The sequence below is a fragment of the Lissotriton vulgaris genome, chromosome 11 (assembly GCF_964263255.1).
Source record: "Lissotriton vulgaris chromosome 11, aLisVul1.2, whole genome shotgun sequence".
Taxonomy (NCBI): Eukaryota; Metazoa; Chordata; class Amphibia; order Caudata; family Salamandridae; genus Lissotriton; species Lissotriton vulgaris.
In genome coordinates, this window is record NC_141699.1 from 230,279,257 (window position 1) to 230,567,614 (window position 288,358).

Here is a 288,358-nt window from a genome sequence, read left to right on the forward strand (position 1 = left end):
TTTGATGCCAAACCTTTTCCCAAAACTTATGAACAGAATTGCATGTAAAGAGTAGGTGAAATAAATCAGCCTGCGGTGAAGAACATGTCCAGCATGTATCTGGAAGTGAAGAATGTCTTGCATTGAGGATGGAAAGGGAAGACCACTCGGTCACCCGAACGTATGGATGGGTGCCCCGACCCACCGGGAAACTGTTACGGGCGGGGGGCGTGTCCTGGCCGGTATGCCCATAGCAGCGTGGTCGGAGCACGCCCCCGCCGCCTAAAAGGGTTGTCCTAAACACCCACCCGGAAGTCTGTGTACCTATTGGCGGGATGGGGGCGCGGCCCCCGCTGCTGGATAAAAGGCGCGGGAATCCAGGGAAGCGTCCTCTTGTTCCTGCGCTCTGAAGGCTGCACCACTCGTCGCTCGTGAGCCCTCAAGGGAACTAGATGCAGTTTTTGAATGTGTAATCGTTGTTTTTTTGTCTGTTTCAGTCGTCAAGGTGTAGCTGGAATCCAAATCACTTCGGGAAGACAGGCTGAGCTAACGTTGAACGCGGACATGCCTGGTAAGAGGACTGGAAAGAGCTCCGAGATGGAACGTATGTTGCGCACATTGGTAAACCAAGTGTCGGTGATGGACAGGAAGTTCAGTAAAGTAGACCAGCTGGGTCACGGCTTAGCGGCCCTCAGGAAACAAGTGGAGGCCCAAGCGGGGCCCTCGTGGTGACCTAAGAGGATTGTAGGGCCTGCCTTGCCAAACATTACCCCAGGGGGGGATTAGGGGAAAAGGAAGAAGGGGAAAGCGGGTCCTAGCGAGGCCCCAGTCCCGATGGAAGTCCCACCGGTCCCAGTAGCACCAGCATCCAGCCCGGTACCCACACCGGATGGGGGATTGCCAATCCCTGTGGTTATCACACCGCTGGATGACAACCAGATGCCTCCTGAATTAGCGCTTCAGTTGGCGGCTGTGTTACCCTGGTTGAAGAAGGGGGCGGGGGGATCCGCGGCTGTAGAAGACCCAGCCGAAGAAGCTAGACTGATTATTGAACAGCTAAGGCAGACAATGGGTGCTGGGGCGGCGAACGTGCCTTCTATTTCTCCACAGGTGCCGAAGGTGGTCGCTGTCGAAAACCAGAATAAGTCGACGGACACGGCTGGAGGTGCGGCGGAGGCCGGTAAGAGATCCCTCCCAATGATGAGTGAGGGCATGGTACCCTCAAGGCGGAACATATTCCCATGGTTACTAAGGAGATGGTGTGGTCCAATAAGTATATTAACATGTTTTCATTGTTAACTGATCATCGAGAGTTGAATATGCCAAGACTCAGAAGGATTTATGGCACCCCAGTGTATGGCGGGTAAAAATGGCAAAATTCAGGGTCGAGGAATCAATGATTAATTGGATAAGGGCCTTTTCTATTTTTGTAGCGATTATCGCTGAACGTACACCAGAAGTGTTGAGTGACCTGGCTTGTTACCAGAGCAGGATCACGAGCTTCCACAAGAAGTATGGAGGAGACGAATGGAAAGGGTACGACATGGCGTTTAGAAAGGCAAAAGAGTTTAATGAAACATTGATGTGGGATTGTTTGGATACGGTATCTTGGCATGCACAGCTCTTGCCGGGTTCAGCGGGAGGTTCAGGGTTGAGCACAAACGGCTCCAGGGCCTTTCCACAGAAACAGTCGCAGCCCTTTCGGCCAAGCTACGGGGGGGGGGTCTAAGCCTAGATCGGGCGGGAATGGAAGTAAGCGAGGGGTGTGTTGGGGCTTCAATAAGGGGATGTGTGGCAGGCCGCAGGCAACGTGTAAGTTCAGGCATGCGTGCTCCAGTTGTGGTAACACCTCACACCCTGAAACTAGCTGCTGATCCAGAACCAATGGGACCGGAGGTAAAGGGGGTACCAAGCGGGATTGATGCGGTGCCCCGGAAGTCCACACCTTCGCCCGTAGATATCCTGGCTTTGACCCCATGGCTGAACCCTGATCATGCGTCCGCTGGGATCCTGCAAGATGGCTTCTCACATGGCTTCAGGATCCCGGCGGGCGATTTTCGGGGGGCCCCCTCTTGTAAGAACCAACTGTCCGTTCAGCACAACCCGGCGGTTGCCGCCAAAAAGATCACCTAGGAGGTTAGCTTGGGGCGGGTTACTGGACCTTTTTGTGACCCACCAACAGCTGATTTTGTATGTTCCCCATTAGGGGTGGTCCCTAAAAATAATTTGTCGGCACCGAAGGGGGCTTCCGTCAACGAGGCGATCGACCCTGACATTTGCAGTGTAAAGTATGCATCTTTCGATGACGCAGTGGTATTGTTGAATCGCTTAGGCCCCCGGTGCATTGTTAGCAAAGTCGGATATTGAATCTGCTTTTAGGTTGCTTCTGGTACATCCCCAGGATCAGCGCTTGCTGGGTTTTACGTTTCAGGGGAAATACTACATGGATATGTGCATGCCAATGGGTTGTTCAATTACGTGTGCCTATTTTGAAATGTTTAGCTCATTTCTGGAGTGGGTGTTCTCAAAGGCCACAGGGCACCAACATGTGATGCATTATCTGGATGATTTCCTCTTTCTCGGCCCAGCGGGCACTCGGGACTGTGCACGGGCATTGCAGGACTTCTGCGTGCTCATGCGGGGTTTCGGGGTACCGTTGGCCCCAGGTAAGACAGTGGGGCCGACTACCTCCCTGGAGTTTTTGGGCATAGAACTAGACTCCGTGGAGGGTTGCTTCTGCTTGCCGGCAGAAAAGATCGCCAAATTCAGGGCTTCCTTGTTGCAGTGTCTACGGAACGAGAAAGGGACTTTGCACCAATTACAGCAAACAGTGGGTCAGCTTAACTTTGCATTAAGAGTGATACCGATGGCTCGCCCTTTCTCACGGTCCATTGCCCAGTCCAAGGTGGGCCTCCTGGAAGGGCACCATCGCACAAGACTGTCGGCAGAGGTTCGCCAGGACATGCTCATCTGGCTGGCATTCCTGGCGGACTTCAACGGCCAAGTGGTCTGGAGAAAACCCCCGGCCTCGTCGGCGGAACTAGGTTTATGGACCGACTCGGCGGGCAGCGTGGGGTTTGGCGCGATCCTCGGAAACCATTGGTCGGCCCAAAGATGGCCAGCATGGTGGGAAGCAAGCGGTTTGACGAATAACATTGGCTTCCTAGAGCTCTTCCCCATCTGGGTGGCTCTGTCGGCGTGACCGGAGGAATTCAGGGACCGCTTGGTGGTATTTTGGTCCGATAACATGACTGTGGTTGAGTACATTAATCAGCAGGCAGCACGCTGCAAATGGATATTGCGATTGTTGAAAGAAATTGTGTTGAAATGCTTGAGATTAAATGTACAATTCAGGGCAAAACATGTGCCGGGTGTACTGAATAATGCAGCTGATGCGCTCTCTCGTTTCAAAATGCAGGCTTTCAGGGATTGTTTACCCTCAGCGGAGCTAGTGGCAGCACCATTTCCCCAAGCATTATGGCAAATCGGCACCCCGGACTACAAAGCCTCGTGACAGCCAGTTTAGCGCCCAGGACAAGGAAAGCTTATGATGGGGCGTTCCGCTCGTACTGCGCCTTTTTGCGCCCGGCAGGGGAGCATAGATGGGGTCAGGAGGAGTCCTTTGTCCGATTCTTAGTGGCACTTCATGAGGTAGGCCGGTCGGCGGCAACCGTAAGTTGGTATAAGGCCGCCATATCATTTATGGCTCAGCTCCATGGGACGGACTCCTTTCTAGTCAGGAAGGCTCTGCACGGCTGGCGGCGCTTAGAGGGGTGCAGAAAGGATAACAGGCACCCAATAGGGTTTGACAAGTTGACCTCCTTGCTGGCTAAACTAGAAGAGACATGCCCCTCACCTAGCGAGGTTATACTATTCCGGGCACCGTTTGCATTGGCGTTTTATGGGGCCCTGCGGGTGAGCGAACTAGTGGATGCCAACAAAAGAGTTATGGAAGGAGGCCTGCGCAGGGATCACATCCAAGTGAGGGGGGATTCTTTGCTGATCTCGATAGCCAGGTCAAAGTCAGACCAGGAGGCCCAGGGGAATAGCGTTGTGTTGCAGCGCGCTCCAGGTAGTCCCGGTTGTCCAGTAAGGCATGTTGAGGCCTACCTAGGACAAAGGTTGACAACGTGGGGGGGGGCATTGCTACGACATACGGACGGCACCCCGTTGACAAGATTTCAGTTTCAGAGGGTGCTGGCAATCACGATTGCAGCTGCGGGCTTGAACCCGAGTGATTTTGGGACCCATTCATTTAGGATAGGGGCCGCTACAGAAGCTACGGCTCAAGGTCTGCAGGCAGACAATGTTAAGCAGTTAGGCCACTGGTCTTCGAACTGTTTTAAGAGGTACGTGCGACTGCACATGTTGTAAGTTACTGATGAAGTGCACTCACGCTTGTTGTCTTTTGTTTGGATTACAGTTTCACGAGCCTGTGACGCAGGGCAGAAATTGGGACCGGCCCAGCATCAGATAACCACCACTTCAAGAAAAAGGGATGGAAGACGTGTGGTCTGGGTCGTGGGCTACTCATACGTGAGGCGTGCCGGGGACATATTCAAGACAGGTGATGCGATCCACACATCTGAGGAATATAGGTTCAGGGTGTCCTTCTACGGGAAGGGCGGCCTGTATATTGACCGAATGCAAAGTTTTGTGGAAGAATTACTAGGGCGGCACAGGTCACCACCATCTGTAGTCATAGTGCACATTGGGGGCAATGACTTGGTAAGACTGGGCAGACGAGCTTTAGTTGAGTACATACTTTTTGCTGTTAGCTGGTTAGCAAAAAGGCTCCCGGGATGTACAATAGCCTGGTCTCACCTGGTTCCAAGGAGGGTATGGCGGGGTGGTTTGTTCACGACAGCGTTGAACCATTCGGTAAAGAGGGTCAACAATAAAATGGAGAAATTGTTTCGCTCTGCTCATCTTCAAAGCATATCGCATGGGTGCATATGGGGGGATCACTGTTACTCTAAGGATGGGGTACATCTGTCCAGGGCGGGGAATGACTTATTTATAGGAGACATGATAGCTTGGCTAGTGGGGTTGAGGAGACATGACTGTGGAGTTGTGCATTGTGTGCGGGCAGTTTGAATAGCTTGTGTTGAGAGGGAGTATTTATGGTAGAAAGTTGGAGGTAGATCAAAAGAGCTGCTAGCTTGCGCAAAATACATAATTTCATCCTGGTCATATAATTTATGCACCCAAATCAGGCCTCGTTGTCTCCAGATTTCTAAAATATAGGTATATTATTAATTAAAATATGAACGTTATGCTATATAGTGGAGTTTAAAATTGAGACCCAATCATTGGAATTCAAAGAGGAGGCAGTTGGTATAATCTTAGAAGTATGTTTAATTATAGGAGTGGAAATTGACTGTGGTTTATGTTTAAAAGACAAATATTCTTGGAATTAAAAAGGGGAGATGAAGGATTGTTAAAGCGTGACCCAAAGAGGCCGGTTTACAGATATTCAGAAAGCCACCTCGAAGCCTGATGAATTAGGAAGGACTTATGGTACACGGGCAAATCAGGGAAATTAGTCCCAACCTCCCAATTTGAACGAATCAATTTATGATAAAGACATACATGATTTCTTATTTCTCCATGAAAAGGAGGATAAGATAGAATTACATTTTTTAAAATATTTTAACGGAATGTTAGAAATGATATATAAAACTATAGGAGAAAGCATAATTTTTATAGTGTCCAAGCGACCCCACCAGGACAGGTACAGGGGGTGCCATTTCATTGTTAAAGAGGATAATCTCTGTATACAGTTGTCCATACAATGTGATCTGTTCCTGATAAGGAAGGAGTGATATGCAAACCTAAATACTTATTGTATTGTATTGAGGGAAACCTAAAGTGACAAAGTCAGCCTTAAAAGTATATTTTGTTAGAGGTAGAATTTCGCTGTTATCTTTATTTAGTTTATAACCAGGGACTTTTGCAAAGGAATCAACGTCCTCTAAAAAGGCTGGGAGAGAGGATTGAGGTTGTAAAAGAAATAGAAGGACATCATCTGCATATGCCGCCATTTCAACATTAGTCTCCTTGAAAGTAAAGCCATGAATATTAATATTTTGACGAATTCTTAACAAAAATGGCTCTAAAGCAAGATTGAAAAGAAACAGCGAAAGGGGGCAGCCCTGTCGGACGCCCCTGCCAAGTTGAAAATAAGAAGATATACCATCATTCGTACATACAGCTGCTCTCGGATTAGAATGCAAAATAGATATTAGAGCAATAATTTTTGGACAAAAGCCAAAACACTTAAGCGTACGAAAGAGGTAGGACCATTCGACTGTATCAAATGCTTTTTCTGCTTCTAGAGCTATTGCTGCAAAGGAGTGAGGAATATGTGAGGCTTTGGAAAGGATATCAAAAAATAGGCGAGTGTTATCTGTAATGAGCCGCCCCTTCACAAATCCAGATTGTTCTGCTCATAGGAGGTTAGGTAGCTGAGATTCCAAACGTGATGCTAGAGCCTTTGAAAATATTTTATAATCAATGTTGACCAGAGAAATGTGTCTCTAGTTTTTGCAATGTTGTGGGTCCTTCCCATTCTTAGGTATGAGGCATATAAGGGCGTCTGTAAAAGAGACAGAGGACTCACCAGAAAGTAAGAAAGCATTAATGAGGGTATGAAATTTAGGAATAAGTAAATGTGCAAAGTGAGTGAAGAACTCCACAGGGAAGCCATCCGGACCTGGAGCCTTTTCTTTTTTTAGTGCTTTTAAGGCATCAAGAAGCTCTTTCTGTGTAAGGTCAGAATCTAAAAGTGAGAGATCTGGGCGTGTGTTAGGGGTGCATTGGATAGTGGACAGAAAGTGAGAGATGGAGTGATCAGAAGAGAGAGTTTCAGATGTGTACAGTGTCTTATAGAACTAGACAAGTTTATTGAGGATATCTGCCTGATTTCGATCAAAAATAGATTCTATATTAAGTTTGTTATGCTTTCCAGCTTTATTCTGACCGCCATAGAATTTTACACTTGACTTCAGTAGATAGTTAGAAGCATTATTAGTTGTATCTTGATTAAACTAAAATTTAGCCTTTATAAGTTCAGACAAGCATGCTTTTGATTTGGAAGAATAGTAAGAGTGCTCCAAACTCTTTATTTTGGCTACAAGGGCGCTGGTGATTTGCTGTGCCCTTCAATGTTTTTAGAGATAAATCTAATAACAAAATCTATAGCTGATGCCTTAAAGGCATCCCAAACCACATGAAAAGGCATAGTTTCAGATTGCTTGAGAAGGAAGTATTCATTAAAAAAGGAAAATAAGAAGACGTGAAAACAGGATCTAGAAGCAGGGCATTACTAAAACGCCATTTTTGAGACAAACTAGGCTTCTGCAAAACATCAAGGTTAATAGTGACAGGAGCATGGTCAGATATTAAAATAGATCCAATATCTGTTGATACTAATGATTGAGAAATATTATGGGATATAAAAAAGTAATCTAACCGTGATTGAGTGTGATGTGTCGGGAATAATAGGAGTATTCCCTTAACGTGGGATTGCAAAGTCTCGAAGCATCTATAAGCTTATGTTGTTTAATTGTTTGTGTAAAAAATATATGAGATTAATGAGGAACAAAGGGAGTGGACGAGTTCCGATCTAAAAAAGGATCGAGAAATTCATTGCAATCAACTACGAGGATAAAATTATTATCGAAACATTGTGTAATTTATTGGGCCAAAGAAATCCAGAAGGACGCATCACCAACTGTGGGTGCATAAACTTTCAAAAAAGAGACTGGAGGATTATCCACCATAAATTTAACAAATATCCATCTGCCTTCTTTATCTGCACATTGCGATACTACTTTAACAGGAAGGTATTTGCGAAAAAGAATAAGAACCCCATTACGTTTACCATCACCCGGGGAGAAGAGGACCTCCCCCACCCATCCTCTTTTTAGTTTTGCAGATTCCTCAGCAGTCAAATGAGATTATTGTAAGCAGGCAATATCTGTTCCCAAGTTAGTTAAATGAGTTAAATCCCTCTGTCGTTTATTAGGTGAATGTAAACCTCTGACTTTCCATGAAAGAAGAGTTAAAGGCATAGACTAAAACTGTAAGTATATAGTAATTTACGACTATAATAAAACCTTAAAGAAGTCAAACAATGTCGAATACTAAACCAATTGTATGTAAAATTAATCAACTGCGACAGAGAAGAGAAAAAGGAGAGAAGTATAGCGAATAGACAAGATTTGAAGTGCAAGAAGGTAGAGAAAGATTGGTAAAAGAAGAGAGTAAAGATGATAAAAGAAAGCAGAAGTACATGAAGATACATATTTAGAGCTGTAATTCAAATGAAAACGATAAAAAAGCGATAAAATGAGAAAGGTGGATAACATTGAAAGCTGGAAGTAAATGATCTCTGACATCAAAATGAATGAAACAAAAAAGGTACTGTAGTAAAGTACACTAAGAGTCAGGAAAATAACAACACTCAAAAAAATGGCAAGGAATGTAGTCAGAAAGGAAAGAAAGAAGAGGATAAGGAATATCATTAGAACATAGATGTAGGACAACATACCTACATAAGGAAAGACCAGGTAGACACAGGGTTGGAGCCACATGGAATGGACGACACATCCAGGAAGACGTCATGAGATAAGGGTAACAGATCTGTGGGGACGAAACATATCAAATGTTAAGTTAATGATGATGAAATGGATACAAACATAGCCAAAAGTGACAATGAACAAACTTGCAAAAAGTGAACTCTGATGAGAATAACAATAAATGGAAAGAGAACAAGGAAAATCAGTTCTTAAACTATCCAAAGTTATAATGAGGAAAACAAAAGTCAAACAGTGCAATTAGTAAACAGCATTTTGCAGACATCGGAAGAAGAAGAAGGACGAGTTGAATCCATGGGAGATGGTTTTCAGAAATTGATGAAGCTTTGTAAAGGCAGAGGATGTTTGTATGTGGATGTTCTACTGTTGTAGGTAACTTTGAAGAGGCAAGGGTGAAAAAAAACATATCTGGCTTCTATTGAGCGAAGATCAGCTTGCATATTTAGAAAAGCCTTGCATCGGTTGGCAGTAGCTTTGTCATAGTCTTGTATGAAGAATAAAGATGAGCCAGACCATGTGATTTTTGGAAAGGCTCTAGCCGCTGAGAGAACTTTCAATAAATCTGTGTATTCTAGGAAGTACAGAATGACTCCTCTTGCCCTTTGTGAAGACAAAGCATTTGATGAAGCGCGACCTAGCCGATGCGCTCTTTGAATGTTAAGTGCCGTTCCCTCTGGCATGTGGAGCAATTTAGGGAGAAATTATTTGAAAAAAGCAAGAGAGTCATTTCCTTCAAGGGCCTTTTCCAGGACGCAAATACGCAGATTGTAGCGCCTGTTGCGAGTTTCCAAGGCTTCAACCTGTTTCTGAAGCGTGGAGACTTGGGAATGGAGTTGAGAAACGTTAGCACAAGTCTCTGTTAGTGAGGAAACATTTTATTCAACTTACCAGACCCTTGTTTCCAGTTGAGACCAATTGTCTGTGAAGACTTGCAATTTGGTATTAGTCTCTTCCATGAAGGGTCTAAGAGCTCTAATTTCCTCCATTAATAATTCCATTGACACAGGCGATGTTGATTTTGGCGGTGATGGTGGATCCTTTTTAACCCTTTGCCTGCTGATGACGGAACCGCTCCGTCATCAGCTGCGGTGGCGCTGTGCTGATGACGGAGCGGTTCCGTCATGGCCCGCTCTGAGCACCTGCGCGGCGCGAATTCCGCGCCTGCGCTGAGCGTTCCATTGAGCGGGGCGGGCCATGACGGAACCGCTCCGTCATAAGCACAGCACCACCGACGCTGGTGACGGAGCGGTTCCGTCACCAGCATGCGGCCGCCGCGCGGCCGCCCCACCCCCTGAGCACTGCGGCGGAATAGCCGCCGCAGTGAAGGGGTTAAGTTGTTTAGTATAGGATTTCCCTAGAACTGTAGGAGAGGATTCCATTGTTGGTTCTAGACACTGGGAGGAGGAAGCCAGAGAGTTTTCTAATCTGGAGAATTCAGAGAGAATATCTTAGAGTTCTTTACAAAAATGTTCTTTGGTTTAGACAGTGGAGTGTGTGATGACTTTAGTCTGCCCATAAATCACATTTGGCACACTCCGTGCTGGAGCAGACGTAATGAGGATCAAGTGCAATGAGATAGAAACCACGCCAAAATAGGTGGATTCATGTAGAGAAAACTCAATACTTTGACATGTGAGAACACCGTTGATAACAGGTGAAGAAGTTTTTAATGAAGATAACAGTTGTCGACCAGACTGCGAGTCCTATCCAGTACATTAATATGGGCCGAATAAAAGTGCATGTTCCAGAAATTCATTTATGGAGCAAAAAATATATTTGTGCTGCAGCAGGTATTACCAGTGTGGAACAGGAAACAAACAATGAAATACAGCACAAGATGATGGAATGTCATCTTGCAGTAAAGTACAGTAGTTTCCCAATCCAGCGTATGTTGAAAGCAAAAGGGTATGATTGTGCCAGAAAAGGGGGGTTTGATAGCTCAAGGGAATGTTATGAGGGCAAAATGAGAGCATAAAATGGATGTTGTGAAGAGTGCTCTGAGGAGATTGAAATAGAGTTCAGTGCAGAATATTCCTCATTGAATTCCACAGTCCTCTCAGTGAAAATAATCAAGTTGTCACTTAAATTGACTTTTTAAGGGTATGTGTGTCACATTTGGGTAGCACTATATATGGGGTATCCTGTCAGCCTCATTGTGGAGGATCGAGCGTACGCGCAATAAATTCAAAATGGCGGCCCCAATAGAAACAAACCGCAAAATAACTTACTGCGTAGGAAAAAAGGACATTTGCTGCCACAAAAGGAAACTTCGAGGGCCTCCGGGTGTACTCAGAATCCTCCGGTGTCCATGTCCGCCTCCAACAGAGCTGCACTCCGCTACTGAGTGCCGAGTCTCCCGGTTAAGCCGCGGAGCTTCACCTGAGCGCATCCATCCAGCTCGGGCGCCTATCCACGCCCCTCAAGATCAGTTTCTTAAAAGCAGACCTAAAGGTTGAATATTCAGTCACTATTACCATATGATTACTTTGCTTTGGACTTGTTACTTGGTTGAGAAGTTGTTCTTGGGATTTTATATTGTATGCGCAGCGAATTTTCGCGCTGTGCGCCCGTTTTAAAGAGTGGGCGAGATCATGACGGCCCCCAGCCATCATCAGCACACGCCCACCATGATGCATGACGGCCGGACCGTCATCAGCATGGAAGGGGTTAAAATTGTTCTATATACTGTTTCTCTCAGTATGTTTTTGGGATATTGCCATTCATCAAACTTTTTGGCAATGGTGGCGATGTTTTCTTCTAACTTGTCAGGTTGAGATACAATCCTTTTGACTCGCAGTAGTTGAAAGTATGGTAGATGACGCTTCAAAGGTTGTTGGTGGAAACTGGTGAACTGTAATAGATTATTCCGATCAGTACTTTTCCTGCAGATGTTGGTATTTATTTTGTTTGCCTCAATTGGAACATTGACATCCAAATAGTTGACTGATTTCTACTAAGTTCATGAGTGAACTGTATACGTTGATTGACAGAATTGAGTTGGTCAATGGCTTCTGTTAGGTATATTAATGCAGTCAAATAATTAATGACATGTCTAAATTCCTGTGGCTCCTTAGACAGTGAACATCCCTATTTAAAAGCAGAAAATTATCCGGATCTGCTTTGTTTTTATCAGTACAGACACCACTAGTCAGTCAGTCAAAGAAACTTTATTCGGTGATTAAAAAACACCATAAAAGCACATTCATTTTTACACAGTAAAAAGTCATTAAACGTTTCAGGGTTCTTTGTACAGTGAATTTACTAACCATAAATACAACAATATAGCCATAATTAACACTTAAAAGTTAGAATAAAACATTTCAGTCTTCTCCTCTAGTAAGCCTTAAACGAAGTGCTACCTTAATAGAGTTCATAATGCTACACAGTATTAAGGGTTCTTCAGCTTTCTGTAAGAATACTAGTGCCTCCCTAGCGTGAACCAAGTTAACTTGTTTCAAAATATTTACAAGGTATCTGCGTCTAGGCATTGAGTAAAAGGGGCAGAGTAAAACAAAGAGAAGGGAGTCCTGCGGAGACCTGTTGTCGCAGCCGCAGGGCCTCTTCTGTTCTATTGATGTAGCAAACCCCGCTGGTGATGCCAACATAAATGGGAGTAGGTTCAATCTGAAGCGGCACATCAGGAACCTATCCTGTGCATTATACATGAGGAACAAGTATGGCTCCATACCTTCCACGCTCTTCACTAGGTGATGGGCCCTCACTGTCTTTTTACACCCTTCAGCCTCATCTCTGTTTAAAAGCAGAAAATTATCCGGATCTGCTTTGTTTTCATCAGTACAGACACCACTATATTCATTGATCAAACAGCCCAGAGCACTATATCCTATTACACGCAGTAGGAGTATTGTTGGGCTCCTCCCATTAATGGCCCTAAAAGCTACCAGAAAACATCTCCTTATTTTAATAGTGATAACAGGACAGGCCTGTCTGCTTTTTATTGTTAACAAGTGGGAGCCCATTAAGCTGCACGATGCAGCCTAATGGGCTAAATGATAGAATGGAATTTCTTTGTTATCTTTGATTCACCTTTCATGTTTCCTTATGCAATGACAGAATGTACTTTCTGTGTTACCCTTATTGATATTTTTCTCGCATGTAATGTTTCCCATCATGCATTTAGTACGTCCACATTTCATACAATATTTTGTTTACTCCGCTGCTTATATTTAATACTTATGGTTTCCTCTTTACCCTTGCATATTTTTCTGACGTTGTGTCTTTACACATCATCGTAACTCTCATTTTTAGGGGTTTCCATTCTCACTTTGCACTCCTCTCCAAGATGGCGTCAGTCTCGTTTGAGCTCTCGCACAGTCCTCTTTCGAACTCTCGTTCTCACAGCTGTCACCTCCATCCGCCGTTAAGTTTGGCTTGCTGGCGCGTTGACTTCACTCTCCTGCACCAAGCACCTGGCATTTTTTACTTCGAGATACACTTCGCGTTGACACCAGAACTTTATCATGTAAGTACCTCCATGTGAGGACCTTCGTGACATTGCACCTGTATATTGTCGGTCCATATTCTTGATTATAACATCACATTTTTTTCATGTTTAGTGACTACCCATCTTTTGAAATTAGGCGGACCACGTGAGACATTTTTGTTGACCTTTATCCCCATGCATGTTCTATCTGTTACCGCTTTATACAACATAGCACAATCAGCTACTTGGGTCTCTTTTCCTTGTTGCACACTTGCACTTCGCTTTTACCTGTTCACTTGGTATATTTTAAGGGTTGCTCTAAACTTTGAGACGGTGTAGCATGTTTCCGATTATAGCTCATAACACCATCACCCCGGACTACTTTACAGACTCACACTATACCCACAGGTTCAGTCTCTACCATATACCATCACCTTTCAGTGCCTTTTTCATTACCTTCCATCCTACATGGTGTCTACTTCTGTTTCATATCCCTTTCCAAATTACAGACTTTAAGCATGAATCTCTATTAATATATTGTTTGAGATTTTTCGAGGTTCTCCCCATTTAGACCCATTACATCATTTTTCAATTCCAGAATGCCCACTGACGAAGGGCAGATCTCATGCCCGAAATGCATTGGGATTGTTGATGAACTTTGAATGAAAATCACGAGATGCATATTTGATTTCTTGAACCATTCTGGATAACAGAATGGAATGATAATTGACACTAAGTCGTCATTAAAACAATCTATCATGGACTTTGTTGATGTTGTATTTTTATAATTTCTCTACAATTGGAATTAAGCCTGATATATTGTTATCTTTGCGCTGACCACTGGGGGACAACCCCTATCAGGGGCTGCACGTTACTTGTTTTTTATTGTTACCAGGAGAATTAAAAATGATCCTAATCACCAAACATAGATCAATTCATGATTCGCAGTTGAACCCCCAGTTGTGGCTGCTACTTTAAACTGCCAATGACATCATAGTACTTTTGTTTGTCATCTCCTACTACTGCTTCCAGGAACAGATTAAAGAGACATTGCATATTGCACTGCTTAATATCCTTGTGATGAAAATGTGTCAGTTTATGAGGTTAGCGCATCAGCTCTGAACCTTGGACAACAACTGCTGGTTAATGATACTGAGTTTTATTGGGTAATCGCAGGCAATCATTACGAGCAGTCCGGTACTTGGGTGTGATATTTATTGCACCTGATGAAACCTGACTCTGCAATGTCTGACTTTATTGGGTGCAGTAAATATCCAATTATGAATTTTGGGTGATAACATGCATATTTACCTGTTTACAACTTCGAATCTGAATGTTTCGGTACTTCTCAGGCATTTTCACCCTGAAAAATATAGACACGTTTGGCCTGTTATTTATCACAAAACGCATAATTGCTATGTGTGTGGTAACACATATCACAATTGCCCAGCAGGTGTTAATAAGTGCCTCACTTTATGTGTCCCACACAGCACAATATCTTTGCATTTTAACATACTCCTCCAGGAGGCTGGTTTACTGTTCTAACTCCAATCCTTCATTACTTTAGGGAACATCAAATATTGTTAAAAAAATGTTTGAAATTATATAATTTAGCATTTCAACCCGATCCCGGCAGCTGCTGCCCTGAAGGTGGTACCAAAGGCTGAAAAAAAGAGTACAGTACAAGTTGTTTTAATATAGTAAATAATTCACATACTGTACTATTGATATACTTTAGAACAACTGAGAAATTTACACTTAAAATATTTTGCATTCATTGCTGCTGGTGACTGCTTACAATTAAGCTTCCTGTCCTAAAGAGGAAAGTAACTAATGCCAGACCATAAAGTCCTAGATTTACAGTAAACGATAGCATTTCATATCCAAAGTGTCTCCATAACCTCTTCAAAATATTCTCTTCAACATACTCCCTTCCCGTGCCAGCAAACTTAAACTACTACACATGCGAAATGTAACCAAAATTAGGAGGATTTCAACAAGCTGATTAGTATGAATTCACAGAGAATAAACAGGCTTCAAACGATTGTGGGTTCCGCGGTTTTAACTACAAAGTAAACAGACAAACACAATTTTCTAGGGCTAAAGCATTCCCTTGCGAGTCATGAATAACCGAGTAAAGTGGATATTTCAGTGTTTTCAAGCGTGTTGCACATTAAAAGCTCCCAGAAGAAAGAGCATCTGTTAGCTACAGAAGTATTGCACTATAGATCGTTGTCATGGGATTTGAGTTGGGCAACATTTCCCCGGTAAATGCAGTCTTCAGACAGCCACGTTAAACACAACAAGGTGGTTGCAAAATTCTGGTTTCCATACTTTTAAAGCTCATTTTCAAGTATTAAAACAACTACAGACACCTTGAGATTTTAGAACAATTGCTTTACATGCGCACGCAGTGCTAAATTCTTGTCAGGTTTATGAAGCAAAATAGATCTTTGAGGATTTCAGCAGTCTTTGTTTTACCTCTGTAGAGGGTGCTCGGCTGGACGTGTTGTAAAGAAACTATAATGGAAAATTCTGACACAATTGCAAACTTTATGTTCCACTTCTCTCGCCTTCCAGAGGAATATAATACAAACACAGTCTTGAAACGCTGCAAATATTTTCCACGTAATGTTCTTGTGTTTAGAAAGAAGCACCGCTTAACTGCTATCAACGGATTTCCTATTATTCCATTTCCTTAATCTTGGTCTTATGGAAGTGACATCACATCTCCATTGACTTCATGACATCACAGAACTTCACATCACCAGCAGCGCACAAAACAACCATTTTCATGCAAATATACGGAAATAATTTGAAACTCTGGGCCTCATTTATGAAAAGTGACGCATCGCTGAGTGAAAACAGTGATGCGTCACTTTTCATTGCGCCCTCCTTGCGACACCAATGGTGCCTCATATTCACGGTATGAAGCATCATGGCGCAAGGAGTTAAAGATCCGTCAGTATTTCTGACGTATCTGTAGCGGAAAAATGAAGCATTGCTGGAGTCATACCTACCCTGTCACAAAAGTGATACAACTCGAGCAATGGATCATTACACATAGGCAAGTCCCATGTTCAATGATGCTTGCTGCATCACCAGTTCGACGATGCAGCGAGTGCAAGGTAAATAGTTTTATTTATTTACTTACTTTACTCCTGTCCGTCATATTTTCGAGTACACTAACCCCCCCTGCCCCTCCCTTGCCCTGCCCCACCACCCCGCAGCACTCCCACATCAAGCCGTCACTGGAAACCAGGGCTTTTTGCAGTGTCCCTCCAATGTTTTGCCCTCATTTTGACTACCAGATTCTGTTTTTCTGACTCTGCTTGTGCCCTGGCCTCTGCTAACCAGACCCGGGCCTGTGCTCAGATTAGAAGTTTAGAGTCCCAATAGATTTAATGCTCTTAATTATCAGCACTCTGTTGCCTGCTGTCATTTTTAAAATAGCCCTGTTTTGCAGGCTCCTTTTAAAATTAAACTATATTGAAATTCGACCTTGGAATTAAAGGTACTTCCAAAGCCCTAAACTTCCTTATCTTTACAAATTGAAGGAACACGGTAGACGGACCAAAAAGAAGGGCACTCACCGAACTAATTTGAGGAAAGGTGAAGGAAAAGTTGCAAATTACTGGTGCTCAAGAACAGGGCTTGGCTACCAGTCCCAAATGGGACCCACCATATGTGGGTGAAAATGAAACAAAAACAATTGTCCTGAGCACTCAGTGTTCAAGAAAAATTAAACGTTCAACAAGGAGTCGTGAGGTGTCTGTAGTCTTTAATTCTACCCACTAATTCTTTTCTTGATACGTTAGTTTCAGTAAATCAATATGATATCCTCAGTAATGCACTTTACACATCCAACACATGTTTCGTCATATGGTTAATTATCATCCAACTTCATCAGGGCTGACACCTAAAAAACATGAGGCGGGAGCCTTCCAGCAGCCTGTCCTGATTGACGAGCCTTTGACAGGCTGATCCCAACTGCTCTGATGAGGTATGAGGTGGCCTGCGTAGAGATAAAGGGCATCTGGTTGGAGGAGATCTGCAAAGCAAAATGCAGAATGGGGGTGGAGTAGCGAAACTGGTCTTCTGGAGGCAATGGCAGTTAGGACAGGATACAGGGTCACCCCCACATCCTACACCCCCAGCCAGACAGGAGCCCATGTAATTGAATTAGCAGAGGGGATGGAAAGGGAGTGTGAGGGAATCTTATCCCTGTCAGTGGATTGGCCATCCAGATCTTAACCTCCAAGAGTGAGTTTCTCCATTTTGGATTTTAAACAACAGTGCTTTCTGGGACAAGAATAAGCCACAAAATGGAGGAAGCTGTCATACTTCTTGGTGGCACCCTGTACCACATTGGTCAGGAGATCCACCATGCGTGTTACCCAAGAGCGCTGGATAAATATGGAGGAGCTGTTCAGCAACCAGATACCTGCCTTGAAATTACAAAAAAGAAAAGGACTGCGCTGCTGGACCCTTGGACTACACAGGAGAGGACTGCACTTATAAGGACTGCAAACTTTGGTCTTCAGCCCAACACGAAATTTGATTTGCTCTGAAAGTAGAAGAAGTGGATGACCTGAAGGCAACAGGTTAGAAGAGATCTACCTGCATCATCTCCACTAAGTAGAACCCAGCTGAACAGCGTTCATGTGGATTTTTAAGGATTTCGCCAGGTGAATTGTGGGTCTTGTACTCCCACCTTCCCAAGTTCCACCTTAGAGATTCTGGAACCTTGGATTGGTGTTGTGGACCCTGAAAGACCCAAAAGAAATGTCTGGAGAAGAAGGGCTACCTTGCTGAAACCTTGGACTGCACAAGAGAGGGCTGCATTTGTAAAGGCTGCGCCTGCACTGCTCACAAGGCTTCACAACAAAAGAATTTTGCCTGTTTTAAAGGATAAGGGGCGGACTCCCTGATCAGCAATATGTACTGGAAGGGCTACCAGCAACGTCAACAATGAGGATAAATCCAGCTAACAAGCTGAACTTGATTTTACTCTGATTGAACAGGTGCATTATAGGAATTGTAGTCCCAGGCCCCAAGAAGCCACCCAGAGCTTCTAAATCCTTGGTTGGTGCTGTGGACCACTTTCCTGCATTAACAAATACTTCTGGAAATAAGACTAAAAGTGTTACATCACAGGTGGCTTGGACTCTTGTCTTTGTCCCGGTACAGCATCAACTTTTTTATCCCTTTGAGTGTTATTTGCTTCTAAGCACTAGTTTTACTTTTGATTTCTTAAAAATTCATGCCTCTAGTTCCTTATTTTGGATTTTGTTTCTTTTGGTGTCATTATACTCATCAAAAATATAACATAGTGTTAATAATTGGTATTGGATTTTTATTGTGTGTTGTGTCTTACTTATTAATGTATTGGGTTTTTTAAATGCTTTACACACCTATCTCCTAAGTTAAGGGTGTCTGCTCATTGCCAGCTACCAAGGCGTGAGCAGGGATTAATTTATTGAGAGCTTGACTGGACCTTATTTGTGACTGTGGAGTTATTACTAGTTATAGGTACCGACCTGCACCTACTCATAAACCACTTCCCAACACTTAGGAACACAGCCTGGAAGAAAATATGGATAGAGAGGAACCTGGAATTGAGAAACAAAATAAAGGCCTGTCTGTTTCCAAAATTATAATGTCTTCTTAGCAAAGCTATTTGAAATGTGGTCTCTAGTTGACAAAGGTATGCACCCTGCCCAGGTAGGAATCACCACCCTAGTCAGGGTAAGCTTGATACACACTAAACAATAACCTGTGCTCACCCTCCGGCAGTTTACCTAAAGAGGCAATGTGTAAGGCATTTGTGCAACGCACACACACATAGTAACACAATGAAAACTCCACAAAAACACTCAACGATGGCTTAGAAAAAAAAACAATAATTTTATAAATGAATAAAGATCAAATTGATAAAACTCCAATAAGTTGAATTGGAGACATGAATTTTTAAAGATTCGGAGTGTTTCTAGCTCTTTTTTAAAATAAATACCATTTTATTGAATACAGCTGTGTATAAATGCAGGTGGCTGTACCAACTACATGTTATATAGTTTCAGAGAAATACAGAAGCCCTTCTTCCCAGCAATGGATCCAGACCACTAGTAGGAGGTATTTCAGTACTTTGTGTGGGGAAAGGGAACTGCTTATTCAGGTGTAAGTCCCTCACTCCCTTCCTGCCCAGGACAAGGCATCAGAATGAAGGTGAGTACTTGAACACACTTAACCTTCCTGTGTTTGTGGCTGTTTAGAGGGAATGCACAAAGTATAGCTGCCACCCAACCCATACATGTATTGGACACAGGATGCAGGCACACAGAGCTGTAAGAGAAGGAAAAAAATCGGCTTTCTTAAAGTGGCATTTGTAAAATAGTAATGTAAAATCCAAATTTACCAGTAAAATTGATTTGTCATTACCATTCCAAAAATATAAAAAATGACACAGCTACTCCTTCCTAATTCTAATCAAGAATTACAGCTTTAAAGCGTATTAAGGAATTCCCAATGTTATCCTATGGAAGGAGTAAGCTTCACAATAGTGAAAATAAATGTATGTGTTTTTCACTACCAAGACATGTCCTACCTTTTACTTACACAGCACCCTGCCCTATGGGCTACCAAGGACCTGCCTTTGGGGTGACATGTGTGTAAAAAAAGTGGGGTTTAGGTTTGGCAAAGCATTTTAAATGCCAAGTCAAAGTGGCAGTAATATCGCACACCCAGGCTCTGCAGTGGCAGGTCTGAGATATGTTTAAAGGGCTAAGTGTGTGGGTGGCACAATAGTAGCATTTCATTTACAGGCCTTGGATATATGGTATAGTACTTTACAATGGATGTACAAGTGAACTAAATATGTGAAATGTGTAAACAACAATGTTACCATGTTTAGGAGAGAAGAACATGCACTGGTTTGCAGAGGTAAACTGTTCATTGTCCTAAAGTTAACAAAAAGAATTCAGAAAACAAAGGAGGAGGTGTGCAAAAAGTTTGTGGTGACCTTACAGAGAGGGCCACTTTCCAACAACAACCTACAACCACTTGTCTGCAAGTGCAAATTGTGACCACATCTATCAGACAATATTGATCTGTGACATGACTGCTGTTACTAGATTGGAGCACACTTCCACATATCAATGCATGACACTAACACATGCTTATCACAGGCAACTTGTCAACCAACATTTTTAAACCATGCATAAAATGGAGAAGAAATGTAAGCACCCATCCCAATTGTGCTTTCACCCTAATAAATGAGGCAGCCTTTATCAAAAAGGTGATTAGGCAGTTATTTTCAAAATGCTTTGAAATAACCAACTGCATGGCAGACTTGAGATATTTTAACAACAAAGGAACAGAGGAGGACGATATTTAAAGGGGTCCAGTGTACATGTCCTAAAATTGAGCTGGCAGCAGAGTACAAAGTTCCCCAGTGATGGTGTGAATGTGTGGAGATAAGGGATGGTATAGTCTATACTATGACTGGAAGGGTTCCCTAGTCGGAACTTGGAGAGCCTCATACACCCAGAGTATTAGGTGTGAAACACACCCTTACTGGAGGGTATCCAGTGTCATCATCGACTCACTGCCCCTCGACAGACCGGCGCTGCAATGTCTGCCGGAGTACCTACAGGGTATGGTAGAAATGGTGTTGACCTCCCTGGGTGTGGGGACTTGACCTGTTCTTTCTTTGTTAACCCTTTTTTCCCCTACCTCTAGGTCGCCTAAATAGAGCAGGACCCTGTGGCTCTCTTTTCCTCCGACTGTGAGAGGTTGTATTTACTGTCTAAATATTGAATGAGTATTTAGTTCACATGTGTTTTCCTGTGTAGCACGGTTTTTAGGTCCTGACGAATCGCCTTTCGGCGAGAAACATGTTGACCACACCAGGGGGTTGAGTTAGAGTTCTATACATTGTTACGGTCTCTAGCTCCCCTCTCTCACCCCTTTTAACCAGGGAACCAGCCACGTTAATAAAATTCAGTGTGGACTGTTTTACCCTTTTTATTATCACTCACATTTACACTGACTACACTCCTTTTTCTCCTCACTCACACCCACCATCGGCAAGAAACTAAAGAACCCCGCTAAAAGAGTACCTGTAGGTACTCCGGCAGACATTGCAGCGCCGGTCTGTCGAGGGGAAGTGAGTCGATGATGACACTGGATACCCTCCAGTAAGGGTGTGTTTCACACCTAATACTCTGGGTGTATGAGGCTCTCCAAGTTCCGACTAGGGAACCCTTCCAGTCATAGTATAGACTATACCATCCCTTATCTCCACACATTCACACCATCACTGGGGAACTTTGTACTCTGCTGCCAGACTTGAGATATTAGCACAGGTCCTGTTGCCCCATTTGCATGGCGCAAACATACTGATAGACAATTTGCCAGTTGAAGTGGTGTTTACTATGCCCAAACTCTTTTGCATTTATGGATTCTGCCACTTTGTGATTGAGAATCATTGTTAACAATGTGGAGAATGCTAATCACTGTGGACTTTCCAGTAACATCTTGGGAAAGGAGATACACTTCTCCAATACATGCACACTTACAACTTCATCAACAAAGAAAACTGCGCCCGATGCTGTAGAAGTTCACACTTCCATAAAAGTCTACATCATACCTTCATAAAACATATAGCTGAGTACTATTTAATGAAGATAACCTACTTCTAAGCAAATTAAATATTCCCCCTCAAGTCCCCTTGGCTGCTCACCATGGAGGGATAGCTTTTATAAGCAGACATTCAACCATGATTCTGGATAAGAAATAGAAGTCCGTGTCAAGACCTCATTGAAAATTATTTTCCTGTAGAAGGCATTTTTGTTGTTACTGTGTTGCCAATTGATATTACAATGAGGATCAGAGCTGATCCCAGGCATGTGAGCAGGACAATAGGGATATGGGAACCACTGGAATCTCCTTCTACCAAACTGAAGACACTGCTATTTTGCTAAGTATTAAGAACTCCTAGTAATGAGAGGACAACACGGTTTGAGAGCTTTTCCGAAGGCAAAATAGCCTTGCATCTTTAGCAAGGGACATGGAAGTGAGTATAACAAAAAGATTGATGAACAAGAATGAAATGGCTGATGCAAGTCAACCTTGTGTTGTGGAAAATTAGAAAAATTGATGTACATAAACAGCGTTCATTTCCCTTTTCCCACTCCTCTCCCTGTGAGCACCATGAATACCATAAAATATTGACCGCATCACTCCGCCAGTAAAAGCCCGTACCCATATGTACGTGACAGCCATTCTAGACACCATGGCCTTTTGCCCATTGGAATCCCCGGCTTCCCTCCTGCGCGTATCTTAAACCCCCTCTCACATGCATAGACCATGACACCCTCTCCCTCTGCACGACCCTGCTATGAAAGGCAACCCTCCTGCTTGACCCACGCAAACCCCCCCATTTCCTCTTGAAGAGGCATCCTTCGTCTCAGCTGACATAACCCCCCAGCTGTATCTGACTGCCCCTGTTCTCTCATGTACAGGTCACAAGACCTTTCTCTCTGTGCGACTCTGTCCCTGTGCGCACCCTGGATCCCCCCTCCTCCCTCACATGGACAAGTCATAAACCTTCCTCTTCTGCAAGACCCTGTCCTTGGGAGTCCCGGCCGCGCCTGACCAACACCTCCTTTCCTTTTATGAATAACCCCTCTGTTAGTAAACCCTCCCTCCGCGATGGACTGTCCACACATGTCCGAGGCCATCGCCTAAGCCGGAAGATACTGTTTATTGCCCCTTATGGTATGGAGTCACTCCTCTTCAAAGAACCCACTATTGATCCTGGCTTCCCCACCCCTTGGGATACGATCAGGCGCACATCTCCTAATAATCAGCGGAACACTCAGCTGCGTCATTGCCCCCTCCCTTAGCTACAGTTCAAGGGTCTCTATTGATAACATATGTGGGGTAGGATTGACACGAGGATTATAGGGATGTCTTTTCTTTGTGTCACAATGTCCTGATTGTAATGCCAAGTGTTTTGTAAGGTATAAAAGAAGATGTCTCAGCTCACTTGTTAGAGCACCTCCCGAAAGACACTGTGTTTCGTGTCCGAAATGACAGGCTCTCCTCATGAGTAATAAACTCTGTTCTTGATTCCTGCTTACAGCGCCCGTCTCTTTATTTGGTAATCGTTCAGAATGGGAACTAAGAGGCGTCTTGCGCCAGCAGCCCGGGCATCGAGGGTAATTTGGGCTCACCTTTTACAATTGGCGTCCCAACGTGGGGTCCATCAGTGACATAAGGTCCAGTAAGAGAGATCCAGACGATGAGGTGAATATCTAAATGATCGGAGTATACCTGCCTTGAGAGGGCCCTCGCCCGGCTGCCGATTGAACGAACTTCACCGATTCTGAACGGACCTCTCTTGAGCGACCTATTGTCCTGACTGGAATCCCACAGGAATGCTGCATGGAGAAAGAGAACAATCGGGCGCTGGAGGAGGAAGACGAAGAACTGTCCGTATGGTCCGGTCCGGGTAAGATTAAGTAGGGCGTTTTTCGCCTGATTGGTAGGATGGTTTTATCCATCTGATTGATTGATTGATTGTATTGGAATCGGTATTTGAATACTGATATTGTTGTTATTGGTTCATTTAGCTTTGGATGCTACTTGAAATATTGGTTCTCTTCTTGAGAACGAGACATTCTCTGTTTGCAAACGGCGGCGAATAGGAACGTTCGTCCCTCTTTGCAGATAGAGAAGGGTAGGTAATGCAGACTTTTGTCCCCGTTGTAATCCGTCATGCCTACTTTTCTCCCCACTGATTGTTTGAAATCGATTAATAATCGATTATTGCTCTTTGAGATCTTCCCTGTCCACAAACAGAGACGAATAGGAATATTCTGTTTCCCTTTGCAGATAGCGAAGGGCAGGTAATGCAGACATTTGTCCCCGTTGTAATCCGTCATGCCTGTTTTTCTCCCCACTGATTGATTGGTTGCCTGGACATTGTTGTTCCAGGAATTGTTTCGTTTGAGGTATTTTCTACCTGCAAACAACGTGGAATAGAAATATTCTATCTAGTCTTTGCAAGTAGTAAAGGGTAGGTTATGCCCCTTTGTGAATTCGTCAGTCCTACCCACTCCCCACTGATTGTTTATTTGGGGGGTAGCTCGCATGGTCCGTCCAGGAGGCTACCCTTATGGAGGACATATGCTCCCCACTCACGGGCCATTTAGTGGAAGTAGATCATCTGGTCCGTCCAGGAGGCTACCCTAGTAAGTGGAAGTACATCCTTTGGTCTGTCCAGGATGATACCCTAATGAAGGAATATATGTTCCCCTTTTGATTGATAATCTAGTTCCACCCGGACCATTTATTGGAGGTAACTCACCTGGTCCGTCCAAGAGTACCCCTAGTGAAAGGACATATAAAAATGAAGTGATCACCGTACCCTACTAACAGAAAACTTTAGCTCGAAACACGCTAAGGAAAAGAAGGAAAAATAAAAAGAATTCGGGCTAAGTCAGTAACCCCCTGATGAGCTTTCGACTTCACTAAAAATAAGAAACATTAGAAACAGTTCGTAATAAAAAATATAAAATGGCGAAAAATCGACAGCAAGACAGCCACGAGGTAGCTAGGCCCCACTGCCTATTCCTGCTCCCAACATGTCTGCCTCATTGCCCACCACGCCCAAATAACGGTCACATGAAATAGAAACAATTCAATAGGTACCTACCCCCATTCCAGAAGCTCCCGAAGTGCAACAGGTCCGCGGTTACGCCCATCCGGAAGGCGAGGCCTCGATGCGTGCAGGGCTCGGCTGGCCGCAGTCGAAGGGGGAGGCTGTAGGGCGGACGGCCCGAGGAATCATGGAGGTCTCCCCTTTCCCTCTTCTGCTGCCCTGCAGGCCACGGTGGGGGGGGGGCTGTCTTGCCTCGGCCACCGACCACCCCCCCACACCCTCTCTCTTGCCTGATCTGGCCATCGACGAGGACCGGAGCCAAGGCGAGGTTGGACAACCCTGAAAGTTGCAGGTAGTCCCGCCACATGACCACGCCTGAAGATTACAGGTAGTCCTGCCACATGTCAACGCCTGAGAGGGACAGTTAGTCCAGCCACACGGCAACGCCTGGACAGTTGCAGGTAGTCCCGCCACATGTCAAAGGGGGGGGGGGATGTCTTGCCTCAGCCACCGACCCCCCCCCCCCATCTTCAATGGCTGGCACGGCCAATACCAAAGCGCTGGAGCCGAAGAACGGCGCGGGGTCGCTGGAAGGGGGAGGCGGCGCAAACGACCCTCCCCCACGTCCCTCCAGGTGGAGGCTTCCAGCGACACCCCAATGCTCTTGCTTAAAGAGGGTCAACATCGAAAAGCGGTCTTTTGACCAGGACGGGCACACGCCCCATGCCTTCTCTCCTCAACTTTGAAGATTCTATGAGAGCCGGGGGGCACCCCGATCCCTCCGCATGGGCGCCCCCGTCCCCCTCACTGGGAACCGCGACATCTGCGCACTTCTGCCAGCGCCAGCCTCAGTTTGAAAAAGGCTAAAATACAGCCAAGGCACAGACTTGTTCAGTTCCGGAGGAACACCAGAATGACCCGGTAGGAAAAATTGTTACCGCCCTCCCCACTCTTTGACTGATGGTCCATATTGCTAAACTGTTAACCCATTGCGAAAAACTTTTGAAACCACCAACGGAAGGTTCTGGTCCTACTACGAGTCAGTGGAGGCAATCTGACTATGCAGGGACTTGCCTGACCTCGCCCAAAATTGCGCCGACACAAAATGAGACTTTTTAAATAAACCTTGTTGCACCCTGATTGCGCAGCTTTGATGCCCCGAGATATGTATGCAGTTTTTGGACAATGAAAGTAGATAAGAAGGATATTGAGTATGTGCTTGGAAAAGAAAGCGATATAAGATGGATATTGATTATGTGCTGGGACAATGAGCTGATCTAGAGTGGGTACTAATTATGTGTTGGAAGTAATGAATTGGTATGAAACAGGAACTGATTGAGCATTTGACAATGAATTGGTAAATATTAGATCTTGAGTAATAGTTGGACAGCGAGATAAAGTTATTGAAAAATTGAATTATTGGCATGCATTATACTTGCAGTGTAGGAAAGTTCGATATGATTTTATTTCACTGCTGCACTTTACGAAATGAATGACCACCGACTTTATTCTCCGTAGCCGGCCCACTGGTTTGTAGGCCCGTATTTGTGCGCCAACCTTTTTCATTAAAATCTTTGAACACGCAAATATTATCGTAGCGTTTTATATTTATGAATGTTGTTGAAATGTATGGCTACCGTCATCGACATAGGCAAAATACATGCAGTATGATTAAGGTTGAAGGTTAAAAAGGCCCGGTATTTAGCAGCTACACTATGTATCGCAGGCAGCCGAAAAGGTGTTTTTAGACTCCCTTGAGCGATACCACAGAAACACCACCTGACCGCCACCCTTGCACACGACCTATAAGGCCACGATCGTGTGATGCATGTAGATCCGCAGACCATCGATGATTATCTATCTGACACTGCTGGTCCCTCTGGGCTTAAACGCCAAGATGGTAGAGAATGCACCCCGGGGAGATAGGTCGAGTATGTGGTAGGTAAAAACATTTTTGGATTTATGCGCGCTGATGTGTTTTTGAATGCTGCCCCCACCCCTTCTTTCTCCTCCCTTCTGCAGGTCCCGTCGGCTGAAGTATGGAAAAGCGACGATCGAGCGACCGACAAAAGGAGAAAAAGGGGATCTGAGCATAGTACTTATGCTAACAAGCTTTGACAGACGTAGACGTAGATATGACTGTTCCTCCCTAGAACGTAACGACTGGGAGGATGGACTGACATAGAAACTTGACGGGTACTGTATGACGGAAATTGACTCGACATTAGCACGCTAGATAACGCGATTATGACGTTTAATTAGATAGGGAAGGGACTAAGAAAAGTCCTGAGGTAAGGGTACCCAGGCACCACCCGTCTGGGAAGTTAGAAATATTGTTGATGTTCAAAATGTACCACCTCCTTCTCACCCTCTTATAGATATAACCAAGCTGCCTGACTGTTCTCCTGATCAATACCCTCTGTTGCCTCAGCCTGGAGAACTTCCCACCAAAGGAAGAAACTGAAAAATGGTTTAAGATCCACCTATGGGCAATAGCCCGACCAGGTTAATTTCTGACTGGCTGACCGAGGTGTAAGTATTGGCAATTGGGAGTGCTCGCAGAAATAGTAAACGAGAAGAGAAGGAGGAAAGGTAAAAAGAACTCAGCCCATGGATAAATAGGATATTAAAAATGCGCAGCATGCGCAAGGAGATTTTCGTTTGGCCAACAACTGTTTTGTGTTTTGTCGTGAACGCTTTTGTATGTAACACATGTACTGTCTTCCCTTGTCTGAGTTTGTGTGTATGTAATGTACGGATTTATGTCTTCCCTCTGTCTGTGTTAGCGTGTTACCTGACCCCTGTTGTTCTGTGTTGTGAGCGCACTAAATGACCTATTACCGTACACGTCTTTCTCTCTCTCTCTCCCCTCGATTTCTCTCTCTCCCTCTATCCGTCTCTCTCTCTCTCTCTGCATGTCATATGTGTACTGAATAGCTCGTTTAGGTTGCGGACGACTCTCACTCTCTACGAGAGTCCCCCTGTTCCATCTTCCTTTGTATATATATTTTGTGCCCCGCTGGCACCAGTCTGATTGGATACTCTATGAACACAAAGGTGTTCAGTGAAATTGACAGAAAACAAAATGATTGTATCTCGCCATATTACTACCTCTCCTTTCTGCAAAATGAATGAACTCGAATTGGCTGAGAAGGAAAGGACAGGTAAGACGACTAAAGTCCCCCAATCTGGCCTTTTATAGGGGAACTGCATGTCAATGGCACCTTATTTGTCAGTTCATCAGAGACGAACGTCAATGTCCAGATTGGCCCCCAATGCCCAGATTGCCCCACCCCCTTTGCACCTAAGCGCGAATGCCCGAAGCGTCCCCGCCCCACTTGATTGACCCCAGCTGCTGTCCCGGATAAGAACATGATGACCATGAGTAACTGTCGTCCATCGAGAAAAACCTGTTTTACCCTGACTCTCGATGATAGCGCCCCTGCCCAGTTTGAAAAGATTAGCCAGCCTTGAAGGGAAATGTTAGACTGTTGAGGCTCAGGTTGGAAAGACGAGTCTCCCTGGAGGTTCCGAAATGTTGAGTTTGATGAAATGCACAGTTGATAAGAGTCTGACTTTCCTCCATATGTGACATGTGTAGACGATGAATAAAACTTGGCATAAACTCAGTAGGAATGCTGACATATGCACTGCTTGGTAATGAACCTCTGACTGTGACCGATGAGCGCATCTCCCAAGTGCGTAGGATTGAGGGAGGAATTCACGTGCATAAATGTCTTCCCCTGACCAGTTCTCTAAAGCTTGTTTTGTACCTATTTCAAAGATATACGATCACCGGAGGAGAAGGGTCGGATGTGACACACAGCCTGGCCGCAGATCTTGGGACACATGCGACATCGACCAAAGGTGGAGCCCCAGCACGACAAGAATATGGGACGAGACAGCACTCTCCAATGTGGTAAAACGAAAGGATGAAGGGCTGTCCTGAAGCCTTTTGCCCGCCTACCCACACGTGCCTGAAGCTTCCGTCCCCCTCTTCAAGCCCGGTTGATGGGCTTGCTTGCTTGTTATCATTTGCTCCCTTGGTCCCTTTTGGTGTGTCCCAGGAAAATCTGCCCCTACTCCGCCCTCTCACTCCCATCGACTATCGAAACCACACACCCTCTTTTCCACATGACTTCTTGTCGAAAGGAAGGACAGCATCCAGGTGGAAATGGGGTACGCCGCAGGAATATGGGTGCCGAGCATAAGGCGCCACTAAAAGGATTGGTTAGGGAACAGGACTGTGGTCTAACAGCAGAGGACTGACCGCACCCTGCAACGCGTAAGGATGGACCCGAGCTGGACCTATAGCTCCACCGCCGGTGCTCAACAGCGCCAACGAAAGGACATGGACTAGAGCCTACCAGTGATGGCTCACTGCTAAAAAGACACTGTGGCGAAGAGATCTTGTGTATTGAACTGAGTTCCGCCCTCAACTACTTGGTCAAGATGTTCATTGGTCACATTTTTTAAGTCAGAAACATTTATGCTATGTAGTGCTTTTGAAATGATAGGAACTCGACAAATGCAATTTCCTTTGTGCTGCATTCTGCCCATCACATCAACTGTCCATGATTATATGCCAAATGTTAGTATTGACAAATGCTAATTCTTCAACTACGCCTGTTTATTTGTACCCCTATCAAGTACAAAAATGAACTCTGTAATGTAAAAGGGGCGACTGTGGAAAATTAGAAAAATTGATGTACATAAACAGCGTTCATTTCCCTTTTCCCACTCCTCTCCCTGTGAGCACCATGAATACCATAAAATATTGACCGCATCACTCCGCCAGTAAAAGCCCGTACCCATATGTACGTGACAGCCATTCTAGACACCATGGCCTTTTGCCCATTGGAATCCCCGGCTTCCCTCCTGCGCGTATCTTAAACCCCCTCTCACATGCATAGACCATGACACCCTCTACCTCTGCACGACCCTGCTATGAAAGGCAACCCTCCTGCTTGACCCACGCAAACCCCCCCATTTCCTCTTGAAGAGGCATCCTTCGTCTCAGCTGACATAACCCCCCAGCTGTATCTGACTGCCCCTGTTCTCTCATGTACAGGTCACAAGACCTTTCTCTCTGTGCGACTCTGTCCCTGTGCGCACCCTGGCTCCCCCCTCCTCCCTCACATGGACAAGTCATAAACCTTCCTCTTCTGCAAGACCCTGTCCTTGGGAGTCCCGGCCGCGCCTGACCAACACCTCCTTTCCTTTTATGAATAACCCCTCTGTTAGTAAACCCTCCCTCCGCGATGGACTGTCCACACATGTCCGAGGCCATCGCCTAAGCCGGAAGATACTGTTTATTGCCCCTTATGGTATGGAGTCACTCCTCTTCAAAGAACCCACTATTGATCCTGGCTTCCCCACCCCTTGGGATACGATCAGGCGCACATCTCCTAATAATCAGCGGAACACTCAGCTGCGTCATTGCCCCCTCCCTTATCTACAGTTCAAGGGTCTCTATTGATAACATATGTGGGGTAGGATTGACACGAGGATTATAGGGATGTCTTTTCTTTGTGTCACAATGTCCTGATTGTAATGCCAAGTGTTTTGTAAGGTATAAAAGAAGATGTCTCAGCTCACTTGTTAGAGCACCTCCCGAAAGACACTGTGTTTCGTGTCCGAAATGACAGGCTCTCCTCATGAGTAATAAACTCTGTTCTTGATTCCTGCTTACACCGCCCGTCTCTTTATTTGGTAATCGTTCAGAATGGTAACTAAGAGGCGTCTTGCCCCAGCAGCCCGGGCATCGAGGGTAATTTGGGCTCACCTTTTACAGTGTCTGCTCAATTAATTCTGATATGGCACTGATTTGTGAAATTGTGTTATTAATATGGGGCTTTTGCAAAGTAATGTGATGCAAATTGGAAGTTGGTAGTGTTTCTTTTTCAGCCACACATGAGGTAAGATGCTTTATTTTGCACTAACTGCACTTGCCAGTTGTTAAGAGGCAGTTTTAGATTTGTGTTAGCACCATAGTTAATAACGCTAACCACTGTGGGTATGCAACGTTTAGCACGCATTTTTTACAGCGCACTACCATTACAACGCAGGCATTACCACGCATACCATTACAACGCATTGCGCTGGGGGGCGCTCTAGGATAGGGAATAAGTATAATTTTATATCCAACACCTTCCCTAGTGTCCACGGGGACTGGAGTTGGAATATAAAATTATACTTACCACTATCCAGCACCTCAAAGCGCTATGCGTTGTAACGGTATTCATTGTAAATACCGCGTTGTAAAGGTATGCGTGGTAATAGTATGCGTGCTAATGTCATACATCCACCACTGTGTGCCTTCAATCAATTAGAATAGAGGGGAAACATTTGGAGTATTTTTATCTATCAGTTGCCTTTTTTATTACAGATTTCTCAAATTTTATGTAATATTATTAGTTCTTTGACGTTCAGGTTATAAGTGCAGGAATGCAATCAATGAGTGGGTGAGCTACTCTTGCATAACTTGTACCAGCTCGAGTTTATTACTTGTTGATCTGTAAACACCATGTGAAGAAGTTGTCCAAGAAAGCATTGATTGCAGATATTGGAATACGTGAACACAAAGTCAATGAATGTCATGATATGTGCAGGCCTGACCAAGGCAATATCAGAAAATGCAATGTGAACATATGCCATAGCCTGTTCCCAAATAACCATGTCAATGCCCGTCAATGCAATGTCCACATATACCGTAACTTGCACCCGCACAGCAGTTGATATCAGCAATAATGATACCAATGTATGTCATAATCCATGATCATATGATAATATAATTGTTGCCAATAAGAACAATGTCAATGTATGCTCAGACTAACGCAAACATCACTTTGTCAATAGCAGTAAGAACGATTTCAATGTACAAGATGACAACTATATGTGAATGTTGATAATGTCGATAAAAATGCTCCCATGTTATTCTTAAGAGTTCCGATGAACTCACATCATTGCTTTTGGATCCACCCAAGGTGACCTCCCAATCAACCCCTAGTCAGAGATACGTGGTCAGGCAGGTTCTGCGACCCATGCCCATGCTTATTGAGTAATAAGTCACTGATTGGGTCCCCAATAAACTAAAAGCAAACACCCACTCAAGCTAATGTTTGTCAGCTGAGCCGATAGTGACAGACTATTAGTCTCACCTAGCTCCACGTACTGCACAGAGCATTCCCTCTCCACAAGCTATAGACAGTAGGAGAGGGCTCAGTTTTTGGGGCAAAATAACTATTTATTCCATCAATCTTTTTAGTCTCTATTAGATTTTTTCTATTTTTATGCATTTGCTAAAGTTATTGAAGTACTAGAAAAATAACATAAAGGGCTATACCTACCAATAGCCCCAATCCCATTACCAAATAATCAGTCAGTTGGCAGTGAAGAAAGTTCAATCATTTATTAAGCAAAATGCTCTATAGAAGAGCCTCTCCAATCCTCCCCATCAGGTGCACTGAGAAGACTGTTGGCTTGAATTCAAACATGAGGTTATATACTTTACGGTTCAACACATATAATCACTGTAAAAGGAAAAACACCAGTTGGCCCTCGAGATCCAGCGAAGGACCATATATGGCACACATGATTAGTTCAAAACGTAACTATTTATTACTGGGAAGGTCAAGAGGGGTGACTCCCTTTCGTCTTGGAGCCCGAGAGTGTAAGCAAGGCGCATCCAGAAATGCGCTTTTCACACCCAAAGCCAGATGCGACCTTGAGTCTCAGGACAGTCTAGTAAACAGCCTACGTTCAGCAGCTCCCAGTAACTCAGATGAGCTGGGGCTTGACAACTGCCAGAGATTAACACGTGATCACAGCCCCTGTTCGAGCATAAGTTCAAAAATTGCGTCTGTATGGTTCTCGGCCTACTCTGTTAGCAGTGGATACACAAGGAGTGAATAAATGCTGTCCTTCCCGCAAAAGCATTATATATATATATATATATCAAGCAAATAGGGTACATATAGATATATCATGCTAACATAATATAGGTCAGATACTCCTTATGTATGGGAAATCAATTTTTTTCCCTCAGTTATAGAGAGGTTGAAATTTTGCAAATCATGCTGCATGATACATTTTTGTCACGTTATTAAGTCTATGATTTTAGGTTATAATAACTGTCTTTTCCAACTCAGAAATTCATGATTGCTAGTTCTCTGCTGCAAAACAATCCACACTGCTCTGAACTAACAATTGCACCATTGTTCCTGGTTGTTATTTCTTCATTTCATTATAGTCTCCATTTTATTGTTAACCAACTTTTTGTGGATACATCAGGTTGTTTCTTGATCTCGTAAGCAGTAAATTCCCATGTACACAGTTCCCCTAAATACCAGTAGAATTGGTAACTACTTTTAAGAAAATCTCATGCTAAGTGTGAGAAGTTGGCCTTGCATATGCTGTCCACTAATCTAGTGGGCACCTTGCACCAGTCTAAATGACCCCTTCTTGATGGTGGTTAAGACAACCTTTATAGAAAGCTATCCTAGAGGTAGCTGTGGAGAGGAGACTTCAGGCTATGTCTTGGAGGAATGTAAGTAGCTTGTTTTACCTGTCTATAATCTTGTGAATGACCAAAGTAAAGGAGAACCACACCAGGTATATATATAACATATTTGTATTTATTCTAAACACATCCTACTAGTCTTTTTATGAGGCTAGTTTCAAAAGTACATTCAGTAAACTTAATAGAACACAATAAATTAGCACAATATACGTCGAGCCATGGGTGCGTACCAAACCATATATTAAGAAAGTGGTATAAGAACCACGACTTGCATAGACACAAGGCCTAGAGACTTTAGAACCACTGTGGCCATCAGGAACCACACAAGGTAGTGACACAGGGGACGCGTACAGTGTGTGAACACAGCCGCGATTCACCATTAACTTCTTTGGGGAAAGTCATGGTTGGAATTTTAAAGATAAAGGACACTTAGAAGAGGACTTGGAGCAAACCCCTTCAGAACTAGGAGATTCTATTGTCAACACCCACGGGAGCACCGCAGTACTCGAGTTACCTCCCCCATTGAAGCTGAGTGCATAGGGGTCTTTTTGTGTCTTTTTGTGTCAGGTTTCGTTGTGGTTTTCAATGGCAATATGCAGCAAAGTGCTGCTGGCGTCCAAGTAGAAAGTGTCCGGAGTGATCCAATCCTGGATCGGAGATGTGAAGAACCTGAAAGCAGAGGGGACAGAGTCTGGGTCACTTGTCAGTCAATGGACCAGGGATCGTAAAGGAGCCTCAAGCATAAATGCAAGAAGCGAACTCACAGAACACTCGTGGAGTGTACACGCATAATTTTCGGTGCAGATGGGGCTTGCGGCTTGGGCTACAAGTAATACAAAGAAAAACTTTGAGAAACCTCAGGAAGCCAATGTACTAGCAAATGTGTCCAGGAGTTCTGGTTCCACTTCACTCGTGAGGGCTACGAGCATCAGCGTTGCTAGGTACTTGGGTCAGCCGCTGAGAAGTCTGAAAATCCTCTTCCTGTGTTGCAAGTACTTTGGAGTCTGGCTAGTGCTTTGGAAGTGCAGAACAGCAAGATAATTTGTTGGTGCCAGCTTGAGCAAGAGAGTCACTCCTTGACCCCAAGGGAGGTTCTTCCATCCTCTAGTCTTTAGTAGAGTGTTGAAGTTCCAAGATTTAGTTTCAGAGTTTCTTCCAGGTGTAATCTAAAGTCTTGTTGCCATGGGTCCCTTACTTATACTAAGACATACTCTGGGGACCCACCTATGGGAGGGTTTGGAAAGAGGGGTGGTTACACACATTTCCTTCATCAAGTTTCATGCCAGAGCAGGGGCTGAGTGTCCCTGCTACCGGTTTGAACTGGACTATGCACAGGGACACCAAATGTGCTCCCAGTGCAGACTTTCTGGCACTTTCAGTGTGCCCCCACCCAGCCCCAATACACTAAAGCCTGTTTGGGAGTTGGTTACACCTCCCTGTGACCGGAAACCTATTGTCCAGGCCTTCCCTGCCAGAGTTCCTTCCAGGAGAAGGAGGTCAGATGCTTGTCTGTGGCTTCAGAATCCATTTTGTGATGCTGGGGCTTCTTTAAACTATTACTTGGTGGACTCTGTGTACATGTCTCTCACTCTAGAGGGGTGGAATTCTACCCCCGCTGCCAGGACTGGTGCGGGGGTAGGATTCCAAAGTGTTTGACACCAAACACAACATGTTTCCATGCAGCCATTCCAAAGTTAGCATTTATCCAGAGTTTATAATGCACTTAAGAGTATATGGTCTGGCTGCATCACGGAACGGCCTCAGAGAATAGGCTCTGAATGCTGCAGAGGTGTCTTGCTCATGCATGGGCACCCTCTCACACAAAACCAATCACTCTGCCTTCAGGATTGATAAGGCCTGCCATAGGAGTGACTGATAGGTTTATATGTGTCAGTGATTTAAGGTAGATATAGGTAACCTATATCTTAGTAAGAAGTGCATGCACTACCTTACCAAGGATGCAGTAGCAGTCCTGTGGTGTCATTTTGGAAGGCTTTCCAGGGGTGGCATAATACATGCTGCAGACCCTGGTAGGCCTCTGGGGTACCTATGCCCTTGGTACCTAATGTACCATATACTAGGGACTCACAAGGGTACCCCAGTGACCAAACTGGAGTGTACCTAAAGTACCTGCAATCATTTTATAGAGGAAGAAGCTAGGCTGGGGTCCTGGATAGCAGGGCCCCAGCCAGACTAAAGTCGAAAAGCAGTGAAACATCAGCAAACAGTGGGGGTAACCATTGTAAGCAGATCCTACTCTCCTACACACACACCCCCCCACCACAGGGGCATTAATCTAACCTTGACCAGTTGAGTCTTCATGTTCTAAGTGGAAAAATCGGGAGAGTGCCTCTGCATTGGCATGGTTTCTCCCAGGTCTATATTCCATTGTATAGTCCATCCCCTGTAGGGAAATGGACCACGGCAAATGTGTGGGGGTTTCACCCTTCATCTGTTTTAGCCATAAGAGGGGCTTATGGTCAGTCTGACCAGTGAAGTGAGTGCCAAACAAGTATGGCCTCAGCTTCTTTAGAGCCCATGGCAGAGTTGAACATGTCAGTTATTTACTAGCTATTTGAATGAGTGTGTCAGTTTTTATTTTGGGGTCTGATTCCATGTGTATAATTGTCTGTTGCTAAATCACTGCCTCTTTTTGAGGCATGTGTGATTCTCTAAATGCGTCTGTAAGGGGCTGCATGGATTACCTCCTAGGTGGGTAAGTAAGTGTTCGATTTTTTAAATATATGTACAGATGTCTTCATTACCATTAAATACATATCAGTTCAGCCTTTCTGTGTGATTGAGTAGTTAAGTGGTTCCCTAACTACCTCACGTGGTGTTTTAGTGTCTCTCTGCCTTTCTAATTAATTATCTCAGATTGAAGTCTGGGTAGCAGGGTGGATATATAATTAGACAAAGACATCTGTAGAAGTGGATATACCTCATTAAACTTCACACTTTATGTGCTACATTTTAAGAATATACCACTCTACCCTATGACCTAGCTGTAGCCTAAGTCAGTGGCAATATATATATATATGGTAAAAGACAACATTACAGCTTCCCTAGTACATTTACATGTAAAGGGTAACCTAGCCATAAAACTGCATGCACAGGCTCAAATGTACTGAGTTGGATTTGATTTGATTTGATTTGATTTGTAATTTTATAGAGCACGTGAATGCCCTTGGCATCTTGGCGCTGGGTAGATTCAGGAGACTCCGGATCCAACAGGGCTAGATCTAGCTGGCAGTAAAAAGCCTTGTCTTTACTGGCTTTTTTGGAGACATGATGCAAGGGCTACTCTGGGTTATTTCAGTGTGTATGTACTTAACTCCATCAGTGCTAGATTCATAAGAATTGTGCTTGTCTATTTAAAAGAAAGTTTATATGCTTCTGTCACAATCAGTATTGCTGTTTTTGTCTCTGTCAACTTTTCTACTTAGGTATATCGTATTAAAGTGTTTCGATGCCGCAATGGAAAGGCAGGAGTTCTTTGGCATTGGGGACCATTGCTGGACCCCAGGGGTTTGGGGAGTGGAGGGTGCACTTGGGGGGTAACTATGGTAGCCCCCTTGATTGGCATACACAAGGTGTCAGGCACCGAGGGGTGCCTGTCATGTTGTGCATGCCAATGCAAAACATGCATATTTTGCATTGCGGCGGGTGCATAATGTGCAGGATGCGACTGCCAGGGTGGTGGGCGCATCCTAAGTGGCATAGCAGAACCGCTGCACCTCTGGCAGGCGGTTCCGTTTACCGTTACGGTTTGTCCACCCGCCATCGTAATGGGGTCCTTAGAGTGTGGATTGCTGGCCACAACTCTGTCTATTGGGCTAAAGAGGATGCAAAAATGAGAGATATTAATAGGGACTTAGGCTTGGCAAATGTAGAGATTACATGGTTTGGCAAGAGAAATGTCATCATCAGTTGCTGGCTTTGTTTAAGCCATTGTGGGTTGCCAATCTCCTCACCTCATGGTTGCGCACTGTGGTGGCAATGACCTATGCACATTGACTGGGGTGGGGCTGGAAATCATAATGAAGGATACCTATGCAAAATTGATGTCGCTTTTCCCTCACACTGTCTTTTTGTACCCTAATATATGCTAAAGACAAAGATGGAAGTGTTATGTTATGTTAAATCTTTTTATATAGCGCACAGCTGCCTCAGTGAAGAGGCGTCCCGGCACTAGTAGCAGTGTCAATAAGGAAATACGAGACTAAGCCATGGGAAAGAAAAGTTTTGGCACCCTTACGAAAGGACATCAGGCTATCCAGACAGCGAATCTGAGTAGGCAGGGAATTCCACAACTTAGCCGCCAAACAGCTAAAAGATCGTCCTCCAGCTCGGCGACCCTTAACTCGGGGGATCATAGCCAGATTTTGCCCAGCTGATCGTAGCTGCCACATGGGTACTTAGGGTACCAGCAAATTGGACAGGATCTCAGGGGAAGAAAGTTTTAAGATTTTTAAAGTCAGGCACAGGGTTTTAGATTCGATCCTTTTAGTCATAGGCAACCAATAAAGGCGACAAATCACCCCCACCGCAGAACAAGTTCTGGGAAGCCTCAGCAGGACTCGAGGTGCTGCGTTCTGAACATGCTTCAGATGAGTCATTTCTGTCCTATTTGCCCATAGCAGGAGCGAATTACCGGAGTCTGGACAGGATGATACAAAAGGGGATGATGGACGGAGCGTTTGAGCAAATTAAACACTCACCCCCAGTCAACTGATCTGGGTTTATTCCATCACCATTCTTTAGCTCACTCAGCCACCCCAGTTCAGACATGGCCATATGCAAATCAGTCTGACCCTGTGCCTCATGGGAACAGTCCAGCCCGAACTGCCAAGCCATGTCTTCCCTGGACCAGAAAATAGCATCCTGGCACCGGTTTCGGATTCATTATCCTCATCAGCCAGGCTATCTTGAATCCAGTGGCCAAGTGAGCAAGGGACTCACGTCTGAGCATACCCTGACAATTTAGGGCGAACAAAGCACGACTGATGAGAATTATGAATCTGAAACCGGTCCCAGGATGCTTGATTCCGGTCCAGAGAAGACATGGTTTGGCAGTTCGGGCAGGACTGTTGCCATGAGGCACAGGGTCAGACTGATTTGCATATGGCCATGTCTGAACTGAGGTGGCTGAGTAAGCTAAAGAACGTTGATGGATTAAACCCAGATCAGTTGACTTGGGGTGAGTGTTTGATTTGCTCAAACGCTCCGTCCATCATCCCCTTTTTGTATCGCTTTGTTCGACCTAAGTTGGCAGGGCATGCTCAGACGTGGGTCCCTTGCTCACTTGGCCACTGGATTCAAGATAGCCTGGCTGATGAGGATTATGAATCTGAAACCGTTCCCAGGATGCTTGTTTCCGGCCCAGGGAAGACATGGCTTGGCAGTTTGGGCTGGACTGTTCCCTTGAGGCACAGGGTCAGACTGATTTGCATATGACCATGTCTGAACTGGGGTGGCTGAGTGAGCTAAAGAATGGTGATGGATTAAACCCAGATCAGTTGACTGGGGATGAGTGTTTTATTTGCTCAAACGCTCCATCCATCATCCCCTTTTGTATCGCTTTGTTTGCCCGAAGTTGGCAGGGTATGCTCAGACGTGAGTCCCTTGCTCACTTGGCCACTGGATTCAAGATAGCCTGGCTGATGAGGATTATGAATCTGAAACCGGTCCCAGGATGCTTGTTTCCGGTCCAGGGAAGACATGGCTTGGCAGTTCGTGCTGGACTGTTCCCATGAGGCACAGGGTCAGACTTATTTGCATATGGCCATGTCTGAACTGGGGTGGCTGAGTAAGCTAAAGAATGGTGATGGATTAAACCCAGATCAGTTGACTGGGGGTGAGTGTTTGATTTGCTCAAACGCTCCGTCCATCATACCCTTTTGTATCAATCTGGACAGTATGGCTGCCTATACTATCATCTGGAGGGTAGATGGATCAAAGAACCCCAACAAGGACCTCAACCCTCAGAGAAGGCCAAAGCAGGTACCTGCTATTTTATTGGTGTGCACCTGAAATCTGAGAGTGGCATCCAGCCAAACCCCAAGTTTTCTTACTGCCAACTTGGGGGTGGGAGCACAGCCCAAGGTCTTGGGCCACTAATGCTCGCTCTATAGTCACAGCTAATAGAGAAGTTTCTGTGCTGTGACCAGGGCGGAAACCATTCTGGGACAGATCTTTGAAGCCAGTGTTATTCAAAAATCATTTGCGGGTGTTGGTAATGTGTGCCTCAGCAATTTTAGCTACCCATGGCAGTCGCGATATAGGACAGAAATTTTTCAATTTTTCTGGATCCAGCGAGAGTTTCTTAAGTAGAGGAATTACCCTAGCTTCCTGCCACATCCTAGGTACAACTGCTGTGGTAAGCGAGCCAAATCAATTCTGTCCACAGTTTGACAAAGTCAGCAAACATGTTAATAAAACTGTTTCTGCATTCTTCATAGACCATCACATCTATGACAACAATCTGCATTTTCACATGCATGGAATTTGTAGAAATGATAGAGTGCACTTTACAGACGAAGGCAATACACTACAACTTTACTTATACAGATGATTCTTTAAAAAACATTTAAACTCGTATTTTTGTACTAAGCGTCTTTAAAAACCATTTTTAAAACTTATATTCCATGTTCATGGTTATTCAGGGCGTTGCGATAATGTGGTTAACCATGACAATTGCACCTTTTTCATAAAGTGTAAAGCACATATGCACACATGTTACATTATTTTACACACTAGCTTTTTATTATTATATTGTCTACTCTAAACTCATGTTTTTCAAGTGAAGTTCTATGAAAACCATATCTAAATTCAATTTTCTGTTTGCACAGTGACGCCGGGACTCACAATGACATCAGTGCCTGCGATCACCGCGAATATGTCACAAAAACGCAAAACAAAAGCAGGAATTCAATAGCAAACTCCACATTCAAAAACGACACCTATATAATTTGTTCAAACCATGAGACTAGATAAACCACTATCTTAATAAATCTATAAAACATGTATCATTCTCTCAAAATTTCTGTATCTGTGTGCATTAATGATCCACTGGGTTATGTGAATAAGTGCATAAGTCTCTAAGTGGGTCTTTGACTGGCTGCATGAGTCCATCAGTAGGTCTATAAGTGGGTGCATAAGACTCTGAGTGGGCATATGAATGGGTGCATGAGTTTGAGAGTAGGGTATAAGTCTGTGACATGGTATGTGAGTGGGTGTGTGAAAGTCTGAGTGGGTATGTGAATGGATACATGAGTCTATGACTGGATCTATGAGTGGTTGCATTACGGTCTGAATGAGTCTGTCTTTCAGTGGGTAGAATCATAAGTGTCTCATATGGTCTGTGAGTTGGTGTTTGAGTGTCTGAGTAGATATGTGAGTGGGTACATGAGTCAGCGCGGGTGTGGATATTTGTATAATAGATATAGATACATTTTGTTTTATATTTACATCAATATTCATGATGTTGCTGCAATATTTGTGATGTCCCCATGAAGGTACACAGGGCAGGCTGGCGGTCGCGGCATCATTGTGAATATCGTACAGGATTTAAAAATTAATTTTGGATATGTACCTTGTGTCACTAACATCCCCATTTCTAAAACATGGGGTCAGAGTACATTCACTTATACAACGGCAGCCACAACTTTCTGTTCAGGTTGAGCCCAACTAATCACAGCATTCCTGTTGGTGCGCGCATTCACGATTGACCGCAAAATCATGGGGAACTATCTGCAACCAGATATATTGCTATAATTTTCAATTTCAACTTCTCAAAAACTACTGAATAGTTTCACACCAAATAAAAAGCACAATCTGCATTACAACATCTAACTGTCTGCCAAACTTGGTGTAATTCCGTCGGGCTGTTCGGGCTGTAGGTTTGACAACATGTTCCTATCTGAAATAACACTACAAATGCACACTTACTTTGCGCCCCTATGTCTCTATAAATATACAACAACATTGGCATGAAGAATCAATGCCGCTAACAATGGCAGGCCGTAGCAGGGTCGCCAACCCTAGTAAATCCATGCAAAGAAAGGCCGTCTTCATCAGTACACAGACAACACGCCTTGGCCCATTAATTGCTTCAAAGTGATATTTATATGTATTCACGGAAAGTCACCCTGCGCATTTCGAAGAGTCTGTTTCTTGTTCACGAGTAGTGAGTATGCGAGAACAATGAAGTTATTTAAAAATGTTGTGGCACCTTTTTTTTGTGACAGATAACTTATAACAGATGAAGTAATATGGGATGTCTTGGCAACTTGCCGACTAGGGCATGACATTTTCTGGTCCTAAGAAGAGCGGAACTATTTTCTGTATGTAGTGGGTAAACTGGTGCCCACTGGGCTTGACCTACAAAAGTGCCTTTTATTTAAAGTTCAAATGTGGTAGTTTACCCACTGGGGCTGTACTCCCTCCGCCAGGTGGTCCGCGGAAGCGATGAGCATTTTGGATTAAATTAACCCTCTCTCGAGTTCCATTCCATAGAGTACTAAGGACAGAAGCCTCCAGCATACCACTTAGTTTACCGAGTGTATGATTGGCATTGTAGTCCTTTCACATTGTGACTGTATATTATGTACTTCAGGTGCGCATTGAAACACTTTGTAAATAATGTACATATGATTATTGGTGAACATCAACTAATTGTATATTTGTTTGGTTGCAATTGTTGCAGATAAAAGCTATGCGCCTCTCTGATTGAGAATAACAAGACAACGATTTAAATAGTCTGTATTCACTCTTTATTTTTTTGGATGTCACATGTTTTGTATATATTTTTATTGTTTTCGCATACCCACTACTAGTGGACAAGAAGTCGACACTTCAAAACGCGTAGGGTGACTTTCCGTGAAAAAAAATATATATATATATATATAATACTTTGAATCTTCTGGTTCCCACCTTTGTTCACAGAAGTCACAGCACCAGAGCAGCAGTAAGTTTCAATTATTTATTCTTTACAACACCATGTGCATTAGCAACAGGACGGCCTATGCGTTTCGACTATACTAAGTCTTCAACTCACTGAAAAAACCATAGGTTTCACACATATTATAGTTAGGAATTAGCATTTAAAAACCTTGCAAATTCCTTGAAAAACCATAGGTTTCACATGTTATTTTTAGCTGAACATTTCTCCCATACAAAACCTTTGAAATTCCTCCGTTATAGTTAGCTCAGCTAACTATAACTTGCGCGCCCGCAATGTACTGCTGATGACGTCACATATTACATCACTCATGACATGGTCAGTGACATCACTCATGACATCACTGATGACACCTCAAATGACATCCCTGAAGCTCATGTTAGATGTGAAGGACATCTAACATGAGCTTCGATTGGAAATCCATAGTGCATATTATCAAACCCATTATCGCCACTTTAGCGACACTTTCCTGCCGATAAAGTGGTGATAATTTTGTCGCCCAGGCTTCATATTATGGCCCAGAGTGCGTACTGTACAGCAGCTACTCTGCAAAATCTATAATTACCTCAGAGCAGTGACAACAGATAGCTTACAACAGACTGACAAACAGATCCACAACCTTATTACGCCACTTTTGAGTCACTTTTAACATGGGTAAAGTGATGCAAGGAGCTAGTAAATCTACGTATGCTTTTTCAATAAAAAATCTCAACTCCAGACTCTGCGACACAGTTTTAATGTTGTTTTCTCTCTCTTTCTCTCTCTCACTCTCTTTGGCATCATTTCTCTTTCTCTCTTAAACTTAGACACAGCTGTCTGCTTGGACGTGTAAAAGAATTGTTGAAGTGAAGTTGTGAAGTCTACTTCCGTATGTGTTTGGCCGCAAGGTTTATACAACGGTAAGCACAGAGGCCTAGATCTACAAATCCTTCATAGGAATGCATTGGAAATAATTCGGCATAACAGGCGTTAGTAACGCAGTAGGCACTTCCATATAGACACAACTTGAACGCGGCACTATAACAAATAAAATGTACCAGGTACACTGCACTCGTAAAACTGTAGTGTTAGCTTTATTTGTGAAACGAGAGAGGGCCATATTATCAAGCCTTGGCAACAGAATTATCGCCACTTTATTGGCAGCAAACTGCCGCTAAAGTGGCTATAATAGGTTTGATAATATGCTCTATTAAATTCCAATCAAAGCTCATGTTAGATGTGAAGGACATCTAACATGAGCTTCGATTGGAATTCCATAGAGCATATTATCAAACCCATTATCGCCACTTTAGCTTTACTTTCCTGCCGATAAAGTGGCGATAATTTTGTCGCCCAGGCTTGATATCATGACCCAGAGTGCATAGTGTACAGCACCTTCTGTATAAAATCTATAATTACCTCCAAGCAATGACTACAAATAGGTTACAACAGTCTGACAAACAGATCCAAAACCTTATTACGCCACTTTTGAGTCACTTTTAACATGAGTTTAGTGATGCCAAGAGCTAGTAAATGTACATCTCACTTTTCAAGAAAAAATCTCAACTCCAGATACTGCGACACAGTTTTAATGTTGTTTTCTCTCTCTTTCTCTCTCTCACTCTATGTGTCATCATTTCTCTTTCTCTCCTAAACTTAGACACTGCTGTCTTGGACGTGTAGACGTGTAGAAGAATTGTTCAGAATAAGTTGTGACACCAACTGCATGAAATGTTTTCCCGCAAAGTTTATGCAACGGTAAGCACAGAGGCCTAGATGTACAAAGCCTTCATAGGAATGCATCAGAAATAAGTCGCCATAACAGGCGTCAGTAACTCAGTAGGCACTTCCATATAAGCACCACTTGAACTATAACAGAAGTGGAAGGTACAAGTCACACTGCACATGTAAAACCCTAGAGTTACCAGAACTTGTAGGGACATAGTATCAAGAACGGTGATAAAATATTCGCTATTTCAGCGGCAGGAAACTGCCGCTAAAGCGGTGATAATGGGCTTGATAATATGCCCTTCTGAATTCCCATAGTAGCCCAGGTTAACATCAGAACCTGGACTGCTGTGGGAATTCACAACAGCCTATTATCATAGCGCATTATCGGCGCTTTAGCTGCAGTTTCCTGCCGCTGAAACCGCGATAATTTTATCGCCGTTCTTGATAATATGCCCCGTAATGCTTCAGCTCATTTACTCACATCTACATAATTCTAAACTCAAATTTTCTTTTTTCTTTTGCAGATTACCAATCGGAAACCTTTTGGAATCCATTTCATAATTTGTTTATAACATTGTTTAAGTTATTTTTCCAATTCTAATATAGTTATAATTGAGTTTCGTTTATAGTTATTGTTTAATAAAAGTTAATAAAAAAAACGACATACTTCTTTTATTTTGTGGGGGAGGGGTATGACTGCCCACATAAAAATAATGTACGATATTCAAGACTAGGATTGAAAAGTACTGAGTTCTTATTAACAGATATTATAAAAACAACCGTGAGAAACTACTAAAATGCCGATGGACGGAGTGTGTACGCAACGATTGGCGCCTCGGCTCTACCTTTCAAATAAATATATAAAAAATATGACTATTTATACTGTACAAAAGTACAGCAGTGGATGACACACACGAACCGGGAAAAGAAAGCAACAGATTTACTAACTGATACAAAGAAAGGTTTGCTTGTTGAACTTGAAGAAAAAGAAAACTTGGGCTTCGAAACGACCCTGAGTATGCGAAGAGAGTACAACTGCTACACCAAAAAAAAGGGAAGCTTTACATACTATCATAGAAATGAAGGAGCATATTATCAACAAAAGGCGATACATTATCGCCGCTTTTATCAACAGGAAACTGCCGATAAAGCGGCGGTAATGTGCTTGATAATAGGCCCTTGTAACTTCCCATAGCAGCCCAAGTTCTGATGTTTACCTGGGCTGCTATGGTTATTCACAAGGGCATATTATCAAGCCCAATATTGCCGCTTTAACTGCAGTTTCCTGATAATAAAAGCGACGATAATGTATCACCTTTTGTTGATAATATGGCCCATTGCTCTTTTTTTTGACCAGTAAACTTAGGTGCATATTATCAAGGACCAGTGTTAAAATTATCGCCATTTTATTGGCAGGAAACTGCCGATAAAACGGCGATAATGAGCTTCATAATACGGCCTTGTTATTTCCCATAGAAGCCCATGTTAACACCAGAACATAGGCTTCTATGGGAATTTACAAGGACGTATTATCAAGCCCACCCTCCCAACATTAATAAAAAACTCCAGACATTGCAGGTACCCAGAGCTGGAAGGTCATTTTACATATCACTGCCCAAGAAATGTAGCATTCCCAGCGACTTGTACCAGGAGAGAGAGAGAGCTCAAAACATTTATTTTTTTTAAAAAGACCCGAGGGGTGCCGCTCACCGAGACTGCGAGGAGTGCCGTTCCCCAGTGCTCGGGGCACCTTACAAGCCCCCTTTATGCAGAAAAATTGCCCCCGTAATTTGCCCCCCGGGTCCTAATGAATAAAACAGACTTCTACTTTTTTGTCACCTTCGCCACCGCGTACAAGTACTGCACGAGTACCCCGCCATTTTTTATTTAAAAAAAAATAAAGATTGAGCCTAAAGATCCATGTACCACCCCCTGATCAAGACTATAGACCCAGAATCTTTCCACCCTGTCCTGTTTCCTTATTTCTCAACTTTGTTTTACTGTTTTATTGTGACTCTCTTCTCCCGATAAACAACATGGCTGCCAACACTTCCTGGTTTGGAGTATTAACAGCCAATCAGCATGCAGCTCCTGCTCGTATTGTACGTATTTCCATATACGTACACCTCAATTTTTCTTTAAAGAATAAAAATAAAAAATAGAGCCTAAACATCCATGTTAGACCCCCTGAGAAAGCCTAGAAGGTCAGAATGTCTCTACCCTACCGCTTCCCTTACTTCCCAACTTTGTTTTACTGTTTTCTTGTGACTCGGTTCTAGCGAGGCACAAGATGTCCACCAACACTTCCTGGTTTCGAGTGTTGACAGAGAGTTCACAGCCAATCAGCATGCAGCTCACACTCGTAATTGAACAGATTTCAGTACGCGTACTGAACTCTGTCTCTAGATCTTGCTATGATTTTACTTGCAATTTTCTCAGAAACTACTGACCAGATTTACACCATTTAACAAAAACCACAATCTGCGAACAGAACTCTACCTCTCTGCCAAGTTTCATGTAATTCCGTTCAGCTGTTCGGGCTGTAGCCCTGCTTAAAGGTCCCTATGGAAAATTGCATGGGGAAAACACGTTTTGGGATCCCCCTTTTTCTCATCCACCGCTTAACGAATCACCCCCAAACTTTCAGGGAAGGAGCGGAACCGAGCAGGCCAATTTATTGGAGAAATTCTCCGAGATTCATCTCTCGGCACCAAAGTTATTCCAAATTGAATGTTGTGGATTTCCAATGGAAACTACGTCCTAACTATAACAGTCTACTGGCGACCGCCAGTAGGTAATATATATATATATATGAATGAATGACTGAAGCCCACCTCCATGCCTGGGAAAAGAAGAGGCAGTGTTGTTTTCATTGAAGGCACACTGGGCTAGTTGGACTTCCGATCTTGTCCCCGCTACAGTTTGACCCGTGGCAAGGGGGTTGCTGCGGTTGGGTAGCTGAGGAGGCGGTGATGTTTGGCGATCACACTCTATTTGGGGGCCAAAGTCATCTGGCATTACATCCACCGCCCGCAACACTGGCCCACATTAAACAAAGGCATTCTGCGACTTGTAGTAACCAGACAACAGGTTACTAACAGGAAGTGTATGCACGGACTACTCACCTTGGGGGCGGACCTGTGCATTATTTAACAGGATGGGGCAGGGCATTTATCCCCAGATGGACATCCTGTTACATACACCCGGTGCTGAAGAAGGCGATCCAGACGCCGAAATGCATTCACCATACTGGGTGTGTTGCTGCTGAATAAAGGTGCCTCCACTGTTTCCCCTGCTGTGGCCTCTCTTCCTCATTTGTCTGGAGGAGTTCTGTTCATTTACACAGCGCGAGTTCCAGAGTCGCGCTTTGGGAGGTCCCCGCATTTCAAAGTTGGCTTCAGAAACTACTGGTCTCGGCTTCAGTGGAATCTTGTTAGAATCCGTGGTAACGGAATGACTGAAGCCCACCTCCGTGCCTGGGAAAAGAAGAGGCGGTGTTGTTTTCATTGAAGGCACACTGGGCTAGTTGGACTTCCGACCTTGTCCCCGCTACAGTTTGACCAGTGGCAAGGGGGTTGCTGCTGTTGGGGAGCTGAGGAGGCGGCGATGTTTGGCGATCGCACTCAATTTGGGGGCCAAAGTCATCAGGCATAACATCTACCCCTCGCAACACTGGCCCACATTAAACAAAGGCATTCTGGGACGTGTAGTAACCAGACAACAGGTTACTAACAGGAAGTGTATGCACTGACTACTCACCTTGGGGTCGGACCTGTGCATTATTTAACAGGATGGGTCAGGGCATTTATCCCCAGATGGACATCCTGTTACAAACCCCCGGCGCTGAAGAAGGCGATACAGACGCCGAAATGCATTCGCCATACTGGGTGTGTTGCTGCTGAATAAAGGTGCCTCCACTGTTTCCCCTGTAGTGGCCTCTCTTCTTCATTTGCTTGGAGGAGTTCTGTTCATATATATACATATATGTTAGGGGTGACGGGGTTGCAATAAACATATGAAATCGGAGACCTGTGTGCTAGCCTGTTTTCAGCCCTACTGCAGTGAAAAGGTGTTTGAAATATATATATATATATATATATATATATATATATATATATATATATATATATATATATATATATATATATATATATATATATATATATATATATATATATATTCACTGAAAAAATCATAGGTTTTTCTTATATAGTTAGGAATTAGCTTTTAAAAGACCTTTGAAATTCATTCCAAAAACTATAAGTTTTAGGGGTTGTGGTATTGGGTTCTCCAGGCCTACATACTCCGCAGAAATACCCTCTACACCATAACAGATGTTGGCACGGAAACTAGAAAATGCAAAAGACAAGTTTATTAAGACCCCATGGGGTGGTGGTACATTCCTACAGCGCCCTTCGGTAATGCAAGAAGTATCACACCGAACATCGGTGCAAGTCCTTCTTTTATACAGTTTACAGTAATAAAAATGTAGGCGGAATACAATTACAGAGTTTTAGGTACATATATGGTCATTTTTGGAACACAGCCAACTCATGGGAGGAGCTATAACACCACTGGTCAGTTTGGCGAAACATTCCTAAGTGATGACTGTTCAGACTAAACTGCACATGTGTGAGCTTGACCAATACTAAAAATAGCCTGTTGCTGGGCAAACTCGAGTGGTCAGTGGTACAGAGGAACGACAAATGGGCATGCTGACCACAAGGCAGCGCATTCATCTAAAATGGCCGCCGGTACATACAAAATGGCTTCCGACAACTATAGTCAAGATAAGGGAAAATACGTGTAGCAAAGCTTAACGCTAACCCGATCACCGTCAAATTATGACAGACGACCCTTTTAGCGTTTAGCTGAAGCTACCTCATAGTGGACGTAATCAGGGTACTCATCTTCAATATCAATAGACATGATTTGTGCTACTTCTTTATGAATCATTTGTTCATTTTTAGCAATAGCTCGTTTGGATGGAATACAAGCAGAAAGGCACATAGAACATAGTGCAGGGCCACACTGAATACAAAGGCATACAAAGAATAATATCCCAATTATTACACATAGAATCGTCAGCAACTTCCAACCCCAAGTACTAAGTAATGACCAAAACCACCCCGAGAATGTCCATGTACCATTATCAGGATGTATCTCAGCAGCAATTTTCTGTAATTTAGATATTGCATCATACACAGAAGGTGAATTATCTGGCACGTATACACAACAACTACTTCCGATAATACGACATGCTCCTCCACGATCAGCTAATACTACGTCTAATACCATACGGTTTTGGAGCGTTACAATTCTGGTAATCTGGAGTTCCTCTGTTAAGTTTTCTAAAGCAAAAGCTGTCTCATTAGCAACAGCTTCTACAACACATGTCAACCGTCTTATTTTCCGACTGTTCAAAGCAGCTCCAACAAATGAAAAGAGGCCTAAATTAAAATCAACATATTGTTGTAACGCAGTGTCGGTCTGGTCAATATCTTCAAGAACTAGTGCTCTCTTCACTCTATTCAATATGAAATCATGGTACAGAATATAATTATTATGATACATAGGTGGGGCAATAAACAGAGGGGGTAACACAAAAGATATATAACATGTTCCTAACCATCCTATAGGAAGACGGTGATAGCCTTTATTTCCACATATGAAGTACGTATTTCGGGAGGCCACAAATGTAATGCCATTTGGAGTGTCAAAGGTAAGAGTGGTGTTGCATTCACTTTTTCCTACTGGGATTGTACCTTTATTACGAACACAAAGATCAGCTTTTGTATCGATAACAGTAATTACATGTGAGCTGGACATATTTACATTCCTTTGATTACTATACATTCGTGGTGCTGACACGTTGTCGGGACGGTACTCCTTCCATTCAAACTTAGTTCCTTCAGCTTGTGGATAGCCATCTCGATCGTTGAAGCAGATTTTGTTGAGTCGAAAAAGTAGCCCACCTTTCGTTGGCCATCGCAAAGTTAATAAAAGTGTGTACCAGGCATTACAAGAGCCATCATGGGAGAACGGGAGTGGGATAAGTGGTGTGCCCCCTTTCTTTTGATGTCCAGGCAACATCCCACATACCCAGCAGTTCGAAGTATTAGTCATATTGTGGGTGTGATGCAGAATCTGAATAAAACTGTTATTCAAATAAGTCTGTCTATGTCGTTCTTCATGATAAGGCAGAGTAAAATGAAAATGTTCAGATGGAATCGGGGTAGTTGGCAATAAATGTTCTCTTACTGGCACCAAAAGTTCTACTACCCAAGCTATCACAGCTATCACAACAATTGTCAAAACAAATAGTACTGCACCAAGAATTCTCTTGTTTCGCACTGCAGAAGATGCCATAGTTCAAAGTTCAAAATGTCTCAAAAAACACTAAAAAAAATAAAAATATGAGTGCTGAGCTCCGAGGTAGCCGTTGGTTTCTTCTCCGAGATTCAAGACGGGTGTCGCTACACTTGGCAGAACAGATCCCCCCCCCTTGATATTCCCGGATTTCGTTTCACAAACCCCAGAGCGGTAACTCAACCAGTCTCGCACAAAAAAAAAAACAGCTTATCGTGGTCGTAGGTTGTATCTCTCTTTTCCAGAAACAGTGTGGTCCGGGAAGGCTCCCTCCGATTCGACAGACGTTACAGCTGGGCTCTTCTCCTCATCCAAGATGTCTCAATAATCAGACAGCACAGTTGGGCTCACCAGATCCGGAGAGACACGGCGGCAGTGAGTGGAATGCATCCACCGCTTCCTGTTGGTGACTCGCACAGCTGTTCGAGTTGCGAGAAGCACTTGCTCTGGGCCACGCCACCTCGGTTCCAAGCTGCTTGTTCTCTCGAAGGACCTGACCATCACGTGGTCAGCAGGACGAAGATTGTGAGCCTCTCCAATAGAATTGTCGGGGAGCGCTTCTCGAACCTGTTGATGAATAGAAAGTAAATAATTTGTTAATCGTGCCAAATAACCGTTCATCATTATACAAGGCACATCATGTAACAATCGAGGCTTAGGAACTCCCCATATATTCATAGGCCGTCCAAACTCCACTTCATAGGGTGTGAGGCCGGTTTGGGAATGAGGCACTGATCTGATGGATAGCAATGCTAATGGCAGAGCATCCAGCCATTTCAAAGACGTAGATGCCACGATCTTTGCTAGCTTTAATTTCAGAGTAGCATTATACCTCTCCACTAGACCTGCTGACTGGGGATGAAATACAGCATGAAACTTTTGCTGAATTCCCAATCCCTTCATTACATATTCCACAATTTTCCGAACAAAATGAGGACCGTTATCGCTCCACAAAAATTTACGAACACCGTAGCGAGGGAAGTACTCTTTGAGCAAAACCTTAGCTGTTGTCAACGCTGTATTATCCTTCGTGGGGAAGGCCTCAATCCATTTGCTGAAAGCGCACACCACCACTAAGACATACTTAAGGTTATTACAACGCTCAAGCTGGATGTAATCCATTTGCAGTACTTCAAATGGTGCAGTAGGTGGAACGAACCCTCCTTTCGGAGTATGCGTCCCTTTTACAGGATTGTGCTGCAAGCATATCAGACAGGTCTGCACTACTCTTTTGGCCGTATTGGCAATCTCAGGATGCTCCCAAACTCGCGTTAGCAATCGAGTAATTTCAAGAGCTCCAACATGTGCCAATCCATGTGTCATTTGAACCATTGCTTGCAAGTAAGCTGCAGGCAATTTCCATCTTTCCATATCTTTGCTTCGCCAGCAACCCTCATCATCCAACACTCCCTCTGCCGCCCAAGTTGTAAGTTCTGCTTCAGACGCTGATTTCTGAATATCTAATATCTCCTCTCTAGCATCATGCCATCGCTCAGCCTGTGATTTCTCGACATACATTGGCGAGGCATTTCGCAACATAGCAGTTTCTCTCGGTACGCTATCTGCAAAAGCGTTTCCTTGTCCCACTTTGTCAATGACCTTTTTATGTGCACTGCATTTTATTATTGCCACTTTCTTTGGACAAAGTAACGCATTCAAAAGATCACGCACTAGTTCTCCGTGCATGATATGTACTCCATGCGAAGTCAAAAACCCATGCTCTCTCCAGAGTAGGCCAAAGTCATGCGCTACTCCGAAGGCGTACCGGCTGTCTGTGTAGATATTCACACATAATCCAGCACTCAATTCGCAGGCTCTTGTCAGAGCTATTAGTTCCGCTGCTTGGGCCGATTTCTGTGGTATTCGTGCTGCTTCTACCACTGTCTTAAGTGTCGTGATCGCATATGCTGCAGAAGTTGTACCATCTGGCAGCCTCAAACACGATCCATCAACCCACAGTTCCCCATCCACATCTGAAAGTGGCGTATCCTGTAAGTCGACACGACCCTTTGTTTGTTCTTCAGTCAGGAAAACACAATCATGGTGTTCTTCCTCCTGACCCTCAGCAACTGGATACGGCAATAAAGTAGCAGGGTTCAGAGTAGCACATCTCTTTAGTTTGATGTCGGGCGCCAACAGTGTGAGCTCATATCCTGTTAAACGTGCGCTCGTGAGATACTGAATCTTTGTTTGGTTTAGTAGAGCATCTACCGTATGGGGAACTAACACCAACAATTTGTGTGGCAAAACTATTCCCTCACTCTGGCGTATGGCCACTGCTGTTGCTGCAACTGCTCTAAAACACCCAGGTAATCCTTGTGCCACAGGATCAAGTATTGCCGAAAAGTATGCGCAGGGCCTCTGCTAATCCCCGTGTGTCTGCACTAACACTGACAATGCACACCCATCTTTCTCATGTACGTACAACATGAAAATCTTCGCGTAATCCGGTGTTCCTAACACTGGTGCAGAACAAAGGGCTTGCCTCAATTGTTCAAAAGCATTCTGACATTCATCTGTCCATTCAAGAGGCATTGGTGTAGTTTTGGACAATAATGCTAACAAAGGTTTTATAATGTGCGAAAACCCCATTATCCACTGTCTACAAAAGGACGTTAAACCTATGAAGGCACGCACATCTCTCTGAGTACGGGGGACTGGTGTATCTAAAATTGCTTGAATTCGATCAGATGTTAATGCACGTCCCTCCTTAGACAAAAGATGACCGAGGTAGGTCACCTTTGGTCTACAATATTGCAACTTTTTCCTAGACACTTTGTGATTATTCTGAGCAAGGAAAGAGAGCAAAGCAAGAGTACTCTCCTCACACTGTGCATACGTGTCTGCAGCAAGTAAAATATCATCGACATACTGGATGAGAGCTCCTCCAGACTGCAAATCAAAAGAATCAAGCTGTCTTTTTAGAGCCTGGCTATAGATGCTAGGACTTTCTGTATAGCCTTGAGGAACTCGACAACATCTATACGATTTATTATTTAATGTGAAGCCAAACAGATATCTGCTATCGGGATGGATGGGAATGGAAAAGAAGGCGTTCTTGAGATCTATTACAGAAAACGTGGTAGCAGTGGGTGGAATCAAGGTAAGTAAGGTGGTGATATCAGACACCATCGGGTTCTGGGGCACTACAATTTGTTGATTTCCCTCAAATCAATAATAAATCGATAGACTTTGTCATCAGTATCTTTCTTTAAGATCGGAAGAATCGGACTGTTACAGACATTGTAGGGAACCTCCTCCACTACTCCTGCAATAATCAAATCCTGAACAATGTGAGTCAGGGCAATTTCACCTTCCCTAGAGATTTTGTATTGTGGTACACGTGGCAGAGACACACCCTCCTTAACAGTTATTCCAATAGGTGGAATGAGCATCTGTCCCACATCCGTGTCCGATGTAGCCCATAACGTGTGTGGGAGAGAGGCTAACGCTTCAATTTCTTGCATAGTACACAGTCTCTCTACATCTGGGTAATTATCGTTCAAGATAACCTGCACTCCTTCAGGGGCACAACGTGTCGTTGCTCGAAAGTATTTAAGCAAATCTATACCCATAATATTGTTTGGAGTATTTGGTGACAATAAAAACGGGCATGGACCAAAGAATCTGTCAATATAAAATGTAAGGGGTTGTGACAATGGGCTAAGAGAGGGTGTTCCATCGAACCCTATAGATGTAATCGTTTCGCCAGACAGGGGAGCCCTTGGAACCAAGTTTTTAGACAGAGCACTACGAGTAGCTCCTGTATCCACCAGGAACTGATCGGTAGAACCCAAAACGCCCTCTGATACATATGGACCTCTTTGATCTACTGGTATTTCAACCGATTCCACACCCCATCCTACGCACTCCTATGCATGAACATAATCCTGAGATTCCACATTCTCACCCTCAGATATCTGGTACTGATTCCGTCGATTAAAAGTATTACAATAATCCTGACCACGACCCCTCGCCTCAAACCTACCACAATCACTTGCTCCACCCCTCGCTCCCGAATAACTATTCCGTGTCCTTCCACCTCCTCGACCACGCTGATTACGTTGCTAACGAAGCACCGGACAATCTTCAGCCCAATGCCCAAACTCTTTACAGTATGCACATTGATCCTCAGCAATGTCGGTACGACCATAAGACGTACCATACCCTCCTCGCCTGCCTCTATCATTCCTTCTTGGCTGCGTAGCACGAACCTGAGTCAACATCTTCTTCGTCTTTAACTCCTTCGCTTTCTTATCAGTACTTTGGCCTCTAATTCCTGTCGCTCATAATACTGAGCCATAGTCAACAAGGATGCAGGGGTCGCCGTGGTCCAGGAACTTTCACTAGTTTTCAAACGTTTTGCAATCTCCGGCAGGAGATTAGCCACATACTTATCAACAAACAAATGCCTACCCGTGTCATCCGTCAATAATTGCCCACTGTAATCGTGAAACGCTTCTTCAAAACGTGAGAAGAAGTCAGACACCGACTCATCCTGTTTCTGTTTGCAAGAGGCTAACAAAGTCCAATCAATCTTTTTAGGGGGAACAAGCGTTTTTAGTTTATTCAAAATAGCTGTTGGCAGATCTAGTATTAATTGACAAGGCTTACATGCAGGCTCTCTGTCTAAATCAGCTTGGGCTAAAACTTTCCAATCTGCTCCCAAATCGCTTGGTCATCAAACTTACGAATCGCTCTCCACATATCAGGGGGCAATATTAACCCAAAGTAAAGATCAATATCAACCAGTGTCATAACACATGAAGAAATAGCCCCCTCCACTCCTTCATAGAAAGCTGCCGGATTTTTACGGGGATCGGGTAAAGCATTTTTCAATGCCATAACATCTGCTCTATTCCAAGGTGTATATACCCAATTATATACAAAATAACCCTTTGCATCCCCGGACAATTTATCGTCACTTGTACCTTGCCCTTTAGGGGGGACATACAAAGGTGCCGCTTCACGCATAGGCATAACATGAACTGTAGAACGCTTATCTGTTCCAAAGATAGAACACTCCTTGGATTGCTCCGTCGACCCCGGCGCAGGCACGTCTGATGCTTTTCGTGCTTCCCGTAATCTGGACGCCTCATCCTGTAGCTGGACCAACCGTCGGAAAAATTCATCCGCATCTGCAATACCAAATAAAACTTTACTCATATTCTCTTGATGAACTGATATATCCTTAGGCTCTAAATCAGTTGAATGTTTCCTAAATCGTTCTACAACTTCATCTCCAAAAGCGCTTAAAAAATACAACTGTTCTCGCTCTGACCACTTACTCATTTCATCTTTAATCTCTGACATAGTTATTTTGTTCAAATTAAGTTTACGAGAAAAACTGCGCAATTCCGCAGTTACACTAGCAGATAACCTCATACTCTTACTCCCTCGACCATCGTCGTCCGAGTCCTCGTCTGGAGCCGTAGGTAAAACATACGGAGGCGGGCACCGATCTAATAATGAAAAATCATCAACTTCGTTAGTAAGGACAGGATAAAGCGGACGCCGAATAGGAAATTGACCACTCGTTTGTAAATTACGTTCCCGTGCCTCCCTCTCTTTCTTCTCCTGCAGCTCCTTCTCCTCCAGCTGTAAAGCCTTATCTCGAGCAGCCTTACGCTGCTCTTTTTCCGCCAAGGCTATTTCACGCTTCATTCGTTCACGCACTGCTTTCTCCCACATTCGTAGACAATCAAACATATCTTGTCTAGACCTGCGCTGAAACAAACATTGCTCCACAAACTGAACCTTTTGTAAATCAAACGACTCATGTAGTGGCCATTGCAACTCGGGATCAGATCTGGTGTACTTATTCCATAATTTACTGTATAATATAGGGGGAAGACCAAATTTCACATACATCTCCCGATTGGGAGTCCCCTCTGGGGGAGCCGGCTGAGATTCATTTAATCGATAAGTGGTACCATTTCCAAGACAGCACATTCCTCGAAGTGTGCTTAAAACAGGCATGTTCAAAAAGTATCACGGAAAACGTGATACCACAAAAATGGCACTTAATATACTCCACACAAATGTGCCATTCAAACACAAACAAATTTAGAGAAATATCTCTACATGCCCGCCTATGTGAAGTGCACTGCACATATAGGTCAAATCATAGGATCAAATGTTAGCTAACTCAAAACTTATTCAAAGAGCCACAGTAAACGTCCATAGACTATCTTACCAATCACAAGCTTACCAAATTCTCAGATATCCTGATTCCAACTGCCAAGGTCTTTGATCGAATCAGCCAAACAGGCACTGTACGACAACTCAAACGAGCAGGATCTCAGTCGAGGACCGCGTCACCTGGAAGGTCAGATCAGAAGGAAAGGAAGAAAACACCGTGGGTGCCAAGACTCTGGTCACTCAGTGGCAGCGTACGCGTCCATGGCGAGTTTCTAATCCTTCATCACAACCTCTCCTTCAGGCATCCGAGTCGCCGATGAGTCCCTTCGTGGTCGCCAATTTGTGGTATTGGGTTCTCCAGGCGTACATACTCCGCAGAAATACCCTCTACACCATAACAGATGTTGGCACGGAAACTAATAAATGCAAAAGACAAGTTTATTAAGACCCCATGGGGTGGTGGTACATTCCTACAGCACCCTTCGGTAATGCAAGAAGCATCACACCGAACATAGGTGCAAGTCCTTCTTTTATACAGTTTACAGTAATAAAAATGTAGGCGGAATACAATTACAGAGTTTTAGGTACATATATGGTCATTTTTGGAACACAGCCAACTCATGGGAGGAGCTATAACACCACTGGTCAGTTTGGCGAAACATTCCTAAGTGATGACTGTTCAGACTAAACTGCGCATGTGTGAGCTTGACCAATACTAAAAATAGCCTGTTGCTGGGCAAACTCAAGTGGTCAGTGGTACAGAGGAAGGACAAAAGGGCATGCTGACCACAAGGCAGCGCATTCATCTAAAATGGCCACCGGTACATACAAAATGGCTTCCGACAACCATAGTCAAGATAAGGGGAAATACGTGTAGCAAAGCTTAACGCTAACCCGATCACCGTCAAATTACGACAGGGTGTTATAGTTAGCTGGACATTTCACTCATACAAAACCATTGAAATTGCTCCTATATAGTTAGTTGTACTAACTATATTTCGTGCACCCGCAATCCACTGCTGAGATGTCACATATTACATCATTCATGACATGGTCAGTGACATCACTGATGACATCTCAAATGACATCAATGATGACATCCAGTATAAGCCAGGGGGCTGCATTGCAGAGAGGTGTAATGAGGCCACACCCTTTTTTACACCTCTCTGCAACGCAGCCCCAGGGCGTGTTTGCAGAGGCGGAACTAATTCCCCTTGCATACTGGGGGTCCCTGGGGGCCAACTAGCCCACCTGGAACCTGCAGTATGCGCCAGGGGGCTGTGTTGCTTTGCCCGGGGGGGCAGTCCCCGGGGAAGTGTGGGGGACCCCCCAAAGTTCTTTATCACTATGCCCCAGTGATTTGGTCCCCCCGGGGGTAATTTTTAAAAAAACAGACCAGGTTTTTCAAAAAAAAAATGTGGTCCTTTTTTGTCCTTGTGGGACCACCTGGGCAGTCTTAGGGTGTCAGGGTGTATCTACCCTGCCCCCTTTTTGTGTTCTTCACGTTTGTTTTTTTGCTTTCTTTTGCCTTTGTCTATCGAGCACAAGATGGATGTCAACATTTCCTAGTTACAAGTTTTGACAGCCAATGAGCATGCAGCTTTCTCAGGAAGGCATGCTGATTGGTTGCCACTGTCTGTCAACACTAGCACAAGATGGATGCCAACACTTACGGGTAAGAAGTGTTGACAGCCATTAAGCAAGCAGGTTTCTTGGGAAGCATGCTGATTGGCTGCCACTGTCTGTCAACACTCCAAACCAGGAAGTGTTGGCAGCCATCTTGTGCCTCGGTAGAACCAAGGCACAAAAAAGCAGTGAAACAAAGGTGCAAAACACGCAAAGGCAGCAGGGTAGAAGCATCTCCTGACCCCCTCGGCCTGCTCAGGGCGTCCCACAAGGACCCCCCAGGCCCCAAAAAATGTTTGTACATTTCTCAGATGAGGGGAACAGAGTCTTTCTTATGAATTTTAGACTCTGCATCGGTACTAATTGTAGGTACTTAAATCACCCACATAACACAACAGCTCTTTTTAGAGCTACCCTACCTCTAAGCACTCCAAATTCTTATTTTACACTATTTTCTTTCACTGTTTTTCCCTGTGGTACGCTCAGGGTATGCGTACCTGGAAGTGTACATGGGAACGCCCCCAGCGCTTACCCCGTGAAATTTTTAAAAAAAATATAATATTTGTTCGCCCTTCAAGGTCCTTCTAGGCCCCCCTCAGAAAACCTAGGGGGTCAGGGGGTGTCTACCCTGCCCCCTTTTAATAATTTCCCTTTTTTTTTCACCTCTTGTGTCTCGATTCTACCGAGACACAAGATGGCGTACTCTCCGGACTGTTTGGAATGTTGACAGACACCCGAGAGCCAATTAGCTTTCCGCTCGCGCACTTCCGTGGCGCGCCGGGGGCGCTTACCGGTACGCATACCCTGAGCACTCGAAGCGCGCATATAGATATATACATTTATTTGAAGTTAATTTTCGTAAAAAACAACTGGAGCAATTTTCACCAAATACAAATACAGAAAAGACACTTCTGCATTCCAGTCCCTACAATTTTGCAAAGTTTGGTGTAATTCCATTCAGCGGTTCAGGCTGTAGCCGTGTCTGAGCGTCCTATGGAAATTAACATGGAAAAAACAGGTTTTGGGACCCCCTCTCTTCTCGACCCCCGCTTGACAAATCCCCCTGACACTTTCAGGGAAGGAGCGGAACGGAGCTGGCCTAAATTTTGGAAAATTATATGCAAATTCCCCAACCGGCGCCAAAGTTATTCCGATAGAATGTTGCGGATTTCCTATGTAAACTAGGTCCTAACTATATATACCTACTGGCGACAGCAAGTAAGTGCAAATTCATTTATTTTCAATATGCCACCATAATGTTTCACCTTGTTCATATATATATATATATATATATATATATTCACAGAAAAAACCATAGGTTATAGTGGATATATAGTTAGGAATTTGCATTTACAAAACCTTGAAAATTCAATGAAAAAACCATAGGTTATAGGCCATATATAGTTAGGAATTAGCATTTACAAAACCTTATTTTACTCGCATAAAACCATTGAAATTCCATATATAGTTAGCTAACTATAAGCGCTAACTATATATCGCGCACCCGCAATCCACTGCTGATGATGTCACATATTACATCATTCATGACATGGTCAGTGACATCACTGATGACATCACTGATGACATCTCAAATGACATCACTGATGACATCACTGATGACAACATCCAGTGACTGTATGTTTCTGTAAAGTTAAAATATGTCTTACATATTGAAGAATGAGTGGATGTATAAATGTCTGGATGAAGAATTTAGTAGGTGCATGACTGACTGTATGAAACAGTGATTAAATGTGTCTCACTGAGTGCATGGGTTAGTGACTAAACTGTCTTAATTTGTGCATCAGTATGTTTGTTGTTGTGTAAGCTGCTGCATGTGTTGATCAGTAGCTATAAGAGTGGCCATATGGGTTATTGATTGGTTGCCCAAGTATTTGAATGGGAGGCTGAGTGTGTGTGTGGGTGGCTGGGAGGTGCGTGACTCTGTGCATAGATGTGTAAGCAGTTGATTCACTAGGAGTATGAGTTCAAGAGTGCATGTGGAAACAGCTATATGGGCGGTTGACTGTGCATGGGTGTGTTGGTGAGTGAATGGATTTCTCATTGCTACATGTGCAAGTAAGTACGTATGTAAAACACAATACATGTGAGAGTTGAGATATATAAATAACTGAACATAAGAGCCAGTGAATGTGTGAGTGGCTGTATCGATCACTGTGAGCTTGTATCAGGGATTATATAAGAGAGTAAATATGTGTTATTATATGTTTGAATAAGTAAGATGTGTATAACTGTATAGTTGAGGAAATGGAGGTGTGATTGATTCTTTGCATGACTGACTAGGTGTGTGAGTAACTCCATGGATGAGTGACAGTCTGTGAGTGTCTGTTTATACTGAGTGTATGTAAGGTTATATTAGAGTCTGAAGAGGTTCATTGTATTATCACATGAGTGATGTGATCAGTGATGACAAATGAGATGTCATCAGTGATGTCATTTGAGTTGTCATCAGTGATGTCATCAGTGATGTCATTTGAGATGTCATCATTGATATCATTTGAGTTGTCATCAGTGATGTCATTTGAGATGTCATCAGTGATGTCATCAGTGATGTCACTGACCATGTCATGAATGATGTAATATGTGACATCATCAGCAGTGGATTGCGGGTGCGCGATATATAGTTAGCGCTTATAGTTAGCTAACTATATATGGAATTTCAATGGTTTTATGCGAGTAAAATAAGGTTTTGTAAATGCTAATTCCTAACTATATATGGCCTATAACCTATGGTTTTTTCATTGAATTTTCAAGGTTTTGTAAATGCAAATTCCTAACTATATATCCACTATAACCTATGGTTTTTTCTGTGAATTTCATTGGTTTTTTAATAGCAAATATGAAAAGCTTTAAAATGTCAAGTACGTGATAGATAAAAACATTTTCGTATTTATGCACGCTGATGTGCTTTGAACGCTGCCCCCCCCCCCCTCCCCTCTTTTGCCTTAGTAGTACTCTCTCTTTGCAGATACAGAAGGGTAGTTAACGCAGGCCTTTACCCCCGTTGTAATCCGTCGTACCTCCTTGTCTCTCCATTTGATTGATTGTTGTCCAAGCATTTACGGTTTTAGAATTGGTTCTCTTTGGATCATTCTCTATTTACAAACAAGCACAAAGTCGCAATACTCTGTTTAGTCTTTGCAGATAGTGAAAAATCGTGTAAAAAAATAAAAGTAATCGAGCAAAATCAGTAGGCCACTAATTGGATCTCTTTTTGACCTCGCTAAAATAGAAATATTAGGAACAACCCTTCTTGAGAAATACGAAAATAGTGAGATGAACTGAGCTCCACACCATGAGGGCTGCAAGACAGCTCGGCTCCATCACCCATCCCGCACAAAATAATGACAAACCCTATGCAAATATTAAAAATATAGACAACACACCAGCAAAGAAACAGGGTAAAACATTTTATTAAAAAACTATTTACATAACGTTGGTTTATAAGATGATGTCAGTAGTGGACCGATGTGTGAATAGATCGAAAACAGCACAAGGCTCCAAGATCCGGATAGCAAGCTCCTGGATGTTGGGTGCCATAGTTTAGAGTTCTAAATTTCAGCCTTTTTCAATGCCTGTGCTTTGTTGAATCAAAATGGCGGCTTGACACAAAGCTGACTCAAGCGTTGTTACTGATGCAATGCAGACCAAAACTGGTTTTCAGTTTGTACATTTTTCTAGATTTTTCAATCCAAGTTTGGTTGACTTTGTAGAACGATGGCTTCAGATTTTCAACATACGGTGTGGTGGCGCTGACTGGGAGGGGGCGCTTCGCTCCTGCCCCCTCCCCAAGTAAGATTTTCATACGTGAAAGTACGTTAATGGTTTTGGTCCCTGAGATGCTTCGATGTCACTACCATTCTCAAATAGCATAAGTTCTGGATGTTGGGTGCCATAGTTAAGAGTTCTGAGCAGCGCTTGTAACACTGTCTGAAGCTTATTTCCACCTACTGCAGCTTCACTATTCTCAAAGTAAGTGAGTGTCGTTTGTGGACCTGACTGCATTAGAAAACAATGTCATATGTTACCTTCCTAAACAGCTTGACGGAGGCCCCTGAGGGGCGCTGTGATGGCCATGGACTCGGAGAAGACGCTTGGCTCCGACACCCTCCCCAAGTCTTATAGCACTGGTGTAGCCTGAGATCGCCCCCGACATAGGCGGCCGGCTCCCGGGGTCCGGCGGTACTTTTTGCCTTTTGATGACTCTTCAATTCTGGACCTTGTCCCACAATCCGTTTGACCTGAAGACAAGCTGTAGTGAGGCGCCCCTTTATCGTTTTAGTTGCCATTCCGCCCGCTTTTGCTACACTGTGCCTCTTCCGCCATTCAGCTGTTTTCCGCCCGCTCTTGCGACTACAGCGTCTCGCTCACCATGTAGTTGAGTTGCTCCCGCTCTTGCGGTGCAGCGATAGGCGGCTGCCACAGGACTCTCAAAATGGCGGCCGGCTCTTCGGTTTTGGGCCTGGTCCACTAAAATGGCCCTGGGACACCTTGGAACTCGGACGCTTGTCTGCTAGGGCTTGGGTCCCATTCTCGAAAAGCGTCCCTTCAGCCGTGAAGATTCTACAAAAGTCATGGGGGCCTCCGACTCCCGCAGGCTTCTGGTGGGGAGCGGCTGCCATGATTGCTCGTGGAATGGCCACGACGGAGCTACGAGATGGTAGTGGTCTCATGCTGACGCCAGCTTTAGTCTGAAACATCCAGAAACACTGTAGACTACCAATTCGATCAGTTCCGGTAGCGCCCCAACATGACCCGGAAGAGAAGAACTTGCCCTCCCCTCTTTGACTGATGGTTCTTGTTGCCTGTCCCCTCTGTTGTCATTTAACAGAACTTTTTGGACTGCTGAAAGGGGTTGTGTTCTGAACGCTGGTTGGTGGAGACATTTAGACTATATTCTTGACCTACGTTGTCGCGTAATGCGTTTTATGACACGCTGCGTTAGCGCACCCGGAAGTGATCCGAGGCGCGGCGCGCAGCGCGTAACGTAAGCATAACAGGTCATGTGACTTGTTAATAAAACTTTTCATTGGTTCATTTTACTTTTGTTAATTTAATGATGAAAAGCTTGGTCATATGACCTAAAAATTACGCTTTTTATTTTTTTCGAACAATATTTTTTTTTCAAACATATGTTATAATATTCCAGGCTAATGTACTTTCCCGGAAAATTTACAACTGTCTTGCAAGTAAAATATATTCCTTTTTCGAGAAAAAGGGCGTTTCTTCCTTCCATGACGGAGCCGTTGAGTAAAAGAGATTCGGCCTGCTGTCTTAGTCGCCGATACGCCTGATTATCAGATTCTTATCGATCACTTTATGTTGCAGACATGAAAAACACAACTGCCCTTGACCATTTATCTTTACTGCGTTCCTACATATTATACCTTTTATCCGTCATGTAATTGGACTGCTTTATTTCACTTGCCTTTTACTGATTCGAAAACAGTCACTAAAAGTAAAAACTTTACAAATGAAAATACTACTACCGTGTTTTGTTTTAAAAACCTTTATTGTGAAAATGTCAGTATACAAATACGGGCCTATAACCACGTGGGCCGGCCACGGAGCAAACTCAAATCGTATATGATGAGGAGACATTTACACTGTAGAAGAACGTAACGAGCGGGCCATTAGGTGACAAGAACAAAGGTGTCTAACAGTTGCGGAATCGGTGGACGTACATTTTGTAATTAAAATACGACAGGGCCACTTACAATAACATTTTCTAGATATACATTTGCGGGCAAAGAGTTACGAGTCCCATTTATACCGGCGCCATTTTGGGCGAGGCCGGGCAGGTCCAAGATATAGTCAAAATGTCTCCACCAACCATCGGCCAGACCAGAACCCCTTTCGGCCCTTTATGTTACAAGATGGTGTCTTCCATTCAGAAAATATTGGTGGCAGCATTTTGAAAGGAAACAGAAACAGCCGTTCTCCTAGTGAGTTTCACATTGTTACATTTAGGAAGAATGTTGAAGAGTAGTATGTGGAAAATCTGAAGCCATTTTTCTACAAACTCTCAATCAGACTTGGATGGAAAAAAAAACCTGAAGAATGTACAAACTGAAAACCAATTTTTGTCTGTATAGCACCAACAGTAACGCTTGAGTCAGCTTTGTGTCAAGCCGCCATTTTCATTCAATCAATAGCGTCCCCCTGCACACATTCAGGGACCTAGTCGTGTCTTCAGATGAAACGCATTGTAGGAAAAGAAGCAGAAAGGAAAAGGAAAAAAGTTCCGCCGGACCTAGTGAAGCTGCAGCAGGTGCAAATAAGCTTCAGACAGTCTTACAAGCACTGCTCAGAACTCTCAACTGAGGCACTCAACATCCAGGACTTGCCATTCGGATCTTGGCGCCTTGTATTTTTGTTTTGTTTTTGATGGAGGGGAAAGAACAAAAAACAGACATTGAAAAAGGCTCAACAGTGCAGGGCGCCTTGTGCTGGTTCCGACCTATTCACACATCGGTCCGCTACTGACATCACCTCTTAAACCAACGGGGCACCCCACGCCGACTTTCGGCGCAGCATTGTAGGATGGCGACACCAGTGCGGCAATTTGCTGGACACCACCTCGGTGCCATCCAGATCTCGGCGCGTTCATTCATTCAATAGCGTCCCCCTGCACACATTCAGGGACCTGGTCGTGTCTTCAGAAGAAACGCATTGTAGGAAAAGAAGCAGAAAGGAAAAGGCAACAAGTTCCGCCGGACCTAGTGAAGCTGCAGCAGGTGCAAATAAGCTTCAGACAGTTCTACAAGCACTGCTCAGAAATCTCAACTGAGGCACTCAACATCCAGGACTTGCCATTCGGATCTTGGCGCCTTGTGCTGGTTCCGACCTATTCACACATCAGTCCACTACTGACATCACCTCATAAGCCAACGGGGCACCCCACGCCGACTTCCGGCGCAGCATTGTAGGATGGCCACACCAGTGCAGCCACTTGCTGGACACCACCTCGGTGCCATCCGGATCTCAGCGCGTTCGAGTCACTGTGCCGGAAGAGTGACCGGAACTCAGCTGAACACGCCGTCTTTCGGCGCAGCATTGTAGGATGGCCACACCAGTACGGCAATTTGCTGGACACCACCTCGGCGCCATCCGGATCTCGGCGCGTTCGAGTCACTGTACCGCAACAGTGACCGCAATTCAGCTGGACACGCCGTCTTTCGGCGCAGCATTGTAGGATGGCCACACCAGTGCGGCAATTTGCTGGACACCACCTCGGTGCCATCCGGATCTCGGCGCGTTGTGCTGCCTTCGGCCTATTCGCACATCGGTCCGCTACTGACGCCGCCTCACGTGCCAACGGATTTTCTACGCTTTTTGTAGCCCTATGTCGCATAACAGGTCATGTGACTTGTTTATAAAACTTTTCATTGGTTCATTTTACTTTTGGTTTCCTAAAGATGGAAGGCTTGGTCATATGACCTAAAAATAACACTTTTCATTGGTTTAGAACATTTTTTTTTCCCAAACGATGAAAGCCCCACCTTGTTTCTGGATCATTCAGACTGAAGCTGGCGTCAGCATGAGAGCACCACCATCTCGTGGCTCCGTCGTGGTCATTCCGCGAGCAATCATGGCAGCCGCTCCCCACCGGAAGCCTGCGGGAGTCGGGGGCCCCCAAGACTTTTATACAATCTTCACGGCTGAGGGGACGCTTTTCGAGAATGGAGCCCAAGCCCTAGCAGGCAAGCGTCCGACTTCCAAGGTGTCCCAGGGCCATTTCAGTGGACCAGGCCCAAAACCGAAGAGCCGTCCGCCATTTTGACAGCCATGTGGCAGCCGCCTATCGCTGCACTGCAAGAGTGGGAGCAACTCCACAACATGGTGAGCGAGACGCTGTGGCCGCAAGAGCGAGCGCAAATCAGCTAGATGGCCGCCACCTGGGGAGGCCCGTTCACGCCGCCTCCCCCCCCCCCCCCCCCCCCGGGCCGCCGCACGCCAATTTTCGGAGCAGCATTGTAGGATACCAAAACCAGTGCGGCAGTTTACTGGACATCACCTGGGTGCCTGTCGTACATGTTGTGTCAGCCATGTGACACTGGACACAGACCGCTACTGACGAGGCCTCCCCCCACACCACCCGGGACGCCCCACGCTGTTTTTCTGTGCTGCATTGTAGGATCCCTAAACCAGTGCGGCACCCAGGCGACATCACCTGGGTGCCGTCCAGAACTCTGCACGTTGTGCTGCCTTGGGACTATTCGCACAACAGACCGCTACTGACGAGGCCTCCCCCCGCCCCACCCGGGACGCCCCACGCCAATTTTCGGAGCAGCATTGTAGGATCCCTAAACCAGTGCGGCACCCAGGCGACATCACCTGGGTGCCGTCCAGAACTCTGCACGTTGTGCTGCCTTGGGACTATTCGCACAAAAGACAGCTTCTAACCATTGTTGCTTTTTGTGTTAATAAATGTTTAAATGTTTTTAGTTTTTGTTCTGTTCATTATCGTTAAAAGTTAATAAAGTTTTATAACCTTACTTTGTTGGAGTGTTATCTATTTTTTTAAAAACGGGTGAATGGGGCTTTGAATCGGGTTATTGTCATGTGTGGGCTTTGGAAGTGTGCTGCTGCAGGATCGGACATTTCAAACTCAAATGCACGTTCTTTTTCTTACCTTTCCGAAGCATGGAGCGCAATAGCAGACAGAGAAAGGGTGATGCACGTGTTGAACACTACCTGACCTGGCAAGTTGCTGGCAGTGCCCCCCCGCCCGCTCCTGAAAGAGGGCACACACACACCGCCGCCCCGAGTACTTCACAAATCTTTAAAAGACCATGCGCTTGTTCATGAGGCTTAAATGGTTTATCACCTCTTCTAGAACCCCTACATCGACCCTCTGACGTTTCATGGAAAAATTACCATGTAACACAATACCAAGCCCTGTCAGCTGAAACCCCCAAGGAATCGTGGGGCATATTATCAAGGGGGTTTATCTCCGCTTTTTTGGCTTTAAAAACCATGAAAGCGGAGATAAAATTATTTCCCTATTATCAAGCTGTCGCTAACACCAGTTAGTGACAGCTAAAAGGAGATAGCGACCATCTTGGGCCCCGCTTTGCATGTCAGTGATACTTATCACTAATGACATGCAAAGTGGCGTGCCAAGATGTTAGCGACTGGAAACAGTCCCTAACATCGCTACCTTCTATTACCAACTTTTGGAGATATTCGCGCTAAGCGCGAATATCTCCAAAATCTAACACCTGCCCTGAGCAGTTCTTAGCCATGTTATCCAATGGGAGGTGGATAACATGGCTAAGAGCATTAGGTCGATAATACATGAATATCGCTGACTTTTCTGCGATAATAGCAAGGTTTATCTGCGATAAAAATCGCCGATGTGCGGCGATAATTTTTGTCTCTAAACAAGTTAGAGACAAAAATTATCGCTAGTTGTTCGTAATATGCCCCCGGGTTTTTGCTTGCAGAAATCGGGAGGCGGGAGACTAGCACTGAAATCAGTACTCACACGCCTGAATCAGGAGGATTGGCATGTCTGAATTCTCTACAGCTGGGGCCATAAACTACATCCGCAGGGTTAGGTGATAGCCTGGAACCAGCCTGGCATCTAAAATGGCTGCCGTGCACGACAAAATTGTGGCATTCGAAAAAAGGCAAGATGGCGCAGCCGCTGGAAGAGATATATCAACATATATCAGCCTCCTCAGCCACCCTCAGGAAACATAAGGGATTAGGATATGTCTCCCGCACCCCCTTATACCTAGTACTTTAATTAACGAAGCACAAAATGGCGAATTCCCGTTTCGCTACCAGTTTGCGGCCCAGTTCGCGGCCCGTGAAGCGCTTCTACCGTGAAAAATCATTTTTTTTTTATTTTCCCCACGGGACCCTTTAATAACCCCAACAACATTCCTAGGGGGTCAAGAGGGGGATACCTTGCCCCCTTTCATTAAATTCCCCCTTAGTTTTTCACCTTTTCTTCTCTCTCGATCCTACCGAGAGACAAGATGGCGGCCGCTCCGGACTGTCACGCAGCAAAAAAAAAAAAAAAGCTCACGCACAGCCGCTGGAAGAGATGTATCAACATATATCAGCCTCCTCACCCACCCTCAGGAAACATAGGGGATTAGGATACGTCTCCCGCACCCACTTATAACTAGTAATTTAATTTACGAAGCACAAAATGGCGAATTCCCGTTTCGCTACCAGTTCGCGGCCGCGCTTCTACCGTGAAAAATCATTTTTTTTTTATTTTCCCCACGGGACCCTTTAATAACCCCAACAACATTCCTAGGGGGTCAAGAGGGGGATACCTTGCCCCCTTTCATTAAATTCCCCCTTCGTTTTCCACCTCTTCTTCTCTCTCGATCCTACCGAGAGACAAGATGGCGTCCGCTCCGGACTGTTTAGAATGTTGACAGACACCGGAGAGCCAATCAGCTTTCTGCGCGCAAAGTTCCGATAAGCGAAAAGTAAGCGGACCGGATCGCTGCCCAGAGCGCTGTTACAGATATATATCTTGGTTTGAACGTTAATTTCTCAAAAACTACTGGAGCACATATATTGAGACCTAGCAAAGGCACATCGGGCTAACAGTCCCTACAATTTTGCCAAGTTTCGTGCAAATCCATTCAGCCGTTCGAGCTAAAAGTGAGTCCAACCGCCCTATGGAAAACTCAATGCAAAAAACGCGTTTTGGGACCCCCCTTTTTTCTCAGCCCCCCCTTGACGAAACCCCACCAAATTTTCAGGGGCTGCTCAGAAACAAAATGTGCCATTTTCCTGAAAATTTCAGCCGATTCCGTCCACAAACGCCAAAGTTATTAGACATAGAATTTTCAAAAGTCCCATAGGGAAAAAATTCTAACTATATATACCTACTGGCGATAGCCAGTAGGTAATATATATATATATATTTATATATATATATATATATATATATATATATATATATATATATATATATATATATATTTATCATATCACAGGATTTCCCCGGTCCCGGGAAAGAATGGAGTCGCAGAAAGACGGATCTGACACGCTTATTTCAGTGAAGAATCACAGTTTATTTTCATCAATCCATGTGGGGGGATTTAAACAACAAAAAGCAACCAACGCGTTTCGACAGCGTCCGCTGTCTTGATCACGGTCAGTTTGGTTTGTGAAGCTCACAGTTTTATAAAACAAACAAAATATTAAGGTTACACCCCCTTGATCACTGGAACCGCCTTTGACTTTGGGTTTTCTGGGATTTGTAGTTCGGATTTTATCCGTTTTACATTAGTATGATTATACAACTCTTTTCCCCCAGTGAATGTTTGGGAATGCATTGTATTTCTACATCTTACATGGCTTGCTGTTCATATTGGTCATATCAACATTTAAATTAACAATTTTGGTAAGTTTTCTTTTAGTATTGAGAGAGCCATAAGCAACCCATAGATATTGAGATCCCGCCCTCCAGTGGGCTTGGGCGACGCCTCTAATACATAGCATCTAATGGAACTGGTGTTCACCCAGATTGAAATACCTTTAACATCTTACCCATCCTGTATCTTGGAATTTGCACATTATTGATAAGGCATGGCATTACGTATAGTTCAAGTCAATTATACAGAATTATAGTATATAAGCGCAGCCCATGTATCTCTATATTCGGGTTCTTATTAGCTGGTTCTCTTTCTATTTGTTGTGATACTGCCCTCTGGTGGGCTGATTGGATTATATTGGAACAGTAGTTAGTTTCATATGTGAGCTTAAATCAAGTGACAATAAAAGGTGAGGTGGTGAAAAAGTAAAAGGGTGAAATAAAGGTAAAATTGTTCATGGTTGGCGGGAAGTTTGTAGAAAGGTGCATAAAGTTTTTGTTCAATTAAAGGTGTATGTATAGTTCCTCCGACTGGTTGAGCCCAAAAGGGGTCATAGTCCTGAAGCTCAAGATGTGTTTCGATTCTTTTCGTCGGAGTTCCTTCTCATTGTGTCCACCCCTAGCTGAGAGACTCATGGTTTCAATGCCCCAGAAGCGTAGTTTTTTCCAGTCTCCTTCATGGTTCAGCTCCATGTGTTTAGCAACTGCGTTGCTTCTGTCCTTATGTACAGTGGCCCTTACATGCTCAAGTATGTGTTTTTTTAATTCGCAGATTGTGCTGCCTATATATTTTAGCTTGCATGGGCACTCAATCATGTACACTGTGTGTAGGAGAGTAGGGTCTGCTATCCTATGGTCACCCCAAATTTTTGCTTTTTGCTTCACTGGTTTCTGACTTAATGTGGCTGTGGGCCTGCTAATCAGACCCACAGCCTGCTGTTCTCTCTCTAAATTGATGCCAATGCACTTTAGGTGCATTACGAATTGGAACTGGTTCACCTTATGAGCCCCTGTAATAGTGCACCCTAGGTGCCCAGGGCATAGGTGTATCCAAGGCCTACCAGGGGCTGCAGCACGTATTGTGCCACCCCTGGCCTGGCCTCCATATTTGACACAACTGGCTGATCACTCAGCTGGGGTAAGTCGGTGTAACCACCTCTTACTTAGGTACAGTATGTCTGTGCCTAACCCTAAACTGGACACATATGTTCCTATCAGCCACTCCTATGGAAGGCCTCATCAATCCTGGAGGCAGAGTGCTTGGAAATATGTGAGATGGTGCTCTGGCATGAGCTGAGCCTGTCTGCAGCTGTCGGGAACAACTCCCTAAGCTGTTCCGGGATATTGCCATACCATATACTCTTAAGTGCATTATAATCCTCGCGGTTAAATGCTATCTTTGGTTTGGCTTTATCAAAACATGTCGAGTAAGGTGTCATACGAATTGGAATACTATCCCCTCGCCAATTCTGGCGACGGGGATAGCATTCCACCCTTCTAGAGGGACACGACATGTGTGTAGCCTTAACCCCGGTTAAAGTTAAACAGAGCCTCAGCTTCACAAAATGGACGCTGCCACCACAGACACAAGTCTGGCCTCCTGCTGCTGACCGAAACTCGGCAGATGGTGGCCTGGACAAAGGGTTTCCTGCCTTGGGAGGTGCGAGCACCACCCCAGACAGGATTTTGTGTATTGGGTAGGACAGGGCTGAATAGAATCAGACATGCCCGGGGCACACAAGGTGTCCCCGTGCATAGGCCAGTCCAAACCGGTCCTGGGGCCTTCCAGCCCCAGTCCTGGCGCGGAGCTGGACAAAGGAAAGGGGGTGTAACCGCCCCCCTTCCTGGTTCCTCCCAGAGGAGGGACCTAGTAGGTGATCCACCCCCAGTTTGGGAATAAGAGGGGGAGCAGTGCCATTGCACAGCAGATCATCCCGAAATCAACTTTAAACAAGAAGAAGACTGGACTTCGACATTCTGCTGCACAGAAGACTGAAGAGAATCTCCCTTGTGGCCTAGGAGTGGCCACCCTGTGAACACAGGTACCAACCAGCAACTCGACGTCTGCTTTGCCGCTGCCTCCCGCCGGAGACCGAGCCCAGAGCCCGACAAGAACCAGACTCCCAGACCTTTCAGAACCCGATCCACAGTCCCTGCGAAGAAGGGACCCGTGGAGGCACCGAGTGACGTGGGACCGGACCTCTTGGAAGACACTCGAAAAGCTGACTGCGCAGCTTCTGAGGTATCCTCGACGTTGTGCTTTGGGGATTGAGAACCCCCACCACCGAGCAGCCCTTGCACCGAAGATCAGCCCTCCAGCATCTCCACGATCTGCGTGGGGCCCTTTTGCATTGTGCCACTCGACGCACCATCCCGGCCACTAGCCACGTGGTCAGCGGCCATCTTGGCGACGAACCCGAAGATTTAAACAGCAGGTCTGGTTGCTCCAGACCTACCCAAGCTCCTGTGAAAAGGAGCACCCGCTCTGACCTTGCTGGTCCGAGTGAACAGCATCTTTCAACTTCTGCGTGGCTTGCATTTGCCAAGGCCTGTTTGCTCCGATCAGGTCGCCGACACCGCCAACAGCGAGAAGCCTACGTGGGACAGCTCGTGACCGACTCCTGGACGTCCTCGACCCCGGGTATCCACGTGGCTGCAGAAAGAAGCTACCCGACAACGCCTGTTTGCACCCGACATCGCCTGGTTCCAATCTGGTTCCACGGTAGTCACTGGCTAGTGACTTTGAACACTGTCCCCTCTGCTTTCAGGTCTTCACATCTTCCGATCCACCCTTGGATCCACCGGAACTCTTCTCATCGAGCCGCCTGCAGCATCTTCAGCTCCAAGCACCATCGACCAGCGTGACGAAACCCGACACAACTTCGACCCTGTGCACCCGCTTCCTGTGGGTGAGGTAACTCAGCTCCGCCGGTGCTCCTGCACTGGTACACATCCCAAGGGCCTGTGTTTTAAGTTTCAGCTCCGTAGGTCACTCGGAAGGTTCCTAACTTTGTGCTTTTTACGCACCATAGACTTTGTATTGAGAAGTGCGTGCACTTTGAACACTGCACCCGAGTCCCGTGGGCCTTTCCCGACTTAGTTAACTCCAGTCTCGAATAGCTCCAGCGATTCCCAAGGCCCTAGGCCTCTTCACTTTCCTCTAGGTATCTCTTATACCACTTTCTTAGTATATGGTTTAGGTGGCCCCTAGGGCTCATCCATATTGTGCAACTTTTGTGTATTTTAAACTGTCTTGTGATTTTACGCGTGTGCTTCTGTGCTCATAAAGAGTCCAGGGGATTTTAATAGTTAATAAATCAATATATATTTTCAATATATATCTGTGTGGTGTCCCTTTCATTTGGTATTCAAGGGGGTTGTGTATGGTATAACAGCTGGCTTCACATGCCTTTCAGAGTTTAGCCTAAGACTGCTTTGTCCACGTTACCACTAGGATAACTGGTCTACAAGGTTGAATTACAACCATCATCATAAGGGTTGCTTGGCATGGTACAAAGTGATCACTAGAATTAGTGAGCATTATATACCAGGCCAACTTCTCACACTGTGTTTTTGCTGTTGCATGTGATGCATTCTTTGATTTTCCAGGTTTTGTTGTTGGGCATTGGTATTTCAGTAGTTGGTTTTGCTATTTCGCAGATCTTACAGTTGTAGCATTTTACAAAGCCCTTGGTTTGCAGCCATGATTTCTTATTGGAGGTTTGGAAGTGACTGTGAACCAGTTGGTCCTGGAGGTTTTTGGCTCTCCTGTATGTTAGTATGGGGTGGTTACCCATTTTTTCTCCTATTACTGGGTCCAATTGTAAAAGCTTCCAATTTCTTCTTAATATTTGATTTACCTGCTTGGTTTCTTGGCTGTAGTCCGTAATGAACCTGATTGGCTCTTCCTGTGTTGGACTTTGGCTTTCTTTCGATTTTAGGCAATCTTCCCTTGCTTTTTGGTTGGCCTTTTCCCAACATAATTGTGTGGCTCATTGGTTGTATTGTCTCTTGCTGAAGCGCTGCTTGGCGGTGTTACTTTGCTTTTGCCATTCTTGCTCTTCACTACAAATTCTCCTTAAGCGTAAAAATTCCCCGTACAGGATGCTTGTTATGAGAGACTGCTGGTGGAAGCTGGTGGCTTCTAATGTTGCATTTGTTGCAGTGCTTTTGCGATGAAGAGTGGTTTCAGTTCAGTAAGTTTTTTTTTCAGTTCAGTAAGTTGATGAAGAGTGGTTTCAATTCGATTGTTTTTTATATACACTTCCGAACTACAAATCCCAGAAAACCCAAAGTCAAAGGCGGTTCCGGTGATCAAGGGGGTGTAACCTTAATGTTTTGTTTGTTTTATAAAACTGTGAGCTTCACAAACCAAACTGACCGTGATCAAGACAGCGGACGCTGTAGAAACGCGTTGGTTGCTTTTTGTTGTTTAAATCCCCCCACATGGATTGATGAAAATAAACTGTGATTCTTCACTGAAATAAGCGTGTCAGATCCGTCTTTCTGCGACTCCATTCTTCCCCGGGACCGGGGAAATCCTGTGATAATTTGCAGCGGTTGGCTCAACCGCAGGAGCAACGCGACCGAGAATCAAGGAGCGCCTAGCGAAGGGAAAGGGAGCCAAGCGGTGGATATATATATATATACATCAAAGTAGAAGGACGATGCAGGAACTCCAGCAAAGACCAAGCGGCACACCAGAGGACTATACACAATATTTATTCTGCGCACAAACAACGTGTTTCGGCAATACCTTTATGAAGTTGATTTTACACGTTCAAGTTCCCATAGAGATACTCAGACGAGTTCATAGAAATGGAAGACATATAGCAACTACAGTCAATTGTGATTGAAATATATGACGCAAATTACATCAAATGGATCAAGGTAAATCAAATCTAATTGAGGGAACAGTTATGCCGGTTAAATATAAATCATAAATATTATGCTTTCACTCGTAAATAATTTTCATGGCAAAATCAATCATAGAGATGAAAGACATGTATTGGCTTGTGTTATATCGGCCACACGAAGAAATGTAACGGGATAATAATCACCTAACTTTCAAACCATACATCCGACATGGGGGCGATATAAGAATTCAAAGCTGTGGCCTTCCAATATTATAGGAATGTTTATGATGTAAATCCATGAGCTTTCATATTTAAAAAACTCTCAGGAAAATAATTAATCAATCTTGGGTAATGTACCCTATTAACATTTTAAAACATGTTACATCATCAGTCAAGGTTAATGTACCATTGACAATCTAAATCCAAGCATGCAACACCAGCATAAACATGGCAGCGAATGCATTTCGGCACAGCGCCCAACACTGCAGCATGTCCTACACCAAATAGCTTCTTACTGCTTTAAAGAAAGTACTAGCACCAGGCACTCCTCCCCCTAATGTAATCGACACATCCTGTTGAGTCCATGATTCAATGCAAGACAACAACTCCCAGAAGGCACTGTATCGGCCCGACTGGGACGGTGGCGTGGGGGAGTGAGACAGATGATAGGTCCGTGCTGGATTGCAGGTAGATGGTCGTAGGTTCGAGGCCCCAGAACAGTAGAAAGACCACGGCCGTTGTCCTTGGTCCTCCAATACCACTTCAGCCAGAGCAACACAGGCAAACAGCTGGGCAGGGGCAGTCAATGCGGACTTGCCTCCCATTCGAAGTAAAATACCTCACTCTCCCTAACGATGATCTGTGCGTCCTGGCGGTCATCGGAGAATATTGATATCTCGATCATGCCTGAAAGCTGCAAGCAGCTTGATGCCAGCTTAATCTCTGTGTCTCTTAGCGTAGCAGGGCCTTTCGTAATGTGTCACTGGCAGGCACATAATATATAGCAAACCATCCTTCAAAGAAGAACATGGAGGCCAAGGGGATTGCAGGTCAAACAGCTCATTTTATTCTCCATTCAGCAATGGCGGAGAATGCATTTCGGCACATAAAGCCTTCCCTCAGCGCCCAACACTGCAGCATGTCCTACACCAAATAGCTCCTTCCTGCTTTAATGAAAGTACTAGCACCTGGTGCTCCTCCCCCTAATGTAATCAACACATCCTGTTGAGTCTGTGATTCAATGCAGGACAACAACTCCCAGAAGGCACTGTATCGGCCCGACTGGGACGGTGGCGTCGGGGAGTGAGGCAGACGATAGGTCCGTGCTGCATTACAGGTAGGTGGTCGTAGGTTAGAGGCCCCAGAATTGTAGAAAGACCACGGCCGTTGTCCTTGGTCCCCCAATTCCACTACAGCCAGAGCAGCACAGGCAAACAGCTGGGCAGGGGCAGTCAATGCCTACTTGTCTCCCATTCGAAGTAAAATACCTCACTCTCCCAAACGATGATCTGTGCTTCCTGGCGGTCATCAGAGATGTCATCAGTGATGTCATCAGTGATGTCACTGACCATGTCATGAATGATGTAATATGTGACATCATCAGCAGTGGATTGCGGGTGCGCTAAATATAGTTAGTACAACTAACTATATAGGAGCAATTTCAATGGTTTTTTTAAATGCTAATTCCTAACTATATATGACCTGAAACCTATGGTTTTTTCAGTGAATTTGCAAGGTTTTTTAAATGCTAATACCTAACTATATATGACCTGAAACCTATGTTTTTTTTAGTGAATTTGCAAGGTTTTTGAAATTCTAATACCTAACTATGTAAGGCTTGAAACCTATGGTTTATTCAGTGAATATATAGTGAATATATATATTTAATATAATATATATGTAATTTTTATTTTCAAGTTTGTTTTTTTATATAATTACAGGGTCCGCGCACCGTGAGTGCTATGAGCTCTTACCCCGACAAATATTTTAAGTTTCTAAAACATAAGATTTACGTTTTTAACGTAGATTTGAAAGGTAGACAATATCTGCTTAAATGTAGAAAATGTTTTTTAAAAACTTTTAACAACAGTATATTACTTTTTTGAGTAGTAACAAATCTCGCGAGGGTACGTCACACGTGCACGCAATGTAAGAGCACCATCCGCGCACCTTAAAAGCTTCGAGCTCTTACCCCCGAAAGTTTTATAAACTTTAAATCGTTATATCTACGTATTCATTGAACAATATAAAGATACACATTATCTGGGATAATAAAGAACATGTTAGTTTAAAATTTTCAAGACCATATATAACTTTAGAAAAGGGGATGGTGATGAACAGAGTGTCTGAATTAAGCAGACCACTCTTACCCAGTCCAAAGATCAGGGCTTGATCCATCACCGTTTTTTAGCTCACTGCACCATCCCAGCTCAGAACTTGGCTAGATGCAAATTAGTCTGACCCTGGCCCAGTGCATCATGGGAACAGGGCAGACCAAACTACCAAGCCAATTCTTATACTGGGAAGGAAACAAGCTACCGGGGACCGGTTTCTGGCATTTCAGCCGTCTTCGGCCCGGCTTGCTTGAATCCTGATGGTGCAATGAGCAAGGGACTCACATCTGAGTATACCCTTTCACGCTTATGGTGGACAAAAATGATTCAAAAAAGGGGATGGTGATGAACAGAGTGTATGAATTAAGCAGACCACACTTACCCAGTCCAAAGATCAGGGCTTGATCCATCACCGTTTTTTAGCTCACTGCACCATCCCAGCTCAGAACTTGGCTATATGCAAATTAGTCTGACCCTGGCCCAGTGCATCATGGGAACAGGGCAGACCAAACTACCAAGCCAATTCTTATACTGGGAAGGAAACAAGCTACCGGGACCGGTTTCTGGCATTTCAGCCGTCTTCGGCCCGGCTTGCTTGAATCCTGATGGTGCAATGAGCAAGGGACTCACATCTGAGTATACCCTTCCACGCTTATGGTGAACAAAAATGATTCAGAAAAGGGGATGGTGATGAACAGAGTGTCTGAATTAAGCAGACCACTCTTACCCAGTCCAAAGATCAGGGCTTGATCCATCACCGTTTTTTAGCTCACTGCACCATCCCAGCTCAGAACTTGGCTATATACAAATTAGTCTGACCCTGGCCCAGTGCATCATGGGAACAGGGCAGACCAAACTACCAAGCCAATTCTTATACTGGGAAGGAAACAAGCTACCGGGGACCTGTTTCTGGCATTTCAGCCGTCTTCGGCCCGGCTTACTTGAATCCTGATGGTGCAATGAGCAAGGGACTCACATCTGAGTATACCCTTCCACGCTTATGGTGGACAAAAATTATTCAGAAAAGGGGATGGTGTTGAACAGAGTGTCTGAATTAAGCAGACCACTCTTACCCAGTCCAAGGATCAGGGCTTGATCCATCACCGTTTTTTAGCTCAATGCACCATCCCAGCTCAGAACTTGGCTATATGCAAATTAGTCTGACCCTGGCCCAGTGCATCATGGGAACAGGGCAGACCAAACTACAAAGCCAATTCTTATACTGGGAAGGAAACAAGCTACCGGGGACCGGTTTCTGGCATTTCAGCCGTCTTCGGCCCGGCTTGCTTGAATCCTGATGGTGCAATGAGCAAGGGACTCACATCTGAGTATACCCTTCAACGCTTATGGTGGACAAAAATGATTCAGAAAAGGGGATGGTGATGAACAGAGTGTCTGAATTAAGCAGACCGCTCTTACCCAGTCCAAGGATCAGGGCTTGATCCATCACCGTTTTTTAGCTCACTGCACCATCCCAGCTCAGAACTTGGCTATATGCAAATTAGTCTGACCCTGGCCCAGTGCATCATGGGAACAGGGCAGACCAAACTACCAAGCCAATTCTTATACTGGGAAGGAAACAAGCTACCGGGGACCGGTTTCTGGCATTTCAGCCGTCTTCGGCCCGGCTTGCTTGAATCCTGATGGTGCAATGAGCAAGGGACTCACATCTGAGTATACCCTTCCACGCTTATGGTGGACAAAAATGATTCAGAAAGGGGGATGGTGATGAACAGAGTGTCTGAATTAAGCAGACCACACTTACCCAGTCCAAAGATCAGGGCTTGATCCATCACCGTTTTTTAGCTCACTGCACCATCCCAGCTCAGAACTTGGCTATATGCAAATTAGTCTGACCCTGGCCCAGTGCATCATGGGAACAGGGCAGACCAAACTACCAAGCCAATTCTTATACTGGGAAGGAAACAAGCTACCGGGACCGGTTTCTGGCATTTCAGCCATCTTCGGCCCGGCTTGCTTGAATCCTGATGGTGCAATGAGCAAGGGACTCACATCTGAGTATACCCTTCCACGCTTATGGTGAACAAAAATTATTCAGAAAAGGGGATGGTGATGAACAGAGTGTCTGAATTAAGCAGACCACTCTTACCCAGTCCAAAGATCAGGGCTTGATCCATCACCGTTTTTTAGCTCACTGCACCATCCCAGCTCAGAACTTGGCTATATGCAAATTAGTCTGACCCTGGCCCAGTGCATCATGGGAACAGGGCAGACCAAACTACCAAGCCAATTCTTATACTGGGAAGGAAACAAGCTACCGGGACCGGTTTCTGGCATTTTAGCCATCTTCGGCCCGGCTTGCTTGAATCCTGATGGTGCAATGAGCAAGGGACTCACATCTGAGTATACCCTTCCACGCTTATGGTGAACAAAAATTATTCAGAAAAGGGGATGGTGATGAACAGAGTGTCTGAATTAAGCAGACCACTCTTACCCAGTCCAAAGATCAGGGCTTGATCCATCACCGTTTTTTAGCTCACTGCACCATCCCAGCTCAGAACTTGGCTATATGCAAATTAGTCTGACCCTGGCCCAGTGCATCATGGGAACAGGGCAGACCAAACTACCAAGCCAATTCTTATACTGGGAAGGAAACAAGCTACCGGGACCGGTTTCTGGCATTTCAGCCATCTTCGGCCCGGCTTGCTTGAATCCTGATGGTGCAATGAGCAAGGGACTCACATCTGAGTATACCCTTCCACGCTTATGGTGAACAAAAATTATTCAGAAAAGGGGATGGTGATGAACAGAGTGTCTGAATTAAGCAGACCACTCTTACCCAGTCCAAATATCAGGGCTTGATCCATCACCGTTTTTTAGCTCACTGCACCATCCCAGCTCAGAACTTGGCTATATGCAAATTAGTCTGACCCTGGCCCAGTGCATCATGGGAACAGGGCAGACCAAACTACCAAGCCAATTCTTATACTGGGAAGGAAACAAGCTACCGGGGACCGGTTTCTGGCATTTCAGCCGTCTTTGGCCCGGCTTACTTGAATCCTGATGGTGCAATGAGCAAGGGACTCACATCTGAGTATACCCTTCCACGCTTATGGTGGACAAAAATTATTCAGAAAAGGGGATGGTGATGAACAGAGTGTCTGAATTAAGCAGACCACTCTTACCCAGTCCAAGGATCAGGGCTTGATCCATCACCGTTTTTTAGCTCAATGCACCATCCCAGCTCAGAACTTGGCTATATGCAAATTAGTCTGACCCTGGCCCAGTGCATCATGGGAACAGGGCAGACCAAACTACCAAGCCAATTCTTATACTGGGAAGGAAACAAGCTACCGGGGACCGGTTTCTGGCATTTCAGCCGTCTTCGGCCCGGCTTGCTTGAATCCTGATGGTGCAATGAGCAAGGGACTCACATCTGCGTATACCCTTCAACGCTTATGGTGGACAAAAATGATTCAGAAAAGGGGATGGTGATGAACAGAGTGTCTGAATTAAGCAGACCGCTCTTACCCAGTCCAAGGATCAGGGCTTGATCCATCACCGTTTTTTAGCTCACTGCACCATCCCAGCTCAGAACTTGGCTATATGCAAATTAGTCTGACCCTGGCCCAGTGCATCATGGGAACAGGGCAGACCAAACTACCAAGCCAATTCTTATACTGGGAATGAAACAAGCTACCGGGGACCGGTTTCTGGCATTCCAGCCGTCTTCGGCCCGGCTTGCTTGAATCCTGATGGTGCAATGAGCAAGGGACTCACATCTGTGTATACCCTTCCACGCTTATGGTGGACAAAAATGATTCAGAAAGGGGGATGGTGATGAACAGAGTGTCTGAATTTAGCAGACCGCTCTTACCCAGTCCAAAGATCAGGGCTTGATCCATCACCGTTTTTTTGCTCACTGCACCATCCCAGCTCAGAACTTGGCTATATGCAAATTAGTCTGACCCTGGCCCAGTGCATCATGGGAACAGGGCAGACCAAACTACCAAGCCAATTCTTATACTGGGAAGGAAACAATCAATCAGTGACACTTATAAAGCGCGCTACATACCCGTAGGGTCTCAAGGCGCTGGGGGGGGGGAGCCGCTACTGCTCGAACAGCCAGGTCTTCAGCTTCTTCCTGAAGGAGAGGTGGTCTTGGGTCAGGCGCAGGTCGGTCGGGAGGGAGTTCCAGGTCTTGGCGGCCAGGTAGGAGAAGGACCTTCCTCCTGTAGTCGCTCTTCGGATGCGGGGGACGGCGGCGAGGGCGTGGTTGGCTGATCGGAGGTGGCGTTTGGGAGCGTAGAAGTTGACTCGGCTGTTGAGGTAGCTTGGGCCTTGGTTGTGTAGGGCTTTGTGTGCGTGGGTGAGGAGGCGGAAGGTGATTCTTTTGTTGACGGGGAGCCAGTGAAGGTCTCTCAGATGTCCGGAGATGTGGCTGGTTCGTGGGATGTCGAGGATGAGTCTGTCTGAGGCGTTCTGGATCCGCTGGAGTCTCTTCTGGAGCTTGGCGGTGGTACCGGCGTAGAGGGCGTTGCCGTAGTCCAGTCGGCTGGTGACGAGGGCCTGGGTGACGGTCTTCCTGGTCTCGGTGGGGATCCACCAGAAGATCTTCCGTAGCATGCGTAGGATGTTGAAGCATGCCGAGGAGACGTTGTTGACTTGCCTGGTCATGGAGAGGGAGGAGTCCAGGATGAAGCCCAGGTTGCGTGCATGGTCTGTTGGTTTGGGTGCAGTGCCCAGGGCGGGAGGCCACCAGGAGTCGTCCCAGGCGGAGGGAGAGGAGCCCAGGATGAGGACCTCCGTCTTGTCCGAGTTCAGTTTCAGGCGGCTGGTCGTCATCCACTTGGCTACCTCTTTCATCCCTTCGTGCAGGTAGGCTCTGGCGGCGGCGGGGTCGTTGGTCAGGGAGAGGATCAGCTGGGTGTCGTCGGCGTAGGAGATTATGCTGAGGTTGTGTTTGCGTACGATGGCCGCGAGGGAGCTCATGTAGACGTTGAAGAGGGTGGGGCTCAGAGATGATCCTTGGGGGACGCCGCAGATGACTTCGGTGGCCTCTGACTTGTACGGTGGTAGGCGGACTCTCTGTGTTCTCCCGTCGAGGAAGGAGATGATCCATTCCAGCGCCTTGTCCTGGATTCCGACGTTGCTGAGGCGCCGTACTAGGGTGCGGTGGCAGACCGTGTCGAATGCCGCGGAGAGGTCTAGGAGGATGAGGGCCGCTGTTTCTCCGTTGTCCATCAGGGCTCGGATGTCATCGGTGGCGGCGATGAGGGCGGTCTCGGTGCTGTGGTTGGCTCGGAAGCCGGACTGTGAGGGGTCGAGGGATCCGTTCGTCTCGAGGAAAGCGGCCATCTGCTTGTTGACAGTCTTCTCGATGACTTTGGCTGGAAACGGGAGGAGCGAGATGGGGCGGTAATTCTTGAGGTCGGTGGGGTCCGCTGTTGGTTTCTTGAGTAGAGCGCTGAGTTCGGCGTGTTTCCAGCTCTCGGGGAAGATGGTGGTGTCGAAGGATGTGTTGATGATGTCTCGCAGGTGGGGTGCGATGACAGCGTCGGCCTTGTTGAAGACGTGGTGAGGGCAGGGGTCCAAGCTACAGGGGACCGGTTTCTGGCATTTCAGCCGTCTTCGGCCCGGCTTGCTTGAATCCTGATGGTGCAATGAGCAAGGGACTCACATTTGAGTATACTAGGGGTGGGCGGCCAGCTACCCTCCGTGCACGGAGTGTGCGTAGTGCCGCCTACTCCGCATTTTGCGGAGCTGGCGGAGCCAGGCGGCACTACGCACGCTCCGCAGACGGAGCGTAGCTGGCCGCCACCCGCCTCCCTCCCGCCCTCCCTAAATACTTTCAAATAAAGGCATCAAATAATTTAAAAAGCACTTACCTTGCCGCCGCTGCCCGCCGCGTCCCCGGGGCTCGCTATCTTCCGTCTTCCGTCCGCTTTACTAATGCGCATGCGCGGGCGGCCGCGCATGCGCATTTTCACGAGAAAATGCGCATGCGCGGCCGCCCGCGCATGCGCATTAGTAAAGAAGACGGAAGACGGAAGATAGCGAGCCCCGGGGACGCGGCGGGCAGCGGCGGCAAGGTAAGTGCTTTTTAAATTATTTGATGCCTTTATTTGAAAGTATTTAGGGAGGGCGGGAGGGAGGCGGGTGGCGGGGCTGGCGGCCAGTGGTGTTTGCGGAGTGGGGCTACGCGGAGTGCGGAGGTGGGTGTAGTTTCTCGCCCACTTCGCGTAGCTCCGCGAAGCCCCACTCCGCGAACTCCGCCCAGGGTTAGAGTATACCCTTCCACGCTTATGGTGGACAAAAATGATTCAGAAAAGGGGATGGTGATGAACAGAGTGTCTGAATTAAGCAGACCACTCTTACCCAGTCCAAAGATCAGGGCTTGATCCATCACCATTTTTTAGCTCACTGCACCATCCCAGCTCAGAACTTGGCTATATGCAAATTAGTCTGACCCTGGCCCAGTGCATCATGGGAACAGGGCAGACCAAACTACCAAGCCAATTCTCATACTGGGAAGGAAACAAGCTACCGGGGACCGGTTTCTGGCATTTCAGCCGTCTTCGGCCCAGCTTGCTTGAATCCTGATGGTGCAATGAGCAAGGGACTCACATCTGAGTATACCCTTCCACGCTTATGGTGGACAAAAATGATTCAGAAAAGGGGATGGTGATGAACAGAGTGTCTGAATTAAGCAGACCACTTTTACCCAGTCCAAAGACCAGGGCTTGATCCATCACCATTTTTTAGCTCACTGCACCATCCCAGCTCAGAACTTGGCTATATGCAAATTAGTCTGACCCTGGCCCAGTGCATCATGGGAACAGGGCAGACCAAACTACCAAGCCAATTCTTATACTGGGAAGGAAACAAGCTACCGGGGACCGGTTTCTGGCATTTCAGCCATCTTCGGCCCGGCTTGCTGGAATCCTGATGGTGCAATGAGCAAGGGACTCACATCTGAGTATACCCTTCCACGCTTATGGTGGACAAACCCCCCCCCTTTTCTGAATCATATATAACTTTAGGCTTAATATGTAAACGCATCGTAAGATGACGTCAGTGCTCCGTAAATAGAGCGTAAACGCACTGTAAGCTTACGTAAGCGCTCCGTAAACGCAACATAAGCGCTCCGTAAGCTTACGTCCAACCATGTGACCTCAAAACAAAAGATTTAATTGGTTTATAATACTTCCTACTCCAATTGTTAAAGACCCCTCCCATGTTCATCATTCTTCTTTGGCTTTCAGAGAAGCAACACCTTTTTTCTACAGCTCCTAGCTACAGAAAAATACTTCCAAATGGCTGAACATCCAGACTCAGACCATTCTTCTAATGAAGACTTTGTTAAAGAGAACCCTCACCCAAGTAAGAAGAAGAAGTACATAGTCTGGAAATGTTTCATCTTTCCAGAACATCAAAAGAAGGTAAATGCACCACTGGTCACTTGCAAGATCTGTGACACAGTGTTATCAAGAGAAAATCCAAATAAGAAATATTCATTTGGAACCCACAGCATGGAACGCCATGTAAAAAATATACACCCCAACAATTGGAGTAGAGCTGTGGTGCACAGATCTCAGGAGGAGGACTCTTCTCCTAGTACATCTACAGCAACAACCGGAGTACCACCAATGCCATCTTCAATGTTGGCAAACATTCAGCCAGAACTGAAAAATTTAATGATGCAATGCATACATTGCAGTAAATTAGTAGCCTTCGGACAACAGTCCATTGAAGTAATTTTACAGAAGAACTGGAACCACAGATGCAGCAAATAATTTTTTTCTTTCAATTTCATAGTTTGTTCCTGTTGAACAAATATTTTGTGTAAAAATGTCATTTTTCTCCATTTTACAAGCAAAACAAAACCATAAAAAAACAGTTCTTTTTAGAACTACCTCTACTGGTTAAAGAAAGAACTAAATTTCTATGTTTGTATGAAAAAGTTTGTCATAGTGAATGTCAAAGTGCAAAACTATAAGGATGTGTTACAGCATAAACCTATAAGGTGTTTAGCTATACTATACTGTACTACTTACAAAGCGCTGAAATGTAACCTACGTATATAAATATGTTACAAATCAATGGGACAGATGTACGTAATTTCGATTTACCTACTCAAAAATACAGAGGGCCCGATATAGGTAATCCCAGATTACCACTTCTTAAATACCGAATCATACCAATTTGGTATTTAAGAACTGGCAATGGGGATGTAGGTATTTTTACCAAATTAATTACCGATTCGGTAAAATTCGGTAATTACCTATTTGATAATTACCGAATCTGTATTTGCCATTGATTCCTATGGACTTTGAAGCCCATAGGAATCAATGGCAAATATCGATTCGGTAATTACCAAATCAGTAAATACCGAATCCTGACAGGGGAAACAGGGTGTCACTTTGACACCCTGTAGCACCCCTGTTTTTGGCTTGTGTGCAATGTGATACACATACATGCCCTTAGGGCATGTATGTGTGCCACATAGCACAGGTGTACATGCACAGATGTGCATGTACACAGGAATTCCTTATTTACCATCCAATTGTATTGGGTCGTAAATAACGAATTCTTAGAAGACTCTAGCACTGTCAACAGAGCTACCTACATTAGAATTGACAGATTTGGTATTTTCACCGAGACTGTATTTACTGTTTTGGTAATTTTACCGATTCGGTAAATACAGAATCGGTAAAAATACCAAATCTGTAAATAAATGCCTCCTACATAGGAAAAGGCATTTTACCGGTCAGCAACTGCCAAATTCAGCCGTTACCGACCGGCTAATGCCTACCAACATTGCGTCCCAAATCATACCACTTCAATATTTAAGAGTAAGTAAATGGGATGTAGGTAATTTGTCTTTTAAAATTACCGAATCTGTTTAATTCAGTCATTTTACAGAATCGGTATTTAACAATTCGGTAATTGCCATTGATTCCTATGGGCCTTGAGGCCAATAGGAATCAATGGCAATTACTGAATCAGTAAATACCGATTCGGTAAAATTACCGAATTGTCAAAGGGGACAGGTTGTCACTTTGACAGCCTGTTGCACCCCTGATTCTGACTTGTGTGCCATGTCACACACATACATGGTCTTAGCCCATGTATGTGTGCCACATGGCACAAATGTACATGCACAGATGTGCATGTACACAGCAATTCATTTTTTACACCCGAAGGTTTTATCGTTATATCTACATATTCATTGTACAATATAAAAGTACACATTATCTGGGATAATAAAGAACATGTTTATTTTAATTTTTAAACAACATATATGACTTTATTTAAGCAACTTTGAAACAACATATATAACTTTATTTAAGCAACTTTTAAAAAACATATATAACTTTATTTAAGAAATTACAAATCTTGTAAGGGTGCGTACCAAACAGTTCTTTTTACAACTACCTCTACTGGTTAAAAAAGAACTACATTTTTATGTTTGTATGTAAAAGTTTGTCATACTGAATGTCAAAGAGCAAAACTATAAGGATGTGGTACAGCATAAACCTATAAGCTGTTTACCTATAGTATATTTTACTACTTCCAAAACACTGAAATGTAACATATGTATATAAATATGTTAAAACAAAATAGTTCAAATGTAGTAATCTCGGTTTAACCTACTCATAAATACCAAATTCCACTTCAATATTTAAGAGTAGGTAATTTGGATGTAGGTAATTTCTCTTTTGAAATGACAAAATCTGTATAATTCAGTCATTTTACCGAATCAGTATTTACCGATTTGGTAATTGCTATTGATTCCTATAAGTCTTGAGGCCAATAGGAATCAATGGCAATTACCGAATCAGTAAATATCGAATCAATAAAATTACCGAATTGACAAGGGAGACTGGAAAGGGGCGACCATTCGGTCCCCCCCGAACGTATGGTGGAGTACCACGATCCCCCCGGGAAGCCATCTTGGGCGGGAGGCGAGTCTCGGCTGGTATGCCCGAAGCGGCGTTGCCGGGGCGCGCCTTTTCCCGCCCTGGAGTGGGTTGTCCTAGACACTGACGTGGCCGGCCACGCCCTCGGAGGCAGGCGGGGGCGGGTTTACGCCCGCCCGAAGACGGATAAAAAGGAGCAACAAGCCAAGAAAGCATCCTCTTGTTCCTGTGCTCTGAAGCTGCACCTCCCCGCTGCACGTGAGCTCGAGACGGAACGAAGAGCCAATTTTGAGCGTTGTAATTTTTTTCTTGTTCTTTCAGATATCTTCGTTGGAGAATGCCGGGCAAGAAGGTCGGAAAGCGGGTCGGGACCGATCAGATGCTCCGCATGCTCATAAAGGAGGTAGCCGATCTGAAGAAGCAGATGGCGGTAAAGAACAGGGAGGGAGGACCGAAGCGAATCGTCGGACCAGCATTGCCGGGAGTAGTCCCTAGCGGGAGAGGCAAGAGGTCCAAGAGGGGGGCACCTGGGGGGGAGGCCCCGGTTCCCGATACACCGATAGAGGAGCCAACCCCGGTTCCGAAGGAGATCTCCCCCGTAAACGGGGAAGATATGCCTCCCGAGTTGGCGGCACAACTGGCAGCGTGGTTGGGAAAAGAGAGTGAGGGCACCACGGCTGACGACGCCAGGGCAGTAATGAGACAACTGCGGGAATCTAGAGAGGCTGCGAAGGCACCATCTTCTGTTACCCCGCCAGTTCCTGCGGCAGAAAATGCAACAGGCCCAAGTTCGGCGGCAAATGCAGCATCTGGTTCAGGTAAGCGGCCATTGCCGATCGCGGGGGAGGGGTCTGTACCTTCACGAAGGGAGAAGGTGGCTCAGCACGTTCCACTGGAAATTAAGGAAAAGATTTGGGCGAATAAGTATGTGAACATTTTTTCTTTGCTGACCGACCATTACGAGATGGAGCATGTTAAGAGCCAAAAGGAGCTCATGCATCCGGGTGTTTGGCGCGCAAAAATGGCCGCCTTTAAGGTTGATGAGAACATAGGTACTTAGGGCAGAGCGTGGGGCATTTTTACCTCCATCATGGGCGAGCGCAGGCCCGAGTTGCTGACCGAGTTGCCTATTTATCAGTCACGTATCATGGAGTATTCCGTATCGTACGGGGGCAATCAGTGGTTCTGTTATGACAATATTTTTAGAAAAGCTAAGGAGCATGACCCAGTTCTGACTTAAGATTGTTTCGACTCCGTTTCATGGCAAAAAATGGAGAGTTCAGGAATGTTAAAAGTGCCATTGTCAGGGAGTAACGGGGGGGAATCTTCCCGCCAATCCTCTGGGACACCCTTTCGGACGGGTGCAGGTAACGAGTACCACTCGAAGCCGAGTGGCAACGCAGGTAAAAGGGGGATTTGTTGGAATTTTAACAGGGGAAAATGTACGAGGCCCCAGGGGTCATGCAAGTTCAGACACGAATGTGGGGGGTGTGGGCAGCCATCCCATCCTGAGTCCATGTGCAGAGCCAAAACGGGTGATAACGGTGGTTGGGGAAGCGCCAAACAGGTCTGAAATAGTCCGAGGGGCGCCTTTACCTACTCCGATTGATACCATGGCAATGATTCCTTGGCTCAACGAATACCCGGATCATGCTTCCGCTGGGGTGTTGCGGAACGGGTTTTCATATGGTTTCCGCATCCCAGTGGGGGATTTTCAGGGTGTAGCAAAATGTAAGAACCAACTGTCGGTCTGGCAACATACGACCGTGGTACAGGAAAAAATTGGGAAGGAGGTTACTCGAGGTCGAGTCGCCGGTCCGTTTGATGTGCCACCGATGGCTAACTTTGTTTGTTCCCCTTTAGGGGTGGTCCCCAAGAAGGACCCTGGTGAGTTTCGACTGATACATAATTTATCAGCCCCACGTGGTCTTTCCGTGAATGATGCGATAGACCCGGAAGTGTGTTCGGTGCGGTACGCATCTTTCGATGAGGCCGTTGCCATGTTGAATCGCCTAGGGCCCGGTGCGCTGATGGCAAAGTCAGATATTGAGTCAGCGTTCCGGTTGCTCCCGGTACACCCAGACGATCAGCGTCTCCTTGGTTTCATGTTTCAGGGTCACTATTACATGGATAGATGTATGCCAATGGGATGCTCTATATCTTGTGCCTATTTTGAAAAATTCAGTTGTTTTCTGCAATGGGTCTTCACAAAGAGGACGGGTTTTCAACATGTTATGCATTATCTCGATGACTTTTTGTTTCTGGGGGCAGCCGGGGATCCAGAATGTGGACAGGCTTTGAATGAATTTTGTGTCTTAATGAAGCATTTTGGTGTGCCATTGGCACCAGGTAAGACTGTGGGTCCCTCGACTTGCCTCGAGTTTCTGGGGATCGAGCTCAACTCAGAGGAAGGTTGTTTTCGATTACCGAGAGAAAAAGTGTTAAGATTCAGGGCATCCCTGGAAACGTGTATTGGTGAGTCTAAGGTCAAACTGCATCAATTACAACAATTGGTGGGCCAGCTGAATTTTGCCCTGAGAGTAATGCCGATGGCCCGCCCCTTTTCCCGCTCGATCGCTCAAGCCATGGTCGGCCTGAAGGAGGGTCATCATCGCACGAGGCTGTCGGCAGAGGTTCGCCAGGACATGCGCATTTGGTTGGCATTTCTGGCGGATTTCAATGGTCGAATTGTCTGGAACAAACCGGCGGTGTCCTCCGAGGAGCTGGGGCTGTGGACAGATTCGGCTGGGAGCATTGGTTTTGGTGCCATATTCGGCACACAATGGTCGGCTCAAAAATGGCCGTCATGGTGGCATGAGTGTGTGCTGACAAGTAACATTGCTTTTTTGGAACTTTTTCCCATTCTGGTGGCCCTGAAAACTTGGCCCGAGGGATTCAGAGATCACTCTGTGGTTTTCTGGTCTGATAACATGACCGTGGTTGAGTGTATCAATAGCCAGGCAGCACGATGCAAATGGATTCTGAGATTGCTCAAAGAAATTGTGTTATTGTGTATGCAATTGAATGTGCTATTTAAGGCGAGACATGTGCCGGGGGTAATGAACCAAGCGGCTGATGCGCTTTCTCGTTTTCGTATGCAGGCCTTCTGGGGTTATCTGCCCACAGCAGACCCGGTGGCGGCACCCTTTCCCGGAGCTCTTTGGTCTCTCGGTGCCCCGAGCTACAAAACCTTGTGGGAGAGAGTTTAGCACCCAGGACGAGGAAGGCGTATGAAGGGGCGTTCCGTTCCTATTGGGCCTTTTGGGGGCTGCTAGGGGGGAGCTTTGGGGCCAGGAGGAGTCAGTAGTAAAATTTTTGCTGTCTTTACATCAGGCAGGCAAATCAGTGGCTACGGCCCAGAGGCATCGGGCCGCCATTTCCTTTATGGCAAGGGCTCATGGGATCCAGGACCCGACTGCGTCTTTCCTTGTGCAAAAAGCGCTACGTGGGTGGCAACGCCTTGAGGGTCGCAGAGTAGATGAAAGGCGCCCGATAGGTCTGGATAGGTTGGCCCTGTTATTTTCTGTACTTCCTGCAACGTGTTCATCCCAGTATGAAACAGTGTTATTCCGAGCCGCTTTTGTGCTAGCATTCCATGGGGCTATGCGGGTAAGCGAACTAGTGGCGAAGAACAAGCAGGATGCCATGGGGGGACTGTGCCGAGAGCACGTTCAGGTCAGGGGGGAGACAATGACTGTCTCGTTTGTCAGGTCCAAGACCGATCAGGGTGCGATTGGGGACTGCATAATCATACAAAGGATTCCCGGGTCTCCCATGTGCCCTGTGGTGTGCGTAGAGGAATATTTAGCACAAAGGGTGGCATCATGGGGGGGGACCTTGTTGAGACACGCTGACGCCACCCCACTGACGAGGTTTCAGTTTCAGCGGGTGCTTGCGATGTCGATTTCGGCCACGGGCTTGAACCCCGGCGAGTGTGGGACCCATTCCTTTCGGATAGGGGCTGCTACAGAGGCTACAGCCAGGGGTCTGAGTGTTGAACAAGTAAAACGTGTGGGGCGTTGGTCCTCGAACTGTTATAAGAGGTATGTGCGGTTGCACATGTTGTGAAGCTGTAATGATGTACTCACGCTTCTTGTTTTTGTTTGGTTTTTCAGTTGCGCGAGCCTACGAGGCGGGGCGGACTGTGCAGTCGACCCGACACCGGGGGGCCAGCGGTCAGACATCACCGGCTGTGAAAAAGGAGGTGTGGGTCGTGGGCCACTCATACGTGAGGCGTGCCGCGGACGTATTCAAAGCAGGTGACATGATTCACGTGGCTGGGGAATACGGGTACAGTGTGTCCTTCTACAGAAAGGGCGGGCTCTGTATTGACCAGTTTCAATCATTTTTCGAGGGTTTGTTAGGGCGGACGAGGTCACCGCCGTCTGTAGTCATAGTACATCTTGGGGGCAACGATTTGGTGACCACTGGTAGACGACTTCTTCTTGAGGGGATGCTTTCCACTGTAAGTTGGTTAGCGAGAAGAGTTCCAGGGTGCACAATTGCATGGTCCCATATGATTCCACGGAAAGTGTGGCGGGGGGCTATTTCGGTTTCTGCTCTGAATCATTCAGTAAGCAAAATCAATAATAAAATGAGTAGATTGTTCCGTTCAAGTACACTGCATTCTGTTTCGCATGGTTGTATTAAAGGGGACAGTATGTATTTGGGGGATGGTGTTCATTTGTCTCGGATGGGGAACGAGTTACTCATAGGAGACCTGATAGCTTGGCTAAAGACTTTATGACATGACCTTTAGGCAGGAGTGCTGTGGGGGGTCCGGATAGCCGGTCAACTATCCGGCCTGTGGCGGTAAGGTCATGATGGGTGAGCAGTAATTGGAAGATCCCTATGGGTGGGCGTCACCCATTACGGATGGGAGCGCTCGAGGGAGGTGGCCATTGGCCCCTCAACGGGGAGTCGGTCCCTTCTAAGGATGGGCCGCCGAAAAGAAAGGAAAGGCGGTCAAGGCCCCTTCCTGGGTAGGAGGGGCTACAGCCCCCTCCTGGGGAATTTCCCGGGGCCAGGACATCTGCGACGGCAGATGTGGTAAGTTGTGTGGGGTTTGGGAGGGGGTTTACGCTACCTTCTAGACACCTCACACGAGTCCTCGGACGACCTTTAAATGGCGTTTATTGGGGCACCCGTCAAGTCAAGGGAAATTGGTAGATGCACGTGAGGTACACCTCTGTGCGGTCGCCCCTCACAAGTGAGGGGGATATTTCTGGTTTAGGGATCTGACACCGGTTACGACCTTGCCGTTGGCCCTTAAACGTTAGGATGTACAATTTCAAGTTAAATGTTTTGTAGGATGTTAGTTCGGCTAGGTGAACCTTTGTATTAGAGAATATGTTAAGGTTAGCCAAACATCGCAGTGTGGAAATGAAATTGTACATAATATGAAACTGTTATTTTAATGTTTTAATTTTGTTTCATATTTTAATAAATACGGCCGGGAGGGTCACTCCCTCCCGTCTTCCAAAAGTTCAGAACCGTTTCCGGTTTCCCATTCCTTGGGGATTGTGTTGAGAGGGGGTGGCGGGTATCTCAGCCATATGGAAAGGGGCGACCATTCGGTCCCCCCGAACGTATGGCGGAGTACCACGATCCCCCCGGGAAGCCATCTTGGGCGGGAGGCGAGTCTCGGCTGGTATGCCCGTAGCGGCGTAGCCGGGGCGCGCCTTTTTCCCGCCCTGGAGTGGGCTGGCCTAGACACTGACGCGGCAGGCCACGCCCTTGGGGCAGGCAGGGGCGGGTTTACGCCCGCCCTGAAGACGGATAAAAGGAGCAACAAGCCAAGAAAGCATCCTCTTGTTCCTGTGCTCTGAAGCTGCACCTCCTCGCTGCACGTGAGCTCGAGACGGAACGAAGAGCCAATTTTGACCCACCCACCAGCCCCTGAGGACAGCAAGTGGTTTTGAATAAAGTTTGATGTGGTAACTCTATTTCTTGCAGGTTGTGATGATTATCGTGATAACTTTGAATATGCAATAAAGAATGGTCAATTTGTAGTAGGTTTTGCAAATAAAGTAATTCTGCACTAGTGTTGATCAGTGATCATGCTTTTAATAAATTGTAAGTATTACTGTCATTTAGTCATTTAGTAATTTAGTTAGAATTGTCGTATTTATTTTGGTCGGGCGGTAAGGTCATGATCGGTGAGCAGTAATTGGAAGATCCCTATGGGTGGGCGTCACCCATTACGGATGGGAGCGCTCGAGGGAGGTGGCCATTGGCCCCTCAACGGGGAGGCGGTCCCTTCTAAGGATGGGCCGCCGAAAAGAAAGGAAAGGCGGTCAAGTCCCCTTCCTGGGTAGGAGGGGCTACAGCCCCCTCCTGGGGAATTTCCCGGGGCCAGGACATCTGCGACGGCAGATGTGGTAAGTTGTGTGGGGTTTGGGAGGGGGTTTACGCTACCTTCTAGACACCTCACACGAGTCCTCGGACGACCTTTAAATGGCGTCGAGTTTATTGGGGCCCCCGTCAAGTCAAGGGAAATTGGTAGATGCACGTGAGGTACACCTCTGTGCGGTCGCCCCTCACAAGTGAGGGGGATATTTCTGGTTTAGGGATCTGACACCGGTTACGACCTTGTCGTTGGTCCTTAAACGTTAGGATGTACAATTTCAAGTTAAATGTTTTGTAGGATGTTAGTTCGGCTAGGTGAACCTTTGTATTAGAGAATATGTTAAGGTTAGCCAAACATCGCAGTGTGGAAATGAAATTGTACATAATATGAAACTGTTATTTTAATGTTTTAATTTTGTTTCATATTTTAATAAATACGGCCGGGAGGGTCACTCCCTCCCGTCTTCCAAAAGTTCAGAACCGTTTCCGGTTTCCCATTCCTTGGGGATTGTGTTGAGAGGGGGTGGCGGGTATCTCAGCCATATAACCTTTGCACAAGAGTCCATTCAAGTTATCCTGCAAAAAATCAGGAAGCACAGGTGCATTACCAGGAGCATTTTTTCTTTTCTCTGAAGATTCTCTTCTGGATGAATCTTCTAATTGAGTCCGCTTGATTGATAAAACTTGCTTATATAGTCTTTGTTTGCGGTTCTTGGTAGGCATAATCTAATATGACTCTGTAGATATTTACAATCTGTTGAAAAAAAAATATGACATATTATAGACCACTACCAACATAGCACATAGCAATTACATTAACTAAACAATATAAACACTAGTTCACATCTCTCTTGGTGTGTCTCATATCACTCTCTGCCTGCACCATCTCCGTCTTTCCATGTCTCATCTCACTCTCTCCTTCCACCATCTCTCTGTTTGTATGTGTGTGTCATCTCAATCTCTGCCTACACCATTTGTCTGTTTGTGTGTGTTTCATCTCACTTTCTGTGTCTAAAATGATTTACCATACTAAATGTTTTTTGTTGAAATGTCTGGATTTTAGTTTTTTGACAAGGAACACACTGAGTGTGTATGTGAATTAAGGAATTATATTTTCATGTTTTTCCATAATGTTAGCTAAGTGTGCTAACAATTTGTATCTTTCAGCTTACAGGGTAGACTTCTTTTTAAAGTGTTTATCATGCTTAAATTCAATGTTGGTACAGAGATAGTGCTAATAGTTTAATTTGGCTTTTAAATATGCTCCTTTTTTAGAAGTGCCTTTTGCAATCTTTAACATGGGTGGAAGCAGTGAATGTATGGAGAGGGATAGGAATAGCAGATCGAAAACCATATGAAATGGTGTGAGAGATGCGTAAAGGATTTTACTAATGGCATCAATTGAGATACAATATACAAAAAAGAGGGGCATATTTACAAGCCTCTTGCGCAATGTTTAACATGGATGCAAGCAGAAAATGCATGCAGAGTAATAAAACTGGCACACAGACAAGAATATACATTATGCAAGGGGTTTGTAAATATGCTAATGATACCATTACACTATCTCTATACCAGCATTAATGTTAAACATTGCGCAAGGGGCTTGTAAATATTCCAATGAAACCATTACACTATCTATACCAGCATTAATGTCAAACATTGCGCAAGGGGCTTGTAAAAATGCCAATGAAACCATTACACTATCTCTATACCAGCATTAATGTCAAACATTGCACAAGGGGCTTGTAAATATGCCAATGAAACCATTACACTATCTCTATACCAGCATTAATGTCAAACATTGCGCAAGGGGCTTGTAAATATGCCAATGAAACCTTTACACTATCTCTATACCAGCATTAATGTCAAGCATTGCGTAAGGGGCTTGTAAATATGCCAATGAAACCATTTCACTATCTGTATACCAGCATTAATGTCAAACATCGCGCAAGGGGTTTGTAAAAATGCCAATGAAACCATTACACTATCTCTATACCAGCATTAATGTCAAAAATTGCGCAAGGGGCTTGTAAATATGCCAATGAAACCATTACACTATCTCTATACCAGCATTAATGTCAAACATTGCCCAAGGGGCTTGTAAATATGCCAATGAAACTATTACACTATCTCTATACCAGCATTAATGTCAAACATTGTGCAAGGGGCTTGTAAATATGCCAATGAAACCTTTACACTATCTCTATACCAGCATTAATGTCAAGCATTGCGCAAGGGGCTTGTAAATATGCCAATGAAACCATTTCACTATCTGTATACCAGCATTAATGTCAAACATTGCGCAAGGGGCTTGTAAATATGCCAATCAAACCATTACACTATCTATATACCAGCATTCATGTCAAACATTGTGCAAGGGGCTTGTAAATATGCCAATGAAACCATTACACTATCTCTATACCAGCATTGATGTCAAACATTGCGCAAGGGGCTTGTAAATATGCCAATGAAACCATTACACTATCTATATACCAGCATTCATGTCAAACATTGTGCAAGGGGCTTGTAAATATGCCAATGAAACCATTACACTATCTCTATACCAGCATTGATGTCAAACATTGCGCAAGGGGCTTGTAAATATGCCAATGAAACCATTACACTATCTCTATACCAGCATTGATGTCAAACATTGCGCAAGGGGCTTGTAAATATGCCAATGAAACCATTACACTATCTCTATACCAGCATTAATGTCAAACATTGCGCAAGGGGCTTGTAAATATGCCAATGAAACCATTACACTATCTCTATACCAGCATTAATGTCAAATATTGCACAAGGGGCTTGTAAATATGCCAATGAAACCATTACACTATCTATACCAGCATTAATGTCAAACATCGCGCAAGGGGCTTGTAAAAATGCCAATGAAACCATTACACTATCTCTATACCAGCATTAATGTCAAAAATTGCGCAAGGGGCTTGTAAATATGCCAATGAAACCATTACACTATCTCTATACCAGCATTAATGTCAAACATTGCGCAAGGGGCTTGTAAATATGCCAATGAAACCATTACACTATCTCTATACCAGCATTAATGTCAAACATTGTGCAAGGGGCTTGTAAATATGCCAATGAAACCTTTACACTATCTCTATACCAGCATTAATGTCAAGCATTGCGCAAGGGGCTTGTAAATATGCCAATGAAACCATTACACTATCTCTATACAAGCATTAATGTCAAACATTGCGCAAGGGGCTTGTAAATATGCCAATGAAACCATTACACTATCTCTATACCAGCATTAATGTCAAACATTGCGTAAGGGGCTTGTAAATATGCCAATGAAACCATTACACTATCTCTATACCAGCATTAATGTCAAACAGTGCGCAAGGGGCTTGTAAATATGCCAATGAAACCATTACACTATCTCTATACCAGCATTAATGTCAAACATTGCTCAAGGGGCTTGTAAATATGCCAATGAAACCATTACACTATCTGTATACCAGCATTAATGTCAAACATTGCGCAAGGGGCTTGTAAATATGCCAATGAAACCATTACACTATCTCTATACCAGCAATAATGTCAGACATTGCGCAAGGGGCTTGTAAATATGCCAATGAAACCATTACACTATCTCTATACCAGCATTAATGTCAAACATTGTGCAAGGGGCTTGTAAATATGCCAATGAAACCATGACACTATCTTTATACCAGCATTAATGTCAAACATTGCGCAAGGGGCTTGTAAATATGCCAATGAAACCTTTACACTATCTCTATACCAGCATTAATGTCAAGCATTGCGCAAGGGGCTTGTAAATATGCCAATGAAACCATTTCACTATCTGTATACCAGCATTAATGTCAAACATTGCGCAATGGGCTTGTAAATATGCCAATCAAACATTTACACTATCTATATACCAGCATTCATGTCAAACATTGCGCAAGGGGCTTGTAAATATGCCAATGAAACCATTACACTATCTCTATACCAGCATTAATGTCAAACACTGCGCAAGGGGCTTGTAAATATGCCAATGAAACCATTACACTATCTCTATACCAGCATTAATGTCAAACAGTGCGCAAGGGGCTTGTAAATATGCCAATGAAACCATTACACTATCTCTATACCAGCATTAATGTCAAACATTGCGCAAGGGGCTTGTAAATATGCCAATGAAACCATTACACTATCTCTATACCAGCATTAATGTCAGACATTGCGCAAGGGGCTTGTCAATATGCCAATGAAACCATTACACTATCTCTATACCAGCATTAATGTCAAACATTGCGCAAGTGGCTTGTAAATATGCCAATGAAACCATTACACTATCTCTATACCAGCATTAATGTCAAACAATGCGCAAGGGGCTTGTAAATATGCCAATGAAACCTTTACACTATCTCTATACCAGCATTAATGTCAAGCATTGCGCAAGGGGCTTGTAAATATGCCAATGAAACCATTTCACTATCTGTATACCAGCATTAATGTCAAACATTGCGCAAGGGGCTTGTAAATATGCCAATCAAACCATTACACTATCTATATACCAGCATTCATGTCAAACATTGCGCAAGGGACTTGTAAATATGCCAATGAAACCATTACACTATCTCTATACCAGCATTAATGTCAAACATTGCGCAAGGGGCTTGTAAATATGCCAATGAAACCATTACACTATCTCTATACCAGCATTAATGTCAAACATTGCGTAAGGGGCTTGTAAATATGCCAATGAAACCATTACACTATCTCTATACCAGCATTAACGTCAAACAGTGCGCAAGGGGCTTGTAAATATGCCAATGAAACCATTACACTATCTCTATACCAGCATTAATGTCAAACATTGCTCAAGGGGCTTGTAAATATGCCAATGAAACCATTACACTATCTGTATACCAGCATTAATGTCAAACATTGCGCAAGGGGCTTGTAAATATGCCAATGAAACCATTACACTATCTCTATACCAGCATTAATGTCAGACATTGCGCAAGGGGCTTGTAAATATGCCAATGAAACCATTACACTATCTCTATACCATATATATGAGTATTAACGGGGAAGGCCCTAAACACTCAGGACCTGGGTCCGTGGGTCAGTATAAGTAAGGTTTGGTCTGAGTTGAAACAGTATCAAATGATTTCCAACAAACACACACTCACCATAGAGTTATTTTAAAAAAGATGAGTCGGAAAGAAAAAGTAACTTATTCATTTATAAACATTTTGGCATTTTTAATCATGCACGGTTAGATTTGATCCAAAAGCAGCAAAAATTGAAAAAAACATATTATAGTATCCACATGTACTCAAAACAATACATAAGAAATTCATCGGACGTGCTCTCAGAGAGAAGGAGGGAGAGTGAGTGAGTAAGTGAAAGGGACAGGGTAAAGGTGTGGTGACAAAGTGGTTACATCCAAATCGACACTTGAAAAACCTCTACTAGCAAGTTAATGAGCAAAGGTTCCCAAAGTCACATCACACATAGGGAACAAGAGTCCATCGTTTAGTTGGTTCCTATGGTGTGTAAAGTGAAGGCGTAGTTCTACGTTTCGACCCCTGGTTACGCTAAAGGGCTAGTTCAGAGCCTCATGGTGGGGTCTTCATCAGGAAGAGAAATGGAGAGCCTACAAAATAATTGTAACACAAGATTCAGTATTTGTGTGGTGAGATAAGTGATAGTGTACAGAAATTAGACGTGGGTGGTTACCTACGTCGTCAAAAACGGCCATCAAATGTTCCGTTTGGGAAATCTGGGCTTCCTCGAGCTCCACAGAGTGCTGGAAAGTAATTGAAAGGTGCCGTCAGGGCCCTGAGATACAATAATAATAAAGAAAGGTCGGGGGTTCGAAAAGGAAGGGACTTACTTGGCATGTAGGTTAACACACAGCCAATGGGCACTGGTGAATAGATCCTCGATGTATCGGTATAGCTTTAAGCTGTAAGAAGAAGGGAGTGGTGTTTTAGCATTATGGGTTTGTGCGTACTACCGCACATAGTGAGTAGTGAAGGACGGTCTCATTGATTGGGCTGAAGGTTACCTGAAAAACGGGAACGCACAGCCGTGCTGTATCACCGTCGGCGTCCTGCATACTCTCTGAGCAAGGAATGCCTTGCGAGGGTTCTTTTTATACCCATATAGTATTCTAGATTAATCACAAATGTTGTATAGATAGGCTGTCAACATCATGGAACTTGTGACCCTATCCTATACTGAAGATTACATAAAGAATCTGGTCGGGCCTGACACTGGGACGGTTTTCTTAACCACAACCAATGCTAGTGTAGATCACTCTCTTAATGAAAAAATCAACAAACTCGAAAGATTAGAAAAGAAGTTGGTACGTACCAAACTGCATGGTCATCTTCTAACTGGCTACCTGAGAGCGAATATCATTCCTATCGGACTGCAAGTCCGCAACGAACCCGCCATTTTTGTTGACAATCCCAAATTTAAAGAAGGGTTCAGCTTCGTGGCCAACAACTGCTCCCGGCACTGGATGGTGCTGGGAGTAGAGACCGCCAGAGACCAGGTTGAACAGTTAACCAAGGAAATTGACGAACTGAGGGCCGAGATAGCCAATCATTCGGCTTTTGCAGAGGCCAAGGATACTTTGGAAAGACTCAAGAAGAACTTAAAAGACTTTGACGTTGAAACACAAAACAAAAAGTTGGAGAAATTGGCCAAAGACATTCAATACTACGACCAAAAAAAGACGTATCCTTACTTACAACCGGATTACTACAGACAAGACAATCAAGGCAGGTTCTCTAACCAAGGGAGAGGAGGATACAGAGGCACCAGAAAATATACGAATTTCTCAGATTCGTCCTACAGTGGGGACAGCGACAACGACCACTCAGCATCCAGAGCTAATTACCAACCACAAGATCAATGGTATCAGCCTCCAGAACAACAACCTCCTTTTTTAGGAGATGGTCAATGGAGACCACCGAGAGGACGTGGCCGCGGAGGATCATGGAACAACCGCTCGAACAGAGGAGGCAACCAACAAAATTGGGACGATGGAAGACAGCGGGACAGCACCCCCAAACAAGTACGCTTCCAACCAGAGAACTACAGGGAGATGAGCACCCGGAGGAAGACCTACAGGTGGTAAATAGTGTCCCAGTTAGGACCAATCCGATCATCAATTTGTCCAAATACACACTAACCGAGAATGAAAGCAGCATTCTCTGCAAAGGTTTATCTTTTGTACCTACGACATACCCCAACAAATTCAACATACAGACTGAGCTGACAAGATTCTTCAGGAAAGTGAGGTTGAAATATTTCTTCAGGAATAAACCGATCCCAGTGATGTCGGCCTTCACTAATCTGAGACCTCCTTCCACCTTTATGCCCACATCATCTTCGGTGTCACATGAAATCCTTACATACGAGAGCATTGTTATGAGAGACGTCCTCCGCACCATTGAGAAGAAACAATATGTTAGACACAACATCACAAAGGAGGAGAGACATGCACTGGAAACACTCAAGAACAACAAGGCGGTGGTCATCAAGCCCGCCGACAAAGGCGGATCGATTGTGGTGCTAGATGTGGAAGATTACAAAGCAGAAATTCAATCACAACTATCTGATGGTGTCAGCTACAGACTCCTAAGACGAGACCCAACTAGAGAACTACGCGTAGACATCACAGCCATAACGACCAAGGCACTCGAGATGGGTTTCCTCTCCAAAAAAGAATCGGATTATCTCAATGTGGGTCAACCCAGAATACCAACTATATACGTCTTACCCAAGGTCCACAAGGACCCAGTTAAACCACCGGGAAGACCGATCATTTCAGGGTGTGGATCGCTACTGGAACCACTCTGCAAATACATTGACGTCTTCCTCAAACCATTAGCAGAGGCCACTCCTACATACCTAAGAGACACCACACAAGTCATCACTCTCCTTGATAATAAACCATTCAACAAAAACGAACAGATCCTGGTAACAATGGACATCGTCTCCCTATATACCAGCATCCCTCAAAGACCAGCATTGGATTGCATGAGACGAGTACTAGAGGGTCGGGAACAACCCACCCCAGTACCAACAGAATTTCTAGTGGCACTCCTAGAAATCGCAATGACCCGAAACTTTTTCATTTTCCAAAATGCCTTCTATGAACAAAGTAAAGGAGTAGCAATGGGCGCTGCCTTTGCGCCGGACTTGGCCATTTTCTATATGTCCGAAATGGAACAGGATAGTATCCTCTCACACAACAACCCATACAGAGCGATGATTACCTCGTGGTATCGATACATTGATGATGTCCTCCTGATATGGACTGGTCAAGAGTCAACCCTCAATGAGTTCCTGGCCTGGCTGAACAGTCAGTCACAAGACATTAAATTTACCATGCAGTTCAACAAAGAATCAATAGACTTTCTAGATTTAAGTATCAAGGAGAAGGATGGTTACCTGTACACCACTTTGTATCGTAAGCCGTCCGAAAGAAATTCCCTACTACGATATACGAGTCACCACACCAGAGGACTCAGGGACAACCTACCCTTTGGCCAATTTCTTCGGTTACGCAGGAACTGCTCCCTCAAGGAGGACTTCTTTAGGGAATCTGATGATCTGATCAGTCGACTTATAGACCGAGGCTACCCCCAACGCCTTGTCAAGAGATCAAGAAAGAGAGCTTGGTTCCAAGACAGAGCAACACTACTGGAACCTAGAACCAGATCAACAGCCCAGGATCGAATGATTTGTGTGACGACGTTCTGCACTGAAAGCAATGCCATTCGCAAAATTGTCAACCAGCACTGGAATATGGTAGGAGAAGTCTTGGGGGTTCCCCATCCCCCTATGCATGCCTTCAAAAGATCCAGGAATGTTAGAGACTTTGTGGTGCGTTCCTTGTTAGGAACCCCACCAGCACCCACGATTCACAGTCTATGGAATCTACCAGAACTAGTGGGCCACTTTAAATGCACCAAATGCAAAGCATGCCCAATGTGTTTGGAGACCAAACAAATGCAGTACAACGGACTCACAATAGAGCTTAAGTCACTGACCAACTGCAACTCGAGCGGGGTGATTTATGCCATTCTGTGTCCCTGTGACCTTATGTATATCGGTCAGACACAGCAGAAAATAAAAAACCGCATATTTCAACACTGCAGTCGTATTCGCTGTTCTACTCAAGGGGCCCCTTTGGTAGATCATTTCATTGAAAAAAACCACTTGCCTGAATCCATTCGCTGGGTGGTCATTGAGAAAATCTCCCTGGGCCCACGGGGGGGGGAATTTGAATACGATCCTGGATATAAGGGAATGCAAATGGATGCAAAAGTTTCAGACAATAAGCAAGGGGTTAAATGAACTTGAGGCTAATTTCTCGCAGATGGCGGGATTGAATCCCGAATAGATCATGGGACATCTCCTACTCATTTACTGCATGAGTCATTCTCAGTAATGTTTTCACATAACTGTTACGTCCAGGATTTGGCTATTGGTTAGCATATGTTACGCTGTTAGTTTTGTCTGGTCTTTTACATGTTAAAACTGTATACATTACTGTTCCTTTGACAAATTTTACACTTGGATATTTCTGCCGTGACCAAGTACTAACTCGAATACAGGCCATATCCCTCGACAGACCCTGGCTCCTTTCCTAACCACTCTTGGAGCTACATTAGCTCTTTCGAGACGCTCCCTTCAACGTAATGACAAGCCTCGTCTCTGATTGGACCCGCGAGTCGGGCCCCTTTTTCCATTAGTTACTGGCATTGAGCGCCTGCACCGCGAGCACACTCGGATGCAGGACGCCGACGGTGATACAGCACGGCTGTGCGTTCCCGTTTTTCAGGTAACCTTCAGCCCAATCAATGAGACCGTCCTTCACTACTCACTATGTGCGGTAGTACGCACAAACCCATAATGCTAAAACACCACTCCCTTCTTCTTACAGCTTTAAGCTATACCGATACATCGAGGATCTATTCACCAGTGCCCATTGGCTGTGTGTTAACCTACATGCCAAGTAAGTCCCTTCCTTTTCGAACCCCCGACCTTTCTTTATTATTATTGTATCTCAGGGCCCTGACGGCACCTTTCAATTACTTTCCAGCACTCTGTGGAGCTCGAGGAAGCCCAGATTTCCCAAACGGAACATTTGATGGCCGTTTTTGACGACGTAGGTAACCACCCACGTCTAATTTCTGTACACTATCACTTATCTCACCACACAAATACTGAATCTTGTGTTACAATTATTTTGTAGGCTCTCCATTTCTCTTCCTGATGAAGACCCCACCATGAGGCTCTGAACTAGCCCTTTAGCGTAACCAGGGGTCGAAACGTAGAACTACGCCTTCACTTTACACACCATAGGAACCAACTAAACGATGGACTCTTGTTCCCTATGTGTGATGTGACTTTGGGAACCTTTGCTCATTAACTTGCTAGTAGAGGTTTTTCAAGTGTCGATTTGGATGTAACCACTTTGTCACCACACCTTTACCCTGTCCCTTTCACTTACTCACTCACTCTCCCTCCTTCTCTCTGAGAGCACGTCCGATGAATTTCTTATGTATTGTTTTGAGTACATGTGGATACTATAATATGTTTTTTTCAATTTTTGCTGCTTTTGGATCAAATCTAACCGTGCATGATTAAAAATGCCAAAATGTTTATAAATGAATAAGTTACTTTTTCTTTCCGACTCATCTTTTTTAAAATAACTCTATGGTGAGTGTGTGTTTGTTGGAAATCATTTGATACTGTTTCAACTCAGACCAAACCTTACTTATACTGACTATCTCTATACCAGCATTAATGTCAAACATTGCGCAAGGGCCTTGTAAATATGCCTCTCTTTTTTTGTATATTCTATCTTAATTTATGCCATTGGAAACACCCTTTAAGCATCTCTCAAGACATTTCATATTCTTGTCTGTGTGGCAATTTTATTACTCTGCATGCATTTTCTGCTTGCATCCATGTCAAACATTGCACAAGGGGCTTGTAAATATGCCCCTCTTTATCTTATATTCCATCTCAATTGATGCCATTAGTGAAATCCTTTATGCATCTCCCACACCATTTCATAAGGTTTTCTATCTGCTATTCCTATCCCTCTCCATACATTCACTGCTTCCACCCATGTGAAAGGTTGCGCAAGGCGCTTGTAAAAAAGGAGCATATTTACAAGTCCAATGAAACCATTACACTATCTCTATACAAGCATTGAATCCAAGCATGATAAACGCTTTAAAAAGAAGTCTACCCTGTAAGCTAAAAGATCCAAATTGTTAGCACACACAGCTAACATTATGGAAAAAGCTGAAAATATAATTCCTTAATTCACACACACACACACAGTGTGACCCTTGTGAAAAATATTATAGCCACACATTTCAGCAAAAATCATTTAACATGGTAAATCGATTTAGACACAGAACACAGCCCATTTCAATATGCACTACATTACATTGCTGAAACCTAACTCATTTCAAAACTTAATTTCTAATATGCACCATTCAGTTAACATTATGGAAAAAGGTGAAAATATAATTCCTTAATTCACACAGACACTCACTGTGATCCTTGTCAAAAATCTTTAAGCCACACATTTTATCAAAAAACATTTTGCATGGTAAATCATTTTACACACAGAGCACAACTCATTTAAATGAGCACTTCACTACAATGCAGAAACCTGACTCATTTTCAAAATACAACAGTAATGAAGCCCAATATGCTTGTTATGCTTCCAAATAATGCAAACAGCACTCTCTCTATATTACTCACCTTTAAAATCGCTTTTGAAAATGTAGAACAGTGTGAAACACACACCAAATTTTCTTAAGCACAATCCCTGAACTGCAGCTCAGACATGGCAGTTTCCCACTCATTCTTCCCACTTATTTCTGCTCATAACCAATGAAATGTCTTTCCACACTATTTCAAAAATAAACTAACATTTCAATTGGTTCTACATTTCCACACTTTCAAACTCGCATAATATTCACTGATCCCCCTACTGCTCATTCAACCTGTTACCATGGTAACTCCCAACTAAGGAAGAACAGAGTTTAAAAGTTCATCATACTATGTTGCAAATGAATCCATCAAGGTTGTTAGAGCTCTCAATATAACAGCTAATCATGTGCAATGTTCCCTTCAATGACCTTTTCTGAACCACTAGAATTGCTTCTTTTAAAAAACAAAACTATGCACCCTAATATGCTCTTCTGCATTTTCATAAAGCACCAATCATTACTTAAGGTTCAAGTGAATGCCCTCCTCTTTTTTTTCTAAACTGCAAGCTTTCCAACTGCCATTTCATTTACAGCCCTCATCTGAGTACAACCAGATCTGCCTTGAACATGCTTACAGTATGGTTTATAAGACACAGATTTGTATTCTGGTCTAAAAGGTATGCAATAAACAGAGGAATTTTAAACCTTGATTTACCAAATATGGATATTTTATGGACTGGCCAGAGAGGATTGAGATGTCACCAATTGATACCATTGGTGAAATCCTTCATGCATCTTCCACATCCTGACCTCATAATTGTGCACAGTGGTGGAAATGACTTATGCACTTTGACTGGGGTATGTATGGAAATGCTATTGAAGGACATCTTTGGACAATTGGTGTCACTTTTTCTTCAAGTTGCCTTTGTCTATTCCAATATATGCCAAAGGCAAAAATGGAATTGGTCCAATCAATTTTGTCCATAGATTGAGGAAGCAAGGAAACATGTAAATAAATCTGTTTCTGCATACATGAGACACTATGGAATGGGTTGTATATACCTCAACAACTTGCGTTACAACATGCAAGGCATCTACAGGACAGATGGTGAACATTTCACCGATGAAGGGAACAAAGTCTTTCTCTGTAACATCAGACTCTGCATTGGTACTTACTTGTAGGTACCAAAATAAACACAATGAACACAACGTCTCCTTTTAGAGCCAACTAACATGTAAACACTCAAATATGATTTTTAACTTAATTTTTTTTATTAATTTATACCGAGGTCCGAGCACCGAGCACTCACTGAGCACTCCCCATGCGCGGACCTATCGGGCTTTCTGGTATTTTTTAAAAAATAAACATTATTTTTAACCTTTGGAGTCCTTGAAGAACCCCCTGAGAAGACCTAACGGGTCAGGGACACTCTACCCTACCCCCTTCCCACGTTTTTAAGTTATATTTTTCACTCTCTCCTGAAACCACAAAATGGTGGCGAAAGGGTTCGTGCGCTGTGCATTCACCGAGCACTCACGGTGCATGGATCTATTGGAATTTTTTTTTTAAACTAAATGGAAATGGACATCGTCTCCTCTGTAGATACCTTGAAGGTTGTAATGCAAGTTATTATGGTATATTGAATCTATTCTGTAGTCTTTCAGGAAAGCAGAAACAGATTTGTTCACATGATTCCTTCCTTTCTCAATGTGTGGTCAGAATTGGCGTTGGAGGTCATGAGTTCCTACTCTGGTGAAACACACTTGCTATTCTATTTACTTACTTATGTTGTAAACTAGTGAATCAGAGACAGTCAGTGAAAGAAAGGATTCAGGACATGAAGAACACAAAATTGTATCACTTTGCTACTACCTCATAAATTATATTTAAATAAGTATAAAAATTAAAACAAATGTTTCATTAATAAATTAAAATTTATTTATCAGAATTTTCAAAATCTAAAAGAACTTGGAGCATTTCTTCATCAGCAATTTCATGCATCAAAGTGTCTTTAAATGATTCGTCCAACTCAACAATGTCTACACACTCCATTAATTCCATGTCTAGTGTTTCATCCAAAAAATCTCCTTCATGTTCTTCATGATTTGGTTCATCTATAGGATCAATAAACGTTGCTGTGATTTCGATGTCAAATGACTCTTCACTTTCAACCATTATTGAAGTTAGTGTACTATTAAAAGAAAGTGAAAGACTGTGAAATGTTGCAGGGTAAGAGTGAGATAGGGCAGAGAAAAACTATTAAATTCAATAAGAAGAGTTACTACTGTGTAAAACACACACCAGAAATTGAAGACCAAAAATTCCACACAAAAGTACCTCAGACACTATAGTCACAAAATGGCCGTATTTCCCTGGACAGTGTATAGTATCAAACAAGAATTAGAATTATAAAGCACTGCATCTGATGTTGCCCTATTCAATCCATAAGTATAACAGAAAAACAATAAATAACTAACAGAAAACATTTTTCTTATTAACTTAAAGTGAACAACAGAGTTCTCCTTACAAATTAACAACTCACCTTCTAGAAAACTGTTGAACAGTAAATTCTGTGTCAATCTCATACCTCAGAAGTATACCTCAAACACTAAAATCTCAAAATGACTGAGTTTCCCTCGCATTTCTCATACATATTCACATACCAAGCCAATCACATTTTATCACACACAAAATCAAAACCAAGGTTACATTTTAATTGGTTCAAATTATCAACACTGTCAAACTCACATAATCTTCAACCTACCCCCAAGGCTCTCTACCAATTACCATACAAACTCTCCACAAAACACCTACCTAAACCCAAAGGTGAAAGAGTCATCACTCAATGTTGCACTGAACCAACATCTAAACACTGAAACTTGTTATTTTAATGTATTTATTTTTTGTATTTTTGAGCTGTGGTCCGCACACGGTGTGCAGAGCCCGCGATTTAAATTTTTTATTTTTTTCAACCTTCGGGGTCCTTTACAGACCCCATGACAAAACCTAGGGGGCTCAGGAATCTCTACCCTGCCTCCTTGTCAACTATTACACTTCTGTTTACAACCACTATCATCTGCCACAAAAACAAGATGGCGGACAACACTTCCTCATTTCGACTGACTGGAATGTTGACAGACGTCCAACAGCCAATCAGAATTCCGCGCGCACACGCTAAGGTCCGCGCAGGTGCAAGGACAGTGCAAGAACGGAGCATGCCCGTGCGCGCACCGTGTCCCACCCATAGTTATATAATTTGAAAAAAGTTGATTTTCTCAACAATTACTGGAGGGATTTTCACCAACTATACAAAAGGCACTTTTGCATACCAGGCTCTACCATTTTGCCAAGTTTGCAGTAATTTCATTCAGCCGTTCGGGCTGTAGCTGTGTCTAAAGGTCCTATGGAAAATTGCATTGGACTCAATTTCACATTCAATTTTCTCAAAAACTACTGGAGGGATTTACACCATACATACAAAAGGCACAGCTCCATTCCCGTCCCTACCATGTTTGCCAAATCTGGTGTAATTACGTTCAGCCGTTCGAGCTGTAGCCTTGTCAGAATGTCCCTATGGAAATTAACATGGGGAAAACACGTTTTGGGACCCCCCTTTTTTCTCGGCCCCCGCTTGACAAATCCCCCCAAAACTTTCAGGGAAGGAGCGGAGCGCAACGAGGCAAATTTAAGGAAAATTACAGGCAGATCCCTCAATCGGTCCCAAAGATAATCCCAATAGAATGTTTGGCATTTCCTATGGTAACTAGGTCCTAACTATATATACCTACTGGCGACCGCCAGTAAGTAATATATATATATATATTACCTACTGACGGTCGCCAGTCGGTAGTTATAGTTAGGATTTTTGTCAATGCAAAATTTCAAAATTCTATTTGGAATAACTTTGGCGCCGGTTGACAAATCTGCCTGAAAAATTTCCTCAAATGTGCCTCGCGAAGCTACGGTCCTTCCTTGAAAGTTTCAGGGGGATTCATCAAGCGGGTGCCGAGATAAAAGGGGGGTCCTAAAATGTGTTTTCCCCATGTTAATTTCCATAGGGCGGTCAAACTCACTTTTAGCCTGAACGGCTGAATGGATTACCACCAAAATTGTAGGGACTGGTAACTCCCTCTACGCCGGTACCACCACCAAACTCCAGAAGAAACTCCAGCGGATCCAGAACGCCTCAGCACGACTCATCCTGGACATCCCCCGTCGCAGCCACATCTCCGGACACCTGAGAGACCTGCACTGGCTCCCGGTCAACAAGAGAATCACCTTCCGTCTCCTCACCCACGCACACAAAGCCCTACACAACCAAGGCCCAGGAGACCTCAACAGCCACCTCAACTTCAACGCTCCCACACGCCAGCTTCGATCGACCGGCCACGCCCTCGCCGCCGTCCCCCGCTTCTGAAGAGCTACCAGAGGGGTAAGGTCCTTCTCCTACCTGGCCGCCAAGACTTGGAACTCCCTCCCGACTCACCTCCGCCTGACCCAGAACCACCTCGCCTTCAGGAAGCAGCTCAAGACCTGGCTGTTTGAGCAGTAGCGGACCCCCCCCTCCCCTAGCGCCTTGAGACCCTCCGGGTGAGTAGTGCGCTATATGAATGCCTTGATTGATTGATTGATTGAACTGTTTTTTTTCTTCTTTTTGTTGTTTTATATTTTTTTTAACATTTTTAACTTTTTTGGGGTTTTCTGAACAGTTTTATTTTTTTTTGTATTTTTCTTAGGAAGAAACGGGGAATTGAAAATGGCTCAACTGGAGCAAAAAAAAAAGAAAAGAAATAATTAGGGTTTATTGTGGTATTTGTGGTTGTCCCCAGCAAGGACGATGAGCTTCACGCTCTGTTCTCCGTAGGAGATGGTCTTCCCCCAAAATTTACAGGTTATTCGGAAATCCGCAAACCGTGGCTGAATGCAAGGCATCGTCTCTCTTGCCTCTTGTCCCGATGGAGTGCGTTGCTTTCTTTTCGAGGTGGTGCTTGTAGTTTGGGGAGGGTTTCTGGCCAGTTCCCTCATCTCTGCAGCAGAATAGTTTATTGGATGCTTGCGCTGCATGTGTCTAATCATTGTGTTGTTTCCGAATGAATATTTTTTATTAGGGTTCCCCCTAGAAAGTTCCATGCCACAGATTAGGCAAGTCACCTTGGCTGCATTTACTTTTTTCTTCCCCTCTGGGATCGAAAAAAACTCCCATATAATGTGTGGTCTTGGCTGGTAAGGGTTATTGTGTTCTTCAAGCCATCTTCTCCTCCCCTCCTCGTCCTCCTCCTCCTCTTCCTCCTTGTTGACCACCAATGTAATCTTGTGGTGGTCCTCTTGGTGGTTGTGGTGGTGGTGGTGGTGCAGATGAACCAGCTGCTGCTGCTACTGAAGCCAATATATAGATCAAAAAGGTACAGAGAGGTACAATCAGGTCTTCCTCAGTCAAAGGACAAATTCAGAATAAGGAAAAAACGTGGGGTCTTTCATCATTTGGAAAAAAAAAGGCCTGAACCAATGAGAAGTGTTATTTTCAGGTCACAAGACCAGGGATTTCATCATTATGAAACTAAAAATGTTCTGCACCAATTAAAAGTGTTATTTTCAGGTCACATGACCGACGCGCTTACGCGACGCGCCCCGGGTTGCGTCGCGTAAGCGCGTCAGATGTTTACGTTGCGCAAGCGTATTCGCTCGAGTGCTTCCGGGTGCGCTTATGCCGTGCGCATCACGCGGACGCGGCTACGCGATACGTCACGATCATGTTTTCGTTCGCGACATTGACGCTAACGGGACGCTTCCCGGTTCGCGCACCGGGGCGCTTCATACGACTATGCTCTCCGGGGTGCTCACAGAGTCAAAAAAAAAAACATGTGTTTAAAATACAAATAAAATATAGGATTCAATCATTTTCAAAAATATTACATTTCATAGCTATAGACATTTGCTATTAACCACATTTTGAAATTCAAAGAAAAAAACATAGGTTTGGGGCCTTATATATAGTTAGGAAATAGCATTTAAAAAACCTATGAAATTCACTGAAAAAACCATAGGTTTCACACCAGTTATAGTTAGGAATTAGCATTTAAAAAACCTATTAAATTCACTGAAAAAACCATAGGTTTCACACCAGTTATAGTTAGCTGGAAATTTTACTGACATAAAACAATTGAAATTCCACGTTATAGTTAGTTGGACTCACTATAACTTGCACGTGTAATGCACTGCTGATGACGTCACATATTACATCACTCATGACATGGTCAGTGACATCACTCATGACATCACTGATGACACCATCTTTGGGACAGAGTCACAGACCTCCTTTCAGTGTAAAGTAACCCTTAAAACACATATTTGAAAATAGAAATTAACATTTTCAAAAAAATGGAGATATCCATACCAGTTACAACAACCAATTCAGTAATACCACCATCTATATACACATCCACTCATTCACCAACAGTTCTATATAGTCACTCATACATATACTCACTCATCATATGTAGTGATACACCTATACATCTTGTTACACACCGACAGTCATCCAAAAGTTACTCACACACATACTCACACATGGAAATAAACTATTGAACATCCATTTATTTGCATATACAACTATACACACACTACCACCTTACTTCTAAGGAAACTTACACATACTTACTCTCTTAAACAATCACTTATAGAAACACATACTTATTTAAGCAGGAACTCTTACAATCTCACATATACTCACTTATAAACATCAATACTCACATATACTAGATTAAAACATATGTCGTTACTGATAAAGACACTAGTGAGACAGTCATTCACTCACTAACACACACATATACACACTCATCCACCCATACAGTCCTGCACATATGCTGTCTTCAAAACACATACAAACAGTGAGTCAGTCATTGATGCATCTATGTGCTAAGTAATACCCCCACTAAACCATACAGAGACTCATACTGATACTAAAAAACATCTAATAACCCATATACACACACATGTAGCTACTCACCAACCCATGCAGCCAATTATACACAAAATGAAACACTGATACATATATTTAAATATTTAAACATTACTCGCTAATATATGTATTCACTAAGATACACTTAATAAGCCAGTTAACCAATCAATTTAAAAAAAAAAAACAATTCATTAAAACACTTTTTTAAACATTCATTCTTCCATCGACCTTTACATATACGTATATAAAACATATTTATTTTTCAGAAAGACACACATGGTGTCTTCAGTGATGTCATGAGTGATGTCACTGGCCATGTCATGAGTGATGTAATATGTGACGCCATCAGCAGTGCATTACACGCGCAAGTTATAGTGAGTCCAACTAACTATAACGTGGAATTTCAATGGTTTTATGTCAGTAAAATTTCCAGCTAACTATAACAGTTGTGAAACCTATGGTTTTTTCAGTGAATATATATATATACCGCAGGAATCTTGTAGCGTGAATATTGCGGAGGGCACCATCCGCTGGGGAGCACCCGCCCGAGAGTGCAAGGACTCGGTGCAAGTTTGGAGCAGCAGCAATATATATATATATATATATATATATATATATATATATATATATATATATATATTTTTTTTTTTTCGGCACTCAGGTTCCACCAACCGCCGCTCCACTCGACCACGGGTGCCTCTCTCGCACGGTGGAGTCCCCGGTAGCTTGTTTCCTTCCCAGTGTAAGAATTGGCTTTTGTAGTTTGGTTTGCCCTGTTCCCATCATGCACTGGGACAGGAACAGACTAATTTGCATACAGCCAGGTTCTGAAACTGGGATGGTGCAGTGAGCTAAAAAACGGTGTTGGATCTAGCCCTGATCTCTTGACTGGGTGAGAGTATTCTGTTTAATTCAGAGACTCTGTCCCTCACCACCCCTTGTTGTAAATATTTTTGTCCACCCTAAGCGTGGAAGGGTATGCTCAGATGTGAGTCCCTTGCTCATTGCACCATCAGGATTCAAGCAAGCCGGGCCGAAGAGGCTGAAATGCCAGAAACCGGTCCCCGGTAGCTTGTTTCCTTCCCAGTGTAAGAATTGGCTTTTGTAGTTTGGTTTACCCTGTTCCCATCATGCACCGGGACAGGAACAGACTAATTTGCATACAGCCAGGTTCTGAAACTGGGATGGTGCAGTGAGCTAAAAAACGGTGTTGGATCTAGCCCTGATCTCTTGACTGGGTGAGAGTATTCTGTTTAATTCAGAGACTCTGTCCCTCACCACCCCTTGTTGTAAATATTTTTGTCCACCCTAAGCGTGGAAGGGTATGCTCAGCTGTGAGTCCCTTGCTCATTGCACCATCAGGATTCAAGCAAGCCGGGCCGAAGAGGCTGAAATGCCAGAAACCGGTCCCCGGTAGCTTGTTTCCTTCCCAGTGTAAGAATTGGCTTTTGTAGTTTGGTTTGCCCTGTTCCCATCATGCACTGGGACAGGAACAGACTAATTTGCATACAGCCAGGTTCTGAAACTGGGATGGTGCAGTGAGCTAAAAAACGGTGTTGGATCTAGCCCTGATCTCTTGACTGGGTGAGAGTATTCTGTTTAATTCAGAGACTCTGTCCCTCACCACCCCTTGTTGTAAATATTTTTGTCCACCCTAAGCGTGGAAGGGTATGCTCAGATGTGAGTCCCTTGCTCATTGCACCATCAGGATTCAAGCAAGCCGGGCCGAAGAGGCTGAAATGCCAGAAACCGGTCCCCGGTAGCTTGTTTCCTTCCCAGTGTAAGAATTGGCTTTTGTAGTTTGGTTTGCCCTGTTCCCATCATGCACTGGGACAGGAACAGACTAATTTGCATACAGCCAGGTTCTGAAACTGGGATGGTGCAGTGAGCTAAAAAACGGTGTTGGATCTAGCCCTGATCTCTTGACTGGGTGAGAGTATTCTGTTTAATTCAGAGACTCTGTCCCTCACCACCCCTTGTTGTAAATATTTTTGTCCACCCTAAGCGTGGAAGGGTATGCTCAGATGTGAGTCCCTTGCTCATTGCACCATCAGGATTCAAGCAAGCCGGGCCGAAGAGGCTGAAATGCCAGAAACCGGTCCCCGGTAGCTTGTTTCCTTCCCAGTGTAAGAATTGGCTTTTGTAGTTTGGTTTGCCCTGTTCCCATCATGCACTGGGACAGGAACAGACTAATTTGCATACAGCCAGGTTCTGAAACTGGGATGGTGCAGTGAGCTAAAAAACGGTGTTGGATCTAGCCCTGATCTCTTGACTGGGTGAGAGTATTCTGTTTAATTCAGAGACTCTGTCCCTCACCACCCCTTGTTGTAAATATTTTTGTCCACCCTAAGCGTGGAAGGGTATGCTCAGATGTGAGTCCCTTGCTCATTGCACCATCAGGATTCAAGCAAGCCGGGCCGAAGAGGCTGAAATGCCAGAAACCGGTCCCCGGTAGCTTGTTTCCTTCCCAGTGTAAGAATTGGCTTTTGTAGTTTGGTTTGCCCTGTTCCCATCATGCACTGGGACAGGAACAGACTAATTTGCATACAGCCAGGTTCTGAAACTGGGATGGTGCAGTGAGCTAAAAAACGGTGTTGGATCTAGCCCTGATCTCTTGACTGGGTGAGAGTATTCTGTTTAATTCAGAGACTCTGTCCCTCACCACCCCTTGTTGTAAATGTTTTTGTCCACCCTAAGCGTGGAAGGGTATGCTCAGATGTGAGTCCCTTGCTCATTGCACCATCAGGATTCAAGCAAGCCGGGCCGAAGAGGCTGAAATGCCAGAAACCGGTCCCCGGTAGCTTGTTTCCTTCCCAGTGTAAGAATTGGCTTTTGTAGTTTGGTTTGCCCTGTTCCCATCATGCACTGGGACAGGAACAGACTAATTTGCATACAGCCAGGTTCTGAAACTGGGATGGTGCAGTGAGCTAAAAAACGGTGTTGGATCTAGCCCTGATCTCTTGACTGGGTGAGAGTATTCTGTTTAATTCAGAGACTCTGTCCCTCACCACCCCTTGTTGTAAATATTTTTGTCCACCCTAAGCGTGGAAGGGTATGCTCAGATGTGAGTCCCTTGCTCATTGCACCATCAGGATTCAAGCAAGCCGGGCCGAAGAGGCTGAAATGCCAGAAACCGGTCCCCGGTAGCTTGTTTCCTTCCCAGTGTAAGAATTGGCTTTTGTAGTTTGGTTTGCCCTGTTCCCATCATGCACTGGGACAGGAACAGACTAATTTGCATACAGCCAGGTTCTGAAACTGGGATGGTGCAGTGAGCTAAAAAACGGTGTTGGATCTAGCCCTGATCTCTTGACTGGGTGAGAGTATTCTGTTTAATTCAGAGACTCTGTCCCTCACCACCCCTTGTTGTAAATATTTTTGTCCACCCTAAGCGTGGAAGGGTATGCTCAGATGTGAGTCCCTTGCTCATTGCACCATCAGGATTCAAGCAAGCCGGGCCGAAGAGGCTGAAATGCCAGAAACCGGTCCCCGGTAGCTTGTTTCCTTCCCAGTGTAAGAATTGGCTTTTGTAGTTTGGTTTGCCCTGTTCCCATCATGCACTGGGACAGGAACAGACTAATTTGCATACAGCCAGGTTCTGAAACTGGGATGGTGCAGTGAGCTAAAAAACGGTGTTGGATCTAGCCCTGATCTCTTGACTGGGTGAGAGTATTCTGTTTAATTCAGAGACTCTGTCCCTCACCACCCCTTGTTGTAAATATTTTTGTCCACCCTAAGCGTGGAAGGGTATGCTCAGATGTGAGTCCCTTGCTCATTGCACCATCAGGATTCAAGCAAGCCGGGCCGAAGAGGCTGAAATGCCAGAAACCGGTCCCCGGTAGCTTGTTTCCTTCCCAGTGTAAGAATTGGCTTTTGTAGTTTGGTTTGCCCTGTTCCCATCATGCACTGGGACAGGAACAGACTAATTTGCATACAGCCAGGTTCTGAAACTGGGATGGTGCAGTGAGCTAAAAAACGGTGTTGGATCTAGCCCTGATCTCTTGACTGGGTGAGAGTATTCTGTTTAATTCAGAGACTCTGTCCCTCACCACCCCTTGTTGTAAATATTTTTGTCCACCCTAAGCGTGGAAGGGTATGCTCAGATGTGAGTCCCTTGCTCATTGCACCATCAGGATTCAAGCAAGCCGGGCCGAAGAGGCTGAAATGCCAGAAACCGGTCCCCGGTAGCTTGTTTCCTTCCCAGTGTAAGAATTGGCTTTTGTAGTTTGGTTTGCCCTGTTCCCATCATGCACTGGGACAGGAACAGACTAATTTGCATACAGCCAGGTTCTGAAACTGGGATGGTGCAGTGAGCTAAAAAACGGTGTTGGATCTAGCCCTGATCTCTTGACTGGGTGAGAGTATTCTGTTTAATTCAGAGACTCTGTCCCTCACCACCCCTTGTTGTAAATATAACGTATTGTACAACGCAAAACCCCCAGATCACGGGTTTAGTAATGAGAGCACTCCAAGCCAATACGGCGTAGGTTCGCCAAGTCTTTTATTACTCAAAGACCTCCTCAGCAATCAGTCTACAAACGCGTTTCGGCGTTGCCGCCTTCGTCAGTGTAAACTGACACTATTTACAAATTGCATTTAAATCAGAAGCCGTGATCATTATCAGTCACGTGTTCCACAACCATAAACATAAACATAGAAAATGGTACTTAAAACAATTCATTCATTATTCTTGCGGCAGCCATCTTTTAACGGGTAATCTACTATTTTACATATATACAATTGTAAGTGAAATCAGAGAACCAATTCATTATTCAGCATAATCAGAACATGAAATCACATTTCATCCAATGTTTGTCCTCTGTACTTATAAACACATATCTAGATGGTATTTGTGCCGCAAGTACCTATGTGTGTGATTTCCATTCTCAGCTCTTGGTGAACATCACATCAGTTCACATAATCATAAGTCACCACAGGCGGTGTCACAGTTAAATTATTTACAATCTAGCCCTGGATGGGCAGTTCGAATAGTTTACAATCTAGCCCTGAATGGGCATAACGATCTGCTTACGAGCATCTAAGCACAAATTATAACATTATTTTCACTGTGCTTCACCAAAATTCAACCAAGTTAATTAAATGATACCTGCAGGTTAAATATTCACGAATTGGTATCGGCGTCTCACTAAATGCTGTGACATAGTGGGTACTGTTTTTGGCAAAGGTACAAGCACGACACGAGGTGCATTTGTAGAACCCTGTTTTGTTGACAAAAGGTTTTTTGGGTGGAACTTCAGGCGCCGGCCTATCCAATGCATCACGCATGGAAGGTGCTCTTCTAAATGTTATGGTAGGTGTACTAGACAACATTGGTCCAAGAATAACATCCGTAAGTATTATTGGCCATTCTGTACAAATAATACGCCTGATCTTGCGCTCCTGTGCACTGAAGGTAGTTATTAGTCTTAAAGTGCATTCGGAGATTGGCATGTGAGACACCTTGGGTGCAAGGAGTGTTTTACGATCAATTGAGCATGCTTTTTGGAGGGCCTGTTCTAGAGTGTAATTGGAATAGCCTCTATTAAGGAAACGCAGTTTGGATTCTTTGAGACAAAGATCTAATGAATTTTTGTCACTGCAAATTCTGCAGATTCGTACAAACTCCCCATAGGGGATACCACTGATGGAATGAGCTGGATGAGCGCTCCGAGCATGCAACATTATATATATTTCGAAGAACTCCACACCACTTCCAGCAAGCAATTCTGCAACGCCAGCGAGAGAAGGAGACGGACCACAGAATCAGGTGAAGTAATTTTATTTTGCACAGAACAGCTACGCGTTTCAGGCTTTCACGAGCCCTTGTTCATGCTGTAAGTTGATAAAGTTTTTTGTTGCTTTTATGTTAATACAAGGTGAATGTGCTCACCCCTGACAGTGACATCATCCATCACATGGTCATAGACATAGAAGATATTTCTAGTCTTGTAATTTGAAATTAACGAAAGGCAGACCCTATATATATGCCAAGGTGTATTGAGGTATGAGTGGGTGTATGAGTGTCTAAATGGATGATTTAGTAGGTTTTTGACTGACTGTATAAGTGAGTGATTGAATGTGTATTACTGAATGCATGGGTTAGAGACTGAACTCTGTTAATGTCTTTATTAGTCTGTTAGTGTGTAAGCAGCTGCATAGCTTGGAGAGTACCTACATGAGGGTCTATCTGGGTTATTTATTGGTTGTCTGAGTATCTGTATGGGTTCATGTGTGTCTCTTTGGGTGGGTGGGGGGTGTGACTATGTGCATAGATATGTGAGTGGTTGTTTCACTGGGTGTATAGATTCAGGAGTGCATATGGAAACACCTGCATGGGTGGGTGAGTGTATGTATGGGTGTGCTGGTGAGTAAATGGATGTCTAAGTGGTGTATGTGTGAGTAACTACATATGTTTTAAACCAATATGTGTGAGTAGTGGAGTATATAAATGACTATATGTGAGAGTGTGTGATTGCAAGAGTATCTGTATGGAAGAGTGTGTATTTATATGAGTGATTGTTTAATAGAGTAAGTATGTGTTAGTATCTGTATAAATAAGTGTGGTGGTGTGTGAATGACTGTATAAGCAAGGAAATGGGTGTGTGATAGTTTCTTTGAATGACTGACCAGGTTTATGAGTAACTCTTTGTGTGAGTGGCAGTGTTTGAGTGTCTATATGGATTTATAAGTGGATATATAAGTGGCTGTTTAGATGATAACTGTGTGTATTTGTGAATATATGGGTTAGTGCATGGATGTGTGTGTAAACATATTAATCACGGAGCAGGCATATACTAGCTGCTATTGGTCTGTCTATGGTTTTGATATTGGTGGTCTGTATTTTAGAGTGGGTGTATGAAAGGTTTTATTATGGTATGAGGAGGTGCATCAGATGATCACATGGATGATGTCATCAGTGATGTCACTGAGCATGTCATGAGGTATGTAATATGTGACATCATCAGCAGTGCTTTGCGGGGGCAAGAGATATAGTTAGGGCTACTAACTATAACAGCCGAATTTCTATGGTTTCATACGAGTGAAATCTCCAACTAACTATAACGTCACTGAAACCTATGGTTTTTTCATTGAATTTCTAAGGTTTTTTAAATGCGAATTTCTAACTATAACCTGCCTGAAACCTATAGTTTTTTCAATGAATTTCAAAGGTTTTTTAAATGCTAATTTTCAACTATGCCTACAATGGACATGTTTAGAAAGAGGAAGACAAGTACAGAAAGAAGCACGACAAATGTAGAAAGAGGCAACAGAAGTCTTGCTGCAAAATTATGCTCTGCCCACAACTTTTTTGGACGGGTACTGGTGGTAACCAACTGACTCTTACTAACCAGGCCTAGAGCCAGTGGTATTCTAAAAGACACTTAGATTACAGTGAAAACACCTAAATACCCTAGGAAACACTATGCATTGGGGTACCGCTGTAATTAGCATGACCTCATCTGTAAGGCCCTAGTACATAATAGGGCAGGGGGATTAAAACGACCTCTAAGTCAGAGGTGCAGAAATATGCTACTTTAACTAGTAGTCCCGTTTGCAGAGTGGTGGAGAAAGGGAGCTGCATGTCCAACCAATGTTCAGGAATTCCGCTCTGTAGGACTTACAGAAGGTACCAGCAGGGATTCTTGTCCCCCAAACTCCCTCAGGACTAAATTGCACTTTATCCCCATCCCGTAGTCTGCCACGAGGCACTTTTGCAGAGTGGTAGAGAAAGGGGGCTATGGCCTCCGAAGACGTCTTAGCAATCTCACCGCGTAGGATTGAAGTCCCCTTCACTGCTGGGGGTCCGTTAGGGGCCAACTAGCCTACCTTTTACCTCCAGTAAGCCCCACGCAGTGGGATAGGTGAGAGGTAAACAAAGGCCATGCCCCCTTTCTCCACCACTTTGCAAACACGCCCCCTGGCTTGTTGTAAGTTGGTGTATTACGTTCCCTTGAATTCTGAGGGTCCTTGGGATCCAACTAGCCCACCAGGTACCTCCAGTAAGCACCACAGAGCAGCATTGCAGAAAGGTGTAAAAAGGGGCATGGCCTAGACCACCTCTCTGCAACCCAGTGCAGTGGCGCTTACTGGAGGTACCTGGTGGGCTAGTTGGCCCCCAGGGACCCTCAGGATTGCAGAGTGGTGGAGAAAGAGGGGCATGGCCTCTGAAATTCTCATAGCAATCCAACTGTGTGGGACTTGCTGGAGGTAAGAGGAGGGGTAGTTGGCTCCCAAGGATATCCTTGGGGCCAACTATACCTCCTATTACCTTAGTAAGTCCCACACAGCAGGATTGCAGAGTTCTGATCCCAGGCCACATCCCCTTTCCCCACCAATCTGCAAACACCTCCTGGTGTGCTCTTGGTTGAGGGATGAAGTCCCCCTTGCTCCTGGGGGTCCTTAGGGGCCAACTAGCCTACCTGTTACCTCCAGTAAGTGCCACACAATGGGATTGCCATGACCTCTTTCTCCACCACTCTTCAAATGCACCACCTGTCATGCTCTTGGTTGCATGATGATATCCCCTTGCCTCTTGAAGGATCCTGGTGGCCAATTAGCCCTCCTCTTATCTCCAGTAACCCCCACAAAACGGGATTGGTGAGAGATGTTCAGAGGTCATGCCCGTTTTTACTTCACCCAGGAAACGTGCCTTCTGACCACTTACACTTTAGTCCTCAGGACACAAGGGGACCTCATCACCCCACTTGCAGTGACCCAAAAGGTGTATTTACATTGTGTTATAAAAAGGGGTGGGGCTTCGGGTCCTCTCTCAGCATTCCCACTGTGTGGGGCTTACTGGAGGTACCTGGTGGGCTTGTTGGCCCTAAGAATCCTCAGTAGTGATGGGGACTCCATCCCCCAACCAAGAGAGTACCAGGAGGTAATTTGTGGAGTAGTGGTGAGATGTGGTGGAGCTTTCAGACACTTGCCAGTTTGTCTATTTTTCTTAATATAGAAAATAAGGCAGTGTGGCCCAGGGACCCCATCCCCCAGGGCCCAACCTATTTTTCAATTTGTAATAAATTAGGAAGGCCTGAGGCCTATATATTTCCCTGGGGACCCGATCCCTTGTGGCCTAACCGATGTTTTAATTTGTAACTAATTAGAAAGGAGGGGGCCTGGGCCTGCCCTCCTAAGGCTGTTATATACCCCGGGAACCCTATCACCCAGGGCTGGGCCTTTGTTTTTCTTTTAAAGAGGAAGGGGCTGATCGGCCCCTCTCCCCTGGCCAGTTTTCTGCCTGAGGACCCAATCTCCCAGGACTTGGCCATTTATTTTCATTTTTTTTAAAAGGAGGGGGTTCCAAGCCGATTTCGGCCCCCAGAACCCATCACCCATGGCCCGGCAATTAAAAAAAAATTGAAAGGGGGTGCTGCTTGGCCCCCCTCCTGGGCCATGGGGCTTGGCCACTTTGTTGGGGACCGCAAGGGGAGCCCCAATGCTCCCTGGCCCCTGCCTGTTCCCTGCCGGCTCCCTGCCTCCTGCGTGAGCTGGCATGCTTTTGGGCAGGATAAGCTGCTAACATGCAGCTTCCTATGCCCGAAAGCAATTAATTGTTAATGAATTATTTCTGAAATACCCTTTTACCCGAGACCATTACAAACCTAATAGCCTGTAACTAAAATATAATTAGAATAAATAATTATTACATAATTTATGTATTTAAAATTCAATTAAAATATTGCCAAATAATAGTTGATAGCTTATTAATTAATTAACTTCACACCCTATACCCGTACAAATATGGAATTCCTCAGTTATAATCAGAAAAAAAGAATATATATTTAAATAATTAAAATGCAATTAAATAGTTAATGTACAGCTAATGATTGATAGAAAATTCATTATTAGTTAATTAACTTCCCACCTTATACCCTTAAACTAGTATCCCACAACTGAGTAGAAGAAAATTGATTAGTATTTCATGAATTACATAATTAAAAATCAATTAAATAAATAACAATGAATAATTAGTTGCTAATTATTTCTAAATTAATTTCCCATCCGATACAATTACTACTAAAGACTACAAATATGATATAACAAAAATAAATTAGTATTGCATAATTTAAATACCATACATCAACTATATAAATAAATCGTATTAAATCATTCATAATTAGCTATTATGTAATTAACTACCCAACCTTTCCCTATACAATCCAACTAACCCTCTACAACACCATAAATTATTATTCAAAATTAAGTTTTAAAATTCTAAATATCTTTTATCAAATGCTTAATTGTAAAGATTTATATAAACAATAGTAACACATTAACATAATAGATCAAACCAAAATAATATAATGTAATCAGATTATTTGTAACCACTATATTACTGAAAATGACATTAAAACCATCACTATTATTTAAAACAATATGAATTGTCTCAAAAAAGTATATTCTAGTCAACAATATGGTTGCATCTTTATATGTAGGTATCATGATATTTTATCTCCAATATTGCTGTGTCCCGATATTTCCGACTTAATATTTTTTCAAACACCCTCTAATAAGGCATATATCTGCAGTGTCCCATTATGAAATGCACTATTTCTAGACTGATATTAATAATAACACATAATGTAAGGTAACAAAGCTTAGCTACTATTTGAAAAGCCTTAGTATCTAAAGAACCACCCGAAGACTCGTATCTTCAATGACTTGGGGCTAGATGTAGGTGGGCTAATACCGGTCGGTTACGGCTGAAAATCTGTAAATTTCCCGTTACCGACCGGTATTTAGGATGGCTGTAATGCCAGAAACCGGTCCTAGGAAGCTTGTTTCCGGTGTAGGGAAGGCATGGCTTGCCAGTTTGGACTGGACTGTTCCCATGAGGCACAGGGTCAGACTGATTTGCATATGGCCATGTCTGAACTGGGGTGGCAGTGTGGGCTAAAGAACAGTGATGGATTAAATCCAGATCTGTTGACTAGGTGTGAGTGTTTGATTGGTTCAGATGCTCTGTCCATCACCACCCCCTTTTGTACCGCTTTGTTTGCCATAAGTTGGCAGGGTATGCTCAGACGCGAGTCCCTTGCTCACTTTGCTACTGGATTCAAGCAAGCCTGGCTGAAGACAGCTGTAATGCCAGAAACCGGTCCTCGGAAGCTTGTTTCCAGTCCAGGGAAGGCATGGCTTGGCAGTTCGGGCTGGACTGTTCCCATGAGGCACAGGGTCAGACTGATTTGCATATGGCCATGTCTGAACTGGGGTGGCAGAGTGGGCTAACGAACAGTGATGGATTAAACCCAGATCTGTTGACTGGATGTGAGTGTTTGATTGGTTCAGATGCTCCATCCATCACCACCCCCTTTTGTACCGCGTGGGTCATCAGGTGGCAGCTGTCATCCCAGAGGAGTTGGTGGCAGGAGTTCCCCAGACAAGATAGTAAAGCCACGAGGAACAACAAGACCTACAGGGTAAATCACAAAAAGGGATAATGGGGGCAAAAGATCATGTTTTGCAGTGGAGCTAGATAAGTACCAACGTTCCACTGTGCTATGTGTAAGGCAAAGTTCATGTGTGTGGGTCATGTAGCATTAAGCATCACATAAATGTAAATCACACTGCCCAGTTACATGTTGCAGAGCTCACTCCAGCTCTGTCATGTTTCTCCCTTCCACGTGTGAAGTGCAGCACCAGTCCACATTCACCTCTGTAAACTGCCACTTGCAGTCGAATTTACAACATGACTCACCAGAACCTGAAGTGCCACAATGCAAGCTAAAAACATGGGGCCTCAGTTACAAGAAGTGTGTATTGCTGGACCCTCACTTGTAATTACACTCGGATGGCACGGCCTGGCAATCTAATCTATGAAGTAATACAAAGCCACCCTGTGTGGCTTTCAATGACCTCAATGGTATGAATAAAGGCAAAGCAGTGCAAAGTGCTGCCTTGCCTTACTCTATGTCAATTTGGCTTTGCATGTCCTCTCAGATATGGGTCTGCCCTATGAGCTTTTGGAATGTCAAGAATAGTGATGTTCTGGGGCACACTGGGCTTGTAAATAAATCCTTGTGTGTAGGGGTGTATGCAAGTAATGCACACCAGAGGACCATGTTTGCTGAAACTGAAGATTTTTTATGGCCCTGGTGGACCTCTAGCAGTGCAGTGTATTGTAGACGTTGGGTGAGCACATTCAACTACCACTGTGGGGGGATGGGGATACATTGCATAGGAAGGAGTGCAGAAGGCATATGTGCAAGCAAGGTAGCCTGACAAATGCATATGCACTGCTGTGTCTCTTAGTGACACACGTGTGTTGAAGCTGAGAAGGGAGATATAGAGGAGCCCATTGGGGCTCTGCAACCTAGATGTGATATGACCTTGGGTGAAGCTGTAGCATGTGGCAGGAGGGAGTCTGGAGACAAATTGTCTCACCATGGCACAAAGTTGGAGGATGTGAAACAGGGATCAGTCAAGGTATACGAAGAACTAGTTTGGCACCACAAAGCCCATGAGTCAGGGATGGCGAGTGGTGAGGTGAATGGGCCTAGTTGTGTGGCAAACCTGTGTAGGTACATGTCACCAATTACAGCACTACTATCAGGTGGGGTTCAGGTTGACCCGGTGCCCTCAAAAACAGACCGGTATGTCAGCCTATTGGATATGGTCATGCAAATTGTTGATGTTGGAGGTACATGAGAGTCATTTTAGGATATGGGTTCCATCAGAGTGTGGCAGTAAGGTGTGTCCCTGGTAAAAAAAAATTAAACAGTTCCAGAGGAGACATGTGCATGCACAAGATAGAGGGCCTGAGTCAAACAATGAGTGATACTCTGAAGATCAACAACATTAAAATGATGATACTGGGTCTGCGTCGGTGATTGCTATCTACGTAGTTAGACTTGACCCATCCCCTCGGAGTTGCTACACTGTGCCCACTTTCCACTAATATGGAGTCAAGTGAATGCTTAATGAACTCACATAAGTATACACCACTCAGAAAACCATGATAAGATCATGCAGTCACATATTCCTGCAATGTATCAATGTTGGAACCTGTGTAGAGGTGTGCAGGATGTGTGTGATATATAGGACCTCTGGCCACATGAGTGCACAATGTGCATGCAAGACAGCACACCAAGGCAGTGTGTTTTGGTGTACCAGAGGAAGAGGTGTGGCGCAGTGGCCAGCACAGCTGACTCCAGAGCACAGGGCTCACATTTTGATCGCCAGCGGCAGCTCAGTTCAGCACCCTGTGACTCTGGGCAATAGCTCACTTAATTTCCCCAACAGCCCCAGTGCCTTGAGACCCCTAGGGGCGATTAGTTTGCGCTTTACAAATCCCGGATGCAGATACTTTGTGAAAGGCAGAGTGAAGGTTCATGACTAATTAATGTCCCAAGCCACATCTCTTTCACAGGAGCGAAGGTCTGAGTATTGGTCTGGGGATTAGGTTCAATGTGCATCGTAGTGGTGTCAATACATACAAATACATGAGGACATATTTACAAGCCCATTGTGCCACCGGAATTTTAACTTTTTATGACATTGTGGATGTGCCCTGGGTTTACCCATATCTACAAGACCACATAAAGCCACCCATCATGACTTTCATTGCCTTATAGATATTGAGTGAGGCAATGCAGCTGAAGTCTCTGCGTTGCCTCACACTACAATGGAGAGGCATGCCATGAACATTACAATGGGTGTCCCACATAACACCCATGGCATTTGACACATTCCCAGATTTACAAGCTGGAAACCTGGCAATGCGTCAAAAGCCAACGTCTCCCCAGGGAAGGTGTAGAGGAGGGACAATGAGGAGAAATAACATTATTTCTCTTTGTTTTTTCCTCTTTCTATTGGTGCTTCATTCAGCAACACATAAAGAATAATGAAATCACCCCCATTGATTGTTTTTGTGCCGGAAGGGGCCCCTTCCTGCACAAAAGCAATCATGCCTGCAATGCAGACACCCTTGCCCTATAGTGTGAGGGTGCCTGCATTGGTGCATGGCAGGCATCTGTGCCCCAGTGCTGTGCAAGAGTATAGGAATGCACCATTTCTCATAGATAGAGCCCATTCAGGCCGTTTTCTTTGATGTGGAACAGCACTGCCCGACTACAGAAACCTGCAAATTAGGCCTTGAATATCAACTGTTTAACTCATGTGAACAACTGCCATATATCACCATCATCATAAATTTTCAATTCCAGAGGCTGTACCACCAACTCATGACCAGCTTCATGTCCTCAACATGGATCCCGCTGAAGATGACACAATGCCAACCCTCGATCAAGACAGCCTCCATCAAATCCTGGACTCCATTCAAACACAATCTCCGGTTGTGGGAAGGGTTGAGGACATTCGGGATCTCCAGATGATCTGCCTATCACCCTGCCAGTTAAACCCCAGCCCTTGATCCTGAGGCTCCTCAAATAGAATTCCATAATTGTGTGGTAGGAGTCCAGTGGGAGCTGGTAAATGAGGTGTGGGCAGGTATAGAGACCATGGGTAGCACCTGAGAGGCAGTCTGCAGGTGCCTCTGTCCCAATAAGGACACCTCAGAGGCTGAAAGATGCACCTATCCTCCACTCCATGGAGTGGAGCAGTCCAGAGGGAGGGTCTACAATTTATATTCATTCTGGTCCACAGTCTGCTGTAAAGTCTTGGACATTTTCATGAAGGCTAACATCTGCATATGAAGTACTGTCAACTTCAAACTATTGTCCTGCTGGCCCTTCAGCAACTGCCTCTGTATCCCTGATTGCTGCTGTGAGATAGCGGTGAACGGCTGAGGTGCCACTGCTGGTGGGGCTTTGGAGGGTCCTGGAACTCGTCCTGGATCCCCACTGTGGGAAAACTCCACTTGATAGCTGCTGCCTGCCCGGTTGGTAGCTTCCTGTTCCTGAGGTGGAGACTTCCAGGTCCTTGTGGCCCATGCACCTGAAGGCCTTTGGACTTCAAAGGGGAAGGCATTTGCCTCGAGCTAGGCAGGGCTTTATGTAGCCTCTTTTGAACAACAATTCATTTTTAATCAAAGTAGACCATTGGGAGATAATATCAAACTATGGAGATGTATCATTGATGACGTGTTGTTCCTTTGGAAGGTGAATTAATCATCCATTACTGACTTCTTACTTAAGTTGAACAGACAGAACCCCCTATTGCATTTTACATCTACTATTACCAAGAAAATTCTCCCATTTGTAGACCTGGAGATTGTCCCCAAGGAAGGAAAACTAATGACACAGGTTTCTTACAAACCCACGGACAGGAATGAACTGTTTGAACGTTTTCCCCCGAGATCATTGAGGTAAACAGTTCATCCGTCTCTGGAGGAACTGTTCTGACACAGTGGATTATAAAATAGAAACAAAGGCACTGACAGAGAAACTCCAGAACAGGAACTACCCTGGCAAAACTATCAAGAAAGCCCAGAAGAGAGCACTTAATTAAAACAGGGGACCCCACCTGGAAAGTACAGAGAAACCATCTGTCAAGAATCCCATTTGCGTCACAACCTTCATTACTGCTTCAAACAACATCAACACATTATATTAAGGAATTGGCGGATTTTAAACTCAAACGGACTTAACCTGGACAAACAGTTTTTCTCTTTCAAAAGAAGCTCTAACATAAGCGACAGCCTTGTCCATACTAGACCACAACCAGAAATGTAGAGTGGATAACTGAGACTGTGGGACCTTCCCCCAGTCACAGGTCAAACTAGATGTAGGTCATGCTACGTCTGCAACCTCACTGAAAACACAAAAAGCAGTGATGTTGGCTTGAGCTACCCCTGGGAACAACGTAGACACAAGAATTGTAACTCAGAGAATGTTATTTACCTTATAAAATGCCCCTCTGGCTTACTGTATGTGGGCATGATGACACGAAAGGTAAAAATCAGAATCAAGGATCATAGAGCATCATCAGGTGCCAGAGAACCATGACGCGGTTCACAACACACTATGTGGAGAAGAGACACTCAGTGGATGATCTCCATTGGACTATATTGGACAAACCACATATTCCAACTTTGATAAAAGACCAAAAGAAAGTCCTATTCCTGGGAGAACAGATGTGGATTTATAGGATCCGCAGTTAGGAGATTGGTCTAAAAGATGAGATACCCTGGAACACCTTGAGCGGGCTATGAAAATTGATGGAGTAGCATCCAGCATCGGTCCATTTTTTACCATACTTTACCGAGAACCTACATACAGAGAACCTACTAGGAATGTCTCTCTTTGTCTACCATACTTTACCTCTTTTTTTTTGTTAAATCCTTTTTATTGAGGAAATAACCATAGAAAATGCAGAAAACATTCAATATTTCCGAACAGTGCAAAAAATCAATAACATATCAGAATAATAGTGAAGTAAAGATACAGTAATATACGATTGCATAAACTTGCACAAAATAATTGCAATCAAGCAAGTGATAATTGAAAAAGAAAGAGTAGGAAAAAGAGCAATACTGTGGAACAACTAGTATATAACTGAACTACCAAGAACATTTTATGATTGAAAGGGAGAAAGAAAGGAAAAAGAATGAGAAAAATGAATAGTAAAGAAAGAAAAGAGTGGAGAAGGAAAAGAAAAGAGAAGAAAAGTGGCAATTATGTAGAAGATAAGTTCAAAGATAAATAAGTAGTAAATGGCAACCATAACAAATCAGATTTAATCTTTAAGTGTGTTGAAGAATAAGAAAGTGAAGCAAATCTGTGTTCGCTACAAATGAGATTCCACCAATGCAAAACAGACAATTTAGGATTATCTTTCCAATAAGTTAATGTAACTTTAAAGGTGACAGCAAGTAACAGCTAAAACAGAACAGATTTAGGAGAGACTTAGTGAAAATCCGGAGATAAGGTGCCTAAAAATATATTATGGATATTAAAGGGAATATTATATGACAAAATCAATAAACAATTTGACCAAATATGTCTCCAAAAAGAATTAACATTAGGACAATGGAAAAGCAAATGTAGTAAAGAGCCTTCCACAAGAAGGCATGACCAGCAAGAGGCTGAAATTGAGTGATTACATTTATGAAGGAGAGAAGGCGTAAGAACAACTCTATTATAAATAAAATATAGTGATTATGTTATGTTGGCAGCCTTGAAGGTTTTGAATAGTTTCTGCCATAGTTTATCCCATTGAGGAATAGATAGAGTGTGGGATCAGTTGTGTTCCCATTAAAGTTCAATCTTAGATTTATTACGAGGAGAGGGTACCGCAGATAAGATTTTATATAGAAAGAAGGCACTGGGTACAACGTCAGAGGAGATATCAGAAAGAGGAGTATAACGTGAAAGGGAAAGCGAAAAGGTTGAGAGTTGAACTTCTATAGAGAGGATTGGAGAGATGTAATTAGAGTAGTGTATTGCTGAAGACATGAGTCGGGTAGGTGATAAATCTCTTGCAATCTATGGAAAGACAAAATCACTTCATCTGCAAACAGTTGATAAACATAAAAGATAACCTTTTTTTTCCAATGTTTGTAGTAACATGATTTATGTCGAAACCTAATATGACTATTAAACCATTATGAGGAAGCTACAAAGGATCGATATTCATCAAAAGGTGTAAAGAAAAGTGTTTGTAATATGTGATGGGAATATTTCAAAATTGGATATTTAGAAATAAAAGTACAATTAGACATAAAAATCTCATCCTGAAAAGAGAAACCATTTAACAGTGAATTTTCAACAGAAACCCATGAAGGTTTAGATACATCTTGATAATCTTTAAATAAAGCATAACATTGGCGAATTAAAAATGCATTATGATACAATTTAAAATGAGGAAATAGGACACCTCCTACAGATTTAGGACGTGACAATTTGGAAAGGGCAATACGGGCACGCTTATTGTTCCAAAGGAATTTAGTACATATAGGGCCCGATGTAGGTCGCCCAATACCGGTCCGTAACGGCTGAAAATCGGTAATTTCGGCCGTTACCGACCGGTATCTGCGAAATGAGATGTAGATGTAAAATATTTACCGAATCGGAAAATATGAATCGATAAAAATCCGATTCTTATTTACCGATTCCATATTTACCGAATCGGTATTTACCAATTCCTTATTTACCAAGTCCTTATTTACCCCAAGCAGCAGGAGCAGCAGCGACAGATGGAAGATTGAGACGGACAGAGGTTACACGTCGATATTTCTAGGTCATGTATGACACACATACAGGAATAGTGTTTGACAATTGTAGTTTAATATTCACTACATCTGTAACATAATAGAGAAGCCATTGTCCTTAAATGTCCATGTGGACGACTGCGTGTGCTCAGTTGCCGTGCCTGTGAGCAGTCCTGTGCATTTCTGGCAATGTTTAATGCTTACGTCCGCGCACTACATTCCGGGATTAACGTGACAGGGATTCCAAATCTTGGCTGGGGCCTGACTCAGCATTGCTGCGCCTGCCGCTCCTGCGCACCTCTGGTACAGGTGTGCTGGAGCCACTCCTGCTGGTGGACCCCTCTGTCTCCTCCACACCCGTGTCACCAGCATTGCCTGTTTGAGTTGAGAGCATCTGCTCCATCGCAGAGGTCACTCTTCCCATGCCCCTTGTCAAGTCTGTGCAGCAGTGCACCATTGCATCCTGCATGGAAATTGAGCGGCGGCACAGTAGGGATGTGGATGTAGCAAATCTGTTTAGTGCCTTGGACTGCTGCTGCATATACTCCCTGCGACGCTCAAGTTGATCCCTGTCCAACTTATCAGACAGTACACCCATGTAGGTAGAGATGTCTGACATCCCCTTGGAAATTGCCTCCAAACTACAGGCAATGTGGCCTATTCCCTTGTCAATGTTTGTCATTTTGTTGTTCATGCTGCGCACCTGCCTATGCACGGCCATCAGTGCCTTGGCCTGCACGCGCTGTACTTTAACCATTGTGGCCTCCAGGCCACAGAATACGCTCCCACCTTCCTGCCCATCGCCAGCCTCATGTGCCCTCCTGCCAAGGACACTGGTGCGTGCAGCGCCAGCAGTAATCTGTGATCTGGCCTTGTCAGCCACAGGTGCAATTGTCTGATCTACAACATCATCCTCCTCCTCATCAGAGGTTTGCAGGATCCTCTGAGGTGGCACATCAGCCCTACTTGTCCTTCCCTGCATGGTCGACCTGGAAGTTGGTTTGGGTGTAAGTGGTGTGCCTTCCACCTCAGGAGAGCCAAACAATAGAGGTGATAGCGGGACAGGTGTTGAGGCTCACTCTGGTGTTGAAGCTTCCTGTGTTGTGTTGTTGCCTCCTTCTACAGCGCTATGACCTGTGCTTTGTTTCTCCTTCTTACTTCTCTTAGTTGCTGGTGCCCTCTCCTCCCTTGGTGGTGCTGAACTACGTGAGAACTCTCCTGTGGAATGAAATTGACATAGGGTCAATGTTGTTGTTCACCTGTGTGTACTTCTTAAATAAATACTTTACACACCTTTGCCCAGTGTACATTGTGTGTTTGGAGATGTATGTGGCATGCCTTGCTGAGTCTTTTGGTGTATGCATTGCATGTATGTACTCATGACTACGTCTCCCGTCCCATGATGCATTGCTGGCCCCAAGTATGAGCTGTTCTGCAGTGTCATGACTCTACACAGTGGGGTACGGGTTCAGGGTAATGGTTGTGGATTAGGGTGCATGCATCTTACCTTTTTTCTTTGTTTCTCTGGCTGTACTGTCCAGGTCTCCAATCCCATGGATGCATTCTGGCTCCAGGGTTGTTTCAACAAGTTCCTCCATCTCAGAAAGTTTTGGTGCTTTGCTCCTACCACCTCCTGTCACACCAGCATCCTTTTTTTGGGCAGCAATCTTCTTTTTAGTTATGATGCGCAGGTCATACCATCGCTTTTTAATGTCCTCGATCTCCCGGTGCATCACACCAATGGCATTGACTTTGCCCTGTATGCCAAGCGATATCTTCCTCTTCACAGACTCTGCAACATGCAGAGACTGTCTTCCAAATATTTGGTTGTAGTGACGTACTATTTCTTCTGCAGCCACCTGCAGTTCTGCTGGGCTGAACTTTATCTTTCTTTTGCGCTCCCCACCATCTTTTTGCCCTTCCTCGGACTCCATTCTGTAGCACTGCTTGGCTCTGGATGCTCAGCTCCTCTCACCTCAGCTCAATTGTTTGTTCAGTTGCTGTGCACCTGCATGGGTGTGGCCACTCCCAGGTACTGGGGAGGGTGCTTCATTCTGATTGGTTGGATTATCTGGGCCTTGGTTGTGGGGTGTGTAGGGTGTTCCTGATTGGGTGGCAGGCTCACATGTCGAATTTCGAACTGCCGTTTTGGTATTTTCTGAATTGGTATATTCCGAATCGGTAAATTCCGATTCGGTAAATTCTGAATCGGCAAAACCCATTCATTCCTATGGGCCTCCTGGCCCATAGTTATGAATGGGTTTTACCGATTTGGACTTTACCGATTCGGAATTTACCGATTCGGAATATACCGAAATCAGATACCAAGTCATTCCGAATCGGTAAATTTTACCGATTTTTTACCTACATACCATTTTCTGATTCTGAATTACCGATTCGGTATGAGTCGGTATTTAAGAATCGGAAAATACAAATTACCTACATCTGGCCCAAAGAGTTAATCTGAGAAAAATAATAATGAGGAATTTTAAAGGGCAACATTGACAAAATAAATAATATCTGAGGAACAATCATCATTTTAATTGTATCAAGTCTACCCCACCAAGATAAAAATAAGGGAGACCAAGAGGATATCAACTAGGTAACGTTAAGTTTCAGGGTAGTAAAATTATGGGACAGTGTGTCACGAATATTTAAAGAAAACCAAATTCCTAGATATTTTATTTTTGGGGACACCATGTAAAATTAGTAGACTCAAACATATATTGAGAACAGGAATCATTTAATGGCAAAATCTCTGTTTTGGAGAAGTTTAATTTGTATCCAGAAACATGGGAAAATTAGGAAATTCCTTGTAAAAAATGTGGGAGAGAGGTTACAGGGTCAGACATATAAATAAGAATATTGTCCGCATATGCAGATATTTTAATATGATGGGACTTTAACTTAAAGCCAGATACCTGCAAATTGTTTTTAATACGTTTAAGAAAAGGTTCCAGACATAGTAAAAAGAGTAAAGGGGAAAGAGGACATCCTTGGTGTGTGCCCCGTTGTAGGCAAAAATATGGGGAATAGAGACCATTAACAAAGACACAAGCCTTCGGACCTGTATACAACAATCTAACATAAGAAATATACTTGGGACCAAAACCTAACCAATGTAAAATATGTAACATAAATTCCCAATTGATCCGGTCAAAAGCTTTTTCAGCATCTAATGATAGAGCCGCTAAAGGGGAAGAGTATTTTTTGCTGAGAGTAAGATTATTAGAGAACATTCTAGCATTGTCAGAGGCCAAACAACCTTTTAGAAAACCAGACTGATCTGGATTAATAAGACTAGGGACAACATTTTCCAATTTAATGGCTAAAAGCTTTGCGAAAACTTTACAATCATAATCGATTAGAGATATAGGACGAAAATTCTTACATAGGGAGGAGTCTTTATTTGGTTTGGGAATACCTATAATGAGTGCTTCTAAAAAAGACCCAGAAGCTTTACAATTGGATAGAAAGGAATTAAAGAGTTCCAATAATTTAGGGGCAAAAATAGAGGGAAAAGTGGAAAATAATTCTACTGAAAAACCATACGGACCAGGGGTGTTGGACTGTTTCAAAGACTTAATTATTTTATTTTATTTTTTATTTATTTATTTTGGTTTTTGTATAGCGCGTAGTCACCCTTGAGTATCCCAGCGCTGAAACCTCGAACTCCTAACGGGGGGCACAGGAAACATGTGGAGCGGATCAGGGAAAAAGGAGGGTTTTGAGGGATTTTCTAAATCGAAAGAGGTTTGGCTCGGCTCTGAGGTTTGAGGGGAGAGCGTTCCATTTTCTGGCCGTGTTCACCGAGAATCTGCGGCCGCCTATGCGGGATTTCTTCACCCTGGGGACAACAATCAGGTTTCCTTGTTCGGACCGAAGCGCTCTCGAAGGTCTGTATGGAGTGATCCAGGTGCTCAGAATGGGGGGACCCGAATTGTTCAGGACCTTGTGTGCCAAACAGAGGGCTTTAAAAGCGACTCTTTCCCTTACGGGGAGCCAATGAAGTTTTTTCAAGGCAGGTTTGGCCGAAGTTCTTGCTGGGGTGTTTGTGAGCAGGCGGGCTGCGGCATTTTGAGTTTTTTGTAGTGTTTGCAAGGTGGCCTCCGGCGACCCGAGGTAAATTGCGTTACTGTAATCCAGCCTTGCTAGCACTAAGCCTTGAATTAATAGAAGGCGGGACTGGAATGGGAGTAGGGGGAGGACTTTCCTACATGATCTCAGGAGCCCATAGCAGATGCCGGCTGTTTTCCTGGCCTGTGTCCGGAAGGTGAGATCTGTCTCTAGCCACACTCCCAGACTCTTGACCTCTGTCTTAGGGGAGGGGGGGTCACCCATACATGCGGGCCAGATGTTAGGCGGGAGACTCGGGGTTTTGTGTCCGAGAAGCAAGATCTCTGTCTTTGACCCGTTCAACTTTAGGTCGGAGTCGCCCATCCATTGATGGACAGTGGACAGGCAGTCATGCAGGTTGGAAGGCTGTATCTTGGGGTGGGAGAGGGTCACCACCAATTGAGTGTCGTCAGCGTAGCTGACGATCGTGACTCCAAAAGGGGCGACCAGCTCCTCCAGAGGGGCCATATATACGTTAAAAAGTGTGGGGCTTAATGAGGAGCCCTGGGGTACTCCACATCGGAGGGGGATTGCGGGAGACCGACTTTCTCCTTCCCAGACTTGAAAGGAGCGTCGGGAGAGAAAGGATGTGAGCCATCTCAGCGCACTGTCTTGTACGCCAGTGCTCTCTAGGCGTTGGACTAGGACCTGATGGTTGACAGTGTCGAATGCTGCGCTGAGGTCCAGGAGGACCACTGCCACTGATCCTCCTGTATCCATGATTTCCCTCGCTTTTTCTACGGCCGCCAGGAGGGCGGTGTCTGTGCCCTGACCTGGTCTAAAACCAGTTTGGGAGTTCTTTAGGCGGTGGTTTGCTTCCAAGAAGTGGGACAATTTTTTGTTTGCGAGCTTCTCCGCGACCTTACCTAACCAGGGGAGGAGCGAGATGGGTCGGTAGTTAGATAGGTCCGTGGGGTCTAATGACGGCTTCTTCAGCAGACCTTTAACAACGGCCTCCTTCCAGCTTTGTGGGACTATTCCTTGGGAAAAGGAGATGTTGATGAGGGCCGTGAGTCTGGCTGTGATGGTTCGTGATATGTTTTTCATGAACCGTACGGGAACTGAATCACTGGGGGCTCCGCTTTTCGTGGCTGCTAGAGTGGTTGCCACTTCTTCTTCTGAAACTGGTCCGAATGCGGTTAAACAAGGGGATACCGGTTTGTCCATGGGGTTTCCAGACGTAGGGGTGCAGTCCTTAGCGATTCCCGGGGTGGTCTGATTAGTGGCAGGTAGAGAGGAGAGGATTTTCTTGATTTTACTATCAAAGAAATTAGCCAGGTTAACACATTTCTCCTCGGCTGCTTTGGGGTCCAGGGGTGTCTGCGGGGGTGCTGGGACATGGAGAAGTTCCTTAAGTATGGAGAAAGTCTCTTTTGCAGAGCACGAAGAATTTTGTATTCTTACCTCAAAGAAAGAGCTTTTCGCGCTGAGGAGGGCTTGTTTATACGCCTTCATGGCAGATTGATAGGTGTTTTTGTCTGTCGCTGTTTTATTTTTCCTCCATGTTCGTTCCGTCTTTTTACACTCTTTTCTAAGAATATTCAAGGCTGGGGTATACCAGGGAGCATGATTAATCCTCTTTACATGTTTCAATGAGGGTGTTAATGGAATAAGGCTGTCTAGGGGGTTGGTGAGCCAGCTGTTAAATTCCCTATCAGCGATGTTAGGGTCAGCTGCAAGGGGGCCATCGGAATCCCTGAGCTTCGCTTCCCATTTTTCTGGATTTAACTTGGGCCAGCGTCGGGTTAGAATCCTGGTTTTCTGTTTGGGGACACAGGCGGGTTGATAGGACCAGTGCATAGGGACCAGAAAGTGGTCAGTCCATGGGAGGGGGGAGGGGTCTTGGGTTTGGAGATTCCTGATATTGGTGAAGACTGGGTCTAGGAGATGACCTTTCTCGTGGGTGGGTTTTGCGTTCAGGATCTGGAGGTCAGCTGACGCGAGGTCTGCTAGAAGATTCGCGGCGGTGTGATCTGCCGGATCTAGGAAGTGAAGGTTCAAGTCTCCTAGCAGAAGAAAGTTAGGTGTCGATATTGTTTTTAAAAGGATGTGATCCATCAGAGTGTTTGAGAAATCACCTATTGAGCCTGGTGGTCTGTAAACCAGAAGACCCGATAGTGAAGTGGTAGGCGAGATCTGAAGGGTGAAATTACAGTTTTCACAATCCTTGACCGTACCGTCGGTGATCCTGCAGCTAAAATGATCTTTATAGAGAATGGCGAGCCCGCCACCTCTTCCCACTGGTCTGTTAAGACAGCAGATTTGGTAGCCTGGGGGGGTTGGATTGACCAAATCTGAGCCGTTGTTGGAGGTCAGCCATGTTTCGGTCAGAAATAGGGCATCTAGCGAGAGGGTTAGGGTGAGGAGATTTACCTCATGTGAGTGCTTTACTAGTGATCTGCAATTCAGAAGGCCCAGTTGAAGCGTGCTGCTAGGTTTCGTAGTTTCAGGGGTATTGCAGAGGGGACATCCTGTGAACGGGGTGTCAACCTTCAGGATGAAGTCACACTGTGGGTTTTTCTTTGTATTCCAGAGACGGAGGGTGTCTGGGGGGTAGGATAGAAGGGGCTGTGCATCGGGCATAGTGACAGGTCCTAGGGCCGTCTGGGCCCGGACGGGCCCAGACGGGCTTGCCTTTGGCGCGCCTTCGGCGCGCTGACGGCGCGCCCGCTGCGCCCGTCCGCTGCGCGTCCGGTAATTGCACATTTTTGAGGAGTGGAAAATGGGCGGGTGGGCGTGGCCTCAAAGTGGGCGTGGCCTCTCTCCCTCGCCGAGAATGGCGGCAGAAATGTTTGTTGCTGTTTTTAAAGTTGCAGCGAAGGGGTCGCTGTTTCGGCGCTTCTTGGCCCGCTCCAGTGGTGGTAGACGGGTGAGTGCTGGTTAAAATTACAGAGAGTTAAGCGTGACACAGAAATGCAATAATAAGTTTTAAGAAAGTGCTTTCTAGTCTCCCGGCTTCCGCCTCAGGAGTTTTGAGATTCTGGTGAGGGGCGCTGGCGGCAGCGTTTATATACCGTGGGCGGCGGGTGGGCGTGGCCTCAAAGTGGGCGTGGCCTCTCTCCCTCGCCGAGAATGGCGGCAGAAATGTTTGTTGCTGTTTTTAAAGTTGCAGCGAAGGGGTCGCTGTTTCGGCGCTTCTTGGCCCGCTCCAGTGGTGGTAGACGGGTGAGTGCTGGTTAAAATTACAGAGAGTTAAGCGTGACACAGAAATGCAATAATAAGTTTTAAAAAAGTGCTTTCTAGTCTCCCGGCTTCCGCCTCAGGAGTTTTGAGATTCTGGTGAGGGGCGCTGGCGGCAGCGTTTATATACCGTGGGCGGCGGGTGGGCGTGGCCTCAAAGTGGGCGTGGCCTCTCTCCCTCGCCGAGAATGGCGGCAGAAATGTTTGTTGCTGTTTTTAAAGTTGCAGCGAAGGGGTCGCTGTTTCGGCGCTTCTTGGCCCGCTCCAGTGGTGGTAGACGGGTGAGTGCTGGTTAAAATTACAGAGAGTTAAGCGTGACACAGAAATGCAATAATAAGTTTTAAAAAAGTGCTTTCTAGTCTCCCGGCTTCCGCCTCAGGAGTTTTGAGATTCTGGTGAGGGGCGCTGGCGGCAGCGTTTATATACCGTGGGCGGCGGGTGGGCGTGGCCTCAAAGTGGGCGTGGCCTCTCTCCCTCGCCGAGAATGGCGGCAGAAATGTTTGTTGCTGTTTTTAAAGTTGCAGCGAAGGGGTCGCTGTTTCGGCGCTTCTTGGCCCGCTCCAGTGGTGGTAGACGGGTGAGTGCTGGTTAAAATTACAGAGAGTTAAGCGTGACACAGAAATGCAATAATAAGTTTTAAAAAAGTGCTTTCTAGTCTCCCGGCTTCCGCCTCAGGAGTTTTGAGATTCTGGTGAGGGGCGCTGGCGGCAGCGTTTATATACCGTGGGCGGCGGGTGGGCGTGGCCTCAAAGTGGGCGTGGCCTCTCTCCCTCGCCGAGAATGGCGGCAGAAATGTTTGTTGCTGTTTTTAAAGTTGCAGCGAAGGGGTCGCTGTTTCGGCGCTTCTTGGCCCGCTCCAGTGGTGGTAGACGGGTGAGTGCTGGTTAAAATTACAGAGAGTTAAGCGTGACACAGAAATGCAATAATAAGTTTTAAAAAAGTGCTTTCTAGTCTCCCGGCTTCCGCCTCAGGAGTTTTGAGATTCTGGTGAGGGGCGCTGGCGGCAGCGTTTATATACCGTGGGCGGCGGGTGGGCGTGGCCTCAAAGTGGGCGTGGCCTCTCTCCCTCGCCGAGAATGGCGGCAGAAATGTTTGTTGCTGTTTTTAAAGTTGCAGCGAAGGGGTCGCTGTTTCGGCGCTTCTTGGCCCGCTCCAGAGGTGGTAGACGGGTGAGTGCTGGTTAAAATTACAGAGAGTTAAGCGTGACACAGAAATGCAATAATAAGTTTTAAAAAAGTGCTTTCTAGTCTCCCGGCTTCCGCCTCAGGAGTTTTGAGATTCTGGTGAGGGGCGCTGGCGGCAGCGTTTATATACCGTGGGCGGCGGGTGGGCGTGGCCTCAAAGTGGGCGTGGCCTCTCTCCCTCGCCGAGAATGGCGGCAGAAATGTTTGTTGCTGTTTTTAAAGTTGCAGCGAAGGGGTCGCTGTTTCGGCGCTTCTTGGCCCGCTCCAGTGGTGGTAGACGGGTGAGTGCTGGTTAAAATTACAGAGAGTTAAGCGTGACACAGAAATGCAATAATAAGTTTTAAAAAAGTGCTTTCTAGTCTCCCGGCTTCCGCCTCAGGAGTTTTGAGATTCTGGTGAGGGGCGCTGGCGGCAGCGTTTATATACCGTGGGCGGCGGGTGGGCGTGGCCTCAAAGTGGGCGTGGCCTCTCTCCCTCGCCGAGAATGGCGGCAGAAATGTTTGTTGCTGTTTTTAAAGTTGCAGCGAAGGGGTCGCTGTTTCGGCGCTTCTTGGCCCGCTCCAGTGGTGGTAGACGGGTGAGTGCTGGTTAAAATTACAGAGAGTTAAGCGTGACACAGAAATGCAATAATAAGTTTTAAAAAAGTGCTTTCTAGTCTCCCGGCTTCCGCCTCAGGAGTTTTGAGATTCTGGTGAGGGGCGCTGGCGGCAGCGTTTATATACCGTGGGCGGCGGGTGGGCGTGGCCTCAAAGTGGGCGTGGCCTCTCTCCCTCGCCGAGAATGGCGGCAGAAATGTTTGTTGCTGTTTTTAAAGTTGCAGCGAAGGGGTCGCTGTTTCGGCGCTTCTTGGCCCGCTCCAGTGGTGGTAGACGGGTGAGTGCTGGTTAAAATTACAGAGAGTTAAGCGTGACACAGAAATGCAATAATAAGTTTTAAAAAAGTGCTTTCTAGTCTCCCGGCTTCCGCCTCAGGAGTTTTGAGATTCTGGTGAGGGGCGCTGGCGGCAGCGTTTATATACCGTGGGCGGCGGGTGGGCGTGGCCTCAAAGTGGGCGTGGCCTCTCTCCCTCGCCGAGAATGGCGGCAGAAATGTTTGTTGCTGTTTTTAAAGTTGCAGCGAAGGGGTCGCTGTTTCGGCGCTTCTTGGCCCGCTCCAGTGGTGGTAGACGGGTGAGTGCTGGTTAAAATTACAGAGAGTTAAGCGTGACACAGAAATGCAATAATAAGTTTTAAAAAAGTGCTTTCTAGTCTCCCGGCTTCCGCCTCAGGAGTTTTGAGATTCTGGTGAGGGGCGCTGGCGGCAGCGTTTATATACCGTGGGCGGCGGGTGGGCGTGGCCTCAAAGTGGGCGTGGCCTCTCTCCCTCGCCGAGAATGGCGGCAGAAATGTTTGTTGCTGTTTTTAAAGTTGCAGCGAAGGGGTCGCTGTTTCGGCGCTTCTTGGCCCGCTCCAGTGGTGGTAGACGGGTGAGTGCTGGTTAAAATTACAGAGAGTTAAGCGTGACACAGAAATGCAATAATAAGTTTTAAAAAAGTGCTTTCTAGTCTCCCGGCTTCCGCCTCAGGAGTTTTGAGATTCAGCAGCAAAGATTTCCTGGAGAGAGATATCTTCCTCAAGAGAGGAAAAGATATCAGGAGGGGTAGCAGGTTTGGGAATGCTGCGGAAAAAAGAAGTGAAACCCTCTGTAGTTGGGTTAGTCATTTCTGTATATAGGTTATTATAATATGATTGAAAAGTACTAACAATATTAGAATCAGAGTATAGAAGTCGATTGTCTAATTCTGTACGAATGGTGCCAATATTTTTTCATTCAGATTTAATTTTTAAATAGTTTGCCAACAGCTTCCCTGCTTTATTTTGACCCCCATGGTATTTTGATTTAATTGTAAGAAGGACATTAAATGCATCTACAGTGGCAATTTTATTCAACTTAGATTTAGCTTTAATTAGTGTTTGTAATACAGAGGGAAATTTAGATGAGAAGTAATAATGTTCAAAAGTTTTGATTAAACTGGGCATATCGTTATATTCTTTACTCAATAATTTTTTGTTCTTAGCTGAATAGGCAATAGTAAAGGCTCTGAATGATACTTTAAAAGCATTACAATTATTGTGTACTGAGGTATCAAGAGAGTTGTTGAGTTAAAAAAAAGTATTTAATAAAAGAGGTCGCTTCTGAAATAAAAGAACGGTTGAACAAAAGGTAATTATTAAAACGCCAGCAACCTTATTGTGAGGAAAAAGGGATGAATCAATACGGGTAGAAACAGGAGCATTGTCAGAGATAAAAATAGAACCAATGTCGGAGGATTGTAGACAAGGCAACAATGATTTTGAAATTAAAATATAATCAATACGGGAGCGTGTGTGGTGAACAGGGGAGAAAAATGTAAATTCAGAGGCATCAGGGTTACATGTCTTCCAAGAGTCAAATAGGGAACGAGAGGAGATGGCTGATTGTAATGATTTATGGGTATTGTCAGGTTTAAATTTATAATTTGACAGTCCATCAGAGAAGGGATCGAGCCAATCATTAAAATCACCACCAATGATCACATTAGGATTAGAAATAGACATCAATTTCAATTTGATAGAATGTCAAAATTCAGGATCAGGCTTCATAGGACCATAGACATTAAAAAAAGTAATAAGCGTTTTGTTAATGGTGGCGTCAACTATCACCCAACGACCATTAGAATCACTGTCGGATTATACATTTTGAGCGTGAATGGATTTGTGAAATTATATGGCAACACCACCAGAACGAGCAGTAGCTTGTGAAAAAACAATTTGATTAACCCAATTGCACTTACGTTTTAGAGATTCAACGTCATTACAGTGGGTTTCCAGCAAAAGAGCAACTTGAGCATTAAGTTTAGCTAGAAGGGACAATACCTTTTGATGCTTGATAGGATGGCCTAGACCACGTACATTCCATGAGACGACATTAACCATGGAGTCAGATCAGGGAACATGGAAGGAAACAGGAACATTAGACGGTATATTCAACAGAAAGAAAACTGTGGGACAAATAAGTAAGACAAGAAAAACACCTATTATGCAATGATGAAAAGAGAATAGTATAAAAAGAAAGCATGTAGAGAACAAAAAATCGCCAAGAAAAAAACAAATATTGAAGAAAGGAAAAGAGAAAGATGGAAAAGAATAGAAAGATGGATAGAAGAAATAAGTAGACAGATCAAGGAGGAAAATCCAGATCTGAAGAAAACTAGAAATACGAGGTAAGGGAAGCATGGTGACAGCGATGGACACGGACACCCAGAAGAGAATAATAATGGAGAGAAAGAACCTCAAGAAGAACAAAGAAAGCTGGCAACTAGAAAAAAACTATACAATACAGTAATAATAGAGAAAAGTAAACAACTCTGGAAAGGAACAGTGGATTATACAGAGAACAGAACAACGGCAAGACCCTGAAAGAGAAGAGATATTGGTCATTAGTGTCCATGCCCTGTGATGAAAGTGTATAGATGAAAATCTTCAGTTTGGTAGGGTCATCAAAGGAATGTGACCGGCCATCATGTGTGCTTTTGCAGATGCAGGGATGAAGAATTCCATACTTGATGTTGAATCACCTCATTTGTGGACAAAGAGCAAGAGATTATTTACGGCGAGCATTAGTGGCATTAGAAACATCCTGAGAGATAAAAATGTTGTGGCCTGACCTAGTTAGATGGCGTTTAAGTCTCACTGCTCTCAAGACATGCATAAGGTCTGTAAATTCCAAAAAGAGCATTATGATACCACGTGGCTTGTTGGACGCGGAATTGAGACGGCCCAAGCGATGAGCCCTTTAAATGTAGAGAGGAGATGATGCAGCTTGAAGATCTAGCAATTCTGGGAGAAATTTCTGTAAAAAAGCAATCAAGTCAGTCCCTTCAATATTTTCTGGAAGACCAAAAAGGCGTAGGTTGTTCCTTCAATTACGATTTTCAAGATCCTCAGTGTGAAGTTTCAATTTGTGAATTTCTAGTTCAAGTAGTGGAATTTTCACAGAGACATCCTGAATATCACTAACTCTTTGCTCCAAATCCAGTACCTTACTCTCCATGACAATCCATCTTTCCTCAATCTGTTTGAGCTTTTCATTTGTAGTAATCATAAATGGCTGCAAACCACAAACCTCATCCAATATGGAGTCTAAAACAGGATTCTGTGAGTAAAGGATAGAAGAACCTCTTCGCTTTGGTACCTGTTGAGGAGGACCTCGCAGGGTGATAATCAGTAGTCATAGTGAACAATTATCACATAGGTGAGGGGAGCCCACACTAAAAAGTGACTGAAAAGCTTGGGGACAATAATGTCGAAATTATCCTCACGGAAATCACAGTGAGCACTGTGAAGAGTATCTCAAAACCAGTGGAACAGAAAAATCCAGTCAAAAGAGGAAAGACCGTCTATTAAAAGATAATGCAATAACCTTCACACAAGATAGAGTGAGAAGCTTTCACTGGTCTGTTATATGTGTCAATCCAGGAAGCCGTTGAAATTAGCAAAAAACAGGTTTGCAGAAACTCTGCCTTAGTGGACATCGAGCAACGTAAAATATTGAGTACCTGTTCGCTGTGGTATTATAGACATCACCAGTGTGGCAGAAAAGCTGTGTAGTTGCCATTAAATACAGTGACTGCAGGAGATGACATCACCATTTCTTCAGAAAAGAGGTAAACAAATGCCACAGTAGTCACCAAAATATACGGTGCAGGTAGAAAACCACGAAAAAGGAGAAGAATTCATTATTGAGGGTACAAAACGGCAGGTGAAGCGGTAAAAGTAAACAAAGCACGAGTGCGAGCGCCGCGTTAGGAAATGGCGGCCGCTCGCGTCATTCTGAAGAGATAACACCGCGATGTAAAAAACTCACAGCAGAAGTCGGCAGCGCCCAGGAAAGCACCCCGGTCGACTCACCCCTCCTTCACATGGCAGCTGGTACCGGAGGAGAGACCAAGTGTGGGCAGCAGAGGTTCCGAAAGTAACTTCGAGTTCCGTGAAAAGACGGAGCTCACACGGGGTCCGCCATGTCGCTTCGGTGGCCAAGCCACGCCCCCCTATACTTTACCTCTGACAATAGAGAACTCACCAAGAACCCCATGTAGGGTGGCTATGCATATAAGTAGCGCCCTTCTACAGTATCTGTAGCAGTCCGGGACAGTTGCTATATATCTCACTCTCACCATTAGTGTAAGATGACATACCACAAGTAGATACTTGACGACTCCAGGGAACTCTCACATATTTAGGTGTTCCTGTTTTCAAAAACAAAGTGTAGCACAGTGATATGGCTTTATGTCCCCTTTGCATACCTAAACTGCGAACTCACAGGTCCCTTGCTGATTGAGGATTAAGCCATGTATTCAACAGGAACAACACTCCAGAACACTCTGTATTGGCCATACATCCAGCGGGGGAGCGATGCTCTAGTATTTGTGTTCACGACCTGTATTACCTGACCACCCCCAGGGGTCACGTGATGGGAAGTGCATACTCCGTAAAGGGGATTCCGGTCAATCGCTCGGAACCTTCACGTCATACAGAGAGACAGCGTCTTAGAGATGGGCTCCCCTTGATGAAGTAAGTGAGGAAAGATTATGGGAGGAGCACTTTGATGAGTGCAAAGAGAAGGTTCCCATTAAACACATAACTGGGGGATGATATCTTAATAGTCTAACAGGACTTGATTCTGTAGACCCGATCAGACACGGTTAGGTCCGTGGATATTCACCACTTGCCCGGGGTTCACAACATATGGCTAAAGGTTGTGGGAGAAGGGATAAATTCTGTTGGTATATGTGTCTTTCTCTAACTCTCCATAAATTACCCTCCATGTTAATATCCAGTGTCTCACTACAGGGAGCCTCCCACGCTTTTTGGAGCCTTAACTGCTGTGAAACTCGGTTAGGAAACACATATACATATTTACATACATGACAATTTACATAACATTTATCACTATAAACAATACCAAAGAGTTTTACAAACACCGATTTGACGTTATTTCACATCAACGTAAATAAATCATATATTAATTGATTCAGGAAATAATTTGGACTGAATTCTAAAAACGCCTAAGGAAATTTAATGGTGGTTTTGTGATATATTTACGTTGATGTGGAATAACGTCAAATCGGTGTTTGTAAAAATCGTTGGTATTGTTTGTTTTGATAAATGTTATGTAAATTGTCATGTATGTAAATATGTATATGTTATTTTATATGTGTTCCACTAAAAGGATATGAGGTCCTTTCATAGTTATAAAAAAGAGAGTCGAAAAAAATTGGGTGAATAAATATCCCAATCACTAAAGGAATATAGTGTGGTTGTTGTATGAATCAATTCATAATCAATTAGGATACCAGATTTTCCCCTTGGTTGGACTTATAAATGGCCCTACCTGGGTCCTGTCCAATGGGCTTGACCCCTTTGTGTATTTACCTTTTGGAAAGTGGGCATTTCCTTTTTTTACCATCCTGTGCATTCGCCTGCCTGTGGAATCCATGTCTGTTTTAGACTGAAAGTTGGGCTATTTTTGCATTCATTCTAGACAGTCACACAAAGGGAGCTGAGGTGTGCCTTGCATAACCTGATCCCCCAAAACCAGGCTGGTGGTTCTTACTGAGCTAGAATGGTGGGATGAGTTGTCACTGACACCTGAATAGGGCTGTGACTGTCCTCACACAAAGCTGTTACCAGCCCCATGTAGTGTGTCTGAAGCCAGGTCAGGGCAAGGCAGAATCTGTGAACTAAAAAGACCTTTTGAACAATGCCTGTTTCAAAACCCAAAAGGTGTGTGAGCGTTGTACCTGTAACCACACATTTTTAGAAACTTTCTGGACTAAAAAGAGATTCTGCCAAGAAGAAGAGCTGAAGAGCTATCACGGGGAGTACTGCCCTTTTACTGTGTTGCTTTGATAGGTTGGCCTGCAGTTGCTGCTTCTATCTTGGAGAGTAGATGGGCTGGACTTTGCTTTTATATCCTGCTTATAAAGGTTTGTCAAGGGCTTATGTGCACTTACCTCCTGTTAAGAAGTCTTGGGGCCATTAAAGACTTCACCTGCATTCCCTGAACTCCTCTGCTGGGATTTATGACCTGCCACGTGGTGCCAATTCCAGTTCTGGATTTTTAGCGGTGGCTTCTGATGCATGAAAAGAAAAAAATCCACCTATCAGTCTTCAGTGACTGCTTTTTCCACCAGAGGTTGGCCTTGCAGTTGAAAAACCAGTGCATCACCATGGCAGAAGAATTGACGCATCGCTCACCGTGTGGCCAGGTCATCGCAGCAGCCTGAATCCCGAGCATTGTGTCTCTGACTTCAAAAACACTCCTCCGACTCTGTCCCTGGCCCTGCCATGCTGCTAAAGATTTGATGCATCATCTGCTTGAGGCTGAGAAAATCGACACAGCGACTGTTTAGCCACATTGATCCCAGAGTGTCTGGATTTTCCACGCATCGCACCCGTGTGCCAAGTCTACATCAGCATTGCCTGGCAGTAAGGAACTGAGGCTCATTTCCAGAAATGTACGCATCACCTCCTCTCACAATAATGAACCCATGCATCACCTTTCCGGACAGTAAGTAACAGATGCATCACCTCCCCTGTGCTACAGTAAGGAACCGATGCATCACCTCCCCTGAAAGTAAGGAACTGATGCATTACCTACCCTGGGAGTAAGGAACCAATGATTTGTGCTGTTTTACAGTGCCCTTGTGTCTGTTTTCATCTTTGATTTCGACGCATTCCAGGTACTTGGTGCTAAAAGTGAGCAGTCATAGTTTTTTATGACTGAAATATTTTAAAACTTTGAAAAGTGATACTTTTATTTGAGTATGTTAGATTTTGTCAGTTTGGTTTTGTTTAACTTAGATAAAGATTGGTTATTTTTTTAACTGGTGTGGGTCAATTTGTTTTTTTTTCACAGTGTTACTGTGTGTTTGTGTAGAAATGCTTAACACATTGGCTCTGGGATAAGCCTGACTGCTCATGCCAAGCTACCAAGGAGATGAGCAAGGGTTATCTTGGGTACGCAAATACCTTACCCTGACTAGAAGGAAGGGTCCCTACTTGGACAGGGCGTAAGTCACTGCCAACCAGAGACCCCGATTTCTTAGAATGGTCCATCTAGGTGCTCCCTCTGGAAAGTCATACAACATCATATAATCTATGGCCAATCACCTATGTGAAATTAGTGATTTGTAGCAAGTAAACGTATTGTACCTCAGCAATGCTTAACTGTTATTGCATATACACAAGGCTGCACACATATCAGCATAGAGTGCCACGTAGCTGAAACATAGACAGAGCCTGGCTGGCTACTGCCCATTCAAGACACATTTTGGATACTGTCCCAAGAATGATACATGGACATGCCTGGGACACTATAACATAGAACACTTAATGAAAATCAGACAAGAGCAGGTGCTCCTTGACACACCCAATAGTATGTTCTAACCTTCCTGTACGGATTGTTACCTAGAAGGACATCAACTCATACTTACTCCATGTGATGAGTCTGTATAAGCATGTTGGAGAGCGCAGATTTTTGAGTGTATAGACCTGTATCTTTCAGATAATTGGCCAGAAATTGTTCAATGGCAGAAAGATCTTGGGGATAAAGTATGGGTAACAATAGAATTCGGATGAATGTGGAATGCCCTGTATGGTGACAACACAGTGTATACATGCCGGTGGTGCTTTACACATTGCCCTTATGTCTCCCAGAACACTATATATGTATGGAAATTTGTCTATTAGAGGCAATTGATATATGTTGCAGGAGTCAGGCATGTAACAGTATTGCCATGTGTGAAATGGTAAAATGTCCCACATCCACTCATACCTGTTTAGAGTGCACTGGTGTAGGATTCATCACAGCATGTGCGGACTTGCCACACAAAAGAGTTCCATAAATTACCATGTATACGCAAATAGTAGCAATGTGTAACAGAGAGGCAGACAAACGTTCATCTCTCCAATTACATGCTCACATTGAGTTTAATCACAACTTCCTTTGTACCACCATTCCATTTTGCGAATCTGCCCTCTGGCTCCCCATCCCACATATCCCCAAAAGGCAGTACTCTGAGGGATCTGCTGGTAACCATGATGCGGGATGACAGTTGTCACATCTCATGATCAATATGGGCTAAAAGATGAGCACAGGTAAGTCATTGGCATGGACAATGGATTGTTGCACTCACTGCAACACATGTATGTAACTTGTCCACTGGTTATGCTATCTTGAATAATACATGTCAACTAAGTCACCTCACAGATACATATGCAGTATCTATACTAGGACAGAATCATGTTTGGTATGGGGAGCCTGCTCATATGTTCACCCAAGTCAATTTGAGTCCAAACTTTGGCAACACGCTGTGCTACAGGTACATGTAGAACACCAAACAATATGCTGTTTGAGTGGCATGAATCTATGACATGCCTTAAATGATTAAGACTGTCACAATGTTGATAGGGTATAGGGCAGCAATCTGTAGGCATGTGCTTGATAAGATGAGAACAAGCAATATGAGAACACCTATATGTTGGTAAAATGTCCTTGTGCACATTTCAACATTCAATGTTCTATTGACTATTGGGAGTTTGGTGTAGGATATGTGTTTTACCACCCCAACCACACCTGTTTCCTTCTCAGATTTAGACTGGGGCAAATATAATGTATCAGAAAACTCAAAGCCTATTCTTTGCAACATTTGTGTCACATATTTGGGGTAACATGTTGGCAATGTTGGTCCATAGTCTGGGTGAGAGACATTAGAACTGATTATAATCAAAGGGTCTTGGGGAAGATGATGGTAAATGTGCCATATGTTTATATACCACAGCTGCCACAACAGTAGCAAAGCATATTAAGAGGCACCCCTCATGTGGGCCTGCATACATTACTAACGATGCCACGTGGCAATTTGGCCCTGTCACTTCTATAGTAAATCCAAATGTAAGGTGCAGCTTGTTTCTGCATGGTGATGATACTCCTTGCACATTTCACTGCAACCCATTTTAGCAAACATGCACAATCCTTACAGAGCACAGAAACAATGAGGTAACACTCGCTGGTAGTATTGGGATCTTGGAATGTTGTCACCTTACCAGTGGTGTATGGATTTGGTCTACCTACAAGACAAAACACATGGTACATAGCTCTGTAAATAATGAACATGTACACTCTATACATATGAAGCACAGTGCATTGGCTTCTGAGATGCCTGGTATTGTTTATACTTTGAACTTGCAGCATAAGGCATAGTTGGAATGCCTTTATGATGGACATTTGTATGCCATGTTGAGGTGTATTCAGATGATAGCAGGCATATCACAAATGAGGTGCACATGGTGCAGACAAATTACAAAGCCAGCCTATCTTGCAACATGGTGGAAGGGTGCTAGGCTTTGAGGCCTAGTTGAACAGTCCAATTTAAATTACCCCATTCTGGCTAGTATGACAATGCTAGTGCCTTCTCAAGTTTATACATGTACTTTACCATGCGTACCCATGCTTGTTTGTCTCCTTCGCTCAGCTCCTTATATGTGACCTGTGCACAGCAAATGAACAATGATCAATCATGGCCCAAACAGGCTCATAAAGGAATGATGATGTTTTTATGTAACAGAGACAAGTGTGTAACCATGTGAACAGACATGACAGGTGGCTCACACAATTCTGAGTGTGTAATGACCTAGCAGGCCAGGTGGCAATGCTCCCTGCAGTGTGCAGATGGGTAACACATCACCTATGTGCGTCCCCTGCACTACATGATCTGTTTTAGCTGTTGTAATTCCTGTGTGAACAGGCCCCTGTGGCATGTTCATTGTATGTAAGGGAGTTAGCCTGTATCACACCATAGTAAGCTATGTAAGTATCCGGCCCTTCCAGAAACAAAATCATTAAGAGTTTTTTGCTACAGCAACATAGCTACAATCTCATGGTATATAGGATCTTACCAATAGCCCTACCAACATCTATCCCTAGGTGATCCAGGAGATCTCACTCCCAGGTGATGATATTTGCCCAGCTGTGGTCGTATTTGTGGATGGTCTGCTCGACACCAAAAACTCGGCTCATCTGATACTGCTCTTTCTCCCACCGGTGCAGCCCCTCCTGGACTTGGTATCCTTGGCTAACCCTGCCTCCAGTTCTTATCATGTTGGGCAAGTACTTGATCAACAGCCGCAGCAGGACACCAAACTCTTCCTCCGTCAGGTTCTTAGCCCTGCCCGACATCTCCCTTCCCCACTAGCCACCCTAAACCCAACAACAATAATTCTATCCCTTCTCTCTATCCCTATAACTATTAACACCAATTGAGACAAACATCCCACAAGAAACTACACAAATCCACACAAAATGCAATTACAGGACAAATGAGACAGTTTTGGAACACAACAGGGACAGCACAGACACCAACAGGACCTAAGAACTGCACCAAACTCTCCGGCAAACATCAACCACCTCCTCCAGCCAGCACAAAAAAAGACCATAAGTGAAGGAACCTTACACTTCTTGGTTTGCAGCATAGCTGAGCCATTGTGTTATTTCCTTTGTGGATACGCCACATTTCGAATGTATACTTCATGTTTCCTACTAAGGCTTAATTTTTCCTGACACTTCGCTAGAGAAATAGCTAAGTTGCGTGTTACACTATGCCCAATGTATTGTTTTCGATGGTTTGGCATTGATGAGTGCCTTACTCCCGATGATCTTTCCATTCAAGCGTCACGTTTAGTGGTTAAGCATCATTTTTCCTACAAAAGCATCTTGGTTACTACTAATAAGCCACCCTTTGAAGAAAATTGTCACCTTTCCTTCTGGAAACTCACCTTTCCTACTCAAGCATCACGTTTAGTAGTCAAGCTGTACTTTCCCTACAAAAGCATCACATTTACTACTAAAAAGTCACCTTTCACATAAAAGAGTCCCCTTTACTACTAGAGTCTCATCTTTCCTATGCAAGCAGGTTTTGTTATAGGCACATTCCTCTGTACATGGGCAAGGCACAAGGGACACACAACACATGACAATACATGGTGCCTGGATTCTGACCCTTTGACATTGATGACTGTCTTCTGACCTCATTTTAAACTTCTGGGGACTCATTCTAGTTGATTAGGTGTGTGTAAGTAGATGTTTCTTGGGAGTGTGACATAAACTCATAGACAAATAATGGTTTCAAACATGTATTGCAATGTTGAACCTTTATGACATGTTGGTTAATGTTCTATTTATGAACATCTGGATCAAGTGGAGATATGTTGCACATGTGCATCTGCGATTGCCAGCAGCAGTGTTTTGGATGTCTCCAGCTTCGGCGTCCTCCTCCTCTGCCATTGGGTCCAGCTGTTGTCATTCCCAGTACCAGTGGACTTTAGTCCGCACATATATATTGTGCAGTATCATACACATCAGCATTGTTTTGTACACAATTGGGAGGGAGTAGAGCAAGCAAAGCCCTGAAATGTCCATATAGTGGAACCTGGCCTTCAGCAGGCCGAAGGTTAGCTCAACAATATTAAGGGTCTTGCTGAGTGCCTGGTTGTATGCTTTCTCCGGCTCAGTATGGGGATGTTTGTATGGGGTCATGACCTACATCTGAATCACATATCCCTGACCAGCTGAAAGTGAAAATAAAGAACAAGTGTCAATACATTTTCTAGATGGTACTAACACACGGCATAGCCATGTGTGTAATGTGGTGTTACATTGTCATACAGATTTTAACATTGTTTTCACAATATGTGTTAGTCAATAAATTGTTCATAGGCGGACACATTTCCTTTCCATAACTCTGTGTCAAGTAAATGCTGCGCATGGGATGATGCATTGAACACTTCTGCATTCTGACTGTCATGTTGATCCTGTAGTTCTATGTGATGTCTATAATCTATGTTATGTGCTCCCACTACATGTGGGAAGTGGTCTATTGTGGACCAAATAATTGGATAGTTGGTCCTCCCTAGGTAAGTAATGCCAAAAAAAAGACATGCTTTACACTGACACATGCATATGTCCATGGTAAGCCATAGATGTCAGTGGTGGGATACATGGCATGCCTGATGAACCATGGGAATGGCATGTAAACACCCCCACAACCCCAATGGAATACCTCTCACACAGTGATGCTACACAGCATTTGACCCAGCAATGCATTGCTCTGTGCCCTTGCACCATCAAACAGCAACCATAGTGACTTTGTGTGTCTTGACATTGGTAACCTGTGGGTTTTTATGACACATTTACCATGATGTATGGTGCACATACGAGCCACACCCATCTTACTTATGTTACTATCTGCATCAACAGACACAGTGATGGGTATTATGACATCCATTACTAACTGCTAGTGGGTGTATTAGGTTTTTGTGGTTTGCTTATCTACAAGTAGGCCATTCGCATATTGTCTATTCTGGAAGTGGTCATTTCTGATGGAAGCCTGAATGTGTATGCTCACACTCCCAGGTCATTTGGCCAGCATGTTAGTGAACAGGCACTGATTGCCTGCACATTGGTAGAGTGGGTGTGTTTCCTCTTCCTGTAGATATGGGTTGCAGCAGGGGAAGCATTTGAACATGTGTGCAGTCCATGGGACCCAGCCCATGTTGGAACCCAATGATGGCATAAAACCTTGTTTTGTCTCCAGATGCAGTTCATGGGTGTTGGGGAAGAGGAGGTCGTGAGTGTCAGATGGATGATTGTATCCAGGATGGAGGGAAGGGGTGAGGAGAAAGATGGCTGGGAGATTCTGGCCACTTTGCTGGCTGTCATCTGAAAGGACCTTAATGTCAGCATGTGTAGTAGCACCATACGCTTTATCAGTGGAGTGCTGGTAGACCTGTCGGATGTTGGCTGGAGCTTTGGCGCAATCAGCTATACGATGGACTTCCTCCTCAGCCGGTAATAGGTGATTACTTCATCATCCATGAGTCCTCTTAGAATAGTCTTCCAGCGATAAATGTGCTCCCTTCTCCTACATTGCCTTTGCTGTTGGTGAGGTGGGTGGGATGGGTGGTTGGGAAGTGAAGGATGGTGGTAGTCAGCTGCTTGTGGCGCCCTGCTATAAATGACACCTCCATGATGAAGCTGTGTGTACACACTGTCCTGTCCAGCTTCTCTCAATGTGACAATGTTATTGTGTCATTTCCTATTTGTGGGTTTCACAGGAACAGGATTTTGAACATTATCGGAACTCTGCGCCACTCGGGCACAACTGCGTCACTTTGGTAAAATATCGTAAATATCCATGCATAATTTTAACAATGGAAAGTATGACGGAACACCTACCTTGCATATTTTACAACATACGTGATGCACGCATTTCCAACGCAGGTTCATTTTGATTCAGAACTCCAAAAAGTGATGCATCCTCCAAGATATGTTGCCTTGTAAATATGGAGTACTAGCAAAAAAAATTGACGCACTGGCAGTGCACGCTCCTGGGAAGTGATACCTAAGTTTTTAGTGTGTCCCGTCCTGTGTTCAAATGACAGTTACAGGAAGTAGTCCTTTGGTTTGGGGCTCTCCTAGAATAATATTGTGATTAAATGAAACATATATTTGTTGGTTAACTGAATACAGATTGGTTCTCACCACAGAACATTGTGTAAGTGCTCTTATCAGGGTAAATCATCTTGGCATTACCAAAGGCACAGATCATACAGTGTGAGTTCAACCCTCTCTCCATTCATCTGTGGACTCACCAGGGTTACATCATCTAACCTTTCACCATTGTCTTTGAAGATGAGCTCCAAGCAGTGTGAATGGGTTGACTGAAATTGCAGGTTAATATCATGGGATAGTTGCCGCATTGTCACTCCACAGGTATTTGGTTTTCTGTTGCCCACCACATGCACACAAACATCTTAATGAAATAGTGGTTTGGGGATGGCTGTACTGCAGAGAGGTGTAATGTGGGTATGACAGACGCCCACAATACAATGTGGGCTCCACCAATAAGTGAAGCATTGAAGAAAAAACTGTGGAAGAATTGGAATGTGCTGGCATTGCTCAGCAAAAGTTAGAATGTATCCCTTGGGAACAATAGCAATCAGAAGGAGACATCTGCATAGGCAATTGCCTAGTTGGACCTCTTCAAGTTGGGTGAAGCTTTGTTCTAGTGATACAATGAGCATGGGATTCCACTCTTGACATCGCTGTCACCCTGAGACGCCTGAAGTTGGAGGACCAAAGAGGCCAGCAAAGCCAAACTAATCTTGGATTGCTTGTGTTTCAGTTCAGAGAAGTCTTGTCATTGTAGTTCAGGCTTGTCTATTCCAATTGGAGCAGGACCAAGGTGGATTTGCATATGGCTGGGTCTATCATGTGGCATAGTGGGTAAATAAAAGATGTGGCATTTCGTCTATCACTTCATCTATAGTTGTGCTAGTATCTTTGCTGCAAAATCATTTGGGCCCAGATGTAGGAGAGGAAATACGGGTCGGTAACGGCCAAATTCGGCGGTTACCGACTGGTATTTAGGAATCGGCATTTAGGGGCCAGTATTTTACAGAATCGGTAAATTTACCGATTCGGTAAATTTACTGATTCTGTAAAATACCGAATCGATAATTTTACTGATTCGGTAAATTTACTGATTCTGTAAAATACCGAATCGGTAATTTTACTGATTCGGTAAATTTACTGATTCTGTAAAATACCGAATCGGTAATTTTACTGATTCGGTAATTCCACATATAGGTGGCACTCCTGAGAGTGCCACAGGCCCTTTAGAGTCGGTATTTTACCACCCAATCCTATTGGGTGGTAAAATACGGAATGCAGCTGGACCCTAACCACAGCGGTTGCTCCCTTCACGCTGTGCCTCCTTACAGACGCTTTGCTCCCAGCTGCCTGATTGCCCTGATTGAGCACCTCGAAGTGCACGCAGCGCTTGGTATCGCGCTTGGTATCGTTACTATTAATTTGATGCCTGCTGCCTGCTTGCCCTATTAGAGCGTTTGCATCGCGCCTGACATCATTTAAGTGCCTACATAATTATTGTTCATTGGCCTTGCATTGCGAGGAAGGTAAAAAGCGCCTGCACAGTCATTAAATTATTTTAATAATTGGTGTACCTATCTCGCACTCCGGCTGTGCCCCAGTTTCGTTTCTGGTACCGGGCTGCCATTTTGTGGAGTGTTTGTTTACCTTGTGTGAGCCCATGTCTCCTCCCAGCTCCCGCCTCCCAGCTGCCCCGCCCACGCTCCGCCCCCCCTCCACTCTCAACTTAAGGCTGATGACCCAACGCGCAGCGTCCACGCGCTACGGCCGCGCCGATGGTGCGCCAAAGGTAAGCCCGTCTACGCCCGTCCGCGCCTGGACCGCGCCCAGCGCCAGACCCCCTGGCCCTTGTACCACCTACCCCCCCCGGATTACATACGACGCCACCACCCTCTTAGCTCTAAACCCCGGCCGTCTCCCCAACTGCGTCCAAGCCACTCCTAGACACACACATGGACCCTTCTCTTGCAACTCCTGCAAGTTCAACGGCACCAAGAACAACTCCTCATCCTCGGACACAAAACAGTTATCTGACCCCAACCACCTTCAATGCATCCTGCTCAACACCCGCTCGGTCCACAGACACGCCATCGACCTCTGGAATCTACTAGACACCATCTCTCCAGACGTCGCCTTCTAAACAGAAACATGAAGGAACGCCTCTTCAGCCCCAGACATCACCATTGCCATCCCGGAAGGCTACAAGATCATCGGTAAGGACCGCATCGACCAAACTGGAGGAGGCATCGCTATCGTGCACAAGAATTCCATCCGCATCTCTACCAGCTCAGACGTCAACCTCGCTAACGCCGAACACCTTCACTTCCAGATCCACACCGACCCCAAGACCACACTCAGAGGCACCCTCCTCTACCGGCCTCCAGGACCCCATGTACTATTTAGTGACGACATCACTGACTTTATCACCCCACACGCCCTCCCCTCCAAGGAATACATTCTATTGGGAGACCTCAACTTTCACCTGTAAAAGAACAATGACAGCAACGCAACCACCCTTCTGGACAATCTCGCCAACCTCGGACTCAAACAACTTGTCACTACCCCCACCCACATTGCAGGTCACACACTTGACCCTATATTCACCTCGAGCAAACATGTCTCCTTCAGCCACACCACAGCTCTCCTTTGGACGGACCACAGCTGCGTTCACTTTATCTACAATAAGACCACAACCCACAACCATCCTCAACATACCCTGCGAAGAAACTGGAACAAAATCACCATCAACCAGATCTCCTCATCGCTTCTTCAAAACCCCCCTGCCTACTCCTCAAACCCCGACCAAGCAGCCATTAACTTCACCCAATGGCTATCCAACAGCGCCGACATCCTAGCACCATTGAAAAAACGGCAAATCAAGCTAGGCAGCAAAAACGCCTCCTGGTTCAATGACGATCTTAAGAAATCTAAGAAACTCTGTCGCTCCCTCGAAAAGGCCTGGAAAAAAGACCCAAACACCAGCACCAACAACGTCTTCAAAAACGCCACCCGCATAATCCACCAACTAATCCGGTCTGCCAAGAAAGCCGCATTCAAAGACCGACTAGATAACAACGCCCACAACAGCAAGGAACTATTCAACATCGTCAAAGAGTTTACCAACCCCTCAGCCAACTCCAACGACAACACCCCCTCTCAAGCCCTCTGCAACTCCCTAGCTTCATTTTTCCACAACAAAATCGCAGACATCCACAACAGCTTCGACAACCGACCCGGAGACCAACCCACCCAACCCTCTGCAGGACCTTCACCCCCCTTGAACATCCTTAATGACTGGAACCCAATCTCCACTGAGGACACCATCCGCCTGATGAACTCCATCCACTCAGGATCCCCCACAGACCCATGCCCTCACCACATCTTCAACAAAGCAGACTCCATCATAGCACCACACCTCCGAGACGACATCAACTGCTCCTTCAACTCCGCCTCCTTCCCGGAAAGCTGGAAACATGCCGAACTCAGCGTCCTTCTGAAAAAACCCACAGCTGACCCCACCGAACTCAAAAACTACCGCCCCATCTCGCTCCTTCCATTCCAGGCCAAAGTCATCGAGAAAGCTGTCAACAACCAGCTCGCCGCATTCCTCGAAACTAACAAATCCCTCGACTCCTCACAGTCCGGCTTCCGAGCCAAACACAGCACTGAGACCGCCCTCATCGCAGCCACAGACGACATTCGAACTCTACTGGACAATGGAGACACAGTCGCCCTCATCCTCTTTGACCTCTCCGCAGCCTTCGACACAGTCTGTCATAGCACCCTATTACAGCGCCTCAGAAACATCGGAATCCAAGGAAAAGCACTGGATTGGATCACCTCGTTCCTCACCGGAAGAACCCAAAGAGTCCGCCTCCCACCATTCAAGTCAGAGGCCACTGAAGTCATCTGCGGCGTGCCACAAGGATCTTCACTCAGCCCCACCCTCTTCAACGTATACATGAGCCCCCTCGCGGTCATCGCACGCCAACACAACCTCAACATCATCTCATACGCTGATGACACTCAACTGATTCTATCACTCACCAAAGACCCGAACACTGCCAAAACCAACCTACATGAAGGAATGAAAGAAGTAGCCGAGTGGATGAAGCACAGCCGACTAAAACTGAACTCAGACAAAACAGAAGTCCTTATCCTAGGTACCTCCCCCTCCGCCTGGGATGACTCTTGGTGGCCAGAGGCCCTTGGAAAAGCACCCATCCCGACGGACCACGCACGGAACCTGGGCGTCATCCTGGATTCTTCACTCTCCATGAACAGACAAGTCAACGCCGTTTCGTCATCCTGCTTTAATATTCTTCGCATGCTCAAAAAAACATTTCGCTGGATCCCCACCGAAACTAGAAAAACTGTCACCCACGCACTGGTCACGAGCCGCCTGGACTACGGAAACACACTATACGCCGGTACCACCGCAAAACTACAGAAAAAACTCCAACGCATCCAGAACGCTTCAGCCAGACTCATACTAGACATCCCGCGTAAAGACCACATGTCTGGTCACTTGAAAAACCTCCACTGGCTCCCCATCAATAAAAGGATTGCTTTCCGCCTCCTAACCCACGCACACAAAGCACTCTACGAACTTGGACCCGAATGCCTTAACACACGACTCTCCTTCTACACCCCCCCCCCCGCCAGCTACGATCCTCCAACCAAGCCCTTGCTACTGTACCTCGCATCAACAAAACCACCATGGGAGGTAGATCCTTCTCCTACCTGGCAGCTAAAACCTGGAACTCACTTCCCACTCACCTTCACCTCACTCAGAACCACCTAGCATTCAGAAAGCAACTTAAAACTTGGATATTCGACAAGTAATTCCCCCACCCTTCTTCAAGCGCCTTGAGACCCTCTGGGTATGTAGTGCGCTATATAAATCATTTGACTTGACTTGACTTGACATGCACATCTGGGCATGCACACCTGTGCCATGTGACACACCGACATGCCCTTAGGGGTGCTAGAGGGTGTCAAAGTGACACCCCCTGCACCCTTGCAGGATTCGGTATTTATCGATTCGGTAAATACCGAATCGGTATTGCCCATAGATTCCTATGGGCTTCAAGGCCCATAGGAATCCATGGGCAATACCAATTCGGTACTTATGAATTGGTAAAATAGAATTACCTACATCTGGCCCTTGGTGGCATAATAATTTGTAGTGCCTGAACTATCATTAACAAAGTGACCATATGAAAGGTAGTACATTCTCTGTTAGAAAGGCCCTCTCGTTTGAAAGAAAATGTAAAATAATTACCTTGTATGTACGGAATCTATTAAAGCTTCTTGCAAGAAAATGTAAAATAATTACCTTGTATGTACGGAATCTATTAAAGCTTCTTGCTCGGTATATTTCACCACCACCCATATCTCATTAGGGAATACTTCACATTACAGATCACAACATCTTATTTATATATTAATACAATTATATATTTTTTTCTTCGTAAAGATTTCATTGTTGTGTCCAGGTTTCTCACATTGAATTAACCTTAACATACTGTGGAGTTCAGGTGTTGGTGAACCTTTTTATAATGAAAGAGGAAAGTCCGAAAAGCAAGTTTGAGGTTCAGGAACGTCCACTGGAACTTTCTTCGTCCAGTTAGTCCGCAGAACTAGGTGAAAGTTGACTACTCTCGAGCCAAGGATCTGCTGTCTAAATTTGGGGCATTTGAATATGTATCGCACACTACTAGCTGTGAATATATTTAAAAGCACCTTGATCCACCCCTAGTGCAACATCAGAGCTGTAAAAAAATATAAATATTTAAAAGATTGAAAATTAAATAAACTAGCTGATCGTCGATAAGTTTAAATACAAAATATGGGTTTATAACTATGCGTAGTACACTTTAACTGGTATGCCACTTCTAGACAAATAACAGAAAGATGTATTTGTGCAAATGCATCACAATTAAGTCACTTTGTTATAATCCAAGAAGTAGTCTCAGAGGAGAATGAGGTTGCTCGTTTCTTTGCAAATGTAAAGTAATTTCCTCCTCCGTCATTAACCAATCGCCATTTTCAATCTCTTTATCATATGAAAATCCAAACGATTCCTTTGTTATGTGCTATTTCACTAAAATACGGCTGACTTATAGCCCATTGATATACATTTCACAGGCAATTGGAATTTAAATTGACTATAAATTGATTGTCGCCATGCAATTCCTGTTCTGCAATAAAGATAAATGAGAGGGTACAGATTTTGGAAGGCATATCACACTTAAGGCTCTGTTACAAGCTTAAAAGAGAATAAGATATTGACTATTTTCTCTAAATGAGTTAACATATTTAAGCCATTTATTTTATTATCCTTTTTGTGTGTGTATGTGGTATTTTAATAGCACAACACTTGCTAGGGAGCAACAGAGCACTGTACATTACATGGGATTGTGGGAAATAACCAAGATCATGTACATTATGTAGGACTTTCATTTTTTTAGGCACAATCAGGTGAATTGCCCAAAATCACTCAATGCGAAGTCAAAGGCCACAGGTGGCATTTAAACCTAGACTCGAGGAGGAAACTCTGGTCCCAAGGTCATAACGCCTACCATTGTGCTAATTTCTCAAAAGCCACACAAACAAATTGTATTTCAATACATTTTTCCTCCTATGAAATTATCCGTGGTTTATCAGTCTAATACAATACGTTTAGCCATTCTATAAAGTATGCTTTAAAATATTTTTAATAACCTGGCACATCAATCGCATGGGTTCGTTTTTACAAAAAAAAAAATTGTTAAACTGTCTGAAGCTTTTGTCGAAGGTTGGGTGGAGCCTCTAAAAATATGTATTTCATTTCAAAAGTTGAATTATTTTATAAAATGAGAGATTTAAAAAAAATCCTTTTTGATTCTGGACAACATCTGTTCTTGACTCAAAATCTTGCTCAAATCAAAGATATTGCCTTTTATTTTCTCACTAAAAGTTATGACGGAAAACACATACCATACTCTCGAATCTGGAATACTTGATATTGTGTGGTGAAGTAATTACTTGATGCAAATATTACTACAGCATTATAAGTTTTCACTCAGCATAAAATTCTGAAATATGCAATGAGCACTGAATTTTCGGACAAACTTTTCTTAGTGAACTATTGATATCTCAGATGCAGTTCAGTAGATCGCCCGAGAATGAGCCAATAATAATAGAAGGATGAAAAGGAAGTTTGCCTTTTTGTAGTTGTAAACTGAAAAAAGGTTGTTAATGATTGTTTTCTAGCAATTGCTTGATTTGTACAGCAGCCACATGCAATAAATATCACTGTACATAAAAAGAGTGTGTGGGTTAAACTTATGAAGAAGATAATTGCGAGCCGGCCACAAACTAAAGAAATTACAATTTTACAAGAAGTTTGAATGTTCTATTAAGCCTTTTACTAAGTGTCTCAGCATCAAGGATCATGTTTCTAGACAGTAGCGTTCACTATGCTATACAATGTAGCAATGTTTTAAGAATGTTTGGTGTACCATGAACACACCGTTGATGGCTTATGCAGAGTTCTCATCAGCTTGCAGTGGTCATTTATGGAATGTTGGATTGTCTGATGCAATACTATGTTTCGATAGTAGCATTACTGCTGAAGGTCATGATATTATTACAGCAAATGTAAAAAAAGAAATAAAATGCAGACAGTGCTTCCTCCAATTTCCTGTACTCTTACCAAATTTGCAACACCCTTTTGAGGTGATGATTTGCATGGCTTTCCTATGTAGAGAAGATATTTTGCTACATTTTTTGGTCTTTCTAGATAGCGCAGCTGTCTGCAAAACGTAATGTGCACCAAATCATCATATATCAACAGTTTTATCTCTCACATTTTGGGCATTATTATGATGTTGCAGAATCTGAGCCGTCCGACCACTGGTCCCACCGCAGCATTACAATGTGACCACACATCGTGTGGTCTCATACTCCCATTTCTCAAGGTTAACTTGCACTGCGGATGTAAACCATCTATAGCACAAGCTCCCCTAAAGGAATGGAGGAATATGTTCATCCCTGAACCAACAGAGGCCACAGAGAGAAGGGGGCCCCCAAAATCAATTTCCAACAGGCTTTCCATGTCGGAAAACCCGAGATGGCAAGCCTGTCGGAAACCGACATTGGGATCTCGTCGACGGAAACGCCGTCCATTTAGATTACGGTCAGGCCTCCAACTGGCCGGCCGGCTCCTTGAGCCATTTGGAAACCAGCCGGGATGAGTGTCCGGTTTCACTTTCGACCACCTGCATCGTAATGCGGTGGTGCAAAGAGAAACCTTTGAGATTCTGAAGGCCTCCGACCTGCGGTCGGAAGCTTTCCGAGTCTCATCGTAATGAGGCCCTTCAACATCGTCAAGGAGTTTGCCCAACCCACCAGCGAGACGACTGACATCCCTCCCTCACAGGACCTCTGCGACAAACTCAGCACCTACTTTCACCACAAAATCAAGAGCATCTATGACAACTTCGACGAAGACAACCAACACACAGAACCCCCACCAACCACCGCTGACACCCTGAAGCCAGCGATGACACCAAACTCATCTTCCCCCTATCCAATAAACCCAACACCGCCAGACACAACTTTCAAGAAGGCATGGAAGCCATCACCAAATGGATGAAAATCAGCTGACTACAACTAACCACCAACAAGATAGAAGTACTCATCATGAGCCCAAACCCCGACACCGGGAATGACACCTGGTGGCCCTCACCCTCGGAAACCCGCCAATCCCCAGAGACCACGCCTGGGAATCTTCCTGGACTTCAAGCTCAAAATGGACCACCAGATCAACTCTGTCTCATTCTCCTGCTTCCACATCCTCCTCCTCCTACGTAAGACCTTCAAATTGATCCCCCTTGAACACGGAAAGACCCTCCCCAGGTTACCAGCAGACTGGACTACGGCAACGCACTCTACCCCGGAATAAACAAAAACCTCACGTGCAAGCTACAGAACATCCAGAACGCCACTGCAAGACTGGTCCTCAACCTGCAAAGACACTGCCACATCTCCCAGCACCAGCGCACACTCCGCTGGCTCCCATTCGAGGCAAAAGTCACCTTCAAGATGCTCACCCACACACACAGGGCCCTCCATGACACCGGACCAGCATACCTGAACAGCCAACTCAGATTCCATGCACCCCAAAGGACCCTACAATCATCCCAGCTTCCCTACGCCGTGGTCCCTCACACCAGAAGAACCAGATCGGGAGGCCGCTCCTTCTCCTTCCTCACGGCCAAAGCCTGGAACGCCCTTCCGCTCCACCTCAAGCAGACAACATTGCTTCCCATCTTCGCAAGAAATCTCAAAACCTGGCTCTTCGGCAGACCCCCTCCTTGATGGACTGGAACTGCACCCCCCCACCCCCAGCACCTTGAGACATTTACCGGTGAGTAGTTGCGCTTAACAAATGCCTGATTGATTGATCTGTGGAGGAAATAATCCTTTTTTGTTTTGTTAAACTTCAGCAGGTTTAAATGTTTTATTATAAAATTATGTTCATGCCACATATACAATAACATGTATATGTTTACACATACCCGTAAAGGGTCCACAGTCTATCTTCTTAAAACAAAACAAGCATTTGCAAAGCCAAAAGGGCTGGCTTTAGTGTGGTGATATATGGAGACAAATGCATGCATAAATTCACTTTGCATGCATTGGCAGAATAAAGTCAGATGTATTGGCTTTACCAGCATGTATAATGCCACTTTCCTGTAAGTATAAGTATGGAGTTAAATATATTCACAGAAAAAAAAATCAGTTCAAGTATTAACAGCTTCTGCTACTAACGACACACTATGTATTTTACACTTTTAATTGATGACATGCATGAATATTTCTTTTCTGTCCTTCCCTATACTATTTGTTAATCGCTTCTAATTGGTAATCTCCCATTTTCCCTTTAACCACACTTTTATCTACGGTTCAGCATAATAAAATCCCCTTCCTTTATGCTGTGGTACAAGATGCTGATGAGAGCATATCTGAAATCATCTTTTGTAATAGTTTTCCAAAATATCAACTGATATTTCAAAGTGTCAAGAAAGTGCAATAGTTAGCTTTTATGCAATACCATCACATACACTTTACCTCAGAAAAGTGAAATCTGTTTAGCCCCAACTTTACTGTTTGCTCCCACTTTGCTGCTGTTGAGGTGAAAGACAAAGCTGCTGATGAATTAGAAAAATCTGAAAAATATTGTACTCAACAATCACTTGGTCTATGTCGACTATAGATTCCTGCTACATGTACATATTTATAAAGTAGGAATTAAGTAGACATTTGAGGAGATTACATGCAAGAGTGCAGTATATCATTTTGGCTTTAAGACACAGTGCTTGATATGTTTTTGAAGCTAAGCCTCAAAGATTGGCCCTGGAATGTGTCTACAGTCATCATCCACCTCAAAAGATTATAACTGTTAGAAACTGGGTATTTGGTTAACTGAGGTGTGATCCCTGTTCAAGCAGCAACCACAATCCTCAACAGCGTAAAGCACAAGCAAACCCAAAATTACCTATGCTCAACCCGCTCTAGGCTTGGCACAGAGCAGCTAGGCTTAACTTAGAGGCAATGTGTCAAGTATTTGTACAACATTTTAAGCAGTTATTCAGTGAACTCGCCATACAGAGAGATCCCGCACCAGGTTAGAAAAATAGAGAAAAAGTGTAATAAATAGAACAAGACCAAAAATCGAGTAAGTAGAGTGAGAGTTATGAACTTTTTAAGAATAAATTGTAAAATAGCATGAAAAGCATAAAGCGAAAACCCCAGCTATCTGGTTGCACTGCGCCAGGTCAAAATCAAAAGTTTAAGCTGACCGTGATGGAGCACAGGTCCCATACAATCCAAGATTAGTCCTGCTGAAAGGTTCCTTGCTTAAGTTCTGTGCAAATAGCCCTGTTAATGTTGGAGAGGGTCGTGGAAAGCAAGGAGAGTGTCGCGGGCAGTGGCTGACATGGTGCGAAGAGCATGCAGGGCATTGTGACCGGGAGGGTTGGTGCATTTTCAGTGCTCCACTTGAGATCAATGCTTGCAATGCTGTTGGCATTTTGCGGTACATTTTGATGCAAGCTGCCGGGTTCTGGTGCCCAAGAGTTTGATTTCAAGTGTCCACACCAAGGATCCACAACCTGAAAGGCACAACTTGGGGGTCAGGAAATCACTTCAGCTGGGTCCAGAATCTGATGGAGGAGTATGAGGAGGCCAGCAGACTTGCCCTTTGAGTCACTTTGTGGCCCTGGGATCAAGATGAAGTTGGAGGCCCAGTTCTTCTTTGCCAGGCAAGAGGGCAGCTGGCAGCAGGTCAGCACAGCAGGCCAGCTAGCAGTTTCTATAGAGCAGCATTCCAAGAGAGTGGAGGTCTTTATGGCAACACACCAGCACTTTTTCCGAATAGAGTATCCACAGGTCCAGAAGTGTACTGATGTGTTGGGACCTGATGTCCTTCTTTTATACACAGTTGTGCCTGTGAAGCGAGGAGAAGCTTCTAAAGGCATGTGTGTGAAATGCACAGATGCTGTGCCCTCCTGGCCCTGGCTTCAGACTAACTACAGGGGGTATGCAGCCCTTTATGCGGAGACAGGACACGACCTATTCAAACGTAAGTGGGGCTTTGCCCAGCTCCTCCCTTTCATCCTACCAGTGATAGTCCATCCAGTCACACCTAAGCTCCCCATTGTGTGTGACTGTCTAAGAGAAATACACACTAAGTTTAACTGCCAGCTACAACCAGTCACGTGACCAGAGACAGGCTGCAGGCACCAAAATGGCAAAGGCAAGAAAATTCAAACTTTCTAAAAGTGGCATTTTCAGAATTTAAATTTAAAATCCCACTTTACCATAAGTTAGGTTTTTAAATTGTGATTCAAGAGACACTAAACATGAACTGGTTATCTCTTCCCTTTTAGAAATTACACTGTGGGAGAGATCAGCCTTGCAGTAATGAAAAAAGAATTTAGGAATGTTTCACTACCTGGAAATTTAAAATTTAAAAGTACATGTCCTACTTCTAAATACATTGCACCCGCCCACTGGGCTTTCCAGGGCCTACGCTAGGGATTACTTATATGAATTGAAAACGAAGGTTTGAGCCTGAAAAACCTTTTTTTGCCAGGTGGAAATGACAGTTTAAAATGCACACTCGGGCTCTGCAATGGCAGGCCTGAGACATGTTTAAAGTGCTTCTTAAGTGAGAAGCAAACTCATTGCTGCACACCCACTCATAGCACTTAATTTAATGGTCCTAGGCACATGTAGTAAACACGAGGAGATTATAGAAGGAGCGCTGGAACTTTACAGACACTCACCCCCAGTCACAGATCTGGATCGAATCCATTATCGTTCTTTAGCTCATTTTGCCACCCCTGGGCACATGTAGTGCCACTTTACTAGGTACCTATTAGGTAACTAAATATGCCAAATGGGTATAAGCCAATGTATCCATGTTTTAGGGAAACGGCACAAGTACTTTAGCTCTGGTTAGCAGTGGTAACGATTGCATATTCCTAAGGCCGACATAAATGAAGTCAGCAGAAACAGGAGGTGTGAAAGCAACAAAGGTAGGGGAAACCACACCAAGAATGTTAGGTCTAACATGTGTCCACCTCAGATGAAAGTGGGGAGAACTATAGAACCCCTTGGGAGTCCTCTTCACTAAGGAAGAACAACCTGGAGGAATTTGGTCTGTTCCAGGATGGTATTTCACTGTAAAGTCCATTCCCTGTATGGAGATCGACTGCCTCAACAGTTTGGGATTCTCACCCCTCATTTGCAATAACCATCTGAGGGTCTGTGGTCTTTTGGAACCCAGAAGTAAGCACATAACAGGTATGGTCTTAAGCTTCTTTAGCAAACAGACCACAGCAAAGGTTTCCCTCTCAATTGTACTCCATCTCTGTTCACAGGGAAATAACCTCCTACTGATGAACGTTGCAGGTTGATCCAGGCCCTATTTATTTAGCTTTTTAGAGCACAACCCCATGCAAATCTCTGAGGCATCTGTCTGCACACTGAGTTATTGGGAAAAGGCAAGGGACTTGAGCCCAAGTGCTGTGCACATGATCTCCTTCTGGGTGTCAAAAGCTTTCTGGAACATACCTGTCCAGATCACCTGTCATGGCTGCTTCTTGAAAGTCAGCTCTGTCAAGGGATCAACATTGATGCCATATCACTTAACAAATGTCATGCAATAGCCAGTGAGGCCCAAGAAGGCTCTTGACTCAGTCTGTGTCTTTGGGGGTTCCCAAGCCAGAATGGTTTCAATCTTGGCACAGAGCGGTGCACCCTCCCTCCCCCCACTTGGTGACCCAAGTAGACCATAGAACCATCTCCTATATGGCACTTACTGGCCTTGATAGTCAGGGCTGTCCACTGCAGAGCCTGAAGCACTTCTCAGAGGTTCAACATGTGGCCCTCTCAGCTAAAACTGAAGACTGCATTGTCGTCCAGATAGACAGCATTGAAGTTCTCCAACCCACCCAGGACCTAGTTAACCAACCTCTAGAGGTGTCAGGTTGTTCTTCAATCAGAAGGGCATTTCTCGGAACTGGAAGTGCCCTTTTGGGGTAGAGTACCCATAACTCTCTTTGGCCCCCTCAGTCAAGGCAGTCTGTGAGTACCCAGGCATTAAATCAAACATGCTGATGAACTTGGCAGCATCCAGATGATCTATGAGCTCATCAGCTCTAGGGATGGGGTGTGTCAGTCTTGCTGACTGCATAAAGTGCATACTAATCCACACCGAACGTAAGGTCTGGAGTGACACCTGGAGGAGCAGTCCTGGGGCCAAACACCACCTGACTGGATAAAGGACTTTTTAAGGGCTTAATAACCCTAAACTCTCATATCTTGTAGACCACTTCCTTAATGCTAGCTCTTCTCTTATTATAAAGACTATAGATTTTTCTCTTCACTGGGATGCTGTCCCCATTGTCAATATCATGAATGCTCAATGTAGTGAGCCCTGGGGTAAGAGAGAAGAGTGAGGCGAACTGCCCCAACAACTGGCAGCAGTCTCTTTACTGTTCCAGGGTCAGGGTAGGGGAGAGGCTGATACCCTCCACTGACCCATACTTCTCCTTGGACAAAAGGAAGTCGGGGAGAGCTTCACTGTCCTCTTCCACTGCATAATTTGGGACCAGGAGCATGGTCAACTTAGACCCCCTTAAAGTGGAGATATAGGTGATTGACTTGCAGGACCAGGTAGGCAACATCACTCTTGTGCTCCTTCATCTCATAGGGTCCAGACTAGTGGTCTTGTAGGGCCATGGGCTCCACAAGCTCCATCACCCCCTCTTATTGGCCAGGCAGAAACTCGACCAGAGTGGTATTTTTATCATGCTACCATTTCATAACACTTCTAGATTTTCTTGTGCTTTCCTCTAGAAGCACTCATCTGGTTGCAGAGGGTGAGGGCCAGCTTGTAGCTTACCACATCCTGGGGGGCCTTTTAGAGAGCTGGCTAACAGCTCCCCATTACCAGAGTAAGAGGTACTCTCACAGGGGGCCAGTATAGAAGTTCAAAGTGGCTGAAGCCAACCCCCTTCTACAGTACCTTCCTATAGGCATAAAATTGACATGGCAGGAGGACGTCTCACTTCCACCTCATGTGATCTGACAGGCCCATTATCATGCCTTTTAGGGTCCTAATGAACCTTTCAACAAGCCCATTAGTTTGAGGGTGATAAGGAGAGGATAACTTGTAGGTTACCCCATACTCCTTCCACATGGCCTTCATATACCCCAACATCAAGTTGGGACCACAGTCTGACACCACCTTCTTGGGGAATCCCTCATGGGCAAAGATCCTCATCAGTTCACTGGCCACTGCAGGCATAGTTTCCGGGTACCTGGTCCAGCAGGACCGGGATGAACCTGTTGCCAAAGGCTGTATTGGGGTACAGAGACTCACACTTTCAAAGCAAAGAGGATGCCAACTTCAGAAAAAGATTGCAGGGGAGCATTTTACTTCTCTACAGATTTGCCACTGGCCTGGAAGGCATGGCAAGACCTGCAGAAACCTTCCAAAGCCCTCCCCATTTGAGGCCAATGAAAAAGGCACCACAATGGGATCCCAAAGCTATATCCTGCTGGACTGTTAAGTCCATGCTGTGCAGGAACTGGGCGTGCATGCAGACAGGGGGGGTGCACCATCTGCGCCCCTGCATGCATCTCCAAGACCAGAGAAAGGATTCCTCACTGCCAGCAGTTTCATGTCATGAACACCACCAAGAGACCAGTGGCAGTGAGTAAACTCGTAATATGCATAACAGAGCCGCAGCGGCCCGCTAAGCATATTGCAGCCTCTCACTGCTGCCCCAAAATGATCCAACCACAGTACTTGCAGACCACTGGTGAGGCGGTCACTGACCACCATGTCACTCCAACGACCGGACTGTTAATCTCTTAATCCAGCCCTTAGACTTTTTAAGATTTTGAGCAAATCTACATATCAGGGAGCTGTAAAATCAACTACCTTTCAGGATTATATGTCTAATATAAAAACTGTCATGAAAACAATATCACATTGGTTAATTTTATGTCACCCCTATGTGTCACAGTACAAGAGAAGATCAGAAAGAATTGGTGTCATTTCCATGACTCAGATGAGATGTGGAGAACAAAACGAGCAAAAGGAAAAAGGTAACAGAAGTCGGTGAGAATGGAATGCTCTTCTTCATGACATTCCTCACTTCTTCTTGACTCTTTTCTCAGTCATTTCTGGTGGAACTTTTCTGTTGTATGGGATTCTGGACGTGCAGGAGCTACTGTGGCTGCAATCTGGGGAACATTCTCTCCCGACTGGACGATTTGGAGTGAAAAATCTCGTCAATTTGCCATTTGGCGGTGGTTCTTTGTGCGAGCAGCTTTTTTTTTCTTACTTGTTTTTTAACTCGAACAAAGTGCCCCGGAGTCTCCAACTTCCTGTTCCTGTCCAGCATACTCCTCTCAGTGCTTTGTCCATCTCTGGTCACTTTTCATTTGGATTTGGAGGTGGAAGGATCACTGTTTATGTCTGTTGCATATCCCATTGAATTTAAGGACTTTGAATTTCAGATTTCCCAAAACTGGTGTTGTTTGTTTGATTTTGGCCATGCACCTGGATTTATTTGTACTTTTCATCGATTTTTTTAATTTATTGTGGTGGGCGGCCTGTTGTTTCAGTAGTGGCCTAGTGATTTCTTTGGATTTAATTTTTCTTCTTTTGTGAAGGAAACATGTTTCACAAAGTCCGCCCGCCATCCTAATGGGGGCCTATGTTTGTGTTTGTTGTCGACATACTCATTATAAAAGACAAAGTAGGAATTTTGATTTGTATTTGAAAAGTGAAAAGGAGAACAATGGTAAGTGGGAAGAATTTGCACCTTACTTGTTTGTGGAAGGTCGATTTGTGTTAAGTAGTGATCAACGTATATGTAAATCTTGTTACAACAAATTAGAGGAGAACAAAATGCCTGCTAGAGCAGTACATAATAACTTAGAATTAGTAGCTATTTCTATTTCAATCTGTTCATCCTTTTCAAACTATAATTCGGATGGACCCTAAAATAGGTAAACTGCCAAGGAAGAGTGGTGTACTTACCTTTGGATTTTAAGAAAAATATTGAAACTATTGCAGGAGAGAAAGAGAAAAATGAGGCAGTAGTTATTTTAGTAAATGGTGTACCAATAAAGAGTCGGAAAATATGGCAAGACTTTGTGGATGTTAATAAAGTTGGAAAGGCTACCTTATATCTGATAGAGAACAATATTTATTACAAACATGTCAATGTGGATGAACAGGTAATACGTTTAGAAGATGTATCTGAAATTTCAAGTGGTCAATCAGAGAAAGTTGACAAGTCAAGGACTGAAAAGATTTATGAACATTACACAATATGTCCTTTGCATTCAAAAGAAGTAATAGGAAGTAGCATTGAGTTATTTCAAATGAACGAGATTATATTCTGAAGTACCTAGATTTCGTATGCAGTGAACCACATACTTGAAACTGGAGTTCATCAATCACTTCTTTCTGCGAAAGAATTTGTGGAGAAAGTTCAAGAAACAGATGAAAATTTAGAATCACAGTTAATCAATTTGATGGCATAACATCGTGGAACGAATGAGTATTGGTATCGTCGTTATGGAGAACTCAAGTGTGTGTTACTGAACTTAGGTACATCAACATGGTTTGTTACACTTAGCTGTGCAGAGTATGCATGGGAAGATTTGCTTTAGTTTCTAAGAGAAGCGAATTCCAATATAAAAATTGTTGAAGTAAAGACTCCTGGTGAACTGTGTTCATTGGATCCTGTAAAGGTGTGCAAATATTTTAATCATATGTTTTAAGCTATGATGTCTTTTATCTGCAATAAAAATAATCTGCCTCTTGGAAAAATTACTGATTTTTTTTGGAGAAAGGAGTATCAAGCAAGAGGTGCACCTCATGTAGATATGCCACTACGGATCAAGGATGCACTTACATTTGGAAATGATTCTGATGAAATAATATTGTCTTTCATCGAACAGTATGTGAGATGTGAGATTCCAAGAGAAGTAGGAGATAGACGCTTGAGACAGCAAATTTTATGTTTTCAAAGTCAGCGTTGTGGAAAGTATTGCAGAAGAAAATACAAGTCTAAAGAAAATTTTTACACCAAATGTCGGTTTAGTTTTCCATGTCCCGTCATTTCTAAAGGAAGAGTAAATTATTTTTTTTCTTCTGTAAAGCACAAAATAACTTGGAAATCTCCAAAGAATACCTACAACTTAAAAAGAACAGAAGTGTCAAAGTATATCAATGACTACAATCCAGTCATTTTAAAAATGTGGAATGCGAACATGGACATCCAGTATGTTGCAGATAACTCAATTGCTGTTGCACATTATGTTACATCTTACATAACGAAATCAGAAAAAGCAGAGATGAAACAAATGTGGGAAGAAATTGCACAAGAGAAAAGCCTTGGCCAAAAAATTGTACAGCTTTACTTTGAAAAAGCTTTCCCACTGTGAAATTGGATCCCATGAATGTTCAGACCGCTTGTGCTCTTCAAGTTTATATTCAAAGTAACGAGGAAACATTTGGGTAAGTTTAGGTTTAGCTTATAAATGAAATAGAGTGTTGAAATCATTGGAAGAAATTAAAGAATTAGCAGAAAATGAGCCAGAAAGTACAGACATTCTTAAAACTAATATGTTGGACACATGCTATCCAAACAGGAGTCGACATCTGGAACAGCTATGTCTGTATGAAGTACTTCAACATTACAGCTTCAAAAGAAATGTTAAACAGAATTTAAAAGAAGGAAAGTTTGCAGAAATTGGATATCATGGTTGTTTAGTAAAACATGCAAAGGGTAATCCTATGAACCACAAGAAACTTAGTTGTGAAACTCCACATAAGTGAGAATTTTACTATATAGCACTTCTGCAACTGTAGTGAAAGTGAATTACTTGGAGACCTTGACTGCTATGAAGATTCTTTTAATGCATGTAAAGATTGCATTGGATGTACAACTCTCCCTACATATTTAAACATGATGAATGATGAAGTTGAACAGGAAAAGACTATTACAGCTGAAATAACTCATGAAAGTGAGCAAGATAGTCAAATGAGTGGTCCATGTAGTCAAGATCCTCTTGGAAAACCAATGCTGGAAAATAAAGCAGCGATTGCTATACATGAAGTCGAAATTGCAATGCAACAAGCACACAAGGAGAATATTACATTGGAAAACTTAGAAGAACAAGTAAATGTTGAACATAAAGATATACATATGTGCAAGTGAGAGAATGGATAGAGCATGGTTTATTGCATGAAAAAAAAGAATGTGTGTGTTCATTTTTTAAACCTCTTCTGATGTACAGCAGTGGTCAAGCTGGGACAGGTAAACTTTTTTAATTAAAGTTTTGAGCAATTATATTAAAAAAACTACAGGTTCACATGTACGTTGTGTGGTAACAGCTCCAACTGGATTAGCTACACACAATGTTAAAGGAGTTACTTTGTATAGACTATTGAGGTTACCAGTTGAGCAGGATAAGAAATTAGAATATCAGAAGTTGTCAGGAGAAGCTTCTTATGAAGTATCAAGAGTGCTAAAGAAAATGAAACTTTTAAATATTGATGAGGTAAGCATCGTCTCAAACTTAATGCTTGCTTTTGTACACTTAAGAATGCAACAGGTAATTAAAACAGATTGCGACGTTCTCTTTCGGGGAAAGCATTCAATTGAACTTGGAGATCGGCTACAACTAACCCCTGTGAAAGGAGAACCAGGGTTTAACACTCTTCTACATGAAGACACTAAGAAATCTTTGGGAAGTATTGGAAATGTTAATCTGTGGTTACATTTTGAATATAAATAACTCACTCAGAATATGCGACAAGCAAGAGATGAAGATTATGCAAATATTCTAAAAGATGTAAGAATTAGTGTTCTAAGCAAACATGATGTAAGAAGGGGATGAGGCTTGAAGGGTTTGTATAAGGGTTTTTATTCCAAGTACACAAAGGAATGGATAATTGTCCTTCAAACAACTGAGGGGTTCCTTTCTTCTTTGGTCTCCGGTCTTCCTCCCGTGGTGTTGTGGTGGTCTCTCTTGCCCTGGAGTCGGCCTGACGGACGGGCCCTCGGTAAAAAGAAATGAAGGAGACGGTTAGAATTCCACCTGAGTCTTCTTATGTTAAATAATAAGGGCTTTTGGTTAAACAATGTCCCCCTAAATCTGGGCTGAGTAGGAGGCTGAATAAATAAGGTACTGGCTCCTCTCCACTGACCTTGGGACCTTCTTTACAGGGTTAACCCCGATGGTAGTTTGGCCTAGTCCCTATTTGCCCGTAATTGGACTACACTTACCTCCGCTCCTACAGCCCAGAGTAACAGGCCTGAACACACCACAACCCCACTATAGTGCGCCTAACCTCCCCAATCACTTGCCTGAGGCCGGGACCCACTCCTGGGATCCCGGCTACACCATCCGTAGCGCCTTGCTCGGGCCTCGTCCCATCTTCTCCTCTGTTCTCCCTTGCTCGCTCACCGAATTCATTGCTCTATGGCTCCGTCTCCTGTCTCTCTCCGGTTTCTCATTCTCGTTCCTCCTGTCTTCTTCCTTCTGTCTCTTCTGGTGGTTCGGCTCCTCTCCTCTCTCCGTCTCTGCCTTCCACACCCCGGCCCTTTTCTCTCCCCGATCTGGTCCCGCCCAGGGGTTGTGAGCATCATCATCACAGGATGGGGCTGGGGAGTGCCACCAGGGCACTCCGATGGTTCTTCCAGGCCGTTTCTTCCCGTCGCCTCAGCACAGAGCCTCCCCACCAGGTATGGCTGATCGGGCCATGTAGTCGCAGGACAGCGGGAAAGGAAGTCCACGTTTGTCTGCAGCAACCCAGGGTGGTGAGTAACCTGGAAGGAGAAGGGTTGCAAGGCTCAGAACCAGCGAAGAATCCTGGCATTGGTATCCTTATGTCTAGCCAGCCAAACTAGGAGAGCATGGTCCGTCAACAACAAAAAGGGGCGGCCCAGAAAATAGTACTGTAGGGCCTGGACCGCCCAGCATATGGCCAAACATTCTTTCTGTATCGTGGAATACCTCTGTTCCCTAGGTAACAATTTCCTACTGAAGTATACTACTGGCCGCAAGTCACCTTCTACAGATTTTTGTGAAAAGATGGCGCCTAGGCCTATGTCAGAGGCGTCCGTCTGCAACGTGAAAGGGGACGTAAAGTCAGGGCATTTCAGAACCAGTTGGCTACATAAGTGTGCTTCGAGGCATTCAAAACTCTGGGTTTGTTCCTGGGACCATGATCTGATCATGTTGGGTTGTGTCTTCTTGAGCATATCAGTGAGGGGAGCAGCTTCCTCTGAGAATCGGGGAACAAAACGCCTATGATATCCCACCAGTCCCAGGAAAGCCCTGATAACCCGTTTTGTGGTGGGTTTGTCTAGGGATGAGATCGCTTTCACCTTGTCTACCTAGGGCCGGATCTGTCCTCCTTGAATGTGGTAGCCTAGGTATTGGACGTTATCAGTGGCTACCATGCATTTTTCTGGGTTGGCGGTCAGGCCAGCTGTATGTAAACAAGTGAATATCTCCCTAAGGTGTCCAAGATGTTCCTCCCAGGTAGTGCTATAGATGATTATGTCATCCAGATAGGCTGCTGCGTATGTGTGATGCGACCTTAATATCACGTCCATAAGTCTCTGGAAGGTGGCAGGTGCCCCATGTTACCCAAATGGAAGGTTGTGAATGCTGTCTTTTCTGGGCTCTGGGGGTGAGAGCTATTTGCCAGTAACCCTTAGTCAGGTTTAACATTCTCATGTACCTAGCATTCCCTAGTCTATCGACCAATTCTTTCACACGGGGTATGGGATAAGAGTCAGAGCGGGATACCTCATTCAGCCTTCTAGATTCCACACAAAAATGAATGATACCATTGGGCTTCGGAACTAGAACAATAGGAGAACACAATGGGCTGGAGGAGGACTCGATTATCCCCATATGTAGCATCTCCACCACCTCCCTCTCTACAAGTGCTCTTCTGGCCTCCGGGATTCCATAAGATATCTGCCTAATAGGGCGAGCCCCCTCGGTGCCTATGTTGTGCTGGACTAGATGGGTTTTCCCTGGGGTTGCGGAAAAGACCTCCTGATTTTCCTGGAGGAGAGCCCCGAGGGAGGAGTTCCGGTCAGGGGTCAAGTGGGATCCCCGGTGTATCCTCGTGATACCTGGGTTGTTGTCTTTTTGGGGAAACGGGATCTCCAATGGTTTGCTATCCGTGATATACAAATCAGGGGGTTGGTCTTTGCTTACAATGGGCTCCTCTGCCCATTTTTAATAGGTTTATGTGGTATATCTGTCCTGCTCTACCTGTATGGGGGAATGCGACACTATAGGTTACAGGGGTAACCTGTGCGCGAATGACATAAGGGCCCTGCCAGTGTGCTAACAGCTTGTTGTCGGAGGAAGGGAGAAGGATTAAGACCTTATCCCCAACTAGGAGGTGTCTAACGTTTGCCTGTCTATCGTAGATAGATTTCTGCTTTTGTTGGGCGGCTTCCAGGTTTACCCCGACACTGTCCCATAGGGTGGACAGTTGGTCCTTTAGCTGAGCAGCATAGTTGAGCAGGGTTTTCCCTTCATCCTCCTCCTCCTCCCACCTTTCAGCGGCCATATTGACCAGGGTCCAAGGTTTCCTACCAAAAACCAACTCAAACGGGCAATGGCCAGTGGAGGACTGTGTGTGTGTGTTCTTTTACCGAATAAGGTGAGGGGCAACTGCCTATCCCAATCTCGGCCTGTTTCAGATACGGTCTTTTAAAGTATCATTTTTATTGTTTGATTATAGCGTTCCACTAGGCCGTCTGTCTGGGGATGATAAACAGAGGTGCGGATCTGTGAACCCCCAGGAGGGAGCATATCTGAGCCGAGTTTTGACATAAAGGGGGTCCCCTGGTCGGTGAGAAGTTCTTTTGGGAAACCCACCCAACTAAAGAAGGTAATCATGGCATGCGCAACGCTAGTGGTGGTCATGCTGGAAAGGGGAATCGCTTCGGGATATCGGATCGCATAGTCAACAAGGGCCAGAATGTATTGATAACCCTGAGCCGAGGTGATTAAGGGCCCCACTAGATCCATCCCTACTCGTGTGAAGGGGATATCTATGATGGACAGAGGACACAAGGGGGCCTTTGGGACGTGAGGTGGATTCAAGAGCTGGTATTTGGTACATGCAGTACAATACTTGCGGAGATCAGAATAGAACCCCGGCCAATAGAATCGTCTCAGCAGGAACTCCTCGGTCTTTTCTCTCCCATAGTGTCTCCCACCCACTTGGTTGTGGGCCAGATGCAACACCTGGGTGCGATAAGCAAAGGGTACTAACAATTGATAGAGAGGTTCAGTATCTTTAACTGTTTTTCTGTATAACAGGCCTTTACGGGTAACAAAACAGGGTCCTACCTGGTCTTCCTCGTTGCTTACACTCCTGGCCCAGGCGTGACCTAATGCTGGGTCTTCTTTTTGTTCTGCTTTGAAACTGTGAAAAGTGGATGGTAGGTTAACCTGACCATTTAATACTGCCCGCCTCTTCCCTTCTCTTTTTTCTCTGTGTGTTTTTTTCTCTTTATACACACCAGCATAAACATCAGCGGAGGCCAATCGGGCGTCCTGGAGCCAGCGTTGTGTTTCCCTTTCCTCTATGGCTTTTGTGAGGAGAACAGCAAACCCCTCATAATCTGTTTCTATTATCATATCTTCTACCAATCGTGGGATGGCTCCTACCTGTAACTGGTCTTTCTGCCCCTTATGTTCTAGGGCTATGATCATCACGGGGTAATCCTTTTTGTCTCCATGGACACAAGTGATAGACACTCTTTCCCCCTTTTGCCACTGGGTTTCCTGTACCCGTTCCTCTGAAAAAACAGAATGACGGCAGCCTGAATCCACAAGGACCTTGGTTGTGATGCCGTTGATCTTGAGGATCAGGTGTTATGCTTCTTTACCTTCACCTGCCCACAGGACTCTGCCCCTAGTATAACCTACTTCCATGGGCTCTGCACCAGTTGTCTTTTGGGAGCAATTACGGGCGATTTGCCCCCATTTGGCACATTGAAAGCACTGGGGTGTTTGGCTCCCTTCCTTTCCTAGGGGACGTGGCATAAACCTGTGGTCTATGAGAGGTCTTGGCGCGACAGTTAGGGGCCCCGGGGTAGCTATTCTCCACCGGTGTACAACCGCATTGGGTATCCGGGGTGTAAAGGGCCGAGTTTTCGGATTCCTTTAGTGCGCACAAGCTAGTTCTGTAGCATTGGATACCGTTAGGTTGGGGTGTTGCCTTACCCATGCCCGGGTGGTTGTGGGAGACCCTCAATGAACTGTTCTAACAAAACGCCTTCCACACCTTCCTCTTTGCTTGAGGTGTGTGGTTTCACCATCTCGTACCGAGATCCTGTATGCAGTAAAAATAGGCTCTGGGGCTGTCCTGTGCCTGCCATTTCACTTTTCTGAAGCGGTGCAGTATAGCTCCTGGTTGCACCCTAAGCATTCTAATATAGTCTTTTTTATGGTTGTATATGGTGTGGTGCCTGCGGGATTCGCAGCCTGGTAGGCTGTCTGGAGTTCTCCTGACAGTATGTGTGCGATATATTGGCCCCATCTTTCTTCTGGCCACTGCGCTGTGCTCGCTACGCGTTCAAAATTCGTAAAGAAGAAGTCCGGGTCTTCTTCTGCTCTATATTTTTGGAGCACCAAACTAGCCACGTTAGGGTGGACTTTTATGCTAGCAATTGTGTCGATATGGCCGAATCCTGTAGGGTTTGAGTTTGGGCCATGAGTCCTGCTTATGCTTGTAAGGCCTCTTGGAGGCGCTCCCGGTCTTTCTTCACCTCTGTGGATTGGTCCTCCATTACCAGCTGTAGATGTCGCTGGCCTTCGGCCAGCTGGGTTAACATGTCATCTATCTGGATGCGTTGCGACATTGCCTCGCAGGGTTGCTACTGTTACGTTGGTTAGCGTGATGTTCCCACTTGAATCCCACATCTGACACCACTGTAAGAAGGGGATGAGGCTTGAAGGGTTTGTATAAGGGTTTTTATTCCAAGTACACAAAGGAATGGGTAATTGTCCTTGAAACAACTGAGGGGTTCCATTCTTCTTTGGTCTCCGGTCTTTCTCCCGTGGTGTCGTCCCGGTCTCTCTTGCCCTGGAGTCGGCCTGATGGGCCCTCAGTAAAAATAAACAAAGGAGACAGTTAGAATTCCACCTGAGTCTCCCTAAGTTAAATAATAAGGGCTTTGATTAAACAATGTCCCCCTAAATCTGGGCTGGGTATGAGGCTGAATAAATAAGGGTACTGGCTCCTCTCCACTGACCTCGGGACATTCTTTACAGGGTTAACCCCGAAGGTAGTTTGGCCTAGTCCTGGTTCTCGTCCCTCCCTATTTGCCTGTAATTGGACAACAATTACCTCCGCTCCTACAGCCCAGAGTAACAGGCCAGAACACACCACAACCCCACTATGGTACGCCCAGCCTCTCCAATCACTTGCCTGAGGCCGGGACCCTCTGTTGGGATCCCGGTGCACCGTCCATAGCGCCATACTTGGGCCTTGTCCCGTCTTCTCCTCTGTTCTCCCGTGTTCGCTCACAGATTTCCTCGCTCTCTGGCTACATCTCCTGTCTCTCTTCGGTCTCTCGGTCTCGTTCCTCCTGTCCTCTTCCTCTTGTCTCTTCTGGTGGTTCGGCTCCTCTCCTCTCTCCGTCTCTGCCTTCCACACCCCCTGTTGCTGCTTCCGGCCCTTTTCTCTCCCGATCTGGTCCCGCCCAGGGGTTGTGAGCATCGTCATCACCCGATGGGTCTGGTGAGTGCCCCCGGGGCACTCCGATGGTTCTTCTAGGCCATTTCTTCCCGTCACCTCATCACACATGGTAAACAAGCTTTTCAAAGTCGTCTACTAAAGAACTTGTTTACAAATGAAAACACACCAGCAGAAGTAATGTACAAGAAAATGAAAGAAAAAAAAGTCTATAGTTTGCCTAACGCCTACAGTGGAAGAGTGTTATACATTTATTAGAGAGCTTATGAAATTGGAAAATCATGAAATAGTTCACATTGAAACTATTGATAACATCGGGAAAGGAAACAAGGGTACCCTAGTCACTTGGACCCTGGGTGTAAATTATTAAATTAAACAATGACTCCTGTGGATATATAAGAACTTTTTCTGATAGATGTAACGCACAATGGCAATGTGGGTGATTCAAGAGATGTCAAAGAAGGAAGCTGCATATACACTTTGAGAATCTGTTCATCAATCCAAAAAGTTTATGTACATATATATCAACAGTTTATACAAAGTATTTGCAACATCATATACAAACATATAATCACAAAAGTGATGGAGTGTCCCAAGTAAATTGTTCCCAAAAAAGAACCTAAACTACTAAAGTGAGACCTTATACTGTGTAGACAACACAAGGTTTCAAGTTTACATTCAGTTTGAAAGAGACGACCAAGTCATGTATAAGCAATCATAATACAGCAGTTGGAAAGTGTAAGCAACTGTTGTGCACAGTCTGTCTCTTTTTCTCTGTCGACAACGTTTCGACCTGGATAGGATATCAGGTCTCTTCAGGACTGGTCAATGAGGGGCACCTATGAAGTGTGATAAGTATATGTTAGCCAGTGGGCAGCAATAGTAAGCTACCATAGTATGGTTAGGCAATGTCAATTGGAACTATGTCTCAGAATACCTTTCAAGGGCGTGCGCTGCTCAGGGAGCGAACAAGGGTGGCACCGTGAGGTAACGGTGAAAATAAAGACTTACAGGGACCCCATCCGGACCTGTTTGGAGTATCGTGAAAAAGAGGAGGGTAAGATGACATTCTGACCTTGAGGCCATGGATTTTACATACGCATCACGTGGCAAACGGCGGACAAAAGGCAGTACTTACCCCTGGTAAGGGTGAAGTAAGCAGGCAAATGTGGTTAAATATCGGTCCGCAGATCCGTGATGTAAGCAGTGTAGAAGTGCTGGAGGAGAGGCACGGGACTGTGAAATGGATGCAAAAGAGACGAGTCAGGATATGGCCTCTTTAACAGTTCATTGAAAAGAAAGGAGCCAGTGGTAATACTCACCAGGATACACAAAAGGGCGCTCCTGATATGGATATGGCTGATATTATAGAAAAAAGTCCAACTGCCTAACTCGTAATCGGACAGTCTGACAGCTGGTGCGGCAGTGGCTGACCGCCACCACCGCACCACCCTGAGTCTGGTAGTCCTCGGACCGCCAGACTTATAATCAGGCCCTTATTGTTCAATATCTTCTTCAAAATGGCTTAGTTTGTAATTGCAATAGTAATTTCACCCTTTTAATCTCCAAAAACGTCCCTAAAATGGAATAGGTTGGATTGGGAATATTAAATGTTGCCCCTTTAGGATGCGTCACCTTCCCCCAAATTGGTTTAGAGAGGAGAGGGATAAATAAATGTGTCTCTTTTAGTGTCAAACATGTTCCCCAAAATGATTTACATTGGACTGTGATGAATAAATGTAACCCCTTTAATGTCCAACACCTTCACCAAAATGGTTCAGATTGGAGTGAGAATAGTAAATGTTGCTCCTCTAGAGTCAAACACCTTCCCCAGAATGGTCTCTCAACACTTTCTCCAAAATGAGATGGAGTGGGAATATTTAACCCATTTAGGGCCTGATTACCATTTTGACAGAGCAGGAGAAGGGCAGCACGCCACTGTCCCACATTGCAAACTTAACAGTTTTCTTGTGTCTAGCCGGCGGTCCTTTGGTGTTCTCACAGCACTGTCTTTGAAAAGGACACCGTAATGGGAATGTAGTAGCAAGCCTCAGCAAGGCCCACCAGTGCAAGGGGTTCGCCCTTCTCTGCACAAAGTCCTCAGACCAATAGGAAGACGTTGGCACAAAAACTGGAATAGAAAAGATAGCATTTATTACACCTCATGAGGCGGTGCTACGGTTCAGACAGTATCCTTCGGTATTGCAAGAGGTAGCACCACTAACTAAAAGAGCATGGTCCATTTATACCCACACAGGGGCTCAAAAGAAGGCGGTACAAACACAGAAGCAAGTTTTATGTACATATGAGGTAATATAGAAAGGCACAATCGATCAGTGGAAGGAGCTAATGGTTTTGGGAACTGGTAAACACATTCCTGTCTGGTACTAATCACTAACAGCTGTAGACCCTACTGGGCATGCGCGAAAGTGGAGGGTGCTAAATAAAGTAAATATAACTCGTTGCCGGGCAGATTTCAAGCGCAGTTAACAGGAAGATAGGACAAAGCACATGATAGACACGTGGCAGCATGCAGAAAACAAAATGGCTGCCATGAATACAAATGGAGTCCACTGAATGTCACGATAACAGCTAAAACTGAGATGTCTTCTGCTAATGCTTAATCTAATTGCTGTCAAATGACAACAGGAACTGGAAAGCAAGTTCCTGCACAGCATGGAAATCCATGCTGTGCAGGAACTGTGCATGCAGACAGGTGGGTACACCATATGTCCTTGAGGCACCATGAGGCCCTCTATTGCCCCCGTAGTTCCCTCACCACCAGCAGTTTCATGGCTTGAACACTGCCATGACCACTCGTAGTGAGTAAACTCGTAACATGCTTCGCAGGGCTGTAGCGGCCCACGAAGCGTATTGTGGCCTCACTTTGCTGCACCACTACCAGGGATCACGGAACCCTGGTGGTTACGGCAGTTCCATGGCGGTCACCGCTGAAATTGTAATTCAGAGGGCGGACCTCAGACTGACTGCCAAACTTGTAATGAAGCCCTTAGTGTTAAATTCCTTAATTAAAATGTATTTCTATGAAGTAGGAGTAGTTTGTCATTAAATTACCATTGTTAACATATAGAAAGATAATTAGCATAGTAGTTGGTTGTATATTTGTAACAAAAACAAAAATATTTTCATATTTTCATACATTAATGATATGTAAATGTTTTTCAATTTTTCATTTTTTTCACTTTTTTTAATGAATATTTTTTGAAAAAAATTATATAAAACAGCATGTCCTTAATGCGTGTCACAGTGCAAGCCCTAAGAAGATCTCTGATCTTTCTTTCTAGGGTGGCCAGCAAAAGAGGGTAATTTAAAAACATTGACATATGTTTCAATGGACCATTACAATTGTTTTTCTATCTTCATCAGGACCAACAGTCTTTGCAAAGTAGAGAATGTCAATCTTCAAAACTAATCAAGGTGGGTCTCTTTTTGATTTGTGGAAATGTCAGAGATGTCCTTCTTAGGAGATATCCTGTGGAATGCAACAGGGGCATGTTTTTATTTAATGGTCTAAATTAGCTTTTGATTTCAGGTATCAGTAGAAGGCTCTTTTTATAAAAGAGGAATTACTATATGTAACAAAAATTAGAGTTTTTCTAGATGAATTATGATTTCTGCTATGAAATTAAGGACTATAAGTGTGTCAATTATTTTTTGATTGTTTACCTTAAAATAATGGTTTGTAATTCTTGGCATGTTTTGTAATGATTTAAATGAAACTGTGGGCCTCAAAGAGATTTTGCTTAATGTTTGGCATGTTTTCTGGCCAGCAAACAAAGATACCTCTACAGAATAGCTGGATTTAGTGGCTGGTATGGGTCCTAAGGCACACTTCAAAAGTGCTGCCAAGTAGCTATTGCAGATTAAACAAGAATAAGGCAAGATTCCCATGGATTTTACAAGATCCATATTAACTAATCTTAATGTTTTTAATTCCCATACTTATATTTATTCATATCATACACCTGCTGTAAAAAGCAGTTTTGCATTTTTCACTTCATGTATGCAATGTATGTATCCTTCCGATACAACTGAACATTGAAGAATTATGCATTCAATGCATTTTGGGTCTCTAGAGCCCTTTGCAATTGGAACGTTTTAAAAAAACACAAAAATAGGATGCAATTTAATTCAATACTGCTAAATTAATAAAGATGTAAAACTTGACTATACACCACATTACATCCATTGGTAGTTGATTCTTATGCTGTAACTATTCCCCAAACATAAATCCAATCAAAAACAAGTAGGTAAATATACACCAAACATATAGGCTCGGATTATGATGTTGGTCGAACTGTCAACTGACAGTTCTTTGGTGTGAATTCTGGATTCCAATCCATGCAGTTGAACCCTAAATGGTCTGGGGAAGGCCGCCCCCTCCTACAGTATCATTGATCATGCCTGGGGAGGGGTCGGAATCACAATCTCTAATGGAGGCAGTGCTTAGGCAGGCACTCCGTCAAGATTAAGGTATCCCTTTCCGACAGCCTTTAAATGTTGAAAAGACCCCCATGAAAAGGCTGTCAGAAACAAATTCTGGGGTCTTCAAACAGGGCCCCCTTCCATCATGGGCCACTGTATAGTGGCTCAGGCGGCACATGTTCTGCCTCCATACACCTCCATGCACTGGTGTTCAGGCAGTACATGGTGCATGGCACAATGTGCATGGAGGGGCAGGAAGTGCACAAGCCACCATGTAAAAGAGCAGTTTACAACTGCCAGCCTGGCTGTCGCATCGTAATGCAGAGGCCAGACCACCAACTGCTTGTCAAGTGGTCTACTGCCTGCCATGATAGCAGATGGAGTTCTGACTGACCTATATCATATTAAGGCCCACAATTTCAAAGAGATCAAACGTGGACAATGTCATATGTTACAATCCCACAACATTGAGCACCTTGTGTGAGTCGAACAAACCAATTGAACCAAAAGTTCCAACAAAGAATCCTTCAGAAAAGTACTAATATACCTCATGAGAAGATGGCCATAGAAAACACATTTTTACAAAATAAATGTGAACCACTTAACCTTGAATGGTCCATAACCAAGCATACATGAGAAAGGAAGCACCCTAAAACATCCACAGGTATTACGAATCTTATGGTGAGAGAACAAGTGGGGTTCTATGGAGGAAGATACAAACATACTGCAGTGGTAAGAAAGCGTGAACCGGAAGTGGTGAACTAATAGAAAGAAACAGACACCATGTTGTAATGTGTCTGTGCTCTGTAGGAGAATAAGACCTCAATAGTGATACCAAAAAACAGAAGTCTGCTTTGTAGAGCCCACAACCTAAAAACTTAATTTGACAAATAATAAAACTTAATCTGAAAAATGATAATTGTGAGTACGGCCATCTATGCTCAAGTATAAACATTAATAACATGATGGAACATAAAGCAGACTTTTTAAAGCCAGGGAAGTTCAGTTCCATGCAGGAAACTATAAGACATATTTGAAAAAAAACCTCACAATCACAAAAATATTAAAAATGATCCCATCTACTCATTCATACCACCCTGTGCAATGTAAACTAAATTGGGAAAGATGTCGTACATATTTTCAAAAATGGCTCAATAGTAACCCCTAAAGGAAAGAAGACAGTTCCAGACAAAAAACATTTTGTTACAACTAAGGGCCTGATTACAATGGCATGTAGACCAAAACTGATAGGCTGTCGGTGGCAGTCTATCTGCCATCTTAATCAACTTTACCGCCCGCCATTTTTGGAGGGTGGGCAACTGTGTGTTACGGATCCAAGTTCATCGGAGGCTGAGTAATGCCTACAATGATGGCCATGGCTACCATGCACCGCCATAGGCATTACACTGTTCCTTTCCACCTGCCATTTAATGGCAGTAAACCCGCCATGAAAAGGCTGTCAGAAAGGGACATTGGGGGCTCCTACATATCCCTGAACCATGTTGCAGTCACCACATGGTGCCTGCTACGCAGTACAGGGATATGTGTGGGGTGTTTGTTTTATACTGTGGCAGATGCTACAGAGCCCAGCACCCACCGCAGTACAAAACATGGGCAATGTTACCGTCGCAGTGGCAGTTGCATCCTAAATTGCCCTATGGGACCAGCACCTGGTAGGCAAGTGGTCCCAAATATGGAATGATGGTGGACTAACTGAAGTCTAAGGTACTAACAACAGCATCCAAAACAGAACTTTGAAGAGGGGAGTATTCTGATGCAGGAGGCAGAATAGAATACAGAATTGGAGAGTCCAACACCATTTACAGGGGCTTAGAAGCCTGAATCAAAGGTGTTTGAATTACTGATGACGGCAGACTAGAGAAGCACTCTGGAAATGAAGCAGATTAACTGTAGGGTAAATAGCAGGTAACGGATTGGCAGGAGGTACAGAGGTCAAAGTCAAACTGGCTGAAGACGAAGGAGGTGACGGGAAGCAGACTTGAAGTTCTGGCCCTGGAGGAAAACATGCAGAAGACACATATTCAGGAGACTTTGGAAGCAGGTATGCATGAGACCCAGGTCCTGGAGGCTTACATGTTGCCTGTTTGATCTCCGTTGCTGGAGATTCAGAGACCAAACATATACGTAATGAGGACTCTGAAGACTGGCAAACTGGAAGCATAGGGTTAAAAGGCAGGCAGCTTGGAAGCTTTGGTTCAGAAAGCAGGTAGCTGGAAGCTCTGGTTTGGAAGGCAGGCATCCTGGAAGCTCTGGTTGGGAAGGCAGGCAACCTGGAAGCTCAGGTCCGGAAGGCTGGTAGCCAGGAAGCTCTGGTTCAGAAGGCAGGCTGCCTGGAAGCTCTGGTTCAGAAGGCAGGCAGCCTGGAAGCTCTGGTTTGGAGGCAGGCAGCCTGGAAGCTCTGGTTCAGAAGCTAGGCAGCTTGGTAGCTCTGGTTCAGAAAGCAGGCAGGCTGCAGGCTTGGGGTCAGATGTCAGGCAGGCTGCAGGCTCCGGCTCAGATGGTAGGCTGGCTGCAGGTTCGGACTCAGATGGCAAGTAGGCTGCAAGCTTGGGCTCAAATGGCAGACAGGCTGCAGGCTCGGACTCAGATGGCAGGCAGGCAGGCTGCAGGCTCGGGCTCAGATGGCAGGCAAGCTGCAGGCTTGGGCTCAGATGGCAGGCATGCTGCAGGATCCAGGCTAAAGTTCAGAAGGTAGCAGGCTGACTGAGGATTCTGGAAACTCTGCAAGAAAACAAGGTGATGGCAGAGAAGCACAAGGATGACAGACTTTCAATTCTGGGAATATCAATAGCCCGTGAACAGTAGATTCTCTGTTGTCAATAGTGACATTTTCACAGTTCCTTGGCTCATTAAAACACAATGAAGCACTTTCTTCGGGATGGCTAAGAATACTGCTTATCTTAGAGACTCTGATGATCAGACTCCCTTTGCCATTTGGCAGTTCACATGTCCTAGTCAGAAGAAACAGGTCAGGGATTACCTGGTCTTTGGAAATGTGTTCAATTTCCTCTATATTGTAAGGTGTAACAGATGCATCAGAGCATATTATTTCCTGACTTCTCAATATGTGGTGTACTTAAAGGCAGGAGAGCAAACAAGGGGTCAGGATTTTGTTCCTTCTCAGCAAGGAGGTAAGCTTCAGTCACAGCAGTTAGATCAAGAGCGTGGACTGAGTCACAGTCACAGAAAATTGAGACATCAGGGATTATGTGGGGCACTGGTTCAAGTTTTGTCTACATGTCAATGGCCTGTCTATGGGTTATCTCTGAGATAGAACTGACCTCACTACCAGGAAAAGAAAGCAAGGAGATGTTTTGTGTTTTGCGTGGTATTTCAGGTTCTTGAAAAGGGGAGGGACACATATCAGATGTATTGCCTAGATGTAATTTAGCACTAAAAGACAAAACACCAGAGTTAGAAAATTGAAATAAATACTTTCATTAACTGCACTGTGGGGCAAGTTACTATGGCTATTCTGAATGGAATCTGAGTGATCAGCCACACTATTATTCACACATTCACTAGAATAGATCAGAGGGGATGGCAAAAGAGAATGGAAAGGGGCGACCACTCGGTCCCCCCGAACGTATGGTAGGGGGCCCGGATCCCCCCGGGAAACCATTTTGGGCGGGGGGCGTGTCACGGCTGGTATGCCCGAAGTGGCGTAGCCGGGGCACGCCTTTTCCCGCCCAGGAGGGGTTGTCCTGGACACCTACACCGACGGCCACGCCCAGAAGGCGTACCGGAGGAGGGTACACGCCCTCCTGAAGAGGAATAAAGAGAGCAGGAATCCGAAGAAGCATCCTCTTGTTCCTGTGCTTGGAAGCTGCACCCACTCGTTGCACGTGAGCCCTCAACGGAACAAGGAGCAATTTTGAGAACTTGTAATTTTTGTGTTTCTCTTTCAGGACTTCGAGCCTAAGGGTCCAGGACCGTGTTGAGCAACAGGGATCGAATATACGTTAACAATGCCTGGCAAGAAGGCGGGAAAGAAGTCCGGGACTGATCAGATGCTTCGCATGCTGATAAAAGATATGGCGAGTATGAAGAAGCAGATGGCAGCGATGAACAATACGGGTAAACCGAAGAAGGTTATAGGCCCGGCATTGCCTGGAGTTGTCCCCGCGGGGAGGGGTAAAAGGGTCAGGAATAGGACGGCAGGGGAGGAGGTCCCGGTTCCCGAGTTACCCCCGGCAAGCCCGGTCATTCCAGTCGAGGCCCCGGTACCGATCCCAGACGCGGGTCAACCGATTCCGGTTGTTGTTACGCCCGCCAGCGAGGAGGACATGCCTCCCGAATTAGCTGCCCAGTTGGCCGCATGGCTTGGCAGAAAAACAGGGGGTGCTACGGCACCGGGAGACACGGCCGAAGAGGCCAAGTTACTAATGCAGCAGTTGCGGCAGTCGCAAGATGCCGCGAAGGCGAATCTCCCTTTTGTCCCCCCACAGGTGACCTCGGAAGGACCGGCAGCTGGTGTCGAAAAAACAGCGGGATCAGCAATGGAGTCGGGTAAGCAGGCATTGCCAATGGCAAGGGAGGGGTCTTTGCCCTCAAGACAGGAGAAGGTGGTCCAACATATACCGTTGGCCACAAAAGAATTGATATGGGCTGATAAGTACGTGAATATGTTTTCCCTGCTGACTGACCATCGCGAGATGGAGTATGTTAAGACACAAAAGGATTTGTGGCACCCGAGTGTATGGCGAGCCAAAATGGCGGGACTCAGGGTTGATGAGACAATCTCAAATTGGGCCAAGGCTTTTGCAATGTTTTCTGCAATTATTGGGGAACGTAAGCCCGAGGTTTTGCCCGAAGTGTCCTTCTATCAGGCACGAATAATGGATTTTTATGAAACATATGAGGGCGATGAGTGGATGGGTTACGATATGAAGTTTCGTAAGGCCAAGGAGTACGATTCATCTCTAACGTGGGATTGTCTCGACTCGATCTCTTGGCAGAAGCAGCTCCTGCCGGGCGCGACGAAATCGTCCTTGCTTGGCGGGAATGGGTCGGGGCCTTCCCACCATCAGCCATGCGGTGCCCTTTCGAGCGGGCCCCGCTGGTGACCACCAACCAAGGAATGGTGGGAATGGGGGTAAGAAAGGGGTCTGTTGGAATTTTAACAGGTGCAATTGCACAAGGCCACAAGGGACATGTAAGTTCAGACATGTGTGTGCAGGTTGCGGAAATTCTTCACACCCCGAGAGTTCGTGCAGAGCCAAGAATGGTGATACAGGGGGTAGAGGAGGGGCCAAACAGGTCTGAGGGGGACCATTGTTTACCGCTACCTACCCCCGTACATATCATGGCAATGATCCCCTGGCTAAACGAATACCCTGATCATGTCTCCGCTGGGGTGTTGAGGAACGGCTTCTTATATGGTTTCCACATCCCGGCGGGGGATTTTCGTGGGGAACCACTTTGTAGAAACCAACTGTCGGCTCAGCAAATTCCAACGGTGGTTGAGAGGAATATTGCAAAGGAGGTTGCCCTTGGCCGGGTTGCTGGCCCATATAGGCACCCGCCAGTAACTAATTTCATCTGTTCCCCGTTGGGAGGAGTAGTTCCCAAGAAGGACCCGGGGGAATTTAGGCTGATCCATAACTTGTCAGCTCCGAGGGGTCTTTCGGTGAACGATGCGATTGACCCGGGAGTTTGTTCGGTGCGGTACGCATCCTTCGATGATGCCGTCGCCATGTTGAATCGCCTGGGGCCCGGAGCGCTGATGGCGAAGTCAGATATCGAGTCAGCGTTCCGGTTGCTCCCGGTACACCCACGGGATCAGCGTCTATTAGGCTTTGTGTTTCAGGGCCATTACTACATGGATAGATGTATGCCTATGGGTTGCTCCATCTCTTGTGCCTATTTTGAGAAATTACCTAGACGATTTTTTGTTCTTGGGGGCAGCCGGCGACACACAATGTGCGCAGGCGTTACAGGAATTTTGCACTCTCATGAAGGGGTTCGGGGTGCCATTGGCACCAGGTAAGACGGTTGGACCATCTACTTCACTTGAGTTTCTTGGAATTGAGCTCGATTCTGTGGAGGGATGTTTCCGTTTGCCAGTGGGGAAAGTAGCGAAGTTCAGGGCTTCCCTGGAACTGTGCATTAGCAAAGAGAAAGTTACCCTCCATCAGTTACAACAAGCAGTGGGCCAGCTTAACTTTGCCTTAAGAGTGATATCAATGGCCCGCCCCTTTTCCCGCTCTATTGCACAAGCCATGGTTGGTCTCAAGGAAGGACACCACCGCACAAGACTGTCTGCAGAGGTTCGCCAGGACATGCGCATATGGTTGGCATTTCTGGCGGATTTCAACGGTCGAGTGGTGTGGAACAAGCCACCAGCGTCCTCGGACGAGCTGGGTTTGTGGACCGACTCGGCGGGGAGCGTGGGATTTGGCGCCATCTTTTGTAATCGATGGTCGGCGCAAACATGGCCGACGTGGTGGCACACCAGCGGTCTCACAGGTAACATTGAGTTTCTCGAGTTGTTCTCCATTTTTGTGGCTCTGAAGGCATGGCCAGATGAGTTCCGAGATCGCTCTGTGGTGTTTTGGTCCGATAATATGACTGTAGTTGAATGTATAAACAATCAGGCAGCACGCTGCAAGTGGATATTGAGATTACTGAAGGAAATTGTACTACTTTGCATGAGGCTGAACGTACAATTCAGGGCGAAGCATGTGCCAGGTGTACTGAACCAGGCGGCTGATGCACTCTCTCGTTCACACATGCAGGCTTTCAGGGGTTATCTACCTTCCGCGGACCTAGCGGAGGCACCATTTCCCGAAGCACTCTGGCTACTCGGTGCCCCGGATTACAAGACCTCGTGGCAGCAAGCTTAGCCCCCAGGACAAGGAAGGCATACGAAGGAGCGTTTCGTTCCTATTGTGCATTTTTGGGTCCGGCAGGGGGGGACAATTGGGGTCAGGAGGATTATGTCCTGAAGTTTCTAGTAGCACTGCACAGTGCAGGCCGATCAGTGGCAACGGCCAATAGGCACCGGGCCGCCATTTCATTCATGGCGCAGGCGCATGGCATCAAGGACCCAACATCGTCCTTTTTGGTAAAGAAAGCCCTTCGTGGTTGGCAGCGCCTTGAGGGTCGTAGAATAGACGAGAGGCGCCCGATTGGGTTAGAAAGGTTGTCCCTGCTGATGTCGATACTCCCCATGACATGTTCCTCCCAGTTCGAGGCAGTGCTGTTCCGGGCCGCTTTCACATTAGCATTCCATGGGGCTATGTGGGTGAGCGAGCTGGTTGCAAAAAATAAGAATGATGTGGAGGGAGGTCTGTGTCGGGATCACATTCTGATTAAGGGTGATTGAATGGTGGTCACAATAACCAGGTCCAAGACCGACCAGAGTGCTATGGGAGACAGTATTGTTGTCCAGCGCATGCGAGGGTCCCCCTTGTGCCCGGTGAAGTGCGTTGAGGAATATTTGGCGCGAAGAGCGGATACATGGGGGGGAAGCCTGCTGAGACACATCAACGCCACCCCATTGACGAGGTTTCAGTTTCAGAGGGTGCTAACAATGGCAATCGCAGCGGCGGGCTTGGACCCGGGCGATTTCGGGACCCATTCCTTTAGGATAGGGGCTGCTACAGAGGCTACAGCCAGGGGTCAGAGTGTTGAGAAGGTGAAACAACTGGGACGATGGTCCTCGAACTGTTATAAAAGGTTTGTGCGGTTGCACATGTTGTGAAGTCAATTTCATGCACTCACGCTTCTTGTCTTCTGTTTGGTTTACAGTTTCGCGAGCATGCTATGCGGGGCGGACTGTGCAGTCGACCCGGCACCTGGGGACCAGCGGTCAGGGATCACCGGCTGAGGAAAGAATGGTGTGGGTCGTGGGCCACTCATACGTGAGGCGGACCGGGGACGTATTCAAAGCAGGTGACGTGACTCACGCAGCTGGAGAATACGGGTACAGGGTGACCTTCCACGGAAGGGGCGGGCTCTGTATTGACCAGTTTCAATGTTTTGTCGAGAAACTGTTAGGGCGGCAGAGGTCACCGCCGTCTGTAATCATAGTACACCTGGGGGGCAATGACTTGGTGGCACTCGGTCGGCGAGTACTACTCGAGCGAGTTCTGTCTACTGTTAGCTGGCTGGCGAGAAGGATCCCGGGGTGCACGATAGCATGGTCCCACATGATTCCCAGGAAGGTGTGGCGGGGGGGCCTCTCTGTGTCAGCACTGAACCATTCAGTGAAAAAGGTCAATAACAAACTTGGTAGGTTGTTTCGCTCGGCGCAATTGCACTGTATTCCGCATGGATGTATTCGGGGGGATCACATGTATCTCGATGATGGGGTCCATTTGTCCCGGGAGGGGAATGTCTTACTCATAGGAGACTTCATAGCATGGTTAAGGGGTTTGTAAAAGCATGACCTTTAGTAGGAGTTTGTGGGGGGGCCGGATAGCCGGTCAACTATCCGGCCTGTGGCGGTAAGGTCATGATCGGTGAGCAGTAATTTCAAGGTCCCTAGAGGGGTGGCGCCACCCACTATGGATGGGAGCGCCCTGGGGGAGGCGGCCATTGGCCCCTCACACGGGGAGGCGGCACCCACTAAGTATGGGTCGCCTAAGGGAAGACGGTCATAGGCCCCTTCCAGGGGAGGAGGCGGCTAGATGCCCCTCCTACGAATTTCCCGGGGCCCGGATATCCGCGACGGCGGATGTGATAGACAGTGTGGGGTGGGAGGGGGGTCCACGCTACCTTCTTACAGACACCTCACACGAGTCCTCGGACGACCTTTAAGATGGCGTCGAGTTAAAATAGGGGGCCCCCGCAAGACAAGGGAAATTGGAGTTGGCACAGAGGTACAGTCCTCTGCGCGCGCGCCCTCACACCGTGAGGGGGAGAGTTCTGGTAGTAGGGATCTGACACCGGTTGCGACCTTGCCGTTGGCCCGTAAGGCTAGGATGTACAATTTTAATTTAGAAAGTATGCATTTGCAGGATGTTAGACTCGGCTAGGAAAACCTTTGTACTAGAGATTTGTTAAGGTTAGCCAAAGAACATGTCTTCATCGAAATGTAATAAATGAAATTTGTACATGATATGAAACTGTTATTTTAATGTTTTAATTTTGTTTCATATTTTAATAAATACGGCCGGGAGGGTAACTCCCTCCTGCCTTCCAAAAGTTCAGAACTGCGTCCGTCTTCCCATCCTTGGGGATTGTGTTGGGAGGGGGTGACAGGCATTCCGGCCATATGCAAGGTTTCATTCCCCATTTGTAAGGAGGCTAACATAGATTCCGAAAGTAGTCTTGTACAGGGGTTTTAGATTCCGACTTGAAATCTGGGTTATAGTGTTTTAACAGGGTCGGAACAGTTTTACTCTCTTGTTGTAGTTCCAGAATCTTAGATTTAATTTTACCCTGTGAAGACAGTAGATCATTCTCTACTAGGACAGTGGTAGACCTGGCAACTTCATAACAGGCAATGACACTAACCTTTGCATTTTGTTCAAACTTGCAACTAGCTGTCTGTGTTTTAATAGGTCTTCTGTCTCTTTTGGGAAACTGATCACAGTTAACTTTGAAAGTAGTATTTAACAAGGTCCCTTTATTACCCGGGAATGTAATCTTTACTGGACTACAAGACTGGGTTACATTATTCAAACATAAAACAGAGGTTATGAATATGCATCCACTCTTTCTTTGGTTGTGTGGTTGAACATTGTATTTTACAACCACTGTCAGCAGACATGCGAGAATGAGAATTCTTGTTCAGCAAACTGAGTAAGGTATTATTCTTATTTTGCAATGCTGGCAAAGAGGTGGTTGAGAGCCAATGAGTAGAATATTCAAAGATTATGTTTAACTATTTGTTTGTATTCCTGGGTTAGTATCCCCTGTTTTTAACTTTCCTCTTACCTGCACCATAATCGGTTCTACACCGCTACTTGAGCGGGTCCGGTTCCTGGGGTGGGATCCATCTTCACCGCCATCTTGGAGTGGTGTGGGTGTCTGCTTAGGCGCCAGTATTTGCGTGCCCTCTACTGCGCAGGAGCCAGCGAGGGACATCTATTTAAGGCGAGTCCTATCGTGGCTCGGCCTGACAAGGTAGCGCATTGCTGCAGAAGCGCTTCGTGCTCTCATTGCTGAAATTGCATTTTTAAAAACAACCTGTTTAACTATTTGTTTGTATTCCTGGGTTAGTATCCCCTGTTTTTAACTTTCCTCTTACCTGCACCATAATCGGTTCTACAGCGCTACTTGAGCGGGTCCGGTTCCTGGGGTGGGATCCATCTTCGCCGCCATCTTGGAGTGGTGTGGGTGTCTGCTTAGGCGCCAGTATTTGCGTGCGCTCTACTGCGCAGGAGCCAGCGAAGGACATCTATTTAAAGCTCCTCCCTTAGCGCAGCGGGATCGCGCAGCGGGGTGCCCTCGCTTAGCCGGAGTCGTGCCAGAGTCCTGCCCGTCTGCGCCCGTCTGCGTTCGGACGCGTTGGGCAGGGCAGGACCCTGGATCCTACGTGGACTATATAGGGGTCACAATGCTGCACTATTCGAGGGACACCCTACTTGCCATGGGGCAATGTAATAGGAGCTGTGATGCTCCGCGGGTAGGTCCGCTGTGTGGCCCTTACTCTTGTGCTTGCGGGAGGTGGACTTTGGACCTTTCCGCCCCCATCACATGCATGAGTAACACCCCGTTGCTGTTGTAATTAGTTCCCGCTCAAATTTTAACGTATGGAACCTGAATGTGAGGTTGATGGTAAAACATCACCAAGATATTTTTGACCTGATAGGTAAGGAGTCGCCCGATGTCTTCTGTTTGACGGAGACCTGGTTACAGGAGACCGACATGGCCGTTATCAACTTGGCCTTCCCGCCTGAGTATTCGGTCTATACTCTTAACCGATCCTCTAGAGGAGGGGGAATTGCGCTTGCGGTTAAATCCTGTTATCCGTGCGACTGGCGTGGGCAAAAAATTACTGGCTGCGAAAGTGCGCTGTTTAACATCTCAATTACGCCCAATTTTGCCTTCTCGGGCCTACTGATTTATCGTCCCCCTGGTAGCGATGTGGCTTTCAGGGAGGCCCTTCCGGACGCTATCAGCACGTTGGCAGCAGGCTGCTCCAATTTCTCCATTCTTGGCGACTTAAACCTCCACTACGACAACCTGACCATACCCGCGGTAAACAGCTCTGTAGCCGATCTTGAGGCTCTTCAGCTAGTTCAGTTGGTGTCGCAGCCCACCCATGTAGGCGGTCATATTTTAGACCCTTTTTTTACAAATTTGGCAGAAGTTAGTATCTCCATTCCATCGCCTTTGGCCTGGACTGACCATTATTTGGTCCGTATCCAGTGTCCACTGCATGAGCCTCCCCGCAAACCCACGGTTCGCTCTATCCCCAAACGGTTTTGGAACATATTAAAACTTGATGATTTCTACCACCTTTTGTCCACTGACCCGCTGGATCCAGTTGATACCGTGGATGCAGGCTACGACCGCTTTTGTGAGTGGGTTACTCAGGCCCTTGACTCCCTTATTCCGCTAGTTTCGCATAGATGTGGGTCAAGGGAACCGAGCCCTTGGTACGACGATACACTGCGGGCGCTCAAAAGCACCTGTAGCCGTGCTGACTGGGAATGGTGCAAAACTTATGACTGCAATAAAAAAAAATTGTATTTGGACGCCGTAAAATTATATCATCGTGCGGTCTGCAGAACCCGTGTGGCTTTTTACGCTCTGCAACTTCGCACCAGTACCAACCCCTCTAAATCTATCTTCAAGGCCTTGAAAGATCTTATAGCTAAAAAGGTGGTAGCGAACAATCAGGGTTCCACTTCTCACTGTGAAACCTTGGCGGCCTTCTTTTTGGAAAAGATCCACGCCATCTATAGAGCCTTTCCCACGGTCGTACCCTCTGTTGGCAGACCTCCTAAGCTCCCAGTTCTGGATGTTTTACATTATTTTCCGAGCTTAACACAGGAAAACTTTGTGAAATTGGCTCAGCAGGTCAAGTCTGGGTCTCCGGCTGACCCTCTACGGTCAGCTCTGTTCAGAGACCTCACATCTCATGGTCTTTCGCCAGTTTGCTCTTTGATTAACACCTCATTAGCATCCGGCCTGGTCCCCGCGAAGTGGAAAGAGGCGGTAGTTATGCCCATCCTAAAGAAACCAACTCTGGATGCTGGTAAACCCGAGAACTACTGCCCAATTTCACTTCTCCCGTGGCCAGCCAAAGTTGCCGAGGCGCATGTTAACTCTGCCCTCTCGGACCGTCTGCTACGGGCTAACATCTTAGACAGTACGCAGAATGGATTCCGGCCGGGACATAGCACGGAGACAGCACTCCTCTATATGGTGGAGCACCTGCGCTCCGTGCTTGACGCGGGTCAAACGGCAGCGCTGGTGCTATTAGATCTGAGCGCCGCCTTTGACACCGTCTCCCACCCAATCCTTCTGCAACGCTTGGAGGAAGCAGGTGTCACCGGTCATGCGCTCCAGTGGTTCCGTTCTTTCCTTGTTCACCGATCTTTTTGCGTGGCCGTCCCGCCCCATCAGTCCAAATTCCATCCTCTGGATCTTAGGGTCCCTCAGGACTCCTCGCTGAGTCCCACGTTATTCAATCTTTACGTGAGACCGCTGGCTGAGGTTGTCAAGAACTAGGGAATGACCATGGTGTCATATGCCGACGACACAGATGTGGATGCCCCTAGATTCCAGAATAGACTACGGGCGGTCGCCAGCTGGATGACCTCCAACTGTCTCCAACTGAACGGAAATAAGACAGAAATTATGATCTTTGGCAAGCATACGGAACTCTGGGGAGACAGGTGGTGGCCTTCGGAGTTGGGTCCTACGCCATCTCCGGCTGCTGAGTTAAAAAACCTTGGGGTGTGGCTTGACCCAACTCTCACCTTTGTCTGCCATACTAAGCACACGGCGGCCTGCTGTTTTGGCATCTTGCCTGGACTACGTCCCGTATTAAAAATGTTCGATGCTAACACCAGGCAACTTGTGGTCCAGGCAACGGTGATCTCTCGGCTCGATTATGCCAGCTCCCCGTTAGTGGGGCTAAATCAGGCCAAAATCACCCGCCTGCAGCGTGTACATAATGTAGTGGCTAGAGCCGTTATCGGCTTACCTAGATTCTGTCCCACTTCTAATACTCTGCGCGCCCTGCATTGGCTACCGGTTGCGCGAAGGATCCAGTTCAAGGTTCTTTGTGTAGCCTATAAGATTCTTAAGGGCTCCCCGGCCTTGATTCTTTCTAACCTCCTGTCCTGTTATGTTCCGGTCCGTGCCTTAAGATCCTTGGACCTAGAACTCACGGTGGTTCCCCGTTTTAAGCGATGCCGGGCTGGCGGCTGCTCTTTTCAAGTACGCGCTGCGGTTCTGTGGAACTCTCTTCCCCTTGAAATCCGTGCCCTCAGGGATTTGCTCTCCTTTCGTCGAGCTGTTAAAACTTTCTTGTTTTCTTAGATCCTTCCTTTTACTTTGTTTCAGTTGTGTTGTGTTGTTACCTTGTCGGGCGCCAGGACGCTCCTTTGCTGGAGAATCTGTGCGCATAATAAATGATACTAACATAACATAAAATAACATTTGATGTCCATTTCTCATAAGAGGATTCATTATTTCAGGACTAGGGTGAACATTCTCAAATTGTGAATTAGACACTAAATACCTCTCATTGTTGGGCAATGGTAAGCTGCCCTGCACAAACTTAAATGATGCACTGGTGTGTTTCTTTCTTAAACCGCTCATTATGATACCAATATTTTCGGCCAACTATAACAGAAAAATGATAGCTAACTGATTGCAAAGACACCGTACAAGTGACTTTGGAAATGTGGGTTAGTCATTCTGTCAAGGACTGTCAGGACTGTCTGGATACAGTCAAGGACTTGGGCAAGGACTGGGAACTGGGTAGAAAACATACACAGAAAGAGAAGTACCGCGCTGCCCAGGACCAATAGGAAGTCAGATGAGAAAAGAGATCCGAAGGGGAAGCCTGCATTAAGGAACATGATGGCTAAGACTCAGAAAGGACAGGCACGCATGAGGTGATTTAGCATGAATAATAACTACAACCAAGACGAATGTGCAAAACATATATATGAAACATCATTAACAATAAAGGGGAGTGTGGGGTAAAGCACTCATGAGCTCCACACAGTAAGACTGAAGCTCAGTAAGTTCCTCACCCACAATTGCTGTTACAGATACTGACTGAAAATACCCACATATAAGATATGCATGCAAAGCCAGGGTCTGTGGAGCTTATACCTATGGTGATGTTATAAATGTCACTCAAAGGCAATACTCACAGTGAACAAGAAACACCACCTAGGTAGTCAGCTGTGCCCAAGGATGCTGGGGATCAAACAGGAACACAAAAGGCAGTAACAGCAAGGGGCTAGAACTAAACACAAGCACAATAGACAAGGAGCTATCAAGGAGGAGTTCTTAACAGCAAAGGAAGGGAATCACAAGGCACATTTGGTAGAAAGCAGGTAACAAACATACAAGGTACCAGAAGCAAGAGAGCAGAATAAAATGTCTGCAAACCAGGAACTGGAACCAAGAAAATGGGAAAAGGGCGGGGACTGGAAAATGATATACCGCAGGGATGGTTTTAGAACTGGGGGTCTTTAGTTGGCAATGATATACACATTTGACCAAATAGGGACCCTTGCTTCTAAGTCAGGGAAAGGGGATTACACTACTAGATAACCCCTGCTCACCCCCTTTGTAGCTTGGCACGAGCGAACAGGATTATCTCAGAGGCAGTGTGTAAAATATTTGTGAACACCTATAGTAATACGGTGAAAACACTACAGATGGACACCACACAGGTTTTATAAAAAGAAGTATTCTTTATATAGACTTAACACAAGACCAAAAACGAAAAAAATTCAGAATACAGTTATCAATATTAATTCTTCAAGATCGTACAAATAGTTCAAAAATAGGTTATTCACTTAGCAGTCTCTAGCAACAGATAACCCCAGCCGGAGCTATCACAATGTCAAAGTCAAAGATATTCCAAAGTACGGTGCCAACTGTGAAGTGAGATGTGTCGGGCCCGGTGTCAAAATAGACCCACAGAGAACAGTTCCTGGGAAACATGAAAACAAAGACAGCTCACGGCGTTGGGGAGGTGCGGCGTCATTGGCGAGTTGCGCCATCGGTTCCTTACTTTGGTGGAGATGATGCGTCAGTGTCCTGGATGCTTACGCAGGCAGGGGAGGCATTGGTTCTGGAACGGAGAGGAGGTGATGTCACAATGACGCCGAAACCACGGTTACATACGATGTCTCAATGTTGATGGATACTTGCCTAACCGTGTCGACGATCTGCTCCGCAATGATGTCAGCTTCGGAGTTGATGTGGCACAGCAGCAGGTGTCGGGCTGGCGTCACAAGCCGGAGTAGCTCTCACGGCTATGGCAGGCTTACAATGTCATTCTCTGGCGTCGATGTGGCACAGCCGCCAGTGTGGGGTCTATGTTGCAAGTCGGAGCAGCGCTCACGGCTTCGATTCAAATGATGGCATCGCTCGTTGGCGTTGGTGTTTCAGAATTCCTTCTGTAGCAGCTAGAACAGCAAGTTCCAGACACAGGCAAACAGAAAGGGTGAAGCCTGGTATCCCTGAGACTTCAGTCAGGAGGCAAGCTCAAATCAAGCCCTTGGAGTAATATTCTACAAGATGATGAGAGTCCTTTAGAAGTTCCTTCTCCTCTCCTTGGTACTAAAGACACCACTGTCGGCCAACCCAGCAACACAGCACATGGCAAGGGGGCACACAAATCCTACAGCTTCCTTGGTTCTTCTACTTGGCAAAGGTTTGTCTTGTTGTTCCAGAAGTGATCTATATTCTTGGGATCTGGGCCCCAATATTTATACTATCAAATCCTTTGTCTTCTGAAGGAATAGGGTCCTGCACCCAGTCCAAACCAGCTCTGTGAGGTCTTGGAGCACTTCCTTTACATGACTCCTGCTTTCCTTTGGCAGGGTGGGTCAGGGTCATCAGACACACCAAAGGAGGTGGAGCCAGCATTGTGGAAGGCAGGCACAGCCCTATTTGGACCCAGGTGCTACTCCTCCCATCCACCTGCATGCAGATAGGTCTATTCAGCCTTGTGCTGACTCACCCTGTCTCCAGGACTCCCCCAGCCCCTGTCACTCACAAAACCAGACACACAATACACACGCTAGCAGAGGCAGGCTGGATGGTTAGGTAAGAAAATACCTACTTTCTAAAAGTGGTATTTTCAAACACAGAATGTTAAAACCAACTTTAGTAAAATATGTATTTTATCGTTCTGAGTTTAGGCATTCTAAATTAAAATTTATACTATGTTTACTGAGTCAGTTAGGATTATAAAATGTTATAATCAAACTGCCCATTCTGGCCTTTGGGGAACAGCGAACCTTGCAACAGTGAAAAACGACATTGTGTCTGTAATTCACTATTAGGACATGCTACACACACACCAGGGCATTTCCTACCTTATACATACAATGCAACCTGCCCATGGGCTTACCTTGGGGTGTCTGATATGAAGAAAAGGGAAAGTTAAAGGGACCGGCAAGTGGGTGCTCTTACCCAGTCGACATGGCAGTACTAGACTGCACACACGCTCTTCAATGGCAGGTCTGAGACACACTTTATAAGCTGCTTCTCTGGGTGGCGCAACCAGTGATGCAAGCCCACCAGTAGCATTTGATTTACAAGCCCTGGGCACACATGGTGCACCGTACTAGGGTCTGACAAGTAAATAAAATAACCCAATCATGGAATCACTAATCAATAAATCAAATCAACATAGGGAGCACTTGCACTGTGGCACTGAAGAGCAGGGTCACAGTGCCCAAAGCATCTAACCAGCAAAACAGATGAAAAATAGAGGAGGCAATGAGTAAGTAAATGGAAGGGAGAGTCACACCAATAATTCCAGGTCTAACAGATGGCTACAAGGATATACTAGAATAGTGCTGAATCAGGAGACAAGAAAACAAAGTAGAACTGATGGCTGTGCTGGACAAGGAATTAGTATTGAGCAAATGCACATGAGCCAAGGTAGCACCACAGGCAGTGCTAGATCACGACCAAGGGAAACTGCTGGAGGTCAGGAACAAGGAATGCTAAAGCTCAGGAATCAAGGTAGCACTGCAGGCAGTGCTAACTCAGGAACATGGAAAACAGCAGCAGCTCAGGAACAAGGAATAACGAAAGCTCAGGAAACAGGGATATCAAAAACTCAGGAAATACTGGAAACAAGGGTCGGTCTCACCAGTACACTGCTACAATGATTAACGCTGGACTGAAGGGAACTGGGGCTTAAAAAGAGCTTTTTTTAACAAAAAAAGAAGTACAAAGTTCATAGCTAGTGAAGTCTGACAAAATATTACAGGAGGTCAAGGACGGAAATTCCTCTTTTGGGAACTAGGGCTCTCACACACCCAGAAAGCTAGGTATCATGCTTCATAATTTGATCCTGCTCCTCGTAGGGCCGGTGCTGCAATGCCCGATGGGCACCCTTAAAGGGGCTCTTTGTCGGAGATCTTCTGTTCCGTGCAGTAAGGGTGCATGTGGGTGTGGGGGACCTAGTTATGTGTAGATGTGAGTTTAGTGTTTTTAAAACAGGTGAGGGAGTCCTCTGTTGCTAAGGATTTATTCTCTGAGGGACCCAGCCTGAGTAAAATAAAAGGGGAGGGGTAGCTTGAATTGTTCTTAATGTAACAAACTGCATACTCTACTCCCAGATGGTCAACATGTTTCTCGTCCTAAACTAGTCATTCAATGATCAATTGGCGATCCTTCACTACCGTGCAAAAATAATAAATTGAGAAAAAAAACGAACTACACGTGGGTGGTAAGGTGCTCAGCTACCTACCACTGGCTATGCCCTAGGAAATTATCCTTTAGGGGAATCAGGCAACCTGTAATTAAAAGAAGAGGAGAACACACAGCATTCCATGTAAGTTACACATTTGACCATGGTGGGGTGTTCATGGTACAATGTTTTAAATAAAAACTGTGTCCCATCAAGCACATCACAATTCTAGATGACACCAAGGAAAACACAGCGTGACTTATTTAAGCAAAACTCCATTTGAAACAATTCATGACAGCACCAAACAGGTGAGTGTAGTGGAGGCTCACCTATTAACGTATAGTTTAGAGCCTCATCAGGTGCAGCGGATTAAACACCCAAACTGGTGTCTCTGCAAAACAAAGATAGGAGACACACACAGTAATCAGCGGTTATTCATGAGGTTAAATTGCTTCCAAACTGGTATACGCACTTGTGGGAGAACCTATCCGTCAGAGTCTTAGTCAGCGTAATGGAGACTCGAGATGGGTATGAGATAGCCCGTTGATCAATTGCATGAAGGCGTGCCTCTACCAAAAAACCGCCAGCCTCGAGTGTATGTGGGGTGGGTGGAATGGTGGTTCCTCACTGCAGGCCATCTGTGCCCAATAAAGGTTGCCGCTAATCTCACCGCAACAACCGCTAAAGTCTCAGGCCAGCCTTTTGGCAATGTTGCAGAGGTGCCCCCAGGTGGAAAAGCTCACAACGGGACTGACTGATCCCACTAAAGACATTAGCACAACGCTGAGACAAGGCCTCCTGGAAACAACTCGTGGGCGAAGGCCAGAGGAGTAAATAACTTGCCTGTTCCGCATTGGGAACCCGTCTCTCGACCTACCCTGATCCGCTGCTCCCAAGAAGGTGCTCTCGCCTCACCTGACAAGGCTTTAAGTATCTTCCATTGCGGGCATCAGTTCGTGGACAGGACCGTAGTGGGGGGGGTGGTTTCGCAGTCTGCTAATGCGGAGGCGCGCAAGTGCGGTCATGTGACCAGTGACTACCGCGGCCATCTTGGAGTGTAGTACAAGCAAATTTGACCACCTTTTGTTTCATGTATTATTAGATACAATAAGCCTACACCTTCATCAATACTGGAATAAGGTGGAAAATGATGAAGATGGAATCCTTAATTAACGTGGTAATAGAGTTCTTATTGAACAAGGTCATGTTCTAAAAACTTTTTAATGTTGTGCGTGTTTGACATAAGGTATGCCAGGAAGTACATCAGTTGTTGGTACCCAACTTTACTTGTGCCATGAGTAGGGGTTCATGCAGTAATGTCCATATGCTAATACCATTTATAATAGTAAATTACGCTTCGCCTCATGTGAGAGGGTGCTTGAGGAGTGGATGAGCAGTTATGTGGAAAACCAGCAGTCTCGGATGGTATTCTGGTTAGTCTTAAGCAATATAGCAGCTAGTGCTATTGTTCTTTCTGTCATTGGGAATTCGTCTTAGTGTTAGACACATGAGTGGGGTGCTCCAAAAAACACAAAGCAATTGAAAGGATCAGTATGTCATAACGTTATTGGCCTTCCTATGATACAGCCTTGTGCCAAAGTGGGTATCAACGTTATCTAATCAAGGAATCCCAGGGAATTTCATCATTCAGGCCAAAGTGTGTTGTGTTCGGGCGATGTGTCCACCTTTGTTCTAGCCTGAACAAGGCTATCTGTGTGATGTGTGGGTGTGCTTCTAGTATTACCCATTTTATACTCTCAGGGGGATGTCTATTCTCCAAATAGTGTGTGTAGAGTCTGGTATTGGTTTTGAGACAGCGGATATTACTCTTGTGTTCCGTTAAAAAGAGCTCACAGAAATCATATGCATCAGGTGTGAGCGGGCTAGCAGCAGCCAGCCACAGGTGAACTGGATTCCTCCACTCATCCTTGCCTTGCAAGGGCGGAGACGGAGCAGTGAGCAGGGAATTCTAGGTCAGGGAGTTTCATGCATAATATGGCCACTACGGTTTCCGCCGAGTTTACTGGCGGATTGAAACCAGGTGTAGGGAATTAGAGATAGTTTACTCCAGTATATAAACCAAACAGAAAATGTCAGTATTCTGCCGGTACTTGACGGAGGGGGACGTCGTTTTGCACGTTGTCTTATCGAGCCACGCAGGAACCAGGGGATGCTGCAGCATTCTTTTTCAAGGTAAAGGGGATACTTACATAGTTTAGATATGGGAACATCAGAGATCTTGAGCCCCACAGTTAGCTTTGGGGAAATAATAATATTGTCCCTTTGCTTAGTATAAACGTAGGGGCTATTTCTTATCACCACTTTTGTTAGGTAGTCTTAATAAATTAGTACAATATACATTTATTGTTATCCTTTCCTCCATTAAATCTATGCAGATAAAGGAGTATCTTAGATGAGATGCCATATAAAAACAGGAAACTCTTTAAGGATTTTTCCTCACTTTCTTAATTTTTTACTCCTTTCTCTCTTCCTCTCATTTTTCTTAGAGTTTCTTGTTAATAGAATTACCACATATTCCTCCAACAATAAGAAGATATTAGTAGGTAAGATATGCATGTTGCTCGGTAATATTAACTGAGATGTAGTGATATACTACAGTTGGTCTGCCACATAATGGCTGTGAGAAGTTGGCCTGGTATATAATGCTCACTAATTCTTAGTGATCACTTTGTACCATGCCAAGCAACCCTTATGATGATGGTTGTAATTCAACCTTGTAGACCAGTTATCCTAGTGGTAACGTGGACAAAGCAGTCTTAGGCTAAACTCTGAAAGGCATGTGAAGCCAGCTGTTATACCATACACAACCCCCTTGAATACCAAATGAAAGGGACACCACACAGATATATATTGAAAATATATATTGATTTATTAACTATAAAATCCCCTGGACTCTTTATGAGCACAGAAGCACAAGCGTTAAATCACAAGACAGTTTAAAATACACAAAAGTTGCACAATATGGATGAGCCCTAGGGGCCACCTAAACCATATACTAAGAAAGTGGTATAAGAGATACCTAGAGGAAAGTGAAGAGGCCTAGGGCCTTGGGAATCGCTGGAGCTATTCGAGACTGGCAATGACTAAGTCGGGAAAGGCCCACGGGACTCGGGTGCAGTGTTCAAAGTGCACGCACTTCTCAATACAAAGTCTATGGTGCGTAAAAAGCACAAAGTTAGAAAGTTAGGAACCTTCCGAGTGACCTACGGAGCTGAAACTTAACACACAGGCCCTTGGGATGTGTACCAGTGCAGGAGCACCGGCGGAGCTGAGTTACCTCACCCACAGGAAGCGGGTGCACAGGGTCGAAGTTGTGTCGGGTTTCATCACGCTGGTCGATGGTGCTTGGAGCTGAAGATGCTGCAGGCGGCTCGATGAGAAGAGTTCCGGTGGATCCAAGGGTGGATCTGAAGATGTGAAGACCTGAAAGCAGAGGGGACAATGTTCAAAGTCACTAGCCAGTGACTACCGTGGAACCAGATTGGAACCAGGCGATGTCGGGTGCAAACAGGCGTTGTCGGGTAGCTTCTTTCTGCAGCCACGTGGATACCCGGGGTCGAGGACGTCCAGGAGTCGGTCACGAGCTGTCCCACGTAGGCTTCTCGCTGTTGGCGGTATCGGCGACCTGATCGGAGCAAACAGGCCTTGGCAAATGCAAGCCACGCAGAAGTCGAAAGATGCTGTACACTCGGACCAGCAAGGTCAGAGCGGGTGCTCCTTTTCACAGGAGCTTGGGTAGGTCTGGAGCAACCAGACCTGCTGTGTAAATCTTCGGGTTCATCGCCAAGATGGCCGCTGACCACGTGGCTAGTGGCCGGGATGGCGCGTCGAGTGGCACAATGCAAAAGGGCCCCACGCAGATTGTGGAGATGCTGGAGAGCTGATCTTCGGTGCAAGGGCTGCTCGGTGGTGGGGGTTCTCAATCCCCAAAGCACAACGTCGAGGATGCCTCAGAAGCTGCGCAGTCAGCTTTTCGAGTGTCTTCCAAGAGGTCCGGTCCCACGTCACTCGGTGCCTCCACGGGTCCCTTCTTCGCAGGGACTGTGGATCGGGCTCTGAGAGGTCTGGGAGTCTGGTTCTTGTCGGGCTCTGGGCTCGGTCTCCGGCGGGAGGCGGCGGCAAAGCAGACGTCGAGTTGCTGGTTGGTACCTGTGTTCACAGGGTGGCCACTCCTAGGCCACAAAGGGAGATTCTCTTCAGTCTTCTGTGCAGCAGAATGTCGAAGTCCAGTCTTCTTCTTGTTTAAAGTTGATTTCGGGATTATCTGCTGTGCAATGGCACTGCTCCCCCTCTTATTCCCAAACTGGGGGTGGATCACCTACTAGGTCCCTCCTCTGGGAGGAACCAGGAAGGGGGGCGGTTACACCCCCTTTCCTTTGTCCAGCTCCGCGCCAGGACTGGGGCTGGAAGGCCCCAGAACCGGTTTGGACTGGCCTATGCACGGGGACACCTTGTGTGCCCCGGGCATGTCTGATTCTATTCAGCCCTGTCCCACCCAATACACAAAATCCTGTCTGGGGTGGTGCTCGCACCTCCCAAGGCAGGAAACCCTTTGTCCAGGCCACCATCTGCCGAGTTTCGGTCAGCAGCAGGAGGCCAGACTTGTGTCTGTGGTGGCAGCATCCATTTTGTGATGCTGAGGCTCTGTTTAACTTTAACCAGGGTTAAGGCTACACACATGTCGTGTCCCTCTAGAAGGGTGGAATGCTATCCCCGTCGCCAGAACTGGCGAGGGGATAGTATTCCAATTCGTATGACACCTTACTCGACATGTTTTGATAAAGCCAAACCAAAGATAGCATTTAACCGCGAGGATTATAATGCACTTAAGAGTATATGGTATGGCAATATCCCGGAACAGCTTAGGGAGTGGTTCCCGACAGCTGCAGACAGGCTCAGCTCATGCTAGAGCACCATCTCACATATTTCCAAGCACTCTGCCTCCAGGATTGATGAGGCCTTCCATAGGAGTGGCTGATAGGAACATACGTGTCCAGTTTAGGGTTAGGCACAGACATACTGTACCTAAGTAAGAGGTGATTACACCAACTTACCCCAGCTGAGTGATCAGCCAGTTGTGTCAAATATGGAGGCCAGGCCAGGGGTGGCACAATACATGCTGCAGCCCCTGGCAGGCCTTGGCTACACCTATGCCCTTGGTACCTATGGTACACTGTTACAGGGGCCTATAAGGTGAACCAATTCCAATTGTGTTATGCACCTAAGGTACATGGAGTCCATTTTAAGGAGAGAGCAATCAGCCTGGGGCCCTGAATAGCAGGATACCAGGCCAACTAAGTCAAAAACCAGCTAAACACCAGGCAAAAAGTTTGGGGGTAACCATAGTCAGATATCCACCTTCCTACATAACCCCCCCCCCCAAACGAAAGGAGATAAGGCTATCCTTGACCAGGTAAGCCTATATTGCCTAAGTGGCCATATAAGGAAGTACCAGCTCTGGCTTGGTAACCCCCTGTCTCATGGTCCACTAAGCAATCCCTCACCCTAAGGGTATCTGAGGGTCTCCACCATAGGGAATCTCTACCTGTGGTGTGTCTTTGCAAAGTCAAAGGCTGGTGTTGAGATGGAGTACTGAAGTGAGTTTCCTCTGTAGGGCTCAGCTTCCTCCAATCACTCTCCACCATGTGTGCCTTTCTTTCTCTGACTGAGTTGCACTGTGCTCTCAGGGTCAACCTCTGGCTACCTAAAGCTGGAGGCTGGGTCCCTCTGTTTGACTTACTGGAGGGACAGGTCAGGTTTGGGCCCTTAGGGTCCCAGGTTTGGCTGAGCCCAACAATATCCATCTGGGGGAGGTCCCTAACTACTTTTAAGGGGGATCCCTCAGGAGTTTTTAAAGCTTGCACCTTACTAGGGCTACTAGTTTCGGTGCCCCTAATCTGCTGATGGGGGTGCTTTATTTGACAGGGGGCCCTTTGGGTCTCACTGTCCTTCTTGTCCTCTGCAGCCCTGGGCTGAGTAAGGCAAGGTAGAGAGGGGCAGGTTACCTGCTCCAGACTGAGTCCCTCCTGAGAAGGGTCCACTGCCATCAGAGGCTCTGTCAGGCCAGGCCTAACAACCTCTGGGACAGTTCCTTCATCAGGGGTAAGATCAGTTCCCTGAGGAGGCTGATCCTTTCCTAAAGTCTGGTGGGAGGGAGATTTCTCTTCCTCCTCAATGCTCTCTGTTTGGGTGGAGTGGTCCATCATTTCAGGCTTCACTACCCAGGTATCGGTTTGAGTTTGGGCTGTGGCCATCACAGCCCCACCAACCTTTTCAGGAGGAGACTCAGTTTGGGTATGGGCTGTTACTAGTACAGCCCTGCTACTCTTTCTAGGAGGGAAGTTATCTAAAGATGGGGCTGAGGTTTGCTCAGCCCTCCCAACCTTTTCAGGAAGGACATCTTGAATTGGGGCTGTAGCCATTACAGCCCCACTAACCTTTCCATGGAGATTTTCCATTCTAGAATGGGTTTGCTGTTCAACCTCAGCCCAGGCTGAGATTTCCAAATCATTACCCAGTAGGCAATCTACAGGCAAGTTTGCTGACACTGCCACTCTCTTTGGGCCAGTGACACCTCCCCAGCTAAGATTGACTACTGCCATGGGATGATTGGTTTCTATGCCATCAATGTTTGTCACCTGATATCTGGCATCAGGTAAAAGTTGCCTTGAGGGGACTAGACATTCAGCCACCATGGTGATGCTAGCCCCTGTGTCTCTGAAGGCCTCAACTTTCAAGCCATTGATGAGGGGCTCCTGTCTATACTTGCTCAAAGTGTTTGGGCAAGCAGTGAAATTGGCAAACCCCATGCCAGTCTCATAGACAAGAGTATCTGAGTTAGGGGACCTGGATAGGCCAGAGTCCACCTGTCCTCCAAAAGTAAACCCACCCAAATTCTTGGGGGTGCTCCCACCACCTGGGGGACCACTGCTAACAGTGACAGGAGGTGTTGGAGCCTTACCTGGAGGTATATTCTCCTTATTGCCATTCTTGGGACAACAGCTATCTGTTTTGTAATGCCCCACCTGTTTACAGGTATGACAATAAGGCTTTTTCTGGGATGTAGAAGTGTCTTGGGACCCACCCCCATTCTTGGAGTTTTGGGGCCCTGGGGAGGTCTTTTCCTTACTTTTATCCCCACCCTTCTCTTGAGGCTTGGTAGTCTCTTTCTTTTGGTCACCACCCTGGTTCTTAGGCCTGATCCTGGTTCTGACCCATTTGTCTGCCCTCCTACCCAATTCTTGTGGGGAGGTCAGATCAGAGTCAACCAGGTGCTGATGTAGAAGCTGATTTTGACAATTACTTAAGATTTGCTCTCTCATAATTAAATTATACAATCCTGTATAGTCAGTAACCTTACTTCCCAGCAACCAGCCCTCCAGAGCCTTAGTGGCACACTCAACAAATTCAGACCAGTCCTGAGTCTGTGTCTTCTGGGTATCTCTGAACATTAACCTGTACTGTTCAGTGGTTAAGCCTAACCCATCAATCAGAGCACTCTTCAGGACCATGTAGTTTCTAGAATCCTCATCACTAACTGTGAGGAGTCTGTCTCTGCCTCTACCTTCAAAGTAGAGCCACAAGATTGCTGCCCACTGCTCCTGAGGGATCTGCTGTACCATGCAGGCTCTCTCAAGTGCAGTCATCCATTTGTGGATATCATCCCCAGCTTTGTAGGGGGGCACAATCTTACTCAGGTTTCTTGTATCAAAGGACCTGTCTTTATCCTTGTGGATATTGCTGCCACCAGTGGGTTCTATTACCCCACTCTCTCTAGGCTGTCTTGCTCTAGCAAGTTTCTCTTGGGCCAGGGCAATCTCTAACTCTTGTCTCTGGACTCTCAATTCAGACTCTGTCATCATCTGACTCACTGCTTTCCACCTCCTCCTCCTCTTCTTCTTGCTCTACATCTACCTGAGGAGCTCCAGTGGTGGAGGCTTCCTCATCTACCAGGATGATAGGGGCAGGGGTGTCTACAGTGTCATCCTCTGAAGGATGGCCTCCTTCAGCATCCCCTGTGGGGTTTGCTTTAGAGGTCTTTAGAGCCTCAGACTGATCCAAGAGCTCTCTTAGGTGGTCTGTAGTAGGGGAAGGCCCTGTCTTCAGACCCCTTAAGACACAAAGCTGTCTTAATTCCTTAAAGGGAAACATAGCAAACTGGGATGGTGCCCGTGGAGGGTCACTCTCAACAGGAGTAAGTCCACTGGACCCCTCTGTTCCAGACATTGCTATAGTGTGGGTAGATGTGTTGCAATCTACCTACACTGGTGTTTACCTACAAAACCTATCTAGTAGTTGTAGCTAGGGTGTGCTACTCCCTTTGCTCTACAACAACTAAGTTCAGTAGAACTTAAGTATACTAGTCTTGTTTTATATGTACCTAGCAGGTACCTGTATGATCTTTCAAATGATAATCTCAAAGATTGTAATGGTAAAACAACAGCAAGCTCAGATCCCAATCCGCTGCTCACCAATGTGAGAAGTTGGCCTGGTATATAATGCTCACTAATTCTTAGTGATCACTTTGTACCATGCCAAGCAACCCTTATGATGATGGTTGTAATTCAACCTTGTAGACCAGTTATCCTAGTGGTAACGTGGACAAAGCAGTCTTAGGCTAAACTCTGAAAGGCATGTGAAGCCAGCTGTTATACCATACACAACCCCCTTGAATACCAAATGAAAGGGACACCACACAGATATATATTAAAAATATATATTGATTTATTAACTATAAAATCCCCTGGACTCTTTATGAGCACAGAAGCACAAGCGTTAAATCACAAGACAGTTTAAAATACACAAAAGTTGCACAATATGGATGAGCCCTAGGGGCCACCTAAACCATATACTAAGAAAGTGGTATAAGAGATACCTAGAGGAAAGTGAAGAGGCCTAGGGCCTTGGGAATCGCTGGAGCTATTCGAGACTGGCAATGACTAAGTCGGGAAAGGCCCACGGGACTCGGGTGCAGTGTTCAAAGTGCACGCACTTCTCAATACAAAGTCTATGGTGCGTAAAAAGCACAAAGTTAGAAAGTTAGGAACCTTCCGAGTGACCTACGGAGCTGAAACTTAAAACACAGGCCCTTGGGATGTGTACCAGTGCAGGAGAACCGGCGGAGCTGAGTTACCTCACCCACAGGAAGCGGGTGCACAGGGTCGAAGTTGTGTCGGGTTTCGTCACGCTGGTCGATGGTGCTTGGAGCTGAAGATGCTGCAGGCGGCTCAATGAGAAGAGTTCCGGTGGATCCAAGGGTGGATCTGAAGATGTGAAGACCTGAAAGCAGAGGGGACAATGTTCAAAGTCACTAGCCAGTGACTACCGTGGAACCAGATTGGAACCAGGCGATGTCGGGTGCAAACAGGCGTTGTCGGGTAGCTTCTTTCTGCAGCCACGTGGATACCCGGGGTCGAGGACGTCCAGGAGTCGGTCACGAGCTGTCCCACGTAGGCTTCTCACTGTTGGCGGTGTCGGCGACCTGATCGGAGCAAACAGGCCTTGGCAAATGCAAGCCACGCAGAAGTCGAAAGATGCTGTACACTCGGACCAGCAAGGTCAGAGCGGGTGCTCCTTTTCACAGGAGCTTGGGTAGGTCTGGAGCAACCAGACCTGCTGTGTAAATCTTCGGGTTCGTCGCCAAGATGGCCGCTGACCACGTGGCTAGTGGCCGGGATGGCGCGTCGAGTGGCACAATGCAAAAGGGCCCCACGCAGATCGTGGAGATGCTGGAGGGCTGATCTTCGGTGCAAGGGCTGCTTGGTGGTGGGGGTTCTCAATCCCCAAAGCACAACGTCGAGGATGCCTCAGAAGCTGCGCAGTCAGCTTTTCGAGTGTCTTCCAAGAGGTCCGGTCCCACGTCACTCGGTGCCTCCACGGGTCCCTTCTTCGCAGGGACTGTGGATCGGGCTCTGAGAGGTCTGGGAGTCTGGTTCTTGTCGGGCTCTGGGCTCGGTCTCCGGCGGGAGGCGGCGGCAAAGCAGATGTCGAGTTGCTGGTTGGTACCTGTGTTCACAGGGTGGCCACTCCTAGGCCACAAGGGAGATTCTCTTCAGTCTTCTGTGCAGCAGAATGTCGAAGTCTAGTCTTCTTCTTGTTTAAAGTTGATTTCGGGATGATCTGCTGTGCAATGGCACTGCTCCCCCTCTTATTCCCAAACTGGGGGTGGATCACCTACTAGGTCCCTCCTCTGGGAGGAACCAGGAAGGGGGGCGGTTACACCCCCTTTCCTTTGTCCAGCTCCGTGCCAGGACTGGGGCTGGAAGGCCCCAGAACCGGTTTGGACTGGCCTATGCACGGGGACACCTTGTGTGCCCCGGGCATGTCTGATTCTATTCAGCCCTGTCCTACCCAATACACAAAATCCTGTCTGGGGTGGTGCTCGCACCTCCCAAGGCAGGAAACCCTTTGTCCAGGCCACCATCTGCCGAGTTTCGGTCAGCAGCAGGAGGCCAGACTTGTGTCTGTGGTGGCAGCATCCATTTTGTGATGCTGAGGCTCTGTTTAACTTTAACCAGGGTTAAGGCTACACACATGTCGTGTCCCTCTAGAAGGGTGGAATGCTATCCCCGTCGCCAGAACTGGCGAGGGGATAGTATTCCAATTCGTATGACACCTTACTCGACATGTTTTGATAAAGCCAAACCAAAGATAGCATTTAACCGCGAGGATTATAATGCACTTAAGAGTATATGGTATGGCAATATCCCGGAACAGCTTAGGGAGTGGTTCCCGACAGCTGCAGACAGGCTCAGCTCATGCTAGAGCACCATCTCACATATTTCCAAGCACTCTGCCTCCAGGATTGATGAGGCCTTCCATAGGAGTGGCTGATAGGAACATATGTGTCCAGTTTAGGGTTAGGCACAGACATACTGTACCTAAGTAAGAGGTGATTACACCAACTTACCCCAGCTGAGTGATCAGCCAGTTGTGTCAAATATGGAGCCCAGGCCAGGGGTGGCACAATACATGCTGCAGCCCCTGGCAGGCCTTGGCTACACCTATGCCCTGGGTACCTATGGTACACTGTTACAGGGGCCTATAAGGTGAACCAATTCCAATTGTGTTATGCACCTAAGGTACATGGAGTCCATTTTAAGGAGAGAGCAATCAGCCTGGGAACCTGAATAGCAGGATCCCAGGCCAACTAAGTCAAAAACCAGCTAAACACCAGGCAAAAAGTTTGGGGGTAACCATAGTCAGATATCCACCTTCCTACAATGGCATGTTAAACAAGGGTGGCCAAGGGATGTAATTTGCGTCCTTCACCCTTACATTTAGGAGTTAATAATGCTTATATTATTCATTTCCCTGTTTTTCATAGATGACAAATGGAGGTCCCCATTACCCTTCTACCCTGGTTCCACTGCTATTGGATTATTATCCTTATTTTGGATGTAAGTGTCATGATCTTGCCCTTTATTTATAGTTTCACACCCAACAAATCCCCCTGAAAACCAAGAATACACTAGCCCCTTTCTATCCGTCATTAGGAGAATTTTCATACTTTTTGTTTATTCTATAGGTGGCTTGAACATACAATATTGAAACACCCCATATCACGGGTGTGATTCGTTTGTAGTCGAATTTGAATAGACATCTACCGCCTATCAACAAAAAGTGATCTGTTCGAACAGAACCCTAAACGGACAGGTGTCTGAAAGACGTGGTAGGTTAAAAGTTATCAACTTCACTCAAGCCAATAGAATCACTATTGGCTTCTAGAATGTGTTCACATTTGGCTTATCTCCTGTCTTTCAGTTACTCTTTCATTAATGATCTCTCATTGATCACTCTTAGATGCCATGTGTTCCGTAACATAAGTATACGGATATATTCACGCATCCTTTAACAACGGGAGAAGATCCAGGGACATCATCGCTAGTGACTATCTTGGTATGATTGCTTCTTTGTGCTTAATACACGTCTGTTAGTTTCTCTCCCCACTTCCTTTTCTTTTGACTTTGGGGCCCTCAGTCCTGAGTCTTCCATGGGGAATAATGAGCTCAAAGGTATAAGGGCAACCAAATATATGGAGAATGATATGCAAAATCTAGTAGCATGTTGTTATGTAAAACAGTACTGTCTCTGCTTATGTAAATAGTGAAAGACGTTAATGTTGTAAATGAGTATTGTAAATGAGACTTGGTGTTATCTCTAAACTAGACAGAAAAGCTCAATGAATGATGTTCATTTTTTTTAAATATAACAGCTCAAAACGTGTGTTAACAAATTCCCTGTCCAAGACAATCAAGTCAGCTCTAGGTATACCCTAATTTGTTGGCAATGGAAATATAGGATCTGGACTAGATTCAATTTTGTGATGTACTGTTGATGAAGCCTGGCATTCTTTGTATTAGCCTAGTCGCTTTTTAAAGATTTATTAATTTAATTTTTAACTGTATGTCTTGTACATTGTCTTTTTTTGCACCAGCCCTGAAGAAGTCCCTTGAGGATGAAACGCGTCGGCTGTAGATCCTGTGTATAGCTTTTTTCAAATGAATTGAATAAAGAACTCTCAAGAACACAAGAAAAAATTTATGTGATCATTACTGTTTACCCTATTAGAGATAACAGTTTTTCAAAAAAGTTTAAGTGGTGCACGTTGACCTTTTTTTCAAATTCCTTCATAGTTCATGTTTTGAACCTACACTGTAACAGTGGGTGTTTTGGAGTGTGCACACAGACTGCCCCATGTACTAGAGGGTGGGCCCAAATGAAAGATCTTTCTTGGAGAATCTTTGACTAGGTGCTGTTTTCTTGGGAATCTTCCACTGTTGTCTTTCCCTCTAAATGGATTGAAACGTCGTTGACTCCTCACCTCATTAAATGGTGCATCCCCCATTCTGGCTCAACTGAATCATTCATTCTAAACAGACAAACTTTTGCATTGTTATTTGAGCCATGCCTTTGTTTTGATTCACTGTATATACTCTCAAACTTGCACACCATGTGCCGTTCATGCTGATCACAATTGCCGCTTGCGTCGCCACCCGAATGTCACTGGCTCATACCATGCACCAAGTCCAATTTGGGTTGTTTTGTTATTTATTTTTGTACAGTGTTGTTACAACTGTAATTCTTCCCTTGTTTTCTAATTATATGATGCCATGAGCACATTCCAAAAACGTATGGAGTCTCCTTGTTTCTGTCCACGTAATGCTTTTCGCATGCATATGTAATTGTCTATACAATAACACCAGTTGGGATATTGTTTGTTTACTCCACTTACCTACCCTGTTCCCAACGTGGTTTTTGGGTCATTCTCCTGTATCTATCTACAAAAAAGGCAATAGTCAGCACTGCCATAAAGCAAGGTAAAGTCAGAAAACAGAATGGTCAAATCCAATAGTAAGAACTCATAATTCTCACCAATGCACAATACAAAACACATTCCTGCACAAGTGCACACCTTCAAATGCACATCCCACACGCTCTGCTCTTGGCAAGACTGTTCCACTCAGTAACAGCTCCAACTGAAAGACAGCAAAATTATAGAACAGAAGAGAAGGAGGCAAATGCAGGACCATCTTACATTAAGGAACACACTAAAATCAATTAAAATGGTGGCAGTGAGGGTCATCATAGGGTGCCAAAATCACAAGAGTGGCTCATTTATTACATTCCACCCCATGACCCTCGACCATCACCATTCATATATACTCAATAAAACCACAAAAGCATATGTCAAAGCAAGTCTCAACTGAAAGACACAATTATGTCATTTCTCAATTGAAAGCAAACCATTTAAAACTATGTGTTCTAATTAAAAGAAGACTGCATTTCCCAAATACATGTAAAAGTAATAACTCCGGTGCTAAACTGAAAAGCACAACAATACATATCTGGATACCTGTTGAATGGATACACAAAATAAATGAATCAAGCTTTTGAACTTCTAATGCTTAGGCAGCCAAACTAATATGAATTGCCCACTGAAAAATGAAAGCATGTGCAGTCTCTAGCTCAGAAAATATCTGCTCAAATTGCAGCACAACATCTCAGTTGTTCACCTTCTTTTGTGTCCAAACTAACAGTTCATCTGTGTGAAAAACACACAGCTCTTGAATTTTGTTTCTCTCACAGGTCAATAAAACAGCCGCAATTGCAGCACATTCTGCTGCTCACTATTTACTGAAAACCTAACAGTCTGTCTGTGTGAAAGGCACACAGCCTTCACGTTAATCGTGTCCTCTCCATCTCCAACACATCAGTTCAGTTCGCTTGGCATAGAAGGACCACATCCGGTCCATTCAGCAAAGGCGGACCCCATCCGTTCCGGTCAGCCACAGGACTTCAGCTTCCACCGTCCGGCTTGGCAGCTCCACCAGGTTTGGGGGGGTGTGGGTTGGGGAAGGGGAGGGGTTAGGGATAGGCCCACGCACATGGGGGAGACGTCACTCACACCCCGGCACTGCAATATGGCAATCTGAAAAAAGAAAAAAGCATCACTCTTCTTGCAGAAAAAACATTTTTCATCACTGTCTGCACAGCTCTCCTCTAGCTCCGGGGAATTGCCTGAGAATTCTACCCACGCTTTAATATCTGAATCCTTGGTATGAGAATAAAACTCTCCTTTTCTCTGCACAGCCGGAAGGGCTGGGGCATTATCCTTTCTGACTATTTCTCCACTCACTGCTGGATACGTGCTCCCATTATCTATTGCTAGAAACCCAAGACACTTCATCTTCTCCTGTAATTTTTCTTTCCTCATCCGGCATTTCACTCTCTATGGGACTTGTCTGGCTTGTGCATTCTGGCACAGAAGAATCACAATTCTGATTAAATATAGGGGAAATCCCTTCATTTTCTGCCCACCTGCTTGTATGATCTTTATCTCCTAGGGGCTCGTATTTAGACTGGCAGCATCAAGTTGGTGGTGTTTCTAAGAATAAACTGGATTACACCTATTTACAGTGTTTGTTTTATTTAACACTAGCGACGACGGGAAACCTGTGAAGACAAGTACACACACCACCAACTCATCTATGAACCCACAAATTATTGACTGAATTGGAACAAGCTGTGCTGCCAAGCATGAAATTCATTCGCATGACTAAATTATTGACGGCGAACCGCATGCGGGAAACTCATGATTGTGAGTAAGTTTGACAAAAGTATCCACAGCCGCTTTAATTTCTATAACTTTTTAACCTTATGGACTGTTGTTACGAGACTGTAAAAAGTCTGTTGTATTCACTGACTACGTGAGACTTGTACCGCTTTGAAAGGAATGTGCTTGTTTTTTTTTTTAAATTGTCGAAAAGAGGAGTAGCGTTGCCCTTTGAAAATCGTTGAATTGTATACTCGAGACTGATGCCACTGTTAATGGAAAATTGAATGTATACCTTTGAAATCAGCTACTTTGCCGAGTGCCTGCGCGTGTATTCTCCTCACAACTGGTAGCGCTGTCGTTCGCAATCCTTGGAAGGTTTCCGACGTCTTCTCCTCGCGACTGGAAGCACTGCTCTTTGTCACTCCTTGGAAGGCTTCCGACGTCTCATCACGCAACGTGTCATCACGCAGAAGACGTCTCGACGTTCGGCCATTTTGTTTTGAGAGTTTGGGAGTTGCCAAAACAACGGCAATGACGGCATAGACGGCAAAGTGTTTTGTGAATTTTAACATTTTAAATATACTACGATACACAGGCTACAGCCTTATACCCAGACTACGGAGCATGCACTAAAACGATTGCCAAGCACATGTAGGATTACAATATACAGAATACGGTGAAAAATACTTACATTTAAGTTGGAACTGCCTTAGAATTTTTTTTATGTAGTTATTTATTTGTTATTTATTAAACGTTGTATTTTTTTTTAGCTTGTATTGCCTTCACTATGTCTTCGACTTCTATGAGTCAACCTCCTGCTTTTCTGAGTGAGAAGGGTGAGCCCTTACTCCCATGGAAACGTTGGAAGAATCTCTTTGATTCTTATCTAGTGGCCATAGGTGGTGAGAGATTTTCTGGTTTTAGGAAGCAGGCAATCCTTCTCCACAATTTAGGTATAGAAGGTCACAACATCTATGACAGCATTGATGAATTGCCTCTGGGTGAAGGTTCTGGACAACCTACTGATGTATTTGAAATGTCCATGAAAATGTTGGAGAATTATTTTGGTCCAATCATAAATGTGGTTTTGGAACATCACAAATTCTTTATGAGAGTTCAAGAACCTACTGAGAAAGTTGGTAATTACATTGCATCTTTAAAGACTCTATCCAGAACTTGCGAATTTGGGGAACTACCTGAATCCTTAATTTGTGACCAGCTTGTACATTGTACTAATAGTCCGAGGGTTCCGGAAAAGCTTTTGTCTAAAAATCCTTCTTTAAAAGAAGTAATTTCTATAGTTGAATGTGTTGAAAACACTTCAGGATGGGTAAAAGAAATGAAGAGCACAAATCTATCCCTAGCAATACCTTAACACCCAGTAATCTTTACGAGATTTCAACCTTTAATGTTCACGGACAGTTGGTGACAGCATATGTAAGGTAACTCCTAATGCCAAAACAAAATTTTATTTTGAACGTGGTAAAATGAAGTGTTATAGATGCGGAAGTACTACCCATTCTTCCAGTTTTCCCAACTGTTATGCCAAATCTGCCACCTGTCTTAAATGTGGTATGAGGGGCCATTACGCATTATTATTGCAAGTCTGGTAACAAGGTACATTGTATTGAAAATATGGATGAGGTATCTACCAACCCTAGCAACCCAAAAATGACTGTATCTAGTGTGAGAAGTGATGGGGTTATTGATGCTGAACCTATTTTTATGCCGGAATGTAATATACAAATTGGTGAATTTTGGTTGTTGTTGTTTTAACAGAGAATCATCTGAATGGTTGGCTCCGGTTGTTTTGGCACCTAAGGATGGTGGAAATAACATTAGGATGTGTGTAGACCTCAGGGGTCTCAACAAATAGATATGGGTGGATCGCCAACCCCTTCCCAATATTGCAGAATCAATTACAATGTTAAATGGAGTGAAAGTTATTTCGGTATTAGATTTGTCTTCGGCGTATCACCAAGTTTTGCTTCACCCTGACTCTATACACCTTACGTCTATTATAACACCAGTGGGTGCTTTTCAATTTGTCAGGATGCCTTTCGGGTTGGCATCAGCGACAGCATGCTTTCAACGTATTATGAAGTTCATTCTTGGTGATATACCGAACATTCTGTTTTTTCAGGATGACTGTCTAGTTCATGGTACTGACGACTTTGAACATGATGCCACATTGAGGAGAGTATTGCAAAGGCTATCGGTCAAGGGTCTTATTTTTAACAGACAGAAGTATAAAATTTGTGTATCCTCGGTCACATATCCAGGCCATGTGATTTAAGGTGAGGGTATACAACGCAAACTTGAGCTTGCTAAGAGCATACTTGACGCACCGACCCCTTAAGATAAGAAACAAGTTAGGTCCTTCTTAGGATTGGCAGAGTTTTATGCAAAGTTCATCTAGAGGTTTGCATCTGTTGTTGAACCAATCAGAATGTTATTAAAAAAGGGAGTCCATTTATAATGGAGCAGTGACTGCAATGATGCTTTTGTATCTGTCAAAAATACCATCAGTAAACTTCCCAGTTTTGGTCGTTTTAATGCACAGAGAAAAACTTTTCTCACTACTCATGCCAGTTTATCAGGCCTTGGTGCAGTCCTCACCCAGGTGGATGCAGGTGTTGAAATAGTTATTGCATTTGCATATGGGGCATTAAAAAAAATTAGCAACAATATTCATGCATAGAGAGAGAGGCACTTGCAATTGTGTGGGCTGTCAAGCATTTTAAATTTTATCTGTGGGGCATTCCTTTCATTGTGAGATTCGATCATCGTCCCCTTATCCAAGTGTTTTCCTGTGTGGAGAGTGAGAGGTTAACTCCAAGATTGAAATGCTGGAGTGAGGGTTTGGAATAATTTAGTTTACAGGTACAATACCTTCCGGGATTGTCTAACAAAATAGCGGATTGCTTATCGAGATTACCTTTGGAAATAATGATGATTTTGTGAATTTTGAATCCTCTTGTGTCAATTGGGTCGGAGAGTCTGCAATTAGTCATGAAGAGTGGACACATGATAAGGCTCAAGATTCTCTTCTTCCTTTAGTCAAAGACTTTATGATCAAGGGTTGGCCTTCCCAAAGTAAGGGTGTTGATCCTGACCTTATTCCTTTTTGGTCTGTTAGAGACTGAATGATGATTTGATGCTTGGTGAGAGACTTTTACCACTGTTTGGTCTGAGACCTAAGTTAAATAATCTTGCATATGAGGGACACCTAGGTAGGAGTCTCACTAAAGCGAGATTATGTGAAAGATATTGGTGGCCAAATATGGACCGTCAAGTTGAGCAGGTGGGTAAAGACTGTATTCAATGTTCTACAAATGACAAATCTAAAACTGTTAATTCTGCTCCTATATCACCTGTCGAGATTCCCAGTCAACCATGGATGAAATTAGGGTTAGATCTCGTGGGCCTTTTTGAATTGTTACCTTCCTCAGAAAGATTTGTGATTCTTTTAGTAGATTACACCTCTAAATGGGTTTCCACAAAGTGTGTCAGCACAATTAATACTAAAGTTGCGGTGGATTTTCTTAAGGATGATTTTGCGTGTGATGGTGTTCCCAAATATCTCATAGCAGATAACGCGGTGCAATTTACATCGAAAGACGTGGGGCCAGATGCATCAAACAAAAATGCGATCGCAACTGGTGCGAAGTACCAATTGCGATCGCACAGTAAAGAAACGGCATGCATGAAGTGAAATCGCAAGAAAATCCGAAATCGCAAACGCAAAATTGCGAAATCGCAATAAATTAGCAGAATCCCCTTTAGCGACTCGCAAGTAGCGAGAAACCAATAAATTGCGAATCATATAGCAAAATCGCTATATCCAAATAGCGATTTCGCAATAAAATCGCATTTCCCATGCATGTAAAATCGCTATTTGCGATTCTGTAATTAATCGCTATTTTGCAAGAGCAGTTTACAGGGAATCACAATCAGGTGGTAAAAAAAAAATATATTTCCTACTCACCTGCCTGCCATCAGAGGTGTATTTAAACAGACCCATGAGGCCCCAGTGGCCTTCCACAATGGCAGGACTCTACATATTTGCGAGGAGGAGGATACTTGCAGCAGGCCAGGTCAGAAGGAGAATCCAGGATAGAATCTTCCGTCTGCGCATCACATTGTTAGGACAGACAGCTGAGCAAATTTATGATAAGTACAGGATGAATGCTGCAATGATACTGGACTTAATAGATGAATTGGACCCACTAATGCAGCGCCAAACACATAGGACGTTGTTGGATTCCCTGTGAGCCTCCACTATTGCAGTTGTGAGCTCCCTCACACTGTCAGCCATTGCAGTACTGTTAGTGTTCATTTTTGTCATCTGCAGGTTGATTGCTCCCATGTGCCTAGCTTGCACGCGCTGCACCCGCACCATCTGTGACTCCACGCCACCCCACTGATTGTGACTTCTTGCTTCCTGTGACATAGTAGGACTCCTTGGTCTGCGTCGTGTTCCTGCCCGGACATGTGCCTGCGGTGTTGGTGTGTGTCTGGCACTTTCACAGCTTGTAGTAGGTGCGGTAGATGTATCCTGTTCTACCTCCATTGGCTGTAGTGGTGCAACTGTGGCCCTGCGTTTTGCTGGTGCCTTGCCTTTGGGTGGTGGTGACACAGGTTTTGACACCGCAGTCTCTTGATTGGGCTGTGTGCTGTCTCCAACATCACTGTCATCAGTGTTTGCTTCAGCTGCATCTGTGATGTGAAACAGTGCAATGTTATATACATGTGTTTCAAAAGTTCAGCAACCTTAATAAAATTATACTTTTATGTCATAACTGTCTCTCATCTGTCACTGTACTGCTTATTGTTAGCATTTGGGCTTACTGTGTAGGATTCTAACAGGCAAATGGGTACTACTGACTACAAGTCCCATGATGCATTGGTCTCCCTATGTTAAATGTGTGCTGGACTATTTTTGCTGTTCTTTTTGCTGGTTAAATCACTTTTGGGCACTATCAGTATGTGCTTTGTGCTGTTGATAGTCATGCATCTTACCTTGTGTGCTACAGGCTGCCCCAGATGTGTCCAGGATCATCACTCCTACCACTGCTTCTGGCAAAATTGTGGCCTCAACCATGTCCTCCTGGGGTGTGTTGTCTGGGACTGTTGGGCCTCCTCCTCCAGTCCCCTTCGCCTCCTTCAGCCTTTCAGCAACCTTCTCCTTTGCACGACTGCGCAGGTCGTACCAGCGCTTCTTCAGGTCATCGATGCTGCGGTGCTGCGGTGTGTAACCCCCACAGCATTCACCTTGTCCCTGATCCTGGTCCAGATCCTTCTCTTGTCTGCCTCTGGCACTTTAAGGGAGAGCTAGCCAAATAGATTTTCATGGTTGTTTGCGACATCCTCAATGAGGATGCCAAGTTCACCCTCACTGAACTTGATTTTGCGCTTCCTGCCCACTGCTCCCTCCTCTGTGGCTGTTTGGGACATGGCTGTCTCCACCAGTTAGCAACCTGCAGTTTGTTTTCTTCTGCTCTCACTCCCTGCACTCAGCTTCTGCCTCAGTGTTCCACTCTGCACAGGTGGCAGCATGGGCTGATTGACTTCCTGGTAGTGATGTCATCAGCCTGCTCCCAATGCGACTCTGTAGTTTTCACGCTCCCGCTTTTTTGCGATTTCGCAAATAGCGGGATCGCAAATTGCGAGATAGGAGTTATTTTACTGTTGCGATTACTTTACATGGAATCGCTAAGGTATTTAGCGATTTTTAGCGATTCCTTGTTTTCTCGCATTCCACATCATGCATAGCCAATAGCGAGTCCTTATTTGCGATTCCTTAATAATCGCAATTAAGGAATCGCTATTTCTTTGCATGATGCATCTGGCCCATGGACATTTTTTTTAATGATGTTGGAGTAACTCATCTTAAAACAGCTCTTTATTCACCACAGGCTAATGGCCTTTCGGAGCGTATGAATCGAGTTGTTAAGAGTTGTGTACAGAGAGCAATACAAACTAAATCTCCTCTCAAAGACATTTTGCGTGATACCTCGTGGGCTCATCGCACCACTATCAACCACATAATCAAGTGTTCTCCTTTCCAAGTAGTAAGAGGAAGGCAAGCTTGTTCAAAATTGAATCCGGAATGGTTGTCTCCTCAAAATGTTGCTCCATTGGATAAGGAGGAGGTGGAGTCTAGGATTCAATCTTATCAAACAAGATATAAAGAACGGTATGATTTAAAGAATTCTGTCAAAACAAGACTATGGAATGTTGCTGATATGGTTTTATTTAAGAAGTCTAGACTGCATAAAAAAGGTGTCACTGAGAACATGGGTCCTTTCATCATTAGTTGTATCCACAAAAATGTTGTAACTATGCAGAATGGATGTAAATGGAGCATGTCCAGACTGGTCAGGTTTAATGGTGATGAGTCTTCATCTTTTTCTGCTTCAAGATGCAAATCTCATGATCTAAGATCACCCAATTGTGATGTGAGTGGTTCCAGGAAACTTCCTCAAAGATCACATCATGTTCCTACACGCTTTAACTATTATGAATTATACACATCATAATTTGTATCATTCTGGTTACAATTGCTTTTCTGTGTATGCTTGTTTCTTTCATTGCTTCCAATTATTCCTATTTCTTTTTGTTCAATTTTCTCCTTAGTATAGGGGATATGTTTTATTCTGTAGCTTTAATAGAAATATTTGTTATGAGTGTTCTGTTTCTCCTGGTCCCAGTCTCCATGGTTATGACTGCAGCAAGGCAGTTGAGAGACTGAGGGCTGGAGAGACTGGCAGCATCAAGTTGGTGGTGTTTCTAAGAATAAACTGGATTACACCTATTTAAAGTGTTTGTCTTATTTAACAGGTCCCTTGCTTACTTTGCCACTGGATTCAAGCTAGCCTGGCTGATGACGGCTGATTAGCCAGAAACTGGTCCCAGGATGCTTATTTCCGGTCCAGGGAAGATATGGCTTGGCAGTTCGGGATGGACTGCCGGACTGTTCCTTTGAGGCACAGGATCAGACTGATTTGCATATGGCCATGTCTGAGCTGGGGTGGCGGAGTGAGCTAAAGAATGATGATGGATTAAACCCAGATCAGTTAACTGGGGGTGAGTGCTTGCAATGTATCTGATAATACACAGTGTTGGACCTGTCCGCCCTTTGGGTGGTCCCTCCTAATTATTTATATATTTTTGTCCCCTTTTTGCCCCTAAATTCCCTTCATTTTTGATGTCCACTGGAATTTTTAAGGTGTTGACCTGGGGAGTTAGGTACTCCTTGACCCCATAGTTCCTCATAGGCCTAGAAATCCCTCCTTTTCTGAGGGCAAGCTTAAGTCACACAAAATGGTGGCTTGTAACTGCCAATTTTTTACCTCAGAGCCTGAGCCATAGGAGTACACTAGGAAGGTACTAGAACCTTCTGTTGGGTTCTGGTAGACAGAACCCAGTCTATAAAAGGCCACAACCAGGGCGGCCATTTTAGATGTTGATGAGGAGTGACCGGAGAGCTTGAGTAGAACCTGGTGAGGAGTGAAGCGGTAGTGTGGGGAGGAAGACGCCCTGAGAGGGGGTTAGAGCGACCCACGGGCTGGCTACTCCACTTGGCTGATGTGACCCCCTACCTAGTGACTAAGCCCTGCCAACGTTCTGTCATCATTAGCTCTCAAATCCTGTTAGTGCCCCTGGGAAGGATGTCCCTTAACTGCTCGTGAAGAGCTATAAAACTAGCCTGGGAATTCCATAGGAAGAGCAACGATCCATGAGAGAGACTGACCGGTCTTCCCCCTTCCTTCGTGACCTCATCTGAACTGCCCCCATAGAGAGTGCGAAGGGAAGGTCTGAAGCAGCACTGCTACTGTCCCCAAGTGTTCTCTGAGCCCAAAAGATCGTGACAAGAACCCTACCTGGTCGCGGCTGGTGGCTGAAGTCCCTATCGCTAGATTACTGGCCCCAAATCACGGACCCCCGCTGAGGAGATTCCGTGGGGAGGGCCCGGTTTTCAGCAGCGGAGCAGAGGGCTGTGTGAGGCGGAGCCGTGGAAGCCAGTGTGAGCTGACACAGGTGCGCGCTGAGAAAGGGGGCGGGAATCAGAAGAGGCTGGTCCGCTTAGCACCCTCGCTCGCTGACGACGGAGCCGAGAGAAGCAGAGATGCGGTGAAGCTCCGGCCCAGACAGCTGCGAGGAGCCTGCAGCGCTGGGGCTGGGATCGTCACCGAACGGCTGCAGCGTGAACCGAGCCAGCAGCGAGATCAAGTGAGGTGACTGGGGCGAACGGTCTAAAACCTGGTAAGGCCTAAAGTGAAGTGCGGGGCTGAGGGGGCCTCGCTTCGGTCTCAAAAGCATTGCCAGGAAGGGAGAGTCAGGTTTACCCGGCTCACCATATTCCAGTTAACTGACAGTGACCTGTGACTCTGAAATAACACCACAGCTTTGGGGAAAACCCCCATCTGGTAACCTGCATCAATAAAACTACCTCATGATAGCGTGACACAGTGTTTACCGTACTCTCCCTGCTGGGTTAAAGACGCTTGTGGGAAAGAGACTCCTGAATAAAGTTCAATTTACCGCGCATGGAAGCCGAGTGAATAGGACTGTTACAGGAGGAGGAAAGCATTGGTGGGGGGGGTTTGCTTCTGTTATGCGGGGTTAATGAGAGCCTGAGAAGGTCACTGGGGCCAACTGTCAATGCACTGTTATTCTAGAGCAAACTACATGGCTTAGTGAAATAACAAAATATCTTGCCTGTCTTTATTCAGATTTTCCACTGTTGAACCAAGGTAATAATGGGCTATTAGTGCAATATTTGCTGAGAGCCTGTAATCTCCTGCTAGAAGTAACATTGAGTCCTCAAGGGTGATGTATAACCGTGCATAGCTGTAAGGAAACTGTCTTTTTGCTGATCACTTTAACTAAGACTGTGGAATATACTCTGGTACATAAGGTGTAGGAGTAATACTGAGCTCCTTTCAATTGAGGGAGAAAAGTGTTGTCAATGCTATATGAAATTGTGCATAGGTTAGTAATCTAATGCAGAGCTATTTAATGTACTGAACCTAAATACTGCTGAGAAACAAGGATATTAGAGATTTTTATAAAACAGCTCGTATTTTCCTAAGACTGGTGTAGTGTCTTTCTATTCTAGTGGATGGACGCTGAGTTACTGAAGGGTATGATGCAAACTTAACACATGTATCTTTGGGTTAGGCCTTCCTACTTTGTGCCAAGCTACCCTATGTAGACTGGTAACCCCAGGTCCAACATAATTGGTGTCCAGCGGTGGGATGAGAACTGTGTTTGCGTCCACTCTATAGTAACCTAGTGTACTCCATAGGCCTACACCTGGAGTTTTCTCCTAGTGGACTCCCTAATTATATATAGTTTTTTGTTTTTCCAAATTTACTCCTGGTGGTGGGTGAAGGTAGCTTCTAAATACCCTCTAAATGAATTCCTTCCAGGTGGTTGTCCCTAACTCTCTTTGACAAAAATGGAATTCGCTCTGGAGGAGTTAGATACCTATACTGTGGCTCAACTCCGAGAATTTTGTCAAAATATGGGAGTGCTCTTCAAGCGTGGTGCTAAGAAGGGGGAACTTCAAACCAGCTTGAGGGCGTGGGTGGCAGCTCACCCAAATGCGAAGGAGGGGGAGGAGGTAGACAGGGATACTGTCATCAGGGTGGATGTGTTGTACCAATCTGAGAGGGAGAACTTACTGACAGGTCCCAGAACACTCTCAAGAGAGGTCAGCAGTGTCTCCATGAGAAGCTTGACTGAAGCCGAACTAGCGGATAGGAGGGAGGAGAGACAGTTAAGATGGGAGTTGGCAAAATTGGAGAAGGCAAGAGAGGAGAGTGGGCTAGCTCACAAGCCTCAGAGAATTAGACTTTAAGGCCCTCCAAGTAGGGACTTCCAATTCTCAAAATGGTGGCAGCGAACCAAAGGATGTGACCAGGGAACCCAGAGCCTATTTACCAAAGGACGTAGGGGCATATTATCAAGCCTGTGCGCTGAAATTATCGCCGTTTTATCGGCCGAAAACGGCCGATAAAGCGGCGATAATGGGCTTGATAATATGCTCTATGGAATTCCAATCGAAGCACATGTTAGATGTGAAGACATCTAACATGGGCTCAACGTTTAGTTGCTTTACCAAATCTTTTAAGTTAACTACATCCTCTTGAGCTTGTTCCATAGCTCTTTCCACCTCATCCATGACAGTGGCAGCTTCATTTTGGATAATTGGTCCTCCTAGTGGATCCTGACTCAATGAAGTAGAACTCTGACTGTCTTGAGAACTGTCTCTAGCAATCTCTTCAGCAATTGTTGCTTCTTGCTCTATTTCTTCGTTCAACATTTGCAGATAATTTGGAAAAACCGGACATTCTATAGTATCCTTGGTTGCATTAAAAGAGTCTTCATAACAGAGAAAATCTCCAAGTAGTTCCTCTTCTGTACGCCATGGCCTAAAGAGTTGCAAAAGAGCTAAATAGTAAAATTCTCTTCTGTCTGGAGATTCGCAACTCAATTTTCGATGATTAATCAAATGGCCTTTTCTCTGCTTCACTAGACATCCTTCATACCCAATGACAGCATATTTTCCATTATTGATATCTTCTGTGATGTTCCTCTTATAACTGTAGTTTTGCAGAACTTCATACAAACAAGTGTTCTCAAGGTGAGTACTTCTATTTGGATAGTATGTATCCAACATGTTTGTCTTCAAAATATCTGTACTGTTTGGTTCTTTCTCCGCCAAATATTCAATTTCTTGTACAGATTTCAAAACTCGGTTTCGTGTTGCAACAAGACCTAGACTCACCCAAATGATTGTTCTTGATTTCGAATAGAGACTTGCTGATGATAACCGATCAGAACATTCATATGCTCCAATTTCTCGATGTGACAACATCTTCAGACCTAAAATGTATAATTTTTTACTTATACTCTTTTCATGTTAAATGTCTTCCCACATTTCCTTCAGTTCGGTCTTTTCTTTTTTTGTGATGTAAGACGTCACATATCGAGCCACAGCAATAGTTTTGTCAGCAACGAACTGAATATCCATGTTAGCATTCCACATGGATAAAATCACTGGGTTGTAGTCGTTGATGTACTTGGACTCTTTGTTTCTTTTTAAATTGTATGTATTTTTTTGTGATTTCCAGTGTCACAGTATGTCCCAGAAAAGACATAAAATTATTTACTCTTCCTTTAGAAATCACTGGTCGTGGAAACGCGAAACGACATTTCGTGTAGAACTTGTCCTTGTTTCTAAATTTTCGACGACAGTACTTTCCACAACGATGGGATTGAAAACGTAAAACTTGTTGCCTTAAATTGTTTTCTTCAGTAGTTTTCGGAACATCACATGTTGAATATTCTCCAATGAAACTCATCACTGTGTCATCCGAATCAGTTCCAAATTTGGGTGCATCTTTAATCCATAACAACATATGTATGTGAGGAGCACCTCTCGCTTGATACTCCTTCCTCCAAAAGAAATCCAAAACCTCTCCAAGGGGAGGATTTATTTTATTGGTAATAAAAGACATCATAGCTTCAAATCTATGATTAAAATATCTGTAAACATTCACTGGATCTAAAGAACACAGTTCTCCAGGTGTTTTCAATTCTATATTTTGTATGTTTCCATTTGCCTCTCGTAGAAATTGAAGTAAGTCATTCCATGCATACTCAGCACAGCTAAGAGTGAGGAACCATGTAGGAGTTCCTACATTTTTTAGCATACATTTCAATTCCCCATGACGACGGAACCAATACTCGTTTGTTCCACGCTGACATGCCATGAGATTGATTAGCTGAGATTCCAAAATACTGTCTTGCAGATTGACTTTCTCCATAAAGTCCGTCGTCGAAACATTTTGCAGATGAGCTCCACTTTTCAGTACATGATTAACTGCATAAGAAAGCCCAGACAAATCACTTTCATACAGTAGATGAATCAAATACGGAATGCATTGACGATACCTTGGATCTTCAGCATATAATCTTAAAGTCCGGTATTCAGCTGCAGGAATTTGAACTGGTCAATTGTCATATCGTCCACCTCGACCTGTTGGAAATAACTGTGGAAAACAACGAGCTTCGAAACTTTCTTCCCATACACTAATAAGACTTCCTTTTGCTGCTTTCATTTGAAACAAGTCAATTGCATTCCCCATTACTTCTTTGGAATGTAAAGGATGAACAGTATAATGTTCATATATTTCTTCACTTCTAGACACATCAACTTTTTCAATTTGGCCAACTGAACAATCACTGTCTTCTTCTGTTCCATCACTTACATCTTTGTAGTACTCATTGTTTTTGACCAAATACAACGTTGCCTTTTTGACTTTCCTAACATCCACTAAATCTTGCCAGATTTTCTTACTCTTTGTCGGAACCCATTAACTAGAATAACCAGAGGATCCTCTTCTACTCTTTCTACGCCAATTGTATCAATATTTTTCTTGACATCTAGAGGCAAATAAACAACCCTTCCCTTTAATCCTCTTTGTAAATCTGTAGGAGGCAATTTCCCTATCTTAGGCTCCATGCGAACAATAGCCTGAAAAGGATGGACACATTGAATCAAAATAGATTCATAAGTATTTAAATCCATCAATTCCGAAGGAATATCTATCAACTGAAGATTATTATGAACAGCTGTAGCAGGTATTCTATTTTCATTTAATTTTTTCAAACAATAATTACAAATACGCTAATCAAAACTCAAATCAAAAGAATTCTCCACCAACAAATAACTTACAAAATCCTTCCATTCACTATTGTTTTCCAATTCACATTTTGCATATAAATCAACTAACCTAGTCTGAATCTTATAATGAGTCCGTCGACAACACACACAAGTTAAATTAGGCCTTTCACTTGATTTCACCTTCCTCGTCAAACTTTTCTATACTTGAAATCTGTACATTGTCTTCCACATTACCATCCATTACTATATCCATTTCTACACTGTCCTCTTTGTTCCCAAAATAACAAAACTCAATTTCTTCACAAATAGTCTTCACATCTACTTCAGATCCATGCAAAACAGCACTGTTAAACTGTTTAAGCTTAAGTGCTGGACTTTTTGCATAATACAACCTTCTCACTAATTTCCTCACTTTATTATGATGCTAACATCCTAAAATGATGAAAACACTCTGACATACTTTTCTAGAAAGACAAGCCAGTGAATGCCCATGCAAACCTGTGTTTTCTCTCACTCTGCAAGGATATAACTCTTGCAAGATCTTCATTTTCTGTTTGACACTTTTCTTACTATATGTACATAAGAAATTTCGAAGCAAATCGATTGAATCCTGTCGTACACTACAAATACTACTGCACTTCCATGTGTACACTGGACCCTTATTATGTCTCCATAAAACTTCATCAGCTAACACCTCTTCTGCATCTCTAGACACAAGTTTCTATTTATTCATCGGACAACCATCTTTCACCTCATATGCTCGACCACTGGTGTCAATAGCATGCACCAAATCATTTTCCTGAAAGTAACTCTCCTCCTTAAAAAATGGCTCAGAACTTGAACTATGCATCCATTCTCCAGAAAATACTTCACAAAAATTAGTCCGATTAATTATTCTTTTCCATCTACTGTTCGATTTGAAAACATCAATTGCCTTGTTAAGTATCCTAATTCTATTGATTACTAAAATAAATATTTTTTTCTTAACTTCAAAAGCCTGATCAACAATCTTCTCTACACTTTTCTTTTTCTTGTAAAAAGCAGCTCTCTGTTTACCTTTCTTTTCATTTTTTAGCAAATTTAAAACTACCCTATTGCAAAACATTTGTCTACGAATGTCCCTAAATTGATTTGGCCTTCTATTGCTATCCATACTCTTCTCTCCTGCTCTAGTAGTAACATTTTTTGGGGGCCTCTCCTCCCTTTTCAAATTTGCTTTCTACTTCTGGATTTTCACATTCCCATTCACATTTTTTTTCCCTCTACATATGTTCCGAAAAAAAGACTTAGTTGTCTTACCAGGACCTTTTTTTGTGTTTTTTGAAGTACTTGTTGTAGGGGATTCCTTTAATTCCGTTGCTGATTTTGTTCTTTTCCGTATGGTATTTTTCTTCTCCTTTGCCTTGACGGCATTTTTGATTACTTTTGAAATGTTGATTTCAATCTGTGGTAAAGAAAAAAATAACACATTATAGACCACTATTAGCAAACAACAAAGCAATGATAATAAGCAAACAATATAAGCACTAATTTGCAACATATCTAAGTTTATACCACAGCAACTATATAACTAGGAGTAAGACAAAGAAAAACAGCTATAGGGAGTAATACAAAGACACAGAGAGACTCAGTCAAAGAAACAGGTAGAAGGAGTTAAAGATAGAAAAGGACTAAGACAGAGACAGTGTATAATATGTTGAAAGACAGAAAAAGGATGTAATAGGGAGAGGGAGTAAGTCAAAAAAAGGGAGTCAGTCAGAAAAAGGAAGTAAGACAGAGAGAGGGTGTTAGAAGGGAAAAGGTTGTAAAAGAGACTAAAACAGAGAGAGCCTGTAAAGGAAGAGACAGAGAGTAAGTTTGAGAGAGGGTGTAAGAGGAAGTAAATCAGAGACAGGATGTTACAAGAAGTAGGTCAGACAGAGGGTGTAATAGGAAGAGAGAAAAAAGTCAGAAAGAGGGAGAGAGAGGGTATAAAACAGACAAAAGGTGTAATAGGGAGTAACTCAAGGAGAGAATATTACAAAGAAAAAGGTTCATTAGATAGTATCTGCATGATTCAAAAAATATATTAGCACATTTCACAATCATGTCATCTATGTTTCCTCAGATTAGTGATGTTTTTTGATAATGCTTGGTTAAAACATTTTGCTGCATAGAGGAATTGTCTTTTGTGAAATAGTGAAGTTTCAGTAGTGGAATAACATTTTAGAAACACAGCACAGGTCCTATGTACAAGCATTCCATGTCACTAGAGAAACTTCTCAATTTTACATAATGCAATTCCCCTATTCTGCAAAACCTATTTACCAAGCATTATCCAAAAACATGACACAAACCAACTAGAAAGAAGCTCAATCTGCATCCAAATCTGAGGTAATGCAGGTGCCATCATTGTAAAAGGTTCAAATATATTTATTTAATGAGGCAAACACTAATAATTCCTTCTCAAAAATATAAAAAGTAATCATTTACCCCCAAATCGTTTTTTAAATAACATTTTAGAAACACAGCACAGGTCCTATGTACAAGCATTCCATGTCACTAGAGAAACTTTTCAATTTTACATAATGCAATTCCCCTATGCTGCAAAACCTATTTACCAAGCAATATTCAAAAACATGACACAAACCAACCGGAAAGAAGCTCAATCTGCATCCTAATCTGAGGTAATGCAGGAGACATCATTGTAAAAGGTTCAAATATATTTATTTAATGACGCAAACACTAACAATTACTTCTCAAAAATATAAAACCCATTCATTTACCCCAAAATCGTTTTTTAAATAACATTTTAGAAACACAGCACAGGTCCTATGTACATGCATTCAATTTCACTACTGAAACTTCACTATTTCACAAAAGACAATTCTTCTATGCAGTTAAATGTTTTAACCAAGCATTATCCAAAAACATGACACAAAATAACATTAAAAAAACAATCTGCTTCCAAATCTTCTCCATAGAACATACAAGTCTCTATCTAAATTAAATGAATCTTTTCTTACCTTTCCAAATGCTTTGGGAGATAGAGAACAATGTCAGATACACACAACAATTTTTCTTTAGCAGAGAAAAAGGTATGCACTCCAAACACTGCAACCATGACTGGCACAGAAAACCTCTAATTCTACACAGATATGCCTCATTTCAACCAATCAAAACTCTTCCCTCACTATCTTCAAACCAACACCCTTCCCCCCGCAGCCCTTTCTATCTGTTACAATAGCAACTCCCTCCTTACTTAACTCTCAGGTTCAAAAGTTTATTCTACAATGTTGCAAATTAAGTCAGCAAGGATGTTTGACCTCTCAATACACCAGCTTATCCGATGCAATCTTTCTTTAATTGACTTTCTCTTAACCATTCAAATTGCTTCTTTCACAAAACACAACCATGCACCCTAACATTTAGTTTTCAACTATCCGAATCCACCAATCATTGCTTGTGATTCAAGAGCAGTGAAACTCCACAATTATTTTTTTGTAAACTCCTACTGTTCCAACTGCCATTTCATTCTCACACTTCATCTGACTGCACCAGAACCTTCTCTCGCCATGTATTCTGTGTGGATTATTGGACATAGCTACACCCACTGGGCTCAAAGGTATGCAGCTAGCAGGAATTTTCACAACCTTGATTTACCAAATGTGGAAATCCAATGGATTGGCCAGAGAGGATTGAGATGTCACCAATTGATACCATTGGTGAAAACCTTTTTGTATCTGCCAAACCCTGACCTCTTAATAGTGCACTGTGGAGGAAATGACTTGGGCACTTTGACTGGGGTAGGTCTGGAAATGCTTTTAAAGGACACCTTTGCTCAATTGATGACACTTTTTCCACAAACTGCCTTGGTATATTCCAATATAGGTCAAAGACAGAAATGGAACTGGTCCAACCAATTTTGTCCACAATTTGAGAAAGCACGGAAACATGTGAATAAATCTGTTTCTGCTTACATGAGAGACTATGGAAAGGGTTCAATATACAACAATAACTTGCGTTTCAACATGCAAGATATCTACAGAGGAGATGGTGTGCACTTCTCAGATGAGGGGAATAGAATATTCCTCTTGAATTTAAGACTGTGCATTGGAACCTACTTGTAGGTACCTAAATCAGCCACAGAACCCAAAAGCTCTTTTCAGAGCTACCCTACCTCTGATCACTCAAAATGATTATCTTTCTCTAACTTTTTTCACTATTTTTCACCAGAGTACGCTCCCCGGTACGCTCTCCGGTGCGCGTACCGGGCGCGCCCCCGAGAAATAATAAAAAAAAAAAATTGGGGGCATATATGCACCTCCTAAACTCCCCTCAGAAAACCTAGAGGGTCAGGGGGTGTCTACTGTGCCCCCTTTTACCCATTCCCAACGTTGTTTGTCCTCCATCTTATGTCTCAATTCGACCGAAACACAAAATGGCGGACTCCCGTAGCACTCCCGGTGCGCGTACCGGGGCGCATACCGGTAAGCTCTCCCCAAACAAATTTGGGAAATAAAATTACATAAAAACCACTGGACAGACTTTCACCAAATATAGAATAGACCCTACTACATACCAGTCCCTACCATTATTCTAAATTTGATGGTATTCCATTGAGCCATTTAGGCTGTAGCCCTGTCTAAATATCCTGAGGTAAATTACATGTCAAAAACACATATGAAAGGGTTAGAAATTTTCAACCAATTAAAATGTTACTTACAATTTTGACTTTTATGTACTGACATTTGATTAGTTATGTATATCAATATATATGAAAAATGAGAGGGAAACACAGCCATTTTGACTAATACTACCTGAGGTACATTTGAAAAGATTTTTCACAGAAAACTTCAACTCCTTTAAAAAAGGTAAGTTAATAATTTTGAAGGGGAACTATGTTATGCACTTTAAGTTAATTTGGCAAAACGTTTTCTAATAGTTATATACTGTCCCTCTGTAAGAGTTAGAGATTGAGATTAACTTCTCTGTTATAATTATGGATTAAGTAAGGCTTCTCTGGTATAATTATGAATTTACTTAGGCTTCATCACATGCACTTTTAAATAGTTCTACTTCCTGCCTCAAACCATACACTGCCCAAAAATTACTTCACTGTTTAAAACTCAAAAGTACCTGTCTGAATTTAAACCCAACAGTACCCTTACTCTACTGATATAGTTATTTTATATGCAATTTTCAGAAAGAAAATGGAAGGAGAAAAACTATCAAACGTTATTTCTTTCAAAGTAAAGGTGGAAAATCCGGAAGAACAAAAAGATGAATTTGATTTCAAGGATGACTCTTTGGACCAACAGTTAAGAATGTTTGGAAGAAATGGAATCATCAACTAATAATTATGAGGAAATTCCGGACAATATTATGTTACAAGTTTTATTAAATTTTGAAAAAGAATCAGAAGAATACATTTATATTTAATAATTTTAAATTGTTTGAGACATTGTTAATTTTTATATGTAATTCATAAAGTAGTATCAAAATGATTATATTATAAAACGGGACTTATAGTATACTGTGCAACTTTTTTGTGTTACATAGTAAGTTTACTCATAGTTACTTCCTTTCTCCCACTATATTATCTACAATGTGTAATATACATCTCTTTTTCATCATAAGGGAGCGGGATACACTACCTATCAACCACTAGGCCTTCTCAGGAAGTGCTTAAAGTATCTGTTTCTGCTTTCTTGACAGACTATGGTATGGATTCCATATACCACAATAACTTCTGTAACAACATGCAAGATATCTACAAAGGAGAAGGTGTACATTAAATTTAAGGGACAGATTTACAAGCACCTTGCGCCACCTTTGCGTCACTTTTAACATAGAAAATGTGATGCAAAATTGGCGCAAGGGGCTTGTAAATCTGCCCCTAAGTCTCTACATTGGAACCTACATGTAGGTACTTAAATCAAAAAAAAAAAAAATAACATTTTAAGGGGCAGATTTACAAGCCCCAAGCGCCACCTTTGCGTCATTTTTTACATGGCAAAAGTGACGCAAAAGTGGCATAAGTGGCTTGTAAATCTGCCCCTAAGTCTCTACATTGATACCTACATGTAGGTACTTAAATCAAAAAAAAAAAAAATAACAATTTAAGGGGCAGATTTACAAGCCCCTTGCGCCACCTTTGCGTCACGTTTAACATTGCAAAAGTGACGCAAAAGTGGTGCAAGTGGCTTGTAAATCTGCCCCTAAGTCTCTACATTGATACCTACATATAGGTACTTAAATCAAAAAATAAAAAACAACCAAAAGAATTTTTTTACAAAAACAGCTACATTTTTTTAAAACTGTCATTCTTTTTTCCCCATAGTATGTTTTCCGGTACGCTCCCCAGTGCCCCCCGCGAAAATACCAATTTTTTTTTTAAAATCTTTGCCCCGCGGGGCCGTTTTATGGCCCCCACATCAAACCTAGGGGGTCAGGGGGTCTACCCTGCCCCCTTTTGGTCATTTTCCCCTTTGTTTTTGCCACCTCTTGTGTCTCGATCCTACCGAGACACAAGATGGCGGCCGCTCCGGACTGTTTCGAATGTTTACAGACACCCGAGAGCTAATCAGCTTTCCGCGCGCAAGTAACGTAGCGCGCCCGGTGTGCGCCCAGGTCAGCGTACCGCAGCGCTGCCATAGATATATATATTTTTTTGAACCTAAATTGCTCATAATCCACTGGAGCACATATCTTGAGACATAGCAAAGGCACATCGAGCTACCATTCCCTACAATTTTGCCAAGTTTGGTGGAAATCCATTCAGCCGTTCGGGCTAAAAGTGAGGTCGACCGCCCTATGGAAATTAACATGGGGAAAACACGTTTTGGGCCCCCCCTTTTATCTTGGCCCCCGCTTGACGAATCCCCCCCAAACTTTCAAGGAAGGACCGGAGCTACGTGAGGCAAATTTGAGGAACTTTTCAGGCAGATTCGTCAACCGGCGCCAAAGTTATTCACAATAGAATTTTGAGATTTTGCATTGAAAAAAATCCTAACTATAACTACCTACTGGAGACCGTAAGTCGCAATTTCAGATAACGGGGTTCGCTTTCAACGGCGGTTCTAGCAGGCAGTATCCACAGATTCCATCACAAACGCCACTTGCCTGCTGAACTGCTTGGGGCGGGTGCATCCTTCGTGCAAACGGCAATGCACGTGTAAATATAGCTCCCAAAGGTGTCCCACTTCAAAAGACACTCTGGACACACTGGGGATTGTGTGAACAACTTTTAATTGCAACCAGCATGACGCGTTTCGTCTTGCGACTTCCTCAGACGCTGAATGCAAAGTTCAAAAGCTTCTTGCTGTCAACAGTTTATAAAAGTCAGCCTGGCTCCTCCTGTTCTGGCACAAACGGAGTGTGTTTTGCGTTTGTCAAATGTGCAACTTCGATGTTCGTGGCTATGTTCCACTGGTTAAGTCTTCCATTGTTTTGGGTAGGAAACACACTGTTCAATGTGATGGTACGATTTTGCCAGAAACACACTCCAAGATGGCAGCCAAAACCAGGTGAATCAGAAGGGGGAGGACTATGGAAAGAGTCCCTCTTCGCTTGTGCCAGAACAGGAGGAGCCAGGCTGACTTTTATAAACTGTTGACAGCAAGAAGCTTTTGAACTTTGCATTCAGCGTCTGAGGAAGTCGCAAGACGAAACGCGTCATGCTGGTTGCAATTAAAAGTTGTTCACACAATCCCCAGTGTGTCCAGAGTGTCTTTTGAAGTGGGACACCTTGGGAGCTATATATATATATATATATATATATATATATATATATATATATATATATATATATATATATATATATATATTATATATATATATATATATATATATATATATATATATATATATATATATATATATATATATATATATATATATATATATATATATATATATATATATATATATCGGCTCAGTAATCCCTCCCCGCAATGACACGGGAAAACAGGAAGCAGCACTCCCAGGGTAAGACGGAACGCGTCATGCTGGTTGCAATTAAAAGTTGTTCACACAATCCCCAGTGTGTCCAGAGTGTCTTTTGAAGTGGGACACCTTTGGGAGCTATATATATATATATATATATATATATATATATATATATATATATATATATATATATATATATATATATATATATATATATATATTTATATATATATATATATATATATATATATATATATATATATATATATATATATATATCGGCTCGGTAATCCCTCCCCGCAATGACACGGGAAAACAGGAAGCAGCACTCCCAGGGTAAGTTCACAGATGTTTAATTCTCGGAAGGCCGAGTGCCGAAAGCGCGTTTTTGTGAGAATTAAACATCTGTGAACTTACCCTGGGAGTGCTGCTTCCTGTTTTCCCGTGTCATTGCGGGGAGGGATTACTGAGCCGATATTGCTGTCGGGTGCACCCCCGACTGGCAGGCACCAGCCAAGGAGTGCGACAGGCTGGTGCAAGTGGAGCATTAATATATATATATATATATATATATATATATATATATATATATATATATATATATATATATATATATATATATATATATATATATATATATATATATATATATATAAATGATGCTTTAAGGAATGATGAAAGCTTAATTGGGTCAGGAGGTGAGGAAGGAGTAGGAGACTTCGATTGATTGAGCATGAAAATAGTATGCAGAAGAACACCTTTGAGGGACTCTTACTTTTTGGCATAGACGGAAGAAAGGTCAAATCTGGTTTGGATTTCTAAAAAAGATAGAGGATTCATATCACACAATAATTGCTTACCTTGTATTACCCCTTTGAGCACTCATGGCTTTGAGAAAATTAACCGATTCCAAATTTTGATAGAGGTATTATGCCGTATAGAGTATTCTATAAATTCCTGTATAGGAGACATAGGTCATGCACAAATACTGTAACATACTGTAATAGCATATTTAATAGGCGGAAGCAGAAAAAGCTTTATGAGACTTTGAAAAATGTGCTAAAGTGTAAAAGGGAAAAGGTGACATCAGTGAACCTTCTAAGTTATGCCAAAAACCAGTAAGTGAAGAATCAGTGTTCTAATATAAGGTAAGATTTGTTTTAAAGCAAAAGCAACATGATATCATTGAAAGCTTACACCACCCAGTTCTTTAGATCTGCAAAGGGATGCTAATGAAATAGGCAGCTTTTTCCCATTCACAAAAAATACTCTAAGTACCTTGTTTAATAACTTAAAAAATGTTGGAGGAAGTTTAATGGGCAACATAGTCAGGTATAAATGAATGAAATAAAGAAATATCATCTTTATAGTGGCCAACCTGCCCCACCAAGACAAATACAAAGGGGACCACTTCTCTGTCATTTTTGAAACCTTATATTGGACATCTTCTAAATGTATCTGAATTGTTTTTGCTATAGAAGTGAATATTTGATGCCCAAAAACTTGATAAAGTATGAAGACCATTTAAGCCCAGTGCCGTTAAGCATATCCTTCATACAGTACGTATTCAGGGAAAGTACCTCAGATTTTGAAAAATTCTATTTATATCCAGATAGTTTGGAGTAAGAGGATAATATAACATTAAAAGCTGGTATTAATGTTTCCGGTTGAGAAAGTATTACACCATCAGCGTATGCTGTAAATTTAATCTCAGGGTCTTCATGTCGAAAGCCTTGGAATGCAGGGGACTTAGTAGTGTAAGCAATAAAGGTTCAAAGGATGAAGAAAACAGTAAAGGAGATTAAGGAAATCCCTATCTCGTGCCTCGTAAAAGAGAAAAATATAAGGACTGAATGCCATTTAAAAAAAAACAGATGTCATCGGACATGAATACAGTATAGCTCTATATTTGAGAAAAGTTGAACTTAAACATGCCATTTAAGAGTTCTCATCATAAATTTCCAATTAACACGGTTGAAGTCCTTTTCAGCATCTATGGTTACAGCGCCCATAGGCATATTGTTGGCAGAGGCCGCATGTATGATGTCTAAAAACACTCTGGAGTTGTCAGTCATCTATCTTCCCTTGTCAAATCATGTTTATTTAAAACCAACCATATCCAGAATAAGGAGAGAAAGTCTAATTGATAAAACATTGGCAAAAAGTCTGCAATCTAAATTTATAAGAGAAATGGGTCTATAGTGGATACATAAGGAGATATCCTTATCTTTTTTGTAAATTAAACAGATCATTGCTTCCCAAAAAGTATTCATAGCTTCTTCCTGTGAAATTAAATACTAATATAAGATGAGTAAATGTGGGAGTAAAATATGTGTAAACATGAGTAAAATTCAACAGAAAAACCATCTGAAATGGGTGCTTTATCTTTGGGTAACGCATTAAGAGCTGACTTTAATTCAGAAATTTAAATAGGCTCATCTAAAAAAGAAATATCCTGTACCTGTTGCTGTCTTGCTGAAAGAGAGTGAGCATACGCATCTAATCCTTCATCCATGGGGAAATGATCTGGTGTATAAAGGTTTGTATAATAATCAGAAAAACACTTCAAAATGTTTGTGTTTTTAAAATGAGAGGTCCCGCTTTCATGAATAATTTTAACTATTTTGGACTTTTGGGATTTCTTTTAAAATACATTTATTTTATTTTCAGCTATTAAACAAGTAAACATCAATAAGCAATACATCAAATAGAATCATCAATTATATATTTGATAAATGAAAAATGCTCATTGATTAGTATACAAAGAAATTCAGGCTTATATATGTAAAAGAAAAATGTGTGTGTATGAGAACGCATTTAGACCTAGATCTCACCCCATATTTCATTAAACTTTCTTAAGGCTCCTATCCTTTGTGAAAATAATTTCTCTTTTGATTTAATATGAGACATCTTAGCCAACCACTGTGAAAATATTTCAGGATCAGCTTCCTTCCATCTTTTCAAAATCAATGACCGAGCTACAAGTTATGCTATAAATACAAGCTGTTGCTGACGAATTGGTAAAGCAAGTGATCAGTCATATCTAATAATGACATATTTGGTTCGGTTGTTAGATTTATCTCAAGTTTGTTGCTAAGCCACTGATATATCTGATTTCAGAATTTTGCTAAAACTGGACATTCAAAACAGATATGGAGCCAATCCCCAATAAGATGTGTGCACCTAAAACATGCTCCTGAAATAGAAGCAAACATTTTAGCAAGGTTGACAGGAGTGTAGTAGAGATTCCACATCGAAAGGAAAGCCATACATTTAAAATTAGCACCACTTATAGCTTTATGAGCCCAACTGTTATAGGTTTTCCATGCTTGTGTATACAGGCTACAACCCATGGAGTTTTTAATCATTTGGATAGTTTTCAGCACAATTTTAATCTGAAGATAGGTAAGTAGTATTGTATACCTATTGACTATCCCTCTACTTGCTTTTACGTAAAAGTTGAGACTAATCAAATCCATTTGGGGATCTGAAAAAGTTCGACAAAGTTCCTAAACTGAAATAATGAAAAAAATAATGAAAATGGAAGTCCAGGATGTGATAGCTTAATTTGATTCCTGGGTTTGATTTGATCGCCTATAAGGAGACCCTTAAAACAATATACCCCTAATCTCTCCCAGGCTGTATTTCTTAAGCTTATTTGTAAACCTATCTCTCTACTTTGAGAGATTAACATTTCAGGATGAAAGGGCGTAAACTGAAATTCATGTCTCAATTGAGAAAATCGGTCAGAAATAAATTGGAAAGTTTTATATCTGCTTCAGTTTGAGTGCTTTGGAATTTCAATAAAAGGAGCAAGATGAGATCCAGATTCTAGAACCATTTGTTCCAAATAAAAATGATGTCCTAGATTACATCTAGAAAGTAGCATTGTGCAACTATCAAAAAAATGCAGCTTGATGGTAATTTTTAAAATGAGTTAAAGCAAGTCCCCCGTCTATTTTTCGGTAATTGTAAAGTTTCTAATTTCGTACAAGGTTTCCTACCAGACCAGACAAAATGCTGAACCATTTGGTCTACCTCGTGAAAACATTTTGAAGGCACTTTGATTAATAGATTTGAGAAGATGAAAAGAAACAAAGGCAGAATCATCATTTTGACTACCACAATTCTGCCTATCATAGAAAGTGGTTGATTCGGCCACTGTTTTAAAAGATTTCTGGCTTTCATAAGTGTACTTTCATAGTTAACCAATACAGCAGGGAAGGATCCTGAGAGACATATATTCCTAGGTATCTGATTGCTAGTGATTTCTAATGGAAGAACCTGGTCAGACCAATTGAACAGAAGAATTTCTGATTTGGAATAATTAATCTTGTATCCACTCAAACCAGAGAAAAATTAGATTTTTTTAAAGGCATTCACAATGTTATGTTTCCCAGCTGATAAGTATGAAATGAGATTAACCGCGAAGAGCTTAAGTTTGGAGGCACCCGGTAGGGGTGCTCTAATTTGCAAATCCTGACGCAGTGAAGTTGCCTAAGGCTCTATAAATAGACAAAAATGGACTAGAGACATTGGGCATCCCTGCCGAGTGCCATGTTTTATGTGAATTGTTCCTACCAAATGGGAATTTATGATAATCTTTGCTTTGGCCTTATTATAGAGATTGTTTAGTAATTCTATAAGTTCAAGGGAAAAATTATATGTTCTTAAAATCGCAAATAGGATTTTACAAGAAACTAAATCAAAAAAAATTTCAGTGTCAATCATAATGATTGTGGCCTCTATATCTTTTTGTATGTAGTAATCAATTGCCTGTATTAAAAAGTTGGTATTATTTGCCTGTATTATACCAGGCGGCGGCAGACCCGAGAGCAGAGGACGGCCCGGGACCAGGGTTCGATTCCCGGCGCGGCAGGTTTCTGGACCAGGGTCAGCGGACTCGATAATTCTCTCGCCTCGGTGCCCACTCTGAACAGCGATCACACTCGGCAACTCTGGGCATTAGCTTGCCTCATCTTCACTAACGGCCCCACCAGACCGCCGGGGATGCCTGGTCTCACCCTGGAGATACCCATTAAGGGACCATCTCTCAGGGAAGCCAGGAAGGGTTTCGCAGCGGTCAAAGCGCCTTGGGACCCTCCGGGTAAGTAGTGCGCTATATAAATGCCTATACATACATACATACATCTTCGTGGACCACCGATTGGGCAGCAATAATAATTCTGTGTGCCATAATTTTAATGACTTTTGAGATTTGACTTTCAAACAATTAGCAAGTAATTTGCCCACATTATTCCATCCTCCATACAATTTAGAATTAATTTTTAACAATGCTCCAGCAGCTTCTTCTGTCTATTTTTTGTTGAATTACAATTTGACAATATTTAAATGGTGTAAAGCATTATCCTTCTTGGTTATGAAAAATGTATGTTCTAGTTGTTTTATAGATTTAAGAGCAGCTTTTTTCCTTTTGTCCATAGTATAGTTATTTATATGTCCGAGAGCACAAGCTTTAAAGGCATCCCATATGAAATGGCATGTCAGGCATGCTATAATGTAGAAAGAACTCTAGAAGAAAACCTTCAAAATTCTTCACAAATTCTTTGTCTTTCAATAAACTATTATCAAAGCATCATCTACTGGGTTTGGAAAACTCAGGTAATAAATCGAAGTCAACCATAACAGGAGCATAATCTGGAATTAATATTGAACCCATTTCAGCATGTGTAAGTGAGGAAACTAGGGAAGGTGAATTAAATATCTAATCCGTTCTGGATTGGAATTTATGGGTAGGTGAATAAAAGGTATATTTCAATATGTCCAAAAAATATATTCTTCAGGGATTTCATAGACCTCTAGGTTGAATAAATTGTGTGAATGATTTCTGCATTCCATTAGGAACATATTTAACTGTAGTTTCTTTATCTTGAAAAACGGTCAGCAATCTATTTAAAATCATTGCCTACTATTAGATTTGTATTCAGGCAGCAGTGTAACACGACTGTCATCCTCTCCCAGACGTTCACGTCAATACCAGTAGGACCATAAATATTGAGTAAGGAGATAGGTATGTGATGAACAGTGGCATGTGTCAATACCCATCGGCCCTCTGTATCTCTTTCCTCTTTCTCTATTACCAAGGGAAGAGATTTGTGTACCAATATAATAAACCCATTTTTGTGATCAAGGGCTGAAGAATAAACGACTTGGCCAACCCAGTTTCTATGCAGTGATTTTAAATCTATATGAAGTAAATGTGTTTCCTGTAACAAGACAATATTACACTTGAGGCATGCTAAGTGTGTAAGAACTCGCTGTTTCGTAATAGGACTGCGCAAGCCCTTGACATTCCAAGAGAAAACTTTAAGAGTATCCGCCTTTGCAAGAAAGTAACATTCATATTAGACTATGAGAATCATAAAATATTTTCAAAGCAGCAAAACAACTAAATATAAATAACTCAAAAAATATCCTATCAGTAGCATTTAAAGAAAAACTATAATGTATAATAAGTTCAGAGACAAGAAAAAAAAGAGAGAAAAGAAAGAGGAAAAAGAGAAGAGAATAGAGGGAAGAACAATGAATCTTATAGAGACTAGAAAGATGACAAGGAGGCAAGGGGCTACAGGCATTAAAAAAATGGGACACAACCAGTGTAAAGAGAATACAATGAAGGGGTAGGGAACCGAGAAAACTGAAAATGTACAGCACACCATGATCAAAAGAAGTTGAGCGGCAGTAGCTACAGAGACATTCATTATAGTAAGGAGGAAAATAGAAAATAGAAAAGAAAGATGGTAGTTAGTCTTGTGGATGAAACAACAAGACAACAATACAAATCAGTCAACACATGGAATTCAAGGTGCACGTAAGATCAATAATACCAATAAATACCACTTACCAAAGACAAGAGGGTAATATGCAAACGACAGGTCTAGGAAGGGAGGCACTTGGGAGACAACACACCAGGGAAAGGAATGCGGGTTAGACAACATACAGATGCAAAGGGGAATAAATAAGTAACAGTTACATAGATAGAAAATAAGCTGGAATCAGCAATTATAATATTCACACGTTTGGGCAATGTACAATTTTTCATTAATAATGTTAAAGCTAACTTCTAGAAATAGTGAATATAAACAACTAGGAGAACCTAGAAATCTGGAAAAAAGGAGGCCAACATCGAAGTATACAACAGATCAGAGACATTATAGAAAAGGTTCAAGACTTTCCAAGGTCCATTACTTTGCCCTTATGTTGAAGGATGATTTTTCTTAGGTCTTCTAGACACTCAAATGAAAAAGGTTTGTTCCTTATAAGTGACTTTAAAGAAACATGGGTGCACAAGACCATATGTCGCATTCATGGATTGTAGAGTGGAGCAGAAGGATAAAAACTACTTCCGATGAGCAGCAGTTGCACACGCTACATCTTGAGAGATACAGACACTCTGACCAGACCATAACATCTGCTTTCTTTATTTGACCACCGATAAGACCATAAGCAACTCTGTATATTCCAAAACAAAGAGCTAATATTTAACCCTGGGCGGAGTTGGCGGAGTGGGGCTTCGCGGAGCTACGCGAAGTGGACGAGAAACTACGCCCACCTCTGCACTCCGCGTAGCCCCACTCCGCAAACACCACTGGCCACCCGCCTCCCTCCCGCCCTCCCTAAATACTTTCAATTAAAGGAATAAAATAATTTAAAACGCACTTACCTTGCCCGCCGCTGCCCGCCGCGTCCCCGGGGCTTGCTATCTTCCGTCTTAGTATTTAGAGGGCGGGAGGGAGGCGGGTGGCGGACAGCTACGCTCCGTCTGCGGAGCGTGCGTAGTGCCGCCTGGCTACGCCCGCTCCGCAAAATGCGGAGTAGGCAGCACTACGCACACTCCGTGCACGGAGCGTAGCTGGCCGCCCACCCCTACTAATATTCCTCTAGAGCGGCCAGAACTCAAGGTATCAGTTGGCTTGGTGAACACGCTGTATATTGAGATGTGTCCCTTCTTTCAGACCCACCGATTTAGGAATGTAAAAACCCAAAAAGTTAGGCATGTCAGACCCCTCCACTCCCTCTGAAATGCCTTAAATTCAGAGGTTGTTGTGCCCGTTTCAATTTTCTAACTCCTCTCTCTGTCGCTTCAAGAGCAGTATTTCCTTGTCCATGCCTACAACTTTGGCTGTCACTTATGTACCTCACCAATCCGCTGTCAAACAAATGACACTCTGGACTCCAAAGTGGACAACTTGTCTTCAATACGCTGAAGCGTGACGTTAGTCTCCATAACAAAAGGCTTCAAATGCTTAATCTCTTCCATGAGGTCTTCCAATGTCAACGGTAGAGGAGATTTCGTGGGGAACCCAGGATCTTTCTTTTGTCACTTTGTAGAAGCATTGGGTCTTTGCGTACAGAGGACATGATGGCAGACGAAGCAACAATATTCTGACTAGCAGATATAGAGGCTTCCTTAAGAAGAGTGTTTCACGTTTTACCACAAGAAAGTATTAAGCTCACACCCTAAGAAAATGACTGAAGTCAGAGCGTAAAAAATAAATCTGTATTTGTAAAGTGCAAACTACTCACCCTTACGGGTCTCAAGGCACTGGGGGCCATTGTGGAAATTAAGTGAGCTATTGCCCAGAGTTACATGGTGCTGAGCTGAGCTGCTGCCAGAGCCGGGGATTGAACCATGAGCCCTGTGCTCTGAAGTCAGCTGCACTGGTGCTGCACCACACCTCTCCAACCTAGCATGGCACTGCAATTTCAGAATATGGCTTCAAAGGTTACACAGAACAAAGTAGTATGGAAGGAGTGACACTGGAGATGTTAGCCCATACCTAAGTTAGCTGTTCAATAGGTATATATAGTTAGGATTTTTTCCCTATGGGATTTTTGAAAATTCTATGTCTAATAACTTTGGTGTTTGTGGACGGAATTGGCTGAAATTTTCAGGAAAATGGAACATTTTGTTTCTGAGCAGCCCCTGAAAATTTGGGGGGGGGGGGGGGGGTCGTCAAGGGGGGGCCGAGAAAAAAGGGGGGTCCCAAAACGCGTTTTTCCAATGTTAATTTCCATAGGGCGGTTGGCCTCACTTTTAGCCCGAACGGCTGAATGGATTTGCACGAAACTTGGCAAAATTGTAGGGACTGTTAGCCCGATGTGCCTTTGCTAGGTCTCAATATATGTGCTTCAGTGGATTTTGAGAAGTTAACGTTCAAAAAAAGATATATATCTGTAACAGCGCTCCGGGTAGCGTTCCGGTTCGCGTACTTTTCGCGTAACGGAACTTTGCGATGCGAAGCTGATTGGCTCTCCGGTGTCTGTCAACATTCTAAACAGTCCGGAGCGGCCGCCATCTTGTCTCTCGGTAGGATCGAGAGACAAGAGGAGGCCAAAACAAAGGGGGAAATTACCATAAGGGGGCATAGTAGATCCTCGTTGATCCCCTAGGTTTTATGTGGAGGTTTTAAAAGGGCCCAGCAGGGCAAAAAAAAAAAAATTTTTTTTTTTTGCGTGGGGAGCGTCCAGTCCGCGAACTGGAAAGCGTTCTGGGCAGCGTACTATGAAGGAAAAAAGAATGATAGACTTTTCAAATACTGTATGTTAATTGTTTGTTGTTTTTGTTGATTATTTTTTAATTTCTTTTTTTTAAGCTTTTTTTTTATTGTGATTGTGTTTCATAATTTATTAAACTTTCTAACATTTCACTGTCAGAAATTTCATAATTCTCATTGAATATACTTTGTAGTCTCTGAGGGTGTAAAATGTCCTCATTTTTTTTAGGAGGTCATCTACTGCTTGCACACATTGCAGTAGTTCTTGGTCCCTAGATTCATCCATAAATTCATTTTCATTTTCATTTTGATAAATGTTTTCCTGGCTGCTCTCTTGCAGGACAATTTTAAATTCAACTTTCTGTTCGCCTTCCATTTTGCCTGAAATTTGGATAAAAAAAATATATATTAGTAGAGATAGCTAGGGCACTGTTGGGATTAATTTTAGATAGGCAGTTTTTAACAGTGAATTTGGAAAGGGGCGACCACTCGGTCCCCCCGAACGTATGGCGGAGTACCACGATCCCCCCGGGAAGCCATCTTGGGCGGGAAGCGGGTTTCGGCTGGTATGCCCGAAGCGGCGTAGCCGGGGCGCGCTTTTTCCCGCCCTAGAGTGGGCCGGCCTAGACACTGACGCGGCTGGCCACGCCCTTGGGGCAGGCAGGGGCGGGTTTACGCCCGCCCTGAAGACGGATAAAAGGAGAAGCAAGACCAGAAGGCATCCTCTTGTTCCTGTGCTCTGAAGCTGCACCTCCTCGCTGCACGTGAGCTCGAGACGGAACGAAGAGCCAATTTTGAGCGTTGTAATCGTTCTTGTTTGTTTTTCAGATACTCTGTTGGAGAATGCCGAAGAAGGCGGGAAAGCGCATGACTACTGACCAGATGCTGCGCGTTCTCATGAAGGAGGTGACCGACCTAAAGAGGCGGATGGATAAAGACGAGGAAGGGGGGCCGAAACGTCCTTTGGCGGGAGCAGCCCCGGGAGGGAAAAACAAGAGGCCCAGGAGGGGAGCAGCTGGGGGAGACATCCCGGGTCCCAGTGCCCCGCTCGAGGCACCCACTCCCGTGCCGGAGGAAGGGAATCCGATTCCCGTTGTGGTCACCCCCGTGTCCAGGGAAGATATGCCGCCCGAGCTGGCAGCACAACTAGCAGCGTGGTTGGGTGAAGGTAGCGAGGGCGCCACGGCTGTCGAAGCGCAGGTGCTGATGAAGCAACTGCGTGAGAAACGGGAAGCAGCGAAGGTGTCCACGCCGGCTGCAGCAGTAGACAAGCCACAGGGGACGAGTTTGACCGCAGAGGCAGCGTCCGGTTCAGGTAAGCGGCCATTACCGATTGCGAGGGACGAGTCAGCACCCTCTCGTAGGGAAAAGTTGGGTCAACATGTTCCTCTGGCTATTAAAGAGAAGATTTGGGCAGGGGAATATGTAAACATCTTCTCGTTGCTTACTGACAATTATGAGATGGAGCATGTTAAGGGCCAAAAGGACCTAATGCATCCGAGTGTTTGGCGCGCGAAAATGGCCGCCTTTAAGGTAAATGAAAACATTGGCAATTGGGGCAAAGCGTGGGGGATTTTTACGTCAATCTTGGGGGAACGAAGGCCCGATTTGCTACCCGAATTGCCGACTTATCAGTCACGAATCATGGGGTACTCGACATCACACGAGGGTAATCATTGGTTTTGCTATGATAATCTTTTTAGAAAGGCCAAAGAACATGATAAAAACTTAACTTGGGATTGTTATGATTCTGCGTCATGGTCTAAAATGAAGGATACTGGTATGTTGAAATTGCCATTAGTAGGGAGTAACGTTGTCGAATCCTCCCGCCAGTATGCGGGGACGCCCTTTCGATCAGGTGCAGGTACCGACAATTACTCGAGGCCTGCCGGCAATACAGGAAAAAGGGGGGTTTGTTGGAATTTCAACAGGGGTAAATGTACTAGGCCCCAGGGATCGTGCAAATTTAGACACGAATGTAGTGGGTGTGGGCAATCATCCCATCCTGAGTCCACGTGCAGAGCCAAAACGGGTGATAACGGGGGTAGAGGAGGCGCCAAACAGGTCTAACATAGTCCGAGGGGCGCCTTTACCTACCCCGATTGATACCTTGGCAATGATTCCCTGGCTCAGTGAATACCCGGATCGTACTTCTGCTGGGGTGTTGCGGAACGGGTTTTCGTATGGTTTCCGCATCCTAGTGGGGGACTTTCAGGGTGTGGAGAGATGTAAAAATCAGCTTTCGGTCCTGCAGCATACGACCGTGGTACAGGATAAGATCCGGAAGGAGGTTACTCGAGGACGAGTCGCCGGCCCGTTTAGTGTACCCCCGGTGCATAACTTTGTTTGTTCTCCTTTAGGAGTGGTCCCCAAGAAGGACCCGGGTGAGTTCCGGCTGATACATAATTTATCAGCTCCACGTGGTCTTTCCGTAAACGAAGCGATAGACCCGGAAGTATGTTCGGTGCGGTACGCATCCTTCGATGAGGCCGTAGCCATTTTGAATCGCCTGGGGCCCGGGGCGCTGATGGCAAAATCTGATATCGAGTCAGCGTTCCGGTTGCTCCCGGTACATCCAGACGATCAGCGTCTCCTGGGTTTCATGTTTCAGGGTCATTATTACATGGATAGGTGTATGCCGATGGGGTGCTCTATATCTTGTGCTTATTTCGAAAAATTCAGTAGTTTTCTACAATGGGTCTTCACAAAGAAGACGGGTTTCCAACATGTCATGCATTACCTCGATGATTTTTTGTTCCTGGGGGCAGCCGGGGATCCGGAATGTGGTCAGGCCTTGGCCGAATTTTGTGTCTTGATGAATCAGTTTGGCGTGCCATTGGCACCAGGTAAGACTGTGGGTCCTTCTACTTGCCTCGAGTTTCTGGGGATCGAGTTAGACTCCGGAGAAGGTTGTTTTCGTTTACCAGCTGACAAAGTGTCAAAGTTCAGGGCATCCCTGCAAATGTGTATATGTAGATCTAAGGTTAAGCTGCATCAATTGCAGCAGTTAGTGGGTCAGTTGAATTTTGCCCTGAGGGTTATACCAATGGCCCGCCCCTTTTCCCGTTCGATTGCTCAAGCCATGGTCGGCCTGAAGGAGGGCCATCATCGCATAAGGCTCTCGGCTGAGGTACGCCAGGACATGCGCATTTGGTTGGCATTTCTGGCGGATTTCAATGGTCGAGTCGTCTGGAGCAAACCGGCCGTGTCCTCTGAGGAGCTGGGGCTGTGGACAGATTCGGCAGGGAGCATAGGTTTTGGTGCCATTTTCGGCACAAGATGGTCTGCACAAAAGTGGCCGGCATGGTGGCATGACAACGGACTGACGAGTAACATCGCTTTCCTGGAACTTTTCCCCATTTTGGTGGCCCTGAGAACTTGGCCCGAAGGGTTCAAAGATCACTCTGTGGTATTTTGGTCTGACAATATGACCGTGGTCGAGTGTATCAATAGCCAGGCAGCACGATGCAAATTGATTTTGAGACTGCTCAAGGAAATTGTTTTACTGTGTATGCAATTGAATGTGCTATTCAAAGCAAGACATGTCCCGGGGGTAATGAACCAGGCGGCTGATGCACTGTCTCGTTTTCGTATGCAGGCTTTCTGGGGTTTTCTTCCCACAGCGGACCCGGAGCCGGCACCCTTTCCCGAAGCTCTCTGGTCTCTCGGTGCCCCGAACTTCGTGACCTCGTGGGAGAGAGTTTAGCACCCAGGACGTGGAAGGCATTTGAAGGGGCGTTCCGGTCCTATTTAGCCTTTTTGGGGACTGATAGAGAGGGGCTTTAGGGCCACGAGGAATGGGTGGTGAATTTTCTGATGTCCTTACATCTGGCAGGGAAATCGGTGGCCACGGCTCAGAGGCATCGGGCTGCCATTTCCTTTGTTGCTAGGGCTCATGGGATCCAGGACCCGACAGCGTCTTTCGTTGTACAAAAAGCGCTACGTGGGTGGCAACGCCTTGAGGGTCGCAGAGTAGATGAGAGGCGCCCGATAGGTTTGGATAGGTTGGCCCTGTTGTTATCCACACTCCCTGCTACATGTTCGTCTCAGTATGAGACAGTGTTATTCCGAGCCGCTTTTACGCTGGCATTTCATGGGGCGATGCGGGTAAGCGAACTAGTGGCGAGGAACAAGCAGGATGTGACAGGAGGTTTGTGCCAGGGGCACGTTCAGATCAGAGGGGAGACAATGACTGTCTCATTTGTCAGGTCCAAGACCGATCAGAGTGGGATGGGTGACTGCATAATTATACGCAGGATTCCCGGGTCCTCCATGTGTCCGGTAAAGTGTTTAGAAGATTACCTAGCACGAAGGGGGGCATCATGGGGGGGGACCTTGTTGAGACACGCTGACGCCACCCCACTGACAAAATTTCAGTTTCAGCGGGTGCTTGCGATGTCGATTGCCGCTGCGGGCTTGAACCCGGGCGAGTTTGGGACCCATTCCTTTCGGATAGGGGCTGCTACAGAAGCTACAGCCAGGGGTCTGAATGTGGAACAAGTTAAACGGGTGGGGCGTTGGTCCTCCAATTGTTATAAGAGGTATGTGCGGTTGCACATGTTGTGAAGCTGTAACGATGTACTCACGCTTCTTGTTTTTGTTTGGTTTTCAGTTGCGCAAGCCTACGAGGCGGGGCGGACTATGCAGTCGACCCAACACCAGGCCAGCGGTCAGACATCACCAGCTGTGAAAAAGGAGGTGTGGGTCGTGGGCCACTCATACGTGAGGCGTGCCGCGGACGTATTCAAGGCAGGTGACATGATTCACGTAGCTGGGGAATACGGGTACAGGGTGTCCTTCTACGGAAGAGGCGGTCTCTGTATTGACCAGTTTCAATCATTTTTCGAGGGTTTGTTAGGGCGGACGAGGTCACCGCCGTCTATAATCATAGTACATCTTGGGGGCAATGATTTGGTCACCACTGGTAGACGACTTCTCCTCGAGGCGATGCTTTCCACTGTAAGTTGGTTAGCGAGGAGAGTTCCAGGGTGCACAATTGCGTGGTCCCATATGATCCCACGAAAGGTGTGGCGGGGGGCTATTTCTGTTCCCGCTTTGAATCATTCTGTTAGAAAGCTTAATAACAAAGTCGGTAGATTGTTCCGTTCCAAAACACTGCATTATATTTCGCATGGGTGTATTAATGATGACAGTATGTATTTGGGGGATGGTGTGCATTTGTCTCGGGTGGGGAATGAGTTACTCATAGGAGACTTCTTAGCATGGCTGAAAACGTTATAATATGACCTTTAGGTAGGAGTTTTGTGGGGGGTCCGGATAGCCGGTCAACTATCCGGCCTGTGGCGGTAAGGTCATGATCGGTGAGCACTAATTGGAAGATCCCTATGAGTGGGCGTCACCCAACACGGATGGGAGCGCTCGGGGGAGGTGGCCATTGGCCCCTCAACGGGGAGGCGGTCCCTTCTAAGGATGGGTCGCCGAAAGAAAAGGAAAGGCGGTCAAGGCCCCTTCCTGGGTAGGAGGGGTTACAGCCCCCTCCTGGGGAATTTCCCGGGGCCAGGACGTCTGCGACGGCAGATGTGGTAAGTTGTGTGGGGTTTGGAGGGGGGTCTACGCTACCTTCTAGATACCTCACACGAGTCCTCGTACGACCTCTAAGTGGCGTCGAGTTTTAGTGGGGCCCCCGTCAAGTCAAGGGAAATTGGTAATTGCACTTGAGGTACGCCTCTGGGCCGCCCCTCACAAGTGAGGGCGATATTTCTGGGTTAGGGATCTTGACACCGGTTACGACCTTGCCGTTGGCCCTTAAACGTTAGGATGTACAATTTCAAAATTTCAAGTAAATGTTTTGTAGGATGTTAGTTCGGCTAGGAGAACCTTTGTATTAGAGAATCTGTTAAGGTTAGCCAAACATCGCAATGTGGTAATGAAATTGTACATTAATATGAAACTGTTGATTTAATGTTTTAATTTTGTTTCATATTTTAATAAATACGGCCGGGAGGGTCACTCCCTCCCTCTTCCAAAAACTTCAGAACTGTTTCCGGTTTCCCATCCTTTGGGGATTGTGTTGAGAGGGGGTGGCGGGTATCTCAGCCATATGGAAAGGGGCGACCACTCGGTCCCCCCGAACGTATGGCGGAGTACCACGATCCCCCCGGGAAGCCATCTTGGGCGGGAAGCGGGTCTCGGCTGGTATGCCCGAAGCGGCGTAGCCGGGGCGCGCTTTTTCCCGCCCTAGAGTGGGCCGGCCTAGACACTGACGCGGCTGGCCACGCCCTTGGGGCAGGCAGGGGCGGGTTTACGCCCGCCCTGAAGACGGATAAAAGGAGAAGCAAGACCAGAAGGCATCCTCTTGTTCCTGTGCTCTGAAGCTGCACCTCCTCGCTGCACGTGAGCTCGAGACGGAACGAAGAGCCAATTTTGACCCACCCACCAGCCCCTGAGGACAGCAAGTGGTTTTGAATAAAGTGGATGGATAACTTTGATTTTCGTTTACAGGTTGTGGTATTATCGTGATGATTTTTGAGTATGTAATAAAGAGTGGTCGATTTGTGTTATGTTTCGCGAATAAAGAAATTCTGCTTTAGTGTTCATTGGTAAACATGCTTTTAATACAGTTGTAGTTGCCAATGTCTTTGTAGTTTAGTCATGTAGTTAGCGTTGTCGTATTTAATTTGGTCGGGCGGTAAGGTCATGATCGGTGAGCACTAATTGGAAGATCCCTATGAGTGGGCGTCACCCAACACGGATGGGAGCGCTCGGGGGAGGTGGCCATTGGCCCCTCAACGGGGAGGCGGTCCCTTCTAAGGATGGGTCGCCGAAAGAAAAGGAAAGGCGGTCAAGGCCCCTTCCTGGGTAGGAGGGGTTACAGCCCCCTCCTGGGGAATTTCCCGGGGCCAGGACGTCTGCGACGGCAGATGTGGTAAGTTGTGTGGGGTTTGGAGGGGGGTCTACGCTACCTTCTAGATACCTCACACGAGTCCTCGTACGACCTCTAAGTGGCGTCGAGTTTTAGTGGGGCCCCCGTCAAGTCAAGGGAAATTGGTAATTGCACTTGAGGTACGCCTCTGGGCCGCCCCTCACAAGTGAGGGCGATATTTCTGGGTTAGGGATCTTGACACCGGTTACGACCTTGCCGTTGGCCCTTAAACGTTAGGATGTACAATTTCAAAATTTCAAGTAAATGTTTTGTAGGATGTTAGTTCGGCTAGGAGAACCTTTGTATTAGAGAATCTGTTAAGGTTAGCCAAACATCGCAATGTGGTAATGAAATTGTACATTAATATGAAACTGTTGATTTAATGTTTTAATTTTGTTTCATATTTTAATAAATACGGCCGGGAGGGTCACTCCCTCCCTCTTCCAAAAACTTCAGAACTGTTTCCGGTTTCCCATCCTTTGGGGATTGTGTTGAGAGGGGGTGGCGGGTATCTCAGCCATATGGAAAGGGGCGACCACTCGGTCCCCCCGAACGTATGGCGGAGTACCACGATCCCCCCGGGAAGCCATCTTGGGCGGGAAGCGGGTCTCGGCTGGTATGCCCGAAGCGGCGTAGCCGGGGCGCGCTTTTTCCCGCCCTAGAGTGGGCCGGCCTAGACACTGACGCGGCTGGCCACGCCCTTGGGGCAGGCAGGGGCGGGTTTACGCCCGCCCTGAAGACGGATAAAAGGAGAAGCAAGACCAGAAGGCATCCTCTTGTTCCTGTGCTCTGAAGCTGCACCTCCTCGCTGCACGTGAGCTCGAGACGGAACGAAGAGCCAATTTTGACCCACCCACCAGCCCCTGAGGACAGCAAGTGGTTTTGAATAAAGTGGATGGATAACTTTGATTTTCGTTTACAGGTTGTGGTATTATCGTGATGATTTTTGAGTATGTAATAAAGAATGGTCGATTTGTGTTATGTTTCGCGAATAAAGAAATTCTGCTTTAGTGTTCATTGGTAAACATGCTTTTAATACAGTTGTAGTTGCCAATGTCTTTGTAGTTTAGTCATGTAGTTAGCGTTGTCGTATTTAATTTGGTCGGGCGGTAAGGTCATGATCGGTGAGCACTAATTGGAAGATCCCTATGAGTGGGCGTCACCCAACACGGATGGGAGCGCTCGGGGGAGGTGGCCATTGGCCCCTCAACGGGGAGGCGGTCCCTTCTAAGGATGGGTCGCCGAAAGAAAAGGAAAGGCGGTCAAGGCCCCTTCCTGGGTAGGAGGGGTTACAGCCCCCTCCTGAGGAATTTCCCGGGGCCAGGACGTCTGCGACGGCAGATGTGGTAAGTTGTGTGGGGTTTGGAGGGGGGTCTACGCTACCTTCTAGATACCTCACACGAGTCCTCGTACGACCTCTAAGTGGCGTCGAGTTTTAGTGGGGCCCCCGTCAAGTCAAGGGAAATTGGTAATTGCACTTGAGGTACGCCTCTGGGCCGCCCCTCACAAGTGAGGGCGATATTTCTGGGTTAGGGATCTTGACACCGGTTACGACCTTGCCGTTGGCCCTTAAACGTTAGGATGTACAATTTCAAAATTTCAAGTAAATGTTTTGTAGGATGTTAGTTCGGCTAGGAGAACCTTTGTATTAGAGAATCTGTTAAGGTTAGCCAAACATCGCAATGTGGTAATGAAATTGTACATTAATATGAAACTGTTGATTTAATGTTTTAATTTTGTTTCATATTTTAATAAATACGGCCGGGAGGGTCACTCCCTCCCTCTTCCAAAAACTTCAGAACTGTTTCCGGTTTCCCATCTTTTGGGGATTGTGTTGAGAGGGGGTGGCGGGTATCTCAGCCATATATCTTTTGGCAGTGTATAGTATCAGAGTGGAAGTAGGAATATAAAAAAGTGTCTGTGATTTAACCAAGAGAAGCCTATCTCCATCCATAACTATAACAGAGAAGTCTATCTAAATCTATAACTACTACAGAGGGATAGTATATAACTATCTGAAAAAGTTTACCATATTAACTTATAGTGCACAATATACTTCAGTTTCAAAAATATCAACTTACCTTTACAAACAAGTTGAAGAGTTTAGTGATAATTCAATTGTAATGTACAACAAGAAGTAGCAGTCAAAATGGCTGTGTTTCCTTCTCTTCCTTTATATATATTCAGGTATATAACCAATCAAATGTCAGGTAATAAAAGTAGAAAATGAAAGTAACATTTTCATTGGTTGTCAATTCCAACACTTCAGATGTGTTTTGTGAAGTAATTTACCTCACGGTATTTAGAGAGGTCTACAGGCTTAACGGCTAAATGGAATTTCAATCAAATTTGTGAAAATGAAAGGGATTGTTATGTAGTATGAGCTAATGTATATTTGGTGAGAGTGTCTCCAGTCGTTTTTTTGTGAATTACTTTCCCACCTTTTTTATTGGACCGCTTCCCGGTATGCGTCCCGGTCCGCGAACCAGCAGCGTTACGGGAGTCCACCATTTTGTGTTTCGGTCGAATCAAGATACAAGATGGAGGGCAAATAATGTTCAGAATGGGTAGAAGGGGGCACGGTAGATGTATCTTGACCCCCTAGGTTTTCTGAGGGTGGCTGAGGAGGACCATATGTGCGGGAAAAAAACATTTTTTTTTTAATTTTGCACGGTTAGCTTCCAGTTCGCGTACCGGGTAGCGCTCTGGGAGCGTAGTTTGTTGAAAATTAGAGAAAAAAGTTAGAGAAAAATAATACATGTGAGAGATCAGATGTAGGGTAGCTCTGAGAAGAGCTTTTAGGTTTATGGTACATTTAGGTACTTATAAGTAGGTACCAATGCACAGTCTTAAATTCAAAATGAAAATTCTGTTGCCCTCATCTGAGAAGTGAACTCCATCTCCTCTGTAGATATCTTGCATGTAGTAACGCAAGTTATTGTTGTACATGGAGCCCATTCCATGGTCTCTCATGTAAGCTGAAAGAGATTTGTTTACATGCTTCCTCGACTTCTCAATTTGTGGACAAAATTGTTTGGACCACCTCCATATCTGTCTTTGGCATATATTGGAATATACCAAGGCAGTTTGAGGAAAAAGTGCCATTAATTGCTCAAAGGTGTCCTTTAAAAGCATTTCCAGACCTACCCCAGTCAAAGTGCCCAAATCATTACCTCCACAGTGCACAATTAACAGGTCAGGTTTTGGCAAATGCATAAAGGTTTTCACCAATGGTATCAATTGGTGACATTTTAATCCTCTTTGGCCCAACCACTTAATTTCCACATCTTGTAAATTGAGGTTAGGTAAATTTCTGTTCTCAGAATACCTTTGAGCCCAGTAGATGTAACTATGTCCAACAATTCAGACATTAAACATGGTGAGAGAAGGTTGGGCTGCAGTCAGATGAAGTGTGGTAATGAAAGGGCAGTTGAAACAGTAGGAGTTTGTAAAGAATAAAAACTGTGGATTTCCAGTGCTAATGATTCATTAGCAGTGATTGGTGCATTTCCATTTCTGAAAACAGAAAGTTAGGGTGCATGGATGTGTTCTTTGAAAGATGTAATTTGACTGGTCAAGGAAAAAACATTTAATGAAAGATTGCACTGGATACGCAGGTGCACTGAGAGTTCAGAGTTCAATTGAAACATTGTTGTGTGAACTTGCAAACATGAGAGGTCTTTCAGGAGGTGGTTGCTAAGCAAAAAAGGCAGAGAGGGCAGAGGGGGGAAGGGTTTTGATTTGAAAAAAGTGAAGGAAGAGTTATGATTGGCTAATATGAGAGATATGTGTAATGAATATCAGCATTTCTGGGCTTTCTATAGCTGCAGCCTCTGGAGTGCGTCCTCTTTGTTCTGCTGAAGACAATTTGGTGTATTTCTGAGACTGTTTTGAAACTCAAAAAGTATTTGCTAAGGTGAGAAAAGATTTATTTAATTTAGATAGAGAATAGTATAATTTAAGGAGAAAATGATGAAGAAAGCTGTGTTTTTAAAATGTGGCTTTGTCTCAAGTGATATACAAATAGATTTTGTTTCTTTGAGAAATTGTAAATGCATATTCTGTGTAGAAATCTGGCATGCAGTAACGCAAATTATTGTTGTACATGGAGCCCATTCCATGGTCTCTCATGAAAGCTGAAACAGATATGTTGTGTTTAAAAACGATTTTTGAAAACAATTACATTTCTGGATATGTACTGCTAGAGCTTCATAGGTTGTTTGGGCCATATTTATAAGGCATTTGAGTGTCTATGATGTTATTTTTCCCTTTTTAAATGGAAAGCGTTCTTCATGGGGCAAGTTTCTTGTAAATACGCTCCCACCTGTGCTTGGTAAATTTAGATTTTGATTATGGGAGATACATAGCCATGTTAAAAATGTCCCAAAAATGGTGCAAGGGCATTAAAAAAAACGCTTTCATGTGTCATAAGGACATTTTCAGTCATTTCCAACTGAATGTAGGTATACAATTGATTTATATGTTGTGTTTAAAAACGATTTTTTGAAATCAAATACATTTCTGGATATGTTCTGCTAGAGCTTCATAGGTTGTTTGGGCCATATTTATAAGGCACTTGAGTGTCTATGATGTTATTTTTCCCTTTTTAAATGGAAAGCGTTCTTCATGGGGCAAGTTTCTTGTAAATACGCTCCCACCTGTGCTTGGCAAATTTAGATTTTGATTATGAGAGTTACATAGCCATGTTAAAAATGTCCCAAAAATGGTGCAAGGGCATTCAAAAAAACGCTTTTATGTGTCTTAAGGACATTTTCAGTCATTTCCAACTGAATGTAGGTATACAATTGATTTATATGTTGTGTTCAAAAACGTTTTTTGAAATCAATTTCATTTCTGGATATGTACTGCTAGAGCTTCAAAGGTTGTTTGGAGCATATTTAAAAGGCATTTGAGTGTCTATGATGTTATTTTTCCCATTTTAATTGAAGAGCTTTCTCCATGGGGCAACTTTCTTGTAAATACGCTCCCACCTGTGCTTGGCAAATTTTGTTTTTGATTATGGGAGTTACATAGCTATGTTAAAAATGACCCAAAGATGGTGCAAGGGCAATAAAAAAAACGCTTTTATGTGTCTTAAGGACATTTTCAGTCATTTCCTCTTGAATGTAGGTATACAATTGATTTATATGTTGTGTTCAAAAACGTTTTTTGAAATCAATTACATTTCTGAATATGTACTGCTAGAGCTTCATAGGTTGTTTGGGCCATATTTATAAGGCATTTGAGTGTCTATGATGTTATTTTTCCCATTTTAAATGAAGAGCTTTCTCCATGGGGCAACTTTCTTGTAAATACGCTCCCACCTGTGCTTGGCAAATTTTGATTTTGATTATGGGAGTTACATAGCCATGTTAAAAATGACCCAAAGATGGTGCAAGGGCAATCCAAAAAAACGCTTTTATGTGTCTTAAGGACATTTTAAGTCAATGAGGAAACATATGTGATGTAATTCTGAAAAAAGTAAAAAAAACTCCACTTTTTTCAATTACATTAGTAGTGTTTCCTAAGTTTATGAATGACATTGTGCAGATGAAGTTTAGGTCTGACCACAGATTCAAAACAGGTGTGGCCTTTGTTCAAGAGTGAAGTGGACATGATTTACTTCATTGGTAGGCCTTCACATGTATTATCTCCTTTGTATTGTTCAACAAGCGAAAAACTCTTCTGCAACCGTGAGTAGGCCTCACCTTAAACAAACCTCTGGAAAGGCCACACCTTATCATCATCCTGAATCAATCATTTAAAATGTTATGGAGAGATTTATGATAGGTGTATGCCTGTTTTGTACCACTGTGCGTCACTTTTGTGACGCAGTGGTGGTGCAAAAGATTTGCTATGTTAAATAATAAGTAGGGTGTTAAGTTTTTGATGACTGTTATTCATTTACTGTTTGGTAATAGTGGTTAATAACATTTTTTATTATATTTTTCCACAGATTCAACTGCAGATCATTTCAAAATTTGAAAATGCCAAGTAAGAATCGAATTAGAAAGGCTAGAAAACATCAAAGACAGCAGGATCATCTATTATTGCAGCAGTCCTCTCCCAAAAAAACTTGTGAGATCACCAAGAAAGCTCCGGGTAAGACCACGAAATCATTCATAAGAAATATTTGTAGTAAAAAAAGTATTTCTACAGGAAATGTTTCAGTCCAGAAAGAGAGAAGCAATTTAAATGGAAAGGAAAGACCAATCAAAAATGTTACTGCTAGAGCAAGAGATAACTCTGTGCATGATAGTAGAAGGAAACAACAGTTTAGGGACATTCGAAAACGAATGTTCCGCAACAGGATAATAGTTAATTTATTAAAAAATATTAAGAAAGGCCTACAGAAAGTGGCATTTTATAAGAAAAAGAAAAATGTAGAGAAAATCATTGATCATGCTTTCGAAATTAAGCGAAAATTGTTTATTTTGGTAATCAATAGAATTAGGACACTAAACAAGGTAATTTCTGATTTCAAATCAAATAGTAGATGGAAGAGAGTAGTTAATCGGAGTAACTTTTGTGAAGTTTTTTCCGGAGAATGGATGCATAGTTCAAGTTGTGAGGCATTTTTTAATGAGGAGAGTTATTTTCAGGATAATGATTTGGTGTTTGCAGTTGACACCAGTGGTCGAGCTTATGAAGTGAAGGATGGTTGTCCAGTTGAAAAAGAAAAACTTGTGACAACAGAGATAGAAGAGGTGTTAGGTAATGAGGTTTTAGAAAGACGTCCTAAAGGTCCTTTGGAAGTGTAGTTCTATTTGCAGTGTGCGACAGGATTCCATCAATTTGCTTTGTGATTTTGTACGGACATTTAATAAGAAAAGTTTGAAGCAGAAAATGAAGTTGTTGCAAGAATTAGATCCTTGCAGAGTGAGACAAATGACAGGTTTGCGTGGTCATTCACTGGCTTGTCTTTCCAGGAGAGTATGCCAGAGTGTTTTTCATCATTTCAGGATGCTAGCAGTGCATCATAATAAAGTGAGGAAATTAGTGAGAATGTTGTATCATGCTAAGAGTCCAGCAATTATGCTTAAACAATTATGTGCTGCTCTTTTGCATGGTTCTGAAATAGATGTCAAGAATATTTGTGAAGAAATTGAGTTTTGTTACTTTGGAAGTAAAGATGAGAATGTTCAAATTGACCCAGATGTAGAGGGTAATGTTGAAGATAATGTACAGGTTTCCAGTACAGATAATTTTCAGAAGGAAATTGCCACGTTTCAGATGAAATCAAGTGAGAGGCCTAATTACACTTGTGTGTGTTGTCGACGCACTTATTACAAGAATCAGATTAAGTTAGTGGATTTATATGCAAAAAGTGAAAGGGAAAATAATAGTGAATGGAAGGATTTTGCCACATACTTGATGGTAGAAAATTGTTTTGATTTGGGATCGGATCAACGTACTTATTGTTGTAACAAATTAAACCAAAACCAGATGCCTGCTAGGGCGGTTCATAATAATCTGGAATTGGTTGAGATTCCTTCTGAATTGAAGGATTTAAATACTTATGAATCTATTTTGATTCAAAGTATCCATCCCTTTCAGGCTATTGTAAGAATGGAGCCAAAGACAGGGAAGTTGCCTCCATCAGATTTACAGAGAGGATTAAAGGGAAGAGTTGTTTATTTGCCTCTAGATTTGAACAAAAACATTAACACAATTGGAGTAGAAAAAGTGGAAGAGGAACCTCTGGTTATCTTAGTTAATGGGGTTCCGACAAAAAATAAGAAAATATGGCAAGATTTAGTGGATGTTAGGAAAGTCAAAAAGGCAACATTGTATTTGAAGAAAAATAATAAGTACTATAAGAATGTATATGTTGCAGAAGAGGAAGTAAGTGATGAAGAGGATAGCGATTTGTGTGCTGGCCAAATTGAGAAAGTAGAGGCCTCTAAAAGTGAAGAAATATATGAACATTATAGTGTTCATCCTTTGCATTCCAAGGAAGTCATGGGGAATGCTATTGAGTTGTTTCAAATGAAACAAGCCAAAGGGAGTCCCATTAGTGTTTGGGAGGAAAGTTTGGAAGCTCGGTGTTTCCCACAGCTATTTCCAACAGGTCAAGGAGGAAGATATGATGAGCGACCTAATCAAATTCCTGCGTCTGAATACCGGACTTTACGATTGTATGCAGAAGATCCTAGGTTTCGTCAATGCATTCCCTATTTGTTTCATCTCCTGTTTGAAAGCGATCTGTCTGGACTGTCATATACAGTGAACCACATCTTAAAAAGTGGTATACAGATGCGAAACATCTCGGCAAGTGACTTTATGCATAAAGTCAATGTCCAAGACAGTATTTTGGATTCTCACCTAATTAATCTCATGGCGTGTCAGCGTGGTACTAATGAATACTGGTACTGTCGTCATGGTGATTTAAAATGTATGCTGAGGAATTTAGGAACTCCAACATGGTTCCTCACTCTGAGCTGTGCCGAGTATGGCTAGGAAGACTTACTTGAATTTCTACGAGAGGCAAATGGAAATATTGAAAACATTGAATTCAAGACACCTGGAGAACTGTGTTCTTTGGATCCAGTGAATGTATGCAGGTACTTCAATCATAGATTTGAAGCTATGATGTCTTTCATCACAAATAAGAAGAATCCACCTCTTGGAGAGGTGTTGGATTTCTTCTGAAGAAAGGAGTACCAAGCAAGAGGTGCTCCTCATATAAATATGTTGCTGTGGATCAAGGATGCACCTAAATTTGGAACAGATCCGGATGACTTAGTGATGAGTTTCATAGAACAGTATTCTACGTGTGCTGTTCCAAACGCAACGAAGAAGAAAAGCCTAAGAGAACAAGTTCTACGTTTCCAAAGCCATCGTTGTGGAAAGTACTGTCGTCGTAAATTCAGAAACAAGGACAAGTTCTACACCAAATGTCGTTTCAACTTTCCACGACCCGTGATTTCTAAAGGAAAAGTGAACAGTTTGATGTCTTCTCTGCGACATAATGTGACGAGGAAATCACCCAAAAATACATACAATTTGAAAAGGAATGAAGAGTCCAAGTACATCAACGACTACAACCAAGTGATTTTGTCCATGTGGAATGCTAACATGGATATACAGTTCGTGGCTGACAACTATGGCTGTGGCTCGGTATGTGACATCTTACATCACCAAAAAAGAAAAGACAGAATTGAAGGATATGTGGGAGGACATTTCCCATGAAAAGAGCATCAGTAAGAAGTTGTACAGTTTCTGTCTGAAGATGATGTTGCATCGAGAAATTGGAGCTTACGAATGTTCTGACCGGTTGTCATCAGCAAGTATTTATGCCAAATCCAGGAGTATCTTTTGGGCGAGTCTTGGTCTTGCTGCAACGCGTAATCGAGTTCTGAAACCTGTGCGGGAAATTGAGTATTTGGCGGAAAAGGAGCCAAACAGTACCGACATTTTGAAGACCAACATGTTGGATACATATTATCCAAATCGAAGCAGTCACCTTGAGAATGTTTGTCTGTATGAGGTTCTACAAAATTACATATTCAAGAGGAACATCAAAGAAGATATTGAGAAAGGAGTGTATTCTGTAATTGGAAGTGAGGGATGTTTGGTCAAGCAAAGAAAATGCCAATTAGTAAACCATCGAAAATTGAGTGGCGAATCTCCAGAAAAAAAGGAGTTTTTCTATTTAGCACTTTTGCAACTTTTCAAGCCTTGGCGTGCAGAAGAGGAACTGCTTGGAGATTTCCTCTGTTACAAAGACTCTTTCACTGCCGCCAAGGAGACCATAGAATGTCCTGCTTTTCCCAAATATCAAGAAATATTGACTTTGGAAATTGAGCAGGAAGCAACGATTGCAGCTGAGATTGCCAGAGACAGTTCTCAGGACAGTCAGAGTTCTGTTTCATTGAGTCAGGATCCACTAGGAGTTCCTATTATCGAAAATGAAGCTGCCACTGCTATGAATAAAGTGGAAAGAGCCATGGCACATGCTCAGGAGGATGCGGTTAACTTAGAAGACTTGGAAAAACAACTCAACGTTGAGCAGAGGAAAATATATGACGAAGTTACCAAGAAAATTGATCATGGATTAAGTCATGAGAAGAAAGAGTGCTCATGTACGTCGTTGAAGCCTGTCCGACTGTACGTGAGTGGAGAAGCGGGAACTGGGAAAAGTTTCCTCATTAAAGCAATTTCTTGTTATTTGCAGGAAAGGACTAAGTCATCGCTGTCTTGTGTTGTTACCGCTCCTACTGGACTGGCAGCACATAACATTAAAGGTATTACTTTGCATCGTCTACTGATGCTGCCAGTAGAGCATGACAACAAATTACAATACCACAAGTTATCTGGGGAGGCTTGTTGTGAAGTTGCAAGAGTCTTGAGGAAAATGAAACTTCTTATCATTGACGAAGTAAGCATGGTTTCCAATGTCATGCTTGCCTTTGTGCATTTGAGAATGCAAGAAGTTCTTAAAACTGAGTATGATGTGTTATTTGGTGGCAAACACATCATTGTTTTCAGAGATCTTCTACAGCTGACACCAGTAAAAGGACAACCTGTGTTCAAAATACTCTCGCATGAAGATACCAGGAAGTGCCTAGGGAGCATTGGCAACGTCAATATATGGTTAAACTTCAATTATGCTGAACTGCATGAAAATATGCGTCAGGCAAAGGATGAAGATTACAAGAATATTCTACAAGATATTAGAATTGGAAAAGTGACCGAGCATGGAAAAAAAGCATTACATGCACGATTACTGTCAAATTTATATCCAGAACAAGAAGTTGTGCCTGAGAATATTTTTCAGAAAATTACTGAGAAGAAATCCGGAATATGTTTGATGCCAACTCTTGCAGAATGTGCCATCTTCAACAACAAAATGTTGAATTTAGAAAAGCAAGAGATTGTGAAACTTGAAGCTATTGACAGAATAGAGCATATGGGATCAACAATTATTTTGTCTGAGAATTTGAAATCTATATTGGATTCATTAGAGAAAACTATATCTAAAACAGCGGGTTTTGAAAAGACTTTGAATGTGTGTTTAAATAACCGAATCATTTTGAGAAGGAATTTACATGTTGAAAGAGGTCTGGTAAATGGATCAATGGGTAATGTTGTTGATTTTGAGAAATACAGAAGTAGAGATGGAATTGAATTTCTAAAAATTAAATTTGATGGCATTGAGGAAGTACAGCTAATTGGTCGTTGTTCTGCTAGGTTTTTGCTTGTTAAAGACTTATATGTTTGCCGTAAACAGTTTCCTGTTTGCTTGGCATATGCGGTGACAATCCATAAATCGCAAGGTTTAAGTGTAGACAGTGCATTGGTGAATAGTGGCAGTTCTGTGTTCAAGGAGGGTATGGCATATGTGGCATTGTCATGAGTTAGAACTTTATCGGGATTGTACTTGATTGACTGTGATGTCACAAACATTTGTGCAGATCTAGATTGTATTAAGGAATACCATAGGTTAAGAAAAGAGTATGCGCCACATTTGCCCCAATATCCTTTGTTTGAGAAACGTGTGGTAGGCTGGAAACGAAGAAATATCAGTAATAGTAGGGAGGTTGTAGCAAAAAGCCCAAAAGTCGATGAACCGAAAATTGTAAGCAGAAAGAAAAGGGATTCTGTTGAAGATGTTGTCGGTTTTCAATTTGAAAACAGTTCTGGTGTCAACTGCTATGCTAATGTAGTTGTTAATGTTGTCTTTTCACTAGAGACTTTAAAGGAACAGATTGTGATCAATTCTGAACAAAGTTTATGCTGTTTGTTGAATTCTATGTTAGAGAAATGTAGCACTGATAGAACAAAAGTAGAAAGTGTGTCTGAAGTTCTTTATCTATTAGACGAATGTTCAGGTCAAACAGACTTCTCAGAAAATATTCAGCAGGATTGTCAGGAGTTTTTAATGTATATGCTTGATGTATTGCAAGATGAGGGTGTAGATGTAGATCACCTGTTTGGGCTTTCTTATCAATGGCAGCATGACTGTGAGAACTGTACATTATCAAGTACTACTAGTGTAGACTCAGAAAGATTTATATATTTAACTTTGCCAGACAGTAAATCAGTCTCCTTTAATAAGCTAGTAAAAGCAGCTGATCACAACATGGAGTGTAGCCAATGTAAATCTGAAATGATGTCAACATTATTTATACGGAGATATGGCCAGTATGTCATTTTAATGATCCAACTATGTAGGCCTGATGGATCAAAATTGTCAACTTTAATAAAAAAATGTGTTGCTTCGCAGTTGTCAATATCAGGAAGGACTTTTGTAACTGCAGCAATTATCTATCACGATGGTCCTTCAACAACATCAGGACATTACACAGCTTATTTAAAGTCTAGAAACGGCTGGTCATTCTGCAATGATTCTGTTGTAACTTTCAAAAAAAAATTGCCGTATGACCTTAAAAATTCTTACCTGGTGTTTTTAAAACCAAAATTTTATGGAAAGAATCTCGGGATTTGCTCTGAGGAATTGCAAAAGGTTCATGAAGTAGAGGGAATGTAAGTCTGCAATGCTGTCTAGATTATTGATCCAAAACTTTTAATTATAATGTCATTTTAAAAATCCAACTATATAAACCTGATGCAAGTAAGTCTGCTTCATAGTAAGCAGTATCAGTGTCATAGGAAAAGTAGAACATGAGTGAGCAAGAAAGGTAAGATATTAGTAGTCCAGGATTGTGAAAGTAATCTTAAATGTTTTCTTTCTGAAAGTTGCGAAAATAGAAAATGACGGGATTTGATTACAAGAATTACAAGAGTTGTAAATCGCTCCAACATGATTTGGCCATGTGGAAACATGTGGTAGAATGTGAGAAGTCTTTTATTGTATGTAACATATTTTTCAAAACGATGGAGGTTTTCTTTCAGAAAGTGGCGGGCTGAAAATATTAATAGCACAACAGAGTGTACGCTGTTCATAGGACATCCTTCGACGTTATGGAAAGTAAGTTAATTTTAAGGAGTTTTGAATTCAGATTTCTTATGTTGTATGGGTTTTTTAAACACAATCATTTTGATTATGTTTTTTTTCCCCGCTGTTACATGATGAATACCTTCAAGTCACTGATTTAAGTGAAATTTGATACATTCTGAGAACAGCAAAAATAAACCATTTAACATGTATAATTAATGTTCTACTTTTTGTACTTATGATATACATTTAGAAATGTGAGGTAGACATGGAGAAACTGAGGCTTCTGTAAATATCAAAGTTAATGCATACACTGCTGCACTTCTGGGTACTGTTTTTTTATGCTGGACTACATCTGCACTATGAGATACCTAAGCAAAGGCAACACAGGTGATGTGATTGTGAAATGAGCAAAAGAAACTCCACGTTTTTCAATTACATTACTTGTGTTTTCTAAGTTTACGAATGACATTGTGCAGATGAAGTTTAGGTCTGTCTATGGACACAGAAGAGGTCTGGCCGTTATTTAAGAGTGAAGTGGACATGTTTTACTTCAATGGTAGGCCTTCACATGTATTATCTCCTCTGTATTCTTCAACAAGCATAAATTTGATATGCAACCCTGAGTAGGCCTCACCTTAAACAAACTTTTGGAGAGGCCAGACATTATCGTCATCCTGAATCAATCATTTAATCTATCACATTTAACTTCTATTAGTTCTACTGCTTCATTTGTTTAATCCTTACTTTCCTGTGTTTGCTACTTCCCTCATTCCTTTCTCTATTACTTAATTATTCTACTCCTTCCACTATTTTTCTCAGTCCCTCTCTTCTCATACTTCTTCACTCTTGTTCACTCACTCTGTCTCTATTAATGTTACTGTTTCTGATTGATCACAAATTTTTTTTAAAAACAAGAACAGTAAGTATAAGGGAAGGAAACAGACAGTTATGTTACAAGAAAGACAGCTATATGGAGTAAACAAAAGATACTGTTCCTCGCAATCCACTGCTGATGATGTCATTGACCATGTCAGGAATGATGTAATATGTGACATGATCAGCAGTGGATTGCGGGTAACAGTATCTTTTGTTTACTCCCTATAGCTGTCTTTCTTTTAACATAACTGTCTGTTTCCTTCCCTTATACTTACTGTTCTTTTTTTAAAACATTTTTTTTGATTCGCTCCCGGTTCGCGTACCGGAGTGCGAACCGGGAAGCGAACTAAAAGAAATAGAGGTTGGCAGAGTTCCAAATATTCTACCAATTTTTTTATAATGGGGAGGTAGTTCTGAAAAGAACTTTTTTTTTTGTTTTTGTTGTTTTAAATTTTTTAATTATTTTTCAGAACATTTTTTTAATGTTTTTGTATTTTCGGAACATTTTGATATTTTTTTGATTTTTTTGGGGAGGGCGGAAACAAAAACGATTCATTGAAAAGGGCTCAACAGAAGCAACAAAAAAAAGAAGAATTTATTGTTTGGGGCGTTTTGGGCAAACATGATTATCAATAGCTTTGATAATTAGAGTAATGCTACTTTCTCTGTAGCAAATGAGTTGATTACAGCGCACGCACACTTGCTTCACTTCCCCAAACTTCATTTGTATGTTTGGGACCATCTCCCTCGCCTCTGGTCCCGTCACTTCTTGTACAACCGATCTTCTGGCCATCGCAGGGGGATTTTGTTGCTCATCACGTAGCTGGGCAGCACTATAGTTGTTAGGATGCCACCTACTCATATGCCGATGCATAGTGTATTTGCCGTAACTGTATTCTTTATCAGTCCCCCTGGACAGTCTATCATTACATATACGGCAAAACACGTAGCGTGCATTTACTTTTTTTTGGCCCTCAGGAAATTAAAAAAATTGCCAAATGTAGTTCTCCTTCCGATTATACCTCCTGGGCTCCTCTGGCAAAAACAGTGTCTCTTCCTGCTCTTCCACCTCTTCCTGTTCTTCCTCTTCTTGTTGTATAATTACTTCAGCAGGTGGTCCTCTCTTCCTTGGATCTGGTGGAGGTGGTGGGTTGGAACCAGCTGAAGCTACTAATGAAGCCATATCTCAATGTTAATAAAGGGTCTTTCTCTCACCAAGATGAAAGTCAGAGTGAGGAAAGAAGGAGGGGTTTTCATCATTTGGGAAAATCAAAAGTTCTAAACCAATGAAAAGTGTTAATTTTAGATCACATGACCTAGTATTACATCATTAGGAAACCAAAAGTGAAATGAACCAATGAAAAGTGTTATTACCGAGTCACATGATCTGCTGTGTTTACGTTTCGCGCTTTGCGCCGCTTTCCGGTCCGCTTCCGGGTCCGCTAACTTGGCGCGTCAAATGACGTATTACGCGACAACGCAAAACGTCATGCTAACGTAACAGTTACGCAAACGGAACGTTTACCGGTTCACGGACCGAGTCGCGGCTCTAAATTGAGCTAACGGGAAGCTAACCGGTTCGCGGACTGGGAGCGAAACAAATTTTTTTTTTTTAAAAATTGTATAAAAAACATGTAAAATATATTTTAAGATTTAAAGAAGAATACATTTTACAGCTACAGATATTAGCTTTTAAAAAACCAATGAAATTCACTGAAAAAAACATAGGTTATAGACCATATATAGTTAGGAATTAGCATTTACAAAACCTTGAAAATTCAATGAAAAAACCATGGGTTATAGAACATATATAGTTAGGGATTAGCATTTACAAAACCTTATTTTACTCACACAAAACTATTGAAATTTCATATATAGTTAGTTGCACTAACTATATATCGCGCACCCGCAATCCACTGCTGATGATGTCACATATTACATCATTCATGACATGGTCAGTGACATCACTGATGACATCACTGATGACATCTCAAATGACATCACTGATGACATCACTGATGACAACATCCAGTGACTGTATGTTTCTGTAAAGTTAAAATATGTCTTACATATTGAAGAATGAGTGGATGTATAAGTGTCTGGATGAAGGATTTAGTAGGTGCATGACTGACTGTATGAGTGAGTGATTAAATGTGTCTCACTGAGTGAATGGGTTAGTGACTAAACTGTCTTAATTTGTGCATCATTATGTCTGTTGTTCTGTATACTGTTGCATGTGTTGATAAGTAGCTATATGAGTAACTATATGGGTTATTGATTGGTTGCCCAAGTATTTGTATGGGAGACTGAGTGTGTGTGTGGGTGGCTGGGATGTGTATGACTCTGTGCATAGATGTGTGAGCAGTTGATTCACTAGATGTATGGTTTCAAAAGTGCATGTGGAAACAGCTGTATGGGCGGTTGACTGTGTGCATGAGTGTATTGGTAAGTGAATGGATATCTCAGTGCTACATGTCAAAGTAAGTACATATGTAAAACACAGTACATGTGAGAGTTGACATATATAAATAACTGTGCATAAGAGCCAGTGAATGTGTGAGTGGCTGTATGGATCATTGTGAATTTGTATCAGGGATTGTATTAGAGAGTAAATATGTGTTAGTATATGTTTGAATAAGTAAGGTGTGTATAACTGTGTAGTTGAGGAAATGGAGGTGTGATTGATTCTTTGCATGACTGACTAGGTGTGTGAGTAACTCCATGGGTGAGTGACAGTCTGTGAGTGTCTGTTTACAGTGAGTGTATCTAAGGTTATATTAGAGTCTGAAGAGGTTCATCGTATTATCACATGAATGATATCATCAGTGATGTGATCAGTAATGTCAAATGAGATGTCATTAGTGATGTAATTTGAGATGTCATCAGATATGTAATTTGAGATGTCATCGGTGATGTAATTTGAGATGTCATCAGTGATGTCATCAGTGATGTCATTTGAGATGTCATCAGTGATGTCATCAGTGATGTCACTGACCATGTCATGAATGATGTAATATGTGACATCATCAGCAGTGGATTGCGGGTGCGCGATATATAGTTAGTGCAACTAACTTTATATGAAATTTCAATGGTTTTGTGTGAGTAAAATAAGGTTTTGTAAATGCTAATCCCTAAGTATATATGTTCTATAACCCATGGTTTTTTCATTGAATTTTCAAGGTTTTGTAAATGCTAATTCCTAACTATATATGGTCTATAACCTATGGTTTTTTCAGTGAATATATATATATATATATATATATATATATATATATATATATATATATATATATATATATATATATATATATATATATATATATATATATTCACTGAAAAAACCATAGGTTTCACACCAGTTATAGTTAGTTGGAAATTTTACTGACATAAAACAATTGAAATTCGCACGTTATAGTTAGTTGGACTCACTATAACTTGCGCGCCTGCAATGCACTGCTGATGATGTCACATATTACATCACTCTTGACATGGTCAGTGACATCACTCATGACATCACTGATGACAACATCCAGAGAATGTGTGTCTTTCTGTAAAATAAATATGTTTTATATATGTATTTGTAAAGGTCGATGGAAGAATAAATGGTTAAATAAGTGTGTCAATGGATGTTTAAAAAAAATGATTGGTTAACTGGCTTATTAAGTGTATCTTAGTGAATGCATATATTAGTGAGTAACTTTTAAATATTGAAATATATGTATCAGTGTTTCACTTTGTGTATAAGTGGCTACATGGGTTGGTGACTGACTCACTGTTTGTATGTGTTTTGAAGACAGCATATGTGAAGGACTGTATGGGTGGATGAGTGTGTATATGTGTGTGTTAGTGAGTGAATGACTGTCTCACTAGTGTCTTTATCAGTAACTACATATGTTTTGATCTATTATATGTGAGTATTGATGTATATAAGTGAGTATATGTGAGAGCAATAGATTGTAAGAGTTCCTGTTTAAATAGGTATGTGTTTCTATAAGTGATTGTTTAAGAGAGTAAGTATGTGTAAATTTCCATAGAAGTAAGGTAGTAGTGTGTGTATAGTTGTATATGCAAATAAATGGATGTTCAATAGTTTATTTGCATGTGTGAGTATGTGTGTGAGTAACTTTTGGATGACTGTCGGTGTGTAACAGGATATATAGGTGTATCACTACATATGATGAGTGAGTATATGTATGAGTGACTATATAGAACTGTTGGTGAATGAATGGATGTGTATACAGATGGTGGAATTACTGAATTGTTTGTTTTAACTGGTATGGGTATCCCCATTTTTTGAAAATGTTAATTTCTATTTTTGAATATGTGTTTTAAGGGTTACATTACACTGAAAGGAGGTCTGTCACTCTGTCACAAGGATGGTGTCATCAGTGATGTCATGAGTGATGTGGTTCTGAAATTCTGGACCCTGCTATAATATGGTACCGAGGCCCAACACTCGTGTCACAAAATATCATCGTACCATGACGAATTTGGTGTCTACAGGCCGGTAATTATTAGGACATTATCCCTATGCATTTGCGTCGTGATTAAGTTATGCTATCACCCTTAAATCATGGTTTCCGTCCCGAACTCTCAGACTCCATTTTGTGAACGGCATCCATCTTGTGGCTTGCCCTCATATAGTCAATTGATTAAGGCTGAGTTTGATCTGAAAGGACACGTCCACCTTAGCTGACTTCCCCATGACCTGGCCGAGCTGACTCCACTGCCTCCAGCTGAACCTGTTCGGGCAGTCCCTCGCCCAGTGGCCGAGTAAGATAGCATCAAGGCACAACATGCCATAAACCATTCACTACATACAAACCAGGTTATCCACACACATACACCTGTCCAAGTCCCTTGTTTATGGCCAGTTTTACGATGAGGAGGTGCCCGAGTTTATTGGGGTTTCATCGATATCTGATGGTAGTTCTGGGCCGAGCTGGGTAATCTATCACTAACTGTACACACGAAATTATAGGCTGTCCGTCATGACTGTGCTTTTCCTTTTGTTGAACAAATATGTATATGGCTGCATCATAAAACAAAGAATTCTTGCCTGAAGTGTAATATTTTGTATGAAAGGAGAAGGCTGGTTCTGTAAAACGAACAGTCTCCTGAGAACTTACATCCCATGCTGTTGTACTTCTAGGACACTTGTTACTTGGTTGCAGCCAATAAAACTCGATCTCTGACTTCACCTAGAAGACTCTGTGTTTCTGTGGTCCGGAACAGGGAGAACTCAGAGGTCTTCGGGTGTTATCCCCTGGCACCACCGGGTTCCTAAAAACCCGGCACCTCAGTGATGTCACTGACCATGTCATGAGTGATGTAATATGTGACATCATCAACAGTGCATTGCAGGCGCGCAAGTTATAGTGAGTCCAACTAACTATAACGTGGGAATTTCAATGGTTTTATGTCAGTAAAATTTCCAGCTAACTATAACTGGTGTGAAACCTATGGTTTTTTCAGTGAATTTAATAGGTTTTTTTAAATGCTAATTCCTAACTATAACTGGTGTGAAACCTATGTTTTTTTCAGTGAATTTCCTGAGTTTTTTAAATGCTAATTCCTTTCTATATCGAGTTTGTAACCTACAATTTTTTTTTTAATTTGGTGTTTTATGTGAGTATTACTTAGTATTATATTTTTTATAATAATATTTGTTTAATTTTTTTTTTGTTATAATTTTTTTGTGTGCGCTCTGGGTCCGCGCACCAGTAAGCTCTCCGGAGAGCGCACCCAGAGCGCTACTTGCATTCGTGTAAAAAAATATGAATGAAAAGTAAATAATAACGCAAGACATTTAATACCATACATATAAAAGCAGTTTTTTTGAATAAGGAAAAGAAAATAATTTTGCATTTCCGTGAAACTATCAAAATGTCACTTCGGCACGCCGCATAAGCGCCCCCGGAAGCGTCTACGTTCGTGCCGCGTATGCGCCCCGGAAGCGCCTACGTTCGCGCCGCGTATGCGCCCCGGAAGCACCTACGTACGTGCCGCGTATGCGCCTATGTTTGCGCCGCGTATGCGCCCCGGAAGCGCCTACGTTCGCGCCGCGTATGCACCCCCGGAAGTGCTCCGGTGCGCGCCGCGTCAGCGCGTCAAGTCATGACCTTAAAAAAACACTTTTCATTGGTTGCTAACAGTTTTTTCACAAAGAATGAAATCCCCACCCATTTCCTTCACTTCTTCTTTCACTTTTGTGACTGAAAGACCTGCCTTTTTTTCTCTTCAATCTTGCTTGATTAATCATGGCTGCCAGACAATCCAGCAGTGAAGATGAGCCTGAATTCCTTGATGAAGAGCCTCCTCAGCCAAAGGTGAAAAAGCATTTCATCTGGAATTTTTTTTCCATACCAGATGGCCAGAAAAAGGTGAATGCTCCAAAAGTGGAGTGCAGGATCTGCAAAAAAGTCCTGTCACGGGGTGACCCCAAAAAGAAATATTCATTTGGAAACTTCACAATGCTGCGCCATGTGGAGAGGAGGCACCCCCAGAATTTTGCCCGGGAAAGTGTCAGGCCTCAGGCACAAGAGGTTCCCAGTGATGGGGCCTCTACATCCACCGGAGGAGCAACTGCTTCTGTGAGGGGGCGATCGCAGGAGCTGGTTCCAAACATTCAGCCTGCATTGAACAAAGGTGTCCTGAAATGCAGGTACTGCGATCAACTCCTTACCTTTGGGGAGCAAAGTGTCCTGCTCATGGTTTGAGCATTGGAGAACCATCGCTGCCGTTCCCAGCCCTAATTATTTTTGTTTTTTTTGCTCCTGTTGAGCAGTTTCCATTCCCTGTTTTTGTTTCTGTTCTAAAAAAAGAAAAAAGAAGAAAAAAAAGTTCTTTTCAGAACTACCTCCAATTCTCATCAAAGAGCTATATTCTTAAAAAAATGAAAAAGAGTAAGTGAAGTGGAGTGCATTGATAATGGAAAGGATAATGAGAAAGAAAGTACAGAAAGGTATGAAAGGAGAAAGAAAGTGAAGTAGGGGGACTGAAAGTAGGTGAGTGTTGAGAAGGAAAGTAAGGAAAAGGAGAGTGAACATGGGAAATGTGGATATTCAAAGAAAATGTTGAAAAGGAACGGGGTGTGGAAAGGTAAGAAAAGATGCATTGCTGGAGTTGCATAATTTTTGAGACACACTCCAGCAATGCATCACTTCTGCGCTTACAGCTACGTCTGAAATACTAACGTATCTGTAAGAACTTCCGACATAATACGTCATAAATTTAATATGACGCATGACTAGAAGAATGAAGGCCTCATTTATGAGGCCATGCGTCACTGTAACGCCACCGGAGTGTCACTTTTAGTGACGCACTAGTGTTGTAAGAAATGCACCTTATTCAGTCATATTTACAAAGTGACGCATCTAGGTAGATGCGTCACTTTGTAAGCCCCTGCGCCACATTATACCTACGTCAGGTGTAATGTATGCAAAAGGGACGTATTGACGCAAGAAAGGGTCGTAGAGGTGACACAGTGAATAAACTGGGTTTTCCCCCTGCTATGCTCCCCGGTCCGCTCCCCGGAGCGCGTACCGGACGCTCCCCACGCGCAAATCGTGTTTTTTTTTGCCCCGCGGGACCCTATTATAGCCCCCACATCAAACCTAGGGGGTCAAGGGGGGTCTACCCTGCCCCCTTATTGTTCTTTCCCCCTTTTTTTTGCCACCTCTTGTGTCTTGATCCTACCAAGACACAAGATGGCGGCTGCTCCGGACTGTTTCGAATGTTTACAGACACCCGACAGCCAATCAGCTTTCCGCGCGCAAGTCGCGTAGCACGCCCGGTGCGCTCCCCGGTGCGCGTACCGGGCGCGCCTATAGATATATATATTTTTTTTAACCTAAATTACTCAAAATCCACTGGAGCACATATCTTGAGACATAGCAAAGGCACATCGGGCTACCATTCCCTACAATTTTGCCAAGTTTGGTGGAAATCCATTCAGCCGCTAAAAGTGAGTTCGACCGCCCTATGGAAATTAACATGGGTAAAACACGTTTTGGGACCCCCCTTTTATCTTGGCCCCCGCTTGACGAATCCCCCCGAAACTTTTAAGGAAGAACCGGAGCTCCACAAGGCAAATTTGAGGAAAGTTTCAGGCAGATTCATCAAACGGCGCCAAAGTTATTCCAAATAGAATTTTGAGATTTTGCATTGAAAAAAATCCTAACCATACCTACCTACTGGCGACCACCAGTAGGTAATATATATATATAAATATATATATATATATATATATATATATATATATATATATATATATATATATATATATATATATAATCCTAACCATGCCTACCTACTGGCGACCACCAGTAGGTAATATATATATATAATTATATATATATATATATATATATATATATATATATATATATATATATATATATATATATATATATATATATATATATATATATATATATATATATATATATATATATATATATATATATATATATACATATATATGCAGTGAAACTCTTCGGCTCTGTAATCCCTTTCCCGTGGGGCACAAAAAAAGAGAGCACGAACCACCAAGTGCAAATCCTTCAATTTATTTTGCCATTTCAGTCCAAGGTACAGCAAGAAAAACCAGCAGTCTTATTGAGAAGTATTATATATATATATATATATATATATATATATATATATATATATATATATATATATATATATATATAGATATATATATATATATAGATATATATATATATATATATATATAATAATTCTCAATAAGACTGCTGGTATTTCATGAATTCATATCGTATAAGCGAAGACAGTACTTTATGTTTCAGATGCCTCCACAACATTAAATGTCAACATTGCTTTCAATAGTATTTAGCGGTACAAAAGGGGGTAGTGATTAAGGGTGGGCGTAAAATCCGTTTCGCGGGCGAATTTGCGGATTTTCCGCGATTTCGCGATCCGCAAATCTCGCGAAATCGCGGTAAAATCCGCGAATCAGCGGGGACAAGGGTTACAGCAGCAGGTGCAAAAGTTGAACCTAATTTCTTTGTAACCTTTTACAAAAGGGTTACAAACAAATTAACTTCAATTTGGACACCTGCTGCTAATTGCTTCCTGGCGCCTCGTTATCTACTTGCAACTATTCTCTGACCCTGCTCTGACCCTTCAAGCAGGGTCAGAGAATAGTTACAAGTAGGCAACAAGGCACCTGTCCAAGGAATTAAACCTCATCAGGAAGCACTTACAGATATAAAAAACAGGAAGAAGGGAGAGGATGGCAAATACACCCATTTTGCGTTGTCAGTAGGGGTTAAACTAAAAGAGACCTTTACAGCACAATTTTCATATGCATTTTGCTAAAAATAAAAAGCTGTATGTTCTGTAGGGGCAACTCAGGAATCTGGCCCTTCAGAGATCCGGCCTCTCTTTCTTTCTCTCGTTCTCTCTCTCTTTCCCTCTCTTTCTCTCTCTTTCTATCTATCTATCTATCTATCTATCTATCTATCTATCTATCTATCTATCTATCTATCTATCTATCTATCTATCTATCTATCTATCTATCTATCTATCTCTCTCTCCCTCTCCCATAAACGACTGCATCTGCATGGGTAACTTCGCTATGCAAGCGGCTCGCGAAGATGCAAAAAGCCCAGCGAATATGCAAAAAACCCTGCAAACACGCAAAAAGACCCGCAAACACGCAAAAAACAAAAATCCGCAAATTCGCACAACTTTGCGAATTTTGCGGATCGTGAATTCGCAAATCCGCAAATTCGCGGATCTCGAATTTGCAAAATTCGCCCATGCTTAGTAGTGATGGACGGAGCATCTGAATCAATCAAACACTCACACCCAGTCAAAAGATCTGGGTTTAATCCATCACCGTTCTTAAGCCCACTCTGCCACCCCAGTTCAGACATGGCTATATGCAAATCAGTCTGACCCTGTGCCTCATAGGAACAGTCCAGCCCGAACTGCCAAGCCATGTCTTCCCTGGACCGGAAACAAGCTTCCAAGGACCGGTTTCTGGCATTCCAGCCGTCTTCAGCCCGGCTTGCTTGAATCCAGTGGCAAAGTGAGCAAGGGACTCACGTCTGAGCATACCCTGCCACACTTATGGTGGCCAAAAGCGGTACAAAAGGGGGTGGTGATGGATGGAGCATCTGAATCAATCAAACACTCACACCCAATCAAAAGATCTGGGTTTAATCCATCACCGTTCTTTAGCCCACTCTGCCACCCCAGTTCAGACATGGCTATATGCAAATCAGTCTGACCCTGTGCCGCATGGGAACAGTCCAGCCTGAACTGCCAAGCCATGTCTTCCCTGGACTGGAAACAAGCTTCCGAGGACCGGTTACTGGCATTCCAGCCATCTTCAGCCCGGCTTGCTTGAATCCAGTGGCAAAGTGAGCAAGGGACTCACGTCTGAGCATACCCTGCCACACTTATGGCAGCCAAAAGCGGTACAAAAGGGGGTGGTGATGGACGGAGCATCTGAATTATTCAAACACTCACACCCAGTCAAAAGATCTGGGTTTAATCGATCACCGTTCTTTAGCCCACTCTGCCACCCCAGTTCAGACATGGCCATATGCAAATCAGTCTGACCCTGTGCCTCATGGGAACAGTCCAGCCCGAACTGCCAAGCCATGTCTTCCCTGGACCGGAAACAAGCTTCCGAGGACCGGTTTCTGGCATTCCAGCCGTCTTCAGCCCGGCTTGCTTGAATCCAGTGGCAAAGTGAGCAAGGGACTCACGTCTGAGCATACCCTGCCACACTTATGGTGGCCAAAAGCGGTACAAAAGGGAGTGGTGATTAAATGTCAGCATTGCTTTCAATAGTATTTAGAGCATACAAAAATAGAATATAGTTTAAACAAAGACCATAATTATGGCCTGTAGTCCCGTTGTCACTAGAGAGTTCAAGCAATCAGAGCAACTGGGTGAAAACTGTCGGACCTGAGGTGCATGACGCAGGAGAGCCAGAGCAAGACAAATACGGCTGAAAATCAGCCAAAAAGAAAAATACCTGCTCTCTCTGCGTTTTCACCCTTGGACCTCCACAGCATGCTCTCCTTGAGGACCAACCGCCTCCCGTTTGCAGTGAAAGGCTCCGGCGATGAACAGAGCTTCACAGACCGCGGCCATCTTGCGGGCAGTTTGGCCATGCCCCCCTCGATTTTACTGCTTTGATGCTGTAGTATAATCATCGTACACAGCACATGCTTTATGGTATGACAACGTACACTGATGATATTTGTGCTGGGAAAAGGCATACATCTAGGTGGCAATAGAGTTGCCATAATTTACATATCGTTATCAGTGTAAAAACGGGAAAGTCAACCTCAGCTCATATGGCTACTGTACTTCAAATTTTCTTTATTCGTTTACTGCTTAATACTTAATGAGGTTCTGAGTATTATGGGGCTAGATACATAAGCAAACTGAGGTAAACAGTGGTTTCAAATTAAACATGAACATTTGGCGATCTCTTTTTAGTTCTGCATGAGACCTATGAACTGATAGTTGCAGAAGGATGCAGAATGGCTTATCAAGGCTCATCAAAAAGGCAGTTTATTATCTGTACCATCCTGTCATGACCTGCAAACATAGGGATGATAGTCTGCATGAAGAGCAGACCACCATTGTTGACTGTTAGCATTTCCGAACAGGAAATATTTGGCCTGATTCACAAAGGCAACTTTTGAATAAGTTTACACTTTTGAGTAAATTTGCTACTTTTTGGTATTCACAGACTGCGCTTTTGCAGTAACTTAAAATTTTTAAGTAATTTTTGGTGCTGGTCCAGCACTACACATGGCCAGCCACTGGTACTGCTCAGCCCTCTCATAGAAAATAATTATTTTAGAGACTGAAAATAAAATGTTGTACTATTTTATACTACACAATATCATGATACATCCTCTTCTATATCATTCGTTTATGTTTATTTATATTTTAACAATTAAAATAATGTAATTTAATTTAACATTATTTCCTCTGGGTTTATGTTTTAGGCACTGTATTGACTTTCCTTGAATTACATTAGTGAATTACAACATATAATTGTGGTGACACCCTTATCAAGCCAGTAGGCCTGTCCTATTGATAATGACACCCCCTTATACTAAATTGTTTCATCAGGTATAGGTGTGAGGGGATTGTGGTTATAGGTTTTGAACCCATGAAAGGTGTTATGTGATTGAGGGATATTTCTAAAGGTATAGAGGGGGCGCTAGAGGGCGCACTGCAGCGTGGCCGCACTGCCGTGAGGCTCCTGCAGCCCGGAGCTTTCATCCGGCTATTTATCCTCCTGAACATCGCCATTCACTGCTCTGACCCTAGCTTTTCTATCGGTAGGCTGTGGACTGCACTCGGTCCAATTCCCGGCCTGATCGGAGGTTCCTGGCCGGAGCTGGAGGGTCCGGAAGATTCCCCGCTGGACGCCCTGGAAGTCAGGCGCTCTGCGGCCCGGCGTATCGGTCCACTTTAGACCGCTGTCTCACACATGGGGTGGAGGCCTGATCCCCTCCCCCCCTCAGGGACTCTTCGAGACTACCCGCCTGGACGTGGCCGGTGGCTGTGTATGGGGCCCGTGTCCGGTGGCAAAAGGTGTACGGCGCTGACGTGGGTGTCACACTGGACTACAGTGGAGGAGCTGCGCTGGGGGTGCCGATTCACTCCTGGCTTTGGGAAACGGCCATTACACGGATGGGAGTGGCGGGGCATGCATGCCTGCTCGTGCCCCGTCTGTGGTGATCTCTTGGACGCCCGGACTCTCCAGGGCACGGGCGGAGGTGGACAGTAGCTGGTGACACAGCTTATGGTAGTGCTGGCTGGTCGCACGGCTAGGGGGCCGCTTTTTCTCTCATCTGGCACCATTATCGTCACAGCAGTTGCTGTATAGCGGAGCTTGCCATGCTGGATTTAACGACGGAGTGCTATACTGGCTGTACGAGTGCCAGCCCCATCTGCCTGCACTGACTACTGGTGCCCCCTGCTGTGTTTTCCTGTGCCACACTGCTTTGGATTGGACTGCTCTGCTCCTTGGGGGACGGCATAGGTGCTGGGGCCTGCGCCTTATCCCTGTCGCATTCTGTAAGTGGTGCTACCCTCTCTGATCTGTGTTGTGCTGTGGTGGGCCACTGCTGGGTCCTTTCAGACTCCCTTCACCTGCTGTCGCTGTGCCTGCCCCCTGCCTCCCCGGAGGCAGCAGCGTGCTGTGAATGTTGGAGGGTGCTGGCGATACTGCGTGGATGTAGGACTACTACGCCCCAGTCTTGGATTTTGCTCTGCCGCGTGTTCTATTGGGCGCATGACATTGGCTGTTGTCCGTGGACTTGTGCCCGGGAATTCCCTCGCATCTCCTTCCTGTGGGAACTGCTACGGGCTGTGTGTGTTTGATCATGGGGAAGCCAGACAATAAGCAGCCTAAGCTTTCATTTGACTCTGCGGCTTCTAGGAGGGGCGCTCGCTTGGTACAAGAGGCTGGAAACTCACGTTCCCCCCCCCCGCCTGTCGCTGATGCTAGTCCGCAGTCAACTACCCCGGATTTCCAGCAAATGATGCAAGAGATGCGGCAAGGTTTCGCTACTATTGTGGACAAAGTGGACAAACTATCCTCGCGCATGGACGCTGTGGTGCAAAAACTTGATGTCCATGAGGAGCGCCTGACCACGGCGGAGCAGCGCATCTCGGATCACGACGACACTGCGGCCACTCATACCACTCAGCTGGCGAGGATGGACAATATCCTTAGGGTAATAGCCGCTAAGAATGAGGAGTTGGAGGCGAGGAGTCGGCGTAACAACATATGCGTCGTAGGTGTGCCGGAGACGACAAATGTGGGGAAAATGGAGACGTATGTGGAAAGACTGCTGGTTGGTGCGGTTGGCGCGGAAGCGTTTTCCACGCAGTTTATTGTGGAGCGGGCACACAGATCCCTTGGGCCACGTCCGGCCACGGGCACGGCGCCGCGCCCTATTATTGCGCGCCTCCTGAATTATCGGGATCGAGATGCGGCTCTTCGTGCGGCTCGCACTACCTGCTCACTTTCCTTTGAGGGGGTCAATTTCACCATATATCCGGACTTCACCCCGATGGTGCAGGAGCAACGACGCAAATTCCTGGCGGTCAAGAAAAAGCTTAGGGACCTGCAGGTGGACTACGCCTTGCTATACCCTGCGAAGCTGAGGGTGACTCATCAGGCGAAGCAGACTTTCTTCACGAACCCACAGCAGGCGGAAGACTTTGTGAAGCGTCTCAAGAGGGAGCGTTCTGCTGCTGGCCGGCAAGACGAGGCGGGACGGGAAGGCCGCCGCTCGGCGGGAGAGGAGGAGGACGCCTGACCAGGTTTCTAGCGACATACAGGCAGGGCTACACACTTTGCATTGACGCTTCTATGGCTGCCCTTGGATTCTAGGGCTTCGCAGGCATAACTGTTGGATGCGGGTGTGTGGGTCGCCGGTCTGATCCGGGATTCCGCTTTTTGAGATTGTTGTTGTGGCGATGGTTGATGGTAATACTTTGCTCCGGGCACCCACTCCCACACTGTGAGAGGGTGGTAATGTGCACCTCTGGTGGACACCCCGACGGGAATACCCCACCATTGTTCAGGTTTTTTGTGCGACTGACTTTCTGGATGGTTGGATGGATGAATGGAGTGTGGGGAGGGGGGGTGGCATGGGGTCCTGACAGGTCGGGGTTGGTCAGGTGGGTGGGGGGAGGAGGGGATGCACTGATGGGTTCTCTTTCACCTGATGATGGTACTAGATGCGCGTTGTTATTTGAATGTACCGCGTGCCTGTTGCACGGTTGTTTTTTTTTGTGTTGGGGATGGGGTGGTTTGTTTCTGCGGATGGAAGACGGCATGGATGAATGTGGTATGCGGCGCGCGGGGTGTACGGTGTATACAGCAGTGAGGGCTCACCACCTCGAGTCGGGAACTGTGTCTGGTGCAGTGTATCAGCATTTTTTGTCGCACTTTCCTTATGGGTGATGTCGGTCGAGATGTTAGATAGGATCTCGATTTTGTCTTGGAATGTGCGTGGACTTAATGATGCCAGGAAATGTCATAATGTACTGCAATATCTTGATCGGCATGCTACACAGGTGGCATTACTGCAGGAAACGCATTTGGGCCAAGCACCTGCACATGCGTTCAGTGGGAGGTGGGCTTCAGTGAGGACATTTTCATCATACTTCTCTTATGCACGTGGGGTTGTTATACTGATCAAGAAATCACTTACGTTCCAGGAGCTGGGATCACGAGCTGACTCAGACGGTAGATATGTGTTGTTGTGGGGGAGGATTGGGCAGATTACTGTGCTTTTTGTGAATTGTTATGCACCGAATGTTGATACACCTGCTTTTTTTCTTACACTATGGGGCCATATTCTAGCGGTAGACGCCTCACATATGGTATGGGGGGGGACTTCAATTTGGCATTGCGGGCTCTTGAGGACAGGTCGGAGGGGAGCTCTCAGTACAATGTACAAGCCAGTGATGTCTTGCGGGGCATTGTGGAGGAGGCAGGCTTGATCGATAGTTGGCGATATCTGCACCCCGCGGGGAGGGAGGGCACACATTTCACAGCGCAGGCCCGTACCTGGGCGAGATTAGACTATGTCTTCCTCTCCAGGAGACTTGTAACAGGTTTACAGGGTGTGGCGCACCTCCCCAGGACGTACTCGGACCACTGTCCAGTTAGGGTTGTGTTATCGGTGCCTGGACTGCACATGCCGCGGTTGCCTTGGAGGCTTTTTCCTTCTGCCCTGTTGGATCCCATCTTGAAGGCGGAGCTAGGCAAGGAAGTGGAAGCCTTTTGCCCGAGGAATAAGGGATCTGTAGACAGTGTGGAGGTGATATGGGAGGCATTTAAAGTTACAATCCGGGGGGTCACGATCTCCAAGAGCTGTGGGGTACTCAGAACTATTGTTCATACGCTTGCGAGCTTGGAGGCTGACTTACGGCAGCTAGAGCGTGGGTTGCTGGATGGCCCTGATCCTGACGTCATGCATCAGTTTCGGAGTAAACTCTCACAATACGAGGAGGAGACATCAAGGGAGGCAAAACATAGGGAGAAATACTGGACGGCGAGAAGGTACTGTGAGGGTGAGAGGCCAGGGAAGGTGCTTGCCGCACTTACGAGACATCAGCGGCATAGTTCGGATGTGTTGGAATTGGTCTTACCTGATGGCACACGCTGTAGCGACACGAAGGAAATTCAAGACACGTTTATACATCATTACACACACCTATACACTTCACAGCAATCAGGGGACGTGAGGTATGGGGGGTTTCTGGACGATTTGGCACTCTGTTGGCTATCCGACGATCACAGGGCGTTTCTGGGTAGACCCCTTGAGGTAGATGAAATCAGAAGTGCTATCATGTCCCTTAATAATGGAAAGGCTACAGGTTTGGATGGTCTACCCGCCGAATTTTATAAATGTTACGCGGATGTTATGGCTCCGGTGCTCCGGGAGGTGTTCGAGGAATCACTTGAGGTGGGGAGGCTGCCGGGGTCTATGAGGGAAGTTGCTATCACCTCGTTGCTCAAACCTGGGAAGGATCCCCTAGATGTGGGGTCCTATAGGCCTCTTTCATTGCTCAACTGCGATGTTAAAATACTGGCAAAAGTGTTGGCGACGCGGCTCACTGAGCTTATGTCTTACCTGACCAGTCGGGATTTGTGCCTGGCCGGGCAACATCTCATAATCTTCGAACATTATTCTCCTTGATTCCGACAATTGCACCTGAGCTCCCCGTGGCTGCTGTTTTTTTAGACGCTTCAAAGGCGTTTGACTCAGTTGAATGGAGTTACTTGGTGGATGTTCTATGCAGAATGGGATTTTTATCTCATGGGTCAAATTGCTGTACACCGATCCGGTGGCGAGGGTGGTTGTGAATGGTGTGTTGTCCTCCCCTTTTCCTATCACGAGAGGACCAGGCAGGGGTGCCCCCTTTCACCCATCCTGTTTGCCATTGCAATAGAGCCTCTTGCATGTAGGGTTCGCCAATTACACCAACAGAGTGCGTTTAATTGTTTCCAGCGTCAAATTGGGATATCCCTGTATGCGGATGATGTTACTCTTTATGTGAAGCATCCGCAGGTGAACCTTAACGCGATCTTGCGTGAGTTTATTGTCTTTGGCGGTATTTCTGGTGTGCATATCAACTGGCAGAAATCCCAACTCTTTCCGCTCACTGCAGCGGTTCATCACTTCCCACTTGACTACCCCCTGGAATGGTGTGATTCGGAACTACGATATCTTGGTGTTGTGGTGTCTTTGCACAAAGAAGAGACGATCAGGCTTAATTATGGCGTCGCTATAACTAAACTAGCAGATAACATCACGAGATGGATGTCTTTGCCTCTTTCCATGGCAGGTAGGGCGTCCCTGATAAAAATGGTGGTATTGCCCCGCTTCCTATACCTGTTTCAAAATATTCCATACCACCCTGGGGCGTTTTTTTTCACGTGTCTCCGTTCGGAGCTACTTCTGTTGTTTTGGGGGGGCAAACAGCCTAGAGTGGCGTGGGCTACATTGACGCTGCCTTATGTCAATGGGGGCTTCGATATCCCTGATTTTGAACTTTATTATGTTAGCGCCCAGGCGCACTATGCGTATCACTGGATGCGCCCCACGCCGTTCATGCCTCAGGTAGCTGCTGAACAGTGGGTTGCTCATCCTCTCCCATTGGAGGACATGGTGCTGGCGAATGCTGGGGAAATAGACACTCACCAGACGACGGTGACGTGTACGACGGATGCCTGGAAGCGAGTTTCGGGGGCGCTGGATCTTGCGTTTCTCTACTCACCTGCATTACCTCTGGTGTATCACCCTGCCTTGTCCTTGTTGCAGGAGACGGGATTCCAGCGCCTGTACAAACGTCTTGTGATACTTACCTGGGGGGACCTTTTTTGTGATGGCACCTTCCGTACCCTTGAGCAATTTTTTGGGGGTGGAGAATACTCCCCGCTAGAAATGTTCTATTATGTCCTACTGCGGCAAGGCCTGAGGTCGCTGCTGCCTGAGTTCCCCAGTGAGCCGGGCGTGGCTTTGCCACTTCACGTGATGTTACTCTCTGATGGGCGACATTTGGTGTCTAAGTTGTATGGTTCCATCCGGAAACAACGTGTTGCGTCACCTAGTCGGGTACGTGAACAGTGGAATGTTGAGCTCGGAATTTCTATTACTGATGATCAATGGGCATACTGTTGTGGTGTGACTGCCAATATCTCCTCTAGCTGTCGTTTAAAAATCATACACTATAAATTCATACAACGATTCTATTACACTCCAGCTAGGAAACTCAGGTTCCGTTTAGCGGAAGACTATCGCTGTGCTCGCTGTCATGCGGCGGGAGCCGACTTCCTGCACTTGGCATGGGAGTGTGGGGCCATTTCAGAGTACTGGGTGCAGGTTCATGACGCCCTCGGGTCATTACTGAGGATGGGGTGCTGTTCGACCCTATGGTCCTATTGCTAGGTTATACCAAAGAGGTGCCGGCGCTCTATCGTAGATTTGTGGATGTGGCTTTACTGTTGGCGAAGCGGCGAGTGGCCCGTTGTTGGGGGCGGGGCAGGGTACCGCGGTTCGGGGACTGGCTGAAGGATGTCCTCTATTGTCAAGACCAATTTAATGTATACGCAGAAATTATGCCGGTTCGCTGTAGGCCTAGAGACTTTTGGAGCCCACTGCAGGTATACCTACTTACCAGGGCTGTGCAGGATTCTGATTCGGACAGTGAGGATCGGGTTGGGGTGGGTTGACGGGGTTTCGCTTGAACGAACTACACTTCTGAATACTACACGCCAAGTGACACGGTAACCGGGAAGGTCTCTCTATGCTACTGCTTCTTTACTTGCATGGGTTATACTGTAAAATCATTGTGAGGGAGGCGGGGCCTCATTGCCTGCTCTTCTGAAGTGATGATTGGACTACCTCAACTCAGGGACTGATGACCTATGGGTTTGCACCCACTGTACTGATGCTGTTATTCCTGTAGGGGTGTATGATTGATACCCGCATTACTGATATACTTATATGTTCTGTACAGCTGTACTGCACCTCGTGTATTTGCTGATATCGTGACCCCACCCCTGCCTACCTTGTTCCCTATCTGGACTTGGCATCTGTATTTCCCATGTACGCTACTGCATTGCACTGTTCTCTGACTTTTCATCTGCTTTCTGTATGTGGCACTGTTATCTCTTGCTTGTCTTCCAATAAAAAAGTTTTAAAAAAATATATATATATATTTCTAAAGGTATTTCCATCTACATCAATGTATATATTTGTAAATATATACATAGTATTTAGTAGTGAGTATGTAATAAAAGGACTTTACCTTTCTTTTCAAAAGAAAAAACACTAAATGGACAATGAGTGTTGTTGCGTACCAGTGAGCTGGGGTTACTTGCACACACCACATCTCGTGATTAAGCCTTGGCCTGCACTCCTTCTCCAGCATGAAAGAATTATGTGCTACAATGGTTACTTGGTCCCCAGTAAAAAGAGAAATGCTTACTTATCACTTGAGGAGGGTTCACATGCTTCGAAACTAAAAACGAATTGTCTTACAAAAAGGAAACACAAATGAAATAGCATTAACAAGGTTATAGTATTTCAAGAATTGAATAATATTTATCTATGACTGACATGCCCACCACATTATAAGGCAGTGGAAAAGTTGGAGATAGAACCAAACAGACAGTGATAGCCCTCTCTTGTACAAAAGCCAGCAGCCAGGCAGTCAACTGCCAGGTGAAGATTCGATGCTGGTGTTCACTATCTGATTCATACCTGGCCTATACAGAAGAAGGACACAGGTAAGGTGGAGGCGGTGCATAACAGTTCAAGGCTCTACTAGTCCCATTCCCTCAACGGTTGCTACAGAGAAAATGCCATCATCTCTGGGGAGTGAAAGTTGGCTCCCATCACCATTGCACATTGACGTAGACAGGTAAATGCACGCATCCCCTTTCTTGGGTTTCAAACAATCACTGACAAAAGGAATTATTGCTCACACTGCCAGTATATATACAACAAATGTGAGCGCACACCAACCAAAAAAATACCTGGGATTACCAGTGTGTGATGAAACTGGTTGGAACGTTACTGCATTCCCCACTGCATGGAGGAAAACTTACACAATACCATGTGCTAACGGTATTTCCATGGTGCTTAATGGGCCCAATTCTTGCAAAGTACTCAGAGTGAGATCTTATGATCAGTCCTTGCCTCTTCTTGTATGTGAAACAGAAGGAAAAAGAAAGACAATGAAAGTTTAAAATATATTGATGAGGTGCATATATATATATTTTTATTTTTACACGTTATTCAATCCGAATCACCTAAATTAACATCAGCGCTGTGCAGTAAAAACACTGTATATTTAATTCCTTGGCAAGCATGCACTTCAATTTAAAACATAATAAGACTCCATTCTTAGCTTGTAAGTGCATACTTACATCCAAATACTGCTCGACTCGTGCTCGATCACGCAATAAGGCTGAACTACTTCAAATGATTCCAGAACTCTACAATTAACAGCAATAGAAAAATGAAGAATAGCAAATCAGCATAATTACATAGGTTTGCTTAGTTGCAGTAGAAAATGCTTTTTTCTAAGGTACTGAACTCAAGATAACAAAAGTAGTCAAACGATACGTGAACCTAAAGCCTAATTTTCAGAGGAGGATGCAAGAAATATGGCATTAAATTACGCAAAAGCTTCATTTCTGCTTAACAAAATACAAACATATAAGGGCGTATCTGCCGTCATGCCTCCAAATGACTTCTCGAGAAAGACTTAAATTACTTTAACAAAAGAAAGCACTTATTAGTAGTGTTTTGTTGTCACTTGGGCACCCTGTCCTCCTTTGCAAATTCATAGGGTAAGAGAACTGGGACATTTTGATGTCAACGAATGATGTACTTGAGAAATGTTGCAGAGAAGGCACATTTTAGTATCTATCTATCTATCTATCTATCTATCTATCTATCTATCTATCTATCTATCTATCTATCTATCTATCTATCTATCTATCTATCTATCTATCTATCTATCTATCTACAGACACACAAATATGTAAACAAACACACACACACACACACATATGTATCCGCTCTATAGTAATAGGTAGGGTGACCAGAGATAAGGATTTTTTTTTACATTTGTCCATTGATAGAGTTGCTCCAGTTTGACGAATGTGTGCTTGACTTTGCAGACCTGCTACCCCCTTTTCATTTTGGGAGGATTGAATGTTTTGCTGTGTTTGGTCCAGTAGGTGAAGAAAAAAAAGGCGGGTCCCAAAACTGAGTTGAAAGTCTATGGAAAATGCATTGGATATGCATTTTTCATAGACTTTTGTATTTCATGTACATATTAGAGTGTGTAGATCAGTGGTTATCAAACTTTTAACTCCTGCGGACCCCCATTGAGTCACCACTGGAAGCCAAGGACCCCAAAGCAATTTGTATGATTTGAAATTCAAACATTAAAACAGTAATTCGAAGACAATAGACACAAGTGTGCACACAAAACAAATACTCAAATCAGTAAGTATTTTAGGAGCATATTTACAAGCCCCTATCACCATGAGAACGTCACTTTTTGCGACGTTCCCGTGGCGATAGGGGCTTTGCTTTATTTACAAGGCAGCATTAAGTATTTTAACATGGCTGAACGCTGGCTTGTAAATAACACCCCCTTTCACCCAATGTTTAGCGTGAAAGGGGTGGGCAGTGGGTGTTGCGGTGGGCTTTGGCGCCACAAAGTTAAGTTTAGCGCAAGCGCAGTAGAAACACAGGGCTGCATCATATTCTTGTAAATATAGGTGCAGCCCTGCGATTCTGAAGTGGTGGAACGTGTCGTTAAGCCAAGGAGGCTAACGACTCTCTCTGCCACATGTGTTGTATTTTACATTGAAAGAATTTGGAAAAAATGAAGAAAATTTATGGGAAGGTTGGTGCTGCATCTCCATGACTAACTTTTAAATAGTTGGTTTTATTTTGCTATACGAGGCTTCTGCTCCTGCCAGGTCCAGACTGGAAACCCAAAGCAGCGCTGGCAAATGTTTTCAGACCATTCCCCATATGGTGCACACCAAGTGCAGTGAGTGGGCCTGACCACTACAAAGGGGGCTTTGGGATGCTCCCCCCAAAAAACATTTAGGAAACAATGGTGCAGTCTACAACGCAGTTATCATTACATATTGAATTGTACTAGCTTTAAAGAATAGTAAAT